The 288,358-nt window shown below is 41.0% G+C and overlaps 2 protein-coding genes and 1 pseudogene across 10 annotated transcripts; 2 read left to right on the plus strand and 1 right to left on the minus strand.

Annotated features, from left to right (window-relative positions):
* The first annotated feature begins 13,853 nt into the window (after positions 1-13,853).
* Positions 13,854-90,464, plus strand: Ezh2 (enhancer of zeste 2 polycomb repressive complex 2 subunit). Of its 8 annotated transcripts, none has more exons than XM_076832237.1 (21): positions 13,854-13,936; positions 50,448-50,571; positions 51,366-51,494; positions 63,177-63,293; positions 66,209-66,329; positions 67,348-67,488; positions 68,271-68,303; positions 68,434-68,536; positions 69,072-69,250; positions 78,382-78,473; positions 79,940-80,180; positions 80,812-80,981; positions 81,417-81,511; positions 82,598-82,638; positions 83,102-83,227; positions 84,009-84,187; positions 86,938-87,033; positions 87,656-87,737; positions 88,671-88,751; positions 88,998-89,082; positions 90,215-90,464. In XM_076832237.1, exons 2-21 carry the CDS (start codon positions 50,455-50,457, stop codon positions 90,273-90,275), a joined length of 2,289 nt encoding a protein of 762 aa, XP_076688352.1. In that variant the 5' UTR covers positions 13,854-13,936; positions 50,448-50,454; the 3' UTR covers positions 90,276-90,464. The 8 variants fall into 8 exon arrangements, with proteins under 8 accessions (XP_076688352.1, XP_076688361.1, XP_076688381.1 ...); XM_076832246.1 differs by having other exon boundaries at positions 69,072-69,235; XM_076832266.1 differs by having other exon boundaries at positions 51,366-51,467.
* A 4,731-nt stretch (positions 90,465-95,195) lies between these two features.
* On the minus strand, positions 95,196-186,146 carry Cul1 (cullin 1). Of its 2 annotated transcripts, none has more exons than XM_076832353.1 (22): positions 186,000-186,146; positions 150,619-150,919; positions 135,406-135,580; positions 133,340-133,507; positions 129,794-129,844; positions 129,517-129,607; positions 128,671-128,834; positions 123,167-123,329; positions 122,161-122,291; positions 108,899-109,006; positions 108,716-108,822; positions 106,449-106,497; positions 105,998-106,129; positions 105,038-105,155; positions 103,673-103,749; positions 103,216-103,347; positions 101,002-101,094; positions 98,263-98,310; positions 98,104-98,186; positions 97,454-97,559; positions 96,830-96,943; positions 95,196-95,731 (listed from the first exon to the last, which is right to left on the minus strand). In XM_076832353.1, exons 2-22 carry the CDS (start codon positions 150,756-150,758, stop codon positions 95,651-95,653), a joined length of 2,331 nt encoding a protein of 776 aa, XP_076688468.1. In that variant the 5' UTR covers positions 150,759-150,919; positions 186,000-186,146; the 3' UTR covers positions 95,196-95,650. The 2 variants fall into 2 exon arrangements, with proteins under 2 accessions (XP_076688468.1, XP_076688457.1); XM_076832342.1 differs by lacking the exon at positions 186,000-186,146 and adding an exon at positions 185,730-185,882.
* Positions 186,147-233,434: 47,288 nt separating this feature from the next.
* LOC143396897 (putative inactive tRNA-specific adenosine deaminase-like protein 3) lies at positions 233,435-234,126 on the plus strand (annotated as a pseudogene).
* Positions 234,127-288,358: the final 54,232 nt, after the last annotated feature.

Raw genomic sequence — 288,358 nt, forward strand, 5'->3', positions numbered from 1 at the left:
TCAATATTTTGAACAGTAATAACAGATGCCATGTTCTTGACATAAATTATTTCATGTTAACCTCCACAGCAATTCTATGATGTAGACATTTTTTATTCCTATTTTGCACATTAGGAAATTGAGTCCTAGGTTAAATAAGTTGCTAAGGTCACAGCTAAAAGAGCCAGGATCTGAATCCGGTTAATCTCATTTAGTCACTTGCTTAACAGTGCATGTACAAACTGCTTCCTGTATCACCTCTGTGCAAACAGTACACACACTATTGTTCTAGCCCAGTTTAGCAAACTGACACCATGAAATTTACATGCTGTAAAGACAGATTAGGTACCTATATGACAGCATTTTTTTTCATAGTTGTCATACAGAAGATTGCTTTTGAGCACTATATCCTGAGGATTTGGGTTGACTGCTAGAAAAATGCACTTTACAAAACACATGTGTTTTCTAATACTCTGAGCACTTGCATTTGCTGAGGCCATCAGTATCACTGTCCTCATTGGCCTGGGCTAGCCACACCCCAGTGGACTGGCAGCCTGAAATATTGCTCTAAGTGACATGTTTTGGTGGGTCCAACCCAAGGTCCTTTCCCTCCTGTTGCTCAGGACCATTGAGGAGTGTGTAGGCAGTTCTTCTATTCCCAATCACAGCTGAGTTCCCACTGTCACTGAGAAGTCTTTTTTCCCTCCCTGATCTTTTATCATATGAGTTCTGTGTTCTTTTCTGAAATCTGGTGTTAACTTGGCACATGAGCAACATTTGAAGAAACTTCCCTGAAGTCAAACCAGAAGCATCTTTCTGGACTGCAGTTAAACCCTTCACCTTCAATTTCTCCTTTTGCTAATTGATTTTTTTTTTGGGGGGGGGAAGTAATCTCTGGACTTTTCAATGTTTCAAAAGTCATTTGGGTGGTTATTCTTTTCTTCTTCCTCTTTTTAGTTGTAGGTGGACATCTTTATTTGTTTAAATGTTTCAAAAGTCATTTGGGTGGTTGTTCTTTTCTTCTTTTTTTTAGTTGTAGATGGACACAATACCTTTATTTTTATGTGGTGCTGGGGATAGAACCTAGTGCTTCATGCATGCTAGGCAAGCTCTCTACCATTGAGCCACAACCCCAGACTCTATTACTTTTTCTTTTTATTTTTTAGTTGTAGTTTGACATAATACCTTCACCTTGCTTACTTATTTCTATGTGGTGCTGAGGATCAAACCCAGGGCCCTGCACGTGCCAGGCGAGCGTTCTTCCGTTGAGCCATAACCCAGCCCTCCTTTTTCTTTTTTGATACTGGGGATTGAACCCAGGGGATTTACCATTTTCATCCTTTATTTTTTAGTTTTTGAGACAGGATCTTGCTAAATTGCTGAGGGTGGCATCAAACTTGGTGATCCTCCTACCTCAGCTTCCAGACTTGCTGGCATTACAGGTGTGCACCACTGCCCCCGACTTTTCATTTAAGTTATACTCTTTTCAAAAGGGTACTTTTGGTATGAATTGGAAACATATCCCTTACACCCAAGAAAGCTTTCATGAAAATCATGTCTCCAGCTTTTGTTCAACCAGTATGTACATTTTGCTTCTTTAACAAGAATGGCATGAGTTTGAGGGTGCTCTGGAAATGGATAATGAAAATGGGAAAGTAGTCAAGCACCCTAGGGGGGATGAAATTATTTTTATAACCAATAAGGCACAAACACTGACCACTCAGAATAGAACCGATCATTAACAACCTGTATGGCTGACTAATGTCATCTAATTGTTGGAGGGTCCAAGCTCCCTTTTAGCATTAGCACTGTTCTTTAACTTGATCACCTCAGCTTTAGCTCCAAGTCCTGTTAGGTGTTTTGTAAATAAAATCTGTCAAAAGGGGAAAAATGTGTCATCATTAAGGAGATTCAGTTGAAGGAAATTTCAAAAGATTTTCAGAGATTTTTGGGCACTTAACAGAATAAGCTCTTCCTCCTTAAAGTGTGCTGCTGATTGAGAACATGAATTCTGGCATATTTGTTCGAGGACAAGCATTGTCACTTTGTCATACTTCCTAGTAATTGGTACATGTACTGGTGGTTTCCATGAAGTGACTATCATTTTAAAGAAATGTCAGGTCAGGTGACAGAAGTTTGACTTAGTTGAAGAAGTCTTCAGGTGACAGAAGTCTTAGAGAGAAAAGGACGTTATTGTTTGATTGGAGCAGAAAGTAGAGAAGTTTCATGTTGTAAAGGAGATTGAGTTGGATTTGGAAAAAGCAACCAAATATCCCAGTTTGACAAGCAGCAGGCAGGAGACAGTCTGTACTATTTGCTTCCAGAGTGTAGGCTGTAGGCTTGGTAGAGTCCACAAAAACAGCTGGTAGTGTCAGGTGCAGAATTGTGAGCACCAACTATCTCCATGCTTTCTTTACTCTGTGTGCTCACATTTTTTTTTTTTTTTTTCAAATTAGAAGTTTTCTCACACAGAGCCAAGTAAGAAGGATGTGGGAAGCGCTGAGCTGGCTCTGGAATTTGTGAGCAGAGTGATTCCACCAAGGAGAAAGAGGCTCTTTCCTTAATTATACTTTTCTATATTATCTAAATATTTCAGAATAAATACATATTTTATAATCTAAAGAGTGGTATTGAAAAATATGGTCTGTAACAATGAAGAAGTACATTGTGCAGTTTTATTTTTCAAAACTATGGAAGGAATACATGACTACAATCTTACTATATAAGAGTTATGGCAAGTTGGGCAGGGTGGTGCACACCTATAATCCCAGTTATTTGGGAGGCTGAGGATACTTCTAACTTGGAGGCAATATAGTAAGACTTTGTCTCAAAAACAAAAACCAAACACACACACACACACACATACACACACACACACACACACACACACACAGCAAGCTCTAACCACAGGGTTGAATCAGAAGCTCTTTTTACTTCCCCCATTTTCTTCGAAAGGGGACTGTTTTTTGTGCAAGTATGTGCATTTACCTTTCTTATATTTACATAAATGTGATCCTTCTAAGTAGTTTTTTCTTCATTTTTCCTTCTCAGTACTAGAGACTGAATTTGGACCTTGCACATACGGGTAAGCACTCCACCACTGAGCTAAACCTCTGGTCCCTACGTACTGCTTTATGATTTAACTTTATCTTACACCACATCTTGGGGGGATCTTCTGGATAAAATATCAGTACATATTAATTTACCTCAGTTTTTAAAAATACATTTTTAAAAAATTGTTTTACTTATTTTTAAAATACTTTTTAAGTTGTAGATGGACACAATATCTTTATTTATTTATTTTTATGTGGTGCTAGGGTCAAACCCAGCGCCACATGCATGAGAGGTGAGCTCTCACCCACTGAGCTACAACCCCAGCCCTAAAATTTATTTTTTATGTGGAGCTGAGGATTGAACCCAGTGCATCAAATATGCAAGGCAAGTGCTCTACCACTGAGCCACAACTCCACCCCTCACAGTTTTTATTCAAAATTTTACTTTATTCATAGTCTCATCCATTTTTTTTGAGAGAGAGAGAGAGAGAGAGAGAGAGAGAGAGAGAGAGAGAGAGAGAAAATTTTGTAAAATATTTTTTAGTTTTCGGCGGGCACAACATCTTTATTTGTATGTGGTGCTGAGGATCGAACCCAGCACCGCACACATGCCAGGCGAGCGCGCTACCGCTTGAGCCACATCCCCAGCCCAGTCTCATCCATTTTAATAGCTACAAAGTATTTATTAAATATACACTATATATGAATACATACTTCCAAATAGCTGTACCATAATTCATTTTACCATGATCTGAATGATGGACATGAAGCCATTTACTAACTTTTGAAAAATTATGAATGCTTTAAAAAAAAGAAAACTTTTATTTACTTTTACATGGCGCTGAGAATTGAACCCATGGCCTTGCTCGTGCTAGGTGAGCTCTCTACCGCTGAGCCACAACTCCAGCCTTGAATGCTTTAAGAACTCTCCTCATCTTCACATGCATGAATAAGAACTTTCATTAGAAGGATTCTGAGACAACAGTGTCTCTAGGTCAGAGAGTATAAACATATTCAATGATGGCAAACACTGTCATGCTGCTTTCCTATCAGACTTTGTCATTATGTCCCACACACGGATAAACCTTTTTTTCTTTTTCTGTACTTGAACCGAGAGGTGCTTAATCACTGAGCCACATCTCCAGCCCCTTTAAATAATATTTTATTTAGAGACAGGGTCTTGCTGAGTTGTTAAGTACCCTGCTAGATTGGTGAGGCTGGCTTTGAACTTGCAATCCTCCTGCCTCAGCCTCCTGAGTCACTGGGATTACAGGTGTGCCACACCCCGCCCAGTTATCATGGATTAAACCCTGTTTCCTAAGATCCTAGCAGTTTGCTGACATACTACCAAGAAAAAGTCAACAAATTTATCGAGAACGTTGACAGACTTCTTGAATTGCATGTCTTTCTTTTATAATGAGAAAAAAGTTTTAAAATTATGTTGAAATGTGACTTTTCAGGAAAGCAAAGGCATCAAAATGGTAAAAGTGATTTTTCTGGAGACTGGTTGTGGGCAATGTTCATTTCTTTCATAATATGTAAAAGGAACAGGTAATTAAATGCAAGAATGTTAATATTAAAACTAAACATTATAGAAAAATAGTGGTTATAGAGGAAGAAAAGGAGAGAGTGAGAAAAAAATGAAAGGTACTGTAAGTCCCTGTTTGCTTACCACACAGTTGGGGAGCTTGTCTGCTTATACTTGTCGGCTTTCAGGACACAAAAACACTTATTTGGAATGGGTATTAGAGTAAATTATTTAAGATGTTATTAAAACACATAATTGTTATAATCTAAAAGTAGAAATGATTTAAGCATCTTGGAAAAAAAAATAATCTTGGGCTGGGATTGTAGCTCAGGGATTGAGTTCAATACTCCCATACTACATAAAAAAAAATTGTGCCCACCAACAACTAAAAATAATTTTGTTATTTTGGGCCATAATTAAGCTTATTTTAAAAGGGCATTGGCTTATAAAATGAAGTTTGTCATATAATAAATTTAGTGGCAAAAATGAATAAGCTTTTTATTGAAAAGGTTCTGCCAGTGTTCATTAACACATTATTATCTTTTGCTTTCAAATGATAAATTTTTGAGTCATAGATTATTAAAGATCCTAGGTTAATTTTTAAAAAATACTTATTTTTTAGTTGTAGTTGGACATAACACCTTTACTGATATTTATCTTTATGTGGTGCTGAGGATCGAACCCAGGGCCTCACATTCGCAAGGCAAATGCTCTACCCTGAGCCACAACCCTAGCTCCCCTAGGTTAATGTTTCTATGAGAATTTCAAAAGTTTATGAGGTCTATTTCCAGTGCAATATTCTAAGTTCAAGGTTTTCCCCCATAAATTTCACAGGTAAAATATGTGTGACCCCATTGCAGAGTGAGTAAACTCTATCACTTGATATATTGCCCTTAGTTTCAAATGGCTGCTTTTAAAAACATATGGTTCCTAGTTGAAGTTTTATCACTGCCACTGTTTCTCTTAGAAGACTACACACCAGTTTGGTAAATTTCATTAGTGGGAAAATATTTTCTTGAGTTAGGAATGAGTTTCTGCAGTTGGAAATATTTCTTACATTTAAAACATGGAATCAGAATATGTTCTTTTAATGGTGGCGATGTCTTTCCTCAGCAGTCATTATTGAGATTTGCAAAGCTACTGTCAATAGGCTGCTGTAGAACTTGTATGAATCAGACTTGCCTTACTTGTTCATCCAACCTGGTGTCCTGTGCCCGCAGGCCATAGGTGTTGGCATGTTGTGTGTGCCACAGCACTCTTCCCATGGGCCCACAGGGCCTCAGGGGTGAAAGGACATGTAGTGAGAAACAACCCTGTAGCTCAAACCCACTAAGGACATTCAGAATTGGAGGACAGCACCACCCTGAACAGTGGAAGAGATCAGGATCTTAACTGACAAAAATATCTATTATCCGAAGTGTTAGTAACTCAAAGCTCACCCACCAAATCCAGTAACTCAGGAATTCTGTCAGAAACCAGAGAGTCTGACAACCTCAGAGTCCTGGTTACACATCTGCTTTGGAGATCCTACAGGATGATTCTAGAGGTAGGAAAATCAGTACACCCCTTACCCCCCACCCGCCGTGCCCCAGGCTATTTAAAGGACCAGTTCTTTCTGCTCTTGCCTCATCACTGACCTGGCCACTTTCTTATCTTGGCACAGCTACCTAGTCCTGTGCTCCAAAGCCCACATCCCTCCTTCCCTTGCTTCTTGCTTTCCTAAGGAACCCTTCCTTATGTAGGTTACTACCCTCCAACCCCCATCTATACTCCTGACCTGGTATGAATGGAGCACAGATTTGCATTGAAGGAGGAGAAAAAGAGACACTACTAAATTATTCAAGTTTGCTTTTGGGGATATGAATGTCACTGCTCTGGAGCAGAATCATCTGGTGGAAGAAATGTCTTAACAAACTCTATTGTCCCAAGTGATCCACACTCCCTTTCCTCTTAAAAAATAACTTCAAATGGAATCCACTGAGCTTCATCCCTAACTCTTTTTACATTTTTTCATTTTGAGACAGGGACTCACCAACAGGCAGGCCTTAAACTTGAATTGTCCTGCCTCAGACTCCTGAGTAGCTGGCATCATAGGTGTGCCCTGCTCACCTGGATGATCATAACAATTTTAAACATAAATGTATTTAAAATATCCAGACTTATGGAATGACATACTGCTAATTACTTAAAAACTAATCTTAAAACAATTTAACATTGAAATAGATTATTGTTTTTTTTTTACAATAAACATGTTACCTTTTAATTAACTAAACTGAGAAAATTAATAACTATAATGAGCCAAGGTTTGGCATATAAAGATCTTGAGAGAGGGCAGAATGACCACAAATTTAAAATGAGTCTCAGTGTAATGAAGGCTTCTTTTTAAAGAATAAACACTTCAGTAATCTGAAAAAAAAAAAAAAAAAACTTCACTGTGATATAATTTACATACTGTAAGCCTCAGCCTTTTAAACTATACAATTCAATGGTTAATACGTTTACAGAATTGTACCACCTACACCATGATCAATTTTAGAATATTTTCATGTGGATGAGGGATCATGTATGGCTCAGACTTTAAACTCCTATGTAAACATTTTAAAATTCTTCTAGAGTTGAATAGTTATACTGTATTTTTGGGTAATGAATTCTTTAATCTTGTTACTTATCAAGTGATTTTTTTTTTTTTTTTGTAGTGGGGATTGATCCCAGGGGCATTTAACCACTGACCTACATCCCCAGTCCTTTTTTATTTTTTATCTAGAGTAGAGACAGGGTCTCACTGAGTTGCTTAGGGCCTTGAGTAGTTGCTGAGGCTATCTTTGAACTTGTGATCCTGCCTCAGCCTCCCAAGCTGCTGGAATTACAGGCATGTGCCACTGTGACCAGCTAAGTGAAGTGATTCTCAGTTGCTTTCAATAAATTGCAGAATTCAAGGAGTGCTAAAAACATCTTGGGTTAGGCATGGTAGTACTTATCTGTAATCCCAGTGAGTGGGGAGGCTGAGGCAGGATCACAAATTTGCAGCCAGCCTAAGAAACTTAGTGAGACCCTGTCTCAAAAAAGAAAAAAAGAAAAAAAAATTAAAGGGCTGGGGATGTAGCTCAGTGGTAAAATGCCCCTGGGTTCAATTCCCAGTATATGTGTGTATATATAAATATATGAATGAATCTTGGGATTCAGTAAAAAAGTTTATTTTATTCAGATGAACATTCTCAGAGAATTTACTTTTCAACTTCTGTGTTTCCAGCCTACAGAATTCTTTTTTTTTTCCCTAAAGAGAGAGAGAGAGAATTTTTTTTAATATTTATTTTTTAGTTTTTGGCGGACACAATATCTTTGTGGTGCTGTGGATCGAACCCGGGCCGCACGCATGCCAGGCAAGCGCCCTACCGCTTGAGCCACATCCCCAGCCCCAGCCTACAGAATTCTAATCTACTGTCTTCCTTCAACATAATCTCTTCTTCCCCTCCTTTATTCCTGCTTCCCTTTCTTATCCTTTTCAGTACAGTGATCAAAAATGCTCTAGTACTGACTTTTATGGATATCTCAAAGTCATTATTTTGAAGTTTGATGATAAAGTCGGTTGCTTTTTTGGGCCTTAAGACCTTGTGTCTACACAACTAGTTTTCCTGGTCCCTTCCCTATGGCTTTGTTTGATGGCTCAGAGACCCTTTCTACGTATATGATTAATTAGTCTTGAACTTTCCTTATGAAAAAACAGCATTGCCCTGGAAGTACAATCTTTTGGTGGGAGAAACTTCTTAACAAGCAAGTTCTGATCTTGTCCCTGAGTTATCAAACACCCTTTTTTTTTTTTTTTTTGAAAAAATAACTTTACTGTGATATAATTTACGTACTATAAGGTTCAGCCTTTGAAACTGAACAATTCAACAGTTTTTGGCATACAGCTATACTACATTCACCATAATCTCATTTTAGAATATTTTCAGATTCCCAAAGCAAACTCACATAATTTAGTAGTCTTTTTTCCTAACCCTTCCCATCCTACGAAGCCATTTTATAGGTCTGCATATTCTATATTTCTCATAAGTGGGACTATAAAATGTGTTATCTTTTGTGAATGGTTTCCTTGTCCTTAATACAATGTCACTTTTTTGGTTTATGTAGTACTGAGGACTGAACCCAGGGTCTCAGGCATGCTAGGCATAATACTCTAACACTGAGCTACACCCCTAGTCCTATTCCTTCTGGTAAGAGTTTCCAGTTTTGGCTATTAGGAATAGTGTTCTTATATATATTCTTGCATGTATTTTGGCAATTTTTTGGGGGTATTTCCTTATTTTTAAAATTTTGGCAAATATATAAGCACATATAATCGCTAGATCTATAGAGTAGAATTTGTTAGGTTATAGGGTATTACATTTGTTTTCTTTTTGGGGGGAGTACTGGGGAATGAACTCAGGGGCACTCTATCACTGAGCCACATTTCCAGCTCTATTTTGTATTTTATTTAGAGACACGGTCTCACCAAATTGCTTAGTGCCTCACTTTTGCTGAGGCTGGCTTTGAACTTCTAAACCTCCTCCCTTTTGTACTGGGGATTGATCCCAGGGGTACTTAACCACTGAGTAACATCCCCAGCCCTTTTTAATATTTTATCTGGAGACATTATTTTATCTAGCGTCCCGAGCTGCTAGGATTACAGGTGTACACCACTGTGACTGGCCATGTTTAATACAAACTATCTGACCAATTTTCCAAAGTGGTTGCACCAAATTATACTCTTATGAGCAGCGTACAAGAATTTTGCTTGCTTCATATCCTTGCCAACACTTTGTATCTTCCATATATATAATTTGTTTTTTTTTTTTCCTGAGGAGGGCAGAGAAGGTGGCAACAAATGGAGATGTGCCCCTCTTTTCATCTGTCACAGTGAGACTTTTATGCAATCATCTTGCATTGCAGTTAAGTGAAGGAGCATATTTTTCTGTTTTAGCCATTTGATAGATAGTAATTCTGGTTTTATTTGTATTTTTCTGATAACTAATGAAATCAAGCATTTTATGTTTGCTAGACATTTATACTTTTTTAGTTATCAGTTTAAAGGTTTTCCCCCTTTGCCTAATTATTAATATTTTGTCCTCTTTTCCAAATTGTATTGTAGTTTTTTTAAAGAAATAATCTGGATAAGTGTTTTATCAGATAAGTGTACTGTGAATTTCTTCTGTTTTTTGAACTGTTTTTTCAATATCTTAACCCTTTAAGTTCCATTATCCCAGATGTGGAATAGCTATAAATTTAAATTGAGCAACAAATGTTTACTAGTAAAGTTTTTTGAGTTCTATTCTCTTGAAAAATAGGTGAAAAGAGCATCTGAAAACATATTTCTCTCTCTCTCTCTATATATATATAAAATACGTAAATTCACCATTGATTTCCAACCTGTTTTAATACTCCTGTGTCAATTTTGTTGATTTGCAGAACTGACAGCTTGGGGTTTAATGGTATTTTTTGGTGATCAGATGTCCTTAACTTTATCATAGTTCATTTTCCTCCTTTATGGTCCTTTAGTCCATTCCAAAGCATGTTTTTTCTGTGTTTTCTTCACACTTGGATAAACAACCCGTCTGGTGTGAGGCAGAGGTGGAGATTCCTGGCTCTCCCCCATTGAATGGATAGCCAGCTGATACATAGCTAATTATTGAAAAGACTATCCTTTTCCCTACTGCATTGTAAAACTATCTTTGCCGTAAATCAGGTAACATATAAATATGGTCCTGTTTCTGGACTATTTTATCACCCTTTGGTCTATTTGTCCATCTGTGGGTCTTTTTAGATTTTAGAGGCTAGGTATGCATCCAGTGGTACAGTATGTGCTTAGTATACATGAGGCCCTGGGTTCTATCCCCAGTACCAAAAACTGATGATGATGAAATAATAAAAAGCTAGCTTTAGATATCTTTAACAAAGTTGCCTAGCTTCATTCCTCTTCAATTCTATTGTTTCTTTTTGACCTTTTGCACATTTCATGTATATTTTAGAATCAATTTATCAACCTACACACAAAATACACATGTACACTCATCAACAAATTCCTGAATTTGGATTGATTTTTCAAAATCTGTGCATTTCCCAAATCATACAAGTGATATCCCTTCTATTTATTTAAGTCTTTTTCAGTTTTCCTACAAATAATTTTGTAATATTCACTTGCATAGATCTTGCATGTTCTTCCTCAGATTAGCAGGAATTGGATGCTTTCCAAAAGGTATACATTATCACATTAAAAGCTTAATTCCTCCCAGTTCATTGCTTCTATATAGAAATTGATTTTTGTAGTGGGGTAGTGGTGCACACCTGGAATCCCTCCTACTCCAGAGTCTGAGGCAAGAGGACGTAAGTTCAAAGTTAGCCTGGACTATATAATAAGACAGTTAAAAAAAAAAAAAAAAAAGTGGGGAGAGGGATGCTGGGGATGTAACTCAGCAGTATGGCACTTGCCCAGAACTTGCTAGGTTCTGGGTTCAATTCCAAGTACTGCAAAAACAAAACAAAAAAATGTTGAATGCTAAGTGAACAAGTGAAGGTATGAGAAGTAAATTCGCCCCTATCCCGTAAGGTACAGCTTTCTGACTTTGGGGTTTAACTCTTCCATTTTTGGTTTCATCATTTAACTGCAATAGCGAATCTCTGCTTTAACTGAGGACAGAATGACTTAGTAGTGTTTAACATGAGCATCCTTAGACATACAGAAGATTGGCAACTTTCACCCTTCTCATCTGCCTTTGTTTCACCTCACTTTATGAGGTTCCCTTAATAACTAGCATACACACACACACACACACACACACACACACGCGTTTGGTATTCTATACACACATTAAAACACTTTTTCTTTCATGATTAGAAAGATTTGTACAATAGGCCTATGTAATTTTTTCTCTCTCCAAGGTTGAAAATCATTTTTAGCAGCAAAAATGAAATCTTTTTTCCCTTTTAACCTTTTTATATTTGTTAATATACAAAAGATAGTTGAGACAACATATGCTGTGCATATACAATGAGCTCCTTTTGCAATGCTTTCAAATTCTTTTCTCCCATCCATCATTTGAATCTAAATTATCTTAACTGGTTAATGTCATTACTGGATTAAGACAATGTTGTGATTTCACTGGTATCCTTCCTTCCAGTTTCAACTTGGCCTTCATATTTAAATATTATAAATACTATAATACCACTCACCACTTTACCCTATTCTCACCCAGTGAAAACTCTCAGCTTTAATTGTATTCTGTACATTTGATCAGAGTAGATGTTCATGTTCATCTCAAGAACCCTTGCTGCTCCATCAATCTGTACCTTGTGCTTTTCTTAGAAGCCTGCTGAGGAATGTCCTTTTCTAAGATATTTTTTGAAAAATATTGATTCTACACATCCCTTGGCTCTAAATGCCTTAATAATTCATGATGTATTTCACATTATGTTGCAATCATTCATATGCTACAATAATCTGCTAAGTCCCAATTTCCTTGAGTTTTTCCCTAAAAATGCTATTTTTAATACTTAATATTAAAGGACAGATAAAAACAGTAATAGTAACCTAGGGACAAGTAGTTACTTTTGACATTTAAATTGCTTGTTAAAAAGCAACTGTTAAGGGGCTGGGGTTGTGGCTCAGCGGTAGAGTACTTGCCTAGCATGTGCAAGGCCCTAAGTTTGATACTCAGCACCACATGAAAATAAAATAAAAAGGTACTGTGTCCAACTACCTTAAAAAAAAAAAAAAGCACTTGCAACTTAACAAGACCCTGAAGCTCAGCAAAAAAAATCAATGTATTGTGTATTGGTGACTATTAGGTATAACAGATGGACTGTGTCACGTTATTTTATTGTTATAGTTGCACAATGTCTACTTTTGTGCTCTTATCACTTATTTTTTTATTTAGACTCGACTGCTTTTTTTCTCTATTTTTTAGCTTCCTTTCCTCTACATGCATTACCCAATATTGAATTGGTTCAGAATATGAGGAGTTAGATGGTCATTTAGGAAAAGTAGGAAAATCACAGGTTAAATCAGAACTCTGACAGCCATTAAAAATCCTGGTTATTTAAAAAAAAAAAAATGTCTTTAAGGCAGGGATAGAGCTCAGAGGCAGGGTGCTTGCCTAGCATCCACCTGCAAGGCCCTGGGTTCCACCAGTCCTTGGCACTGCCTCTCACCATAAAAAGAAAAACATTTCTCTAGACATCGAACCCATGGCTTTTAAAAAGCCGTCTTAACTCTCAAACACTGGAGTCCCAGTTACCGCTGGGGAGTGATATTCTGCCCTCCAGATGCATCCTTTCACAAATACAATTTGGAATACCCTTAATGTCATTGCCAGATGAAGCAGGGAGACCAGGTTCTAAGCACGATCTCTCTCAATCCCTCTGGGTTGAGCCACTGCCCTCAGGATCCTCAGGAGCCATCGGGAAATGTGACCTCGCTAACTTAGCAGGCATAACAGCAAGAGGCGGCAGAACCGCACACGCCCTCACGCGTGCTTAACCAGGTTGCGTGCTGGAACCGTGAACCTAGGGAAGGTCTGAGACACCGCGATTTGAGAGTCTGGACTGCAGCGTCGCCCTTTCCCAGGAGCCGCGAGCTCCGCCGGCAAGGTGTAGGCGGCGGGGAAAGGCTGCCGAGCGGCACCCGCCCAGTTGGCCGCGAGGACACGTCCCGCGCGGGCCGCCGCGCGCCTCCGGTCCACGGGCGCCACACCGAGCGCAGGCCGGCCAGGCCTCAGCTTCCGCGCGGGGAGAAGAGCGCGACAGTTAAAACCGTTACCGCTCGGAGTTTTGAACTGGTTCAAACTTGGCTCCAGCGCCCGCCCCGCCCCCGCCCGGGAACTCCGAGGAGACGGTTCCCGCCAAGAGCAGCGAGCGCATCGTCCCGCCCTCCGGCCGGTTCCCGCCATCCCGTCCTCCCCGCCCGCGGAGGGCTTCGGCCTCCACCGAGTACCCCTGTCCCCGCCAGCTTGCCCACCGCTTTCCTGAAAGGCGCCGAGGGTTCGGCGAAAGAACAAAGAGGCGGCGGCGGCGTTTCCACACTGCGAGCCGCGTTCTTCAGAGCGAGCCCCGCCACCCGCGCACGCGCCGCCCGCGAGCCCCGAGCGCACTCTGCGTGGGGATCGCTGGGCTCTTCCACGCCCGGCGGGCCCTGTGATTGGACGGGCACCCACTCGCATCCCGCCAATCGGGGTGGCGCTTCATTGGACTTGGCGGGGGGGCAAATAAAAGCGATGGCGATTGGGCTGCTGCGTTTGGCGCTCGGTCCGGTCGCGTCCGACACCCAGTGGGACACAGAAGGCAGTGGAGCCCCGGCGGCGGCGGCGGCGCGCGGGAGAGGCGCGGGCTGGCGCGCGGGACGAAGGTAACGCGCGCTGTCGGCGGCCGGCCGGCGAAGCTCTGGAGCACGACCCGGGGCGTCGGCGACGCCGGGACCTCCCCGTTGCTTCCCGGCTGGTCCCCGGCATGGCCCGAGCGGGGCTCTCCCGGGCGCCGCTTTTGTAGGGGCCCGGGTGGGTGAGGGGAGACCCCCTCGGAGGGGCCGTGAGGCGCGGGTTTGGCCGGCGCGACCCCGTGAGTGGACAGCGCCGACCCCCCCCGCGGAGATGCGGAGGCGGGGCGGGGGGCTCCTGTCCGGGCGTCTGCCCCCGCCCGGGCCGGGGGCGTTCCAGTGGCCGGTCCGGAGTGGCAGCCCCGAGCCTCACGTCTCCTTTGTGTGGCGGGGCGGCGGGAGGGTCCGGGTGGGACGGGACAGACAAGTTGGTGGGACCGAGCCGCGAGTCCACACTCAGACAAAGGGCGGACTGTGCCCCGGGAGGGTTCGGCGCGAGGGGAGGGCGCGACACTCGGGTCCCGCCGCGGCGGGCGGGGGCGTGGGCGGGCGCGGGTGGGCAGGGCTGGCCCCGCGGCCCCCGTCCGCCCAGCGCCGCCTCCCCGGCCCGGGCGCTGCGGGAGGGCGTGCGCGGCGTGGGACCCGGTGGCTGGCGGCTGACATTTCCCGGGAGCAGTCCGAAACCCCGTGTCCCGGTCTCGGGCCGCGCTCGCCGAGCTTTATGCTAAGTTGGAGGCAAGAGTGGAGCTGTCTTCCTCCCTCGGCTGTGTTGGCGTGGAGGGCTTTCCGTGGAGTGCCCACTGCATTGGGTGTCCCTCGCCATCGGCGCGAGGTGCGTGCCGCAGGGTTACTTTCTGAAAACCGGAGGAGTGGAGAAGCACAGGCTTGGTCTTTTGGAAAACTTGGTGAATGTCTCGTGAGTTCCCATTTTGTAAAAAATCGTAATCTTAAAAAACAAAAACAAAAAATGCCGGGCTGTTTTGGCCAACTTTCGTGATATATATGAGAATGGCGACAGGTGCTAACGAAACCAACTGTCATTTAGTGATTAATTCCCAAATCCCCGGGGGTCGAATGAGGATATAGTAGAAGTAGGTGATCGAAATAAAGTGTCTGTGACGAATGTGTGCTTAGACCACAGGGTTGGCAATTTCTTATTAATTGGTCTTGTTTTCCGTGAACACAATAGCATTAGTGAGTCAGAAAAGACTGGATGTACAACTGTTTGTTGCCTAAGAAATTGCATGTGTGCTGCCCGCAGTTCAAACTAAACTTCCTTTGTTTATCGCACAGGATCTATAAAATTTAAATTCATTTGGAAGTAAAAATCTGTCTTTGATACTTGCAATGGTTTACTACAAGGCTTACTTTCTAGGCTTCAAAATGGTCGTTATCAGTTTAATTTTAGAGTGTTACATGAAACATTTGAAAAATAAACTTTTAATGCTGGTATAGTTGAATGTAGTTTATGCTTCCAAGGGTTTTTAAGTTTATTTTCTATTAATTTTTATTCATCAGCATTAGCAATTAGTTTATACCAAGGAATAAAATGCAGAACAGGTGTGTAAACCTTTTTATTAATAATTTGATTTGCAAGAAAAGAAATTATTTAAGATGTATTTTAATTCCTTGTTCACCATCTCTGAAGTTAGGAATGGTTGGGATTTTGGTCTTAAATATAAAGAATCCTGTTGTCTCTATTCGGAGGTGTGTTGAGAATGACATGTTTAAAGTCTGAGAAACATTTGGGAAGATCCCCTCATAAATTCTTACTTTGTTGGAAGTGAATATATGTCAAGAAGTTGGGAATATAGGCTCTCTTCTGGTTACATTGTTTCCTCTGATGGAAGATATAACCTGTGCATCTGCTAACTTTCAAACAAATGGAGACAAAGATATGCAGTGAATCGGATCCCTTTTGTAGTGTTGAACATAAAACATTCCAGGTGTTGCTGTTTTGGGATTGTAAAGTAAGATTTATGTTTTTATTAGTTACTAATAATAATATTTAAAAATCCTGTTGAGAGTCTTGTCCATTATTATGAGATGAGCTACTTGTGCAGTGCAGATTTTTGGCAAGACATTTGGGTATTTTAGGATTTAAGAATTTTCATTTTGTTTTGTATTTTCTGTATTTGATATTTGCTCTTTCTCTTTGCCACAAGGTATTTTTTAAGAAGCCTCTGGCAAATTGGCTAACATTTTTGTTTTGAATTATTTTCTGGTAGAAGTAAGAATATATTTAGTTTAAGTAGCAGTGATAGAAAAGAAAAACACTTGTTGATTTAGTTTAGTTAGACAAATAGTTTTTTTGGGGGGGAGGGGATTGGCTTTGTCTTGCATAGATACATATATGTGATTATCTTCCTGTTTGTCATTTAAAAATTTCAAGCAAATTTCTCCAGGTCACACTGGAGATTTTCCAGGATCTCTTCTGTCCTTTGAAGTGTTGTTCTTAGGAAGTACAAATTTATTTTAGTATTGGTCTTTAAATGAATAATTAAGAAAGTTGATATGCTGCTTTTAAAAACCAGCGTGAAAAATCTGATGATGATATAATGAGTTATGGGGTCAATTAGAAATGATTTATGAATTAGCTTTGAAGTCTTTATGTCAATATAGATGATGAAAAATTTTTGTGGGGCAGTGAAACCTTTGGGGCAGCATAGGTGGAGAGGAACAGTTCATTAAATTCAGAGGAAGGTTCATCAGATGATGTGCTTTACCTTGCAGAAGCCTTCCCTGAATTCCCAGGCACTCTTGAATTCCCATAGGGCTTTGTTCACACTTTTATTATAGCTCATATCAAATTGCATTGTAATCACTGTTCATTCATCCCTCTCCCTCAATACTATACTCTTTAAGTGCCTCAAGTCAGAGGCTCTTATTTTCTTTGTATACCAATCATCTAGGTTGGTAGTTGGTAGAGAATAGGAATTTTAATAATTGAATAAATTAAGGAAACATGAAAGATGTAGTGAAATAATTTGACAAAGGAACTTGCAAAGCAAACAGGATATATTAATATTTATGTCATGAGGAACTTTGTATGGTGTTTTCCATCCTTTTTGAGAAGTAATGATTACAAAGAAGAAAAATTGTCAAGGTAAATCAGTTCCAGTGTTTTTTCCTTGTTATAATCTGTGATATTGAAAATTGTAAATTAAGTATATCTGTTGGTATTTATATTTGGTATTTTAGGCAACTAGAGAGAAGCTTGATGAATCGTGGATGTCTAGCATGTAGTATCTGTTTGATTTGATATTGATATTGATAACCATTGTGCAAAAATATGAGGAAGGGGAGAGAAAGAGAGGGTGGCATATTTTTTTTTAATTGGAAGGTGTTAGAATTAATGTATTTTGTCTTAGAATAATTAGAGGTGGGTCTTGAATCTGAAACTGACTAGACTCCTCATGATGTAGTTAGGATCACTTACCGGGATGTTCTTTATTCTTTTAAAATGATATAGATTAGTAAATCCAGTAATATCTCAAACATTTGATACATTTATAAAATGATTGTACAGTTACATACTTTTCCACTTGGTAGAAAAATATGACAAAAATGAAATGAATAAAGGAATTACAGTTGTGCATTTCGTACTGAAGTTTTGGTCAGTGATGGACCATATGTGTAAGGGTGGTTCCATAAGCTGATATTGCCTAGTGACATTGTAGCCATCTTAATTTGTATAAGTATACCCAGGGATGTTCACACAATGAAAAAATGGCCTAACAGTGCATTTCTGAAAATGTATCCTGTTGTTAAGTACAAATGAATTTTATATTAAAGTGCCTACTATTTACCAGATGCTTGGTTTCTTACTATGGTAACATTCATGTTGAATACTTTTTAATTCTTATAAAATCTACCCTGCAACTATTAAAAGATGAGAACAAATATGTTATATGCATACAGTAAAATATTCTGAAATAAAAGAAATGAAATTCTGGTACATACTATACAACATGGGTAAACCTCAAGGATATTATGTTAAATGAAGTAAGTCAGACATGACCTTTTGTACAAAAAAACATACAAAACTTGAATGATTTTATTTGTATAGTTAGCTAGAATAGGCAGTTTCAGAGAGGCAGCAAGTAGAGGTTACCAGAGACAGAAGAGAGGTGAATGGGGAGTTATTATTTAATGAATATAGAATTTGTGTTTAGAATTTTGACAGAATTCTGGAGATAGATGATGGGGATGATGGATAGATGGATGGTTGAATAGTACTTTGTACAGTTGGCCCTCCATGTCCACAGTTTTTGTATCCACAGATTTGACCAACTGCTGGTTGAAAATATTACCAAAAAATAGTGTTGTACTGAACATGTACAGATATTTTTCCTTGCTGTTATTCCTTAAACAATGCGTTATAATAGCAATTTACATAGCATTTGCTTTATGTCAGGCATTATAAGTGACCCTGTCACCAAAATTGGTGATGTACACTTGTAATCACAGCTATTTGAGAGGCTGAGGAAGGAGGATTGCTTGAATCCAGGAGGGTGATACCAGCCTGGGTAATGTGGTGAGACAGGAGGATGTGTGTGTGTTCTGTGTAGATACCGTGCCATTTTGTCTAAGGAGTTTGAGCATGGATTTGGGTATCTGTGTAGAGTTCTGGAACTTAGCTTTCTCGGATAGCAAGGTACAGAGGTACTTAATGTCACGGAATTGGACATTTAGGAATGGTTAAAGTGGTAAACATTGCATATATTTTACTAGAATACAAAACAATGCACTCTGCAAACCTGTATCTATAATTTAACTGAAAGAAACTAGTTTCGAGCGGTTAAGAACCTGTTCAGGATTATTTGAAGTCAGGATCTAAACTTCCATTCTCTTTGAATCCCATATTATATATTTCATGCTACGTGCTGACTTACTGGATATTAAAGATATATCAACTCCAAGAAGAATGAGTTCATTTGAACCAATCAGTTACATTTAAAAGTAGATCATTGTAGTTTATGCACTAAAAGATGTCTTTGAAGATTTCTGTCTCAGCCATAGCTTTGATAGTATGAATTTATGGGGGGTATATTATAAGGTGCTTGCTTGGGTTTCAGTTCCTGAGTTGCTAGTTTGTGCTTGGGATGTTGTCTTCTTAATAGTTTGAGGTTTCTTATCTGTAAATTGGTAAGGGTAATGATGACATCCAATAAAAGCAATAAATAAAGTGATTGTGACAAATAAAGAAATTAATATTCACCAAACCTTAGAACCCTGGCACAAAGTTTATTATTGCACGAATATTGTTTTTGAATTGAAGTATTTTTCATTCGTTAAACCAAACATTTCTCAAGTTTAAAGTGTGCTTAGGTATGCAAAGAAAATGGTGCTACATAGTTTTTATCTATTTCTAGAAATGTCTGTTGATTAAAAGTAATGTTTTCAGTTTATTTATTTATTTTTTTGGGTACCAGGAATTGAACTCAGGGGCACCCAACCACTGAGTCACATCCCCAGCCCTTTTTGTATTTTATTTATAGACAAGGTCTTACTGAATTGCTTAGGGCCTTGCTAAGTTACTGAAGCTAGCTTTGAACTTGGGATCCTCCTGCCTCAGTTTCTGGAGCTGCTGGGATTACAAGCATGTGCCACCATGCTAGCACTCAGATTATTTATTTTTTACAGGAGGAAAAGTTTATTTTGGGGCTCAATGTTGCAGATGTCTCAGTCCATAGAAGGCTGGCTTCATTTCTTGGTGCTTGATGAGAAGCAGCAAACCATGGAGGAAAGTGGCTCAGGACACAGTCAGGAAGCAGAGAGAGAGCTGTGTTCAGTTTAAAACACTGAAACAACACAGATGTTTTTAAGATGAATGATTTTTTGATCCCTATAATCTTATTAGTAGTTTGGTATATATTCCTCCCAAATTTTTGTATATGAATGTTTATTTTTACAAAGCTATTATAAAAATGAAACCAAGTTATTTGGTTTTAACACAATTTTTTTAGGTCAATGCAGAGATCTATTTTATTGAAATTGGCTGTTTGTCTTAGGGCTTGTTATGTGCTTAACACTTAGTCTAGATGCTTTATGCTCATTATTTTATATAGATAACCTTAACATCAAGAGATGGAGCACTTGGGTAACAAGAACTACTTAGTAGTTGAGGAGGGATTTATTTATTTGTTTATTTATTACTGGTACTGGGATTGAATTTAGGGGCACCTGACCATTGAGCCACATCCATCCCCCCTCCCCCTGCCCCCCATTTTGTATTTTATTTAGAGGCAGGATTTCACCAAGTTGCTTAGTGCCTTGCTATTTCTGAGGCTGGCTTTGAACTTGTGATCCTACTGCCTCAGCCTTTGTAGCTGCTGGGATTACAGGCCTGGGCTACATGCCCATCGAGAAAGGATTTAATTTGGACACTTTGGTTTAAAGTTCCCATTTCATCAGTGTTGTTTTGGGTAAGGCTGGGGATCAAACTCAGGGCATCCGCCCGTGCTAGGCAAGTACCCAACCTTTGAGCTACACCTTCAGCCTCTTGTCTTTTTTTTTTTTTTTTTTTTTGGAAGACCCACAAGTTAGCTGGGCACGGTGTCACATGCCTGTAATCCTAGCAGTTTGGGAGGTTTGAGACAGGAGGATTGCAAGTTCAAAGCTAGCCTCAGCAATTTTGTGAGACCCTGTTTCAGAATAAAAATATCAAAAAAGAGCTGGGGATGTGGCTCAGTGGTTGCCCCTGGGTTTAATCCGGGGCACCAAAACCAAAAAACAAAAAAACTCACAAGCTAAGAATTTTAATGACCCCATCTTCCTTGCCCCTAAGAAAAAAAAAAATACATAGGGCAGACTGGCTGTGGCCTTGCCAAGATGAAAGATCAGTAGCTCTTCACAGAAAGTTTGCTGCCTGGTGTTCTAAACTATCAGGCTTTGTATCTTTTTAAGTGGAATGCATAGTATTTCAGTTTACAAATGTATTATCATACAGCAAATCAGCCCTCTGTTCCTTTTTTTTTTTTAAGAGAGAGAATTTTTTTAATATTTATTTTTTTTTTAGTTTTTGGTGGACACAACATCTTTATTTTTATTTTATTTTTATGTGGTGCTGAGGATTGAACCCAGCGCCCCGCGCATGCCAGGCAAGCGCGTGACCACTTGAGCCACATCCCCAGCCCTCTCTTCCTTTTTTATATTGGTTTTTCTCTTCAGATGAAATGAACATCCTTCTAACTTTGAACATTTGTGTGAGAATTTTGTATAAGAAAAGTTGCCACTTCAAGATTATGTACATTTCAAGTTTTAATAGACATTGTCAAATTGCTTTTTAGAAAGGTATTAATTTTTTAGATACAAAGTAAACTTTATTGACCTATAATTTACACACAACAAAATGCACACATTTTAACGGTACACAGAGTTTTTGGCAAATGTATATACCTGCACCACCACCTCAATCAAGATATATATTTATTTATAAAACATTGCTATCATCTCATTCTCTCTCAACCACTGATCAGATTTCTCCTATTCACGAGTTTCATGTAAATGCAGTTATACTATATATATACATATTTTGTGACTGACCTCCTTTATCTAACATGTTTTTGAAATAATATCTGTGTTATAGCTTATATCATTAGTTTTTTGTTTCTTAGTTGATTATAATTCATTGAGTATATTACAGTTTTTTTTAAAAGAGAGAATTTTTTTTAATATTTTTTTTTTTAGTTTTTGGTGGACACAACATCTTTATTTTATTTTTATGTGGTGCTGAGGCTCGAACCCAGCGCCCGGCGCATGCCAGCCAAGCATGCTACTGCTTGAGCCACATCCCCAGCCCATATTACAGTTGTTTTTTTAACTTCATTTACCTGTTGATAGATATGTGGGGCCATTTTCAGTTTTTGACTATTAATAAAGCTGATATGACCATTCATATCTTTACTGGACATATGTTTTAGTTCCTCTTGGCAAATGCCTTGGAGTTGTCTTGTTGTGTCATGTGGTAAATATTGATTTTACTTTATAAGATATAGACTGCCAAACTGTTTTCCAAAGTGCCATACATTGAAAGCTGCAGCTCCAGTTGGGAGTGCACAGGGGCTGCAGTTTCTCTACATCTTCACCAATCTTTGCATTTCCAGTCTTTGAAGAAATGGCCATTTAATGAGTGTTAAGTATCTCCCTGTGGTTTTAATCTGCATTTCCCAGATCAGTAATGTTAAATATCTTCTTGTATGCTGATTTTCCATTGGGGAGAGAGAGAGAGAGAGAGAGAGAGAGAGAGAGAGAGTGTGTGTGTGTGTGTGTGTGTGTGTATGTATGTGTGTGTATATTTTATTTTTGTTCAAGTATTTTGTCCATTTAAAAAATTGGGTTGTCTATCTCGTTCATTTGCAAGAGATCTTTATATTTTCAGGGTACATGTTCTCTTTCACCTTGTATTGCAATATTTTATCCTTAATATTTTAGTTTTGATTTTGAGTTTTTTTTTTAAAAAATATATAAGTCAAACATTGTTGATACTTGGAGAATAATAGTTTAAATTTGGTTAATTATGTAAAAATAAATTTACCCTTAATTCACATAATTCATTTAATTTTTAGTATAAAGTGTTATACACTTGCAGAAACACGATAACAAAAGTATATTATTTATATAAGTTGCTGTATGTAGCATGACTAGTCTTCAAATTTAACTAGTTTTGAAAGTGGTAATATTAGTAATTCTTTCAAGTTTTCCTTTTGCATAATTTAGAACTTTATTACTGAGACCTTTTTTCTTCAAAGGATAAATGAGAATGTTATAAGAAATTAAAAATAAACTTGATCTTATATCTTACAGATCTCTTACAAGAAAGACAGTCCATTTTTTTTAAATGGTAAAATATGCTTGAATAAAATACTTGATCTTAGAATGTAGTATGTAGAAATGACTAGATTGTCAAATTTAGTCTACCTGTTCTGATACAGATAAGTAAATTTTTATTATAGAAATGATTGGCTTTTCATATTCTGAATACTATTTTAGTTCTGTAAACTGTCACTTTATCTTTTACTTAATACTTAACTTTCTCCACAATAATTTTTAGCTTTATTCAAGTAATGCATAAACTTTGCTTCTCTGTTTAATGAAGTGGGGGAGGAGGGAGCAAGCCTTTGGGTTTCTGTTGGATGTCATATACCACTCCAGGTGATCATGCCATTGTTGAGGTCAATTTTCCCATGACTATAGATTCATATAAAAAAGTTCCAAAGCTAGCATTCTGGGCAGTTTACAGAACAGCTCAAACCCTCCTAACTAGTCTTATTTCTGGCATTTTCTTATATGTTTCCCCTATTGATCTCAACTGGTTTTCTTACCAGTCTACAGAAAATTCAACTCTTATGAATATACTGAATGGATGATGATCATCATAAGTTAAAGATAATGCGTATTTTATTTTAAAGAGATCTCTTTCTGGATCTCTGCCTTACCATTTTAGCATCTCAAGATACTGTTTAGCCTGTGGCTCAAAATGCCACTTTCCCTGTCCCAGCTGAACTGGACAGACAGCTGTTTCTTAGATAGCACTTGTATTGCTTGGTTGTGTTTTTTCTGTCCCTGAACTCTTCATTTTATAGCAGACTTTAGAAAAGGGCTTTGTATATTATAGATAAAATATTTACCAGATTTTTGTGGGCCAGAGCCCACAAAATGCTTGGGAGAATTTTTCCTAGCAGAAATTAATAATCATCTAACACCATCTCTTCCCCTTAAGTAGAGCCAGAAGGATCCATCAAGTGAGTTTTGCATGTTTATGCTGATCACCCAGTGAATTTTGCTGCTTTCATATTACAAAATTTTAAATTTGGATCTTTAGTAGATATAGCTAAAGTCAGAAAGCTTGAGGAACTCTGATGCAAAGAAGTGAAAGAAGATGCTTAAATGATTAGTCTAAAATTTAACTCATGATGATTTTCATTGCTCAGATATGTTCATGGGAACTAAATTTTTGCAAAGCACATCAAGATGTCTCCAGAAAGTTTAAAAAAAAAAAAGTGTTCAAAAGTCAAAACATGACTTATTTTATCCACTGTAGTGCCTTGCTTTTTTAGTACTAAAGACAGAGAAATGCATATAAGCCAAATCTAATTAGTTGATTTTATTTAAACAGTTGAAGGATTTAAATCCTCATTAAGATAACATTTGTATATCTTAAAAATATTTTTTAGTTGTTGATGGACCTTTATTTTATTTATTTGTATGTGGTGCTGAGACTCGAACCCAGTGCCTCACACATGCTAGGCAAGCGCTCTTCCACTGAGCCACAACCCCAGCTACCAACATTTGCGGTTTTTGATATTATAGTTTATAGTAAAATTTCATTGTATTGTATTTGTAATGAATACCAGCCTGTGCCTATAAATCAGAACTAATTACTATTTATTGAGAACCTGCCCTGTGCCTAATATACATGCAGTCCTTAAGTGACACATTTTACTCTTTTTTATTGTAAAAAAATAATAATATGTGTGTATGTGTACTAAATGTGAAAATAAACTTAGTCTTAATTCACAAGTCATTTAATTTTTAGTGTAAAATGTTACACACTTGCAGAAACAAGATAACAAAAAGTATATTATGTATATAAGGGTAAGTTTATTTTCACACACACACAGAGTAGGACTGGGGAAGTAGCTTAGTGGTAGAATGTATGCTTAGCATGCATGAGGTTGTTGGGCTCTAGCCCCAGCACCACAAAAACAAAAACAAAAAACCATCAAACAAAACCCCAAACTTAACTCCATAACATTAAGTCTACTATTTTTACCATTATTTAAGTGTATAGTTCAGTACTGTTAATATACTCATATTATTGTGCATCCCAAACCTTTGCCAAAAAATACCTTTCTAGTTTCTACTACTAGTTTGACTACTTTAGATATTTCATGAGTAGTGGAATCATACTGTGTATGCCCTCTTCAGTTGGCTTACTTTGCTTAGCATAATGTTCTCAAGTTTTTTGTATGTTATATGTGTCAGGGTTTCCTTTTTATTTTTTTTAAAGCTGTGTACTATTATATGTGTATATATTACATTTTAAAACTTCTATTCATCTGTTGATGGGCATTTGGGTGGCTTTTCCCTCTCAACTATTTTGAATAGTGCTGCAGTGAATGTTGATGTACAAATATCTCTTTGAGATCCTGCTTTAAATTCTTTTGTTCATATATCCAGAAGTGGGATTGCTGGGTTCCATGGTAATTCTACTTTTAATTGTTTTAGGAACCTCCCTACTGTTTTCCATAATGAATGTACTATTTTACATTCCTACCATTAGTGAGCAAGGGTTCCAGTTTTTCCATATCCTTGGCAACACTTTTATTTTCTGTTCTTTTGATAGTGGCCATACCTAATGGGTATGAGATGCTACCTCATTGCGTTGGATTTGCATAAGGCAGATTGAGCATATATTTATTTATTGGCCCCAAACATTTTTCTTTTTTAAATATATTTTATTTTTTAGGTGTAGATGGACACAACACAATGCCTTTATTTTTATGTGGTGCCGAGGATCGAACCCGGGTCCCACCTGTGCTAGGCCAGCGCTCTACCGCTGAGCCACAATCCCAGCCCGACATTTTACTTTTTAATTTATTGAAAACAATGCCTTTTAACTACTTTAAAAATAAATACCATACACTGATTGTTAAGTGGGGAAACTAGCATCTTATCCTTTTGAATTTTATAAGACATTCTATTTAGATGAACTTTGTAAGTACTTTAAACAGCATGCTGACCTGTCATACTGTTAGGTAGCAAAAGGATGCTGTTCCAAGTATTTGTGTTTGAGTCCTTCTGGAGTAATCAGTGAGGACTTACAGATGACAGAAATGTTGCTTGTACCAGCATAGAGGAAGGAAGTGTAGAGTTGTCCCACTTCCCCCATTAATAATTTTGCCTCTCTGGAACATATTTGACTTCTTGAAGTAGAGAACTCAAGTTATGCTGTAAAGAAGATATTTATTTAAAAAATCTTTTTTTTATTGATAATTGAACTCAGGGTTGCGAAAACACTGAATCACATCTCCAGCCCCCTTTTTATGTTTTCTTTTGAGACAGAGTCTAAGTCCTTAGAGCCTTGCTAACTTACTGAGGTTAGTCTCAAATATGTAGTCTTCCTCCCTCAGCCTCCAAGTTGCTGAGATTACAGTGTGCAGCACTGCACCTGGCTAAAGAAGATTTTTTTTTTTTTGAGAGAGAGGGAGAGAGAGAGAGAATTTTAATATTTATTTATTTGTTTTTTTTTAGTTCTCGGCGGACACAACATCTTTGTTTGTATGTGGTGCTGAAGATCGAACCTGGGCCGCACACATGCCAGGCGAGCGTGCTACCGCTTGAGCCACATCCCCAGCCCAAGAAGATATTTTTTAAGGGCTGCTTTCCACTGGCAGTTAGATGTGCACAGAATGATATGCTCTGATAGGGTTCTTCCATTAAACAAGTTGTAGGTCCTTGGCAAGTAGATTTTGTGAATCTCATTTTCATTGTAAAATGAATGAGAACACCAAATAACAAATGAACAGTTTGTGTTTATCACTTTCTACAGAAAGTGTTTCTTCATGTTGCGGATTTTGTTTTTATTTATTTATTTATTTTTTTGTGGTGTTAGGGATTGAACCCAGGGCCTTGGGCATAATATTGCAGATTTTGAAATTGAGGCTTGGTGAAGGTGAGTAACTTGCCTAAATTACTATGGGGCTAAGGCCTCTTAAATAGTTGGAGTAGGTTTTTGCTAGGTCTCTAGGTCCTTTTTAGCTCTAAATATTGGGACTTTTAAGCACTTGATTTTCTGTCACCCACTTAGAACCATTTCTCTGGAGATTTGGAGAAAATTTGGGACTTAAGTTCACATTACCATCACAGGTGATTGTGTGATTTTTTTTTTCCTAGCTGGCTTTTTTTAATGTTTATTTTTTGGTTATAGGTTTTATATATCTATATATATTTATTTGTTTTATGTGGTGCTGAGGATTGAACCTGGTGCCTCATACACGCTAGGAGAGTGCTCAGCCTCTGAGCTACAGCCCCAGCCCCTTCTAGCTGACTTTTAATTGAGTGATATTATTATATGCATTTCTCCTGAATTTCTTATCAGTTAATTCATAAAGTTAATTCTTCTATGCTGATACTGATGATAGGCCTATTTTCTCTTTCATGTCTCTGTGTTATGGGCATAATACCACCTAAAAGCTTTTACCTTAATGTACTATGATGTATCTGACTAAATTAGCTGTGTAACCAACAAACCTAAATGGGCAAGTTCAAACTTATTAGGTCCCAATTTTTATAGAATTTATCCTTGTACTCAGAGAAAATAGTTCCTTTTCTTTCATTTATCCAGCAACATTGTCCTTTGTTTAGTAATTGCAAGTGGTAGCCAGTTGCTATACCATATACATTTTCTGTCTAGAAAAGATAATTATTTCAAACTATGTATTGGATACTTTACCATTAGAATTATTCCAATAAAAGGTGAGATATCCTCTAGAGACATTCCATACAAGTGAAAAATGCCAAGTTTTAAATATAGACTACCAAACAAAAGTCCAGTGTTTCTATCCTTGAATCTGTAGATCCTGAATTTTAGTCACTTATCCTAGTGCTCTCATTTTCTTCTTTTCCCACATGGTAGTGCTGAGATAGCAGTGTCTCTGTTCAATGTCCCCCACCCCCCCCTCCAAGAATGTTTGTATTGGTCTGGAAATTGCAGTGAGGTAACTGTAGGAATTATATAACTGATTTTGTGATTGATCAACTCTTTGTAGCATTTCAGTGTTTAAGGACTCACATATTTTCTCTGGGCTTAATTATTTTTCATAAGCGAAGTTATATAGTAAGTAATCCAACAAATGATGTATTTGGATAAAGAAAATTGTCTTTATTTTGTGCTGCTGAACACTCAAGATTGGGTAACTTAGAAATTTATTTCTTGCAGTTCTGGGAAGTGTAAGATCAAGATGTTGGCATCTGGCAAGGACCTTCTTACTGCCTCTTTACATGCTAGAACATGGAGGAGCAATCAGAGAACAGCTCCTTCTGTCCATCCCCTGTATCAAGGCACCTAATCCCATTCATGAGGGAGGAACCCTCAGGACCTGATCAGCCTCTTATTGACGGGAGCTGAATTTTGAAGGAGGCCCATTCAAACCATAGCACAAAGTAGTGTGATAAGTAAATAATACTTGAATGTTTTAGTTTTCTAGTTCTTTATATTTGTGATAAGTAGACAAAAACTGTGACAAGGCTAAGAACTAATAACCGCCACTTACCTGCTTTAGTTCCATCTTGTCTCTGGACTGCTAACTATTCTTTGCAAGTCATGAATTGTAGGGCCAGAGAGAGCTAAAGGAGTTTCTGGAGGGTTGTTGCTTCAGTGAGGGGTTCTGTTAATATCCATAGACTAAAGAAGTCATACTTGTAATATTGATCACCTTGAAAGAACTGGCTGTGATATATATCAAACTCAGATATTTAAACCACCAGATAATAGTCGATTGGTTGTAGGATACCTGGAAATTGTGAAAGGTCTCTGTTAACTCTTTGGACTAGGAGTTTGGCCACCCAATCCTTTTTATGATCTGGGATTACTTCTTTTTTTTTTTTTTTTGTCATTAGGATATAAGGTCAGTGTTCCAGGTGAAAATAGTGTTTGGCAAAATTGCCTGTAATAAAAAAAAAGTTTGTAGGAAGATGCTATATTGCAAATACCTTCTCTAAGGCCAAGACCAGCCTGTCTTTCCTCTATAATGAGGACAGATCATTGTTATTATGTTGAGCAGAGTTGTTGGTTTGCACTTGGTGCTGTTGCTCTATGAGACATACTTACCTTTAAATAATAGAATCACTCCCAGTGGCTAAATACCCTTGGATATGAGAGACATGCAGAGCAATTGGTGTGAACAACAGGTGTATGTCATCATCCCATGCTTACCTAAGCTAGGCATACGTTTGCAGGCTGCAATCCCATAAATATAAGGGTGGTAGATCCCTTATATTTACCTAAATTAAAATTTCTGTAACTTTTGCTCAGTGTTGTTAGGTTTTGTAAGTTAAATTAGATATTGGCTTATGTGAGTTATAAGATTTGAAATAGACATGGTAGAAGAAAGAATATCCTGCCGTCAGATTTATGTGCTTTTTCATTCTCTGTGCTCATATTTAACAGATATTGAAATAATGTATATCTCATATTCTTCAGTTACAGTGGATTATATATTGTAGCATTAGTTCCATATATGTGTATGTATGTATGTATATATATATGTTTTTTTTGTTCCATTTTCCTCTAACAGTCTCTCAGTAAACGGAATTACATACCCAACAAAATTTGAGAATATAACTTACGAAATAGATTTTGTATAGTCTTCAAAGAAAATGTTGACCTTTAGATGTCGGGTTACTGAATCTGTTTTATCTATTGTTCAAGCAGATCCTTTAAAACATTTATCATAATTCATTTCTCATAATTGGTTTCTTTTCTAAGATATGTCTTTGTAAGGCAATAGTACTTTCAAATAAACAGGAATGATATCCATGTTGAAGTCATGAGTTTGCTATTTTGTTGGAAGGAGGGGACTGTTCTTATATTTGTGGAAAATATGGTACTGCGGAATGTACTCCCTTCTGCAACAGTCAAGTTAATATGGTTTACCACTCAGCTAAAATTGCTGAATTACTGTAATTTTTATGTACATTTTAACTTTTTAGTACTACTGAAACTAGGTTTACAAATATGATCTTTATTTTTTCTTTTACTTTCCCTTATTAGTTACTGGCATGTCTTTTTCTTAGTCTTCTTGAGTGTAAATGCTGTTCATTATATTATTCTTATCTGTAGTTGTGTATACAGATAATCCACTGAAGTGCAAACACTAAAACCTGTTGTACCTTCTGTTGGTCAAATACGCCCTATCTAACATGGTGCCCAGGGAGCTTCTCTTCCTGTGTCTCCGTGTCCTGCCGGTGCCAATATTCAATCCCGCTGGTGGGAAACCGCAGCCCAATAAGAACTAATTTCGTAGGCTCCAGAACTGACATCTGGAAGAACTTACCAATAAATAAGTGCCCTGTCGTTTACCCTAGTCCTTCCACCTATCCTTAGATCTATATAAGCACATAGCCTTTTGTAATAAAACGGAATTTCTCTAGTGATTTGTCTCACGTCGGTTCTGCCGAAACCCGGGAGAGGGTGAGCTCATTTTAACAGAGCCCCGTCTCTGGCTCCACCGAGACATTTCGCCTTCATCCACCTTTTCAGGCGCTGGCTCTTTAAACCCACCACTGATTGGGCTTAGGTAAGTTCCCCTCCTGGCTCGTCAGCCTCTTCAGGCTACAGCAGGAACTGTGATCGTGATCATCTGGCACATTCCTGACGCCCGATAGAGGGAAGAGAACCCACCCCACTAAGGCCTTTAGGGCTGCAGTGGACTCTCTGATGACCCGTTTTCTTTTGGGATGTGAGGCTTCTGGGTTCAGGCGAGAGACCCCTCTGTTTCTTCCTTCTCCTTCTTCTATAACCAGTGAATCCTAGTACTAGGTTCTTTGTGGCCTCTGGCTTTTGCCTCCCGAGAGTTGCAGTTCGGTTGACGACCCTCACTGCCTCTCGTTTCCCGACTCTTCCTAGAGTCTCCACGATCCCCAAGGTCTTAGAAGGGGACGCCCTTTTAGCCCTTGCTGATCGTTTTCTGGCCCGAAGGTTCTCTCTCTCTTTCTCTCTGCCTCTCTCTCTTTCTGTGAACATGGGCACCTCCTCGTCCATACCTGAAACCTTGCCCCTCAAATGTCTAATAAAAAATCTGGCCATACACTCTCTCTCACGCCAGACATCAAGCCCAAACTCCTGATCAAATTCTGTACCCAAGATTGGCCTACATATCCTCTGGATAATGGCAATCATTGGCCTCTAGAAGGCTCATTAGATCCAAATCTTCTCCGGGACCTTTGGGACCTTTTTAACTACTGCCAGCATCTGAAAAAATGGAAGGAGATTCCCTACGTTGAAGGTTTTAGCCTTCTTGCACAGCACCCTGCTCCCTCTGCCTTTCATGCTCTCCCTCTCAAGTTCTCCTTGCTCGCAAACCTCTCCCTTCCCCTACTTCCACTCCTGACCTCGTGGACTCTTCCTCATTTGAACTGGCAGACGAACCTCCACCTTATCCCTCAGCCCCACCTGCTCCTTCTCTCCCGCCATACCCTCCTCCTCCTTCACCTGATCCCATGTATCCTCAGCCTTCCGTTCCGTCCTCTTCCCCCTCCTCTTCTTCCTGTCTGTCGCTGACCAACTCTTTCAGCCCTCCTGTTACTAGGTCCAAGGGACCCCTTCCCGCCCCAATGACATCGCACCCCTTCGTGAGGTAGCTGGTTCCGAGGGTTTTATCCGAGTACATGTGCCCTCCTTCATGTCGGACCTTACTCAGCTAGAAAGGAAGTTAGGCTCATTCACCACTGACCCCACCACTTACATTCAGGAATTCCAATGGGTTCTGCAAGCATATAGCCTCACTCATCACAACATTTACATGCTCCTGGCCAATACACTTCTCCCTGAGGAAAGGCAATGGGTCTGGAAACTAGCCCAGGCCCACACTGATGAAAATCATAGAACCAATCCCAACCACCCTATGGGCCCACACGCTGTCCCAGAGCAGGATCCTCTATGGGATTACAACACCCCTGGAGGCTTGCATTCTCGTGACCTTTTTGCATCCTGCCTCTTGGTGGGCCTGAAGAAGGCCGCCCACAAGGCCATTAATTTTCAAAAGGTGGAGGAGGTCATTCAGAAGAAGGAAGAAACACCTTCAGAATTCCTGAATAGACCAACTAAAGCCCTCCAGCAGTACACAAACCTCGACCTAGAAACCCCTGACGGTGGCCATGTCTTAATGACATATTTCCTGGCCAAAAGCTACCCTGACATTAAAGCCAAGCTTAAGAAGCTTGAACAGGGCCCTGCTACCCATCAGACTCCTCGCGGTCGCTTTCAAGGTTTTCCGTGGTAGGGAAGACGAAAGAGAATGCTGCTGGCAGAAGGCCGAAAACGCCAAAGGACAAAAGGGATTCCTGCATATAACATGATAAGGGGGGCGGGGTTCTGAGGGAAAATCTGTTTACCTCCTACCCCGACAATAGGAGTTTTTGAGGGCGTGGTAGGACCCCAATACTCCCTCAAGACTGAAAAAGTGGCAACAGTATCCAAGAGGAAGGTAATGGAGCGTCCATCCACCAGGAAGGTGACCCTGGGCTCTTGCTTCTTGATGGTAATAGTCAGGAGGGAAGGCCCAGGGCTCCGTCAATCCTCCTCTACCAAGCCTAGAAGAGGCTGGGGTTGCGGGGCAGCTGACCAGCCCCCCCCCCCCCCCAGGTTGTTGAACAGTCTGACCCCCAATGTCCCCTTTGGTGGCATTTTGGACAGGGGGTGGAGGGTGTCCTCGGCGAAGGACAAACCTTGGCCCAATGTCCCTCCTTACCACATTTGAAGCAAGCAAGTTCCAGGGGGTGTCTTATTAGGATGGTGTGGTGATGACCTTCCCTGAATGACCTGGGCCAACAAAGGTCTCTCAAACCCTCTCCTTCAAGTGGCATTTCCACTGTCCATATCGCCCCCAAGCTTCAGGAAAAGTGGAAAGGGTAAATTGGACTCTGAAGGAAGTTCTTACCAAATTGACTATGGAATTAAATTTAGACTGGGTCAGGCCCCTTCCCTTGGCTTTGCTTCGATCAGAGCTCTCCCTAAGAAACCATCTTTACTGTCTCCCTTTGAGATAATGTATGGAAGACCTCTTATACACCTGGGTTGGTTGTTTCACAGGGACCTCTCTCACGAGATTTGTCTTTGCCTCTCTTGTTTCATCTCCGCTTGGAACTTTGGAAATATCAGGACTGGCTTCTTCCGGACCCAGACTCCTCTCCAAACCCTCCTCCCTTAACACCTGGGAGTTTAGTCTATTATAATGCCCCGGAGGAAAAAGGGCCTTTTGCCCCAAAATGGGAAGGCCCCTATCCGGTCATTCTCTGTATCCCCACCATCGCCAAACTCCTTACCAGACAACCGTCTCACCCCCTGGATTCACATTTCTAGGTTGAAGCCATACCATCAAGAGGTCTCATCTACTGATGACAGGACCATCCCAGAGGAACTCCAGAGCCACCTCCTGCACCTCCCCTTTACTCCTGCTCTCTACACCCATCTCATTCCTTTAAGTTGCGGTTCACACGGCGTTCCCCGCAGCCCATTTCCTCTTAAAGAAGGCACAATGGGCTCTCCCAACACTCTAGTTCTCTTTCTTTGCTTATTTTCTGTGCTCTGTTGGGCCTGGTCTTCACCTTCCTCTCCTACTATGTACAAATTCACCCTTCGGGAATGATACTTGAAACATGGCATGCAGAAGGTGTGCACAGTTGATGAAAAAATTTGCTTCATCTGTAACTGCACCTCTGTGTCTTTAATATTGCCACCTTCCAAGTCCCTCACTCCAAGTAGCTGGAACGATCCTTTCATTTGCTTCCTCTTTGATCAGACTAAAGATTATTGCTGCTGGTGGCCAGAGGTATATAATGGGTGTTCTTACTAGTCATGTTCGGTTCATTTTACAAATAGTCGCACCGCGACTGGAATCCTTAACTGACATGGGCAACATGGGAATCAGAACTCATGGTACACTTTAGATATAACTGACCCCAAGGCTAAACACTGGGATTATGTTGAGTTTGCTGTCTATGCTTGAATGAGTTCAGCCAAAGCCACAGGATGGATGACTGTTGCCCGCTCCCTGATAATGCCATCTAAGGCAACCATCCAATGTCAAGGAGTCAGAATCGAAACTTCAAGATCTTATTCATAACCCATCCAAAGGGAATTCAGAGCCTTGAACCCCCTCAGGCTCCCCTCCCACATGGCTTAATTTGCTACACCAAACCCTTCGATTATTAAACTCTACCCCTCTTTCTGTGCCTACTTCTCAGTGCCTTCCTCTGTGCTTCACTTAGTCATCCGCTTCTTGCAGCAGTCCCATTAGCAGCAGGAAATATTTCAGCAAATACTATAATTTCTCAAAGAAAGGACAACCCTTACATGTGGCACATATCCCACTGTGGGAGAGTTATTCCACCAGTGCTTCATTCCCTTTCATCTGTTTCCACTCGCCAACAATGAATCCTTTACCCATTTGTTCCTTGAACTATAGCACCTTGTTGAGCCCTGCTTTTATGCAACCTGGACATTTCCTCTGGTGCAATGGGTCTTTAAGTACCGCAACGACCAATGTCGCCGGCACCTGTTTCTTGGTTACTATAGTTCCTTAGCTGTCTTTGAATACCTCCGCCGAATTCCAACAATTGGTCCCACCTTCCTGCGCCCGGTTCTGGTAGGCTTCACATTAACAACCTCAGTGGCGAATCTTGGACTCTCTGGTGGAGCTATAGGTCATGCTCTATGGGCATCCAGTGACCTTCAACAAAAGGTCAAAGAAGCACTCGATACCACTGCTGAATCTCTGGGCTCCTTGCAGCGGCAGGTTACCTCATTAGCACAAGTGGCTTTACAGAATCGGCGGGCGATTGATCTCCTCACTGCAGAAAAAGGGGGTACATGCCTGTTCCTCAGAAAGGAATGTTGCCACTATATTAATGAGTGTGGGCTAATAGAAAAAAATATTGTTAAATTGCAGGAATTATCGACCCAATTGCTCAAACCCACCTCCCCTAATCCCATAGCGGGGTTCTTCTAGTCCTCTCTTGCCACGTACTTGCTACCTTTCTTGGGGCCCTTCATTGGGATACTCCTTTTTTGCTCTCTCTTGCCCTGAATAACGAAGTTCCTTCAAACCTAATTACACAAAATTTCTAATCAGACTTTCAACCAGCTTCTGCTTAGGAACTACCAGCCTCTAATGACCGATGAACCCCCAACATATTCAAGAGAACAGCTCACTCAGTGGTGAAGCTTACGGAAAACAGCAGACATCAGACAGCGGGAGACAACGAGCCTGGAGGACCTCTTAGCCTGCCATCCTGGATTTTTGAGCCTTTATGTCCTTTTAAGCCTTCTCATGGCCCTTGGCCTCTTCTCTGTCAGTCCCCCAACATGGAACTTCTGCCAAAAACTGACCTTTGCTTTAATTTTTATCTTCATCCTGTTTTTGTTCACTCTGATCTTCCTTCAGTGATGAAGATGTCGACTGGTGATGCCATGTCGAGGCAACGCTTCCAATACTTACTAGAGTCCCTGTTACAAGACCAGTGGCTGATACCAACAATCTCCTCCTCCATCCAGGACTGGTTCGATGCCATTGACTACTTGTGGCTTCAAGGAACTTTTGTAGACTTCGCCCCTACTGAAGTAGTTGTCTATAGCCACTGGGTTTTATTTCTGGTTGCCTGGATATTCTCAGACCTCCTCCCGGAACATTCCTCCACTTCCCCTTTCTAGGTCTGACGCCGCCCCTGCTCAGCAGAAAGCAGCTAGAGTCTAACGATGTCCCTGTTCCAGAAACAACACAAAAGAGGGGGAAATGTTGGTCATATACGCCCTATCTAAAATGGCTCCCAGGGAGCTTCTCTTCCTGTGTCTCTGTGTCCCGCGGTGCCAATTCTCCCGCCGGCGCCAATATTCAATCCCGCTGGCAGGAAACCGCAGCCCAATAAGAACTAATTTCGTAGGTTCCGGAACTGACATCTGGAAGAACTTACCAGTAAACAAGTGCCTCGTCATTTACCTAAGTCCTGCCTCCTATCCTTAGATCTATATAAGCACATAGCCTTTTGTAATAAAGCTGAACTTCTCTGGTGATTTGTCTTGCTTCGGTTCTTCTTTCACCTTCCACATTTGGATGGCACTCTCACAGGGTTTAGCCTTTCACAATCTTCAATATATTTTGTTGTTATTATTATTATTTTTGTGGTGTGCTTGCTAGGCAAGCGCTGCCCCAGAGAGCTACATTCCTAGCCCAGAGTGTTCAATAAATTCTTATTGACTAATTGATAAAAAATCTATTTCCAACTTCCCCCAAGTCTTTCAATAGAAGCTTCAGATTTTTTTTTTTTTTTTTAACTAGTATTTTTCAAGGCATTTGGATGGAAAGTTTGGGTCCCACAGCAGTGAGCTTATATTTTTTGATTATTTGTCTCTTTTCTCTTTTATGAGGGTGGGGTGATGTATGAGCATTTAGAGAGTTGTTTGGTAGGATAGGGTCCTTTCAAGATAGCAGGAGGTCAAAGAGATAATCATGACCCTTAATGAATGGTGAATGGTGAAGAAGGATGAAAACAGAAGCCATTGTTTAAAACCAGTTTTGTTTGGTGTTAGCCTCTTAATTTGACACAGATGATGGCACACTATTGTTTAGACTCCATAGTTTTTGATATTAAGGAACCATACCTTTATTAAGTATTCGTCACATTGTTAGCTTTTTTTTTTTTTTTTGTTACAAGAATAATGATTTCTAGGCTTTCATCCTTATAAATCTGATTTTTAGAAATATCTAATTTGAATATATAATGTGTTCTAAGTTTTCTGTTCTATGTTCTCTGTAGGGCAAATGAAAAGGCAGGGTACCATGATATCTGATTCATATAGTTTATAGGTAAACTTAAGGGAACTGTTTTTGAAATTGGTCCTGGGTCTCACGGGATCTGTAAGGTCAAAACTGTTTTCATATAATTCTAAGTTGTTACTTGCTTTTAATTTTTTTTTTTTAAACTGCATTTACATTTGTGCCCACGGTGCAAAAGCAGTGGTCAGTAAAAATTGTTGGCACTTTAGCTGAGTGTATTTACACATACCTGTAACCCAGTGACTCAGAAGGCAGAGGCGGGAGAATCACAAGTTTGAGACCAGCCCGGTCAATTTAGTGGGACCCTGTCTCAAAAAAATTTCATAAAGGGCTGGAGATGTAACTCAGTAGTAAAGCACCCCTGGGCTCAATTCCTAGTACTAAAGAAAAAAAAAAAAAAAAAAGGTTGGCTCCTTAGCACTTGCAGTATAAAACCAAACTCCATTTTGTTGGAGGAATAAAAAAGATTGATTTTTATTGATGAAGGAATAAAAAGGATTAATTTCATTAATTCTTGATCTTTGGACACATTTTTAATATTCTGTGTAACAAGATGGGAATGTGCAGATGGATTTCAAGGACTAGAGGCACTAACTGCTTATTTATATATTTATTTAGGGGTACTGAGGGTTGAACCTCTGTACTACTGAGCTATATCCCAGCCCTTTTATTTTTGTTTTGAGATAGGGTCTTACTGAATTGTTGGTACTGGCCTGAAACTTCTGATCCTCCTCCTCAGCCTCCTGAGTAGCTGGAATTACAGATAATTACAGGTATGGACCACTGCATCTAGTTTTCATGGAAACCTCCATTTTCATTTAAAAGAGGGACTGACAAACTATGATTATTAAGACTTGGATATTTATTTGGCAGCCATTTCCTTAAGTTGAGGAAGTGAGCCTGCCACCTCAAGGAAAACAGCTGACTATATTTGTTGGCAATGAGAACATTTGAGCTTTCAAGTAAAAATTAAGTTTTGGAAACTTGAATCTTTCTGTGAGCTTGACAGTTTCCCAGTACTTAGACTTTTTCCCTTCGGTGTTGGAGATTGAATCCAGAGGCTTACACATTGTGAGCAAGCATTGTACTACCACTAAACTAAACATCCCCAGCTCAACTTCCTGATGAGATTAATGGGTATAACAAATAGGGGATTAAAAAAAGGTCAACTTGTGAAAATTTGCACCAGTACTTTTCAAATGAAGAATGATGATAATTATTATATCATATAAGGGTTAAGGACCCATTCAAGTTGAATAGGCCAGTGAATGTTAATGTAGCAGAGTAGGAAAAGCTTATTGATACAGTTTCAGATTCCCCCTTGCAACTAATCTTGTAAGAAAGTACCACTGCTTGCTGAAGTATGATAGTTGTCTCGAGGAATGAGGTTGAATTGTAGGCTCAGCTAGCCACTTTTTACACACAACGTTTTGTGTACTAGCAAGATCCACAATTATCTCAAAAGACTCTTCAAATACTCTTCCCTTTTCTAGCCAACGTGTTTGAGATTGGATTTTATTCATACATTTTAACCAAAACAGCTTGTTGGAATACATTGAATATAAGCAGATGTAAAAATCCAGTCTTCTGTTAATGTACTAAAGAAATAGATAAAATGTAAAATGTGTAATACTTAATAAATTAAAAAATAATTTAAAAAAGATGTTATTTATATTAACATGGAATAGGCTTGTTATTGCAATTTTAATAAAATCTAAAAAGTGTGAAATTTTGTTTTTAATTTTTAATGTTAAACGTCAATGGCTATAACAAATTAAATGTGTTATGAAACAAATGCTTCATTCAGAAAGGTGTTTGAATTTTCTACCCTTTTTGTTTTTTTCTGTGCTGACTTCTATGTGAATAATTAATGCCTCATCCAAACTCTTTGTCATAGCAATGGCTTATTTAGGGCTATATTACTTTTTGATCTATTCTTCCTTTTCATTATGACTTCATCTGGATTTTGATTTTATATTTCTCTCTATCTTTTTTTCCCCTCCCCATTCCTACTACCATCAACCCAGTTAGGGTTCTTATCACTTTATTTCTGAATTATATCAATACTATAGTTTGTTTCTAATATGATTTTTTTGTTTTGTTTTTGGTACCAGGGATTGAATCCACAGGGGGGCTTCACCACGAGTCACATCCCCAGCCCTTTTTAAAAACTTGAGTGTTGAAGCCTGGCATGGTAGGCACAAGAGGACTGCAAGTTGTCAAGACCTTCAACAACTTAGCCAGACCCTGTCTCAAAATAAAAAGGGCTGAGAATATAGTTCAGTGGTAAACCACCCATGGGTTCAGTTCCCATTAACTGTCAACCAACCAACCAACCAACCAACCAACCAACCAAAACTCTTTGAATGTTGAATGGAATTCCAGGATCAACTTTATCTCAATTTTATTAATATGATCCCTGAAAATGTACAGATAGCGACTGCTTTTGGTAAAACAAAAGCACATTTACATATTAAATACAGGCTATCAAATTTGCTGTACATATTTAATGATGCCCTTTTGTTAAAACTGATGGCCGGCCTAGGTTAGAGCTTATAATAGAATGATATAATAATATCAGGACCAGTTTTATATTCAGTTTCTTTAATTTGGCATAATATTAACAAAGAGAGTAGGTATTTACATAAATATATTTAATAAAATGATGTTAATTTTTAAAGAGAATAGTTATTTGCATAAATATATTTAATAAAGTGTTAATTTTTAATCTTTTTTTAATTAGAAAATTGTACCAACTAATAACTAAAACAGGGCCACCTAGTGTCCTTAGCAAGCTAAATGCCATTAACATAGACAAAACACATTTGTGTCTTTCCACAGTGTCAGAATTTATTGAAGAACAATAAATTCACAGGCTGCACCATGCTCAACATTGGCATTTCACCAGATACTGATAGGTCACCTGATAGCCATAAGCCAGGTGGTCACACATTCTTTTATTCCAATTTTAACTACTAATAACTATAACACTCAGCACTTTATACAATTAAATATATTTGTATGTATCTTTACAGAAAGGTGTGTGTGTGTGTGTGTGTGTGTGTTTATATATATTATATACGTATAATGTGTGTGTATAAATAAATAAATAAATAAAAATAATACACTAAAGGAAGAGTAAGAAAGGGTTAAGGCAGCCTTAGGGGCTTAGGAAGCTGAACTGAGAACCAAGGAAGAGTGCAAAAAGTCACTGTAGGTGGTCAGAAAAGATTAGAACCTGCTGAAGAACTTGTTCAAGGTATAGAGATGTCAAAATGCAGGAACTTATTCTAGACCAGGGTCAGGACAGATGGCAGTGTCAGATTGAAATGGGCTGTTGTGTGGTTGTCACAGGCAAGAGAAACTGCTGTGCTGAAGCTTGAGGACAGAGGATCAGAGGATTGTTGCTGTGGTGATTTTCTGGGGCAAGGCTCATGACCAGTGACCAGGTGACAACAGCGTTAGTGCTGTTGTGTCCAGTCTTAGGGCGCTCCTTCTTTCATGAGTTGTGGTTGAAGAGGTTATCCTCATTTGGTGGTCTGGTATGTTCCGTAAACTCATGGGCCTGGTTTTTCCCATGTGGGTTTGATAATGCTCATGCATCCTTGTGCTTCTGATTAATTTGATAAGTTCACGGGTGATCATTTTTATTAGCATGATTGATTTATTACGTTGGACCTTAGGATTGTGCTAGGCAGATGACGATTGTTTACTTGTACAAACAAGGTATAGATTCATTCTACCTCAGCACTTAATGCTCAAAATGGAGTAATTTGGGGTTAGACATTCTGAAAACTACTATTCTATAAGTCACAGAGTCAGTCTGCTCTCTATACCTAGTGATCCTTGAATGCCAGTTTTAATGCCTTTTGAAAAGTCTTTACAGTTGTGTTGATCATTGAGGCATTGTGTAATTGCTGAACTCTGCGTTAATGGATATTTAATTCAATTATTCATGGATATTTACTAGAGAAAATCCTAAAACCTGTTTTACTACTAGATTTGCTGTTGATGAAATGTTGCTGGTTGATGGGATATCTGCATACTACTGCCTTACTGCATGGCTAGGACACTTAGTGCCTTAGCACAAGGGCCTGCTTACCTTACCTGCCTTACCTCACTTGCATATTCTTTTCTCTGCCCCCCAATAGCCCTGAATTGAATATTATCCTTTTGTTTTATTTGATCAGTACATGTACAGTCAGTGGCACAATTAGCTCTTTTGGTTCAGTTTTTGTATTTTTACTAATGTAGCCTAAATTTATCACCATTTAAATTAGACATATCATTTTATAGGCTCCTATAAAGTGGAAACCTTTTTTTCCTTTTAAATTCTCTTAAGGAATGTTGCCTCAGTTTTAAAGTAGTAGAATTGTAAGTGGGAATTTTTCTCTCAAATTCCTTTGAAGTTAAGACCCATAAAATTATTGGTTATATTGATTGATACCTGTCTTTAACCTTCTACAGTTTTAAATAGTTTTAATCATCTGTGCATATTTTTGTTGTTACTGTTTAACATTTTAAAGTAGTATTTTATATTTTTAATGTGTTTCTGTTCTGTTTATATATTTTTTTTGTGTGTGTGTGTATGCTCTGGATTGAACCCAGAGCCTTGTGCATGTGAGGCAAGCACTCTACCAACTGTGCTACATACATCTCCAGCCCCTGTATATCATTTAAAAAATGATTGTTTACATTGGTTGTTAGAAAAACTCAATTCTCTTAAAAATTATTTTTTGTTTCAGAATAATTCTAGATTTATATAGCCATGGTATATTTGCCAAAATTAAGAAACCAGTATTAGTACACTATTATTAACTAAAGATTTTGTTTGAATTTTACCAGTTTTTCCACAAAGGCCTTTGTTTCCGGATCCATTCCAGGATACTACATTGCATTTAGTCATTATGTCTCTTTAGGCTCTTCTGATTTGTGGTAGTTTCTCAGCTACATTTTTTTTTTTTTTTAAATCTTGAGAGTTTTAAAGAGTATTGGTCAGATATTTTGTAGGAGTGTCTTTGGATTAGGGTTTATCAGATATCTTCTAACTAGACTGAAGTTACAGGTTATGAAGTTTGGGAGAAGGATATCACAGAGTGAAACGCCCCTTCATTACATTCCTTTAGAGGGGGCATGACAGTAGCAAGGTTCATTGATAATGTTAGCTATGATCACCTGGTTATGTGGGGTCTTTCAGGTTTTGCCACTGAAACATTGTTTTCCTTTCCAGTCTCTCTTCTTGGAAGTGAATCACTGAGTCTGCCTTAACACCAAAGGGGGGAGAGCATTGAGTGGGAAAGTATATACATGCATTTGAAATTCCCTGTAAGGAAGATTTGTCCTTTCTCCCCCACTTATTTAATCACCTGTATCATGGATACTTATTTTGTTAATTTGGTTATAATGCTGTTGTGATTTATTTTGCTGCTCAAATTATTCCAGCTTTGACCATTGCGAGTTCCTTCTGTTTGGTTTCTCTTTTTGACATACCCTTCCCTTATTTTTTTATTTTTATTTTGAGAGAGAGAGAGAGAGAGAGAGAGAGAGAGAGAGAATGAGAATTTTAATATTTTTTAGTTTTTTTTTTCGGCGGACACAACATCTTTGTTTGTATGTGGTGCTGAGAATCGAACCCCGGCCGCACACATGCCAGGCGAGTGCGCTACCGCTTGAGCCATGTCCCCAGCCCCTTCCCTTATTTTTTGAGCATTGCCTTTCTTTCTACAATTTGTTTGCCATGTATTCCCCTCTCCCAGCTCTAGAGTTAACCATTTCTCCAGAGTCCTGCTTTCTTGTATTGTAGAATGGTATTTAGAAAGAAAAGTTACAGGTGCTGTGGGTATACCTATTGCTATTGGGGGATCACAGTTTCCAGGTTCTCTGTGGACAGAGTTTGGAAATGCCAAGTCATATGTGTCTACCTGTATGAGTTCATCCTGATATCTCTGATTCTAAGGCATCACCATTCCTTGCCTATTTTTTTTTCTTTTGTTTAGTTGCCAATTTCCAATAATTGGAATTGGTTCTTTAGTGCCCTTCAAAGATACTAGTGATAAATTTTAACATTATGAACTCCTGCATTTAATATTTTTATTTAAATTAATTTCTTTAATACGTAAGAACATAAAAACATATTAATGGGGTACCTACCAAGTGGTGTTTTGATACGTATGTACATTGTGTAATAGTCAAATCAGGTTAAACATAATTACCTCCTCAAACTTTTTTTAATGGGAAAACATTAAAAATCCCCCTAGTTTTTTTTGAGGAACATAGTACATTATCATTGTTTATAGTCACCCTGCTGTGAAAATAGCACACCAGAACTTCTATTTAATTGTGATTTTATACCCATTGATCAACCTTTTTCTTTCTCTTCCTTTCTACTATTTTCCCCAGCCTCTAGTAACCACTGTTGTACTCTTAACTTCCATGAGATCTTTTCGTTTCCACTTTTGAGATCATAAGGTACCTGTCTTTCTTTTCTTTTCTTTTTTTTTTTTTTTAAAGAGAGAGAGGTAGAGAGAAAGAATTTTAATATTTTAGTTATTGGTGGGAACAACATCTTTGTTTGTATGTGGTGCTAAGAATCGAACCTAGGCCGCACGCATGCCAGGCGAGCAAGCTACCGCTTGAGCCACATCCCCAGCCCAGGTACCTGTCTTTCTGTGTCTGGCTTTTTTCACTTAACATAATGATCTCTAGTTCCATCTTTGTGGTCACAGATGACAGGATCCATCCTGTTTTATGGCTGAATAGTGTTTCATTGTGTGTGTGTACCGCATTTTCGGTATCTGTTTATCAGTTGATGGGCACTTAGGTTGTTTCCATTTCTTGGCTATTGTGAATAGTACTGCAGGTGTCCTTATGACATGATCTGGATGTATACCCAATAGTGGGTATTGCCAGATTATATAGTGGTTTTATTTTTAACTTTTTGAGGAATCTCCATACTGTTATACATAATGCTTCTACTAATTTATATTCCCACCAGTGCCAGCACTTGTTATCTTTAGTCTTTAATAATAGCCATTCTTTCTGGAATGAGGTGATATCTATCTCTCTTTCTCTCTCTCTTTTTGTAGATGGACAGAATACCTTCATTTTATTTATTTTATGCGGTGCTGAGGATGGAACCCAGTGTCCCACATATGCTAGGAAAGATCTCTGCCACTGAGCCACAGCCCCAGACCCTCATTGTGGTTTTGATATAGTATTCCCTGATGATGGATGAGTGTGGTCCAACTTTTTTTTCATATACCTGTTGGCTTTTTTTTTTTTAATTAAGAACCAGGTCTCACTATGTTACCCAGTCTGGTGCCAAACTCCTGGACTCAAGTGATCCTCCTGCCTTAGTTTCCCAAGTAGCTGGGGATTACAGGTGAACACCACTGCACCTGGCAAATTTGTATAGTCAGCCTGCCTGCCTGTTGCTTGCTTTCTTCTTTCTTCCTGACCACCCAATGCCTCATACATGCCACTGAGCTATATATCCCTAGCCTTTTTGGCCATTTCATATGTCTTTTTTCATCCCCCTCATCCATGAAGTTATCTCATAAAAGTGTAATACTGAGCTGGGGTGGTGGCTCAGTGGTAGAGGGCTCACCTAGCATGTATGAGGCACTGGTTTTGATCCTCAGTACCATATAAAAATAAATGAATATATAAACAAATAAAAATATTGTATACATCTATAACTAAAAAATATCTTTAAAAAGTGTAATATTGTTGGATTCATTGTATATTTCTTTCTTGAAATCCCCTAGCTTAAATTTTTAACATTGAGATGTTGTCTAACTTAACTTTTTTATATGAAGATCCCATCTACCGTTTTATTAATTAGTAGTCACATGTAGGTAGTGCGTATAGAGTGCTTGTTATCCGCCAGACCCTGGCTTTTCAGTATGATTCTGAGGTAGATACTTTTGAATTAACTAACCTTTTTTTGATGAGACTGAAGCACAAAGGTGTTAAGTTACCTGGCCAAGTTCACGCATAACTGGGTAAGTGAAAGAATGGGGATATGAACCAGGTAGTGTGGCTCTGGAGTTTTTGCTCTTACTTTGTGCTTTAGACTATGTGTAGGACTTAGAATTAATAAGTCTGGGGGCTGGGGATGTGGCTCAAGCGGTAGCATGCGTACGGCCCGAGTTTGATCCTGAGCACCACATATCAACAAAGATGTTGTGTCCGCCGATAACTAAAAAATAAATATTAAGATTCTCTCTCTCTCTCACTCTCTCACTCTCTCTTTAAAAAAAAAAAAGAATTAATAAGTCTGAATGCCATCTTGTTAGTATATTTGGAATGGAAAGTGCTGCTGCCCTCAATTTTACCCCATATCCAAAGTAAGTACTGTTAATCATGCTTGCTGTCCTTCCTGCTGAGCCAGAATAGGTTTGGCCTCAGAACCTTAGAGATAGTGCTTAGAGCAAACAGGTGAGATGACTCTGCTTGCCATCTCCCATCCTGATTATGGTTATCTAATGCTACTATTTGCTTCTCTTAGATTCTCCTCAGGGTCTTCCTTTCCGCAGGCTTCACATTGTCTACATTTCTAGTCAGGCATAAGATCTTCCCTTGTAGGTGATTAATTTTTACAAGTTACTAATTGTTTAATAACCTTGTGTCTAGGTTCTCTTTATGTTGTTTTCCTTACCTATAATTCTTACCATTACAATTTCAGTATAATAAAACAATGGATTTTAATTGAAAAAAATTAGTGAAATTTATTTTTTTTCAAAATAGGCAATTTTATGACAATCTCATGAAGTAAATTTTTTTCAGGGAAGAACATTGAGAATATTGTTATATTACTTATATTTTGTTGATTTTTGATTTAACATTATTTGTCCTGGTAATCAGTTAAGAGTCATAGTTAATGCTATTAATTTAGTTATGAAAGATAATAGTATATGTAGTTCACTTACCTCATTTTCACAGACATGTAGAAACAGAAACATCTACTTGGCAAGAGGAAATTGATGGCTGTTGCCTTGATTAAACAAATGTTTTAGGAGGAACTTTAAAGATATCAAGGACAGTATTGCTTTTTCTGTCATTGGCAATAGAGTGAAGAGTCTTGTTCAGGTAAAGTGGAGTAGGTTCATATCTGAATATCTGATGGGGAAGAATGCTGACTCCTTGGGCTTGTATGGCCTGGTCGCCTTAGAGGTTGAACAGTGTGCTTTAGCTACATCATGGAACCTCCATAAACCTGGAAAGATCCTTGGTAGAGAGCAGAGCACCACTGCATAACTGTTCTTTCTGATGGTGCTATTGATGGTCATGAAACAGGCTTTGAGAAGCTATTTAGTGTGAATTGAGATGGTCTTGTTTATATAATCTCAGTGCTAAGTACATACTTATATACTCAGTGCTGAGTATATAATCTCAATGCTAAGATACCTTCTGTAGTTCATGTGGCAGGAATGTAGTCCATACTGCTTTAAGGAAAAAAGAGGATTTCTTGGCTTTGTAACTGAGTAGTTCTGGAATTGTTTTTTCGAGGTGTGCCTTATTTAGGATTGAGGTGTTGTAAGTAGGGTCCATTTCTTGGCTTTGAACCCCCACCCCACCTCATCCTTTCTGTTTTTTGCAGGTTCTTCTCTGGTGGTTGCAGGTGGCTTTCAGCAAGTCCTTGGGCAGCATTTGTCCAGATTCAAATCTAAGTGGAAGAGAGTGAGCATTCTTGCCCTAGTAGCATTGTAGGAAATCTGAGGTTTTCATGGTGCCTGGACTGATTCTGGTCTTGTGTCCATTTTTGTACTAGTCTCTGTTCCCAGGTTGACATGTGGTACCTTGGTCAGGCTGGGATCACAGCAGCTTGAGTCGGCTCCCTCCCATATTCTTGGTAGTTCTTAGAGGACAGTTGATATAAAATTCCCAGAGAATGGAGAATTGTTGCTGTGTTTCAGACATTGTCTTTCTACGGGGCAAAGTGAGTTTACAAGGGCATTTGTTCTGGGTACTTTGAGTTTAATTTGATGTAGAAAATAGACAACAAAATTTCACTTCAGTTTACTTAACCTATACAAATATAATTCTGGAAGGTGTTAATTGCATTCTGTTAAGGTTTTGACGTTCCATGCCATAATCTGGTTTGGCTTTTGAATTAAAGATTAATTCTTGTTTGGTTTTACAGTATATAGATAGAATCTTTTTTTTTTTTTTTTTTTTTTTGGTACTGGGGAATTGAACTCAGGGGCACTTAACCATTGAGCCATATCCCCCCAGCAAGGTAGACTCTTGTTTTAATGGCAATAGCTATAATTGTTTTGAAAAAGATAAGCTGTTTTCATATTCTAGATAAAAATAATACTGTAATAATAAGATTTCATCCATAAAACTAAATGAATCTTTTGAATGAAAAAATTAAAAACTCTATGATTTCACAAGTTCCCCATCATTTAATAGCAAGTAATTTCCTTCTGACTACATGAATATTTGGAACTGTACTTTAATCCTTGGCTATGCTGTTTGGAAAGATCACTATATGCATTTGATCTTTGTTGTCGGAAGAGAGTGAAGGGGAAGCTTTTCTACATACCAGGCGGGGAGAAAGTGTGTCTGTGTATGTTTGATGTGGAACCAAACTTTGTTGTGTTCGTAGAAGGACTTAAGGCATTATTAGCTTCCTTAATAAAAAAAGAATTCTAGAGAGACTAGGTTTTATGCCCAGGATCTCCAGGATTGGTAGGGACAGCTGAACCACAGGGACCAAATTGTCCCTGAGATTCATCTCTTTTGAGGGTTTCTTCTTAAGAGGGCACATCTTCTTGATTTTTTTTTTCATCGATGTAAGTTAATATACCTGTTTTTTTCCTGTTGTTTTTAAGTCCGACTACTTACTAGACACAGCTAGATTTTACAAATGAATAAAAATGGTTCTAGTAAGAATAGTAATTAAAGAAGTTACAGAGGAGATGGAATGGAGTGAAAATATGCAAATATGGTTTTAATATGTTGCAAATGCTGTGGTAATGGATGGGAGTTTGGGAGTTTGTTCATGTAAAATGTCCTTCTAATTGGTGCCTTAAATTTATTCTTTTTTAATGGGCCTGCCTATTTACTCTATACTTTATATCCTTATACTTTCAAAGAACAGTCTGAACACTTTCAGGTTATTGTCATGACATACTTTATTAGAAATACTATTATTAATGGTAGAAACAACATGGAAGGTGTTCCAGAATATTAGACAGGAAGGTTTCTGTTACTAAAACATGAAATGCTAACTCATATTTCTTCTAATTATGAAACACTAATATTTCTTGACCAATTATACATTTTTTTAAAAAAAGAATGTAGTAATACCCATATTGCAAGTCAGTTAAAACTAAACATATGTTCCTACTGTAGGCTTATTGCAGAGGTGCTACTACCTTCAAGGACCAAGGCCACAAATGGACTAGTTGTGATGAGCCCATAAGCTAATGAAGCCTATAGATAATCTCCCTTTCTCTCATTTCTTTTCTTTCTAGTTTCTAGGCCTTTGAAGTGATAAGTGATCTGAAAATAATTTGGGTGGAGTAATTAAGGCTGATCTCTTAACCAACTACCAGCCAGGAAAGCAAACAGCGCCACAATTATTTATTTATTTATTTATTGAAATAACGCTTCACTTTCTCATTAACTTTGTCCTTTGGCTCCACCTCACCATTTTTCACCATGCCATTTTCTACTTTATCCCAAAGATGGGTCATCTAGTTCTTACGTAGAATATAAAGCTCCATAAGAGCAAGACTTTATTTATATTTCTGTATTCATTTTATTCAATTTTGTATCCTCATTGCCTGGTTCATAACATTTATTACATGCTTGAAAAATAATTTCTTTTTTTAAAAAAATATTTTTTAGTTGTAGTTGGACATGATACCTTTATTTATTTATTTTTATGTGGTGCTGAGGATCGAACCCAGGGCTTCGCAAGTGCTAAGATCTCTACTGCTGAGCCACAACCCCAGCCCTTGAAAAATCATTTCTTTGCCCATTTCCTTCAGCTCTTTGTTTTTGGTACTGGGGATTGAACTTAGGGGCACTCGACCACTGAGCCACATCCCAGCCTTATTTTGTATTTTATTTAGAAACAAGGTCTCACTGAGTTGCTTAAGACCTCGCTTTTGCTGATACTGGCTTTGAACTCTTGATTTTCCTGCATCAGCCTCCTGAGCCACTGTGCTGAGCTCTTGACTACCATCTGCATTCTCTCTCTTGTTGGTTGGTAGTATTCTGTAGAAAGATACCCACTTATTGCAGGGCCCTTTTGGTCCCTCTCAGTCTTCTCCTTGGGCTTTGTTTCTCTGTGCCTGGGGATTTTATGTAAACAGGTAAATGAAGCACTAAACAAGTTGCTAGGTATTTGAGCCAGAAAGTTACCTTCTCCCTCATTTTTCATATTTAAATCATATGGTGGGAAAATCGCCTAAGTACTTTTGAGTTTATTTTCTTCTCTCATCACCATTGTGGTCTAAAGCTACTATCATTTCTTATTTACAGATTACATAATGGCGGGATCTAATCTAGCTGTACTCTTATACTTTTGTTCTTCCTACCTACCCTCCTGTTTGTACACTGCTGTTAGCTTGGTCTTTTCAAACACCTCCCCTCCCCCCTTTACCTCAAATACTGTAAATTCCTCTTGTTCTTAAGATAAATTGAAGATAGTGTGACTTACAAAGCTTTTGAAGATACAGTGTCATTTTAATACCTTTAAAAGAGAGTTTTCAGAAAAAGATACTTACTTATACTTACTGTAAGGACTGTAGTGTGCCTTAGACATCTGGTGAGCTGTAGGCTCTGCCCATATCTAAACATAGTTGGTGCTTAGAGCCCGCAATTGAAGATAAGGCAGAGAATTTACTTTGTATTCCCTTTCCTCTTAATAGCAGAACCCCCTTATATAAATGACAATGACACAAGAAATAAAAATACAGACTTTTATCACCACAGTGTTTAAGGTGAGAAGCATGGTTAAAAGTGTGTGCTGGAAAAAGTATTTTAATATGTACATGTATTATATATTATACTTTTAATGCTATAGGTAAATTTTACTTCCTTTTCACTTTTATTTATTTATTTTTCTGATTACAGTGTTCCCTTGGAATCTGAGGGGGATTGGTTTCAGCCCCTTTTGGATTTCAAAATCTGTAGACATTACATAAAATGGCAAGATATTTGAAATAACCTGTGCACATGCTCTGTGTACTTTCAATCATTTCTAGATTACTTGTAATACCTAATACAATGAAAGTATTAAATAAACAGTTGTTACACTCTTGTTTAGGGACTAGTGACAAGAATAAAGTCTGTGCATGTTCAGTGCAGGACCTAGCTGCGTGTGGTACAAGAAAGAGAGGTGAAATGAACAGTGCTCAAATTTGAAATGACTGGAGGCTATGCCTGTACATCTGTTGGTTCTCATGGATTTAGCAAACTGTGTGGTGGTGTGTGCAAGAATTTCAAGTTTTGCTTTTTGGAACTTTCTGGAATTTTTTTCCTGGATATTTTGACCCAGGGTTGGTTGAGTTCATGAATGTGGAATCTGGATACAGAGGGCTTGACTGACTGTTATCCAGTTATCTCTTGTTTATCAACAGCTATTTAAATGAGAAAAAAATTATAGAATGTTTGTACATTTTCTGCCCCCTCCAGAAATGTGGGCCTTATAGAGTAAAAGCTAGCTTGTGCTGTAATATGCTTAATTCCTGTAATAAATCATACTTCTGTAAGATGGCTGCTCTTCAGGAGTATAGAATTTTTTAAATTAAAAAAAAGGTTTAATGAAATGAAAACTTTTAGTGAAGTGTTGTAAGGATTTAACCATACAGAACAAAAGAGCATTGTTCTGCAATGATCAGCAGTATAAAATGTATATTTCTTTGTTGATTTTAAAAATTTTAAAAATATTTGCTTAGGATTAAAGGCAGGTGATCATATTAAAGCCTGTTAGATTAGTGATTTTAATATGAAACCATTGCTTTTAGAATAATCATGGGCCACACTGGGAAGAAATCTGAGAAGGGACCAGTTTGTTGGCGGAAGCGTGTAAAATCAGAGTACATGCGACTGAGACAGCTCAAGAGGTTCAGACGAGCTGATGAAGTAAAGGTATAAATTTATCTTCCATAAAAATGCATATATAATTGAGGCTAGTTTATTCCTTCCTAAAGTTAATAAATTTTAATCTGAAACAGTACATTTTTACCCAAGGTCATATTTACAGTAAGATCAATTCAGGCCTTGGAAACTTAAGGATCTTGATCAGTCTTAATTAACATTGTATCATGTATGTTAATGATGATGGAAAGATTTTAATCTAAGGGTTATTTTCACCTAGTTGGAAATCAGTCTTTTCTTTTGGTACCAGGGATTGAACCCAGAAATACAGTCCCAGCACTTTTATTTGATTTTTTACAATTTTGAGATGTCTATGTTGTTTAGGGCCTTGCGAAGTTGCTGAGGCTGGCTTTGAACTTGGGATACTCCTGCTCAGTCTTCTGAGCCACTGGGATTACAGGTGTGCTCCATTGCACCCCACTGGAAATTGGTCTTTTTTTTAGTCTACTTTCATATTACATGTGTGGACTGCAGATCCAAATATAAGGCAATGTGTTTCATGATTTTATGTTTCCGAAGTCATCACAATTCTTTTTTTAAATATGAAGTTAAAGGATGGAAATAATTTCCTGTTTCCCTCCCACTTGAAATAAAAAATAGGTGTTGTGTTTTTATATTATTTGAATGTGGGAGATTATAGTTTAGTGTAAAATACATGTAAATGTATTTAAAGAAATGCTCCTGGTATTTGTGAGGAATCATTAGATTTTTAACCCGCTTTAGAGATGTTACACATTTTCTAACAGTGAACAATTTCTCTTCTCCTTTCCTTTGTTATTTTAAAGAGTATGTTTAGTTCCAATCGTCAGAAAATTTTGGAAAGAACGGAAATCTTAAACCAAGAATGGAAACAGCGAAGGATACAGCCTGTGCACATCATGACTTCTGTGAGCTCATTGCGCGGGACTAGGGAGGTTGGTCAACATAACATGTTGTAGTAATTATCAGCACATTTTGGTTTTTGCTTATTGGAACATTGAATGGTTATTGGGAAGAAGTCACTGACCTCAGGATGTCCCTATTTTTATTACTATTTCTTTTTCATGTGCAATTGCCAATGATTGCCTTAGATCACATTGCTAGTGATTCCTTCAACAGAGCTCTAAGTGTTTAGAATATACTCTGTTGGCAGATACATTCCTGATTTTATTAAGACTGTTGATTTAAAAAAATGGCTTTTAAATTGAATATGTTAATGTCCCCATCAGATCAGTATCCAGAGCAAGGCTTCCTGACTCACAGTTGTCTTCCTCCCTACGCCCCCTTAAATGTGAATTAGCCATGTGACAAAAAATGTTTCTTTCATATTCATGGATTAAGAAAGCTTTTTATTATATCTCTTATTCAGATAGTAAGGCTTTCTATAAGAATTTTTAAATTCAATGTTGAGAGCTTGGAATATCCTTTTCTATAGAGGTAGATAGCCAGTTTCCTATTTTCAAAGAAAGGCAATAAATCAATGGTATAATCTGTAATTAAATATCCTATTAAAACACACTTGCAGCAAGATGAGAAGAAAATGGTAGAAGCCTGAATGGGATAGAACTGATCAGTAAGTTCTGGTTTAGGTGATTCTATTTAAGTACTTGTGTATGTAGAAATGGATAGTTAAATGGAAGCTGAAGCAGAAAGAGGGGAGAGAGTGATTTGGAATTAAGATTATACTTTTTAGTAAATTGTTTATCTGCATGCCTAAACTGGGAAACATTTAAACAATGAAATTTCTTACAAATTAATTTTTTTATGAGTAACCATTTTTTCAATATAACATTGTTAAAAGTGATAATTTGCTGCTATATGAGACTTGTCAAAGTTGTGTGATATACAGGCTTCTAAGACTCTGATAATCCCAATAGCTACATATGAGATTCTAATGACAATTTGGTGATGTTATGCTGGTCTTGATAGTGACACATGACTTGGTGTGGTTCTTAGTCACTTACACATTTTTTCAGGTTACAATTTATAAATCCTGACTCACAATTATATAAATGTATATGTTATGTTGACACCTTTCCCATTATTTGGTATAAGTTAGAGCCTAGATATTAGAAGTAAATATTTTATTAATATTCCAAGGGTGAAAGGGACTTTTCTGTGCCCCTGCAAACATTCTCAGAGTGAATAAGTGCAGGGCTTTCCAGTAATTGAATTGTTTTGTTTTGTTTTGTGTTTATGTGGTGCTAGGGATTGAACCTAAGGCCCTTCACGTGCTAGGCAAGTATTCTACCATTGGACTACAGTCCTAGTCCTCAAGTAATTCTTTTGAAAGTTTTGTCTGGTAATCTTTTGGAAATTTTGAGGTGAAGGAAAAACAAACCTCATTTTTTTTTTCTCATTTTTTCCTCTTTTTTTTTTTTTTGGGAGGAAGGAGTCTTAGAATTGTGTAGAAGTAAAATAAAATTACATGAAATACTTATTATCATTGGTAGGTACTGGCGATTGAACCCTGAGGCTGAGGCACTTTACCACTGAGCTATATCCCCCTTCCTTCTTCGTTTGTTTTGAGACAGGGTCTAATGGGGTTGCTGACAGTGTCACTAAGTTGCTGAGTCTGTCCTCAAACTTGCATCTTCCTGCCTTAGCCTTTCAAGTTACTGGGATTACAACTGGGATTACAGTGCCCAACTTTTTTTTTTTTTTTTGCTACCCATTACAAACCTCAAAATGCTACAAAAAGCCCATCTTACATTTACAATAAAAGTTAACAGTAATAGTGATTTGTAGCACTGTGCCGGATCCTTTTTATATTACCTCAGTTAATCTTCATGGTAGCTATGTTATACTTTTTCCCATAGAGGAGGAAACTGAGCCTTAGAGGAGTGAAGAAATCACTTGGTTTGCTTTGATGATCTAAAGGGGACCCAGAAGAGTACATATTAAGGAATAGTAGAGTACCTTATTTATGTGCAACTTGAATTGCTCTTAATAAAGTTTTTGGCATTAAATTTGAGTATGGTTTATTCAAGAGCATATTTATTAGCTGAATTTTTGCTTTTTTGTCAAATGGAGGTAAGTCATTAAACGTAAGGACACCTAATTTTTGGGTGTTTGAGTGTATGATATATTGTGAGAAGAGATCAGGATTTCAGTAAAACAAAATTGTTATCTAACTTGGTATTTCCATAAGAACCCCCACAAAAGTTGAGGAAAAAACGTTTTCATAAAATGGGAGAAAAGAAGAAAATAGTCTCTAGCTTTCAGAATTCATTTTTTATTGCATAGAACTCTGTTCTGATTAGGGTCATTCATTTTTTGAATCACTCTTCTTAGCTGATTCTACTTCAAATAATTCATTTTTTGTTCCCTTATTAAAACATCATCACTGACTTTTGAAAGCAGAAAGTTTATTCAGTTTGTGATAAGCTTATTGGTGTTATCTCAAGAAATCATGAAGTTTAGGACTGAAAAGAACTTTAGTGATGTTATGGTTTAAACTTCTAGCTTTTCAGATAAGTATATGTCCCTGATTATTATATTTTTTTGGTTTGAGCATCTTCATCTATATATCGGTTGCCTTTAAAGTTGGAGGATGAAGTAGTTCAAGTAAGAGGAAAAAATAAAAGTGAGCCTGTTTTGCCGAGACTTTCCTTGTGGGTATAGACTAGGTAGAATTTCAGACTGCAGTATTGATCCAAACATGTGAAGTCTATAGCATCCCTCATTTGAAGTGCCATTATGGCATTGCTTTAATTAATTGCTTTCTTTAATAAGCCAATTATATGTAAGTGCTGACATCTTCAGTTTAAATCCTTGCAGCATGACATATCAACAGCAATTTTTACTTTTTCAGTGCTTCAGTCAAGCAGCCTTCTTGTGCTTTTCTCCTCTCTAAAGTTGTAGAAGTAGATATAGTGAGTTTTGAAATTATTTTCTCTAGGTTATTTTTGTAAAGAATGTCTGACAAGAATTTATTTTCTGACCTAATGAAGTGACTAATGTAGATGGTAATTTCAGATCCAGGTGCTCTGCAGTCGAACCTAGGGAGCTTGTCTTTATTGTGTTCTAAGATGTTTTGGGGTACTTGATTTTTGTTACTGAGATTATAGAACTTAAGTAGCATTGTCCACAGAAATTTTAATTCAGAATATGTTCCTTTATAAAAACAGTACTTCTGACTTTGGGAAGACAGTGACTGTTTTTTCCCTTTGTTCTTCAGTTAATCTTTTTAAGGAGCATCTAGCTTCAAAATGTTATTAAGTAATGCATATAGATGTTATAGTCCAACCTCTTGTCTTTTCAGATGAGAGTATATCTGTTTTTCTTTGATTAGAGCATCTCCATCTATGTATAGATTGCCTTTATACATTTAAAATGCTGGAGTATGAACTCTAGATCAAGCAAGAGGAGAAAAATAAAAGTGAGTCTATTTTCAGAGACTTTCCTAATAGGGAAGGCTAGGTATTGTTAATCCAAACATGTGAAGTCCACAGCGTTCCCCATTTGAAGCCCAAGGGATGTGCACCTTTGCCATAATATGTGGCTGTTTATCAAAATATTATTTGTAGATGGTTGTCATTGCTTTTGTCTTATCAAGCAGTAATAAAAATGGTATTTTATAAGTCTTTTCCTTATAGTCAATCTTCTCTTTTTGTGGTTTTTAGTGAAGAAACTGTATAGGAGTTATTCTTGAAGTTGTCATTAATACATTTTTTTTGTACTACTGCTTTTGTCCATTGCATGGTAAAAATCACAAGATACTTTTTCCTTCATTGATTTCTTTTTAATGTAAAAATTCTTCCTGCTATGAAAAAGAAGCTTGCCCAGATAATACCTGTCTTCTGGGCAAAAAGTATGATTAGTAATTTAATAAAAATATCTCACCATTGTTTTTTTATATTTCCAGGGGAAATCTGTCTTGGGCTGGGGTTGTGGCTCAGTGGTAGAGCACTTACCTAGTGTGTGTGAGGCACTGGGTTTGATTCTCAGCACCGCATATGAATAAATGAATAAAAAATAAAGGTCCATCAATGTCTAAAAAATATCTAAAAAAAAGTTCTGTTTTATTTACTAATTTAAAGAATGAGAATTTTGGTGTGTATTTAAACTTGGGGCTTTTCAAAGTGTCTAATGTAGAGGCAGCATCAGATAGACACAATGATCCTAGTATTCATGAATAACTTAAAAGCTTTCAGAAAAAATTATGTATTTACTCTTCCTGGTAATATCTGAAGTGATTATAAGTTCATTGTTTATCACATGATATTGGTAAATGATTTCTTTTGGAGCTAGTTTTATCAAAATAATAGAATGTGTAAGTATGTGTAAGTGATTTTATTAGAATAATAGAATGTGGCAATTTGTGCTTATTTTGTTGAAGAAGAAGAAAACTGCATGTAAACCAGTATTGGATTATTTATGGACTTGGTACTGCACTTTCCTCAGTTAATTGTTAACAGAAATTTAGTTACTATTTAGAAGAAGAAAACTCATAGGGTATCCAACATCTAATTTAGTGCTTTTTACTCAACTCCCTACCCCAAGCGCTCTACCCAGAGCTACATCCTCAGCCCTCAAATACATTCTTAACTTTTAGTACAGTAACACACTTGCTTTATTTTATAAATTTCAGGATTATGTTACCTGTAGGTTTAGATTATTTTGAGTCTTTTGACAAATATAGTAGGGAGCCCATAGTCATTTTTTCTCATATCTTTGAAATAGGTGGTTCTCTCAAGTGTCTGTTTATTTTCAGTCTGGACATATCTGTTCATTTTTGTTTTTGTTTTCCTTCAGAAACTGGTCTCTTAAGTTGTTTTCAGTGGCTGCTTGCCTCTCTGAATATTCACTTGGGGAAGGGAGTCTTGTGTTAGCTCTGTGGTCCTTTCTACCAGTGCAGCTTCTAAATTGTTACAACATTTGTTTGCTTTCTGGCTCTCTTTAGGATGAAATGGATGCAACATTTCTTACATGATCACATAAAGGGGCTGCGCCCCCCCCCCTTTTTTGATAAAGAAACTAATGTAAGCATTTTATTGTTTTTCAAAGGATTCGATTAAAAAAAAGGGAAGGTCATTTATAACATTTGAGTTTATATTATAATCTGCATATATTAAATGTGTGTATCACTTTGAGTTTATATTTTAAACAAGATTATATATATAAAAATTTAAAAAAATTTTAATAATGCTTAACTTTTGTGTAACTAATAAAGCAGCAGAAGTGCTTATAATATACAGTTTTTCTTCTAGGATACTGCTTTTATAGTTTGTGTTTTAAAATGCTTGTTAAATTGGCTATTATAGAGATCTTGTCTCTTTCCGAAATACAGATTTTGACAACTGTTTAAATAATAGAACAAACAAAAACCAAAAGATAAAATAAAAAATTATTTTATTCTTTGAATAAATAAAAAAATAATTAGACCTATAATTTTTGTTGTAATTTAACTGGGTAATGTGAATTGGCTTAAATTTGTTGCTTAGGATTCTGCTTTATCATCTTTGTAGGTTTTATAAAAGAATATTACTTGGGTAATATTTTGAGAGGTTTATGCAGATTTAGCCAGTCATCCTGGCAGCTGATGTGGCAGTTTTATACTAGCTAATTCAAATATCTGTTGGGTTAATGAAACTTGTTTGAAAGTTTTATTTTTCTTCTCTCATTAAAAGAGGTCATTGTGAAGTGATTATTGTAAAAATTCAAATAACACAGAAATATATAAAACCAAAGGCAAATGTTTCCATAGTCCAACGACCCTTTGGTGTTTATTCTTTCAGCCTTTTCTGTATTATACTTGCATGTATGTTCAAGTGTGTTTTATTTAAAAGAAAATTACTGGCCATATAAAACATATCTGTCATTTTGGGCCATCACTTTACAATCTCTGTCCAGACCTCATTCTGCTTAAAAAAATATAGAAAGAGGGGTAGGAATATAGTGGTAGAGCGCTTAACTTACGCTGGCAAATGTGAGTCCTGGGTTTGATCCCCAGAATTGTAACAAACAAAAATACCCCAAAAAACATAATGTTTGAACAATGGATATATCATAATTATTGCCCTATTCTTAATTGATGATCATTTAGGTTTTTGAAACAATATGAATATTCAAAATCTTAACAGATAATACCAAATGCTCCCACAAAAGTTGTACATTGTAGCCCCATCAGCTGTTTATGGAAATGTCTGTTTATCTATATTCCCCACACAAAATATTATTAGTCTCATGTCAGTCTGAGGTAAAAAATTGTGTTATAGTTTAGTTGAGTATCTGCTTGTTATATTTCTTTTGTGAATTGGCTATTTGGTGTTTAATCTTTTTAAGTTAGGGTTGGCCTTTTAAAATGATATAAGGCTTTTATTGGAAATACTAGCATTTTATATTTTTGCAGATCTTTTTTCTATTTTTATACTATTTCTGGTATATTTGATTATACAGTTTTTTTCCCCCATATTGATTTTTGTTTCTTAAGGACTTAGAAAAAAAAAAAAGACTTTCTCAACTTCAAGGTTACAGGTTACCCATTTCTTTTTTAATTTTTTTTTTTAGTTGTAGATGGACACAATATCTTTATTTTATTTATTTTTATGTGGTGCTGAGGATCAAACCCAGTGCCTCATGCATGTGAGGCAAGTGCTTTACCACTGAACTACAGCCCCAGCCCTTTACCCATGTCTTTTAGTTTTCTGTTTTCATTTTTGTTTCTAGTATCATTTAACCCATTAGGAATTTCTTTTGGCATAAAGACTGAGGGATGGGCTGGGGCTGTAGCTCAGTGGCAGAGCGCTTACCTAGCAGGTGTGAGGCACTGGGTTTGATCCTTTGCACCACATAAAAATAAATGAAAGAAATACTGTCCATCTACAACTGCAAAAAAGAAAAAAAATTAATGATTAAAAAAAAAAGAGGGAGTATAATCTTTCTGTTCAGCTGTTCAGTCATTTCAGTATCCTTGTTGGCTATTCAGTGAACAGTTGAGGGTAGTTATAATTTGTGAAGAGCAGCAGAAGCAGCTTGACTGGGGATCTTCTATGCAAAGATGTGAAGGTGGCTCTCAGCCCACGGCTGTTGACAATTCTTGCCTATTCATTTTTAGCTGGTACCTCTGCTTTTCTTCATTTAAGCAAGACTTTGAAATGCTTTTTGCTCTACAACTTATGGAAATCATGGATTCTAATATTATGTCCATTTCTTAGTTTTTGTTTCCGTTTATTTTCAGTGACAGAAATTAAATTTTCTGTTCACAGGGTCTTCGTGAATTAGATGCTTGAGTTTGCACAGGGTGAACATGGCTCTGATTTCCTGTTTCATGAATTTTTCTTTTTTTTGAGTGTCTTATAGTTTTACCAGTTTATGTCCTATGACTATTGCTCTTCTTCCTGTCTCCAATGTTTTAGCAAATCTAAAATTTTCAGCAGAGTTGTAAATAATGAGGGAATGATTTCCCCTAGAATTCCCCATCAGACCCAGACTGCCTTCATTTTAACTTAGATCATCTAGATTTAGATTTAGGCTTCTGAAGCTAAGATGCAAGGAAGAGTGTCAAGGGTTAAACTTCCTGAAATTGTATTTCTGATGTTCTGTGTTAAAAGCTACCTGTGTCCCCTCCAAGAAAAGGTGTAAAAACTAACACAAAAGCAACTCAGAAGCCAGCAGCCTTATGTTGCCTGGTAGATGTGGTTCTCCCAATTTGGAATGGCTCTATTATATAGCTACTTAACAGCAAAACCTGAAATAACTTAAAATCTGAAACGAATCACTCTATTCTTTAACTCTACCACCTCTGATTAATTGCTTTCATTAAATACATCTTTGTCAAGACCCTAACAAGGTTTTTTCTTGCCACTTTTGTTTCTGCCCCTTTCCTGTCTGAGCCACTCATTTTTTTAATTTCAAGAATATCTCCTTTAGTCACCTTTCTCTTTTGCTTCCTAAAGCTCATTATAAACTCACTTTTATTGTTGCGTTTCTTTATCTGGACTAATATTTATCTCTTTCTGTTTTTTTTCTTCAGTACTTCTTCACCTAAAAGTAGTCTGAATTTAAATTATGTACTATCCATTTTTACCAGAAAGACTAGCTAATTTAAAACCTGGGTGTATTCTTTTCTTTCCTCAAATCATGAAGACAGAGTACAAGGTAGTTTTAGAAGTCATCTTCAGCTTTTTTCTAGAGTGGATGGCAGCTGATGCTCTCCTGACCCTTTCTCTCCTGGGGTGATAACCTTCCTGCACTTTCCTCATTGTTCTCACATAGAAAAGCTGAAGTATGTTAGACAGTGGCAATTGTTCATTGTGTCTCTGGCATGAATTAAATGGATCTTAGCTCTCCCCTACTTTATGAATGTTGAACTGAACCCCACTCATGTTAAAGATTATTCAGAGGAAGAATGGCTTATAGCTGTTGTCCTTTGGGATGTCCTGCCCTAAAATGGGGACTCATATCTACCTCACAGAATAGTTGTAAATTTTAAAGAAGTTTTTTAACTTTGGTAAAGTCTCTGGCACAGTGCTCGGCACATAGTAGGGTGTGTTAATTTCTTTCCCTTCCCTGCAGGCCATTCACCTGCTCTTCCCTCTACGATTTTCCATAACACAGTTTTTACTTGGAACCAGCCTTCTGCCAAGAGTCTCAATTTGGTTGTGTACTCCTACAACTACTATTTTTGGCTTGACTTCCCTCTCCAGCTCCTAATGGTCCAGCCACACAGCCGTCTATTGTACCAGCTGGTTGATGTAAGTCTATCCATCCTCAGAGGAACCTGGTTACTTACCAGTAAGCTGAGTTTCTCTGAAAATGTAGCATCCTTGATAATTAGTTTTTTCCTTTCTTTACCATTGTTGAAAAATAATCTGTAATAACTTCCCTGTGTGACCCTCAAGTCCGAACTAGAATTAGAGAATTTAATTTGCTGATATAGGTCTCCTGGTGACTTCCTGAGTCCAGTATACATGACTCTGATCAGGTAAAATGTGGTGGAAGCCTGTGATGTCAAAGTTCTTCTCACTACTACAAACAATATGAGACTGAATTACATAAACTGTCAAGGATGATACATTTTCAAAGAAAATAAAAGTTGCTGGTAAGTAACTAGGAGTTTTGAGTAATTTTCCTATAAGTCAATAAATAAGAATTCCCAAACTTGTTTTACCAGCAAATACTGCTGCATTTGAGTATTATTTCATAAATGAGAGAGGGGCGTGGTTAATAGTTAAAGAGTGGGAGAGGTTCAGGAATGCTGCATAGCTGATGAGGCAGGGCTGACCATCAGTTGTCCACACAGGTGCTCTCTTAGCTTTAAACGAATTGAAGTTGACGTCTCCATTAGGGAGAATCAGCAAATGTAGTCTGTTGATTCCAGAAACATTTTTTGAGTGCCTACTTCTTTTTGGAGACACTGTGCTGAGTGTTGTTTTAAGATAGAGAGGTAAATGACACTTTACCTTAGCTGCTTTTGCCCTCTGATAACTTATTTTTTGTCCCTTGATGACTCTTGTATGACTCAGAATTGAATTGATGGGTAGTGGGAGTGTGAAAGAGGTAGGGGTTGGATGTAGTCACAGTCTGTGCCTTCAGACATAAACGAAGCAAAGATCCCTCCTGTCTAACAAATGAAAAAAATAGTAATTATCACTACCCCTTACCTTCAGATTAACCCATTGAAGTAGAAGGAAGGAAACAAGACTTGATAGTAATAAGGAATGTGAAGAAGTTGGTGGAGGAGATGCCCCTGTCATGTTGTGGTATTTCTACTTTATATAGCAGATCCTGCAGGTCTATTATGATTTTGCCCTATGAACTTTCTCAAGAGCAAGAACTACAGCATAGTAACTAGCTCTTGGGTATTGCAGTCAGACTTAGTTTTTAATCCTGGTTTTGTAATTTACTGTTTCTGCCTAGCCAAATTATTTAACGTCTCTCAGCCTGTCTCCTCATTCATGGAGTTGTGGTACTAAAACTATCTACATCATAAAGTGGTAATGAGGAATAATGAAGATCATGTATATAAGCACTTAGCACAGTGCCTGCAACATAGTATGGGCTCAATAAATGTTAATTGCTGTTATTATTGAATTATTGGATGGATAGATGAAGGATTGTATCAGAGGCCAATTAGCAGGAAGGAGAAAGATTGTGGGTTCTGGAATCTTACTGGTTTACTTAAACTACAAGCTTTCTAGTATTACTATCTTTGCCTTTTTGGAAACTGAATTTATGGATTAATCACTGACAGTTCTTCCTAATACTCTATCCTTAAACTTTCACTTCCACTAAGGAAGAGATTATTTTTGTGCTGCAGTGACTGTAATAATTGCAAGATTGTCCCTTTAACCTGATGCAGTGCTGAGGACCACATGTGCATGCCAAAAGATTTCTTCTTTGATCTCACCAGTTATAGACCTGTTGTTTTTAAGACACCTTAAATAAAAAAATTAAACATTGGATATGTATGTGTGTATATGATTTTTTTTGGTTTTATTTTGTTCAATTTTTTTCTGCTCTGCTTTCATTGATTGTAGATCATAAATATATGGCTGCAGTATTTTTGAGAAAGCCTTGGAGACCTGATAATTGGTAATAGTATTGTTTTTTAAGAAAAGCTGATTCCTAGACAGTAAAAAGTGCTGTGATTATTTCGGCACAAATTTTTAACATATTTCATGGAATCAAAGATACCAAAATTTGGACATCTTAAACTAGCATGCTTCTTAGAATCACTGCAATGAGGGAAGCATTACATCATATTTCAGTGCCCCCCCCCCTTTTTGATTGATGAAAGAAGAAATGATGTCTTTGAAGTCAGTATCATCATAGATTGTATGAAATAAGGTATTTCAAGGGACCAGGCCAGGTGCACTTAAATATCATAGAGATGTGAGATCCTGGCAGTATTGTCAGGGTAAGGAGCAGGGTCTCTAGAGTCAGACTTTTGGGGTTCAAATTATAGCTCTGTCTGATGACCTGGGGGAAGTTACTTTATCCTTTCTTTACCTCAGTTTTTTCACCTGTAAAACAGGCTAAGACTAGTACTCATCCTACGGTGTTACAAAAAGGACTAAATATGATGAGGCATGTAATGTATTCAAAATAGTGCCTAGCATACAAAAGATGCTAGAGATTATAGTTTTGCAGAATTGATTTGAATCCACTTTGTTGTGATTGAATCTGTTACTCTTAATATTTTGTATCATCTGATAATATGAGCAAATGACACTTGGTTTCTAAAAGGGAAACTAAAGATACAGGTTAATGTAACAAGTGTTTTTCTTAAGATTTAAGTGTATATTTGGCATATATATTACTTTTCCTATATGTGGTTGGGATGTAAGCATGAGCTAAGAAATTATAGTGAAAGTGTGAAACAATCGGTCAGATTGCTGAGGTTAACAAAAGTAGTTTTTGATTCTTACTGGTAAGTATGAGAAGGATGAGAGAGTTTTGAAAATTTGCAAAATCTGAAGAATCTTTTTTTTTTTTTAAATTAATAAAGAGAAAAGAGAGGATCCTTTTTGGGTTTCATGAATTTTGCTGTCTGAGGTAAAGAATTTTCTTTTCAAAATTATTCAAGTAGGCTCCAGCTCTTTACGATGTGATGGCTGTAGCTTAAGGTTGTCCTTTTACTCTTCAGAGTGAATTCTTTTTTTCTGTTTTAGTGTTCTGTGACCAGTGACTTGGATTTTCCGACACAAGTCATCCCATTAAAGACCCTGAATGCCGTTGCTTCAGTACCCATAATGTATTCTTGGTCTCCCTTACAGCAGAATTTTATGGTATGTAAGTAATATATTTTCTGCTTATTTGATAATAACTTATTTTAGATAAGTAAACATATATATATTTTTTGTCATGGTGAATCAAGACAGTAAAAGTTAAAAAAGCTTATCAAAATGATAGCACTTGTAGCCGGTTGTGGTGGTGCATTCCTGTAATCCCAGCAGCTGGGCTGAGATAGGAGGATCACAAATTCAAAGCCAGCCTCAGCAATGGAGAGGCTTTAAGCAACTCAGTGAGACCCTGTCTCTAAATAAAATACAAAAATAGGGCTGGGAATGTGGCTCAGTGGTTGAGTGCCCCTGAGTTCAATTCCTGGTATCCAAAAAATAATAATAATAATAATAATAAATAAATAAAAAATAAAAGCCCCTTGGAATGATTTTTAAAAATGAATGAATATAATTTTTTAAGCTTTTGCTGTATTGCTCTTTTCCTGTATTCTCCATAAGAAGAGTTTTAAGCAAAAACTGTACCCATGATTAAGCCATTTACAAGGTGAAACTTATAGAAGAAGCCTGTTAGTATTCTAGAATCTTAGTCTGGCTTTTCATTTTTATTGAGAACTTTTATTTAAAACAATTTTAAGAGCATGTTAATAAGTGATAATATACACTAGGATGTGTCCTGTTCTCAGGACTAGAAAACAAGTGCAAACATGTTTCCATAGATAATCCTAGCCTATTATCTTTGGTGATAAAATGTTGGTATAAAATTTTTTATAGGGTAAAATAATGGAGGGTGAAACAAAAAAATTAAAGTGTACATTGACTTGTTAAATAAAATGCATGGCTTTACTATTTCCTTGATATAGAAAGTGAGGAAGCTGATAAAATGTTGAGGGAGGGGGGTTCTTAGCCTGCTTTAGAGAATTGTTTACTAGAGGTTTTCAAAAAGAAACATTTTTAACATCTTTAGTGAATTTTTTCCTCTATACTTCTTATGGTAGATGGTTAAATGTAAACTTCAGTCAGTCTTATGTAGTTGAATAAATTTATGTGTTTAAGACTTTATTAAAAAAAACAAAAAACCTTTGGTTTGAGAATTTTGTGTCTATAGGTGGAATGTTGGAAAGGAAGTCAGACTGGTTAAGACCTTCTAGGAAGTTTCACATTTTCACAGAATGAAATATTATTTATGATCATCTCTAGGTTTTTTGGGTCAGTGACCAAAACAAATTAGGCACTTTCTGTTTATTATGGTTAGGATGTGTTTTGGGGCAGGGCATGGTGTGATGTACACCTATAATACCAGCAACTTGGGAGGCTGAGGCAGGAGGATTCAAATTTGAGGCCAGTCTTGGCAACTTAGCAAGACCCTGAGTAACTTTGTGAGACCCTGACCCAAAATAAAAAGTAAAAAGGGCTGAGAATGTGGCTCAGTGGTTAAGTACCCATGGGTTCAATCTCCAGTCCAAAAAAAAAAAAAAAAAAGATGTTTTGTGGAGCAAAAATTAGGTGAGTACAATTGGGAAGACAGAATAGCCAAATGTCATTTAATTTTTGCTTAAATCCAAAGAAAAGAACACTGCTGGCTTAAATGGGATTAGTGCAACTGAGATGTATGAAAGCAAGACTCATACTTAATGTATACATTAAGTTCAATCAGAATATATACATTAAATTCAGTCAGAATAGGTGAATATATTAAAGCCTAAATTTTAATTTTATATCTCTTTTCCTCCCTTTTAAGTCAGTTTTCCTTGTTTATCTGAAATTCTGTTATCTTTATGAATTTTCCAGTTGTCCTAATTTTGTTATTTAGGGATTATTTGAAATTTTTTTCCTTCTTTTACTATTTCCATCCTGTTGTTGCCTGACCTATGTGTTCTGCCATGTCAACTGTGGTCAGTCTGATCTCCTAACCTGCACCTTCTCACAGTAAATGAAATAGCTGCTCTGTCCTCCAAGTCAATCTTGGTCGGTCTATTCTGTTATAGAATTATCTTTCTAAAATTCTATTTTAACTAGTTCCCTGTTCAAAGGCCTCTTAAGATTTAAGTCTGTCCTCACTTGGCATTAGTCTCTTTTAACATATGCTTCAGAACTGTTCATTCTACAGTTATTGTCGTTTTTATTCTTAACTGAAATTTTTCTCCTCGTGTTGCTTTCTGTTCCTTGTTGCTTCTTGAATTTTGCTTTAGTTGACTCTTCTTTGTAAAGCTTACACCCTTTTTCTTCCCTGTTGTCTTCTAAACCTTTATATATACTCATCCATCGTCTTTTTTTTTTTTAATATTTATTTTTTAGGTGTGGATGGACCCAACACAGTACCTTTATTTTTATGTGGTGCTGAGGATCGAACCTGGGCCTCACCCATGCTAGGCGAGCGCTCTACTGCTGAGTCACAATCCCAGCCCTCCATCATCTTTACTAGCAGTCAACTTTAATACACATATCATTCATCAAAGTATTGAAATATTTTCTGTTATTGTAGAATATTGCAAGCATAAGTTCTTTTGGCATAATCTTTAATGGAGCATTGATACTGTATTTTATATCCTAGAATTTTATTATATTAAATGTCTTAATTAGATAATCAAATGAAGTTTAAAAATCTTTATCATTTTTTTTAGTATGAATATTTATAGTTGATTTTGATAAACCATATTCCATCAATTCTAAGACCCATACCTCTCATTTTAACATCTGAAATAAGAATGTGTCTTTAAATTTATTTCATTGTAATCTGCAGCATTTTTCTTTCTTATAGGCAAAGGAATGATGACATGTTAGATTAAATACAATATTTAAAACATTGTTTTCTCCCGTCATGGTAGCGTTTGTTCTCTGATTAGTATTTTAAGACTATAAAGAAATGGGTAAAGACATTTTCAATTATCTCACATTGAGTTTTTAAAAATATTTTGATACTTAGGAGAAACCTGGTTTTTAGAAAAAATTTTTCTTTCAAGGTGGAAGATGAAACTGTTTTACATAACATTCCTTATATGGGGGATGAAGTTCTAGACCAAGATGGCACTTTCATTGAAGAACTAATTAAAAATTATGATGGAAAAGTACATGGAGATAGAGGTGAGCCATATGTTTATTATCTTGAAAATAAGGGCTAGAGAATTGAGAAGTACTTTGATTCATTAAGCACTGGATATTGAGAACAATTTTTAAAATAAAATTGAATTTTGTGCTACATTATAAAGAAATGGCCTGGGCTCAGAAACTTGACATTTTCAATGTTTTCTCTATTTTTTTAAATTGGAGGATCCTATTTGCCACTTGATAATTATCCACAGTTGCTTATGACATAAATTATAATGGCAATAACATGTAAACTAAATAGAAGTTGTGTGTACATTTTAAGATTTATTAATAGTCAATTTAAATAGAACTAGGATTCTGTTCATGGGGCATAGGGGCTCCAAAAAGCCTCCTTGCTCAAAAATGGCTTTCTCAGGAGGCTGCTGTCCACCTAAATACAGTATTCAGAATTACAACTTTAGCTTTTTGTATCCAGAAGTGTCTGTTGAAGTGTTGAAGTTGATGTTATATCCTCATTACCCATTATCATTATTAGTTGAAACAGTGTGAAGTGTTCCCAGGACACGGATTTCTTTGGACCTTTTTATTTTATTTTTTAAAAAGTTTATATGTGTGCTGAGAATTTACCCATACCACTACGCTATGACCCCAGCCCAAATAAGGTATTTCTTTTTCTTTTTCTTTTCTTTTTTTTTTTTTTTTTTGTGGTGCTGGGGATTGAACCCAGGGCCTTGTGCATGTGAGGCAATCACTCAATCAATTGAGCTATAACCCCAGCCCCACCATTTTCTTTGGAAGGAGACTAAAACCTCAGTTTGTGGAGTATTTAGGTTAGTACCAGGCCCTAGAAACTTGGAGGGGTGATTCAGTAGAAAGTGACAGGTGTTGAAGATAAATTCTTCCTAATTTTGCCTTAAACAATCTTGAAAATGGTCTTATTAGCCCCTTCTCGTTTTAATACTAATGTAATACAAATGAGAAAAGGTAAAATGTGAACTTTTATTGTTACCATTTTCTCCTGTTATTTGTAAACATTTGGCTTGATGCATTTCAGAATGTGGGTTTATAAATGATGAAATTTTTGTGGAGTTGGTGAATGCTCTTGGTCAATACAATGATGATGATGATGATGATGATGGAGATGATCCTGATGAAAGAGAAGAAAAACAGAAAGATCTAGAGGATAGTCGAGATGGTATGTCTGATTCTAGGTATCTGTGTAGCCCGTTGCTTACATAATTCTTAGGAAAAAACACAGTATCAGCAGAACTTAGTTCCTTCTTTCTCTATTCTTCTGTTAACTGTTGCATTGATAGTATAATCAAAATTAGATTATTATTTGCCATGTTTCATCCTTCACTTGAGCATCTTAGTTTCCTTTGACTAGAAAAGAATATAATCTTTTGAGGGAGCTTGAGGGAGCAATCATCAGAATCATTATTATGTATAACATCGATCTCACTATGTTTGAGTTGTATGCTCATCTTACTTAATCCTCATAGCTCTACAAGGTTGATACTACGAGATCCATTGTGTATTTGAGGAAATGGATATAGAGAGGCTAAGTAACTTATTTAAGATTACACCATTGGAAAGAAGTGGAACTCTGGACCCCAAGATGATAACCCAGGCCTGACTGCCTTCAGAGCTGTGCACTTACCGCCTTGCACTAGTTGTCACCTACTAGAGACAGAGCCTGTAGTGGATATTTGCTATTTAGCAACCATGGTTAATGGAAGACTGGGATTGCAATTTCAAAGAAGCTTATACATTTTTTTTTGTTTGTTTAAACAGAAAGACACCTTAGTGATCATTTGATTCAGTTCCTTCATATTACAGATGAAGAAACAAGTGGCTAAGCTACTACGAGCCCCATTATAAAACCAATTAGCAGTAGAGCTGGGATTAGAACCTAAGAGTTCTGCCTCCCAGTTCTTTTACAATTTTTCATATTTGAATTTTGTGTTTGACCCACAGGTATTCCACAGACATGTGTACAATATGTTAGAAGTAAGTGAAACACGAAGTTGATGATTTCTTACAAAATCAGCTTTGTTATTGAGATATCATGTGGAGAAAATGAAAGGTTTTGAAAACTTACTTCCACTCTTTTTTTCCCTCTTCCTATTTCTTTATTTAGATAAAGAAAGCCGTCCACTTCGGAAATTTCCTTCTGATAAAATTTTTGAAGCCATTTCCTCAATGTTTCCAGATAAGGGCACAGCAGAAGAACTAAAGGAAAAGTAAGAAAGATTTGTTCTTTCAATGCAGTCAGGTACTTATATGGCTCATTGTTTTGGTTTATTGCAAATGGACCTGCTGTGGCTGTTTTGCCATTCTACTTTGTTTGCAGTGTTCATAGGATACCTCAAATAATCTCTGTCTACACTGCTAAACATTATCGTAGATAGAATAAGTACATGTATAAATTTATATACACGTGTGGTTTTATTTATATACACACGTGTGGTTTACATTAGTACATGATATGAAAATTTCTATGGATCCTGGTAGAAGTGTTAGTGTAGTTGATATTTAATTAAAACTTAATATTCTTTTCCACAATATATCTGAAATGATTTTGTTTCCTGATACACCATGCATAATATTTAATTGGCTCCTTATCAAAGCAAAGATTGTTGTAGGTTAGAGCTTTGTCTTTTTGTTTTTAAGAAAAACAAAACAAAACAAAAACCCTTGGAAACCTTTCAGGAACTTTATTTTTTAAAAAATGGTTTTTGTTTCAGGCTTACTTATATTTTTCTTGGTTAATGTCAGATATAAAGAACTCACTGAACAGCAGCTCCCAGGTGCACTTCCTCCTGAATGTACTCCCAACATAGATGGACCAAATGCTAAATCTGTTCAGAGAGAGCAAAGCTTGCATTCATTTCATACGCTTTTCTGTCGGCGATGTTTTAAGTATGACTGCTTCCTACATCGTAAGTGCAATTATTGTACGTTTTCATTTTCTATCTTTGTTGTGGAATTATGTCTTAAAGCAGTTTGAAAAGTCCTTCTTTTTATTACAGCTAGAATTTGCCATTTAATCTGGTAGTTAAGATTGAAAAATGTTATGATTCCAGTATTATATTTTTTTACTTTGTTGCTTAAGTATTGAAATCTTTTATGTACATTTAATTTATACTGCTCTTTCCCATTAACTTGGAATAGAGGTCAGTGATTTTTCCATAAAGACTAAACAGCTGGGGCTGGGGACGTGGCTCAAGTGGCAGCATGTTCGCCTAGCATGCGTGAGGCACTGGGTTTGATTCTCAGCACCACATAAAAATAAAATAAAGATGTTGTGTTCACCTAAAACAAACAAACAAAAAAACATTAAAAAAAAAGACGAAGCAGTTGTTTTATAATGAAAGTATTATTAAGAACTAGTTGATAGCCAGATCAGAATTGCTGATATTGATAAGCAAATTATGTTGAATAAGAAATTGACTAAAAAGATGTTTATGTAAATTTTTTTGTCTATTTAATGTTTGTTTGTTCATTTATTTCCTCTGGGTAAATTGCTTTTTAAATATTTGGATTTGAGTACAAGCAAAATATAAAATGTTCTTGGTGATATTTAAGGATGGTACATATGATACTATTTTTTTCCTGGGCATTTCAGGGAATAAGTTCAATCCCTAGTACCAGAAGGGGGAAACAAAAAACACCATTGACTAAGGGGGCTGGGGTTGCAGGGGAAACTTAAGAGGTAGTCACAGAAACTCAAGAAGGCAAATATTCGGGGCCATTTGATAACAGGGAAAAATAACTTTACTCAGGGTCAAAAGCCCCTGAAGGTAGAACCATGTAATTGATAAGCACACAATCTAAGCAAATTCTAGGAAAATTAAGAAGGTAAGATACATTTTCAAATTATGTGCCTCAAAAGTAGTTGATTTTTAAATTGCATTTAAATAAATTCCACTTATCTGGAAAATTTACTAAGAAACCTCATGCCCTGTAGACGTTGTTGAATATTCATCCATATGGGAAAATGACAATTACAAGACTTCCTAGCAAAGTAGAAGGGCCCTGTACCCAGAAAACCCTGTCAGTAGAGTGTTATTAAACTACTTTTGATTTAAAAAAATTGATTTTATAAGTGAACAGTGGTTTTTAGCTTAGTTTTGATTTGCATTAGTCTCCCTTTGAATGGGGGTTGAGGGTCTCCTATATTTTTAAGAGATTTGTATTTTGTTTTCTGTGACTATTCTTATTCTTAGTTTCATTGGTTTTTTTTGGACATCCAGGCAGGAAAGTAGTTTTTTTTTTTTTTTTTTTTTTTTTGAGATCTAAATTGCAGTGCCCGTTTGTTGTTTAAGCCAAATTAATGTTTTTTTTCTTTTTAAGAGTAGTTGAATTTACCTATTTGCTTTCTTCTCACTTTTCCTAGTATGTTTTAGGCTTCTAAACAAAAGTAAAAGTAACCAGAAAAATGCAATGACTAATAGCTTCCTAACTAAAGTCATTTATCCTTCAAGGCTCATCAGAACATTCACATCTCTCTAACAAAAACTGAATTCCAGTGTGTGTGTGTGTGTACATATATAATTTTTGATCCATGTGAAATTTATTCCAGTGTGATTTATTAATCCAACTCCTCCTCTTCACCTCCAAAGTTAATCTAGTTGTTGTAGTATCATTTATTGAGAAGTTTAAATCTTTCACTGCTTTGAGATACAGTACTTATTACTTACTGCCATATGTGTTTTGGTCTGTTTCTCAACTTTATAAGTTCCTTTTGCCTGTCTACTGGCGAACCTTTATTCAGCAATCTCCTGGCTATTTTTGTTTGTTTTACTTTTCAAATTTTAGAATTGGTTTGTCTAGTTAAAAAACCAGACAAATTATAATCCTATTCAGTTTACAGATTACCTAAGGGAAAATTGGACTGTTTTTAAATAAAGGTAAAGTCTAATCAACCATATGATTGAGGCTCTTGTGTTTTCTTCATGCCACCCTTGGGCATTTTTTGCTAAGGTTATTTCTAGGTATTTAGTTTGTTGTTGCTATTGTTTCTCCATTATTTCTCACTAGATATTTTGTAGCTGCTATCTTATTAAATTGTCTTTATGTGATTTTCTTGCTACACTCTTGAGTTTAAGCTGTGTAATTAATTTACCTGCAAATATTGATGGTTTTGCATTTTTTTATCTGTTTTATTTTTTTTTTATCTTTTTTATTCATTACAGTGTTAAAATAAGTGCGAGTCTATTTTCTGTCACTTCTTAGTTGTAGAAAATTATTCTTTATATCGAGGTTTTGAAATTTATTTGCATAAACTTGATCTATATGCTCTCTTATTCTTTTATTTCTGTGGCTATTCTTTCATTATATCTTTCATTATACTGTTTTTGATGAGATGAAGAAGTTGTTTATATATTTTTCAAAAACCAAATTTGTGTATTTTTCCTTCAGAACCAACCACTGTTAGTTTCACTGATTTTTCTGTTTGAGTTTGATCCTTAACATTGTTTTTACTTTTTCCTCTTTGTGTTAGTGTATGTGTTTATGACACAGTGAATTGTCTTCAGAGAACTGTCTCCACTTTTAGTGAGATTTTGGCATTTTTATTAATTTAAGGAATTCTATTTTTAAAAATATTTTCTTATTTAGCTCATTGTTAAGGGATGATTAATAGCTTCTACATGAAATGGACTTCATGAACTAACCATTTTTATTGTTCCTGTGTTGGTTGCCTTACTGATTAAGCCTTACTTGTTACTTAGATGTTAGGAGTATCTTCCAATTGGTTTATATAAGGATTATGTTTGGATGGTAAGGGATTGGTAATCCATCTGGGTCAGAGGCTGGGTATCCTGCACTGGAATTCAGTTTCTGTTAGAGAGATGTGAGTGTTCTGATGAGCCTTGAAGGATACATGGCTTTAGTAAGGAAGCTATTAGTCATTTCATTTTTCCGGTTACTTTTAGATCACAATCCATTTTGTAAATTGGAGTCTGGTTGATCCACAAATGTTTAATCATGGTCATTCTTTATCAAAACTCCAGCCAAAGATTAACTACCTAGTCTTTGAGGAACCAGGGTCAGCTACTGAATTAACTTGGGTAGAAAACAAGTAACACAACATTTTTGGTAGGAGTGAGAAGAAGGAAGCATGGGAAAGTAAGCAGAGGTTGTTGTCCGATATACTTAAATTGGCCTGAACAGAATTCGTAACAGAAAAAAATGTTTTACTATGCATTCTATTATCTGAATTTCCTGCAAAGGAAATCCATTTTAAGTATAAGACCTGGTTGTATCAGTTTATCCTTTTTGATATGTGAAAATCTGTTCTTATTATTCTTTCTGGAATGTCTACTAATGTTGATTGTAGAGTTTTTAATGCCTTAAATGGTTAGAATTTCAAAGAAGGCATTTCAAAAAGTCTGTGGTTGATAGTTAACATTTTTTAAAAAATATTTTTTAGTTGTAGTTGGACACCCACCCTTCCTTCCTTCCTTCCTTCCTCCATCCATCCATCCATCCATCCATCCATCCATCTATCTCTGTGTTTTGCTGAGGATTGAACTCGGGGCCCTGCGCTTGCTGGGCAAGCCCTCCACCGCCAAGCTACAACCCCAATCCGATGGTTAACGTTTAAAAATTTTCTTAAAAATTCTTTTTAGTTATACATGTCAGTGGAATGTATTTTGACATATAATACATAATGGAGTATAACTTCCTATTCTTGTACATGATGTGGAATTAACCTTGGTTGCCGCAGTCTGGCTGGGCACAAAATCACGAGCCACTTACAGCTTTGTAGATTCAAACAGCAATTCTTTATTCCCAAACTTACACCGGCATTCTACATGCACGTTCTAGGGAAAATGCCACGTTCTCTCCCAAATCCACCTCCTCTGCCTCCCAAAAACTCTCTGAATCCTGGGAGAGACTCAAGGGGAACTCAGGCAGCAGGATATGCCCTATTCCCAGCAGGAATAATCTTAAACCTGGAACCGCCCTAAACCCGGATCCGCCCTGGTCCTTGAGCAAGGTCACCTTACATGCAGTGTTACTGCAAAATGTCCTATTTCCACGAGTCCTTCCACTAAGCAACATGGGGTACGCTGGCAAGGAAATTGTCATACCTACTTGGCTAATGGCTCCCAGCACTTGGTTGTGTATTTGTATATGAACATAGAAAAGTTGTGTCCTATTTATTCTGTCTTTCCCATCCTCTCCCTTCCCTTCATTCCCCTATGTCTAATCCGAGCTACTTCTATTCTTCCCTGCCCACTCCTTATTGTGTGTTAGCATCTGCATATCAGAGAGAACATTTGCCTTTGGTTTTTTTGGTTAACATTTTGAAGTATATAATTATTAAAAAGTTCAGATGTAGTTGGGCATGGTGGCATATGCCTATAATTCCAGTGATGAGAGATTGATGCAGGAAAATTGCAAGTTCAAGTCTAGTTTTGGCAACTTAGTGAGACCCTTTCTCAAAAATAAAAAGGGCTGGGGATATAGCTCAGTAGTAAAGCACCTCTGGGTTCAATCCCCAGTAACGGCCCCTGATCCCCAAAAAAGGTCAGATAAATTCATTTTTGCCATGTAGTTAATAAAGTGACTTAACCCTCTTTAAACCTCAGTTTCCCTCATCTGTACAATGGAGACAGTGATTCTAATACCTGAACATTCTTGTGAGAATTAAATAATTCCTGTAAGCCTCAGTACATGCTTCAAATATAAATAGAGTATTCATTATTAGCTGCTATCATTACTGTGACTGTTTTTACTATCCTAGTATTGACATTATTTATTTTGTGAAGTATTCTTCATAAAATATCAGAGATTATTCTGATAATCTCTGATACATACAAGAAAATTTAATTCTTTTTTCTCCCCCCTGTAGTGCTAGGGCCTTAACCCAGGGCCTTATTTATGCGGGGCAAGCACTCTATCAACTGAGCCATAACCCCAGCCCAACAAGAGAGTTTATAAAATTCCATGTACAAGTATATTCAGTAAGAATTTATTCTTTGAAAAAATATCAATTAAAAATAATTTTTTAAGTAGGAATTGAACCCAGGGGCACTTTACCACTAATTTACATCCCCAGCTCTGTTTATTTTTTATTTTGTGATAGGGTATCATGGCCTGCTAAAATTGCTGAGGTTGGGGCTGGCCTTGAATTTGCGATTCTCCTGCCTCAGTCTCACAAGTTGCTGGGATTACAGGTGTGAGCTACCATGCCTGGCAAGAATTTATTCTTAACACTAAGTTTTACCCTGAGAGCAGATGAGATCAGTATTATATCCCAAAATTGTATAAACTGACAGTTTTTCTTGATTTGTGATCATTTATTTAATCACATGACAACAGGCATAAAGAAGTGTTTAAGAGAAGTATATATGCTAATGACAGTGATTAGAGACCAATTAAAGAGATACGAAGTTACAGAAAGAGCACAGAATGAGGTGCACTTGAGGAAATTATTCTTCTTATTTCCCTTTCCTAATTTCAAAATCACTCCTGAAGATTGATGATTGCTAAGGTTTGTTCTAGTTTTATAATTCTTTGATCCCACAGTTCTGTATTTGAGTTAACACTGGTTTGGTAAAACATTAAAAGATTCTAAGGGGTTACTTGATATATTTTAGTCAATTCAGTTTCATATTTGGGTCTAAAGAAAGTTGGAGTTGGGGGCTGGGGATGTGGCTCAAGTGGTAGCGCGCTCGCCTGGCATGCGTGCGGCCCGGGTTCGATTCTCAGCACCACGTAAAAGCAAAGATGTTGTGTCCGCTGATAACTAAAAAATAAATGTTAAAAATTTCTCTCTCTCTCTCTCTCCTCTCTCATTCTCTCTTAAAAAAAAAAAAAGAAAGTTGGAGTTGGGTATTGTAATTTATAAATTTATTTTTGCTCAGAAGTGTTTTAAGATTTCATAGGGTTGGTGGCAAACACCTATAATTCTAGCTACTCAGGAGGCTGAGGCAGGAAGATTGAAAATTTAAGGATAGCCTGGGCAATTTAGTGACACCCTGTTTCAATATGTAAAAGGTAGCAAGTAGGGATGTTTGAGTAATTTTGTATAATTTCCCCCCATATTTAGTTAGAAATATATTTTGATAACTTATTTTGAACACTAACAACAAGTAGTTTTCCTGGAGAATCGAAGTTTTGAAATTGTTCCGAGGGATATCTAATCATAAGAATAGTTGTCTTTCTAGTTTTAGCTAACTGCAATGCAAAATTAAAAATCATACTTTTTAAGTTTTAAAGTGCCTCTCAACCATTAGTATGTTAATTTTTCCTTTACAGCTTGACTTGTTTTTTGTATTAGGCTGCTAATTGTGACTTGCTAATGACTTTTCTTTTTCTGATTGAAACATGTTCTAGTTCAGGACCAGCAGAGGCTGCTTTCCTATCTGTGTACATGCACAATGTGCATTTGTTTGTACCTGTGTAATCACTTGGGTCAGGGCAAAATCAGCTTATAAATATAGGACGTGCTACAGGAGGCATTCAAACAAAACCACATTTTTACCAAAGGTGTATTTCTAAATAATATACTGCTAACTCTAGCTAATGAAAATCTTCTTAGTTTGATGTAATTCATTGTTGCTGATAACCTTGCCTATGCTCAATCTTTGTATTGGGCATTCCCAGCTGGTCAAAATGTTAACCATACCAAATTAGCCATGGGTGTTAGGCTTTTTGGAAGAAAATAGCTCATATACTTGAAACAAAATTTGAGCCTTGAATTTCTACTTTAAAAACATAATTTTGGTGCTGGGGATGTGACTCAGAGGTAGAATGCTTGCCTGGCATGTGTGAAGGCCTGGGATTGATCCCTAGCACTGGTTAGATGGATAGATAGGTAAACAAATAAATTAACAGATATTTCTATTTTAGTTATTAGCTTTTTTTAAAATATTAGAGACAGGGCCTCACTGAGTTGCTTAGCACCTCACTTTTGCTTAGGCTGGCTTTGAACCCACCATCTCCTGTGTCAGCCGCCGAGCTGCTGGGATTACAGGTGTGCTCCATTGCATCTCACTTAGTTAGCTTTTTTTGTCATTATGACTCAGACACCAAATAAGAACAAATTAAAGGAGAAAAAAATTGGAGGGAGGGGCTCGGGGTGTTACAGGTCAGGCCCTAGGTGAGGCAGCTTATCATGGGGGAATGACTCAGCAGAGGAAGACTCCTGGCAGGTCAGGAAGCAGAGAGAGAGGAATGGAAAGGGAATGCAGGAAGAACAGCCTTCCCAGGGCATATCCCCAAGTGACCCATCTCCTCACTTCCTCCAGCTAAACTTACCTGCCTACAGCTACCACCCATTCAGCCCATTCACACTAGGATGGACCAGTCAGGTTTCAGCTCTCATAATCTAATCATTCACCTAAATATTCTTGCAGTAACAGGAGGTTTTGGGGGATACCTTATATCCAAATCATAACAGTAACTGTCCTCATTTTTCCCCCCTTTTTCCCCCTTCATCAGCCTGTCTATTGCATCTTGATGATCTCTAGAATTTAATTAAGTTTAAATTTGGCTTGTTACAATTATTTTTAAAATGGTTTTGGGATTTTCTCACTTATTTTTATCCAAATTAAAATGATTTTCACAATTGCCTCGTTCTGTACAGGTCATTTCTACCATTTGCCTTCATACAGGAGGAAGCACACTTTCTTGAGATTTTCTGAATTTTTGTACTACTGTGTATTCACACTGCTTTCATTATCTTTGAAGCATCATTACAATCTTTCTATTTTCATATTATTTGGAAATTTTAGGTTTCAAACACTATCTTTTTTAAAAAATATGTGTGTATGTGTGTGTGTGTCGTAGTTGGACACAATACCTTTGTTTTATTTTTATGTGGTGCCGGGGATCAAATGCAGTGCCTCGAGCATGCTAGGCTAGCTCTCTACCACTGAGCCACAAACCCAGCCCTCAAACACTATCTTTTTAAAGCCTGTTTTCTGTGACCATTGTGTTTGCCTGTAGAGAGGCACTGGCTTTTCCTAGGTTCTTGAACTGCATGTGATTCAGAGGAATTGAATGTTAGTTGTTTTAGTCAGCTTTTTCTCTGCTGTGCTGAAAGACCTGAAGAGAGCATTTTTAGAGGGGGGGGGGAGTTTATTTGAGGGCTCACAGTATAGAGATCTCAGTCCATAGACAGCAGGCCTCATGGCAGAAGAGTGTGGTGGAGAGGCTGAAGACACCATACTAGGAAGCAGAGAGAGAATGCTGCTCAACAAGGACAAAATATTAAAACCCAAAGGCACTCCTGAAGGGACCCACCTCCAGCCACACCCTACCTGCCTGCAGTTACCACCCAGTTAATCCCTATCAAGGAATTTATTCACTGTTTGGGTTAAGGCTCTCATAACCAATCATTTCATCTCTGAACCTTCTTGCATTGTCTCACATGTGAGCTTTTGGGGAATACCTCATATCCAGACCATGACATTAGTGATCTGGAACTACCCATTTCATTCTACTGCTGTTACTATTGACCTTTCTTTAGAAATCAACAAATTGCAGATGTCAGAATTCTCTTGTTTATTTTGATTAAAAGAATTATTTTGACTAAAAGTAGATGGTGTGGTGGCGCACACCTGTAATCCCAGCGGGTTGGGAGGCTGAGACAGGAGGATCGAGGGTTCAAAGCCAGCTTCAGCAAAAAGCGAGGCACTAAGTGACTCAGTGAGACCCTGTCTCTAAATAAAATACACAATAGGGCTGGGGGTGTGGCTCAGTGGTTGAGATCTCGTGCCTGAGTTCAATCCCCCCCAAAAAAAGAAATACAGTTTTATTTTAGAATATCTACTCTTTGATATTAAAGACTCAAATTAATGTTTATAATCACAGTTTATGTAAATTAGTTATTCTTGCAAGGAGATAGTAAGAAATCATTCATTGTTCCAGTTTACTATGTTTCCTCACTTGGGTTGTAGGAGGAATAGAGAATATCTTGTGATAGTTCAGTAAGAGCTTGGAGGATAGTTATGTAAATATTACATTTGCAAAATTGTAATCTTTTAGTTGATTTTTTCATTGGAGCTGGGAAAGTGAAAAAGTACATCCTTTATAGTTATATTCAGATACTGTTTAATTTATCTTGCAGCTTTTCATGCAACACCCAACACATACAAGCGGAAAAACACAGAAACAGCTCTGGACAACAAGCCTTGTGGACCCCAGTGTTACCAGCATTTGGTAAGATTTAGTGCTTTGTTATTCCAGAGGGTTCTTGAGAAGGCTTACTTTTATACTTTGATGGAGGTGATGAAGACAGATATGTGTTGTCTGTACCCATACTTCTACAGGCCACCTGACAGGCAGTTTTCTCACCTGTGTTTCTTTCATAGCTTATGTACCGCACAGTTTAGTCCTTGTATTATTCTGTGTTTATATGTTTTATTTCTTTGGCAACATTTCAAGGTCTTTAGGATCAAGGACCCTATGCCTTCCACAGAGTGAAGTACAGATAGCCCAGTTAGACACCAGAAGCTAGTAATCATGTGCAGCAGTTCCTAGACCTATCTCAGAGCAATATCCCTCCTGTGAGTGGTAGGTAGGTTCTCTGTAGTTTGAGCTATAATATAGACCCCAGAGTTGTGTTTTTCTTTCTTTTTTTTTTTTTTTCAAGTGATGGAGAAAAGGTAAGGGGTTAGGAAAATATGAGGTAGAAAAGTTGTTTTTTTACGGGTACTATCTTATTTTTACCATTTCCCCTCTTTGAACCAAGCCACTCCTACCTAGGAACTAAATGGGTATATATTGCCTGTTGGATTTTGGACAGAAGATTCAGTGAATGGCACCTGCAGAAGGTATCCTATTTTTAAGCAATTTGGTTTTTGTAGAACGAAGTATAAAACTGTTGGCTACTCTCAAACTTCTCCCTTCTATTTCCACTAAAAAATGGAATTCTTGAATACTGTTTTCTAATATGCAGAAATTTATTTGGCTCATCTGAAATATTTCTGTGGTCTTTCTATAAACCATGCTCTTACCATTGTTTTATACTTTCTGAGACTGGATTGTTGTATTTAAGAATGCAAAATATAGCCCTATAGTCTTGTTCCTATAGTTCTTTTTATGTCTTCCTGTGACAATGCATCCTTCACAGGAAAAAAAAAAATGGTTTTGGTAGTAAGACAGGACGTAAGAATCATGCATGTTTATATGTTTTATGTTTTTCTTGTATACTTTAAGTATTCCTGAAGAAAGGTATGCGTTATCTTAGACCCTGGAATAGGGAGTCTGACTTGATGCACAATTGATACGTTTTTTTTAGTAGTAATGATTCACTTTTAAATAGACTGTGTGTGTATATAGAGAGAATACTGTTATATAAAATTTAATGTTTTATATTTAGAGAGATAGTATTTTAACTCAATTGTAATAAGTTAATATATATTCACAAATTTATCATGTAGAACTGTCTTGCCTGATTCTGTACTACTATAGCAATATTTTGAACCCGTATTTATCTTTCTGAAATTTTCAAACCATCAAAAGCATATCAATAACAAGTGTATGTTTAGATTTGCAAAGGGTTATTTGCAGTAGATATCGTAATAAATTTCCTGACTAATTTGCCTTATACAATGTCCCCCCCGCCTTCCACCAAAACATGATTTCAAACTTTACCCTGATGTCTACATTTTTTCATTTTGTAGGAGGGAGCAAAGGAGTTCGCTGCTGCTCTCACTGCTGAGCGGATAAAGACCCCACCAAAACGCCCAGGGGGCCGCAGAAGGGGACGGCTTCCCAACAACAGCAGCAGGCCCAGCACCCCCACCATCAATGTGCTGGAGTCAAAGGACACAGACAGTGACAGGGAAGCGGGGACTGAAACTGGGGGAGAGAACAATGATAAAGAAGAGGAGGAGAAAAAAGATGAAACTTCCAGCTCCTCTGGTAAGACACATCTGATATTTGGGTTTTACTATTGCTTTGCAAGTTCATATTGTGGCAGACTAAGGATGTGGCAGATTAAATAATGCTTTGAATACTTTTCTGGGTTGGTTATTTTTCACTGCATGAGCTGAGACCAGAGAATTTGCTCAAGGATATGTGGCTGCATTGTCACTGCTGTCTACCTGCCTTACCCTGGCCTGTCACAGTAACCCTCTGGGTTACTGGAAGGTTAATATTCATTCTCCTGCTTTGTGCCATTTTCCTTTTTCCATCTTTCTCAGACAGGGCATCATGAAATTTAGATACTTTGGTTTAATATTCTTGATGTCCTGAGAATTTTGGTTGGAAAACTAGAACTACTGATGAGTTTACTGCATTACTGATTGGTTTTAGCTGTCCTGCCAACTCTATACTATGCATAGTAATAGTCATAGTCTGCGTTCATTTTAGAAGGTTGCATACCAACTTCATGGTTTTGCTGGGGGAGTCTTTTTGGTATTTTTTCTAGCCCTAGTTTATTTAAAAAATATGATTAACTTCCTCTTGTTTTCTTAAGCACACTCTGAGTTTTACTTCCTACTACTATTACTAATCACCATTTCTTGACCAATACTTGCATATGGTTTTGTAGAAGCAAATTCTCGGTGTCAAACACCAATAAAGATGAAGCCAAATATCGAACCTCCTGAGAATGTGGAGTGGAGTGGTGCTGAAGCCTCGATGTTCAGAGTCCTCATTGGTACTTACTATGATAACTTCTGTGCCATTGCTAGGTTAATTGGGACCAAAACATGTAGACAGGTAAGCAGATCTGCTAAAATGGTTATAAGATCTTCCAATATATGGATATAATATGTAACTCTTGTGCAGACAAAAGAAAATTCTTGGTTATTAAGTTCCTATTAATTTTCTGAAAATAATTTTCCCCCTATGAGAAAACTAAATGAAAATTATTATTCTTGAGTTGTATCACTAAATTTCCCCATTTATATATTTAAGTTGGACATGGTGTTTTAAGAAATCTAGTAAGAATTTAAACTTGACATCATCATACTCTTGACCAGAATGTGACTGCAGTTGTTCCTTCCCACCTGTGTGTTGAGCGGGGAAGGTGATTTCTGCTCTGTACCCTGCAGCACAAGAATGATAAAGACCTTTTCCTGGTATATGTAAGCACAGACAGGTCCCTTATTAAGCAGAGTGTTCTGATGACTCTGTGTATGTGCCTCTTGTCAGGTATATGAGTTTAGAGTCAAAGAATCCAGCATCATAGCTCCAGTTCCTGCGGAGGATGTTGACACTCCCCCAAGAAAGAAGAAAAGGAAACACCGGTATGTGCTACGGATGGCTGAGAAGCCACATGGGTGGGGGCTGCATGTAGGCCAACTTGCTGGCACAGGGGTCCATTTCCACTTGGCCTGTTAAAGAGAAATCTGTAGAATCTTGTTTCTAACTGGCAGTTGCTACTATTTTTTTATACAAACAAAGCAGCTTCAGTAAATTTGGCATGTTAAGAGTCATAAAAATTTTAGTCAAGAAAAACATTTAGTAGCTTTTGGCGCAAAGACTACATAAATAATTACCTTAGCCATTTGTTATGAACTGTTCAAAGATGCACTTCCCACTGTGAGCTTTGTGCCAGTTTTAGAAGTGTCTTTAGTTCTGGGAGCCTGAATTTTCTAGGTGTGTGCCACTGCATTCTGAGATTTTTAAGGGTCACCCTCCTCTAAGCACAAAGGCTTGTGGTGATGAAGTGCAGTGGGCATTTCCAGGCACATTCCATTTGTAAACCCAGAGTTAGGGAAATCATGAATGGACACCTCTTCCCCCAACCCACTTTTTGTTTTTTAAACTAAGAAGCATATTTGGGTTGATAAGGGGGCAATTGGACTATGGTTCAGAAATTGTATAGAGGCTCATGTTATGTTTTGTTACATTTCTTTAATAAGAAATTTAGAATTTAAAGAAATTAGAAGTTTTTCCCACAGGAATTTAACCTTTCAGAGATGCTTCTGAAGTTTTGGTTGAATTATTTCTGACCATGTAGCACAATTAGATGGTTAATGATGCCTGACATTAGAGAAAGTATTGGTATCTACATAATCTGGATCAGAATAAATCAGTAGGTGGGCACACCTGCCATATGAAGCCTGGCTGTTTCTAAGTCCTGGCCAGGTAATGTGGAAGAGTTCAGGAAGTGGTCTTCTGCTTGGCCTGGCATGGCAACCTGAGTGAGAAAGCTGTCCCTGAATCACTCTGAGCTGGTGAACAAATAGAAGCTGGGTAGGATATGACTCTTTTTGGCTTTCAAGTGCTGCTGTATTAATGGTGCACATAAAGCCAGTTAAATGGTCCTTGGTTAGATTTGTAGCTTTGACTCCCAGCTTCACAAAAGTTTGTTTTCTCTGTTTTTGCAGGTTGTGGGCTGCGCACTGCAGAAAGATACAACTGAAAAAGGGTTAGCATCTTTTATTTAACTTTATTACTAGCTTAAAAATGTCTCCTTTGTTTTCATTTGCTTTAGAATAGTAACTGGATTGGAGTTTGGGCTATTCTGATTTAATTGACCTCTGTACATCAAAACAGTTTAAATGGAAGATGTCTGTTGATGAATCTCTAGTCAGTTCTCTTTTGGAAAGTGAAAGCTGATTGGATGGAATGAGTCAGAAGCACTAAGGAGAAGCATTTTGGAAATGGGATGAAGATGTGAACCCAAGTGATCAAACACTTGGTGGGTGGGAGGTGATTTTCATCAACATTTAGTAGACAGGACTGTGTGTAGCATTGTAAGTAGAATAAAGGGAATGTAGTAAAACAAGCTCCAGAGGTAGCAGGGAAGAATATACTCTTGTTAATTGTGAATTGATGCACATTTCCCATCTCCTTGGATTCATTGGCTGTGTGCTGTTATCTTTATTCAGACGGCTCCTCTAACCATGTTTACAACTACCAACCCTGTGACCATCCACGGCAGCCTTGTGACAGTTCATGCCCTTGTGTGATAGCACAAAATTTTTGTGAGAAGTTTTGTCAATGTAGTTCAGAGTGTAAGTATTTGTTGCTTTGGTGCAGTTTCATGAGAATCAAATAGTCTTTGGTCAGTAATTTTAAGTAGTGATTTGAAACAAAACGTAAGAACATGGGAGTGCTCCCTTGCTATTTACTGCAGGAAATTTATTTTTTTTGCAAGTATTTATTGAGCCTATAACTGCATTTTGCTAGTGTTCAGTTGGTCTCTGGGTAATGTGTGTGTGTTTGTGTACGTGCCAGTTAGGCAGAATTATTAAAGCACTTGATTTTTTTTTTTTTTATCATTTAAATTAAATCACAGTAAAGGAGTCATAGAATGGAAGAGAAATCTAGAGGTAGCTACCCAAATATTTTGGGTAAATTTTTTTGGTCAAAGTCAGAAGGGTTTTAGTGTTCAGAATGAATGAAAGAGTAGCATAAAGGGAATGGACTTTTGTAATTGAAAATTAGGTTTGGACTCTAGGAAAGACTTAGAACAATGGACTATTGGAATGGTTTAGAACTGTGGATACTCTTTAATCCAGACTCTCCCTTCATACTAATTTTTCAAGTCATAGAACTTTAATAAATTTTAAAAAAGGACAATAAGAACTCATTGGTGATCTTTTTCAGTCCTACTGGCATCACTTTTGTTATTAACTTACCTCCTTGTCGATACAGTGGTGATAAGGTGGTTGTGAAGGTTTAAATGAGTCAGACATTCGGCACAGTATTTGTTATGGCCCATTATGCAATTTTTACATGTGATGATGACTGTGATAACGATGGTGGTGGTGATGAAGAACATTATATTTGAAGGTCAAAACCGCTTTCCTGGGTGCCGTTGCAAAGCACAGTGCAACACCAAGCAGTGCCCATGCTATCTGGCTGTCCGAGAGTGTGATCCTGACCTCTGTCTTACATGTGGAGCTGCTGACCACTGGGACAGTAAAAATGTGTCCTGCAAGAACTGCAGTATTCAGCGGGGCTCCAAAAAGGTAAGACATAGTCTCACGTGGAAGATGGTTGTTGGATGTCAGGATAGGCTTAGGCCATTTAGCTGGGGCAACAAAGGTGCAAGAGATCCCTGAATGGTACAGCTAACCAGGGAGAATGGTTGTTTTTCTTTGGGTTCTTTTTTTCTGGTGAATGGAGTCAATTTTAAGATTTTCATGGTTTTTTTTTTTTTTTTTTTTTTTTTTTTTTGGTACTAGGGATTGAACCAGGGGCACTTAACCACTGAGCCACATCCTTAGCCCTTTTTTGCATTTTATTTAGAGATAGGGTCTCATTGAGTTGCTTAGGTCCTTGTCAAGTTGCTGAGGCTGGCTTTGAACTCTCAATCTTCCTGCCTCAGCTTCCTGAGTCACTGGGATTATAGACGTGTACCACCACACCCAGCTCTCATGTTTTACTCAGGTGGTAAGATAAACCCAAAGTTTTAAGAAGTAGCCATTAATGGTATCAGATTTGGGATAAGAGGCATATTTCTACTTGTTTAATAGATGGTTTGACTTTTCTTTTTAAATTTAGTTAACAGAACTAGAAGTTTTGCCTCAATGCACGTAAATGGTGATTTCTATCAGAATGTAGAGACCCATTCTCATCAGAAAGTATTTTTTAAGTTTCTTTTTGTGCAGAATCAAAGATAAAATTTCCCAGTTTTTGTACACTTAGCTCTGGTTTTTTAATAACCTTGAAAACAACCCCGCCAGGAGTTAAGAAGCCTGGGAATTGCAGGTAGGTGATTTTTAAAAAAGTAACAGCCAAATATTGAACCAAAGAAACTAGCAACACAAAGTACTAGAAAAATTCAGTATCCTCAATTTTTTTTTTTTTTTTTTTTTAGGGCAGGCACTAGGTGCTTTCTCAATTAATCCTTTTAATGGCTGAACAGCCGCCATTTTTAAGGTAGTTAATATGTAGCAGGCACTGTTTGAGTGCTTTCTGTATTAATTCATTAATCCTCATAATCCTGGGAGTTAGGAAAAACTGTTTACTCCATTTCATAGATAAGGAGACGACTTGCAAGTCAAGGAGCAGGAACTGAGCCCTGGGTGCTATGGCCCCAGACTCCCTACTGCTGACCACTGCACCCTTACTTGCTCTTTTGCTTGTGTTTGGTATATGCACATCTCAGGTGGTTGAACCATACCTGATTGAGATCACCCTATTGTTAGGAGACCCTCCTCCCCACCCTTAAAAAAAAATAATAAAATAAAGAAATCCTGTCCTAGGGCAAAACACTCCTCTTGGTTTTTTTTCCCTTATGTCTTTGAACCAACATCTGTATTTATGGCAGATCTGACCTGGATTAGTGGTGCAGGGTGATTCTCTCTCTTTTTTTTTTTTTTTTTTTTTAGAGAGAGAGAGAGAGAGAGAGAGAGAGAATTTTTAATATTTATTTTTTAGTTATCGGTGGGCACAACATCTTTGTTTGTACGTGGTGCTGAGGATCGAACCCGGGCCGCAAGCATTCCAGGCGAGCGAGCTACCACTTGAGCCACATCCCCAGCCCCTGGGTGATTCTCTTTTTAGGCGTTTGGATCATTTTCTCCAGGTGGTTGCTTGCCTATTTAGGTCAATAGATCACATGATGTTGGCTGTTTCTTGTGCACCTATTCAGATCTAAAAATCTCCTAATCCCCACTGTTGCTTGCCATTTTAGAACACACTTCTCCCTCAGTGTGTTCAGAAAATAGATGATATTGTTTGTGCTGATAAGTTAATAGAAAACTATAGATAACTTTTTACCCACTGGCCTTCTTTTGCTTAATAATAGTTACCTAATTTCATTTCTGATCAGGAGAGTATTTGGGTAATTTTGACAGGTGTGTGTAGAATGGTGACAGAAGTTTAGGTGACAAAGAAGCCTTTTAAAGGTCACAGGAAGATTCTGGGTGAAAGCATGAGCCATGATGAAAAGTTAGTGTGTTTGGGAACCAATTGTTAGCCAGTGCTGTCAACTGCTTGGTTATCTTGGCATTCTCTGCTACAAGTAGGATGCAGGACAGACGAGGTCAGAATACCATTTCATGATAGTTTTTCATGTTATCATAAGAAAGTACTGGGAAGAACAAATCCAAAAGAATTCTACCAGGGAGGAAATGTGTGGGTCTCCAAAGGAAAGAACATCAGTGAAGAACCAGAGTGTGCCGAGTTCTTGAATTGATAATAGATAGAAACACTTTGAGGAGTGGAAGAAAAGGCCTGGAGAGAACCATTCAAGTTGAAAGTGAATTGCTCAAGGAGTTAAGGACTGAAAGGGGGAAGTGAAATTGCAGCAGTCTTCACATTTGCTGTAGCCAGAGGGGAGTTGAAACCCCAGAGGGCATTTTTCTGTAAGGCGGGGGGATACTTGGATACTTTACTTTTCCTCTCTATTTTGTTTAACAAAACATTTTTGTAGTTTGATGGCCATATTGAGGTGTTGATTTTCTATTTTTTGTTTTTGGTGTTACTGGGGACTGAACCCAGGGTCACTTTTCCTCTGAGCCACATCCCCAGCCCTTTTTATTTTTGATTTTCTTAGACCGGGTCTCGCTGTTGCGCAGGGCTTCACTAAATTCCTGAGGCTGGCCTTGAACTTGCAATCCTCTTACCTCAGCCTCCTGAGTTGCTGGGACTATAGGCGTGCACCACTTTAATGTTTTATACTTATTAAACGATAGATTGGTTTTCATTCTGTTGTCTGTCACCAGTCTCTTTACTCTCCTTGTTTTGATTATGTGATTGATTTATTCTCTAGCATTTATTGCTGGCACCATCTGATGTGGCAGGCTGGGGGATTTTTATCAAAGATCCCGTACAGAAAAATGAATTCATCTCGGAATACTGTGGAGAGGTAAGTCACGGCACACTAATCACATGTGTTCAGGTGGCTCTTTTAAACTTTTCTTTGTTTTGGATTGATTGCACTGGGCAAGTCCACTGTGTTTGACGAATGAACTAATAAAATGCCTTTCAGATTGGGCTTATTTCATGCTTGTGAATTTGGTTTGTTTAGTAACTGGACTGCTTTAGTTTTAGGACACGTTTTTACCACCTTGGGACAAGAGCGGCAACAAGAGCTTTGCTGTGTTGTGTCTGTCTTAATCCACAATGTAGTTGACAAGGACCTCAAAACAACAGTGTCATTAATAACCTACCTTTTTAGTTTTAGGGTTAGGGAAAAAAAATTGTTGGGCCTTGAAGCTATGGTTTATACTGTTTATTCAGCAAAAAGACTTTAGAAAAATCACTTTTTTCCAAGCATAATTTCCTTCAATAAGGAAATATCTTTGATTTAGAGTCCTTAAAACATTGTTTTTTTTGAATCACTGTGCAGACTGAATGGAGAAGAGAGATTGGCTATATGACCCCTTTTGGAGAGTCTTCTCAAGAAGGTCCAAGATTCTCTTGTGCTCTTGTTTGTTCTACCAGGCCTGATCACCTACACTAATCCATTTCTTCCTGTGTCTTTTTAGATTATTTCTCAAGATGAAGCAGACAGAAGAGGGAAGGTATATGATAAGTACATGTGCAGCTTTCTATTCAACTTGAACAATGGTAAGTTTCTCAGCTATAAGGCACTTGATCCTTTCAAGTTGATTTGGAAGCCTTCTGCTGGCTGAGCATTAGAAATGAAATGAGAGGTCATCAGGGTGACTGGAAGGAGGGCTCCCTAGGAGCAGCTCCTGATTCCTCGCCTCCTGGCATTGGTTCAGGTGAGGTTGCCTGCTTAAAGGGAACTGGAGCTGAGTAATTTCTCAGGGAACAGATGGATACAGGAATCGGTCTCTGCAGTACCCACTATCTGTGGGATGGGGCTGGCCCCCAGACTCTGGCTCTGAGGAGACATACTTTGAAACACTGAGGAAGCAACAGCACAGAGAACTTGAGGGTTGAACAGATTAAGTGAAGCACACTCTGGTCTTTCTTCTGACTGGGAAGGGTGGGGAGTACGGCATTGGAAAGCACCTCCCAGACTTTCCCCAGATTTCATCTACAGACTGTGCGAAAGAAGGCTGCTCCTTTTATAGCCGTTGCAGTGAGCATCTGTAGTATGACTATGCGAAGATGCAGGTGTGCTTGACATGAGACATTTAGAGACACTGTCATCTGGACCAAGAAGAATAGTGTTTTTTTTTCCCTTCCTATTAATAAGTTCCATTAAAATATTCATATTATTTCAGATGTGAAAATGCAAATGCTTGTTCTTGATGTGGAGGAAATTGAGATTACATTTCTTGGCCATGGTTTACTTAGAAATGTGTACTTTTATAACTGATGAGTTAATAGCATTTGAGACAGAGTCACTTGCATTATCAAGGATGAATTCTAAACTAGAACAGCATTTTCTTCCAAATGCCATTTATGCTGAATGAAGTTGGTTGAAGTCACACTCTGAAAAACTGTAATCAGTTGCATTTCCAGAATCATCATCATGTTGTGTTTAGAACTGAAATGATTCACTGGATTGTGATTGCTTTTTCTCTTTAGATTTTGTGGTGGATGCAACCCGCAAGGGTAACAAAATTCGTTTTGCAAATCATTCAGTAAATCCTAACTGCTATGCAAAAGGTGGGTACTTTATGAAGGCAGAATTATTAGTTTAACAGGAATTCCCTTTGCAGCCCAGGGATAATGGGTTTTAATTCTGGGCAGTCTGTTATAGGCAGAATTATTAGTTTAACAGGAATTCCCTTTGCAGCCCAGGGATAATGGGTTTTAATTCTGGGCAGTCTGTTATGTGAACACGTCATTTCATTAACCTCCTGGCCTGCCTTTATGCTAGCTGCCCACTCACACCATTGTCTCTCCTTCCAGTTATGATGGTTAATGGCGATCACAGGATAGGCATCTTTGCTAAGAGAGCCATCCAGACTGGTGAAGAGCTGTTTTTTGACTACAGGTTGGTAAAGTGTATTTCTGAAGTGATCTAAGTACTTTTTGTACCTGCATTATGAACTGCACAAAAGCTGTTTTTCAGTCTTGGATAGATCTGCTGGAGGGGCATTCTTTTGAGGGCTAGTCACTATTCTGGGCATGGGTGGGGAGCTGCTTACACTGCCCTGGTAGTACACTTTATTAATTATACAAGTAATGCTTATTTTTAAAATGCAATAAAATGCAAGCAGAAAACGCTGTTTTTCACCTTGATGTTGATGGCTGGGTGTGACTCCTGGACTTTTTCAGGTTGCATAAGCATCAGCATACTTGTAATACACCATTATTCAGTACTTGGGAAGGGACACTGTTGGCAGATAGCCACCTGGTTGCCTCATGGGTTCTTTACAGGGAAGAAGCTGTTGGGGTTTTGAGAGATGCTACCACTCTGCTGGTTTACACCATCAGACTCTGGGGTAAATGTGATAGCACAAGTAATATTTATTTACATGTGATCGAAGATGTCTAAAGAATTCCTGAGACTGAATATACTAAGGCCCACATGTACCCAGCTCTCACGGCAGCCTGTTGCATAGGCAAAGGAGAACTGAATGAAAGATCTGAATAAGGGTTCTTCTCCTGCCAGCAGCTTTGTTTCATGCTCGCTCTGAGCAAGTGCAGTGGGCAGGTTTGGGGTGGGAGGCAAAGCTGCCCAGTGCCCCCAATTGGATATGGCTGGAGGCTCTACCAGCTGGTGGGATTCAAAAGTGCCTTTCTTGGCATGTGCTAGAGCCCAGGTCTTTCTGCACTTGGCTGACACCAGAGGGCTGCTGTTTAGTAGAGGCTTTAGATCTTCCCAGATCACTGTTCTGTCTCCATTTTGCTTTCTCAGTATCAGACCCCAAACATCATGATGTAGAGCTGCCCCTGAGGCAGTTTGCCAAGGCACCAGGAGGGCAGGGCGGAAGGCTGTAGGATTGCTTGTAGTCAAGGGTTGTCCATTTCAGAACTTGGCAGCTTCTCAACTAGATGACCAGTGGCACAGTCTTCATGCCTGCAGCTGTGTAATTGGGGGTGTGTATTCATCAGGCTTGGTTGTGTTCATCTCACCACATGTATTAGCTACATGGTCATTTCCTTCTTTCATATTGTTTCAGATACAGCCAGGCTGATGCCCTGAAGTATGTGGGCATTGAAAGAGAAATGGAAATCCCTTGACATCTGCTACCTCCTCCTCCCTCTCCTCTGAAACAGCTGCCTTAGCTTCAGGAACCTCGAGTACTGTGGGCAATTTAGAAAAAGAAAATGCAGTTTGAAAATTCTAAATTTGCAAAGTACTGTAACAGTAATTTATAGTAACAAGTATAAAAATCAACTTTTTATTGCCTTTTCACCAGCTGCAAAGTGTTTTGTACCAGTGAATTTTTGCAATAATGCAGTATGGTACATTTTTCAACTTTGAATAAAGAATACTTGAACTTCTTGTTGTCACCTGTCATCAAGTATCATCAACTGAGTCTAGAAAGGATCGTCTCCACTGGGAATGTCTTAAACATTACTCCTTGGTGCTGTCACTCTTCTTATTTGCCTGTTGGCATTACAAGCAGTTATTAATTCGCCTAATTACAAAATACATATTTATAGATTATATAACACTGACAGACATCCTGGGGATTACTGTAAAGAGTTTGATTTTAGAGAAGGCCAGGGTGCGATATGTTCCAACAACCTGTGGGTCTTAGAGAAAACTAGCCTGTGACTCAACTTTCTGTGGGACAATAATTGAACTAGGTTCTATATTTTTTTTTTAGGTATTAGGGATTGAACCTGAGCTCCATCCTCAGCCTTTTTTGAGAGAGGCCTTCTTGCAAACCTCCTGCCTCAGTCTCACAAGTTGCTAGGATTACAGGTGTGCACCACCATGCCACAGGCTAGACTGAATGGGCTTACGTCTAAGTATGTAGCCATATCCATCTGTATACACTTGGAAACACAGCAGTGACATTTGGGATTCCTGAACTACCTACTAAAGATGACAAATATAACTAAACTGCACTTTTACATCTTGAAGGAGTTAAAACAAGCAATCCTCTTAAAGTCCCATGAGATGGGGTTCCTGTACCTCTTGTGTGTGGCCTCAGCAAAAGTGGTGACTTCTTGACATCCTCTTGGAAGCACTGGTTATCATGAAGCCCCTCACAAATGGCTAAAATTGGCCCATGATGTGTCCACTATTTAGGCACCATATTGCCTTTGCTACATCTGGATGAAATTTTTATAATGGGGTAATAGTTAACATGGAGCCTGATTAAAGCTGCCTCACCTTGCCTTCCTGTTTGCTAGATTTCCTCTGGTTTACTTTACATCTGCGCACAGGTCACAGCAACTTGAATCCTTAAGTTGGTTTGTCATTTACTTTTGGCAGTGAGAATACCTTGTCTTGTATTTTAGCCTCGTGTATGTTGCTCTTCTGTCTCTTGCAGTTTTCTAGTGACATTGTTGTTATAATTTGTCTAATGGCCACTCTGCCCCTTGGAAAGGGTACCATACACTGTACTCCATAGACTTCTGCTGACTGATTCTAACAGGGGTTCCAGTCCCTGTCATTTGTTGCCTCTTGTTCCACCTTTGGCACTCTCATGACCCTAGGCAATGAGAGCATTTGGCCCCTGAAGAGGTGGTTCCTCTATTGTTGTTTAGGTCATTTTATCCTTTAGATAATCTAATGTCCTTATTTAGACATAAGCAAATGGAACATATCTATACATTAACACGTGCGCCTGTTCAGAACACCTCAAAGATCATTTGGCCCTAACAGTACCTACCCTTAGCTTGTTCCAGTCAGCACGGCTGCCCCCATCCCCTGGTGCAAGTAGCTGGGGGCGAGGGCTTGAGACTAGTGAACTTCTGCTTAATAGAGAAGAGACCCAAATGCATAAGAAAGCACAAGTTACACCCAGGGAGCAGCGTCTAGTGTATATCATGAACTGCTTTCCTAATGTTCTCAACAATTTACTGAGATTTTGTGACTAGAAAGGTTTGGCATAATCCCTATTTGATATATCAGAGGTCATGTTAAATCGGGTCCTGTCAGTGGTGGACTTGGGCCTGTGTGTAGTGGGGGGAAACCTAAACATGGGGCCTGATGCTAGTCAGCACCTCACCTACACGCGAGGTCAAGGCACCAGAGCGTGACGTTTCTGCGCAAGTTCCTTCCAATCCAAAATGCCTGAAATTTGTGTGGAAAAAACCACGATTATAGTCAATCACCTTGAGCTGTTGCTTATTTTCCAATATTGTTGACTCGGCCTTGCTCCAGCCAGCCCTCATGGTATATTCATTGAGTCCTGACTGCCCCTCTGCCCAAGATGGCAGTTTTGAACTCTGGCGTTGATCTCAGATCAGATGAGTGGCTCTTGCTGGGCACCAAGGCCTGAGGAGCTGTGCAACAACTCCCACCAGTCAATCTAAGAAAGCTAACAAGTTGTGTGATTTAAGCAAGTAGCTTTAAGATCAGATTAGAACCAGAGTTGAGGATGGGGCTCAGCATGCACAACGCCCTGGGTTTAATTCCCAGCACTGCTCCCCTGCTCCCAGAAAGGGATGAGAACATGAACCTTTCCAAGGAGCCTAAGTATTCTTTTAAATCTTAATGGAATTAGTAGAAGTTTGTTTGTTTATACACCCAGCCCTAATGATTCCAGTGAGAGCTATATACACTCTAAGACATCAATAATGTCCATACTTACCTATTAAGATGAAGTCATTATTGGTCTGCCCCAGGAACAGGTGCTTGAACTGCACAGTTAAGATAATATATAAAAAAATCATACAGTTACTATGATTCCTTAAAAAAAGGGGGGGGTTAATTCAAATATTTTAAGTTACCATGGTCCCCTCCCCGCAGTAAGGTATGGCAAACTCTAAATTTAAGAGGAAAATTGTAAGCATCTTAAAATGCTCCAAAATATTTAGGATTTCAGAGTCCTGTTGGTCCTATAGCAGCTATTCTCTTTTCTTGGTATTGTTCATGAGCATTAATAGCCTGCTGGGTTCCTGTACTTTAGTGGGCCTGGCCAGCAGTCCAAGTCCAGCAGAATCTGTCAAGCTCTCAGCTGCTGAGGCTGGCATGGTCTTTAGGTCAGAGGGAATGGTCCCCCAGGAATTTTCTTAGTTCAAAGCCTAACTCTGATAAGACCAGAAACTGATTTTGTTCAGCAAGCCCAATGGCAGAACATACATTTATCAAGGAGGTAAAGTTGACAGACGAAAAATAAACTTTTGTTGTCACAATACTTTGTTTCCAACCTTTTGGGCCATCATTCCAAGATAATAAGCACTGTCAAGAGTGGGTGACGGCCACTCCATAGGCTCCTGCTGTGGCATCCAGCTGCAAACATAACCACCCAGGATTGCTACAGCTTTATAAAAAAGGCTCCCCTGTGGCCTCTAAAAGTGATGATACAGGTAACTCGTGAGATGTGAGGGCTAAGCCACAAGTTTAACTAGTTAATAGTAACTCCTCAAAAGCCAAACCACACTGACAGTATCATGGTAAGAATCCCAAGTGAGAGGTGAGTAAGAAGGTTGAGAATCCCTTGGTGAGGGGAGGTGTGGTTTGCCAACTCAGGAAGCTAATCCAGGTCCCTCCTCAGGGCAGGGCACAGACTTCCCTGTGGACTGCACACCATAGCGCCAGGCCTTTGCTTCCAAGCTGCTACAGAAGACTGCTATTTACTAGATGGTCCTGAAAAGTAAACCCCACAGAACGTGCTTTTCTAAGAAATGCTGGAAATCTGTTAAGCAACCATTTGGGCCTAAAGGTGACTCACTGGAGCTGAACCCTCTTGGCTTGTTAGGATATGGTATGGTTGAGTAAATGAAGGCAAAGGACCTGGAATGGCATTTTCTTTCCATAACAGTACATTTATCCAGTGTGAAGGGGGCAGGTCCGAGTGTGGATCTGAAGACAGACAGAATTGGTGCCTGACAGAGCTGTGCCTTCATGTGTTCAGCTTTGCTTACTGTTAAGCAAAACAGAACCAAGGCACTTACCCAGAGTGCCTGATCCTAGAGAGGTGAAGACTCCAGCAACCTCCTGAGGATCCTTTCCACTGTTCACGGACTCACACAAAAATTCTCAAAGTTGTTTCTTTACAGAATTTTTCCCAGAGATGGAAAAGGAACTGTTACAAGGAAAAGCAAACTGTGAGCACCACTCCCAGTTGACGTTAAGGGCCGCTTTTCCAGTCCTTCCCCTGGAGCCTGAGGGCACTTAAGGGTTGGAGAAGGTCCCACTGCAGCTTGTGCCTGGCTTACCCACTGGGACACACTGGAAGTGTGCATGCATCATGAGCATTAAGAGCCTGCTGGGTTCCAAGGAACCCCAAGGACTGCTGCTCACCTTAGTCGGCTGCGCCTCCTCCCACTCTGCTAACTCGACCTGGTAAAGGGAGGATGTCCAAGCATTTGAGACATTCTGAGCTTCCATGAGGAAAATGAAAGACCTGGCTAGGGAGCCTGGCCACCTCCTCCCCATTCTTCTCGCCAGAAAATGAACACAAACCAGACCTAAGAATGAGAACCAAGAAGGAAGCCAGTGAGGAGCAGATGTACAACAGCCACTGAGGGGTGCAGGACACCCAGGATGTGGCCCCATCTGAGGTGGGTATGCAGCCTGAAGCTCAGCTTGAGGTCTCCTTTGGGGACATGCTGGGGACCATACTCCATACTCACTGGAGAGGAGGAGGTACCCTTAACTCACCTCCTGTTGATCTGTTAGATTTGGCAGTTGAGGTGGGACCCTGTAGAGCTCTGGCCAGCTCCACCTCCAAATCTCAGCTCCTCTGTTCAACTGTGACAGTCTAGCCCCTCCCCAGAGGATTAATCTGTGACGTGCTCAGTGTCAGCCAACCGACCTGAGGTCACTGAATTTCTTGCTGCATTCAAGTCACATGAGGAAGCCTCAGAAATAAGTGTGTGTTCAACAAATTGCAAGGGGGACTGATTAAGATCTTAATCCAGAGATGCAGCCCTTGAAGACTACAGGAAGACACGGGGAATATGAAGTTGCACAATCATTATATCTTTTATTTACATATAGAAATTAGTAAAACTTAAAACAAAACCAAATGCAACTTGTACAGAAATCCTTTAATTTTCTTTATTTTCACACATTAAAAAATGAAACACACTATACAAATGGTTTTTCATAGCAGATTACACGTGGGTCCATTCAGACTTGCTCTCAAAGTGCTGCCAACGTTACAGGCGCTGCCTTGGACGACAGCTGTTAATCAGGTAGCCAATGTATTGATTTAAATGCAGTAGCATGCAGCCCTCAGCACGGAAGGTTCAGTTCCCCTCTGTTCTTAAATTAGGTTAAATGGCGTTGGTGTCCATATTTACAGACTTGAAATGTATCAGTCCTGAGCAGTTCTGCTGTAAATCCGAGACCAGCTGATGGGAGTCTTGGTCTCGGTTTTAAAAAGGGAGGTCCAAATGGTGGCAGGCTGGCTGCTATGAACTTGACTTGTTTCCATTCTCTCCACCAGAACTATTTGCTGCGGGTCGTGCAGACCCTTCTAGAAGGGTTAAGCCAAGTAACTGTAGGTGTCCTTTTCACCATCGACTCGCTCCAAATATTCCTTCTCAATCAGAATGTCAATGCATTTCTGGGCAGTTTGTTAGGAAAGGAAGAGGTAGTGAACGGGGAAGAAAAACACAAACCACCATCAGAACAGAGGTAGGCTGCTTTCACCAAGGCTCACCCCCTACTTCCCAAAGCTCAGCAAATTCACCCTGCATGTCTGCTTAGCATGAGCTTTACGGTGTAGGCAGCTCAGATGTTGCCTTCGCTGGTGGAATCCCTCCAGTAAACTTGGTGACTCCTCCAGAGCCAGCCCAGAAACCCCCTACCCCCACCCCCTGCAACTGGCACCAGAGGGTATAGAACCATCTGGGCTACAATTTCCCTTTCTAGCAGAGTCCCGCTGTCTTAGTCTTAGGCGGGACTTGGTCTCACAGGACTCCAGGAGCCACACCTGGCCTCCTGACTGCTGGGGAGTCACCATCATTGCCACCCTCTGAGGCTGTCCATTGTGGGTGTTCAACAAATTGCAAGGGGGACTGATTAACTTATCCAAGTTTTTTCAGAAGGGAAAAGACCTGTTACTATTCCAAACAAGTTCAATTAGAAACAGGCCAAATTCGAGTCAACAGTAGACAAGTAATGAAGGTGTGTGCTCATACCACGGAACACCTGTGTGGGTGAAGATGGGCGCAGGATGGCTAGATGCTGCGGCCTCCAAGGCCCTCCTGTACAGGACGGAGCCAATTCTTCCCGCACAGCGGGTGTGTTCTATAAACCAGTTACATATGGTTCACGACAAGGCCGGCTGCCCTTTGGTGTGAGAAGTCAGATGGACAGTGGTTTGCCGGGGAGAGCGTAGGTCCTGGCTGACTCTGGTTAGGTAGGATGTGTGTGTGTATTGGGGAGGGGGGCGTGGGTGCTTCTAGGATATTGGTGCCCTCTTATTCCTTGTCTGGGTGCCAATGACAAAACTGTCTTTGAAAATTGCTAAGCTGTGTACTAGAGGTGTGTGTACTTCTCTGTATGAAGATTTCAAGAGAATGTCAAAATTAATCCTACTTCTTTTGTATAACTCTATTACACAGGAGTAAGCCAGTTCCCTCCTTCTTCACAAACCAGCAGTTAATCACCTCTCCCTCCTCTGCAGTGGGAAGGGAAAGCAGCCACTGTGGGCCGGTACCTTGATCACTGGGACCCGAGGCTTGAACCTGGAGGACAGCTGGGTGAGGACCTCCCCGAGGAGCTGCTGGTGCTTCAGGACCTTCCTCATCTTCATGATCCTCACGATGGCCGCCTGTGAACAGAGCACACAAACGGATGCTTTGAGCTGCCAAGCTGAGTACTGGAGTTAAAGGCGGCCGCGTCAAGGCTGCCCAAAGCCTGGGTCTACGCACAGGCGCAGTTTCCCACGGGCAGCAGGTGTCCTGCAGATGAGAGGGGGCAGGGAGCCACTTTATCCGCCCATGTTTCAACTCTAACAAACATTAAAATGTTTTTGGTCTATGCCAACTTTAGTGACAGTCTTGAGAGCACGAAACTGCCCGTCCTTCTCTCAAGTGGCCCGCCTTCCCCCTCGCTTTCCTTAACTCTGCTGTGTTTATCTGCTTTCCAACATTTAAGGAAAGAGGAGACATAACGACCTCATCCCCTGGACACCAAGCGCCTGGTTCCAGGACTCATCTTTGGCCATTGCAGAATCGGTATTGACCTGGCAGCCACTCACCGTCACTGCCACACATGACACAGCCTGTGCCTCAGCCCTGTCCTGAGGAGAATCACACGTGACATGGCCATGTTTAGTCACCTGAATCAGGAGTTTGCGGTCTTCCTCAATGTTTTTGTGTGTGGTTTCTTGTTCTTGCTTCTGTTCAGTTTTCATTGGCACATTGATGTTAACCCTCAATTTCTTACTGTCAAGAAAACCAAAGAACCCGATCACTACTCTCCCCAAAAAGTTGCAAGGAAGCATCTTCCAATGTTTCAAAAGAGTTTGGCCCCCCTTGTCCCAGGCCGGGCGGAGGGTGTGACATGCCTTCCATCTTGCTTGGGAAGTGTCCTCCCTGAACACCACACGCTGCCATCACGGATGGCCTCCTGCTCTGCCAGTAACAGGGACAACTAGTGGCAACACATTGCCACGGGACATCCAGGTCCTTGATCTGCTCCCCCAAAGGAGAGGAAGCCGAGACATTTGGACATATAGGCCTAAAAGTTCCAGGCGAGTCATTTAAAAGGGCATTTCTCAAATAAGGAAAAAACCCAAACTCTGCGCCTGATGAAGCACTTTGGACTGCCAACAGAATCCAAGGCCACCAGCAGGCTTCGAGCTGGCCCCACCCAGCCTTGCGCTGACAGCAGACTCCCTCAGTTTGTAATACCAAGAAACGAACCCCAGGTACAAGGGAATCGATCTATGCTCAAGGACCAGCCAGCTGTTCAGTAGGCTTTTCTTACTTTTTATAACCAAGATACAACTTTATTAAGGTGTCCGGCTTCAACTCCACCTCGTCAACATTTGCGTTTTCGTCCTCCAGGACCTGGAGGGAAACCACCGTTAGTCTACAGACCTCAGCACAAGTCGACTAGCTGCGGGTACAAAGTGCACAAACATACCAGTAACTTCGACTTCAGTAAAATCTGCAGCACCTGTGCCAGAATGTCCTGCAATTGGAGAGAGAAAGAAAGTGAGCTAAGGAGAACGAGCTCTGCTGTCTGCAATAGCCACCATGGCAACCCCACGGCCCATGCTTCCTCCGTATAACTGTCCCCGAAGAAGAATATGTTCAGAGGAAGAAGAAAAACAGTGCTTCTCAGAGGTCCTCTAATCCATCACTTCCTCCCACCCTCAGTAAGAGTGGAGTCATTCCCTGATCACCAATAACAAAAGCTGACCATTCCACCACACCTGAGTATCAGAACGCACAGCTGGTTTCTTCCATTAAAGCTACAGGAAGTTTTCATTTCTTAAATGCCTGACAGATCATCTGAGACACTGATCACTGCAAAAGAAACTCGTTTTTTACTTTTTGGTGCTGGGAATAAACCTAGGGCCTTGCATGTGCCAGGCAAGCACTCGATACCATTGAACTGCACCCACCCCATACCTCATACCCACCAAAGAACTTCAGCAGCAGCACTGGAAAAAATGTTCTGTTTATGAACATGCTAGGGCTCAGGGACAGTGACTTGCTGCCAATGTGGCTTTGGTGACTTTAAGCATATTGTGTGGCCTCTCATCCCTAACACTGAATGGTCTGGTTACTTCCCAGTTTTATGATCTCATGGAACCCAAGGACACCATCAGCCTGGGCACCTCCACCACCCCCTGGACTGTCATCATGCATGAACAAAGGTCTTGCCCACACCATAAGGAAACCATGCTGGCCCAAGGATACACAGGTTAAGGCAGGCAGTTCAAGAGGCCTCTAATCTAGTAACTGGCCCAGAAGTGCCAACTATGGCTAGGGTAGGGAAGGGAACAGCAACCTAATACTAAACACGAGTGAAGACTGGCATGGCCTCGATCATGAAGCCAAGCAAAGGCGGCGAGCGAGATGGCTGCCCGTCAGCCCCCCAGCAGCACCAGTCTCCCACTGCCTTTCAGGCGCCTCACCCTGATGTAACGAGGAAGCAGGAAGGCTCCCACGTGCACAGGAGCGAACCCTTCTGCTTATCAGAAGTTGAAGATGTATTTGAGACTAAAATGATTCTCCTTACTTTCTATGAGGCCAGCATTAACCTGAGCCCCAAATGAGATGAATGTCACTAGGAAACCACAGATACCTTTTATGTCTATAATCTAAAACTCCTCAAGAAAACATTGGCTGGAAACCACTCTTCGGAAATACTCGGGAAAAGTATTTCAAATCTCAAGAGTGTTTGCATTCTGTGATATTTACATGGACTGTACTGGTTGAACCTCCCTGATCCAAAAACTCAAGATCTTAAACACTCTGAAATCTGAAACTGTCTAAGTCTGCGGATGATATCTCAAAATCCTACAGACCCCACAGTGGTTAAAGCTAGTGAGTGAAGCACGGTGTGAGACCCAGATGTATGTTCAACAGCTGTGACCTTATATACTAGTAATGCCTAATCAGTAAGGTCAAGAGAATAACTCTACCTACAATAGTGTCAGAATGATCTGTAGGAATACATTTAACAAGAAATGCAAGACTCACATACTGAAAACTACGAAGCACAGGTGAAGGAAACTGAAGAGCCTAACCAGATGGAAAGACACCCATGCTCAGAATGGGAGAATTAACATTGCTGAGGTGGTGAAATATTCCTTCCTAAAAGCAACCTACAGATTTGGTATAATCCCTGCAACTGCCCCTTTTTAAAGAAATGAACAAAGCTGAGCCTGAATTCATATGAAATGTAAAGGCCTCAGAATACCAAAATAATCTTGAAAAACTAGAAAAAAGTTGCAGGTCAACTGTAGTACTACAAACAACAGTAATCAAGACGGCGTGGTGTGGCCTTAAGTGAGACAAGGACCACTGGGAAAGAACCCAGAAATAAAGCCACACACCTGTGGTTCATGTCACCACTGCTAACAAGTACAGGTCTCTTTGGGGTCAGAAATGTTCTGGAACTAGACAGTTGTGGTGGCTGTGTAAGCGTGTAAACACCCTAACAACCACTGAATTGCAACACTTTGAAATGGGAAGATGTTATGTGGAATTTTATGGTATTTAAAGTGTCTCAATAAAAATGACACTAAGAGAAAACTTAATCTAGGTAAGAAAAGTCTAGTTGAAAAGAGGTTAAGAACTAGTTAAATGGAGAGAACAGTGTGTGTGTGTGGGGGGGGGAGGGCAGTGATATAAATCAGCTCGACCCGACTGCAGCCACTTTGAGTCATAACAACCTTGAATGCCGCTGTGCAGGCCTCATCTGTTCTCCCCACACAGATTCCAACAAACTCTAAACACAGATAAAACCATCAGCGTGATCTGAGGAACTCCATGGCCCAGACCCTGGTCCTGTCAGCAAGAGGTATGTTCTGGCTTAGATGAAGCCACTTGTGCCTGACCATTACAAGTGCCCCTCCTCCTCCCCCAAACTGTGGTGACCATGGCCTTGCCACCACCCAAGACATGCTTGTGTCTCTAAGTCCCCATGTTTTCAGCACACCCTGCTCAGTCGGCCTCTCCTTAGCCTCCTGAAGGGTCATACACTGGGGCCAGGATTTTCCGGAACTCGGCACGTTCATATTCATGAAGCAAACTTCTATTTCAAATCAAAGACACCCACCCATGTCCTCTCCCCACACCTTCCTACCACATCCACAAGAACAAGGAGTGGCCCCTGGACACAGTAAACACCGTGGCGCTATAGCAATACCATTTTGATCTGCGTGCTGTCGGTCAGCTGCTGCACAGTGTAGGCGTCCTCTGAGTTGTACTGGAGCAGGATCGCCATCTGGAACGTGGATGCCTTTGAGGTCCCGTGTAAAAGACAGAGAAGAAAAATTTAAATAGTGGGGAAAAAACACACAAACAGCTTTAAGTTTTATGAAACATACTTTTCAAACAGATGCAAAAAACAAAACAGATCTATTTCAAAGGCAATACAAAGGCTGCAACGTCACCATCACACACTTTCCGGAAGGACCAGTAGCTGACTACCTTCTCAAACATCACCATGATTTTGAGTTTCCTTCTTCAACATGCTGTCTATGTAATACGCTCCACACACAGCCATGCACGCTCACCTAAACACGCGTGCACCTGGTACACAGAGACATCAAGCACACATTTTCATGTTTGCTTTTGTACTTATGAGAAGGACATTATTTCTTGGTATAATATTGACATAAAACCCGCACACTGAATCTTTTAATATATATGTTTCCCCTGAGCACTTCACTGTGAATGTATTAAAAACGTCCAGTGAAAAGGCAAGAAAAGCCCACGGGGGCTGAGGACCCCCAGGGGGCACCTGATGATGGACTCCTCTCCTGCCCTCCCCTCCCTCCCACAGGGTCCAGAGCATCCAGTAATGCAGGACTCCACGCCTGGTCGACGAGAGAGAAATATGCAATGACACTCTGGGCCTGTTTCAGGGCACCCACAGCAATGCTTCTGGCCAACTAAAAGATGCCAATCAGAAATGACCAATGACTCTCCAGAGGGAGGAAGGAAGAGCAAGACTCTGCAAGGCCCCCGAGATGCTCTTCCCAGGACAGTGAGCAGGCTGCCTGGGGAACAGGAAATCCCATGATCTTTCTAATGGCAGTGACCGAAACTTAAAGGAAGGTTGTCCTGGTGTGGTTACAGGTGTTTTCTTTGGCTGTAATTTAGACTGTATGATTAAAATGCATGCCTTTTATTATATTAAATGATTTCAATAAAGATGACGTACAATAAAGAATCAATTAAAAACACAGGGAAAAGCACCTTATTTGTTCCTGCCTTAAATAAAACACAAGGACAGGGAAAGAGCACATTACTGGCATTCAAGCTGTGCCTGCTCTCAGCCACCTTAAAGTGGCGGATGCACCCTGTGCTAAGCTTCCACCTGGACAGGAACAGAGCAAGACACCCTAGGTTCTGCGTTCTGCAGTATAAACACATACATTCTCTGGTGCGTATTTATAAACCAAACTTCCAATTGTAATAGTAACATGTGCTCAAGGTGATAAAGACCTCTGAACCCAGCACAACAGAACATTTATGCATATAATAAAATTCCTGAAATTTAAATTAATGAATAGCTTGAGCTGCAGAATCCATTTGGAAGTTTCTTAACATTTAAAAAGACTTGCAATTATCTTTTTAGGCTCAGGGCAAAATGATGCCAGACGTTAAACAAGTGGTTACTGTGAAGCCCACCATTCACAAATGCTTGTGAAGAACCTGGACTTATATTTTTAGTAATAGGGACTGAACCAGAGGGGCGTCACCACTGAGCCACACCCTCAGCCTGGTTTTCACATTTTCTTTAGAGATGGGGTCTCGCTGAGCAGCTTAGGGACTTGCTAAGTTGCTGAGGCTGGCTTTGAACTTGCAATCCTCCTGCCTCAGCTTCCCTAGCCGCAGGGATTATAGGCATGTGCCTCAACGCCCTTTTAGAACCTGGATTTTTTTTTTAAAAGAGTAAAAGCCTTAAGTGAAATTTTGTCTCTGCTACCTAATAATCTAGAATCCAAAGAGTCAGTAAAATTAACTGGACCTCAGTTTCCTCATCTACAAAACGGAAATATGATTACATGGTTATTGTCACCACATACTCATTTAGTTCTCAGAACTGCTGTAATCATTCTGGGTTATTATTAATACAAAACTGCTCAAAGAGCTGTTATCATAACTAAATATGTGAAATTCCAGTTTTTAAGCTACCACCTAAACATCTCTGTGTGTCAGGCAGAAACCACATCACATGCACACACCACTTCTCAAGTACAAACACCAACATCCCCGTTTGGCAGAGGGGCAAACTGAGGTTCAGAGCATTGGCTCCTTAGCCAACACCTGGTGCAGCTTGTCGGCCCACAGAGACTGGGCTTTTAAACAAGTTTTTTTAAAAACTTGTTTCTAAATAAGGAGGTGATCTTACCTGCAAAGTGTACCTGTTCTTGAAGCAGTTAGTTACCAATTCTCCTTTGGACAACTGATACAACCATGTCAGTTTTCTGCCACTGTGACGGCTGGCGTAGAAAGCTGTGAATCGCTGATAGCTTCGTTCCAACTGGATAAAAGAACAGTAGTATGTGGACTCCACAGCCCACCACATCCTATAGTCAGCATTTCTAGATAAAGCGCCACCCCGAGTTTACAGCATCAAAGCTGTGCATACATAGAAGTCGGGGCTAGGGGAGACTCCTGGAAAGTTCTGGAAGCACTGGAGGGTAAAGCCAAATGGGGCTTCCACTTCAAGCCCAGCAGCTGCCATCAGATGTTTATCGCAGGCCCTGTGACTCAGCAGAGTGCCTGGCCAGCAGGGACTATGCCACAGCGGGGCCTGCTGCCCTCTCCATCTCTGCCCCAACAGCAGTGGGCAGAGCCATCCTTACCTCGGATGGCAAGGCGAATGTGCAGGACTGCTGGAAGGGCCACGACCCGGAGCTCAGGACTTGGATACTGAAGTCCACTGGGAGAGGGGGTGAAAATTTAGAAATACCTTTAGTCTTATAAGCCAGAACATTCCATTATTTCAGATAAACACGAAATCCTTAGTCAAAACATGTTAAATGAAGAATCCTGCTTGAATGTAAATTAAGAATTAAACAAACATTTTATTTAATTAAAATTAGTAAAAGACAGAAGAGTCCAAGTTTAAGTTTTACGTGTTGAGCCGTGATACCCTGTGCCATTCTGTTTGCCCACTGTCTTTTTCTGCTGCGCATGATGCAGTCTACCTGCCACCTCGGGTCACAGGCACTGCACAATAGCTTACAGCTTGTGAGGAGACCAAGCTGGGCCCATGTAACCCATGAATTATTAACAAGACTTTCACCTTAACAGATGGCAGAAGGCCCACTGGCAAAACCGCCAAGCTTACCAGTGGGTTAGCGTGGTTAGCACATGACATCAGCTGACAATGCTAGCACAAACCTGCCTCCCACCACCACCGCAAGACCCTAAAGCAGGACCCTGACTGCTCTCTCTGGTGCACCGAGTCGCTTGTGATGTCTATAATAGTCCTAACTCTGACCTGAAGTTGCAACGTCTAGTTTGACTCACTCTCTTTCTTGTAATCAAAAAAATTTCTAAGAGCTGGGGTTGTGGCTCAGAGGTAGAGCGCTTACCTAGCATGCGTGAGGTGCTGGGTTCGATCCTAAGCACCATATAAAATAAAATAAAGGTATTGTGTTCATCTATAACTAAAAAAAAAAAAAAAAAAAAAGTAAATATTAAAAAAAAAATTTCTAGCCAGGTGCAGTGGTGCATGTCTGTAATCCCAGCAGCTCAGGAGGCTGAAGCAGGAGGATCGCAGATTCAAAGCCAGCTTCAGCAAAAAAAGAGGCGCTAATCAACTCAGTGAGACCCTGACTCTAAATAAAATACAAAATAGGGCTGAGAATGTGGCTCAGTGGCTGAATGCCCTGAGTTCAATCCCCAGTACACCCACCCTAATTTTTTTTTCCTAAAAACAACAAAATTTCTAAAATAGATCCAAAGTAAGGTCCAAAATAGGACAAGACAAACAAGCCCACACACCCCTCATCTGTGTGGGGTGAACTTGGAGGCCAGAGAAGAGAGCCATGCTCAGGCCCCCAGGATCAGGAGGATGGTGTGGTGGTATGCAGGGGGAACGTTCTACTACTCCATCTCGATGGCTGGTGGAGCAGCCACTGTTGCTAATGGTGCTAATGGTGCTGTTATTTCTCTCTTTGGCTGCAAAGAACCCTGCCTGCAGGAGGACACTTGATACTCACAGTCTAGCGGTTCTGAATTTGTCAGGTGCTTTTTGAACTGCTCATTCAGATCTTTGCTCACACCAATGTCCTGGAACATCCGCTGGAGCTTGGAAGTATACTCAAAACCACACGCTTGCTGAAAGGATCCAGATGCTGTTTCACTCATTTGTATAGAAATAGCAACGTGCACAAGGCAATTTCAGAGGAGTAAGAGCATGGCATGACTCAATCATGTCAAACTACTCCCCAAGTTAATAACCTTTAGTTATGTGGTATGGTATAAAAGCGTGATGATTAAAGTTGATACAGTCACTACATGTGAAACAGTGAAATCTTAATGCATACCAAACCACTGTTTGAGCATCCAAGAGCACAGCATCCCCACCCTCAGGTAGAACGCATAGATAATGTGATTTGTCCCTTATCCCAACCCCTCCCCCACCCCCACTGTTGAGGCTCCAGCCACGTGGGTGAAGGCACTCGGAGGGGGCGCCTCTGGGGGCAATTAGGTCTAGATCCCAGGCTTGGTGTCCTCTTGGACAGAACTTGTAACGTGCTCTCTGCCAGGTGAGGAGAGAGAGAGAAGGCGCAGCTGTACTCAGCTGGCCAGCACCTGGTCTTGGAGCTCCACCTCCAGAGTTTTGAGAACCAACTGCTGTTTCCGAAGCCTCTGGTCTAAGGTGTTTGGCTTTAGTGTCTGAGCAGACAAAGACGGCACTGACCCTGATTCTGGGTCAAGTGAAACATGCTGAGACACGGACAGCCCCAGAAAGGCTGGCCGCCCCACCTGTACCCAGGGACAGGGCTCAGGGGCAGAACAGAAAACCCCAGAGCAAACAGCACAACAACCCAGCCTTGTGGCCGGCGGTGGAGTGGCAGAGTGTGCTGGGCAACTCCTTTGCCCCTGGACAGCCCAGTGAACATGACTGGATGGATGTGGACCGAGGGCTCAGGGTCTCCAGGAAAGAGGACACTCACCTTGAGCTTGGAGATCATGCTCGCTTCGGCATCATCGCTCGCACTGTTCTGATGAACGAGTCTCTTGGCCAACATCTTCGCGTAGAACTTCTGGAACACATCTTTGTCCTCTATGTACTTGAAGACAACCATCTGACAAAGCCACGAGAGGACGCACTCATGAAGCACGCTCTCAAGGTGGCAGGCCACATGCCAGGACGCACAGTGTGCCTGGTTTTGGCCAGGCCTGTGTGCCAACGTGTATGAAGGCAAAATCCAGCCCAGAGCACTGGCACTAAGCATTTCTGCCAGTCCACTGAAGGACATGGAGCTGGCCTGGGCTTAGTGTCAACGAGGACAGTAATGCCTCAATTTAAGGAATAAAATCATCGATTCAAAATAAAATCACTGCCCAACATACACAGCCTCACAATAACTAGTGAAGCACAGAGGTGGCCGCGGAACGCCTTACCACTTGATTGAGTGTGTCTTCTAGTTCTGCCTCTTCTGGGTTCTTGGAACTGAAATTTTAAAAAAGGTACCATGTTTTAAAACAAAGAGCAGGCATTTACACAAGCACCACTTGGCCAAATGATCCTATCAGAGAGTGGGCGGAGCGTAAGTGAGCATAAGTGATCCGCTTCCTCAACCAGGCCAGACGGGAGGCTGCAGGAGGGTTGGCCCTCCTCACTGAGGTGACCTGGTAAGCCCGAGTTACACCAAAGAACGGACTGTGAAGGAATATTTAGAATATCCAACAGGAGACAGTTGTAGAAAAAAAGCCCCCAAGAAAAGCATGACGCTTTCCTTTAAGATAATCCATTTAAATATCAGTAAGTCTACTGAGGGTCACTTTTCTGATTGCTTTTTACAGTCTGCTGTAATTTAGCTTTGAAAAAAATTAAAAGGTACATAGTTTCCTTTCGGTGGCCTAAGTGCCAGATAGAGGCATAGACAGCCTGAGAACATCCAGCTCAGAAACTACCTGTTCTTCACTGGCTGGTCAGGCAGCCGCGCTCCCCCGGAGCAGTCACTCAGCACCCACTAAAGGAATGCTCTGGAAATTTCTCTGCCACTGTGTTTCAGCAGACTTAACTGACGACACATCATAGATTTGATTATGGCCATTTAGAAAAGACAATGGGTTAAAAAGGACACCAGTAACCTGAAAACCTCAGACTATCTCCATATTTAAATTACTTAACATGCTACATTCTAAGAAAGGTGACATAAGTCACAGGTGTTGGGTAAACATATAACGGCAGCAGCACCCCAGAGAAAAACCCCAGCATGGCGTCTTTCTCCTCTTTGTTTCTTTCACTGGCGTGAAACGTTCCCGCCGGCGCTATGTTCAAACCCTGCCGGTAGGAAGCCTTAGCCCCAATTAGAATTAACTTCTTGGGCCCCGGAACTGACATATGGAAGAGCTTGCCAATAAATGGGCGACCTGTTATCTACCTCAGCCCTGTGACCTCTCCTTAGACCTATATAAACACACAGCCTTTTGTAATAAAGTGGGAAAACTCTTTGGTAATCTGTGTCGTGTGGTGCAGCATTTTTCCAGCCTTACAAGCGGAAGCATTGCAACATCAAGCCCTTTTTTATTCTTGGAAAGCACGCACTAGAGCATCTGATGAGAAGAGCTGAAATCACCCACGAGCCGGAGCCCAGCGTGGTGGTAGTAAGCAGAAAGATCACCAACTACTCAAGTTCTCACTGGTAGGGGTTGGTGGGGGGCGTGTTGCTAGACATAGCTATTTTTTAAAATTAATTAATTTTTAGAGAGAGAGCTATTGACTTTTACCAAATGTTTCCCCATCTTCTACCACAAAGCCCATGTGGTTTTTCCCAAGGTTCCCAGCTAAGGTTGGAGACCCTCAAGGCTTCCTCCTGCTGAGCTGGGCTCGAAGTTCCAGGAGGCTACACAGATTGTATTTCCAGGAATAATTCCTCAGTTCACTGAAGAATCTGGTTTGCTCAAACTTCAGATTTCTGCAACTCTCTTCTTATGTGAGACTTGTCTCTGGTCTTTTTATGCTGGTATATGTAGGTATTCTTGGGCTTTTTGTATTGAGGTCATGTTCTTAGACTGTTCTCTAAGAATAATTTACCGATATCAAACCAGTACAATTTGTGTGGGAAACTACTGCAGCAGAGAGCCGGAAGGGCACTGTCTCCCTTCATTAACATTTGTGGATGGGACATTCAGGGTTGTGAAGAAGACCTTGAGCACCTCTGATCTGAGAGGAACTGTGGAAGGGAAGGAGAACCTGAGGGAAAGCAGGATGGGGATGGACACAGGGACACATGGGGACACACACAATCAGTGAGAACCTGAAGACACACGTGGAGAGAGAAGCACATCTGACGATGTCACTTCTACTCTGAATACACATAAATCATAAATAAGATTAGGGAAAGTACCAGTTGAGAAATAAAATGATCAAAAAATAAAGACTATGAAACAGCAACATAACAAACTCATCAAATGAAAAATAATGTCTTAAAGTACACAGAGTAACACAGAACTAGATACGTGGTCTCTGCTTTCTGCAAACAGCCTGCGGGAGCTGGTGCAAATTTCCAACTGGAAACGTGATGCATTATCTTTGAGGCATTTTCTCAAAAGGTACCAAAATTAAAATCCAATCCACATAGAACCATAATGTAAATTTTAACTCCTCAGATAAAAGCTGAGATTTTAAACAAAGGCACAAGCAAAAACACAAAGGGTAATACCTCTTCTTCAACAAGGAGTCACAGTATCGCGCCAGCAGCTCAGGGGATTTACTGGATGACTGGGCCATTTTGGTAACTGCATTGTTGTTTATGAACCGACCACACGCCTGTGGGCAGGAAAGACAGTCAGAGAAAAGCATCCCGCCCCTGCACGCTGCAGGCGAGCCATGGGAACAGACCCACCTTGTCAAGTGCAGCCACGAAGCCAGCGTCGTTGTTGAAGGCCGACATTACCAGGGCATTGTACTTTTTATGAACATCTAGCACTGTCTGTACATACATTTTGGGGTCCTTAGATAGAGGGAAAAACAGAAACAAAAGGTGGTTACTGGGAGTTCAACTGTATGTGCTGCTGTAACATACTCTAGCCAGGTGGGGTGGTGCAGGCCTGTCCTCCTGGCTAGAGGAGGAGGCAACTTCAAGGCCAGCTTGGGCAACTCAGTGAGACCTTGTCTCAAGAAACATAAAAATTATAAATAAATAAAAGGGATGCAGCTCAGTGGTAGAGCATCCCTGGGTTCAATCCCCAGTACTGCCACCACACATACAAAAACAAAAAATAACAAACAATAACAACAACAACAACAAAAGCCCAAATCTAAAAGGTTTATATGCATTTTCAAAGAAATTAACAAATAAGATCAGAACTTTTGTTTGACCACTGAAACACACAGGACATTCTGATATATATATATATATATATTGAAAGAAAGTCTCCTTTGACTAAACATTTTCTAAGTGATAGCTCTGGCAAGTCATTTTAGTTTTTGACATTACAAATCCAAATTCTGTACTTTATTTTGGCTGGAATCAGCCAGTGGGACCAATCTTGAACTCAGCTAGGAGCTCAGTCAGAGGGCCAGCAATGGAGTGGGGAGGGTGGAGACGGCAGAACCAACTGGAAGAAGCCTATGGGCTTGCATTGGTGGCCATAAGCCAGAGGGTCCAGTTCCGCGTAGCCAGGGCAAGCGCTGGGGCAACAGGGAGTCTCCAGCAAAAGGACACATGGGAATGAAATGGAAGAGTGGCTGTGGGGAGGCAAAGAACACAGAGCCAAGGAACAACAGGAGCACCTAGCTCTTGACATGGGGCCCTTGCTGCTCGCCAGGCTCCCACACCCTTGACTAGCACAGTGTGAAAGTGGTTTATCCCCCACTTTACAGACAAGAAATCAAATCCCAGTGAAGCATCCTGCCAAGAGTTAAGTGGCAACAGAGCAAGGCAAAGACCCAGGCAGGGGACTCCTGAGTTGGACAGGTTCTCTATAGCTTGGAAAGGGAAAGGACCCAGGTGTTAGGTCAGGAAGACCCACGGAGCAAGCAGAGATGCCAGACCTGGGTGGCATGATGGCCCACCATGAGCCAGCAGGGCTCCTGACTGTCCCCTCAAAACCAGAGGCCTTAGGTAACTGGGGCTGAAAGACTTGCCAGTATTTTCAAAATCCTGAGACATTAATCAGGAGAGTTCAGGAAAGAGAAACCAGAATTGCCGGCATTATAATTATTCTACATTGTGGGCAACATTTGTTTTTAACTAATGAGTAACCAGTGAAAGCACAATCCCATTACAGAAAAATTATTCACTCCAAGTTTTAGAGGTTTTCTGTACTAAAAAGCAAATCTGTTATTATTATGAAAAAATATATTGTGATAAATTTAAGATGGAAATATGGTCTCTACTGGATTTAAATATTTGATGATAGAACTTTAAAAGGGATTTTAAAAATTGCCAAAAAAAATCATAAAAGATACCAAAGGGTAATATATTTGATATCACCCACCCGTCTTGATGTGTCAAAATAGCACCAGGTGACTGCAGGTAGAGAGAAACTCCTTGTTCCTCGAACGTGAGTCTTACAGGGCACATCCCAAAGCACCTCTAAGAGGGCACAACACACCTCATTCAATTCATATATACACACCTTCCTTTTTTATTGGGGGGGGGGGTGCGCCAAGGATTGAACCCAGAGGTACTCAACTACTGAGCCACATCCCCAGCCCTTTTTATTTGGAGACAGGGTTTCACTGTATTGCTTAGAGCCTTGCTAAGTTACTGAGGCTGGCTTTGAGTTTATGATCCTATCTCAGCCTCTCTAGATGCTGGGATTACAGGCATGTGCCACGGCGCCCGGCTCCTTCCTACTTTTAACAATGAATCATTTCTGCTTGACTGATTTTGATTTTGCCATTGAAATCCATAGTGCTTTAGCCAATCCTGATTTCAGATCAGTTTCTGATCTCTTGTCAAATCATCCCACAATATTCACATACTGTTCCTTTTGCATTTTTTTTTCTTTTTGTCATGGTGTTTGCAAGAACTCTAGCACACAGGGAGCATTCCCACAGGGGAAATGCCAGCAGGCGCCACTGGTAGTACTCCATAAAGCAACACTCAGAGATCTTGACAGGTGAAAAACATTACAAAGTACTCCCATGTCACAATTGCCAATTTGGGGACTTTATTTGCTTCTAAAACTTACTATTTCTTCAAATACCATGCACAGAATTCATGTAAAATCTATTATGTAAATAAATATAGTAATACCTATTGTACATTTGCCAGAATGATTCACACTGAGCAGCAGAGGTGCCACAAACCCACACTCATAACAAGAGACATGTGCATGGCTACCTGTCATATGCTCTCACCAATTCAGAAATGCCAACTTTAACCTTCCACTCCATGCCTGTGTCCCTGTTAGACTCCTGACTTGTCATCAATAGATTCTTGGGAACCAGTAAGGATTTTATGTTTACCGTTACCTTCCCAATTAATTATTAATGCTAAGGACCGAAACTTTGTATCCCTAGACCAAACCCACCAAGCTCCAGTTCACAGGACCTGCCCTTCCATGTTTCGTGGGATCCCAAACTCTGCAGTCAGAAAAAGACCGGATGCCCACCCTGACCCTGCATCTAAGTGCCACTACTCCCCCCAGCAATCCCCGTTGACTGTCCATTTCTTTTTTAACAGTTTAATGTGGGAAAAGTTAGAAAGAATAGTAGACTCTCCCCCATTAACTTGCCATCCAACTTCAACAATTATCAAATAGGAAACCTGTCCACAGAGGCCCAGCTCCCTGCCCTTCCTCCCAACCCCACCAGGGAATAGCAGGCTACTGCTGCTGTCATTTCATCTGAGTACTGTGACAAAACTCACTGATATACATACAGCAACTCTTCTTCATTTTAACCTATTTTCCATAAACAATTTTTTAAATATCAAAATCTGGTTTTGTCAATTCCATGTTTTTTGGTTCGTGTTTTGTTTTTTTGGTACCAGGGATTGAACTCAGGAGTGCTTACCCAATGAGCCACATCCCTAGCCCTTTTTTAAAATATTTTTTTTAAGAGTCAGGGTCTTGCTAAGTTGCTGAGGCTGGCTTTGAACTCACATCCTTCTGTCTCAGCCTCCTGAGATGTTGGAATTACAGGCGTGCTCCACTGCGCCCAGCTCAATTCCATGATTATTATAACACACTTATCTAGTTTCCTTCTTGTCCTTGAAATTAATCCAATATAACTAACAACTAATGTGGTCCCTAAAGGCCCCTAGGCCTAAGCAGCCAGCCCTCCCTTTCAGCAGGAACTTCCAGTCACGCAGGGTCTCTGCTTGGAATGGGTACATTTTGACCACTGAGGCTCATCTGTGGGGACCCCTCTGCCTAGCTTTTCAAAGACTTCACTGAACTTCCAAGACAGGCTCTGCCTCCCTTGCTACACGCTGCCCCAGTCCTAGCACAGGTGCTTGCTGCCGATGGCTGCCTCTCTTGCTGGACAGACCGCGTGAAAACACTGCAACTTGCCTGCTGCACATGGTGACCTCCAGGACAGGAGATACACGGTGGGCAGGGAAGATGAGGGACTCTGGGTTAGCAGAGGGGAAGGAGGGTGGGAAGGATGGCATTATGATACACTCTTGGGGTGACTCTGCACCAGGTACAGCCAGAGGAAGGGGAAGCTGTGCTCCACTGTGTACCACGTGTCAGGATATGTTCTGCTGTCAGGTATAACTAATTAGAACAAATTTAAAGAAATTTAAAAAGGAAATATACTTAAAGATCTCGCATAACTTTTTATTTCACCTGTCCCTAACAAGGTATCCAAAAAATGGCATCAAAGAGGTGCCCAGAGAGCTCATATAGTGTTGGATATGATTTCAGAGGGTCCACTGTGACCCTAAATGTTACTTTAACATCTAAATATGTCATGAATGATCTAGCGTCATTAAAGAATACTGCCAAGGGTGTCCCAGGTGCTACAGGCGTGGGAGCACCCCTCACCATTCATATGGAAACTGGTGCTTCCCCAGGCCAGTAAGAGATCTGAACAGTCCTTGACACCTGCTCTTCTCTTCAGCATCTTGGAGGGCTCAGTTAGCATCCTTGTCTTTCATCCATCCAGGAGCCAACCAGAGCAGATTGTGTGTGACTTGAGTTTTGAGAATTCTGAGGACAGGCAGGAGTTCACACCAAAAGACGTAAAATGGCACGACTGGGGCCTTGTTCACAGCCCTTACCTCTGAAAAAGGTAAGGACCTTCTCTTCTTTGAGAAGAAATTATGGGAAAGCAATGAGAGACACCGCCCAATAATTTGGGGGTCTCTAATCCTTCCTCATAAGCACTTTGTCTTTGGAATAACTTTATCTCCACATAAAACAAAGAGAGAACACAGAGAAGCCAAAGTTTCAGAAATGTGCACACAATAAACACAAACCATTAACTGCAGAGTAAAACAGCTAACAATCTGTATGCATGCAGACTGTCCTCAGTGCCCAGTGGGTTTATGAGGTGCCTCCTGTGCCAGTCTGTGTGTGTTCGGGTGTAGGAGACCAACCTTGCATGTGACCAGGTCACACTCCCCGGCTGGGTGCTGAGGCGCTCAGTCGCAGAAATGTGGCAGAGCTTTCCCCACCCTTCTTGGGTTCGAGGGTCGGTGTCTCGTGCATGGGTGTGTCTTGCTACAGCCCCATGGGTGGAACAATGCTCACCTGTTCCTTTGTAATATAGCCCCTGGCCCTATTTAGGATAGAATCTCCCATGGAAGTGCCTTGTATGTGTCCCCTTCTCTTATTGTGCCCTTGGGTGTGGCCTACCCAGAAGTCAGTCAACTTGCTGACAGTGGACATCATGAAGATAGACTCAGCCCCCTGAAACCTGACCCCTTGCCTCATTTGAATAGCTTCTCCTCAATAAAAGGAGTCAGAGTGCGCTCTTGCTCTCTCTTCCTGAGGACCCTTAAGGTCACAGATTTTCACTTACTTTCTACAATTCAGCCCTCAATACTCTGCAATCCTAAGCATGCTTAACTTCTGGAGAGAACTTCCAACTTCCCTAGACTTTTAAATTTTAAATTGGAGTCCGGTTAAGAGCCAGCATTTGTTGCTTTTGTTCCGGTGGCTTAAAGACTCAGATCTTTCAGCCCACGTTGGACGCCAATTGCCAGGTTTCTGTTCTCGAGACTAAAAGGCTCAGGGTTTACTCCAGTTGAACTGGGCTGACTGGGCTGCACAAAATAACCACACAAGAGACACAAACACCTTTTTTTTTGGGGTCGCTGTGACAGCTCCTTGTGGAAGGACACAGCATTAGTAAGCGGCAGAGCTGGGGTGTGAACCAAGGCAGACAGTCCAGGTCTGTATCAGTCACACTATAATGGCATCATGCGTCCCTATACTGGGGAGTACATACTTAAGTTTTTACTAAAACCTGGAGATCTTTTCCACAAAACCATTATTAAGCCAGCTCCCTCCCAAGTTGTAAATGTAAAGTTAATCACTTTATAAGAAAGAGCTTTATATACATCCCTCTAATGACTCATTGATGGGCCTGAGAATTCTCAATCCCCAAATAAATATGGAAAAGAAACTTTCCAAAGATAATAGAGAAATAAGGATTAAAAAAAAATCCTAAAGTCAATATTGTCAAAAATAATTAACATTAAGCACAATAAAATCAGAGTCAGAAAAGTTTTCTCAGCTCAGGGGAAAGGACCAGGTCCAATTTAGAAACTGTTCTTCTCCATTAGTTCTCCCAAACATTTAAAAATTAAAGTCCATCACAGGAACCAAACTGAAGACAACTGACTTGTGTCTTGGAAACCTGATACTTCCCATGTAAAATCAGCACCTCAATTACAAAAAACCTAGCAGGAACCTTCTAGGTAGCTCCTTGAGCAGGGAGAGCACTAAACAATGCTATAAATTTTGGGGCCTCTTTGGTGCAAACAGTCTTGTGATCTTCAGTTGTGCTGGGAGCCATCAGCCAAGTAGGTATGACAAATTCCTTGCCAGCTTACTCCCATGCTGTCTAGTGGAAGGACTTCTGAAAGGTGACCTTGCTCAAGGACCAGGGCAGGATCCGTGTTTAGGGTGTTCCCCCTTTAGAATAGGGCAGTTTAGCATAATAGGAGATTAGGGTGTTCCCCCTTTAGAATAGGGCGTATCCTGCTGCTGAGTTCCTCTTGAGTGCTTAGGGTCAGACAGTATATTTTGGGAGACAGAAGCCCATGCGGAGTGGATTTGGGCAGAGAACGTGGATTCCCCCAGAGCGTGTTTGTAGACGGCCGGTGTGAGTTCGGGAATAAAGAATTGCTGTTTGAATCTACAAGCTGTGTGGAGACTCGTGATTTGTGCCCAGCCAGAGACTGCGGCATCTGGTGGCCTGTACGGGGAACGCCTGAAGCTTGGGGGTAAGTGAAATTGCTCGCCCCTGAGGGAAGGCGAGAGAATGGGTGACCATTTCAAAAAACAATGTGTTCTTCTTTTGATTTATTTTGTTTTTCTTTCAAGCTGCCTATCCCTAGAAATTTCTCAGGCAAACTGGAAAAAATGGTTGACTAAAGGCTTGAAGTTTGTCGGCCCTGAGGAAGAGAAAATTGATACAACGATTTTTTATTCCGTTTTTGCTTCATTCAATTTCAGTTTTGTTTTGTGTTATCTTATTGGGTTGTGTTATCTTTATAGTAGATTAAAACAAACTGAAAAGATGTTAAGTAAATTGTTAGAGGTTCAGAACATGGAGAAAGACATTTTAGATCAAGCAAAAGAGAAGGTCTCTCGAGCTAGTCAGACAGAGGAAGAAAATTTAAAGGAAAAGGGGTTGTTAGGAAAAAGGCCACAACAGGAGGCTGTTACTAACTCCGTTTTATCACAAGAGGGTTTAATTCAACCAACAGCCCCACCGATAGAGACAGCTGAGTGGCCCTCAAACCCCGTAGTTGATAAATGGAATCCTGAGACAGGACCTCAAAGATTAGCATGCCCTGTACTTGAACAGGTAGGAGGGCAGCGAATTCACCGTGCTTTAGATTTTAAAACAGTGAAGCAGTTAAAGGAGGCTGTAACAACCTATGGTCCCCAAGCTCCCTTCACGGTGAGCATGGTCGAGTCCATTACTAACTTGGACACGACGCCAGCAGATTGGGCTAGCATGTGTAAATCTGTGCTAAATGGAGGACAATATTTGTTATGGAAGGTTGCCAATGAGGAATTCTGTGCAGAGACAGCTAGGCGAAATGCAGCAGCCGGTTACCCTCAAAGAAATCTAGAAATGCTGCTAGGGAAAGGACCTTATGAGGGTCAACGGCAACAAATTGAATATGATCCTGCTATATATGCACAAATTGCTGCAGATGCAGTTAGGGCATGGAAGACTTTACAAGGACATGGAGATTTACAAGGTCAGCTATCTAAGGTAATACAGAGAGCTAATGAACCTTACGCTGACTTTGTAGATAGGCTAATTCAAACGGCTGCCAAAATATTTGGGGATACGGAACAAGCAATGCCATTAATAAAACAACTGGCTTATGACCAAGCAAATCGTTGCTGCAGAGAGGTTATTAGACCATGGAGACATGAAGATTTAAACACATATATTAAATTATGTAGAGATATTAATGAACAAGGGCAAGTCTTGGCAGCTGCAGTACAACAGGCTTTAGATGCCAGGCCAAAAACATGCTATGATTGTGAACAAACAGGACATTTTAAAAGGAGTTGCCCCATAGGAGGAGGATTTAACAAAACTAGGTATCAAAGAAATAGAATACCGGGTATTTGCCCACGATGCCGTAGAGGGAGACATTGGGCTAATGAATGCCGTTCTCAAACTACCATAGAAGGTACTCCCTTATCAAAAAACGGACAAGGGCCAGGTATTTACCCACGATATCGTGGAGAAAGGCATCAGGCTCCATTGCCAAAAAACGGACAGCCGGGCCCAATGCTCCGGGGCCCACAACCACAAATATACGGGGCAGTGGAGGAACCCAGCAACACCATCAGAGTAGTGCCCAGGACACATTGTCCATTAAATCCCTCATCAGACAAACCCGAGGGAGCGCAGGGTTGGACATCTGCGCCTCTGCCAGAGCAGTACTAACTCCAGAGATGGGAGTTCAAATCATTCCCACAGGAATAAAAGGACCTCTTCCCCAAGGAACAGTAGGCTTATTATTGGGACGTAGTTCATCTACATTAAAAGGACTTATGATAAGTCCTGGGGTAATTGATCCCGATTATGTAGGTGAAATAAAAATTATAGCTAGTTCTCCAAGAGGTATATCAGTAATTTCACCTGGAGACAGAATAGCACAGTTGTTAATAATACCCAGCCTACATAATAAATTTCCTAGTCATAGTGTAAAAAGAGGTTCCAGGGGATTAGGCCCCACAGGTGTAGATTGGGCTATGTTGTCTTTAAATTTAGATTCTCGCCCAATGTTAAAACTAAATATTCAAGGACACGACTTTAATGGGCTACTGGACACAGGTGCAGACCTTAGCATCATATCTAGTAAGGAATGGCCAAAACATTGGCCATTACAACAAGCCACTCAAACGCTTCGAGGCCTAGGAGTGGCTACTAATCCCCATAGAAGTGCAATGATATCAGATTGGAAGGATCCTGAAGGATGTGAGGGAACTATACAGCCCTATGTATTGGATCATCTTCCTATAAATTTATGGGGACGAGATGTCCTAGATCAATTAGGTTTGACGTTAACAAATAACATCAATCCTAATGCGCCCACTACTAGGGCTAGACAAGGTTTTAGGAAAGAAAAAAGATTAGGAAAACAAGGACAAGGTATAGCAGCACCAATTCAAATAGATCAAGGAACAGACAGACATGGGTTGGATTTTCAGAAAGGGCCACTGAGACAATAAAAATTACTTGGAAATCAGAAAGACCAGTGTGGGTTCCTCAGTGGCCCCTGACTAAAGAAAAGATACAAGTAGCCCATGATCTGGTCAAACAACAATTAGCGGAAGGACATATACAACCTTCCATATCTCCCCATAATACTCCCATTTTTGTCATTAAAAAGAAATCTGGTAAATGGAGATTATTGCAAGATTTAAGAGCCATTAATAATGAAATGGTTATTATGGGACCTGCTCAATCAGGGATTCCTCAATTGTCTGCTTTGCCAAAAACCTGGCATGTTTTAGCCATAGATATTAAAGATTGTTTTTTTTCAATTCCAATTCATCCCGAGGATAGTCCACGTTTTGCATTTACTATCCCTGCATTAAATCATGAAGGTCCTGATCAGAGATATGAATGGAAAGTACTCCCTCAAGGGATGGCTAACAGTCCAACTATGTGTCAAATATATGTTAATAAAGCAATCCAGCCACTTAGAAATCAAAATCCTGAACTACAAATATTTCACTATATGGATGATGTATTATTGGCACATAAAGATAAAAACATATTGCTGGAATGTTATGCCACACTTACAAACTTATTAAAAAATTATAATCTAGAGATAGCAATAGATAAAGTACAATTAAATTTTCCAATTAATTATTTAGGAGTTCTATTATCCTCAACCATGGTCCGTCCACCAAAAATTCAAATACGAGTAGATCAACTCAAGTCACTTAACGACTTTCAAAAGTTATTGGGAGACATAAATTGGATAAGGCCTTATCTAGGCATACCAACAGGAGAGTTGGGACCTTTATTTGATATTCTAAAAGGTCCATCAGATCCAAACTCACCTCGCATGTTAACTCCTGAAGCAAGAAAGGCATTAAAAATTATCGAAACATATATGGAAAATATACATTTGGATAGAATTGATATAAGTTTGCCTTTATTATTTATTGTACTACCAACAAAAAATATTCCTACAGGAGTATTTTGGCAAGAAGGTCCATTATTGTGGATACATTTATCTTATTCTCCTAACACTATACTTACTAGGTATCCTGAGGCTGTAGGACAATTAATACTCAAAGGAATAAAAGCAGCGAAGGGAGTGTTTGGAATTTCTCCCAATAAAATTATTACTCCATACACTATGGATCAAATTGATGAGTTAGCTAATGAGTTAAATACTTGGGCAATAATCATGTGTAAATCTAATGTTTCATTTGATAATCACTTACCATCTAATCCTTTGTTGTCTTTTTGGTCTAAGCATCCTGTAGTTTTTCCAAAAATGACAAGAAAAACCCCTATCATGAATGCTCCAAATATATTCACTGATGGGTCAAATAATGGTACAGCAGCAGTAGTTACACCTGATAAAACTTTTACATTTTTAGTACCCAAACAATCAGCTCAAAAGGTAGAGCTTAATGCAGTTTTACAAGCCTTTTTAATGTTTAAAGATTCTGTATTTAATTTATTTTCTGATAGTCAGTATGTAGTTAATGCTATAGTATCTCTTGAAGATGCTGGTAGGATTTCCCCTTCTTCTACTGTTTTCTCTTTGTTTTCCACTATACAAAGTCTAATCTGGGACAGAAAAGATCCATTCTTTATAGGACATATTAGAGCACATACAGGATTGCCTGGAGCCCTTAGTTTGGGCAATGATTTAGCAGATAAAACTACACATGACATACATATTTTCTCTACACTAGAAGAAGCTACGAATTTTCATAAAAAATTCCATGTTAATGCTAATACTTTACAAAAGCGTTTTAAAATAACTAAGGAACAAGCCAGACATATAATAAAACAATGTCAAAATTGTGTGACCTTTTTACCACAAGTTAATCTTGGAGTCAATCCTAGAGGACTGATACCTAACCATATTTGGCAGATGGACGTCACACACTTGCCAGAATTTGGAAAATTAAAATATTTACATGTTACAATTGATACTTCTTCCGGATTTTTGATGGGCTCCCTTCATGCCGGAGAAAAAACTAAAGATGTTATAGCTCATTGCTTACAAAATTTTGCCACTGTGGGCGTTCCTAAACAGTTAAAAACTGATAACGGTCCTGGCTATACCTCTACCTCTTTTAAACAATTTTGCTCATCATTTGGTATTACTCATATAACAGGAATTCCATACAATCCACAGGGACAAGGCATAGTTGAAAGAGCTCATCAAACTATTAAAACGTACTTACTAAAACAAAAAGAGGGAATTGGAAAGGGGTATATATCCCCCAAAGATAAACTTAAAATAAGGCTTTTTACTCTAAACTTTTTAAATTTGGATTCATCAGGACTTAGTGCTGCGGAAAGCCATATGTATCCAAAAAATGTGCATAAGCCTAAAGTTCTTTGGAAAGATATTCTAACAGGACAATGGAAAGGTCCAGACCCAGTGATTGTCTGGAGTCGGGGCTCTGTTTGCGTGTTTCCACAGGGAGAACAGCAGCCGATTTGGATTCCAGAAAGACTAACCAAAACGATTTCTACAGATTGAAAAGAAGATGATTTGACTCAAATCCATAACAGCTGATATCCAGAACTCCAGCTTGGCCATTCTTACATCTGCGACTGTGATTAACCAGGATGCTTTTTTCAATATCTATTTTATTATTGCATTTTTCCACATCATAAGGCTCTATTTTTATTTTTTGAGCTCATACAAACCTAGGTTAATGTTTTTCTGATCAGTTTTATTTTTTGACTATAGAGTTTTTAAACATTGCAATGGAGATTTCACCTAGTTTAATGTCTTTTTAGCATCATTGCCAGAATTCCTATCTTCATCCCAATGAATATAACTCAACAAGTATGCTCAATCAAGGAGTCAACTTACTTTGGGAGGAAACGGACTTTGGGAAGAGACGGACAGATTGATAGATTCCTCTCCTTTGAACTGCTTACAGAACTTGCCTGGACTATGTAAATACGTTTAGTGCAGCAAATTGTGGTAATGCTGGCATATCTTTGCTGATGGTGTCACCAGTGATCTTTGCTGATGGTGTCACCAATGATGCAATTTTTCCAAAGGAACTGTCAATTGGCTTGGTGTCGTGGCATTTCTGTATCCTCCTCCCTTCTGCTAGTGATGGTCTAAATTTGGGGGCCAATGGCTATATGCTGGACCGGCAGTCAGTGACGGGTATGATCCAATTGCAGTGGTATCAACCTAAGACAGGAGGCTGACGCCTAAAGGTCAGTTGCCTAAAGGTCAGTTTTCCGATGACGGGTAAGAGCCATATGTTGAATTGGACAACCTACCAGGCGCGGTCCTTAAGCCACATTAACCTCACTCCCCCACTGGCACCAAGGCCAAATTTGGGGGCCAACAGAGGTGAGGCAAAGAACCTCACCCCCCCACTGGTGCATAGACCTATCCACAAGTATGGCTGTATGCTGGACCGGTAGTCAGTGACGGGTATGATCCAGTTGCAGTGGTATCAACCTAAGACAGGAGGCTGACACCTAAAGGTCAGTTTTCCAATGATGGGTAAGAGCCATATGTTGAACTGGACAACCTACCAGGCACGGTCCTTAAGCCACATTACTTGTTGTTTAATTAATCAGAAGGGGGGAGATGCTGGGAGCCATCAGCCAAGTAGGTATGACAAATTCCTTGCCAGCTTACTCCCATGCTGTCTAGTGGAAGGACTTCTGAAAGGTGACCTTGTTCAAGGACCAGGGCAGGATCCGTGTTTAGGGTGTTCCCCCTTTAGAATAGGGCAGTTTAGCATAATAGGAGATTAGGGTGTGCCCCCTTTAGAATAGGGCGTATCCTGCTGCTGAGTTCCTCTTGAGTGCTTAGGGTCAGACAGTATATTTTGGGAGACAGAAGCCCATGCGGAGTGGATTTGGGCAGAGAACGTGGATTCCCCCAGAGCGTGTTTGTAGACGGCCGGTGTGAGTTCGGGAATAAAGAATTGCTGTTTGAATCTACAAGCTGTGTGGAGACTCGTGATTTGTGCCCAGCCAGAGACTGCGGCACAGTTGGAGGGTACAACTTGGATCAAAGTTCCAGAGAGGGGAAAAAAACTGAGGTCTTCAATGCCTCAAAGGGGCCAGAATGATTCATGCAGGTTATTTGCTTGGGGGAGTGGGGGGGGGGGGGAGTAGTCCCTGAACTCTTATTTCAAAGAGTCAAAACAAGTTTGCTTGTTTTGAAGAATCTTAACTACCTGGGTGAAAAACAGAGATGCATCACACATGCTTGCAGCTGTGTGAAAATACTAAGGCCACTGTTTTCAACTGAATATTACTTACATTTAAGGCAGCTTCACCACACTTCTCAATTGCTGCAAGACCCTGATTATGAATGTGCGTCTCCAGCAGCTTTTTCAATTCTCCTAGGCCATCCTGGATTCTAGATACAAGATTATACATGCGTCCCAAATCTGCAAGAAGAAGGCAGTCATCTTTATGCACAGAAAAAACTCTGTGTATCTATTCCACTAATTACATATTTATATTGAGATGGAAGACATTCTGAAATAAGACAGCTCTTATTAGATGTAAATAATCAAAAGCATACAAATTAAAAATAATCAAAAGCATTAAAACAATATTTTTTATTTGTGTATTTCTTTATGTATATTTTGCTAAAAGTTACAATGAAATTATGCTACTATAGAAGTGTATTCCCCTCCTTACTATGAAATCTACTAACATTATAGAGAAGAGGTTCTTTTAATTAGTGTATCTAATATTCTTAAAATTCTCAACACTGAGATATTATCTATGCCTGACACATAATAGGCACTTAGATGTGTTTAAGAAATGAATAAATTTAAAGAGAACATGGATCACCATCTAAACTATAAAAGTCACAAATGGGACCCCAAATTCTTCATTGACTATGTATTGTACATGTTCAATTTATGAGAAGCAGAGAAAGAACCCGAAATACAAATATCTGTGTCTGACTGTGCTCCTTACACATCCCAGTAAAGCAAGGAGAGGTTAAGGGACTATAAAATAGTCTTGTTGTCTCTAAGAATTTTCAAAGGAAGAATACTCACGAAAGAATTAGGGGGTAAACATCATTTAACACTAAAAGTGTATGGAACAAATTATATATAAAATTAAACTGAAAAGATGCTCTTTTATACCCAAACACCACAGAAATCTGCAATCAACATGCAGTAAGGGCCACACAGGACATCTTCTCAACAACGATGGACACTGACGATGCACATAAGCTAGAACTGCAGACAGTGGCACATCGCAGCTCAAAGCAAGTGCCCACATTTGACAAGTTTTAGTGGCTCACCTTCATTCTTGTCGGCATCTAATAAATTCTGAAACTCTGTGTGGAAAATTTCCAAGTGTTTTTCGATAAGGACCTGCTCACATTTCCTGGCCAGCTCATCTTGGGTGCTTTCATGAAGATAAACCTGAACTCTTCGCTGTTCCTCAAGCAGACGAGCCTCTGCCTGCAGAGAATTAATTGAGTGGTTTTGATTTGCTTTTAAAGAACTGTAAAGTGAATAATGGAAAATTAAATTCACAAATCTGTTCTAATAAAATAAATTATGAAAAAGGGGATATTTAAATGGCCATATTTAAATACACAGAAGTGTTTCAAGTCCTATCCAAAAGCCCTGACAGAGCTACCATTATTAACAGTTTGAATATCTTTACAACAATTTTTCTCCTTCAGATAAGTGATATTTCACCTTCTTTGGGTGTTAATGTCTCCAACCTGAAAAACCTAAAGACCCTCCCTGAACACAGACACCATGTAAAAAGCTCTACTTTTGATTGAAGGCTGCCTGAAGTCAAGGATCACACCATCACAACCCTGGAAATGATTACTCAGAAATAAGCATTAGCAATAAGGCTTTAAAAAAGTTTTAAAGAAAAAAATATACAGCCTTCAAAACATGTAAAGAAAAACAATATAGCTAGCCATCTCTTGCCAATCCACTGGGTTATTTACACACCTCGATTTCCTGTGTTTCCCTCCAAGGAGGAGAGAAAAATAGGCACTTGAACAGAGGAGCAAAATGACTTAAAGTCAGCGAGTTTTAGACTCCATCACCAAAAAGTGTGGTGCACAGCATCACCAAGGAAGCACTAAATCGTCAGAGCAAGGAGTAAATGTCAGACAGTCTCAAATTATTCATGTAATCTGAACAAAGAGACAAAAACTTCTTTTGAATTGTAAAAATGCCAGTACTCAAAATGATTTTTGAATTTGGTATAATTTTGGGTAAATCTGGAAAAATTCAACTGGAAATGAAGAAATACTCAAGAGCCAAGAAAACATAAAACAACTGGCTGGGAAGGCTTGGGCTACCCAGAGCAACCAGGGGACAGGTGATAAACCACAGAACAGAGCTGCAGCCTTATCACACATGCCACTGAGGGCTAAGGTGAAAGTGGATTTGGACAATAGTCCTAATGTGTGACGATGCAGAGCACACCAGCAAATGCATCTGAATAAAACACGAGAAAGGAAAGGAAGAGATAATGTACAAATTAATGTAAAAAGTTTGAAGTTATTAAATTTCCAATTAGAAGGAAATTAATTTTACCTAATTCAACATGCTAAAATAAACTATAGCATATTTGGTAAATAAAATATAATTATCCACCAAAATAAATATAAAATGTTAACACAAAGAATCATTAATGGAGAGGTTACAAAAAACCTATCGCAATATTCCAATCTGGTTTATATACACAATCAGTTAAGTGTCCCAGGCTAGCAGGGTCGTGTTATTTTTATTTTCCTGAAAGCCTGTGTAATTCTGTTTTTCTGATCATAAAGTCCTATTAAAATAATGCGACACTTTCTGTGCTTCACCCAGGAGTTCCCAGTTCAGATCTGGTGGCAAAACTGCAGTATTTCCTCCAGCCAGTACCTCAAGGATGAAGGCTGATGAAACAGAAGATGGAGACCCAGCAGCACCCTTGCTCTGGTTCAAGTTACACCTGTTTCTTGGAAGGACATAATCCCCCTGGGAAGCTAGACAAACTTTATACTTCTTGCCCAGATGAAAGATTAGGCTTCCACGTAACTGCTGATTCACTGAGGGGCACTGGCTTTCCCCCTCTTAAGCTAGAAATAGCAGCATTTCACAGACCCCTCCCGAAAGAGCCAAGCAGCAGGAGAGCAAGCAGGTGCCCAAGAGACTGGGGAGGCACTTGTGGCCATAGGGGCTCTGCCAGAGCTTATTTCACACACTGGTGAATCAGCCATGGGCCTAGGTGCTGGGTGTGGGCATGTTTTAGAAAGGATAACCTTTTATCCTCTTCATAAACTCTTTAAGACAAGCAAGCTCTTCATCAGTGTGCTTGGCAGACAGTTTTAGAACACCGAGATCAAATTCAAAGTAGAAGTAACCTACAAAAGATTACCCTAAATTAATTCTGTTAGGATCAGTTTCAGGTTTAAAAAAAAAAAAAAAAAGGCAGACCATAAAGGGTGAGCAAATTAATTGACATTATTTTAATTTTGAAGTTAAAAAACTAAGAAAAAGAAACATTAGGAACCCAGAATAGTCAAAGTTTCTGTAGCTTAGATTAGTCTCAGTCACATAGGACAGTAAGATATTTTGAAAATATTAATGTGGCTTCCAGTTGTTCAGTCATCAAAGCCGTCCTTAGAAGGATGCGCCAGATTCTCAAATGTCTCCACTGAAATACTCCCGACAACAGGAGAGTGGGCAGGGACCTTCACGGAATCTGAGGATCTAGCCCAAACTAGCTGCTGAAAACACCGTGTTTCTGAAGGTCCACTCTTGACCTCGGTGTTGTTCAGGAGTTTTACAGTCTTAATGAAAACCCTCGGTGTTGTTCAGGAGTTTTACAGTCTTAATGAAAACCTTCTGAGTCACTGAATCAGAGCTGCCTCCTGTCCGCCCGTGGCGCTGCATCCCAGGCACTGAGGTTCTGGGAGGCACTCACGTGGAAGACCAAAGCCTTCCATCCTGCTAGCTTTCTGCCCTACATTCTTCTATACTCACTTTTATACATACATATATACTTTTAAAAAATCTCAGATTATTTAGAAATTAAAGCTCATTTAATCCTCATTCTTACCTACTATTATTATTTCCAACTTCACAGGTGAGAAACTGAGGAATGGAAAGGTTATCTCCTTAGTGGCATAGGGATTTTAACCTAGATTCACAGTCCAGCATCAGATGCAAGGCCATTAAATAAGAGCAAAATTGTTTGTATGACTGTCAATTTCAATTTCATGCTTGCAGACTTTTTGCATTACAGACTTCTGAAATGTGCTAGAAGTCATGTTTGGTATGAGCCAAATGGCTCTGGGCCAAACCTTTAATTCCTCTATGATGAAATCAAATTGCTGGGCATAGTGGCACATGCCTGTCTTCCCAGCGGCTCAGGAGGCTGAGGCAGGAGGATGGAATTCAAAGCCAGCATCAACAACTTAGTAAGGCTCAAGCAACTTAGCAAGAGCTTGTCTCTAAATAAAATATTAAAAAGGCTAGGATGTGGCTCAGTGGTTAAGTACCTCTGGGTTCAATTCCTGCTATCAAAAAAAGAAGAGGGCTGAGGTTATGGCTCAGTGGTAGAGCACTTGCCTAGCATGTACGGGTACTGGGTTCGATTCTCAGCACCACATGTTGCATGTAAGTAAATGAATAAAGAAGAAGAAATCAAATTTATGCAACTAGGATGCAGGAAGCACATGACTGGCTTCCTTAAAGGCAGGCACATTCTGGTCAAACCAGGCCAGTGCACATCTCTGCTCTCCAGACTTTCCTGCTCATGTGGTTCTGCCCTAAAAAGCTATTTTGCTTGCACTGGAGTGCTACTGGTCTTCATCATCATGGACAACTGAGACAATGACAACTCACTAAGAAGTGCACAAAAAGGACTCATATGGCTACTGTGGACATACACTCTGATAAGAGGTTCCACTTTTTAAAACGTGGTTTTAGGGGCTGGGGATGTGGCTCAAGCGGTAGTGCGCTTGCCTGGCATGCTCACTGCACTGGGTTCGATCCTCAGCACCACATACAAACAAAGATGTTGTGTCCGCCGAAAACTGAAAAATAAATATTAAAAAATTCTCTCTTTAAAAAAAAATAAAAATAAAACGTGGTTTTAGAAGAACAAACACAGAGTAGAATTTAAGAGACACGTTTATGAAAACTACATTGTCACACTACAAAATGAAATAACAGGCAGCACTAAGATTCGAAACAGATAATGTTTCAAAAGTTCATGTGTCAGACAGTTGTTGGAAACTTTGGATGAAAAAAAACAACTACTCTGGTTGAGCTAGTTTTTGATCAGTACAAAAAAAAAGTCAATTTAACTCTCAAAACACACAAAGGATAATCTTGAATAGTTGGTTATATTTTGAGATATTAGAAATTTATTTGTTGAGAACTTTCAACTTCAAATGTATACGCTCCACTTACAATAACTGTCTTCCATAGGAAAATACATTCAGACCACTGCAGACAAATTGGGTAGGACTTCATGTGACAGAAGCAGAGCAATTGCTCTTACTAATTTTCTAAGCTGACTCACTTTCTATCCCCATGTATGGAAAAAGTGATTCTGTAGTCTATTCACTCTCAAGTAAGTAGGGGACAAAGGGCAAAGCAGATATCAGACTCAGTAAGACCCAGAGGCTCCGTGGAAGTCTCCTAGTGTCTCCAGGTTTGGGTCAGCAAACTATATATAACATGTATGCCAAATTCTGCTGCTATCTGGATTGTTTTGTTTGGTACTGGGGACTGAACCCCGGGATGTTTAAACACTAAGCCACATCCGCAGTTCTTTTTATTTCTGATTTTGAGACATGGTTTCACTAAGTTGTTTAGGGCCTAAGTTGCCCTAGAACTCATAATTCTTCTCCTGCCTTGCTCCCCCGCCCACACATAGTCACTGTGAATACAGGCATGTGCCACTGCAGCCAGCCAATGATTTTTTTGTTTGTTTATTTGTTTTCAAGTGTTGAGGACTGAACCCAGGGTCTTGCACTGGCGAGATAAACATTCTATCACTAAGCTACATTCCCAGCCTGTTTTTTGTAAATAAAATTTTACTGGATCCTGGTCATACCTATTTGTTTACATAATGTTGTGGCTGCTTTTGCCCTACAATGGCAGGGTTGAATAGCTGCAGCAGAGACCATACGTAGCCCACAAAGCCTAAAATATCTACTATCTGGCCCTGCAGAGAAAGTTCACAGCTTCTTGATCTAATCATTTCTGAGAGCCTACATCTAGGCTACCTGAATTTTCAAGAAAGAGAACCAAGAATAATTGCACTAGAACTTCATGATGACATCACTAAGTACAAAAAAACAAAAGGATGCATGAAACATGGAACATGGAACATGAAACATGGACCACTCCTTCAGTTTCAAAAGGCTAATGTGAACCTAATCTAAACCTGAAGGCTGTGTTACAAATTCTTAGGGAATATTCTAGGAACAAAAAAGCAAACACTTTAACTTTGCAAATCTGAGAACACTTATTTCTTAAAATTGTCTCACTGGACACAGACCACATTCCAGAAGAAACCCTCCAAACTATGAAAGGCATGCAGCTCTCATGGTTACAACCTTAGAACATCAAAGAGAACACGCAGTCACGGTCATGACTACAAACTCATTTATAAAAGCGTCTTAGAGAAGCAGGAGCACGGCATCTGCTAAATGCACTACATGACAATAGTGCCAACGCAGGGCTGCGAGGACAGCTGCAGGTGCCGAGACCTCACCAAGGAGCAACGACTATTTCAACTTATGTCTACTGTACGTACTATGTTTCAGCTTACCTTTTTCATATATTCAGTAACTGGGTTCTGCTGCAAGAATTCAGTACTCTCTCTGGTATAAAATCTCTCTGTGTCAGCCAAAAATTGAGATTCAAAGGATTCTTTATACACTGTTAACGTAGGGCCCTTTGCAAATGCATCATCTTCATTCAGCCCCAATTCCACTAGAAATAAATACGAGCTACATTTCAATCACCCTATTTTTTGTTATATTTCACAGAAAATACTTAGGTGTAGCATTCAGTTTAAGTTATGCTTAAAAGGTCAATGTGAAATGGAGGGTATAAAGTAATCTTATTTACTAGTATAAAAGAACACTTGTTTCACTAAAAGAAAAGAAAAAAATCCAAGATGTCTAAAAGGCAAGTAATTCTGACTCAGGGCCAGATATGCTTCCAAATTACCATAAAGTTCATTTAGAGAACTTTTACATTTGAAAAAGCAATACAAATTTCTAATTTTAAACTTTCAAAGAAATACAATGCTACCCAAGTTTTTAAAACATTGTATTACTTTATCAGTTTCTCAATCTCAATTTTTCAAGCTGATATAGATTTCTGGTTATCATTTAGCTCAATAATGTTCTCTCATATTTACATATTCAATGAGACCAGAAAATAATTCATATTTCTTTTCCATCAAATTTCCTTAAAGCACAAGGACCAAACAATTTTTTTGATGGGTAAAATCAATAAAATCACACTGACTTGAAGAGAATTAGGAGAACCTTTGTAAATGCTAGCAACATTCTTGATAATATTAAAATATTTAAAAATGCATCTTGTTAGAGCATTGCTATAATTATCATACGATATGAAATGAATAAATTAAAGGGAAATTATTTACCATAGGACTGTACAACTCCACTAATCAGTCTTGTATTGATGGTCTCACCATTTCTTTCCTTTTCAATCAGTTTTAAAACAGCATTTGTTACCTTCAGAAAGACAGAAGATATATTTCACAATATATATTACTACATATTCCTTAAACATTCAAAGCCAATAAACAATGCATTATGACAGATATTCTTGAAATCTCTCAAAGGCCTGAGGAGGACAAAATTAAGTAATGAAATGGGGACTTTTAAAAGCAAAACACACGCACTCACACAAGCAGGTACCTGTTTATTCAATGGCCTGAACAGACAATCTCTCCAAGTCACCAATGCAAGCTGGATAAGAAAGAAAAAATAAATAAAACAATTAAAAATTATTAACTATACATACAATAAATAGTGTTAGATATCTATACTTCTACTATGTTTTCCCAAGACTGAAGTCATAGGAAATAACCTGAATTCCAAATTTTATCAAAGTTAGAATATACCTTGGTAAAAATCTATCAGAACAAGATCAGAAAGCCACTCTGAGGTACCCATATTTCAAGAGGCAGAGAAGGTACAGGTGCTTATCGGCTCACATTTTAACAGTTAAAATACAAAGACAAATTTGATTTAAGGAGCACATTTTCTGTCAGTTTAAAGGGCAAAAGTGGATTCAACCTATAAATCTGTCCCTTGGATCAAACAAATTTAATTTGACCTTCCACATTTGATGAAAATAATTCCATTTATTACATCAGCTTTGACATACTCAGTAAGATAAATTATAGATTTTAAACTCTAAAAAAGCTATGTGTCTTGGTGGCAGTGGTTTCACAGATGTGTACAACTGTGAGTGCACCACACCACACACTCTAGACGGTGCCACTGACCACACGCACCATAAAAATGTTAGAATTCATACATGACTTTTAAATCATTTGCTGGGAGAGGTATTAGTTCAAATAAAATGAAATTTTTAACAGTCTAATACACAAATGCTAACTATTGAGACATTCATTTTAAATATAAATCCTAGTTTTATTTTTCACAAATCTCACTATAGATACAACAGGGTTTATAAAAGCCATATTTCTGAAAACATTATATGTAAATTTATTTTATGAAGGACTTTAAAAGTGGTCTTTCCTCAAATAAGTAGCATTAAAAACAATATTTAAGAGAAAAAAATTTTTTGACAAATCATGAACAATAAATATATACTGAAGGCTAATATTGGGGAAAAAGTAAGATTTCATCATTAGGAGCTATGACTAAGATGCTCGACCGATGCCGGAAGGAAGAGACTCCTCCTCTTGGAGAAACACAGGGAGGAGGCACTCTGGAAATGCCCCTCACTGTGGAGTCCTGGCTGTCCTCGCCTTCCTCAGAGCAGGAGAGGCAGAAAGGTCTGTAGCAGACACAAACTTCTAAAAAGCATTGACAGGTCACCAAAAAGAGCAACTTTAAATCACCACTCCCTTAGACCTAACCTGAGGTGGGTCTAAGGGAGAAGAGCCTCACAGGAAGAGGAAGCAGGACCAGCAGCAGGCCAAAGGAACTCCAATGCAAGTTAGGGAACGGTCTGGTTGCATCATTTGAATACATCAACTAGAAAATTAAACGAATGTCCTCTAGTTGACTTGAAAAGAAACTTTCTACAGTTAAAAAATAAAGAATCAATCGGGGGCTGGGGATGTGGTTCAAGTAGTAACACGCCCACCTGGCATGCGTGAGGCACTGGGTTAGATCCTCAGCACCACATAAAATAAAATAAAGATATTGTGTCCACCTAAAGCTCAAAAATAAATATTTAAAAAAAAAAATGAAGAATCGTTTCGAAAAAAGTAAAACTTCACAAGTAGTCATGAAATGATTTCTTGACCAGCAGTCCCATTTTCTGGAGATTCCAGACATATGATGAGAGATCACCCGTACAAACTGTCCCACTGTGCCTGGCACCCAAACTTCCGTATGAATTCTGCAGTGTCACTGGCACAGCACACAGTGGAACGTTGTTTCTAAGAAGGGGTACTGACTTGGTCTTTGCTAGAATTTACCGCCCTCTCTTGCATTTCTGAACAGTAGCTATGGCATTGAGGGTGTATGTAGGAAGTACAAATTTTGAAAGTGGATTAAAAATAATAAAAGCAAGTTGGATCTTTTTTTGGGGGGTAGGTTTACTGGGGATTGAACTCAGGGGATTCAACCACTGAGCCACATCCCCACCCATATTTTGTATTTTAATATTTAGTGACAGGGTCTCAGTGAGTTACTTAACACCTTGCTTTTGCTGAGGCTGGCTTTGAATTCATGATCCTCCTGTCTCAGCCTCCCAAGTGTTTGGGATTATAGGCATGTGCCACTGTGACCAGCAGCAGCTGAATCTTAATCAAGTATCCTTGTACTTTTAGAAGTCTGTATGTTGCTATGTGGTATACATACATGGTCTTTAGGTCAAGTGGATTTCTAAAATGAAATCATCCAAAACCATGCTGATTCTTACTCTGCCAACTTGGGAGTTTCAAGAAAGCATTTTGACATGAAAGACAATGAAAAGCACTTCAACCATTTCTCAATGCATACATATTTCAAAAAACATCTGGTAGTTGTGGTGTGGCAGTACATGCCAATATTCTCACCAACCCAGGAGGGTGAGGCAGGAGGATTCCAAGTTCAAGGCCAGCCTCAGCAACTTAGCAAGGCCTAAGCAACTTAATAAGATATTGTTTCAAAATAAAAAATGAAAAAGGCTGAGGATGTTGCTCAATGATAAAGTGCCCCTGGGTTTAATTCCCAGCACCAAATAAACAAAAAACCCATGTTATAATACATGGTAAACATATGTAATCTGTCAACCAAAAAAAAAGAGTATAAAACAAAAGAAAAAGAATATAAAAACTTCAAAACTACCACTACGATACAACAAGAATTTTGATGCCGAAACTCAGCTATATAAACAATAAAAATTAGCCATGCCTTGGGCCACATTATGCTTTAATTAAATTTGCAACAGTGAAGCAACAAAATATTGCTAATATAGGAATAATTTTATGTATGGACATACATAAAACCTTACATAACCACAGTTCAAAAGGGGCACTGTTCAAAAGGGACGACTGTCCTGCTGTCCTCACCAAATCCTCCCTTATTGCTTTACAACAATGGTTCTCAGACTTGACTATGCCAAGAATCACCTAAAGAGCTTCTTTAAACAAGACTGTCATAGGGCTGGGGCTGTGGCTCAGTGGTAGAGCACTTGCCTAGCATGTGAGAGGCACTGGGTTTGATTCTTAGCACCACATATAAATAAATAAAGTAAAGGTCCGTTGACAACTAAAAACACCAGACTGTCAGGCCCTACCTGTAGACTGTCCAATGAAGTCTAGGACGAGGTCTGAGAATTTGTGCTCCTAGCAAGTTTCCAGATTATGCTGAGAACCATAGGCCTAAAAAACCTTCACTGACTGAAGAAATGTATTGATGGGGGTGGTTTCATGATTAATTCAAAGTCTTCTCCTGGAAGCAGAGTTCCCAGACAGAAGAGTGTGTGTGAGGCTCATGTTTAGGGCTTGAGTCTCAGGCAAGGTGCCTGATTTGCAAAATGAGATGGTGATTAAACCATTAAAGAATACACTTCTAAAAAGTAAGTGCAGACTGTGTAAGCTATATTTTATAACTCCATTTCTCATCCTTCTACTTTGTCACAAAGTATGGAGGAGTCATTCATTGATAAAGAAAATTAGTATAAATATTCTGAAAACAGCTTAACATTTGCCTAGTTCTCCTTATTCAAAGACAACGTATCATTAAGAAACATTTTAAATATTTTTAAAAACATCTTACTGAATAGATTTCATATATTCCTTTTCGTCCTTCATCACATTCACGGCGAACCCAATGTCTATTGAGGTAGGCACAGATTCCATTTAGCACTTTGCTTGAGAATCGGTAATCTTCCCATTGCTGAGTGTAGAACTTCAGCACGCTCTCGTCCATCAGATCCTCTCCATCCTGAAAACAAGTTCACTAAAGCTTTAAGATGACTGTTGGACGCAGATCAAAGAAAAAGCTAATGAAACAAAATACACCAATACAAAAGGATTCTTAAATCACTCTGTGTACAAAACCACACTAACTTATTATAGATTCTCACAAGAACACAGGAAAAAATTCTTTCACATGAAATTAAACTAGAACCTTTTCTATGGCATTAAATATGAATATACACTTACAAAAAGTACTCTGAATTTTAAGAATCTGATGGCTACTTCTTTTTTTTAAAATAAGTAATTAACTTTAAAATCATCTCTATTCTTGATAATCTTCCTGTTAAAAGAATTAACATGTCACATTAACTAAGAACATAGGGCAAAACATGACGCTCAATTTTTAAATGCTTTTCCCGTCTTTAAATTTATTTAAAGATTATAAAAAGTTATAGCCTTTTGTGGAAATCTGTTGCATTTTCATAAAAGTAAAATAAGTACAATAGTGTGATATATCTTCTTTAACCAGACCTCATGAAGAAAATGTACATTTACTCTTAAGTATTTTTACTGAGATCTCTACAACTTAAACCACAATTTTTATCTGAAGAAAACTAACTGGAAACTTTTCCCTACATATTAGTGGAATCTAAAAAGTATGTCCTACCCTTTAAAAACGCAGCACCACCATTTCCAGGTGCTGTGCAGAAAAGCACTGAAGAGGAGAATGAGAGGGGAGGGGCGCCTCCGCACTCAGGCCAGGGCAACGTCGAAGGCGGGAAGGCCAAGGCTGCCAGAATGGACGCTCCATGAGTAACTGTACTCAGGTGACCCAACCATGCACGCAAACACCTGACCATGTCTAAACACAACCAAATTTTTGTTCACTTAATATGAAATGAACTTTAAAATGCAAAGCTAGGCTATTCTGGCTTATGATATAGACCTTTTTTAAAATTCAAAAATATCACTAATGGTCTGGCTATCAATACTTTTACATAATACAGTACACTGTCATGCTCTTTGGTAACTAAAAATAAGTAATTACAATATCCAATTTATAAAGTGTTGTGAATAGAAAAAACAAAGTGGTTGTAGGAAGACCTTAGTCTCTGGAGAACGTGCAAGCGGTACTACTATGAACCACTGTTTGTGGTCAACTGACCACAGTGTTAGAATGATGCATGTTTCTGATGAGCTTGTAAAATAAATTAAAAAACAGAACAAACAACAACAACAACAAAAATCAAAGCTAGATCACATTTGAACAATGTGATTGTCAAAGGCTAAAGAACCTTGTTTACTTTTTTTTCAGTGCTGGAGGTTAACCCAGAGCCTCCTTATGCTAGGCAGGTGCTCTACCACTAGCCAAACCTCCAGCCTGTTTACACATTTTCATGGACAACACCATATGGGGCTCAAAATATAGTAATATCTGGATACGTAATTATATGCTTGAAATGAAAAGGTTCATCAATTTCTTTCTTCATCTCCCCCCACTGTACTGGGGACTGAACCAAAGAGCACTTTACCTAGCCCTTTTTATTTTGAGATAGGGTCTTGCTAAGTTGCTGAGGATGACCTCAAACTTACAATCCTCCTGCTTCAGTCTCTTGAGTAACTGGGATTACAGGCATATACACCATGCCTGGCTAGGGTTCATCAATCTCTAATCACCAGATACAAACTGGCTTACAATTTATGGAACAATATTATTATGGTAATAAGGATGCCCAAAACTTCTAATTTAAAAAAATGAGAACGTGCTTTATAGAGGTTTCATCATTATAAGAGATAAAAGATTAAGCAATACTAAAACATTTAATGAACAAGCAAAGTAAAAAACTGAGCATTTAAGGTAGAATTACCATTTCCTCTTTACCTTCTATTATAAATATGCAATAGAGATGTAAAATGTCTTACCTTAAGAAGATTTGTCAAGTAATTCTTCAAAAATTCTTTAAGTCGTTTGTACAATTCCAGGCCAACAAACTGAGCCCCTCCAGGTGTCTGCCCCTTTTTCGATTTAGAAGGAGGGACTCCAGCTCCCCGTGCTTGGTTTGACTGGTGTACGCTAGTACAGTAGTTATAAACGTGACTTGGAGAAAAGTTAAGGGAATCAATGTGCACCTCAAATGCAAACAGTGGCTAATATAAACATATTTCCTTCTATTTCAGTACCAGTACATTGCCTACATGTCAACCAGAACCTGTTAAAAACTACAGTGGAAAAAAGATTCTACTCCCTGTCAATAGAATGGAGTCTGCAAGCTCCATCCACAAGGTGCCCACGGGCCTGGGGACAAGGGGTAAGCCAGGAGACTGCCAAGAAAGAATCCGGAGCTTTCAGACCACCTCGCGTGCCTGACCTTCTGGAAAGCTGTCTGAGTATTTAGAAGGCATGAAAAGAACTGGCAACAGGTACCAAGGAAAGGTTGCAAATGAAGAAGAAAAAAACAATTACAGTATTTACTTCAGGAAAAACAAAAAGCTAATAGTCATCATAGCAGATGAAGTTCAGCTATAAATATTTCCAGAAACACAATATGAATACTGACATAATAAAACTTTATTTTAAAATGATTTGCAAGGGCTGGGGCTGTAGCTCTGTGGTAGAGTGCTTGCCTAGCATGTATGAGGCACTGGGTTCAATTTCAGCATCACATAAAAATAAATAAAATAAAGGTCCATCGACAACTAGAAAAAATATTTTAAAAAAAACCGATTTGCAAATGGATGCACACAAAACTACATTCTAAAGATGAAGGATGAAAAGCAGGAGAGGAGCAAGAGAGCCATAGCCTGCGCCATGCTAGAATCGCAGGTCAGAAGCTGACCAGCCAAATCCCTTCCACAGGCCTCGGAGAAAGAGTGGCAGGTGCAGCCAGCTGCCCCCTGCAGGGGTGCTGGAGGGCATGGTCCTAACCTTTAAATATGATGAACTCATCTTGCACGTGACATTACCTGGGTAAAGCTGAAAATATCCAGGAACACTTACCTATTCTCAGGTTTGTTAAACCCTGGCTAAGCAAAGTCTATATATAAATACTTAATTATAAATTTCAAATATATTAAAGTAAAAAGTACCTTAAACTAACAAAATTATTATCTTTATGCATTTATTTTTTTGGTACTGGGAGTTGAACCCAGGGGCACTTTACCACTGAGCTATATCCCCAGCATTGCTATAATTAAAATAATTTAAAACAATATGAAAAAAACAAGCCTCTATAAAAACATGGCCAAAACACACCAACAGAAAATCCCAAAGTAAAAGAAGACACATTAATGACTAGAAAAACTCATGAGTTAATCAAAGAACTATCTTAACATAATGAATTAAATATTTCAATTATACAGACAATCACAGATGACAATAAACCACCTTTTGTTCACAACAGTTGACAAACATTTGTCCCAAATTCCACCCATAAACCCCACCCCACCCCCACCCCTGGGCTGCCGCCAACTTTTTAGGAAGTGAAATATTACAGGTTGTAACAAACTCTATGCCTCCCTAGTCCCTCCCATTCTTTGAAGAAAACACCCCATGATTTGCTATATTTTGTTCCTATGCATGTTTTTATATTTTACTGGAAAACAACATATATTGTTTTGCATGTTTTACAGTTTCAGATTACGCAAACTGTAATCCACACATTCACTTCTGTATCTGTTTTGAATAACGTGCAAGATTCCAGCAGTGTTAATACACTGTATAGTATCTATGTACAACGACACATCCATTTTCTTGTTTATGGACCTTGCTAGACATCATTTTAGCAGGTACCAGTTTTGGGTACTTTCAAACAAAGTTGCGTACATTTTTAGCATGTCCCTTGCACACAGGTACAAGTCTGTAGCAGCAGGGACTCCCCAGCACACCTTCAGCCAGACTGCTTTACAAAGTGGCTGCTGTGTATTTCCACTGCCACAACCTTGCCCAGGTACTATGGTTCTCGTAGCTTTAAGTGCATTTCAGTTGATTGTTTTCATTCTCTTCTGTATACCGCCTGCTCATATCCTAACTAAAAAGTTTGCTCAGACATTAATACTAGGAATACAAAAGGGCATAACCACTTTGCAAAAAAAAAAAATTTTGTCCATTTCTTAAAGCAAATTGTGGTCTATTTGGAGAACATTACCTGGCAGTTTAAAAAGTGCACTACCCCGACACATATCATGAATTAATTTCCAAAACATATTGAATAAAAAGAGCCAGACACATGAAATTCCACCCATGTAAACTTCCAGAACCAACAAAACTTAACTCATAGTGTAGAAAATGGGAGAGTAATTCCTTTTGCATGACTAAAGGGTGAATAATCATCAAGGAGGACTGGAGAGAACTTTTTACTATCTTGAATAGGGTTATGTTTACACAAAAGTATGCCCGTCAAAAATATGCAAATCAATGAGGCATGGTGACACACTCCTGTAATCCCAGCAACTCAGGAGCCTGAGGTTTGAGAATGGCAAGTTTAAGGCCAGTCTCAACAACTCAGTAAAAACCTGTCTCAAAAAAAAGGGACTGGGGATGCAGCTCAGTGGTAAGGTGTCCTTGGGTTCAATCCCTATACATACCCCACACACACAACAAATAAACCACATGCTTTAATATATGTAGATTTTGTTATACAATTTTTGCCCTTAAAAAATTCTACATTTTAAAAAAGGTAAGCACTTTAAATATTTCTGCTAACTCACTAAGTTGCCTCTGGACTTGAATTTATTGTGAAAAATGTCCTTATGAGCAGCTATTGCTGAGTAAAGAGAAATTCTTAATCTGTCATCAAATTTTTCCCAATTTTCTTCTATGGCTTGTGCCATGCTGGTTTAGGAAATCATTTCCTTGGCCAAGACAATCATTCTACTGTATGTTCTTATAAAGCTGACTTCTTCACTGAGGTCTCCAATCCAGGCAGACTCAACTCATACATGACACAAGAAGTCATTTTAGTTATCTGCATAATCAATGGCTCTACAAATTAAACGGCCAACCCATCCTCACCATGTATACTGCTACTTCTAGAAAACTGTTTCAACAGTTTCCAAGCAACTGCCTTTTTAGTCTTCTTTTAAAACACATCTGTTCTTTCTGTAATATCCCCTTATACATTTATCACATTGTGGGGTTTTATGATTAATTTTGCCAGTAGCTTGTGTATTGAGTCTTTTCAAACAGCCAGTATGAGTTTTATTAATTTTCATTCTTATGACTTTATTTCATTTGGTTCTTTTGTATTTACTTCTTTATATTTGCTCTCTGTGTATAAATCTTTGGTCAGTTAACTTTGCAATTTCTCTTAACATTTGAAATACACAAATGTGTGACAATATATGAAACACACCACTTGGCCATGCCACTCCAGTCTGATGTGCACACACTTCCCCTGTTGTTCAGTATTTTCTTTTTCCCATTATTAGTTGGTTCCGTCTTTAGTGTTCAACTGTTAAAATTTCCAAAGTTTATTTTTTAACCTTTAAGAATTTCACTTTAAAATTAGATTAGAAAATTCAAAGAACATCCTCTTTTTGATAGTACTTTTTAAATGATGAGACTTATGTTGAACTCCATTTATTTTTAGGCAGGGAAGAGGACAAGTACTCCCCATGTGCCCGGGAGGATGGTCCATTCCATAATTGTCAGATACCAAGACTGTTAGGTACAGTTAGTCAATTCTGCCTTTCAAATCTATACTGTTATTGATTTGCCTGTTTATTAATAAGAAATTTTTATTTTAATCTCCCAATATAATAATGGTTTTGTCAATTTCTCTTATAATTCCCTAAGGTACCTATCATATTTTGAGACAGTGTTAACAATACAAATTTGGAATTATGTTCCTGGTGACACAGTCCTTTCATCTTTAGAAATAGCTCTATAGCTCTGTTTAATCTAACAACACTGCTTTAGAAACCTACTGTATCTGATACTACTAAGTCATTCCTTTTTGTTGTTGTTGTTAGAATTTTTCTCATGACTTTTGTTCCATTTTCTACCTTTGTTTCTGTGTTTTGGTATGTCTACTGTAAACCACCAGAGCATAATTAATGGACCTCATAATCTGTGATAGGAAAGTTTGATTTTACAATTAAACTATTCTATAAGACTACCTGGATTAACTTCTACTATTGTATTTTGTATTTTCCAATTTTATATGCATCTCATTTTCTCCCTTCTATTAGAATGGTAATTTGCATATTCCATTCCAATTCTTTTATTATTTTGAAATTTTACATTCTATTTGAATTCTAGAAATGGTTATCTTAAAATTTGATATACATCGTCTCCGGCCTATTTGGGAAAATGTTTGGCCTTCATCTCATCAAGTATTTCTGCTGTTTTCTCCTAGTTATTCTGTTGCAGGTATGTTGGTCAAGTGCATGCTTCTTCCACACATCAGTTAAAAACTTCAATTATTTTCTGTCACTTTATCTTTGTTCAAACTTTTGCATTTTTCTAGATATACAGCTATGTCAAATTTGCTGTTAATTTTTTTATTTGCAAAATGTCTTGGGTTTTCCAAAGTGTTCCTCATCCTTATCCATCATTAATCATTTTGGATGGAATGAAACACTGTCTGTCAGGATCCTTTTATTTGAAGTTCTGGGGTCTGACTTTGTGGCTTGGAGCATGTACTGACTTCATGGTGAACTTTCTCCTATGCTTTGGAACTTTATTTTAACTCATGGAGGGGGGCGGGCTTTCACATTAATTTCCCAGCTTGAAGTACGTTCCACACACATTTGAGTTACAAATTCTCAAGACAGACTTTCCCCAAACCCTCCCTGCATCCAGAGCTCAGTTTAAATATTTTCTCAGTTGCCTCCCTGGCAGAGCAGGTTCCTTGAGATTTTTGCATGGTGCGAATTTTTTCAGCTCCCCGCCTGCTGTTCCCACCAGGGCTCTGTCTCCTCCTGTGTGGCTGCCACCAACCAGCCCACCTTTTCCCGAATCCCCACGCTGCCTGGGGTTCCCCTCATCTTTGCGCAAGGTCAACTGTGAATTTATGCTACATTTCACCCATCATCCAGTTCTAGGATTTGTTAGGCTATCTATTTCAGCCTGACTTCTGTTTCTTGGCAGTAGTATATTTTTTTGACTATTAACTTAAAAAGTTTTAAAAAACGAACCCAATGATAGCTTATGTGCAGTTAAGTGATACTTCTGGACTTCTATTAAAAGGTCAAGAGTGAACACCATGTTCATCTGATGGTTCTGCAAATGGTTCAACTAGAATCACCATCTGATCAAGAAACTCCACCCCCAGGCATCCACAGGAGGACAGACACAAATGTTTACGGCAGTATTATTCACAGAGTCAGAAGGAGGAAACAACCCAAATGTCCCCAACTGACCGACAGATAAACAATGTGGAATGTCCATGAAATGGAATACTATTTTACTCACAAAAACAAAATACTGGCATGTGCTATAACATGGTGAAATTTTAAAACATTACGCTAAGTGGAGGAAAACCAGTCATAAGAGACCATGGGTTCATCTGCTCAGGATGCCAAAATACAGACTTCGGCTGAAACACCAAACAACAGGAAAATTCATTCTCAGTTCTGAAGACTACAAGTCCAAAATCAACCATCTAAGGTTGGTTCCTAGCTTTCTGTCTCCTCACACAGCTATGTGGACAGACAGAACTCTTTGGTGTCCCTTCCTCTTCTTAAAAGGACAAAATGCTGTCAGACTAAGACCCCGGCCTCACAACCTAACTTAACCTTAATTATTCCCCCTAAAGACCATGCCTCCAAGACCCATCATTCAGGGGTGAGGGTTTTAACATGAATTAACATTAACAACGCAGTTCGCAGTCCCCAACACTACGTGTTACATGATTACACGAACATAAAACGTGCAGAGCAAGCTGATTTGGAAGTAGAAAGTGGGTTAGCAGGGGGAGACAAGGGAGTGACAGCTAGGGAACAGGATTTCTTTTTGAGATGATGAAAATATCTAAAATTGAATATGTAGGGTCAAATATATTGGTGAATATACTAAAAACTACTGAGATGTCCACTTTTGTATTCCATGTGAATTATATCTCAATAAAGCTATTATTTTTCTAAAAATTCAAATAATTCTAATCATAATCCCAGCAATTTTGGGGTCAACACAAACTATAAAGAAGAATGCAAAGAAACAAGAGTCAAAATAATCTTGGGGAGTGGGGAAGAACAAAGCTGAAAAATTCTATCATTTAACTTAAGGAATTCTCACAAAGCGTGCCTATAATCTCAGTGACTCAGGAGGCTGAGGCAGGAGGATCACAAATTCAAAGCCAGCATCAGCAACATAGCAAGACCCTGTCTCAAAATAAAAAATGGACCAGGCGTAATGACGCACGCCTGTAATCCCAGCACCTTGGGAGGCTGAGACAGGAGGACAGTGAGTTCAAAGCCAGCCTCAGCAATGGCTAGGTACTAAGCAACTCAGTGAGACTCTGTCTCTAAATAAAATACAAAATAGGGCTGGAGATGTAGCTCAGTGGTTGAGTGCCCCTGAGTTCAATTCCTGGTACGAAAAAAAATAAAATGAAAGAGAAAGAAAAGAAAGAAAAGAAAGAAAAGAAAGAAAAGAAAGAAAGAAAGAAAGAAAGAAAGAAAGAAGGAAAGGGTTGGGATGTGGCTCAGTGGTTAAGCACCCCTGGGTTCAATTCCTGGTAACAACAACAACAACAACAACAACAACAAAACGTCCTAAAGGCTGGGGATATAGATTATGGCATGCATGAGGTCCTGGATTCAATCCCCAACACTGCGTACCCCCCCCCAAAAAAAAGAGAAAAGAATTCTCATAAAGCTACAGTATACAATATTACAAACAAAAACAAAAATACCCACACTAATATCTCACATGAACATTAACATAGATGCAAAAATATTTGACTAAGGACCAACATATCAGTGAGATAGAGCCCTATAAATAGAAGTATTTGTGATTTAACTCTTAAAGGCATCAAAGTAGTTGATGGGGATAAAGTGTTGTCAGCAAATGATGCTGAAATAACTGCATGGGGAGCTCAACCTCAAAACCTAACTCACACCATACTCTGTTAACTTTAGTCAGACCATAAACCTAAACACTTAAACGAAGCTCTAGTAGGAAAACACAGAATATTTGTGATCTAGGCAAAGGTTTCTTAGGTTATAGAAAGCAAAAACTGTTGAATAAACAAAGGAAAACAACCAATGTAAGCCAGGTTTCCTTAAAATAATAATAAAAAAATTGTTCAAAGACATCAATAAACATTTGCTCACCCAAAGATATAAAAAAAGAGCTACTCTAATTAATTAAACTATTCTAAAACTGGGATGCAAGGCGAAAGAATTGGACACTGTAAACAGAAGACTCCAGGTCTACCAGCAATTGAAAGGCATTTACCTCACAGGGACAGTCCTCATGGGTGTGGACTTCTGGCCAAGTGTGAACCACGTCTGACAGAAGAACCTCATCAACTGTATTCGAATCACGGTGAGTCCGCAGAAAGGCAAGACTCAAGGCGCATCTGACATGGCTCTGATGATGTCAATCTTAGTTTGAACTCAACTAAACAACATGAGGAAACGTAATCAGGAAAGGAAAAGCAGATTCTTATTGTGTCTCAGAAATCTGTTCAGGGACCCAGCCCTGCCTCAGGTCCCATAGGGATGAGAGCCGAGGGCAGGGCCACCGGCACCACTCATCTGTTAATTGGGCAGGAGAACCAGTAACAGAGGAGGACAACAAGTGGGGTTTCTTCCCAAGAACTGGCCCAAAGGGTCCCTATGGGGAAACTCCAGGGCACGTCCTGCCTGAGCCAGGTTCACCTGCTGCTGTCCTCACAGAGGTCACACTGGCCCTCTACCTCCCAAGATGTGACAAGACAAATGTGAACAAGTCACTTTATTTTTTTTATTTTTTATTTTTTGAGAGTTTTTCATATTTATTTTTTAGTTATCGGCGGACACAACATCTCTGTTTGTATGTGGTGCTGAGGATCGAACCCAGGCCACACGCATGCCAGGCGAGGGCGCTACTGCTTGAGCCACATCCCCAACCCAACAAGTCACTTTAGACAGTGAGAAAAACAAAATATGACAATGTTTAGAAGAAAAACGGTCCCATTGAAGTAAACAAATGACAGAATATGAGAAAAAGTTAAAAATAGGAATTAAGAGCAAATGAGAAAAAAACAGATGAAAATAAAATCTAAAAAGCAATGATAGAAGTTTCGTTCGGTGGGCAAGCAGTTAGCAGTTGAGTGCCAAGGCTCTTTTTCACAGATCCCCAGAAGAGTTTCTTGGGCAGGAAAATCAAGGAGGACTGGGTAGCAATCTGGGTGTCTCTCACTGGTAGGGGGAAATGCTGAGATAGGTGGTGGCCTTAGAGCCAAGTCGGGTCAGCCTCCAAAATATCTCCTAGAACTCCCCTGCCATCCTGGAACATTCAACACCGGGCAAGGCACACTCTGCTAGAACAGTTCTGCTTGGGAGAACAACTGCTGGAACAAGGTCCTATCAGACACTCACAGGGCACCTGCCCCACGCTACGCACTGTAAAGGACAGGCAGAAAGAAAACTGCCCTCCTAGAGCTCTGTGTCACCCAGGAGCAGCCTGCACACAGCTGACTGCCATTCGGAGGTAGTGGCGGATGCAGCAGTCCTCTCCACCATCAGCAGGGGCCGGGAGATGCCCCAATGATTGTCACCCATAGCTACGTGCCTTTTTTGTCAAGTAAAAGATATCTGGGCAGGTCAAAAGCTGATAAGACTCCAAACACTTTCATTTTTTTTAAAAGTCAATTCAATTAAAGAAATAAAACTAGGGCTGGGGTTGTAGCTCAGTGGTAGAACACTTGCCTAGCAGGTGTGAGGCATGGGTTCAATTCTCAACACCACATAAAAATAAAGGTCCACCAACAACTAATAAAATATTAAAAAAAAATAAATAAAACTAAGGTTCTATTAAAATTCATTTGAAAGGCTCTACACTTCCCGTCTTCACATGCCAATAAATGGGGCATCTACACAAGATGGCAGTGGCAGAAGGCCTCATACCATTTGTACAATGAGTATAAAGTCAAATAAGAATAAAGTTCTTCCCAGTCTGTGGTTAGGTGCATTTCTGAAAAGAATATCCCACCCAAAACAAATTCACATCTAACAGCATTTTAAAAGCAAAGATGATTGTGATGAACTATAAAATTTAGATGCTTAGAAAGACGAGTATGTATGTGTGTATGTATATATGTATATATGTACACACGCACGCACGCACGCACACCACAAATCAAGTTTAGAAGAGTGAACATACCATATTTATACTGACCAAAAAGAAAAGAAAAAAAAAAAAAGAAATCATTTATTTAGGCAATTATGCACAGAGAGCAATTTCTGTGGGCTCTTGCTCCAAAGCAGGTACGTAATTCCTCAGTCCTAAAAACTACCAGTTCTTAGTGAAAGGTAGAATTTTGCAAGTGAGTATAACTTGGACTTGGTGTTTACAAAACAAAGACAAAAAACAAAAACAAGGATTGTTCAAAATCATCCAGATTAGAACACTAGTGCATACCTGTAATTCTAACAACTTAGAGGATCACAAGTCCAAGGTCAAACTCAGCAAACCCAACACTTAGGCACTCACTCTGCCACAGAGCTCCATCCCCTGCCCTTCCCTGCAGGTCTGACAGCTGTTTATAGTTCTGACAAATTCTTAGTGTCAAGGACTGAAGTTATTTCCCATTTTTCCCATTATTAAAATAAGCCAAAGAGACTTGAACATACAATTTGAATAAACTATTCTATCTTAAGTTAAAAAAATAAATTCCTGAAAGTATATTTTTAAGTCTTTAGAAGAGTGTCTCCAATTCCTCTCCAGAAAGTAGCAGACTACCGCTTCCACACGCTCTGCAGGAGCTCAGTCTCCCAATTCTAGTGCTAGTACCTTGTATCTTTAAAACTTTTCCACCTTTTAGTTAAAAAACCAAAATCTCCTTTTAAGTCTTGATTTCCTTAACAGTTGTAAGGCTGAACATGTGTCCACATGTTAATCGTCTGCATTTCTTTCTTTTTTTTGTGAACTATGTCCTTTAGAGCCTTCTAGAGGGATGGGTGAGCACATACACAAATGAAAATGGTAGTACACATTTGAAAAAATAAGAAACCCTTCCATGTTTAGGCTCATCTGATGTAAGTCATGCTCATCAGGTGAGGTGAGCAAACAAAATTAAGGCAAGTCTCCCAAACAAAAGAGTGCGAGATGAAGCAGCCCAACACATTTGTTGGGTTAGATGGATCCAGACGTCCACAGATCTACGACAATAGTCTATCTGATCTTCCGTTTGATCTGCTTTTCCATGAGATTTTGATTTCCCATGTGGAGAATAAGAGCCTGCAGCAGGCAAGTGAAGAAGAAAGGTTGGCACCTGGAGTGCTCCCCCTGGACCCAGAAGACAAGGCGGGAACTCTGCAGACCTAGGGGTGGTGATGGCCAAGACTGAGACAACTGGCAGGTGGACCAACAGCAGAGGCCAGCGAGTCCTCACACACTGTCCCTGCAATGCACAGGCTGCAGTCTGCCCAGGGCTCGGCGGGCTGACTCCTGGTGAAAAAGGCACCCCTCTCCCCGTGATCACGGACTGTGCGCCACGGAGGATCACGTATGAATTCTGAGTGCACTTCTGTGACTTACTCAACAGCAAAAGTGGTGAAGACAAGAAAGTAGGAATCCTTGGGCTGGGAGAAAGAGGACTTCAAAAAACAGGCTAAGAAAACACCTGAATTCCAAGTTTATGAGAGCTAATCTAAGACATCAAACAGGCACCGGCATGGTTCTCCCCGCCCCCCCCCAGGACAATGCGGTTCACCACGCCTGGTCTGTTGAGCCACTGGTTTTCATTCTTGAGAAGAAACTCATGGAAGGGTGTATTTGCTATCACAAGTCCACATGCTTTATTCTTAAAAAAAAAAAAAAAAAAAAAAAAAAAAAAGCTTTCCTTGGTGAGACTTACTGCTAAGTAATTACCAAGATGTTTCCCCCTAAAGTATTACATGAAACATATAAGTCGAAATAGGCAAATTCTGGGTAAAATCTCTGATTTCTCCACCTTATTTATTTGTTGCCACAGTCTCTATTTCCCGGTTTTATGCCCACCAAATCATCCAAGCCTGTCTTACCCAAGAGTTAATGAACTGGTGGGAACAGCCAGACAGTCAAGATGCTTCTGTGATTCCTTTCTTTAAACCTCTTTTGTACCTATAATAACATCAAGCAAATAATGAAACTCTACTCTAATGGTTCCATGAGGAAGAATAGAGACCCACTGTATAAGTGCAGAAACCTCCCCCAATCTAGGTGGAAGGCTTTTATGAAAATGTGGATCAAGATCATTTCCAAAGTTTTGTCTCTTAGTTATTACACCAGACTTTGGGATCCAAAAAACAATACTACTTTCTTTCTGGAATCATAAGCGAACACAATAGCAGTACCTGTTCCCAGGGAACAAAACCAGTGCCTTCTCTATGAATGTGTAATCTATGGAGAAACCTGTAGCTGCACCTTCTGAGGCTATCTATGAGAAAATAATTTGGAATTTTATGTCCAAATTAAACAAAAAAATATATCAACATGGAAATTTAAACTGATTCCCAGGGAGGCTAACATTATGATTTAGATAGGTGATAACTACAAAACAACCACAATAACCACAACCACAACCAGGATACTGAATGCGGATTCTTATCTGAAAACTTGGGACAGGTGACAGGTAGACCAAGAATCAAAAAAAGAAACAGAACCCTCCAACACACAGCCTGATATCTAGAAGAGCTTGCTGGACTCCACACTTCCCTCCACTAGTTGGGACCCATGCTTGTTTCTGGAGCCCAGCACAGAATCTGATATGTAATGGTATCAATAAACTAAGAAGTTTCACTACCTATTTCAATTTCAAATGGAAAGAAATCTGTTATTTACCCACTTACTTGGACAGTACTATGTTGCACTGCAAAATAAGAAAAAAAAAGTTATCATAACCACCTGTAGTGTCAGCCATGACAAAAAACCAGATGTGTATACTAGTCAGAAAAAGAGCAAGGGCTTGAGGTTAAAACTTGAGAAGAAAAAAACCTTTGAGAAGGGTATATAAACAAATTAACTGAATTAGATGTTGCTCTTTATAGAGGCTGGGATTTTTTCCCCCTTTCCCTAAACTCCCCTCTTTCCTTTGCCATTTTGAATTGGAAAAAAAAAAAAAAATCAAAAAAAACATTTAATAATCTCCCTCCTATTATAGTAAACACAAATGCCAGAGGCCCCTAGAGGTTCTAAGAATACTTGTTTCACATCCAGAAGTAGGTCAATTTCTCTAGAAAACGCATGTGTCTTCCAAATACAAGTAAAATACACTTTGGGACACCCATTTCCAGCATCGACAGAGGCTCCCTTCACCAGTCCTCAGGCTGAGCCGAGCCTGGGGTCAGAAGTAGAAGGTTCCCAGCATACTGCCTGACACCCAGGACTCAAATTGTAGCTCTTATTTTTTAGATAATAGCTGAAGAATTAAATTAAGATACTTTAAACTCAGTTTAGATTTTCCAACTTCAATAAATAAATGAAGCTATTATTTTCTCAAGGAAAACTGAAAGGAAAAGAATAATACCCAATTTAAGAGTGGCAGTTCTGGGCTGGGGATATGGTACAGTGAGAGTGTACTTGCATAGCATTTTCGAGACTCTGGTTTTGAGCTTTGGTACTTCAAAAACAAAGAGTGGCAGTCCTTAAAAAAATTCAAGTTGCAGTTATCAGAATAGTTACAAATTATAATTATTTATAGAATAAAATAATTCAATAATTCCTGAAAACTGGCCCTTCCTTAAAAGTATTATACATGTCCCTTGCTGCGCTGCCACTAGGACTTATTTTTTAATATTTTTTAGGTGTAGATGGACACAACACAATCCCTTTATTTTTTTTGTGTGGTGCTGAGAATCAACCTGGGTCCTGCCCATGCTAGGCGAGCGCTCTACTGCTGAACCACAATCCCAGCCCCAGGATTTATTTTTAAAACATTTTTCTCTTCCCCTCCTCCTCCTCCTCCCTAATCTCAGGGGAAACAGAATTATCTTTCTTCCCCATCCTAGGCAGAATTATCAGTCCTTGAGCACACACCCACCTCAGGAATGAAGTAAATCAAACTTAGGAATGGTTCCAAAAGATCTAAGAAAAGACTGTCTCCCAAATTAACAAGTGAATTACAACTCCAGACAGAGAACTGGAATGTAGCCTTTGAATCATCTTTTTAAAAGGACCTCTTTTCCCCTGATGGGCAGAATCACAGCCTCTGGGACAGGAATCCCCTGTGTTTCCCCTTTGCTAGCAAAGCAATAAAACCCTTTCCTTAAAAAAATAAAAATAAATAAAAACCTACATGACAATGACTTAGAGATTCCACTCAGGCAGAGCCCCAGGGGAACAGGGGACCGTGATGTTCATACCAGCACTCCTAACAATCCAAAGCAGAAATAAGCCCAAAGCCTTCAGTGATGAATGGATACACAAATGTAAAAGGGCCATGAGATTCACTCATCAAGAGAAACAAGGTTCTGACAGTGCTACAAAGATAAGCACAAGACACCACCCCATGGCAAGAAACTAGACACAAGGCCTTGTGCTCTGCAAGTCCATTTACACCAACAGCCCATCAGAGACAAATCCAGAGACAGAAAGGAGACTGCCAGGGACAAGGGGAGGGGAATGTGGAGACTGAATGCTAGTGGGAACAAGGTGTCTTTTTAGTAATGAAAATGTTCTAAAATTAACATAGTAATAGTAGCAAAACTAAATATACTGAAAACCACTGAACTGTACACTTTAAAATGGATGAATTCTTTTTCAAGAAAACTAATTTTTAAAAAGTGTTCTACAATGTAAGTGTATTTACATATGTATCCCATACAATAAGTTTTAATTAATTAGAGACAGTTTCATATCTATAATTAATGTTAATTTTTTTAGGATTCTAAAATATTTAAAATTTAAAGGTACACTATAGCATCACATAACCTAGTTTGATAATCACTGAAATCTTCATTAAATTGGCAACTTTAAAGTCCTAAAATCAGTAGCAATCTGCTCTGAGTTAGCTTTAATTTCCATTTTGTATCTGTATGGAACCAAGACCCTCTAAGTAAGTACATCATGACAGCAGGAGCTACGTCTTTCATACCCTCATAATCTTTGTGGTTTGCAGCACAATCCCTTGTACATATCTTGGACTAAATAATGAGTAAAATGCTTTATTAATAACATATTCGTATGTTGGAGCCATAATGGTCAAACTTTCACTCCATGTGCTGTTCCTTTTGATCAGGTCAACAGCTGCCTGTGAAGGCCACACGGGAAATACTTCAGGCTTTGTGGGCTAAACTGTTTCTGATGCAACTACTCAACTCTGTCCCAGAACAAGAAGGCATTTAAATGAACCAATCCCTGCTTAAGCCAGCACTGTCTCTGGAACTTTCTACGTTATAGGCACATTCCAGTATCCCACTACTGAATATCTGAAATGTGGCTAGGAACTGAATCTTTGTAAATTATTGCTGTCCTTCAATATCCAGGACCTCCTCCATACCAAAATCCAGATTCTCAAGTCTCATATAAAATGGTGCAGCATTTGCACATAACCTAATGCACACCCTCCCATACCCTTGAAAGTCATCTCTAATGATTTAAAACACCTAGTGCAATATGAACAACTGCTATACTACACTGTTTGGGGAATGATGACAGGAAAAAAAGTATGCACATATTCACAACAGAGATCAAAATTTCCCAAATATTTTAAATGGCTGGTCTGTGGAATCCATGGACACGGGGCTAGTAAATGTGGAGAAGCAACCTATTTTAAATGTGAATATCTGCATGTAGTTGGTGGCTACCATACTGAACAGCAATGCATGAGATTACTAGTCAAATCTTACCTCTGCTCAAAAATTAAAGCAAAAAACAAAGTTGGTGAGTGTATTATAGGATGAACTGGGAAGAGTAAACATGAAGTAAGATTTCTAATGATTCAAAAATCAAAATGGTAAATAATCAAAATTCTTAACAAACAAATCTCAGCTCAAGCAGGAGGATACGTGTAGAGTTCCATGTATCTGGACTTGGCCATGCTTTGTCTGGTGTACACTTGCTGGATTCCAGCTCTGAGGTCATCCCAGATCTGGTCAAGGCCAATCTGCTTCAGTCCATGGGGATTCTGACTCCTGTTTGATGACATTGTGAGCAATGTTCTGAAGTCGTCCAGGGCAGCGATCCTTATTCAAGACACAGCTATTTCTCCATTAGTTGAAAATATACAGTATCATTCCAAATTCATTCACGGCAGCTCAGAAAGGATGTCCTTTAAGTGTGAAGAATGGAATCTCATTGCAGGCAAACCTGAAGAAGAAATAAAGGGAATTAATCTTTTCTAACATCCCTGAGCAGGTAACATGGTGACACACGCTGACAAAAAGACTGAATCTGGGCATCAGCAGGCACTGCTCTTGCCCTGAGGAAATGTGAAACATTCATTACACAGTCCATGTGTAGAAACATGTTCACTTGACATTTCATCCATAATTCCTTCACTCATGAGAAAAGTTGGGTAAAACTTTGCACAAGTAGAAACTGTTGCCTTTCTTTACTTCTAAAATTATCAATATACTTAAAATATCATAACTTGACCTACATAGGCATTAGGAAAACAAACTTGAAGAAAAAAGGTCAAAGGACATGCTCAAGAAATTCCCATGGGCTGGGGATGTGGCTCAAGCGGTAGCGCGCTCGCCTGGCATGCGTGCTGCCCGGGTTCGATCCTCAGCACCACATACAAACAAAGATGATGTGTCCGCCGAGAACTAAAAATAAATAAATAAATAAATATTTAAAAAAAAAGAAGAAGGAAAAAAAAAAAGAAATTCCCAGAAACACAAATAGCAAATAAATAGGAAAACTCATTCAATCTCAATAACTATGAGTTTTAGTAATTTTTTTGCTTATCATTTGACAAGAAGGTGAATGTTGGTGAAGGAGAAGATGAGAGGATATGGGCACTTCCTTGTAGAAGAGAATTTGGCAAGAACTATCAAAATTTACAACGTGTCCTGGACTTGAAGCTCAGCTTCTCACCTACTAGGTAGATATGGGCGAGCTGCTTAAATTCTCTAAGCTTCAGCTTTCTACATGACAAATCACTTTCCTCAAACGGCTGTTGTAATACCTAAAAAAAGATAACGTATGTAAAATATTTATACACAGAAAATGTTTAACAAGTGGTAATGGCTATTATTTCCAAGCACATGAAGCTACTGTGAAACACAATCTATGTTTCAGATCTTGGATCCATAAAGGCCCTTGGTAGTCAATATATATTTTTAAAATTTTTATTATTAGGTACCAGGGATTGAACCCAAGGGTGTTTTAACCAGCCCTTTTTAATATTTTATTTAAATACAGGATCTTACTGAGTCGCTTAGGGCCTCACTAAGTTGCTGGGGCTGACTTTGAACTCACAATCCTCCTGGCTCAGCCCCTCAAATGCCTGGGATTACAAGTGTGTGCCACCATACCTGGCATCAATATTGTATAACGCTCTTAATACTGTATAATTTAATGCTTCTTAATGCTGGATAAGTTAATGTTTCTTGATACTATGTAAGTTAACACTTCTTAATGCACAGCATATTTCAGGCATACTTGTAAGGGTTGTCTGTGTATACCACATCAAAATGTGAAGGTTTTGAATACATATTTCTGGTTTAAATCAAGAAACACTTCTGAATTATTGTAATGACCATTGGAGAGCTCAAGGGATCTAAGACAACAAGGGCAACAAGGTTGCCAGAGCCTGTGGATCCAGGTCTGAGTTGCCATCAGGAGTTCAGAACATTCCATGTCTCTCCACATCACTGGGCTCCGAGTAGCCCAAGGCACATTTAAGGACCTTGGGGGTTGTGCCTATGGATAAGTTTGAACTACCAATACCTGAATCATCTCTAATACTTATAATCTAAGCTTGTAGGAGTTAACATTTTCTGAAACCACACCACTGAACTCAAATAGATATGTTCAAATGTGAACTGAGAACATATCTAGCAGAAGGACTCCTTGAGTACAAAGAACTAACAACTCAGCAATCGCTCTGCAAATGTTTCTAATGTGGGTCTTGAATCGGTCCTTCTTTCCTCTGCCTGGGGAGGATCATAGTGACATCCTACTTGATAACGCTTAGCACATCTGGACTGGCACTTGCCACCTGACCATGGATGGACCTCTCTCTTCCCCAACCCTGTTCTAATTTCCCACTTTGACTGCCCAAACTAGCATTAACAGGAGAGTTAATTCTACCTTGGATAAGCTTTCTCACATGCATCTAGATGTTCTTTGACTTTTTCTTCTCTTCTAATTTCCACCAACAACTGAGGAAAATGTTCTCTGCCTCTAGCTCCATTCTCCACCATCACTGCCCACCTGTGTAGTGGCAACGCCATTGTATCTAAGCGTCAGAAATCTGGGAAGGATGCTGGTGCCTCATCTTTCATATTCAAGCTACTGATGTTAGCTGTCAAGGCTGACTTGCTCAATGTCATTTCCTCCTACGGTAATCTCCATGATCCCTTACCTGGGCCACTGTTTTAATAGTCTAAACAGAGTCTGGTAACTGTGTCCATTTGTATGCTCTCATCCCTTTCTGACCTACCTATCAGTCTAAAATTGTTGTCATCCTAATTCTGAATAAGCTGTCATCCTAAGAGCAATGGGGACACCAGAGAGTCAGAACAGGAAAATCCTAATGCAGCACAACCAGACCCTTCTTTCTGCCCACTTGCATCTTACAAAGCTCCCCTTTTTTTTCCCAGGGTCGACACACAGACTCCTCTCCTTCCTGGGCTGGCTTGAAATGTGCCTCCCTGGTTTAGACCTTTCACAGGGAGTCATTGAGTGACATGACTGACTGTGTCAGGCCACTCAAGAGTTAAAGAGCAGCAAGGTATTCACCAATGGCACACAGACATGCACTGTTTTTGCTGTACTGGGAGCCAGAGCCTAGAATCCTCAGCATAGGTACATGGTCAGAATATTCCTGAAGGCCACCTGGGGCAAGTGCTAATGGTAGACACACCTCACATAAGTGGCAATGAAGACAGTGTCACCGACAGCAGCACAGAATCCTCAGACTCAGAAGATTAAATATTGTTAAGTGCATACTTCACCACATGGTAAATTTTCTCAACTTTAATATTTTGACTAAACATATGTATTAATGTTATTAATGAAACTAATGTATTAACTTTTTTCTACACTGGAAAAATGTTCACTTTAACTGTCACAAAGAAATGATGTGCATAGATTCGGACTATTTAATTATAATCTATATTCTCAACACCCTAATCTTGCACCAAAGACAGGTAAAAAATTATTTTTAAGTACTACTAGGGGAAGGAAAAAGAATCTTCATTAATGGTTGCCCCTTTTGCAAAAAAGAAAAAAAAAGGCATAAAATGTGACAATTATGTGGTGAAATATGACACTCAGGTGAGATTGACTGGGGAGTCAGAGAAGAGGTCAGGCTTGTGTATAACATGGGACCTTCCTTTCTTCACACTTGTCCAAAGTGGTGGCCCATGCTTGTTTCCTCACTGTGACACACTGCTTCATGGGTGTGAAGATCCAGGGCATACTTTCTCTTTTGCCTACCAGGTTATGTTGAAAACCCAGTAGAGAGCCCAGCACAAAGCTCAAAGTTTTGCACATATAAAAGAATAAATTAAGGAACTGAATAGTTGTAAATTTCTAAAAGATCTACAAATATGAAAATCCAATACCATAGAGCATCTAAATTTGCTCAAAGTCCCTTAAGAATCTCTACAACAATCTCTATCTAGTTTCTTTTAAACTTCTGCCTTCAAACATTCAATTTTAGACTAAAATTTACTTCCCAGCTGAGCACGGTGGCACACACCTGTAATCCCAGCAACTCAGGAGGCTGAGGCAGGAAGATTGAACATTAGAGGCCAGCAACTTAGTGAGACCATAAGCAATTTAACAAGACTGTTTTTATTTTTACTTTTTAAATTTTTTTAAAGAGAGAGAGAGAGAGAAAGAAAGAATGAGAATTTTTTTAATATTTATTTTTTAGTTTTTTTGGCGGACACAACATCTTTGTTTGTATGTGGTGCTGAGGATGGAACCTGGGCCGCACACATGCCAGGTGAGCGCACTACCGCTTGAGCCACATCCCCAGCCCTAAGACTGTTTTTAAAAAGGGCTTGGGAGGGTCCCTGGGGAGTGGCTCAGTGGCAAGAGTGCTTACCTTGTACATGTGAGGCACTGGGTTTAATCCTCAGTACCACATAAAAAAATAAATAAAAATAAAAAAGATATTGTGTCCGTCTATAACTAAAAAATAATTTTAAAAAAAGATATTAAAAAAAAAGGCTGGGGATGTGGCTTTGTGATAAGGCACCTCTAGGTTAAGTCTCTGGTACCCCCCCCCAAAGAAAAAGTGTTTTTAAAAATAAAGACAAACACTAAAATATCCCAACAGTAAAAAGGAAAAGGTCAGTATACCACTTGTCCTTTCGAAAGTTAAAATACACCAAACAAAAACAGCCAGTGTGGATTCTCCTATTAGCACCTCTGCTCTCCTGTCCTGCATATGCAATATGTCTGACGTGTGTTCTTCACGTGTTGTTATTCTTTATATTATACTTCTGATCCCTTGAGTCATATGCATCCTTTTCATGTTCAATGTCAGGTTTCTTTTATTATACACTCCTACATCCAGTTCTACATGTGATAACTGAGCTACACATTCAGCTTACATTCAGAGTAAGGTGAGAACTTGGCAAAACCTTCTAGTCCTGATGTTATATATTTATTATTCTCCATCTATCCATTCCCTTTTTCTAGTTGAAACTACTGAATATTCAAAGTCTACACGCTGACGTTCTGAGGTTTTCAAACATTCACAAGTCCTTACCTATGTAAGTGGGCAAGTGTAAAGGGGATGACCTTACCTTATATTTTTAATATCCCCTGGAGAACCTCATACCTACATACATAAAACATTTTTAACTAATACAGCAAAGGAACCTAAAAGTAAGTCTAAATGAAAATGTCAAATGTAAGCACCACAAAAATGTCTGAAAAGAGTGGCTGACCAGCAGCAGTAGATCTGCTGATCTCAGGCTGGGCTTCTAGGGCAGATGTTGAGACCCAGCTAGGGTGGAAGATGCTTCTTAGGGATGCACACCTGTGAGAGGAAGAGCAGGAGCTCACCGGGCAGAGGGAAGAGGACTATGGTGTCGGCCCACCAAAGCTGTAGTCAGTGCTTCACCTGGTGCCGCAGGCCAGCCTTCTAACTGAATGAACTGACTGCAAAACTGCATGGAGCAATGAAGCAGAACACAGGTGCCCACAAAAGGCTAGTCTGGCCAGGCGTGATGGCACATGCCTGTAATCCCAGTGGCTCAAAGCCATCCTCAGCAAAAGGGAGGGGCTAAGCAACTCAGTGAGACCCTGTCTCTAAATAAAATATAACATAGGGCTGTGGATGTGGCTCAGTGGTTGAGTGCCCCTGAGTTCAATCCCCAGTACTCCCGCCCCGCAAAAAAGCTGGCTTATCTGTCACAATGTTGAATTTCCAGAAATGTACCACTTTAGGTACCCTCTACCTCATATCCAGGCCATCAAAAACCATCAATAATCTTAAGCAGACTTCATAAAAGTCAAGTCAAAGGCCAAATGGTTTTAGGTAAAAGGTTAAGACCTTTACCTAATTACACCATGTAGTCAGAAAGCTTAGGAGGTCCGCCTAACCTACAGATAATGACAAAAACAAAAAACAAAACACACTTAGCCCATCAGGCTGTTTTGAAAGTACGCTTGGCATTAGTGTTCACCAAACTATGGTATGAAGGTCCGCAAGTTTCAGGACACATCTTCAGATCCTCTACTGCATGACTTTGGAGCAAGGCCCCAGCAGCTGGCAGACAGGAGGTCACCAACAAGGGAAACAAATGCCAGTTCAAGTGGCCACAGGTCCCTCACCACTCACAAGCCCCCTTCAACTCCACAAAGACCGTTTTCCTGATAGGTGATCAAGGACAGGACACCCAATTGTACCTTCACACACTCTGGCCACTGGTTACTCAAAGCTGTGCAGATTGCCACAGCATATGCTGTTGTCCTCCTTCAGTCATTTCATCTTAGGACAATGAGAATGGGATGGAACACAACAGTCAAAATAAGCAGGTCTAACAAAAGAAGGGGGACTGGATATTTAAGGACTCGTCTATCAGAAAAACCTCATTCCAAAAGGAGATAAGTCAACTGATTCATTAAACAAGCTTTCTAACAATGTGAACTGTGAACTAAGTAGCCCATTTCAAGATTAGTGTTGTATAAGATTCCTTCACTGAGTAAAATTATCAACTAACTCAACAACTAAAGGACCTCCAAGAATCCTGAAAATGTATTTCCTCTTTGATACTAGAAATTCAAAGTTTTACCCATGCATATTGAAAGGCCTTTTAAAAAGTGCACTTACAAGTCTTCCACAAAACACTAATTGGAACGTCAACTGAACTGAACACCAAGGGAATCTGGGAAGTAGCAGCTCTAGTCAAGTGAAATACTTTGTTGCTACAACACTTCAGAAGCCTTAATGACTGAACATGTCTTATGAACTGCCCAGAAAAAAATATTTTTAGTATAAAACATTTTCACTCAAACTCACTTGGCCATAGCATTTATTTTCCAGAATGTATCTTGGACTGTTTCTCAAGAAAATCTAGAACTGCAAGGAATGCCCCCACCCCCAAACAGTGTTATTTGTGTTGACCACCCCCCCCCGCCCAGCTCTCTGGGTACCACACACTGTTCTGCAAACTTTTTCACTTAAAAATGAGCTACACCTCACTTTACTTAATATAATACAGAGAGCTATATAATATTTTATACTCATTGAACTAGTAGTCTCCTACTAAAAAGCTTTCAAGTCTTTTAAACAATTTTAAATAATACTGCAAAACACGCCTTGCAAGTATTTATTTTTTGCCTACTTTAGGAATGCAGATAAAGACCTACCTGTATCTACATGACAACTATCAGGTGAATTATGACGCCACCTATTAGGACAGGAACAAACACAGCAGACTTGAAGGTTACCTGGACAACTGGCCACAGGGGACTACAGCACAGAAGAGAAGACTGGACTGGCTCTGGGTTTATTTCTAAAAGATGCTGCTTGATTCTGGGAACCACCAAAAATCACAGAAATCACAGCTAATGAATGGGCTTAAACAGTTCTGAGTAACATTTAAGAACCGACTGGGGGACTGGGATGTAGCTCGCTGGTAGAGTACTTGTCTCATAGGCACAGGGCCCTGGGTTCAATCCCCAGCACTAGGGTGACAAGGAACCCAGAGAGTTTGTAACTGTGAACTAGAAGCCAGGAGATGAAAAGGCAGTGGTTTGGTGGCTGGGCCTAATGAGGCCACATAAAACTGCCATTATCTTTTCCTATGACCTTGAGCAGATTCCTTTACGTCTCTTCACCTGCCTATGGACTTGCAGTAAGGCTGTTAAATGAGGCGACAGTGCTTGGCAGATGCTATTTCTGTCATTGTCATTATATCTGAATGTACCTTCTCAGTTGAGTTTTGTGTAAGTTGGTGGTGACCTTAACAAGAGTTCCAAACTAGAATGGGCTAGGTCAGCATGCCTGTCATCTCAGGCGTGGAGGATCTCTGCAGGCTAAGGCAGGAGGATCACAAGGTCAGTCTGGGCAACCCAGAGAGATCCTATCTTAAACTAAAAATGACTGGCGGTGTAGCTCTGTGGCACAGCATCCTGGGTTCAATCCAAGAAGGAAGGAAGGGGTGAGGGAAAGGAAGAAATTGGAATAGGATGGGAGGGCTAGAAAAGCAGACTAGGAACACTGAGAAGGATGAACAAACAGAAAGGCCATGTGATCTGCCCCCAGACCCCAACAATTCTCTCTCTGCCTTTAGAGAAAATGGCACAGGATGGAACAGGAGGCAAGGCTGGCAGGCAGACATGCAGATCACTGCTCTGCAGGGCAACATCTGGGTGAGAAACTAAGGCAGGGCCATGTCTATGAATGACAGGAACAAAAAGAACCTCAAGGAAAGGAGGCAGGACACCCTGGCAGGCTTCCCATGTGAAGGGCTGCTGCCTATGACCATAGGTGTTAAGAGTGAGGGAGGCTCTGGACAGGGCCAGAGGGTCCACTGAACTTCTAGATCTGGCAATTAGTGGTGGCCACTACACAGAGGAGAAACAGGCAAGCCACAGAGCTTCCAAAGAGTCACTTCTGGATTCTCTGTGGTATGAACGAACAGGTGTGGACCATGAGGCCCAGGGATGCTGGAGGACAATGGAACAGGTGTACCTGAAATAGCTGTGAAAAGTCTTCGTCCTTAGTAAGGGCTGGGAGGAAGGTGACAAGAGGCCACGGGTTGTTTCCTATTGGTGACTAGGACTCCAGAGTGCTCCTAGTCACAAGTGGAGCGAAAAGTGAGGGAATGGGGCACAGGCCTTGGCCAGAGGACATCCCAGGCAGCTGGGACACACCAGTTCAGACGATGGAAAGGTGACCTGAGGCTCGCAACCAAATACGGGAGAGAAAGGACCACTGGTTTCAGGAGGCTGGCCTCCACCTTGCAGGATCTGGCCCCAGAGGGCCAGTGTCTCTTCACCATATCTGACCCAAACAAGTTGCGTTGTCTCCTCATGCATCACTCCCCTGGCAAGTCCTAGAGCTCCAAGAAGAATGCTACGCTCCCGAGTGATCAGTGAGTATGAATAAATCTCTACTTGCTGCATCACAGACTGTAACTGTGTCCCTCCTTAAACTCTTCAAAACCCAGACACCATTTTTGCCCATAAATGTGAAATATTTGCCTCCATTTCTATAAATTAAGACCAAACACATTTCCCAGATACTACTGCCAAAGCCAATGTTGAAGAGTGTTAAACTGAGATGATTCAAATCAGAGTTGTGACAGGAACACAAGAAATAAGCTCTTTCAAGAAAAGATGACAACTACTCTGGTACAAATTGGTAGCTTTTGAAAAAATCTACAAGTATAGAAGCAGCAAGACAAAATGTTTTGGTATATCATTAAAAAGTCTATATTTGAGTTAATAAAAATAGTTAAAATTCACTATTAAATATAAAATAAGACTCAATTCAGCTTATCTAGCTCAGTGACACTTTAAAAAATATTCCTAGACACTACTCAATAAAGTAACTTTTAATTTCCTAACACCTGGTGGGAGCAGGCACAACACTCAGGTGTGAGATGTGAAACGTGCAGTGAGCACCTCAGACCTAAAGAACCCCCGTTTCTCCTCATCAGGAACACACAGGCACAGCAACTGTGCACTGCTTAGAGAAGGAAAAGAACACTCTAGAAACAACCCTCCATGCTCCCCGGCAGGAGACTCACACGGAAGCCATGATGGGACAAAGCCATGATGGGACAATCACACAACACCATACACAAACGAGTGGACTGCAGCTACTGCTTGGCAGCCGCGTCTCTCAGAATCCACGTGAAAAAGTCACAGAAGGCACATGACATATGGCACCATTTCCACACATAAGATTAATTTTTAAAAAGCATTTTTACAAAAGAAAAGCAGGTTGGAGCTCCCCCTGCCATTAACTACTGGCCACCATGGTTTCATTGCACTTATGTTTTAGAAAGAAAATAAACAAAACCAAACCCCTACTGTTGATGGTACATGCTTCTGTGGGTAAAATGACACGATGACTGTATTTACTTCTAAATGCTACGGGAAAAGAACTATGAGATGCAAGGGGCACCGAGATTTCTACACTCCATAATTAAAAGCTAACAAAAACTCAGCCGAACCACACAACATATAAGGCGATGAGAGAAAGAAAAGCAAAATGAGCCAGGGGACAAACAGCCATGAAAGACCTGCGGCAGGAACAGCTCGGGGAAGCCCTCGGAGCCTTCACAGCTGGGGTCCCGGGGGCTGGCTGTGGGCCTGTTGCAATCCACTCGCTTCTCAGCTCCTTGTGCAGCACCCTATGTTTTATTACCATCTCTTTGACATATCCAAAAGGAAATTATTAGCGGCTGAAGGGTTCCTGGGTGTGAGAAGAGTGAGCTCCATGCGGCCCGTGGGGGACACTGCAGGGGAGGTCACTCACACTGCCTGGAGGAAAGGAAAGGAACGCCTGGAGGTGCAAACCTGACGCAGTTACCGTCAGCATTTTAGGAACAGGCTTCTTAAAAATCTGAGGAGTAAGAAAAATGGCAACTAGCAGCAGGTGCTGCTGTGACACCTCCGACCCACGTGGCCGCTGCATGCCTTGGCCAGTTCCTCTTCCCTCCTTTCCCCCATGTCTTTCAAAGGCCACAAACTCCCATGTTCCAAACTCTTGAATAGAAGCCTCAGTTACTCCAACCCGAGACCCAGGAGTGAAGCCAGGGCTGCCCTCCCCTCCTAGCCCCCACAACCCACCCACCCTCCCTCCCCAGGCCTTCTGCAAAGCTGCTCATTACAGGCTTAGCCTGTGGGTTGGTCTCTCCACCTCCTGAAGGAGCAGCAGCAGCTGCCGCCTGTCCTCACCCTCTTAAACCCATTCACTTCTCTTTATTACTCACAACTGCTGGGGTCCGGACATTCTCTCTCCTGGAGTCACTGACTAAGGGGTCTAAAATGCTTTGTCACCAGTCTCGCCCCTCCAGTCCACACTGCTGCCCAAGGAACTTTCTTCCACAAACAGGCCCTCGTTTTGAATGAGGGCCAGTGACCTTCTATACTCTGCTTATATACCCCACGCTCACAGCCACCTCCTCCAGGTTGGAGCCATCAAACAGAATCATGCCATGGCCATTTATCAACTACGCAAGGGAGAACTCCTGCTCATGGGGGCTCCTCCACACTGTGCCACCAGAAGCTCTAAGCACTAACTCACCAATCCTCAGACAGCTACGCTCTCTACACGACACTACCGACATCTCACAGATGAGGGCACTCAGGCTCAGAGATGTGAAATCGTTTGCCCAAACCCACTCTGCCACTCATCAATGGTAAGGATTCCAACCCTGGAACTACACTCTAAAACCCAGTTCTTTCCACCCCCTGCTCAGTGCTGCAGGTGAGTGTTGCTCATTCCATTTCCCTAAGGACACTGAGAGCTACCCTTCAATTTCAGATTACAAGCTGACTTCCAAGGGAACCATGCAAAAAGACAGTGAGTTTCCTGACATAACTGGGTAATAAGTCCAAACTGCTACTAAAGAGCAGGACAGGGAGAACCATCAAACTCACACACTTGACTTTTATTTACACTAAATTCCAAAAATACTTTAAACTTTCATTTCAATTTTCACCAGTTTACATCTGATTATTAATTATTTTTAATTTTAGCCAATTTTCCTTAATCCAGAAGGAACTTTAGCTTAGATGACAAGACAAGAACTAATATCTTATAAAGACAGAATAACAGTTTATGCATTCAATAATTAGAGTTCTACTTATACAACAGCCAAGAAAGGCATTTACTAGTTTAGGTAAGACTCAATGACTTGATTACTAAAATTCAAGGTTTATACCTCAACATTGTAAAAGCTATCTATGCTAAGCCCAAGGCCAACATCATTCTAAATGGAGAAAAATTGAAAGCATTCCCTCTAAAAACTGGAACAAAACAGGGATGCCCTCTTTCACCACTTCTATTCAACATAGTCCTTAAAATTCTAGCCAGAACAATCAGACAGACAAAAGAAATTAAGAACTCAAACTGCCACTAATCTGCCAACGACATAATTCTATATTTAGAAGATTAAAAAAAAAATTCCACCAGAAAACTTCTAGAACAAATAAATTCAGCCAAGTAGCAGGATATAAAAACCAATACCCCTAAATCAAATGCACTTCTATATAAAAGTGATGAATCCACTGAAAGAGAAATTAGGAAAAAACTACCCAATTCAAAATAGCCTCAAAAAAAAAAAAAAAAAAAAAAAAAAAGCAAACCTCGGGAGTCACTAACAAAAGAGGTTAAAGACCTCTACAATGAAAACTATAGAACACTAAAGAAGAAAACTGAAGAAGACCTTAGAAGATGGAAAGATCCCCCATGCTCTTGGATAGGATGAGTTAATATCGTCAAAATGACCATACTACCAAAACTCTTATACAGATTTAATGCAATTCCTATTGAAATCACAATGACATTCTTCATAGAACTAGAAAAAGCAATCATGAAATTCATTTGGAAAAATAAGAAATCAAGAATAGCCAAAGCAATCCTTAGCAAGAAGAGCTGAAACAGGAGACATCACAACACCAGACCTTAAACTATACTACAGAGAAACAGTAACAAAAACAGCATGGCACTGGCACCAAAACAGACATGTAGACCAATGGTAAAGAATAGAAGACACAGAGACCAAACAACATAAATACAGCTATCTCATACTAGACAAAGGCAACAAAAACATACAGTGGAGAAAGGATAGCCTCTTCAACAAATGGTGCCGGTAAAACTAGAAATCCGTACATAGCAAAAGGAAATTAAACCTCTCTCTCACCATGCACAAAACTTAACTCAAAGTAGATCAAGGACCTAGGTATTAAACCAGAGACCCTGCACCTAATAGAAGAAAAAGTAGGTCCAAATCTTCATCATGTCAGATTAGGCCCTGACTTCTTTAACAAGACTCTTAAAGCTCAAGAAATAAAATCAAGAATCAATAAATGGGGGGCTGGGGTTGTGGCTCAGAGGTAGAGTACTCACCTGTCATGCGTGAGGCACTGGGTTCAATCCTCATCACCACATAAAAATAAAATAAAGATATTGTGTCCACTTATAACCAAAAAAAAATATTAAAAAAAGAATCAATAAATGGGATGAAGTCAAACTAAAAGCTTCTTCTCAGCAAAAGAAACAATCAATGAGGTGAGGAGAGAGTCTACAATATGGGATCAAATTTTTACCACATGCACATCAGATAGAGCACTGCTCTCCAGTATACATAAAGAACTCAAAAAACTTAATACCAATAAATAAATAAATAAACAACCCAATCAATAAATGGGCTAAGGAACTGAACAGACACCTCTCAGAAGAAGATATACAAGTGATCAATAAATATATGAAAAAATGTTCAACACCTTTAGTAATTTGAGAAATGCAAATCAAAACTACTCTAAGATTTCATCTCACCCCAGTCATTATGGCAGTTATCAAGAATACAAGCAATAATAAGTGTTGGAGAGGATGTGGGGGAAAAGGCACACTCATAATTGCTGGTGGGACTGCAAATTGGTGCAACTACTTTGGAAAGCAGTATGGAGACTCCTCAGAAAACTTGGAATGAACCACCATTTGACCCAGCTATCTCACTCCTCAGTCTATACCCAAAGGACTTAAAATCAGCATACTACAGTGATACATGCACACCAATGTTTATAGCAACCGAATTTACAATAGCTAAACCGAGGAACCAACCTAAATACCCATCAATATATGAACAGATAAAGAATCTGTGGTATACCTACACAATGGAAGATTACTCAGCATTATGGCATCTGCAGGTAAATGGATGGAGTTGGGGAATATTATGTTAAGCAAAGTAAGAATGGAGTGGGGCGGGGAATGGGAAGAATGGCAGAACTTTGTATTGGGCAAAGGGGAGGGTGGGGTTAGGAAAGATGGTGGAATGAGATGGACATTGTTACCCTAGGTACATGTACGACTGCACGAATGGTGCTTCTCTACATCGTGTACAACCAGAGAATTAAAATGTCACGCTCCATTTGTGTACGATGAATTAAAATGCATTCTTTTGTCCTGTACGATTAAGTAGAATTAAAAAAATAATGAATTAAAAAAAGAAGAAATACAAGGTTCTCAAAATTCACACTTGAAAAATTTAAAATTATCTCCTTTCTATATAGAACTAGAGGAATTTCTATTCAAAAAATTACAATTAACAAGAAGCATTCAAAAATTAAATTAGGAATGGAGATGGAGCTAAGTGGTAGGATGCTTGCCTAAAATGCAAGAGGCCTTAGGTTGGATTCTCAGCACTGGGGACAAATATAGTAATAAACAGCTTGTCAGAAACATTAGCTAAGTTTTATCTCTACTTATCTAAGGACTTTGAAAAGCTTTAAGGTAGCCAGGTACAGTATTGCATACCTGTAATCCCAGCACCCCAGGAGGCAAGAAAAAAAAATTAAAAGGCTGGGGATGGGGCTCAGTGGTGGAAAGAAGGAAGGAAGAAAGGAAGGAAGGAAGGGAGGGAGGGAGGAACGAACTTTGAGTCCAAGGCTATAATCAGAGAAGCAATATAAATAATGCCCAAGTAAATTTTGCTTCTAGAACGAATTCAAAGTTGAGTTGTCAGTACCTGAAAATATCATACATGCCTACATTGCCTCATTTATCTTTATTTAAAGCTAGTAAACATCAGGGGCATTAAAAGTCCTGGTTCAGTTAAAACAAATTTACCATGACTCATCAATTCTACTACTACTCCCCAAGCAAGAAAACATACATGCACTCAAAGACTTGTACACGAATGTGTTCATAGTTTATTATTTATAATAGCCCAAAAGTAGATAACCCAAATGTTCATCCATCAATGATAAATGGATAAGCAGACCACAGCACAGCCACACAGCTGCAGACTACCTGACAATAAAGGATGGAGTACCAATGCAGCAGGGATGAACCGCCAAACATTGTTCCAGGTGAAGGCCACATGCAGAGGACCACGTGTCATACCTGATTTACTATGTGTTATGTCCAGGATAGAAAGTAGATTAATGGTTGCCTGGAGTGACAGCAAACAGGCACAGGAATCTTTTGGGGTAATGGAACTGTTCATACATTAGGTAGTGGTGATGGCGGCACAACTGTGACTTTCCTAAAAATTCTTGACTTTATACACTTAAAATGAGTGAATTTTGTGGTTATTAGAATCATGTCTCAATAAAACTGTTAAGAAAAACACCAAATTTAAAGCATGCTAGCTGTGAACAAACTGTCCAGTTCTGCTCATCCACAGAAGCGAATGCACCTCTCTCTACAAGATGGCAGGGATCTGCAGACACATAAGTCTTAGCATAAGCACCAAATGCAGTATTCCACCAGAAAGCAAGCCCATTTCTAACAGAAGAGCTTGTACTGTCCTACAACAATATATAAACAGCTGGAAATACATAAAGAAGACTTGCCTCAAGGTATGGGAAGAGGTACATGGTATACAGGGTTTACCTCCTAATTACACACAAAAATGGCAGCAACTAGTTCAGGGGGAAAGAACTCATTCTAGGCCACAATGGTCAAGAAGGCTTTGGTGAAATCAATATTTTCCGCAGCTTCGCAAAGAACAATTAGGATTTGAACATAAGAGGTACAGGAAGGGTGTTGTACAGGGATGAGCAAGAGGCAGAAAAACAAATCACACGAGAGTATGTGGGGCTGATGCAAGCAGCTGGGTGGCAGGGCAGGCGGGGCGGGCGGGCAGGCAGGCAGGCACGGGTAGGCCAACTCCAACTCAAGGCCTTTGTTCTGTGTGGTAACAGTTATGAAGGCTTCAGGAGGGAAGCCCTACAACAGACGTGATTTTAGAAATAGCAGTCTGCGCTCTGTGGAGTTTGCATGAGAAAGGACACAGGCGTGGCATTAATGGGAACATCACTCAACTTAGACCAGCACCATGCAAAAAGAAAGGCTAGCAGCAAAGACAACCCAAAATAGAGATCACAGTCACAATCACTCAACTGACTGGATTTGGGTGGCTCAGGGAGAGAAGAATTAAGGATGATAAAGGCTGTGTCTCAAATCTGTATTTCCTAACCTCCAATAAACTATCTCTGGTTACACTGGCAATTCAAAACAACTTGCCTGGTGGAAAATGCTCAATGATATGAACCAGAATTTGGCCATTTCTAATAACAAGACAGACACATTTACCCTCTGACCCAGCAATCCACTTCTAGGAATAAACCAGCCAGGGCTGGGGCTGTGGCTCAGTGGTAGAGCACTTGCCTAGCCTGTGTGAGGCACCGGGCTCGATTCTGAGCACCATGTATAAATAAATACATAAAGGTCCACTGACAACTAAAAATAAATAAATGAATAAATAAACTGGTCAAAACCACAAGAGTTGTAAATTGAAGTTTAGTCACGGCAAAAGACTGGAAATCGACCCAAAACTCCACAAATGGGACAAGAAGACTGAACTCTGGCAGGTTCACATAACGGTGTGAAAAGGAAGGAGGAGGACGTCCAGGCACGGGCACAGGGACTTCCCAGCAGAGATGACTGAACAATGCTGCCTTTCCTGTAGCTGCTACAATTCCAAAGAGCATGGGGAGGGGAGTGAACACAAGCAGAGAGATCTGCTTTTCTTTTCAAAAAGAAAAACTGGGAGGACAAGCTGATGAAGATGGCTCCCCACCGAGGGGGACCCAGGATAGGACCAAGGTGGCAGCGAGACTTCAGTGGGGCCCATAGAGAACTCGGGGGCCTGTAAATAAAGACAGAGAAGAAATAACACCTTTATTTTCACTACCCCTGACTGAAATCTGACAATCCCATCACTTAGCATGCTGATAACAAACCACAGTGGTTTCCGCAGGGCTCTTTTTCAACAAGAGATTTTCCATTGTCCCATGACAGTAACTGCCAGAATCATTTACAGTCATCAATACTTTGGAATTACAGTAGTGACAGAACTCACTCAGCAATAATACTCAGCAAATAGGTTAAAAGTGGAATTCTTCATCTTTCATGATGAAAAAAGTAAAAAAAAGTCACACTGCAAAAGCTATAAAAACATCTTGGAACTTATTTGCCTACAGGATCTCAACCAATCTCTCAACCAATCACATCCTCTGCTTTAGGGAATCACCTGGCAACACTATAAGAGTAAATAAATATAAACTCACATATACAAAATTCAATGTGGATCATTCAGATATTCCTAACTGTGTTTACTTGAAAATCTTTATATCACTAAACTGAGCACTCAATTTAAAAACCCTCATGCTGGCAAAATCCCAGGGTAAAGGGAATTTGAGAGAAACTTTACATAAGAAAGTTGGCATTATTAAGAGAAACGGCTAAGTTATGTGAAGAGAATGAATGTAGAGGAGGTGAAGAGCATAATCTTAAGACATGTTGAATGTGAAGTGATTATAAAAACACCAAAATGAAAATGCCCAAGCAGGCAGTTTAAAAAACAAAACTGTAGCTCAAAGGAAATCACCTCTGATTAAATAAATTTAGTAACAGGGGGAAAAAAGGTAAAATTATAGGCATCAGCCTGGATAACATCTTCAAAGTATAAAGAATGAACAGAGATGAGAACTAAAGCTTATAGTCAGAGGACTCAGGGACAGCGAGTCCCTGTCTCCCCTCCAACACCCCCAGAATATACAGGTAGGAGAACCAGGAGGCCAGGAACAGCAAGTAAAGAATAGTTAGTTAATGCAACTTCTAGTTCAACAGCAGCAAAGGTTGAAGATACATCAAGGAAAGTTCTACCATAAAAAAGTCACTGTAGTGAGTGTCAGAAGACTGGTGGCTTCAGAACAAAGCTCCAGTTGGGTGCTGTGGTGGACACCTGTATTCCCAGCTACTTGGGAGGCTAAAGCAGGAGACCTGACAAGTTCAAGGCCAGCCTGGGCAACTCAGTGAGATTCTGTCTCCCCCCCCAAAAAAGTAGAAAGGGTTGGGGATGTAGCTCAGTGGTAGAGCACATGCCTAGCATAAATTCAATCCTCAGTATTTAAAAAAAAAAAAAAAAAAGCAAAACTCAGCTCCAGGCAGTAGACATAATTCAGTGATGGAATGACTACACTTAAGACCCTGGGTTCAACCCCCAGGACAGGCACAGAGAATGGAGCTCTAGTAAAGTGGAAGGCAACAAAACCAGCTGCAGTCCCGTGGAAAGAGAAAACAGCCTATCAAAACAAAGGTGAAGGGAGGACATCAGCTCTGTTGCTAACAGAAACAGACTAAGAGAGGGGATGACTATTATCCCCCCCTTCACCATTATACATACAGTGACAGTGTGAAAGGGACAGGAGGCTTCCTTTTAAGTTCTAAAGCTAGGATATAAATATAACGATTATCAACATACAAACATGTGACAGCTCTCATGCTTCAACTTCCAAAATAAACCACATACTTCATTCAAAAATAATAATAAAAAACTTTTTTATGCATGTTTCAAAATTGAATGAACTTAACCCTGAATTCAAAGTCTGGAACAGGGTCGACCACATCCTGCCTAGGTGTGTTCATGCTTCCTACTGCTCCTGATGACTTCTAGTAAAAGATGATCCCAACTCAGATGGCACCAAGAAAACAATACCATGCACTGCAGAGAAGAAACAAATAGGAAGAATCTGAAACAAGTGAGCATGCTAGTCAGATTCACCTAGGTTCCGAATTCTCTTCACTCACTTTAAAACAATCTTTAAAAATTAAACACAGGGGTGGCAGTGGGGAGATGTCTGTCAAAGGTATAAAATTCAGTTACACAGGATGAATGAGCTCTGGAGATATACTGTACAGAATACCGAATGTAGTTAATAATAATGTTCTATATACTTGAAACTTACTTTAAAAGGAACAAAAAGTTCTAAGAGTAAACCTTCAAAGTTCTCACCACAAAAAAATAAGTATGTGATTGGCTTGATTTAATCATTTCACAATATACACATATGTCAAGGTATATATATATATATATCATAAACAAGTTTTGTCAATTATACCTTAAAAAGGTTGGGGGGTGGCTGGGGTTGTGGCTCAGCGGTAGAGCGCTTGCCTAGCACATGCAAGGCCCTGGGTTCGATCCTCAGCACCACATAAAAATAAATAAATAAAGATATTGTGTCCAACTAAAAAATAAATATAAAAAAATAAAATTTTTTTTTAAAAAAAGGTTGGGAGATTAAACACCAAAATATTGAATTCTCAGAACTGCTGTATAAAGGCTAATATTAGAGACATCATAAACATCCAGTCCTATACCTTGTACACAGCAGGAATCCCCCAGTGGTAGCTTGCTTCTTTGTAAGAAAATTTCTTCTTTGGAGAAAATTCTTAAGGATCCATCTAACATGGTTTTAACCAGGAAATGGTTAAAACCCATTAAATACAAGGCCATTTTTTGTTGACTATTACAAGCCATAATTGCTGAATAATTATGCTTGTAATATTTGTAAAAATAAAAGTAAAATAATATTTGTAAAAAATAAAAATCAAAGTAGCAGCTTATTTTTGACTTTTATATTTTGCACTCATGATACACACTTACAATTTTAAAAGCTAGAAAACATTAGTAAACAAAAGCCAGTATTTAATGTTATACTTATTTTTCTTAATTCAAAATTAGGCTTCTTGATAATTATTGCTTATTTGAAAAATGAATATTTTACTAAGTAGATTTTACATTTATATCTTTTTTATGTACAACTGGAAAATGTACCAGTAAAGGTTATTCTTTGTGTAGAAAAATCTAGAGATTTAATGGGAGCAATACTTCTTATCTGCAGGCCCCTGTTCTGTGCTCGTGCCCAGGTAACTTGTTCACACTTTAATCCTCTCCACTCAATAGTGGGTGTCTTGGCCAATACAGGTGTTCTAGAAATACAGATAAGTACTCCAAATATTTTAGGGACATACTCAAATCTCTTAAGATACTTCTGGCATTTTATTTTCCCTTGGCCTAGTTAGAATACTATTACTAAAGGGAAGGCCACAATGTTTATATTTAAATACAAATTTAAGAGGAATAAAATTATTCAAACAAGCCATGAAAACTATTAATACTGATCATTTTAAAGACTTAAATAAAACCAAGATCCACATCCTGGGGTAGTACAAGAGCAAATATAATTCAAACTTCAGTTATCTCCTCTGTTTCTCCCACTTTCTAAAAGCCAACTGAGCTATGAAATTAGCAGACACTAAAATTTACTAAATGAATTAATATATTGGCCTTCTAGCTGTCAATCTTTGGTTCTTCTAATTACATAATATAAATACTTACACTAATTTAATTCAATCCCCCACACACATTTTACAATCATGAGAAACAGATCAAGTATGAATTTTCTCACTTTCTCCTATGAGCACCTCAAGAATTAGAAAACAAATTCTGTTCTCTGGTTTTTGCTGTCATGCCCCTGTGTGTGTGTGTGTGTGTGTGTGTGTGTGTGTGTGTGTTGCTGGGGATTGAACCAGGATTTTGTACATGCAAGGCAAGCACTCTACCAACTGAGCTATATCCCCAGGTCTTGTTTTCTTGCTTTTTGAGGGCCTTCACTATTTGTTTTTGCAGCACGAGGCATCAAACCGAGGTCCTTGGCACACTAGGTAAGCGCTGTATCACTGAGCTACAGCCCCAATCCACAATTTTTATTCTCTTAGACATGGTACCTGGACAATTAACAGAAGAAGCCCCTGCCCCTTTTTAATTGTTCTTAGTTGTAGATGGACACAAATACCTTTATTTTTATGTGGTGCTGAGGATCAAACCCAGTGCCTCACACATGCTAGGCAAGCGCTCTACCACTGAGCTACACAAACCACTGAGCTACACAGCCCCAGCCCAGAAGAGCACCCTTTTAAAATTTAATCTATATACAAAGCCCTCAAAGTCTTAAAATTGTTTTTAACAATTTTAATTCAGTCAATATCTATTATTTTTTCTACTTTAATGACTGCAGAACTTCTAAGTAGGGTACCACAAGCATTGCTGGTATAGTTGCTGTAAAAGCTAAAACTGTACAAAAAAACTATGAGCACATTACACCTGATAGTTGTTATACAGATTAACCAGTTTGTCCAAATAAACTATTTGGAGCTGTGGAGAACTAGATTTCAATTCTCAGTTCCAGTGCAATGCTTTTCCTCAATGATGGAGACTGGTACTTGTATGCATTTTACTGCCAAGAATTTTCATTCATTGTAAAACAAGAAGAAGCGGAATTACATTTGATCATCTATATATACCATGTTTGTTTTTTGAACAGAGGGCTTTAATCCATTACTGTGTAGATCATAAAACCAATTTAGCAAATGGCAACTGGAACTTCTTAAAAAATTGAAATAGGAAAAAAAAACAAAAACCCATAGGCTCTAACAAGGTTAATAAGTATTATAGGCTGAGTAACCCTTTTCGGAAATGCTTGGGACCAGAGATATCTCAGACTTGGGAGTATTTGCATATATACAGTCATATATTTTGTGGATGCGAACCAAATCTAAACCAGAAATTCATTTATGTTTCATATACACTTTATACACACAGACTGAAGGCACATTTACATAGTATTTTTAATGTACCTATGTTTTCACTGTGACAAGTCATGTGAAGTCAGCTGTGGAACTATCCACTAGTGGCATAATGTTGGTCCTCAAACATCAAATAATGTTAGATTTTAGAGTATTTTTGGATTTAAACTTTTCAAATTAGGGATGTTCAGCCTGTGCCACTCAGTGCCTTTTCAGTTCTGACCGTTGGTGCTGAGTTACCCTAAAAAACACATTTCTTGCCAAGTGTGGTGGCACATGCCTGTAATCCCAGCAGCTCAAGAGGCTGAGACAGGAAGATTGCAAGTTCAAAGTCAGCCTCAGCAACAGCAAGGTGCTAAGCAACTCAGTGAGACCTGTCTTTAAATAAAATACAAAAAATGGGCTTGGGATGTGATTCAGCAGTCAAGTGCCCCAAGTTCAACCCCTGGTACCAAAACAAAACAAAAAAACCCACATTTCTTATACAGAAATAGCTTAAGGGCCACTATTCATATCACTGTGAGTGACAAAGACTATTTCAAACACCTAACATGCAAACATATATGCATGTTTGTGGAACTTAACATTTCTTAACTTCTGTGCCTGTATTTAATTTTCTGCAGTGGGGACACTACTACTATTTTTTAAGTCAAAATGAAGTAAATTAACATTGCCTAAAACTTCACAATACCTTCGGTAATGGATAAAACTAAGGTAGTAATTCTCCAAAATTCCCACCAAAATGTTCCTATCAGCAGAAGCGGGGCATTCCTTTGCATTCTATCAGATCTGAGGATCCAGTTTAAGAAGCTGATAAAGATCACATTTTCTTTGAAATATCATTCTATCTTAAAACTCATGCAATTGGGGGCTGGGGATGTGGCTCAATCGGTAGCACGCTCGCCTGGCATGCGTGCCGGGGTTCAATCCTCAGCACCACTTACAAACAAAGATGTTGTGTCTGCCGAAAACTAAAAAATAAATATTAAAAAAATTCTCTCTCTCTCTCTCTCTCTTAAAAAAACAAACAACAACAACAACAAAACTCATGCAAGTTGGGTGTGGTGGTGCACACTTTAATCCCAGCTGCTTGGGAGGCTGAGGCAGGAGAATTAGAGTCCAAAGCTAGCCTCAGCAATAAAAAATGGGCTGGAGATGTGGCTCAATGGTAAAGTGCCCTTGGGCTCAATCCCCAGTACCAAAAACAACCAAACAACCAAACAAAAAGCAAAGACAAACACCACTCATGAACTCACTTTACAACAAAATACCTATTTGAAATAGATATCATTCTACCATGAAATGCGTATTTGAAAAGCGCTTGCTCCCTGTCCTTCCTGGCTAGTGACGGGAGAGCCACTACTGCACTCAATCTACTAACTATAAAAGCCACGTCAGTCTTGGTGCCACATAGGATCCAGAACCCAGCCAAACAGATGCACAAATATTCATCCTGAGATGACCAGGATGCAGAGTCCAGGGAATATCTTCAGGCCACTGAGGACAGGGACTCAGATGTGCTCTTAGTGCACAGAGGCCCAATCCCTGGCATACCCCACTGGCAAGTCTCTCCCCACCTCTCCTCCCAGCCAGATGTGTGCTTGACCACTGCTTCAGCAAAGGATGCACAGATGCTGTGACAACTATTTAAATATAAACTCAATACAACTCATAGTTCCCACAATTCTTCTCAACCAATTTCCAAAATTCCCTGTGCCGAGACCCGTTTACCCCACAGCTGGTGGATGCTAGGCCTTGAAACTACCTGCTTCATAAAGAGATTTTGAAAGCTAGCACATCTTGAAGTGATCAAGAAGCTCATCACCTCAATGGGATTTTCAATTAAAAAAAAACAAACACACACACACACACAAAACTTTTCCATTACTTTTCTTTTCAATAAGATAGATAATTTACTTTGTATAATGATGTCCATCACATTCACATTACACCATCCTTGCTAATCCCCACCTCCTCCCTTTCCCTCTCTCCCCTCTTCCCTATCTAGACATGAATTGGTATAAATGTGTAATAAGAATTGTAATGCAAAAAAAAAAAAGTACATGTATAAAGATACGAATTGGCATGAACACACTTTATATAAAAGATAAATTGTGCTCTATATGTGTAATAAGAATTGCAATGCATTCAGCTGTCATGTATTTAAAAAAATAAAATTAATTTTAAAAAAGATAAATAATTTAATCCTAAGTTAAAAATTTCTGATTAGCAGCTTTCCCTAGCTAAGCAATGTTGAAACTTGCATCCCATTTCACTACAAACTAGCTGAAAAGGACGTATACACCTACCATTCTCTTTATTTCATTTGAGCTTTAATGGTTTTTGATTTGCAGACAACTACCACTCCATCCTAGGGAAGGCTGAGAAATCAGAAGGAAGGCTTAGAAGTCAGACCTAGCCCTGTTAGGCGAGACATTTCCCAGGCACTAGTGATGGTCCTGAAGAACTAAGGCTTCACACAGAGCTTGTTATCAACCCTGCACCTACCCCCATTCTGTGTACACGGTCAGTGCTGCATTTAATCAAATCTGTCTTGATGAAAATCCCTTTCTGACTTGTAAATTTTCAGATATTGTAAATGCTAGGGAAAGGGTGTAAGGAGACGCATAACCAAACTGCGTATTTAAACCTGGACATCAAAAGACAATTAGATTAAATGCAGTCTATGAACTGACTAGCTGAACACACCTTCTGAGCCCTTGAAAATGTCATTTGGTGATAGCTTTCACTAAAAAGTGGTGTTCTTTGGGGCTTTTAATTCAAACTTGCTTTCTACGCAGATCTGGTCATGTGTATCTCAAAGGGGAAAATTTGGTGAAGCCTGAGATGGTTTGAATCAGGGAAGCCTCCAGCATTTTCTACTTGAGTTTTTACACTGAGCACCCCTAATCAAGATGCGTCTTTTTACTTGCAAAGATTTCTCCTGAAATTCCCACACAGCCTGTACAACTTGTTCTTATCTACAACTATCAAAGTGGTGTTGTTTGTTCGTTTAGGTTGGGAGGGAGGGTTATGGTTGCTGTTCTGTTTTTGTGATAGGGAGGTGTGTGGAGGGTGTCTTGCTGTGTTTCCCAGGCTCAAGGGATCCTTCCAACATCAGCCATACCAGAAGCCAGGCAAGGGCATTGTTCAGAGGCAGAAGAGATATAAAAGCAGCCCCTCTACATCTCTACAAAAACCAAAACCCATATTTTAAGTAAAAGAACACTCCACTGTGGAGATGTCACTAGTTTCTATTACTGCTCAGGCTATGACTGGTGCAGCAGTCATTCAGCTTTACTGTTCAGCTCAAGGTTAGTGTGGGGGTCCGCATAAGGCTGCCAGCATTCTTGGATTCATATAACTGACTTCATTAACAGTGTATTTTCTCAAGCACAGCTTTCAAGCTTATACTCCAAGTAGCTTACTTTGAAAATTACCATTCATGTTCCCATTTGAAAGTATAGTTAATGTTTTAAAAGTAAAGAAAAAACACCAAGGGACTGGGGATGTGGCTCAAGCAGTAGCGCGCTTGACTGGCATGCGTGGGGCTCTGAGTTCAATCCTCAGCACCACATAAAAATAAGAATGTTGTGTCCACTGAAAACTAAAAAATAAATATTAAAAAAAAAGAAAAAACACCAAGCCAGTATTTAAAAAAAAAGAAAAGAAAAAACACCAAGCCAGGCATAGTTGCACATACCTGTAATCCCAGTGGCTCAGAAGGCTGAGGCAGGAGACTGAATTCAAAGTCAGCCTCAGCAAAAGCGAGGTGCTAAGCAACTTTGTGAGACCCTGTCTCTAAATAAATGGGGCTGGGGATGTGGCTCAGTGGTCAAGTGCCCCTGAGTTTAATCCTAGTACCAAAAACAAACAAACAAACAAAAAAAACCCCACCAAAATCCACCCAATTACAATACAGATTTTTCCATAGTTTTAATAAAATCAAGAACTCACATTAACAGACATATTAGAGGAAACATGATTCAATTTTCTAAGATAAATGTGACATACCAAAACTGCAAATAAATCAACTTCTAAAAATTACAAATAAAGAAAAAATAAAGTGTGCTAGTTACTTAGTACATTTTAGGACTAATTTTTCCCCAAATCTCACACACACACACAAAGTCTTGTGGTCACTTTACTTTACACTAGACTGTCATCAAACAAATAAATCCTCTGCACTTGGCAGGAGGATCTCCTTTTTAAGAAAAACTACAGCTGGGGATATAGCTTGGTGGTAGACTGCTTGCCTAGCATGCATAAGGCCCTGGGTGCCACCCCAGCACCAGAAAATTTTTAAAATAATGCTGATAATAAAGTAAAACTGCCGTTTCATTCACTGTTGTCAAGGGAGTTATCAAATTTTTTTTTCAAATCACTTTTCCTGCAACTATTATGGGAACTAGTGTCACAGATATATACATATATATATATATACACATACACTCACCTTTGTATCTACCATAAAAAGCAGAGGAGACATTCATCTGACACATCATATTTTCAAAATGATTCTAATAATCTATAAATTCTTTAATCAAAATTTTTCATGGATCAGCTTTAACAAAAGAAAGTTTCAATACTTGTATATACTATGGTACAATCCTAGTTAACAGAATTTCCACAAATTGATTGCTTTATTGAAATTATTTAATCTTTGTTCTTCAAAATCGTAAAGTGAGTTTGAAGAACAAAGATTGAGAGAAATAGCAGAACCAATGCCAGCTACTTTCAGGCAAGAAGTGTAGTAGAGCCGATTAAAAAGAAAAAAAAAAAAAAGCAGCAAGTTAAGAATGGAAGGGACTGCTGTGGTGAAGGACTGAGACACCGAGCACGGTCCACTCGACCAGGCCATGGTGGCTCCGCACCTGCCCTGGAGACTGTGTGGGCCAGGGAGCCACTGCAGGTCCTGCATCAACACAGGTGATACACCAAGCTGGGGGCACAGAGCATAATGAAGCCGCTGACAACAGGGTGAACCCTGAATCAAGAACTAATAAGACCTGGTAGCTACTGAATATGAACAAGAAAGAACAAAATTTTAGGCCTGTGTCTAGATACAGTGCTAGACACAGAAAGCTGGAGAGGGCTGAGGGAACAAGCTAAAGAGAGCAGTCTGGGCAGGCTGAAGGTAATAAGGGCAGGTTAGCCTAAGAGGAAAGCCCTGAAGGCAGTGAGCAGGAGGAAAGGATCTCTGCTCAAGCTGCCCATAAATAAAACTGAAAGACACAGAACAGAAGTACAACAGGATCAAGTCAAGAGAGCTACCAAACCCCCACCAGGAAAAAAAAAAAATGACTGCATCAAGGATTCCCTGCTGAACCCTCATGTCCACAGATCGCCCAAGAAAAAATAACTGTGATCTGGCACAGAACATGGAGAATGGGTGCATGTTACAAACCCTCTCTAGAGGGCACAGAATGTTCTAGAAAGTAGACCTGGTTACGCTTCCCAAACCAATCTGACCTAACATATCATGTGAGCAGTAATCACCCTCTGAAGGCTACTGAGTTTAAAATGCAGACAAACCAAACTAATGTGTCAGGAGAGCACCTAAGAGTACTTTAGGAGAAAGAAGTACCAAGATACCTTTAAAACAATGTTTCTAGACTCTTTTATGGTGTTGGAGACCATACACAAGACCTAATGCCTAGGAAAGTGCTCTGCCACTGAGCTATGCCCCCAGCCCCTAGACTTTTAAAGAAAAAGAGAATCTGAAATGTCTGTAGTTACTGTTACAAACCGTATTTTCCAGGTTTAAGAAGTTCTCTCAATATTTGACACTACCAATAAAATGTGATGAACACAGGCTTTAATTTTCTTGTTTTCTCAGTACTAATTATGGATTAATGCTGATGAATATGCTTTTAAAAAATGTTTAAGATACTTCCTTTAACAGCAGCTAGAATTTAGGATTGAGACAAAAACTAAAGTCAAGCAAAAATCCCTTCCTGACAACTAAACCTACAACAGTTTTTCACTGGGATGCTGACCTCCAAGGCTCATACACACTGTGCTACAAAGAACACAAGAGCTTCCACATGCTCATCACGCTTCATCAAAGACAGAAAAAAATGAACACATAAATTTACTATATAACAAATCTTGGGCTGGGGTTGTAGCTCAGAGGTAGAGCGCTTGCCTAGCACGTGCAAGGCACCACATATAAATAAATAAATAAAAGTCCAGCAACAATTTAAAAAATATATATTTTTTAAAAAATTACTATATACCAAAAATCTTGACTGTAAAAGCACATGATTTTCCCATATTCTAATTTGAAAATCTATATGTGCTCTACAAAACATGCTCTTTTAACATGTCAGGAGTAAGCTGGGTATAGTGGAACATGTCTATAATTCCAGTTACTCCAGAGGCTGAGGCAGGAGGATTCCAAGTTCTAGGCCAGCCTCAGCAACTCAGTGTGTGCTGTGTATGGGGGGGGGGGGGACAACTAATATCCCCCCCCCTTACAAAACTGCCAATGCACATTAACGTATTAAAGACTGATGCAAACCAGCATTACCTAAATTTATTCACAGATCTTCCCTCCAATTCTTATACCTTAAAAGGGACAAACTCTAATTTAAGAAAATAAATAAAAATCCTGAAAACACGGTAACATGTAGAGTGATAGAGCAGAGCTCCTTTACTGTAAAAATGATAGCAAAGCAAAATAAATAAACCAAAGCTTCCTAATGTTCAAAGAGATCACATATATTAAAAAGAAAAAAAAAAAACCTGTACAGGGCAAAGTCACCTATACTTAGGACACAAACAAAGCTACTACTGAAAAGATGAACTTCAGGCAAAACTGTTCCAGAATCCCCAGGCCTGCCTTCCCTTCTGTCTCTCTTGGGTCACTTGTTGGAAGCAACCTCCTCTCGGTATCAGGTGCCCAGGTAGACTTTCATCAACATGTCAAATACAAGACACTCAAATTCAGTAGTCGACCTGATAACTAATGTCATAAAACACTCCTATGCTGCATGTCAAAATCTACTTTCAATCAGGACAGCAAAGATGAAATTCTGTTCAATATAAGGCATTTAAGAGCAGCAGAAAGTGGATAGCCAGCAGCTACTAAGTAACAAAAACATGGTCAGCAGGTCTTCAGGGAGCACTCAGTGCTGAATACTCCACTAAGTGTTATCATATGAAGGAAGAATCTGCAAGTAAATTTTCTTTGAATTTTTTTTTCCTTTTAAAAATGGCATTGAGGATTGAACCCAGGGATGATCCACCTCTGATCTATATCCCCATCCCTTTTTATTTCTGAGTCTAAATTGTTGAGGCTGGACTTGAACTTGTGATCCACCTGCCTCAGCCTCCTGAGTCACTGGGATTATAGATATGCTCCATCATATCCAATCATTAATCTTTTAAAGATTTTTAATCTTAAAATGGGGAAATCAGAAATTACCCTGGATTTTTTCGTTTTTCACCCTCCCCCAAGCTGTATCTCCTAGTTCCCAAATTTTTACACTTGGGGTTTGGGGAGGAGGAAATGGCCTGGCCTTTGCATCTATGCCTCAATCTCACTTTGGATTGCGGTGTCTGGTCTGTACTTTATTGTTTCATGCAGGATTCCTAACCTTTCTGACCAGAGCAGACCTCCTTCCATCTCACAGGAAAAGAGATCTGAGCTCTTTTGCCTTCTTCCCACACCCTGTCTTGTCATGCCCCTGAGGCAGATATAATTATTTAGTATAAAATTTCTGTGACAAAGGCAATCCTCCCCCAATTTGGTGACAATGCTGTGTGCCTATTTTCCATAATTCCAACAGTATTCCTAATTTAAGCCATCTAGAGTAGAATTCTTAAGATAATCAATAGTGACCTTTCCAATTTACAAGCTACAGAACTCTGCCAAAGTAATTAACTTTCTAATTTTTAGCAACTTTATATTCTTAAACATAATGACATCAACTTTAAACGTTCCATTTAAAATGCATGTCCTATTACTAGGAAGCAAAAAGGATAGGAAAGTCACAATGTCCCTAAGAAAAGGAAACTTCCACTCCAAAGGCAACTAATCAGCACCTAATTTCTTTTTAAAAATGGCACTGGGGATTGAACCAGGGATGATCCACCTCTGATCTTTATCCCCCCATCCTTATCTTAAGCAAATCAATCAAAATGTAAATGAATTTCATTGTATTAAGACAACCTAGTGAAGGGTACCTAAGTACTGAAGGATTGCAATATGAGAAATGAATGGAAAGACAAAGGCAAACCTGACCACCAGAACCACAGGCTACCAGGTCAGACATGTCACCTGTACAGCACGCAGGAGCAACTACAGGTAAAGCAAGCACCATGTTATGCCAGCATTAACAAGCAGAAGCTCTGCCTTGCCAGTGGTCCCTCTGCTTCTGTTTTCTTGGGATTTTCATTTTGAATTACCCAACCTTTCTGGGGATGTAGTTCAGAGGTGGAGCACCTATCTAACATATGCAAAGCCCTAGGTTTGATACTTCACAATGCAAAAGAAAAATCTGTCTACTGTATCATAAATACATCTGCACTGTAAAAAATTGGAGGAAAAAATAAAAATAGCCCATAATCCCAATGCTCAAAGATATAATCAGATGCTAAAAAAAATTTATTACATATGGCACCTTATAGCACTCATAAAATGCTCATTAAATATAGTACTATGGAAATACAAAGATTTACCTAAACAATACTAAATCATCCATAATAGCACAATAAGAAGATATTAAACAATAGCATACCCAGGACAGACTACTAATCTATGAATCACTTTTTAGTTTCTTAACTAAATCCTTAGAAGCACATTAGTTATTTCAAGGTACACACATATTTTTATGCAAGTTGTTCTTGCATATTTTCTCCTGAAAAATCCTATTCGATTACTCTTTCTAGCAATGACTGGATTCATTTCTGCATATTCTCAACAGATATGGATTATTTTATTAATCTTTGCTCCCCCTTCCCTCCAAAGAACCCCAGTATTTCATAGATCTGCATCTTGGGGAATACTGCTAATAAAACTGAAGACTTTTTTCATGTTTCCTGCTCCTTGTATAAATTACCAGTCCTTCCTCCCTTTTTTCCCCAGGAGGCAGGGGACTATTTTATTGGTTTATAAGCCATCCTTTCATAGCTTGGAAAGTAAATTTTCTTGTAAGTTTCTATTTTTCTCAGTTTGCTATTTGCCTTGTAATTCTTATAGGATTTTAACTTATGAAGTTTTATTACTCTAAAGTAGCCAAATGAATCTTCTCCTTTACTGTCTCTACTTTTGATGTTACAATTATGTTATCTTCACCCTACTCTCTTTTGTTAAGTATTTAAAAAAATCATTTTAGGGCTGGGGTTGTGGCTCAGTGGCAGAGCGCTTGCCTAGCACGTGCAAGGCCCTCAGCACCACATAAAAATAAATAAATAAAATAAAGGTATTGTGTCCAAATACAACTAAAAAATAAATATTTTTTAAAAATCATTTTAAATCACACAAGTTCACCATCCTGAAATCATAACTGTTTTTCTGCCTTAAATACTTTCACCAAAGCAGACACATTTTACACGTGTTTAAATGGCTGCACCCATTTCATACTGTTTTCTAAACTATTGTTCTGCTCCACATGATAAATTCCATAGTGATGATCAGATATCAATCCTTCAAATATTTTCATTTTAAAGGTAAATCATTGTTAATATTTTAGTTCATTATCTAACAAAACAACTTCCACCTTATAAATCAATCAGATGGAGCACTTGTTAAAGGTCAAGCCCTGGGATACTATTTCATTCTAACTGGGGATTCACCACCTTTCCAGCCCTGGCCTTCACCACAGAAGTTTCTGCTACTACATTCTAAACAAAGGGTTAAGCCATAGTACCTGAACTTCATAGAGCTTTGTAAAGAAAGTGAGGGATGTACAAAAATGTTGACATTAGTAGCACACTAGGCACAGGGGCCAGACCGCACACCATCCCTGTCCTACAGGGCAGTCTAGAGGGAGAAATCACCGAGTACTATCAGAAGTGTGAATGCTGAGACAGTAAAACAGGCAGGACCCCAGGAACCTGGGAAGGCTCCTAATGGGCAAGCTTCCAAGAGATGGCAACCTTGAACTGTCAGCTATAGGAAGGGGGGATGGAAGAGAGACACAAAGCTCAGGGAATGGAACCGCAATCACGCAGAAGCATGTCCAGGAAGCCAGGGAGAGCAAAACCATGCTACCTGGTTCGAGCTTCCCAAGGGAACAATCAAAATGACTATCAAACCTAGGGGTCACAACTCTGCTTGTCAACTGTATATATGATACATTACCTTCTATGAGGTAGTTTTTCCAGTGTTGCTGTTCCCGTTAAAAAGTTGTGACATTCCCATGGGATCCATATACTCTGAGGGCCTAAAGAAACCTTGAACAGTATATACTCAATTAAAAGCTATTTCATTTTACACATGAGGAAATACAGGCCTAGCAAAGTTAGGCTCAAACTAGACTCCATGTCTTTTCACCCAAACAAAAATAAAGGAATAAGTACCTTCCCCATGCAGGTTTTTTTAGACACTAGAAAATCTGTGTGAATAAAAAATTGAAGTCATAAGTGTTGCAATAATTCTGTATGTAGTGTACATTAGTAAATGTACCTATTACTAGCTTAAAGTCCTTGATAATAAACTTAAAGGTTTTATCCAAACTCACTTAATTCTTCATTTAATGCTCATTTCTTGGCTTGTTTTTTTTTTTTTTTTTTTTTTGGATACCAGGGATTGAACTCAGGGGCACTTGACCATAAGCCACACCCCCAGCCCTATTTTGTATTTTATTTTGAGAAAGGGTCTCACTGAGTTGCTTAGTGCCTCGCTTTTGCTGAGGCTGACTTTGAACTCACAATCTCCTGCCTCACCCTCCAGAGCCTTTGGGATTACAGGCCTGCACCACTATACAGGCTCATTTCTTGGTTTTGAAACAAACAAAAAACCACCTTACTGATAATCTACTAATAATTTTTAAAAGGCAAGGTAAATTTAGTATTGGTCTTTAAAATAAATGGCCACCACCCTTTTCTCCAGGCATAGCTAAAAGATCAGTTCAAAAAGAAGCCACTAGACTCCAAAAGACATCTTTTCCCAGAGTGACTCAATAGCAAAAGGCAGAAAGGTCATGCTTTGGAAGCTAAAGGGTTTAAACTTTAAGAAATACAAACACAGTCAAAAGATGTAGGGCCCTAATTATTAAAATTTGAAGAATGGAAAACAACTCCTCAATTTAAAGTACATTAACCTAAATTTTCCACGCTGAAGGGAAGGCACACCATTTCTGCCCCTGGGTATAATAGGAATGAAAAGGTCCTCAGGACCCAGGGGGACTTCATGCAGACTAGTCACACCCCTGGGCTGGCCTCCTTCCCAACAAGGAAGAATCTCAACTACCAAACTGCTTTGCTCCAAAGGCAAGGCAAGGCTGTGGGGGTGAAGTGGGGGTGTTTTGTTTAAACACACACACGTAAAAATCTATACCTTAAAACAAGTTTTGTGAAAGTTTCACAAGTTGTTTTTTTCTCACTTCCCTGGATTTCCACAGTTAAAGAAAACCTGAACATTATTCTCTTAGGGCACTCAACTAGATACTAGGGAGAGGGAGTGTGGAAAATGAGAAAGGTGACAAATGCTTCTCTCTTAAGCAGCATGTAATAGGGGCTGGGGCTGTAGCTCAATGGCAGAGTGCTTCCTATGAGGCACTGGGTTTGATCCTTAGCACCAAATAAAAATAAATAAAATAAAGGTATTATATCCATCTACAACGAAAAAAAATTAAAAGCATATAAATAATAGTTTGCACTTTAAACTATCTTAAATACAGCAATTGTGTTTTCTGTAGCAAAATCAGAGCAAAAGGCCAAACACTGGGATGAAATTAGAAGTATTCCAGAAAGTTCCTTCATTCAAAAAAACAAAACAAAACAATACTGAGGTGTATTACTCTGGGAGTGCAAAAATAAGTAAAGAATACCCCCTATTTTCTCAATGAATTCACAGCCTGGATTGTGTATGGGAAATAAGTCTTCCTTAACAATCAAGACTAAGTTAATTGTAGCTGGAAGGTAGTACTTAGTAGGGGCAGAGGAGTTCAAGTAATATGTATGGAGGTGGGGCAGAATAGGCTCTTGGCATTTGTCTCAGCCTATGAGGACATGAGCAAGGTGCTCTCAAAGAGGGAGGGTGGATCATCTAAACTGGTGGAAAAACCAGAGTATCTAAAATTGGTTGCAAAATAGTTTTTAAAAGATGATGCCAATAAGAAAAAAAGTTTTTAACATTTTTAGAAAGCAACTCAGCCATCCCTCGCAAACTAAATGAACACTCTCCTGAAACCTCCAAAAATGGGCATAATAAGAGTTAAAGCAAGCCAGTCTTGTGTTTGCAGGCTTGGGAATTTGAAATTCAATGCCATTATCTCCACTTGCCCTGGAAAGCAACAAATGGAATGGTCAAAGAAGAGTTTTCTAATATCCCTAAATCTTAAAAAAAAAAAAAAAAAAATCATATCTTACTTTTCTTAAACAAAAGTAGTGGGTTTTACTTTTTAAATATCAAGTAGTACTGTGCTACATAAAATACATAAAACCCTGGGACATCAGAAAATCCGGTAAATTCTTGCATACCCCTCAAAACGAAGTGCTAAAGTATGCTTAGCGAGCAGCTCATGACTTAAAAAGTATAAGCGCATATCGAAAACTGCCTGACCATTTACTCCCCTCGTAACTATTTTAATGCCACTACAGGAAAGAGCAATTACAGAGCAAATACTTGGGTACGTTGACTGCAATTCAGTACTTGTGCCTTTACCACTAACCCCTACTAGGAACTAAAAGCAACAATAGTGACCCAGAGGGAAAAGCGAATCTTCTTTTGGGCAGAGCTAGTGGGAAACCTCTTAACTTTGGAGGTTAATCTCTGGGGAACGTGTAAAAGCATTCCAATCCGAAATATCTTAGGTCTACACTGCACCGCATTACACAGGTGACAGAAAGAGGGGCCTCCCAGGCCTGGGAATGAAGGTGCACGACCCGGGGCCCGGAGACCCCTACTCCCCGCGGCCTGGCCCGGCGCCCGGTTACCTCCGGGGTCAGAGCGCGCGCTCCCGCCGGGACCGGGGGCGCGCCGAGGCCGTGGCGCAGGGCCCGGCCCGACTCACGAGCGCCGGGGGGCTCCGTCCCGTTGGGCCGCCGCACTCGCATCCCTGCGCGCCCGCCGCAGCCCGCTCCCCAGGAGAACGGGGCAAAAGGACGACTATTACCCAATAATAGCGCCGTGCACCATCGCAACAATGCGAGCGGGGGACCCAGGGGCCGCGGGCAGGGGACCGGAAAGCCGGAGCGCCCGGCGCGGCTCGGCGGCTGCTCCTGCGCGCGAGCCCGGGCTCCTGGAGAGCATGAGTCCCGCTGTGAGCGTGACCTGCGCGGGCGAGGGGGAAAGGGCGCGCGTCCGGGCGTCCCGCGGGGGTCGCCGCACGAGGCGAGGCGCGGACGCCGAGCCGCCCGCAGCTGGGAAAGGCCGGAGGCGCCAGGCCGCCACGACTGGGGCGATGAATCGGGCTTTTTCCCAGTGCGTAGCCGGGCCTGGCGGCCGCGAGCCTCAATCCACAATCCGAGGCCCCGACAGGCCCGAGTCGGCCTGCCCGGTGACTCAGGGCCGGGGCCCGCTCGCCGCCCTCCGCCCACGAGTCCCCCGGCCCAGCCGCCATTCCGCCCCGCCGCGGCGCGGGCCTTGCCCGGCGCCTGCGCTCGGCAGCCGCGGCCCCAGTCACTGCGACACCGCGGCTCGGGCCGGGCCTGCGCCGCCGCAGCCGCCGCCGCTGGGCCCCGGCGGCCGCCGGCACTCACCCGCGTCTCCCGGGTGCCTCCAAGGCTCCGGCGACGTGTCCGCTCGCTCGCTGGGCCCGGGCCCCGAGAAACCCCGTCCCGCCAAGGTCTGGCTGCGTCCCTCAGCCGCCCGGGCTGCCCCGCCTGGAGCTGCGTGCGACACGGCGCCCGCCTCCGCCTCCTCCCCTGCCCGCCCGCCGGCCCTCCTCCCGCCGCCGCCGCCGCCGCCTGCACCACGCAACCTCCGCCCTCTCGCCTTCCCTGCGCGGCTCCCCGCCCTCCCGGCCTCACCGGCTCCGGCGACCGCGGGAGAAGCCGTGGGGGAGGGCCGGAACGCACCGCCATCGGCGTCCGGGGAGGGGGAGCCGGGAAACCGCCGCCGCCATCGCCCCGCTCGCCCGAGGCGCGGGAGGGGCCCGGAAACCTCCCGCCCGCCCGCCGCGGCCAGTGACCCGGCTGGCCCTCGGCCGCGGCCCCGCTGGCGGGGCGCTGTCTACCTGCGAGCCGCGGCCTCTGCCCGGGCGCCCAGCCGTCCCGCGCGGTGCGCCGGATCCGCCGCCGGGTTTTGCAGCCGCCCCCACCGCCGGGCCACCTCTGGAGGCCGGGTTCCCGCCACTTCGGACCTGTCGAGTGGGCTGACCTTGGGCGGGGGGCTCCGGGTCCGGGAGAAACTTCCCGAAGGAGAGGGGCTTCCGCCGCCCCTGCGCGCACACAGCCCGAGCTGAAGGGACGCAGCTGCACCCAGCCATGTGCCTCCGCTCCGGGCGACAGACCCCGGCCGAGCCGAGGAAGCTCGAGACGCGCAGAAATGGGCCAGGCTCCGAGAGCTGCGCCGGGCCCTGACCCCTGCACCTGCCCGCCGCCGGGCCGCCGGAGACCCAGGCTCACCTGCAAGTGTGTGTCCCGCCTTTTCTAACGCTTTCTCCAAAAGGACTGAACCAGGCTTCCCTCTCTCAACCCTTTAGCCGACTCATTTTGGGCAAGTTTTAACAAAAACTCATCTTACCCTTAGTCTCCGTCAGAAGAGATGGTGGCTAGACTTGGAGGCTTTGATGACACAAAGGGGTGGCCTGCGCTGTTACTGTGAGAATCGTTTTCACGTGTAGTCGGAAGTAGTTACTGTCACTGGTTGGAAATTAAATCATGATTGGGGCTTTGGAATGTTCAAACTAAGTGGGAATTTTGGCAGCACCACTAGCCAGTGGGCTTCCTGTGGTGACGAGCTGGGGAGAGAGTGGACTTAACCCGTACCCAGGTGGAGGCAGGTGCTCCGATGCCCTGGCTCCGCGATTCCATGGACAGGGGCAGGGCAGGAGTTCAGTTAGCCCGTCATCTGGGTCAGACATGTGGCGGATGCGACTTCCTGTTCTCTGCCAACTAGAACACTGCGGAGACCCCCTGCCAGAGCAGGGGGCGGCCCAGGGTCCTCGCTGTGTCCTAAGTAACTTGGGTTTCTTGCAGAAGAAACATCCTACTGGTATGTAGTCCCTTGGATAGAAATGTGGCTTTTGTCAACTTTTGTTAAGTATCTTTCGATTTTTTTGTGGGTGGCTGGGAATGTCAATCCCTGGTAGAGTGCTTGCTAGCATGTGTGAGGCCTTGGGTTCAAGCCCCAGTAGCTTTCCCCCACCCCCACCACCAAAAAAAAGTATTGTTGTATTTACCTGTGTCCAAATTATATGATTCTTCAATTAATGCTGGAGTTTAAAAATGGAAGGTTTATCGGATTTATTCCTGTGGACAATGCCATCCCATGTGCATATGGCCGTTTTGTTTTGTACTGGGAATTGAGCCAAGGGCACTGAGCTACATTCACAGCCTTTTTTAAAAAAAAAATTTTTTTTTAATTGAAGCAGAGTCTCCCTAAATTGCTGAGGCTGCCCTTGAACTTTCAATCCCTCTGCCTCAGCCTTCTGAGTCACTGGGATTACAGGCCCATGCCACTGTGCTCGGCAACATATAGGTTTTTAAATATCCCAATCTCTGCCCTTTGCTGGAACCTCTGTGTCCCTCATCTCCATCTTCTCTAAGCCCTCTCCTCCCACCTTACCACACTATGTGATCTTTTCCGTGACTTCCCACAGCTGAATATGGGAGCTGAGTGGGTTAAGGTTCCCTTACCTTCTGTTTGTCCTTAGTTAGTACTTAGCCCACCAGCATACCCTCTCCCCTTCTCACTGCCCTCACCTGATTCCTAAGGCTCTCTCCTTTACTCTCCACTTGTCTGTACTGTTCGTCTTAGCAGCCAAACTTATTTGATCTACTCATGACCACTTCACAACCAGGTTGTGTCCACTGGGCAGATAAGCTGGCCTCTTACCCATCAGGACAAGACCGTCTGTTCTCTTTCCACTCAGAACCTCCTTCCCTTCTCTTTCTCCCCTATCTCATAAATCCATGTCTCTCAGATGACCCAAAGTTTGGAAGTTTTATTAATTTTTTTTTTTTAAAGAGAGAGTGGGGGAGAGAGAGAGAGAGAGAGAGAGAGAGAATTTTTTAATATTTATTTTATACTTCTCAGTGGACACAACATCTTTGTACGTGGTGCTGAGGATCGGGCCACACGCATGCCAGGCGAGCACGCTACCGCTTGAGCCACATCCCCAGCCCCAAGTATTATTAATTTTTTAAAAATTTTTTATTAGTTATTGATGGACCTTTATTTATTTATTTGTTTATATATGGTGCTAAGAACGAACCCAGTGCCTCACACATGCTAGGCAAGTACTCTACCAACCCCAGCCCCCGGAAGGATTTTTTTTTAAATATTTATTTAGTTGTAGATGAACACAGTATCTTTAAGTATTTTTTATGCGGTGGTAAGGATTGAACCCAGTGCCTCCTACATGCGAGGCAAGCACTTTACCACTGAGCTACAGCCTTAGCCCAGTGGAAGGATTCTTAATTTAATGTCAGAATCAAAGTTCAAAACAGTCTTAAAAGAATAGAATATTAGACCAAAACCAGTGAAAGAAAATATCACTTTACAGTGTAAAATATGATGTAGTTGGAAAAAATCTCAAGTTTTAGATTTAGGTGGACCTTGGTTTCTACCCAGACTTAATAATTTTTTGGTCAAGTTCAGTGAACTGTAAATTGGGGATAAAAAGTATTTACCACTCAAGAGTGTTATTCCGTTATAATCTTGGATCATTCATTGTTAGCTCCCTTCCCTTCCTCATTTTCCAGAGTGGAGGCCCATGGGCATCTCTGTTGATACTCATAACATTCACATTTTCTAAGTCATACAGGCCTGGAAAGCAACTCAAAATCCTGACCCATTCACCTGGCATCCCAGAACCATTGCCAACCCAGGGAAATCCTTTGTTTATTTTGGCTCAGTCTTCGAGGTCATCATCATTATCACACCTGTTTTCCAATGAAAAACCCCAAGGCTCAGAGGTGTTAGGGAATTTGCTCCAAATCACCAAGCTCAGTCCTTGGCATAACCTGACCTGAGTGTGTCCACTATGTTATAAGACACTTTCTTCCACTGATATCATTGCTTTTATCTTTTAAATGGTTTTCCCAGTTCTGGTATATCCCCTATCCTTTCCCCTACATAGTAACAACTGTAGATTATTCCTTTAAACTAAAACCTTCATTACTTCGTTGTCCTTTAAAAATTCAGTGGTTCCCCATTGTTGATAGGGTTGAGTCCAAATTCTGGCCCATCACTTAAGGTTTTATATCTTGTCCGAACTTACTTTTCCAATTGTATTAGTTCCCAGATACCTCCTAAAAGGAATTCTCTGCTCCATCCAATCCCATTGGACATACTCATGGCCCATGCGTTCCAGCCTTGAATCACCATTGGTGAATGCTTGTTTCCCTTTGAACCCTTAGTAAATAGATACAGTTCCTGCCTTCTCATTTCTATCTTGAATCATGCTTACTTTTCAAGATCCTGCTCCCTTTCCCTCTCAGGAAGCCCATCTGCTTTTTGACCTCTCCCTCACTTTCAACTCTCACTTCTGTCTCCCCTCCCCCCAAACCCAAACAGTACTGGGGTTTCAAACCAGAGCCTCATACATGCTAAGTAAGTGCTCTACCACTGAGCTATATTCCCGACTCTTTAAATTTTATTTTGAGACTAAGTGGCTGAGGATGGCCTCAAACTTGCAATTCCCCTGCCTCAGGCTTCAGGGTGGCTGGGATTTCAGGTAAGTGCCACCAGCAGGTGTGCCCCTGGCCTTCCACGTGCTTTAAACTAGGAGTCTGGTCTGTGCTTGGGGAGAAGGGCTGTTCCCTGAAGTGCCCCAGCCCCTGCAGCATTGTGCCTGGAGAACACTGCAGCGTGTCCAGAGCATGTTTGTTTATTCCTAAATCAAAGGGCACTGAATCACTTGCCTGCCCTAGGAGCCATTATTTTTCTGACCCAGGCAAGGAAATAACCATCCAATGCAAAGTAAATCGATTTAACAGGATGGTTTCCAACCTGACTTTGCTTCAGAATCCCCTGATTCTGAAAGACAATATTCCAGGGGCCCCATTCCAGACCCAGTAAATCAAAATTGGGTGGGAAAGAGCAGGGAGGGGATTTGAAATTGCCAGAATTCATAGCCTGGCTTCACTACTCATAAACTGGGTAACTTTGAGCAAGTTACATAAATTCTCCATGCCTCAAAAGATGATGGTAGTATTTCAGGCTGGGGACGTAGCTCAGGGGTAAGAGCGCTTTGCTTGCCCAGTGTGCATGAGGTACTGGGTTCAAGTCCTAGCACCACAAAAATTTAAAATTTTAAAAATTATTTCATAAAGAGTTTTTAAAAAATGAAACAATAATATTACTGCTGCTGGTGATGATGATTCTGTGATGACTTAAGGCCAGTCTGGTGAACCGAGTTGGCAACCACTGAGTTAAGGAACCATTCCCACTCCTTCCCCTGCTAGAGTTTAAAGCTTCCAGAATTAAGCATTATGATATATTCCAATAAACTCTGTTTTTGAAATAGTGTAATTAAGAAAGAGGGGCTGGGTTTGTAGCTCAGTTGGTAGAGGGTTTGCCTCGCATGTGTGGGTTCCATCCTCAGCAACACATAAAAATGAGTAAAATAAAGGTATCTGTCTACAACTAAAAAAAATTTTTAAAAAAGAATGAGGATTTTTTTGTATGCACAATTTTATTATAAATCTTAAATATAATAATATATTAATATAATTATTAATATATAATAAATATAAATATATACATTTATATTGATATGTAAATGTTGTACAAAATACAACATTCCCCAAAACCCAAAATTTATTATTGGTACTAATTCCTATAGGTTTGCTGTGTTACCACAAATCAAGAAACCACTAAATATTTCAAAGCATTTAACATCAAAAGTTTTAAACCCAAACTGTGTGTAGTAATCCCTTAAAAACAAACAAAAAAAACCTGCAACCTGTTTTGTTTTTGTTTTTTGTACCAGGGATTGAACCCAGGGGCACTTAAACACTGAGCCAAACTGCAGCCCTTTTTATTTTTTGATGGGGTCTCACTATGTTGCTTAGGATTTCACTAAATACAGCCTGAATTTTTTAAAAAAAATATTTTCTCTACAAAGAATCTTATCAGCTATACAAAGATCAGTAGTTTTTACTGTTACTTTTGTTTTCTCTGCAGTACTTGGGACTGGACCCATGGCTTTGGGCATGCGAGGCAAGTACTACCTCTGAGCTACATCCCCAGTTCTAAAAATCAGTTTTTATACTGAAGCAAGTATCAGCTGCACTTGAACTTCCCTTCTTCACTGTGGCCTGAGTGCAGACACATGCCATGCCCTCAGTACAGGACAGCCGGTGTTCATCTTCAACCCCTTCCTCCTCCTCTGGTGCCTTCTTCTTTGAGCCCATTCCCCTGCCCAGCCCTTTCTTCTTACCTCACTCTCGCCTCTGGCTCAGTATGCAGCAGTGTGCTTTAATATTTCCCCTTTAGCTTAGCTCTCTTTGCTTATCTGGATGATTCTCATTTGTGGACTGTACCAGACACATTTCACCCAATTTTTTTTGCAGCATCCACAATGGAGAGGTCTGGGTGTCGTCTCTGATCTTTGGGCAATGTTCATAGCAAAACAGAAAGAAGGCAGATGGTGGTCTTTTGAGAACATCGGATCTTTTTTATCACCTTTGGGAGGAATGTAATTTCTCATCTCCCTGACATAGTACTTTGTCACTTTTCCCCATATCTTTGAACTTTAACTTTTCCTTTACAGACATGAGCTTCCATTTTTCTGAACATTTCTTGGAGAATTCAATGAAATTGAAAAGGAGTCTGGGTATTTCTTCTTTTGGCATATGAAGACATTTTGCCCCTCTCCTCCCCTGTGGTGACAGAATGGTGCCTGGTGTGAGCTTTTCCTCAGAATCCCCCAGAGGGGCCAGATCCAACAGAGGTGCTTCACTTGACAATCCCAGTATGAAACAGTTTCCAGATTTTTTAATTAAATGTTTTTTTAATCCAATCATGAAATGTACATTATTCACGATTTTTAAAAATCTGGTTCCTCTTAGAAAAATAGCTGTACATATGTTGTAACTGTGTAATTCAACCAGGTAAGTATTCAGAAGAAACAGGAAAAACATGAAGCAGTGTTTTTCTTCCATTTCAAAGAGCCATAAACTGGTTTTGAAGAAGCAAGTGTTTTAATCTTACATGTTAATTCATTAGAAAAAAAAAATCATAGCTCATTTTGGCCCATCAAATGCCAAAGAAACAAGATTTTAATGATATTTAGAGGTAACTAGATGTGAAATATGAAGCAGAAACTTACCAAAGTCAAACAATACAACAATCCTCATGGGGAACACGAAATTGGTAGACCTCACCTTCCCAACTCTAAGACTTTCTTTCCTTTTTTTTTTTTTTTCCCTGAGAGACAGGTTCTGGCTACAAGGTCCAGGCTGACCTCCAACGCTCCACTCAAGTGATTCCCCGCTTCAGCCTCCCTACTTGCTGAGATAGTAGGTGCTGCCACCACACCCAGCTCTCAGTTTCTGACTTCTAAATCACTTATTCAAGCAAATACACAAAGGGCTTGTTTTTATTGCTAGAATACACAAACAATTCCTAATTAGCATTTTTGAAGAACCCAAATTGTTCTGAGGGGGTAAGAGGGCTTGGTGGTCCTTTGTACTTTAGCACCAACAAGTTGAATCATATTGCCTTCTTTTAATATGGATCAGTAAAACCTAAAAATGCAAAAAGTTTGGAGCAAATCAAGTTTTGCAGAAACATTGAGAGCCTCAGGGAAGGTTGAAAACCTCAGGTCAGAGGTTCAGGGAAGAGGAGACTTCAGCAAAAGAAGGGAAGACTGGAAAGGCACTGAAAGATTTAAAAATTTAATACCTAGTTTCAGATGTCGCATGTTTCTGGTCCTGAGCCTCATGTTTTGGAACCTAGAAAATACTATTGTCAGTCCTGAATTAAGTGGTCTTTGGAGGTCCATCCTGGGGGACCTAAACACCATCTAACACTGGATTAGGTTGGATCACATGAGATTGCAACTCATTTTCAAATGGTTCAGCTGTCTCCATGAGAAACCATTCAGAGTTCCAGAAATTGTCCTAAAATCTCTCCTTTAAGGAAGCTTTCTCTGACCCTTCATACTCAACCACCCATATTGGAACTAGGTGTCTGTCTTTATGATTCTCTTGCATCCTGTGTCTGTTCTCAATGAAGAATTTATCTTCTTGCATTTAATTGTTCCCTTGTCTATCTCCAACTCCCTCATAGATTGTGAGCCCCTTGATTTCAGAGTCTTTTGTTACTACATCCACTGCGTTTAGCATAGCGCCTGGCACATAGTAGAGGAATGATTGGAATCCAATTTATGCATTAGTTGGAATTGCTTGTATTATGAAACACAGTCATTTCACTTTCCTGCTCAAAGGCCTTTAATAATTCCCTGTTCCCTACTGAAAAAACCACAATCTTCTCAATCCTAACCTTGAAACATCATCTAAAATTTGATTCCAATGGATAAATTCTTCCAGATTGTCCCCTTTAATTTCTAATAGATATCGCACTAGATCCAAACTGGATCCAAACTGGATCCTGGGAAAGCCTGATTGGCCCCAAGCATTCTATCATGCAACTCCACCTTCCATATAAGCTGCTCTTCCCCAGCCACTGCTTACCCCAGTAGAATCCATCCTTCTGGGCCCACCTTGAATGCAATCTCTTTAGCAAAATCCTCTCCTGCTCCTCAACCAGATGTGAATTTCATTTCTCTTCTTGCACAGGTAGGTTTCTTGAAGACATTTTTAAATAGATTTAAATAGAACCACTAGTTAGGGTTCTCCAGAGAAACAAAATCAATAGAGATGGATGGATCCATTAACCAATAGATAGATGGATATTTATTTTATGAAATTGACTGCAGGGTAGGTTTGTAGGCTGGCCCCCCATGGAAGAGCCAACATTGCAGTTCAAGTCTAAGACCATCAGGATGCTTAGGGAAGTGTAGACCTTGCTTTAAAAAAATCTTCAATGCTAGGTCGAGGACCACCCACATTATGGACAGCCAATTTCTTTATTGAGAGTCCACTTTGTTCAGAATGTTGATCTCTTAGCAGACCTTATGTTGCGGTCACACAGATGTTCCCAGACAGCATGGGTACTCCCGTTGGCTTCCTTTGTTGGGAATGTCCTTTTTTTTTTTTTTTTTTGGTACCAGGATTGAACATAGGGGCGCTTAACCACTGAGCAACATCCCCAGCCCTTTTTAAAATACTTTATTAGAGACAGGGTCTCACTGAGTTGCTTAGTGCCTCGCTGAATTGCTGAGGCTGGCTTTGAACTCTTGATCCTCCTGCCTCAGCCTCCTGAGCTGCTGGGATTATAGGCATATGCCACCGTGCCCGGCTTGTCCTTCCTTTTTCTTTGGCTGAGGAATATTAATCACTTCCCCAGACTCCTGATTCAGTGTCAGACTCTGAAGTTTTCTTAGCCTCTTCTCTCTACCCTCACAGTGTCTGGAGATTTTTCTTTTCTTTTTTCATAAACATTGGGCAAAAGACCTCTGAAAAACTCCCTCACCCTGAACTTTCCTCATCAATTTCCAAATCACAGAATGTAAGTTTCGAAGCTACCACTCACATGCCTGTGCTCATGTAATGCGGGTAAAGCGTATCTTAGATTATTCCACGTTTTTATTGGCATAAGTTGGAGAGAATATTCTAGTCATGAATAATGAAGTGTGTTTTCCAGGTCAGAGCATATTCTTGCCAGGAAAAACTTTATAGCTCATCAACACCATTTGTTGAAGTAAATATTTTAAAGAAATATTATGCACAAAGCATTCAAGAAATCGCAATGACCTTAGATCTTAGTTTTCATGTTCCATAAAATCAGTTGCCCTTTTTTTTTTTTTTTTTGTACTTGGAATTAAACCCAGATGCTCTTAACCACCGAGCCATATTCCCAGCTGTTTTGTTTTTTTTTTTTAATATTTATTTCTTAGGTTTTTTTGGTGGACACAACATCTTTGTTTGTATGTGGTGCTGAGGATCAAACCTGGGCCACAGGCATGCCAGGCGAGCGCGCTACCGCTTGAGCCACATCCCCAGCCCTCCCAGCTGTTTTTAATTTTTTTTTAATCTTGAGTCAGGGTCTCACTAAGTTGCTGAGACCATCCCAGAATTCTATCCTCCTGCCTCAGCCTCCTGAGTTGCTAGGATTATAGGTATGTACCAATTTATAGGGCAGTCAGTTGCTTTTTTTTTTTTTTTGGTACCAGGGATTGAACTCGGGCACTTAAGCACTGAGCCACATCCCCTGCTCTTTTTTGTATTTTGTTTAGCGACAGGGTCTCACTGAATTGCTTAGCACCTCTGGCTTTGAACTCTCAATCCTCCTGCCTCAGCCTCCGGAGCTGCTGGGATTATAGGTATATATCATCCTACGTGGCTAACTGCTTTTGACTCAAATAGGCTGAAGGAACCTGCAGCCTGGAGTCCTCAATTAATGGATAAGAACAACCACCACCAAAAACGTATTATCATTTTGTGGGAAAAAATTGCTTATTCCCCAAGTAATTTTTCTGTGGGTGACAAGTGAAGTGACATCTTGAAAATTTACATAATTTCTCTGACCTTTTTTTTAAAAGGATGTGTTTAATTCAGAGTTGGGATCTGGATTAATAACTGCTGGCTAGTTCTGCTGATAGAAGAAATTCAGAAACCAAACTCTCATTGCACCATGAGAGCTACTTACTGTTTTTGCTGATAATGTCCCAGAAATGTGGTCACAGTCATCACCCACTGCTCCATCTCAGCAGCAACACGGTCATTAGTAGGCATTGGGCTTCTCTGAGAACAGTCTCAGTCTTCAAGTCCCTTCTGCAAACTTAATAGATAAATAAGAGGGAAATAGCCTGGCGAGAACAAGAATTACAAATATTCCCCCTAAATAACTCGGTAGGGAAGCGAGAGATAAGGGATGGGTAGAAACTGCAACTCAATATCCAGAAGAACAGCTCAACTTTCCTCCCAGTGGCTGGTAATCTTTCCCCTTCTTTTGTCAATTACACTATTATTTTTCCCCTACCCACTATCTCCCAATAGCCTAAACTACTACTTTTTTTTTTTTTTTTTGAAAAGCGCAGGGAATATACCCAGGACCCCGTGCACGCTAGACCACTACAGCCCCACGTCTGAATCTTTTCCTAAGAGATTAGAACTAGATGAATATCCAGCAATCTTCTCCCTGGTTGTTAAAAGATTGCAGTCTTAATTGCATTTAAATGAGGAAATGCTACTTGAACTGAGCAGACGGACTTTTACTGTGAAGGTACCAGCAAGACCACTTGGAAGAAACTGGCAATGAAATAAAATTTAATACCAAACACTATAACACATATGAAATTCTAATGGTCAGAGTAAAGTGATTTTTGTTTTTAATCCCAGTATAACCACGGATTTGAAAAATATTTACTGAAATGTGTTTCTTGAGCAAGTATTTCATGAATCACTTGCTAATTGACCTACTTTTCTGTTTTATTCCCCCCAAAGCCAAAACCTGCAGGGTGGTTGATACAGGAAGTAGGGGTGGCTCTTACCTTGCACGGAACTGGATATAATCCACCCCCACACCCTGAGATTGTGCTGCAGGTAAGATATTTTCAGTTCTGCCCTCAGTGTGAGAACTGGGGGAAGATGCAAGGAAGAGCAGGCTACCAAAGGAACAAGGCAGACTCAGGCAGGACAGGTTAGCACAGGGTGTGAGGCAGCAAGGGCTCCTGGCTGGTCCTGCCCCCAGACTCTGCCTCTTGGAGCAGAGGGGCATCTCTCCGGATGGTCTTGCTGAATCCCATTCTTCTGACACCTGGAGTTAAAGCTGTCAGAGCTGTCCCTCTCGTTGTATTTACCGTTTTCTAATTTGAACTATTTGGAAGCAGGGCTATGTCACTACCACACTGGTTACACGATTTGTCCCCAATCCCATGGCAGGCTCACTCCCTGCCCTCCCCTCCTGTTCACCTTGAGCTACCCTGGGTCTTGGAGCATCCCATGTAGACGCCCTGCACTTTAGCTTTTGCTCACTCGTGTTTGCATGCTCTTCTTCCTCCTGGGTCATTTCATTGCGTTTATCCTTCAAGTCGTATTTAGGTTCTCCCCTCATCAGACTTCCCAGAGTCCCAGGGCTGAAATGGATCTTGTCCTCCTGTGGTTCTCCTGATGCTTTACCTGGGCTTCTGGAGACTTGTTTTTCTGAATGCGAGACTCCACACTCCTTGTCTGTCCATCCTCTTTTTCCACTCTTTCTCAGTGCAAAAGGTTTTAATTGGACAGCGTCCGATTCCTCAGTCCTTCCCCTTATATATTGTGCTTTTGCTGTTGAAGCTGAGAACACTTCACCCACTCCTGGGTTCCAGAGAGTTCCTCCTGTGGTTTTCCTAAACATGTTTTAGGTTTATGTTTTACTTTTAACTGTGGGGTCTATTTTGAGCTCATTTTTGTGGGAAGTGCCAGGTTGAGGGAAAGCTCATTTGCCCATGGACAGCCAACTGCTCCAGCAACATCTATTGACAAAACTATCCTTCTTCTGTTGGATTCTCTTTGTAACTTTGTCAAACAAAGTTACAAAGTTGTGAATCATATTTGTGGGCTACTATTTCTGGGTTTTCTCTCCTAGTCTATTGGTCTACATGTTGAGATCCTAGGTATCTTGAGAGCCAGATATATGGCTTTATTTCTACCATGTCTTTGGCACATTACCTTGGAAACAGTAGTTAACTAACTTGGTGCCTAGGGCATTGTAGGTTCTCAATAAATTTTTGTTAAAAATAAAGAGTTAATAAGTGTCTTACAAATGGGAGTTAAATTATTGCTGAATTAGTTCTTAGAGTTTTGAGAAGCAGACTTCGGTGTCTCAGCCCAGAGATAACCTTTCCTTTGGGCTTCTTGACCCAGTCACTAGAGTCCCCACATGTCCTGCACACTCTGAAGGCCTCTGCCCGTGAAAGAGGGTCTCATGTACAACAGCTGCCCCCTCTGCAAGCCCAACCTGCCCCCACACAGCTTGCACGCCAGATCTTCCGCCCCATCTGGTGCCTCGATTCCCACTGTGTGCCCCACCCCCACACACCCCCACCCCCACACACCGGTTGTTGATCCCACCTCCCAGGGCACCACCTGCACTCTGCATGGTGGCCAGTGCCTGCCCAGCTACTCCAGACCAGCTCTATCAAATAGTAGACTTCTCTGCTCCCTGGTGGGCCAAACTGCCCCTTCTGCAAGGAGACTGAACCCATTGCAAGCTGGCCCCCTGACTCTAGGGTGCTGAATAGACTTTCCTCCTGCCTTATAATCACTCTTAGCACAATCAATAATTCCTCACATTCATCTTCCCTAACCAGCCTGCCATGGGGCTTCAATCTCCTGAGTGGACTCAGACTTAGTCAGCCACTGCCTCCACCTTTTAGGGTCCTGTGACACCAAGTCTCCCCTCCTCTCCTGTACTCCACAGCACACCTCTGAGAGCTTCAGCTGACACATTGGAAGGAATTAAGTTGGCTGGGACACTGGGAAGGTCCAGGTCTTTGGAATAACAAGCCAACTATCTATCTGTTGAGTGATAGCCAACGTGTCTCAGGCCTTGTTAGTCAAGTCACTTTGTCCATTTGAGCCTTCAAAGGAGAATAGTCATGATGCTCCTACTTCACAGCATTGACACGCTGGCACGCGGACAAGGCCCATGGAGAGCTTTGTTCAGTGTTGTGTCCAAATACAGAGTGCCGTTTTCATTTAACCTCAGGACAAATTATGGAATGGAAGTCTGACTCCTGCTGAGCACCTGTCAGCATTCAGAACAGTGGAGCATTTCTTCTGAAATGAGACCACAGGGGCTGTGACCTTCATGTGACATTGGGCCCCAGCACATCAATCTACAGTGGTTGCCTCACTGGGTGCAGCAACGTGTGCCTCTGGAAGCAGCTTCTTGGGAGACTGAGCCACGCGGAGCACTTGATCCCAGGAGATAAAGGCCAGCCTGGGCAACACAATGAGGTCTGTCTCAAAAATAATAATAACTATTACTATTATTAAAATGGCTGCCTCTCCATAAAAAGACCATAAAAGATACACTCCCAAAAAAAGGCAAAATAAAGATTCTCTATTTTAAAAGAAATAAAAGAAAGGTTAAATATAGCAGAAATATTGTAGAAGAAAAACTGCTAGGTTTAATTAAGATTTCTAGCTGCTTAGAAAAATGACGTAGTTAAGGTTACAAGCATGTGAATGAACAGGGTCAGGTTAAGTGTGTTTTTATCCAAAACATGTGGGTATAGACTAATTATTGTAAGAAAGGAATGATGTTAAATCAGATCTCAGCAGTAATATTTTACAATCTGGTGATTAAAACAAATGTTAAAGAAGAATGGAGAGAGAAAGAGAAAGATAAGGAAAAGGAGAGGTGGAAGGGAAAAAAGAGGAAGAGAAGAAGGAGGGAGAAAGTTTTAAGATTTAAGAATTTCTGTGTTTCTGAGGCATCTTTAGCCTGACTTTTAAGTTCCCCAAACTTATCGTTTACACATATATTCAACAGGCAGTAAGTTTAACGTGCTGAGGACATCGTAAAAAGAAAACTCCAAATCATAAATATAATATGATATGCAGTACTAGGGATTTTTTTTAAAAATCATTACATTATGTTTGTTAAAAGTACTTTTAACCAAACTATTTGAAAATGGCACTTTGTTAAGAGATGAGTTTTCTGAACATGTCAGTTTTTCATCCTGACTTGTAACAATGAAAATAAGAATGCAAAGAGTTATTTGCCTATTTTAAAAAAGTAAGCAAGGATATGAGAGCTGCCAAAGTCAGCTGCCATCCTTTAAAAAAATTATTTGCATAGGTAAAATTGTATATTTAATGTGCTTCATGTCACTTCAGTGCACCCAGTGAGACCTCAGCCTCTGAATTGTCACAGTCTTGGGGTTAATATGCTTTATAATGGCTTTAATATATGCACAATTTTTTATGCTCCTCCTTTTAAGAAATGGAACCAAATTCCTCTTCCCTTGAGTATGTCCTAGACCTAGGACTTGCTTCTAATAAATAGAATAAAGTGGAAATGATGATGCGAGTCTCAGGAAACTTGGTCCTTGAAGGTAGCATGGATTCTTCCTTGCTTTACTCCTCCTTAGATTGCTTCCTTTGTGGAAAGTCAGCCACCATATTGTGAGATCTCCATGTGCAGGAAAACTGAGGCCTAAAGCCAATAGCCAGGTGATGGAGGAGCTGGGAATGGATCTTTCAGCCCAGTCTAGCCTTCCGATGACCATAGCTTTTGCTGGCCTCCTGCTGTGGAGGAGACTCTGAGCCAGAGTCACTCAGCTCAGGCAGCCCCAAATTCCTGAGCCACAGAAAATGTGAAACTATAAATGTTTGTTGTTTAAAGCCACCAAAATTTGGGGTAATTTGTTACACAGCAATAGATAACTAATACATTCTTAATACATTCTTAGAAATAACATATCTCCTTTCTCTATTTACCAGGAAAAGATCATATGAGCTAAAGTAGCTTTTCAGTCATATACTACTTGAATATCTCACCGTAGAACTCCTCTGGCTTCCAACCTCAGCCTGGGCTGGAGGGAGCACTTGAGGCCAGCTCAAGATGCAAGAGTAGTTGCTACATCAGGAGGCCAGCAGGGGCTGTGGTCATCAGAAGGCTAGATGGGCTGGAAGTCCATTCCCAGCTCCTCCCTCACCAGGCTATTGGCTATAGGCCTTGGTTTTCCTGCACATGGATATCTCACAACATGGTGGCTGATTTTCCACAAAGGAAGCAATCTAAGGAGGAGTGAGCAAGGAAGAATCCATGCTACCTTCAAGGACCCAGTTTCCCGAGGCTCTCTGCCCATGCTCCTAGGCTCCTGACACTACCTCACCCAAACTCTGTTTCCAGCATCACATTTCCTTCTTTGACTCTGAAGGAATCTGCCTCCCTCTCAAGAGGACTTTTATAATTCAATGGACCACCCAGATAATCCAGGGCCACCTCCTCCAGAGTAAAGATCCTTAATTTAATCACATTTGCAAAGCCCCTTCTGTCACACAAGGTAACATATTCCCAGGTTCTAGGGGTTAGGCCACGGACATCTTTGGGTGTCTGTTATTCTGCCTACCATATCCACTTTTAATGACAGCCCTAAAGGCAGATCAGGTGGCTCTCTGATCTCACCCACCTGCAGAGCAGCACCCTTTTCTCCTCTTTGCCTCTCTGTGCCCAAGTACCTGACAGGAACAACTTAGAGGAGGAAAGGTTTGTTTTGGCTCACAGTTTCAGAGTTCAGTCCTTGGTCAGCTGGCTTTAAGGCAGAAACATCATGGCGGAAGGGTATGGGGGAAGAAAGCTGCTTAGTGCAGGGTAGCAGGAAAGCAAAGAGAGGGGGAGGGAGGGAGGGAATGAAAGAGAGAGAAAGGAATGGACCAGGGACAAGAGAAACTAAGAACCTACTTCCTCCAACTCCAGCGCCCCTTCCAGTAGTCCCTGCAGCTATCAACACAAAATAAGATAACATAACCCAGGATAAGAGCATGACATTACACAACAGGACACACAAATGTAATAATGTTTCAATCATCACCTAGGAAACAGTGCAGACATCTTTCTGCAGCTTTTGGCAATTTCCCCTACTTCTTTCTCTCAGTGTATCCCTTGGTCTTCTCAACATCATTCTTTCCTAAATCTCCATGTCCTCCATTTACTGCTCAAAATTACTGTTTTCCAGGTTTGTCTCCTCAGCGCTGGCCTAGTGGCTTAGCACTCTCCCCAGGAGGCTTTTGACCTACCTGTGTGCAATGACTCCTAGCCCAGTTCTCCCCCTGGGCCAGGCTTCCCACTTCCTGGCCCACATTCCTCTGTGTCTTCTTGGCTCCTCCACCCAGATGGCTGGTGAGCGCCCCCAGCTAACTTATTTTGCCTTCCTCACAGAAGAGCTGTGACAGACACTTCTCTGGTTCTTTGTAGCCTCACTTGCCTCTTCCTGGCTTTTAAATGCTGGCCTTCCTCAAAAAGCCCCATCTTGGCTTTTCCTCTTCCTCACTTGATGTTCTGTCAATTACCACCTCAACGTACACGTCTTGCACATTTATATCTTTAAACAGAAGACTTCTTTGAAGCTCTGGACCAATACACCAAACAACTTCCTTGATCACTCTTAGGTATCTCGAAGACAGCGACACTCAGCAGAGTCCCAAAGTGGATCTGATGTCCCCCCAGCCCTGCCTGTTCTTCAGGATTCGTCATTTCAGCCCCTGGCTTTGCCATTCAGTCCATTGCACGACAGTTTTCTTCCTTCCCCTTCATAGTTCTCTTCATGGAGTTTACTTTTTTTTTTTTTAATTAAAAAAAATGACAGTGGAATGCATTACAATTTTTATTACACATATACAGCACAATTTTTCATATCTCTGTTTATATATAAAGTATGTTGACACCAATTCGTGTCTTCATACATGTACTTTGGATAATGATGTCCATCACATTCCACCATTCTTGCTAATCCCCTGCCCCCTCCCTTCTCCTACCCCTCTGCCCTATCTAGAGTTCCTCTATTCCCACCATGCTCCCCCTAGCTACCCCACTGTGAGTCAGCCTCCTTATATCAGAGAAAACATTCGGCATTTGTTTTTTGGGATTGGCTAACTTCACTTAGCATTATCTTCTTCCACGCCATCCATTTACCTGCAAATGCCATGATTTTATTCTCTTTTATTGCTGAGTAAAATTCCATTGTGTGTATATGCCACATTTTTTTTTATCCATTCCTTCACTGAAGGGCATCTAGTTGGCTCCACAGTTTAGCTATTGTGAACTGTGCTGCTATAAAACATTGATGTGGCTGTGTCCCTATAGTATGCTGTTTTTAAGTCCTTTGGGTATAGTCCGAGGAGAGGGATAGCTGGGTCAAATGGTGGTTCCATTCCCAGATTTCCAAGGAATCTCCATACTGCTTTCCATATTGGCTACATCAATTTGCAATCCCACCAGCAATGAATGAGTGTGCCTTTCCCCCCACATCCTTGCCAACATGTATTGTTGTTTCATGGAGTTTACTTCTGAGTGTTGTTTACTTAAAGATCAGCTTTATGGAGTCTGATTTAGGTCCTGTAAAATTTAACAATTTTTCACCCATATCATTTATTTAGTGAATGTTATAACACCAACCTAAAAAAACAACCAAAAAAGCAAACTGAGGGGTATGGGAGGAGAGGAATGATGGTGATGGGGGTCACCAGGGTAACTGCTTTATAATTCATTAAGATCTACCTCAGAAACATCTACCTCTGTTTAGTGTATTTTCCTATGATGTGTTTTATTTTACAGAATGAGTTTAAAAAGTAACTGTTACCAAGTAAATATAATTTAATATAAAAAATTAACAAGAAGAACTAATATTAAAATTATTAAACAAAGAAAAATAAATAAATAAATAAAATTTAACAATTTTAAAAGTGAATGGTTCAACAAATTTTGGTGAATACATGCAATCACATAACTAATACCAGAGTCAAGATATGGAATCTCTCCATGCCCCCCCCCAACATTTCCTCATGCCCCTTTACAATAAGTCTCCTTCCCCCTATGCCAGGTGCTCTGGAAATCATTGACTTTTTTTAGAATTTCAAATAAACAAAACCATACGGTAGTTTGACTTTGGCATCTGGTTTCTCTCATTTAGCATAAGGCTGTTGCAATTTGGGCGATTGTAACATCAGTTCATTCCATTTCTTTGCTGATGGCATTTCACGGTAGAGGCATACCACAATTTGTCTCTTCACCAGTTGTTGGATAGCTGTCCTTTCCCCATTGAATTACCTTGGGATCTTTGTCAAAAATCAGTCGGTCAATGGGATTTTTCCCAGGAATGTGTTACTCAAAATACAAAAATAAATCAGTGTGATAAAACACCCTAGTAGAAAGAAGGAAACACCTGGGCATGGTGGTGCGCACCTGTAATCTCAGCGACTTGGGAGGCTGAGGCAGGAGGAGTGTAAGTTCAAAGCCAGCCTTGACCACTTAGCAGGGCCCTGAGCAATTTAATGATACCCAGGCTCAAAAGAAAAAGTAAAAGGGGCTGGGGATGTGCTTGGCAGTTAAGAATTCCTGGGTTCAATACTTAGTACCAAAAGAAAAAAAAACAAATATAATAATTTTAATTAATGTAGAAAAGGCATTTGAATCTATACCCTTTCGTAATAAGAACATCCGGTAAACTGGAAACAACTAAGAACTTCCTGAACATAATGAAGGCCATATATAAAACCCACAGCTAATATTATATATATTTGGGAGGGGGCAGTCCTGGGGATTGAACTCAGGGGCACTTGACCACTGAGCCACATCCCCAGTCCTATTTTGTATTTTACTTAGAGATTGTGTTTCACTGAGTTGCTTAGAGTTTCACAGTTGCGAAGGCTGACTTTGAACTCGTGATCTTCCTGCCTCAACCTCCTGAACTGCCGGATTACAGACGTGGGCCACCACACGGTGAGCTAATATTATATTTGATGATAATAACAGCTTTTCTGCCAAGATCAGGAATGCTTGCTTTTGCCTTTTCAACTTCAGAATAGAAGTTCTAGCCAGAGCAATCAGGCAAGAAAAAGGAAAAAAAAAATCTAAATTGGGAATAAAGATGTAAAACTCCCTGCAGTCCTTTCACAAAGATTACATAATCTTACATGCAAAAGCCTTAAGGAATTTGCAAAAAAGACTTATAGACATAATAATGAAGTCAATAAAGTTGCAGGATACAAAGTGAATATACACACACACACACACACACACAAATTAGTTGTATTCCTATACACTAGCAAAGAACAGTCTGAAAAGGAATCAAGAAAGTAATTCCATTTACAATAGCGTGTTTATACTTGTGCCAAAAGGGCACCACTGAATGCCTTAACTTTTATGGCAAAACTCGCAGTCAGGTAGTATTTTTCAACTTTGTTTTTCTTTTTAAAAATCATTACGGTAATTCTAGACCTTTTTAAATTCTTATAAATTTTAGAATTAACTTGCTGATTCTCTAAGAAAGCCTGCTGAGATTTTGATTGACATTTCTCCTCTATCTTTTGAACCGTTTGTTGTTTTTTTTTTCCTATCTCTACCACAAATGCCACCCTAATAGAAGTTGGGATCAACAACAGTCTGTCAAACTGGTCCATCTGCCTACACTTTGGTTCCTCCCCAGTTTTTCATTCCCCCTGCAATTAGAGTGTATTTAAAAAAAATATATCTGATCATGTTACTTACGTCAAAGGTGTCTCATTATTCTTGTCAAAATATTTAGCCATTGTTATTGAGCAGGTACTGACTCAACAGAACAGGCCAACTGTTTGGAGCAGTATTTTATCCCCACCCCACCATTATGACAGATATTCTTTTGGTTGCTAGATCTTGGGGAATCCCCGTGGGGGTGGGGAGGTGCTGAACAGCTGGAGAAGCGTCTCGGGGGATGGGGAAACACTAGGGTAGCTTGGTAAAACACCTTTCATCAACTTGCACCAAGGTGCGTGTGTTGGTTAGCTTTTCGTCACTGTGAACAAAATACCTGACACAAACAACTTGGAGGAAGAGAAGTTTATTTTGGGCTCATGGCTTCAGAGGTTCTGTCCATGGTTGGCTAACTCTAATGCTTGGGCCCGAGGTGAGGCATGCCTTCTGGCAGAAGGGCATGTTGGAGGAAAGCTATTAGCTCATGGCATCCAGGAAGCAGAGACAGAGATTGAGAAGCCAGGGACAAGATATAATCCCTAAGGGCATGACCCCAGTGACCTACTTCCTCTAGCTACACCCCACCTGCCGACAGCTACCACCCATTTAGTCCCATTCGAATTATTAGTCCACCAAAGGGATTAATCATAATCTAATCATTTCACCTCTGAACATTCCTTCATGTCACATGAGCTTTTCCAGAGACATCTCGTGTTCAAACCATAACATTACATAATGTCTGACTGTCAGTGTGGCCGTACTGGTGTGGCCTGCCTGCCCATCAGGCTGTCCCCATGGCCTTCTGTGATCTGGTATATCTACCTTTCCAGTGTCATCTTCTGCCCCAGCTGTTCCAGCCACACTGGTTTTCTTTGAATTGGGAAAAGACCTCCCTCCCACTCTGGAGCCCAAGGACACTTTGTTTCTACCCCCAGCACTTAGCTGACTCCCACTCATCCTCCCTTTCTCTGCTCCAAGACTACTTTCTCATAATTCCTGAGGAAGCTCCCTTCTCCCCCTCCCCACACACACCTGGCATGATAAACCTTCAGGCGCAATCATCACAGAGCATGTGTTTAAACATATATTTATGTGATTACTTAGCCAATCTTCTGTCAACCCAAGAGGTCCAGGGCCCTGTGTCCTTTTGGTTGCACTTGTACCCACTGTGCCAGCCTAGCTTTTACTAGTGACTGAGAGTTAATTGTTGAATAAATGAATGAAAACCCAAACTGAGTACCTTTCCTGGCAAGCCCACCCTTTCCAAATTCCCCATTTGGGGGCTGGGATGTAGCTCAGTGCAAAGCATCTGCCTTGCATTCGCAAAGCCCTGGGTTCGACCCCCAGTTCCAAAAAAAAAGAACCCCAAATTCCCCATTTTGGCTAACAGCATCATCTACCAGTTGCTGTAGTATGGGACTGAGAAATCATTCCAGATTGTTCCTTCTCTAGTCCACTGTTAAGACAGACACTGCATCATGTGAGCTCCTACATGCCCTATATCTGAGCTTATGCCGGCATCACTTCTCATTTGGGCTAGAGCAAGCTTCTCCAAACCCCTCTCATGGTCTCTGGTTTGGCCTGTACCTGTTCACTTTTTGTATGTAGGGTCATCACACCCTTACGGTGAGCCCTAATGGTGATCAGGTTAGTGCCCATGTAAAATACTTCTGGGTCAAGTCCAAAGTTCCTCATAACCCGGTTCTTGCTAACCTGCCCAAGCCAGTTGTCTTAGACCTGGCACTGGTATCCCTGCGCTCTCGAGTTCTGTTAGAATGAGCATCCCTGCACTCAGGCCAGTTCCATTCATCTGTTCTTAGGACTCAGCATCATGGCTGGCCCCTAGCAAGCAAACAAAAACGTCTGTGGTATGGGAAGGAAATGAAGAAGACGTATTTCGGACTCACTGAGCTATCTGCTACAACAGTGCAGTCCAAGAAACAATGTGCACAGGAATGACTGCAAGTCATTAAGGAGTGGATTAAATGATATTTGTAAGCTTACTATAACATCTCTTGGATGGTATTCTGCCACAGTCTGGCTGGGCACAATCCAGGAGCCACTTGTCAAAAGAAATGAACTTTATTTTTAGAACACACACACCACACCACACAGCTCCTCAGGAAAAACCCTCAGAGCCCAACTGCCACCACCGGCTTCCCACAAGCCTCTCAACCTCCCCCATTCCTCCTGCTCTTGAGGCCGATTGGCTGGGTCGTGTGGGCGGAGCCAAAAAAAGTCCCCCAGTGAGCAGCTCCGTGGTCTGAAAGGGCAGGGAAACAGCCCAATGAGCATCACTGCAGAGGAGCCAATCAGTTGGCAGCTAGAAGTTTGGTGGCAGCTAGAAGTTTGCTGGGGCCCCTTCGGCTGTGGCTCTCAACATCTCCCCCTCTCTGTTTAAACAACAAGCATGTGGCTTAGGGACCGTGCCTGCCTTAGGTTGTCCAATGGTCTTTACCCGTCATCGGATGAGCTGACCTCAAGGCATCAGCCTCCTGTCTTAGGTTGGTACCATTGCAATTGGATCTTACCCATCATTGACTACTGGTCCAGCATACAGCCACACTTGTGGATAGGTCTTTGTACCATTGGGGGGGGGGTGGTGAGGTTCTTTGCCTCACCTCTGTTGGCCCCCAAATTTTAGCTGAACAACCATGACAAGCAGAAGGGAGGAAGATATACCAAGTCAATTGATGGCTCCTTTTGGAAAAATTGTACCACCGATGACACCATCAGCATAAATACCCCAACACTACCACAAGTCGCTGCACCAACAGATAGTTCACAATGCATACAAGTGAGTTCACAATGCATACAAGTGATACATAGTCCAGGCAAGTTCTGCAAGCAGTTCAGTGATGGCTATGGCAGAAAGCTGTAGATTGGTTTTATCTTTGTCTTCACCGGCACTGGGATGAAGATAGGAATTTTGGCAATAATGGCTAAAGAAAAAATTATGTAACATTCCAGAAGGCACTAAAAGAAAACAATTTTCTTAACAATTTACATTATCTTGAACAGAATTATTAAATATAATGAAAAGGAGAGGTGAAAGTAAACAAACAGATCTGTTAACCTCCTTTTTTGTTCACATATTAAAACAATCCTCAACAGCTGTTTACCCAATTTAAATTAAACCATTTAGATCATGTGAATAAAAAAAATATTTGGATCCATCTTTTTGTGAGCACTCATCATATATGATATATGTACATATGTACATACAAACATACAACATAAAACACAAGTGTGCACACATAATACATACAACACATAACATAATAGTAAAGGCCTTATAACTTTTTACAGGTGAAATCTCCATTGCAATGTTTAAAAACTCTATAGTCAAAAAATAGAACTGATCAGCAAAACATTAACCTAGGTCTGTAAGAGCTCAAAAAACAAGATAGAACTACTTCATGATGTGGGAAAGGGTAATAATAAAATAGATATTGAAAAAAGAATCCTGGTTCTGTCGCAGATGTAAGGATAGTCAAACTGGAGTTTTGGATATCAGCTGTTATGGATTTGAGCCAAATCATCTTCTTTTTGGTCTGTAGAAATCGATTTAGTTAATCTCCCTGGAATCCAAATAGGCTGCTGTTCTCCCTGTGGAAACACACAAACAGACCCCCGACTCCAGACAATTACTGGGTCAGGGCCTTTCCATTGTCTTGTTAGAATATCCTTCCAAAGTACTTTGGGCTTATGTACATTTTTTGGACACATATGCCTTTCCGCAGCACTAAGTCCTGATGAATCCAAATTTTAAAAGTTTAGAGTAAAAAGGGTTATTTTAAGTTTATCTTTGGGGAATATATACCCCTTCCCAATTCCCTCTTTTTGCTTTAATAAGTACATTTTAATTATTTGATGAGCTCTTTCAACTATGCCTTGTCCCTGTGGATTGTACGGGATTCCTGTTATATGAGTAATGCCAAATGATGAGCAAAATTGTTTAAAAGAGGTAGAAGTATAACCAGGGGCATTATCTGTTTTTAACTGTTTTGGAACACCCACAGGGCAATATTTTGTAAGCAATGAGCTATAATATCTTTAGTTTTTTTCTCCATCATGAAGGGAGTCCATCAAAAATCCAGAAGAAGTATCAACTGTAACATGCAAATATTTTAATTTTCCAAATTCTGGCAAGTGTGTGACGTCCATCTGCCAAATATGGTTAGGTATCAATCCTCTAGGATTGACTCCAAGATTAACTTGTGGTAAAAAGGTCACACAATTTTGACATTGTTTTATTATTTGTCTAGCTTGTTCCTTAGTTATTTTAAAATGCTTTTGTAAAGTATTAGCATTGACATGGAACTTTTTATGAAAATTTATAGCTTCTTCTAGTGTAGAGAAAATATGTATGTCATGTGTAGTTTTATCTGCTAAATCATTGCCCAAACTAAGGGCTCCAGGCAATCCTGTATATGCCCTGATATGTCCTATAAAGAACAGATCTTTTCTGTCCCAGATTAGACTTTGTATAGTGGAAAGCAAAGAGAAAACAGTAGAGGAAGGGGAAATCCTACCAGCATCTTCAAGGGATATTATAGCATTAACTATATACTGACTATCAGAAAATAAATTAAATACAGAATCTTTAAACATCACAAAAGCTTGTAATACTGCATTAAGCTCTACCTTTTGAGCTGATTGTTTGGGTACTAAAAATGTAAAAGTTTGATCAGGTGTAACTATTGCTGCTGTATCATTATTTGACCCATCAGTGAATATATTTGGAGCATTCATGATAGGTGTTTTTCTTGTCATTTTTGGAAAAATTACAGGATGCGATGACCAAAAAGATAATAAAGGATTAGATGGTAAGTGGTTATCAAATGAAACATTAGATTTGCACATGATTATTGCCCAAGTATTTAACTCATTAGCTAACTCATCAATTTGATTCATAGTATATGGAGCAATAATTTTATTGGGAGAAATTCCAAACACTCCCTTCGCTGCTTTTATTCCTTTGAGTATTAATTGTCCTACAGCCTCAGGATACCTAGTAAGAATAGTGTTAGGAGAATAAGATAAATGTATCCATAATAATGGACCTTCTTGCCAAAATACTCCTGTAGGAATATTTTTTGTTGGTAGTACAATAAATAATAAGGGTAAACTTATATCAATTCTATCCAAATGCATATTTTCCATATATGTTTCAATGATTTTTAATGCCTTTCTTGCTTCAGGCGTTAACATTCGGGGTGAATTTGGATCTGATGGACCTTTTAGGATATCAAATAAAGGTCCCAACTCTCCTGTTGGTATACCTAGATAAGGCCTTATCCAATTTATGTCTCCTAATAACCTTTGAAAGTCATTAAGTGATTTGAGTTGATCTACTCGTATTTGAATTTTTTGGTGGACGGACCATGGTTGAGGATAATAGAACTCCTAAATAATTAATTGGAAAATTTAATTGTACTTTATCTATTGCTATCTCTAGATTATAATTTTTTAATAAGTTTGTAAGTGTGGCATAACATTCTAGCAATGTGTTTTTATCTTTGTGTCCTAACAATACATCATCCATATAGTGAAATATTTGTAGTTCAGGATTTTGATTTCTAAGTGGCTGGATTGCTTTGTTAACATAAATTTGACACATAGTTGGGCTGTTAGCCATCCCTTGAGGGAGTACTTTCCATTCATATCTCTGATAAGGACCTTCATGATTCAGTGCAGGGATAGTAAATGCAAAATGTGGACTATCCTCAGGATGAATTGGAATTGAAAAAAAACAATCTTTAATATCTATAACTAAAACATACCAAGTTTTTGGCAAAGCAGACAATTGAGGAATCCCCGATTGAGCAGGTCCCATAATAATCATCTCATTATTAATGGCTCTTAATACTTGCAATAATCTCCATTTACCAGATTTCTTTTTGATGACAAAAATGGGAGTATTATGGGGAGATACAGAAGGTTGTATATATCCTTGTGTATGTCCTATGAATAAGAATGGTTGTGGCTTTGAAGGTTTGATAAGGCATAGTTATTATTTTTAGAAAGTAAGCTCTGCAAACTCACATTCTATAAGAACTTGAGATAGCAGGAAATTGGACAATGGCTTAAAAATATTATGTTTTCATTTGTGTGTATGTGTGTGGGGGGGAGGTTAGCAATATTTGTGAATTTGTCCTAGCCGTTCTTAAATTCTGCATTTATATTATTTCTTTTTCTTTTTTTTTTTTTAAAGAGAAAGAGAGAGAGAGAGAGAATTCTAATATTTATTTTTTTTCAGTTTTTTCAGCGGACACAACATCTTTGTTTGTATGTGGTGCTGAGGATCAAACCTGGGCCGCACGCATGCCAGGCGAGCGCGCTACCGCTTGAGCCACATCCCCATCCTTATATTATTTTTCTGTTCCTCCAAATTATTATCATAATAGAAATTTGCAAACTTCTAATTACCTATTTTTATTTGCTGCTCTGAGAGATTGTGTTTAGAATTAAAGTTAAATTTAGGCATAATTTAAAGTGTGACTGGAGAAGCCCACAGGCACACATGCACGCAATTTAACATGGAATGAGACAGCAGGTACCCTAGTACACCACCTATTTAGGTGCCATAATCCCATCTGCTGAAGGCAGCTGGCACAAGGAGACTGAGAAATGAAAACCAAAGGGAGAGGGCTTTAGATATGGTCTCATCCCCTGTAAACTGGGAAAGTAGTCAGAATCTATTTTAGCAAGGGGTAGGGGCGTGTCGAGGGCACAGCTGTAGAATAAAGGCTGAGTAAGACACTATAATTATAGCATTTGAGACTCTACGACTTTTCTAATGTGTGATAGGAATAATTAAGATGATTAAGTGGTAATTGTTTCAATTTTGTTGCCAGAAAAGTGACTTTGCCTCCAAAGGTAAGTTAAGTGGTTGTCAACTGTTTGGGTTCTGATCCCCACAGTGGGCTTGGAAGCTGCATTTGGAATCAAGGTCCCACCTTAGTCTCTGTGTTAAGAAACTGGTGACCTTTTTTCCAGTGGCCAGCATGAGATGTTAGCTCAGTCAGGCTATCTAATCTGAAGTTGCCTTTCTGGAATTCTGTGAATTGTCCAGTTTGGCTAGTTTTCTTCCAGGACAGCGAGCTCAAAGAACTGACAAAGAAAGAACTGTTGCTATAAATTCTTACTTACAGTGAAGTCTCATATGTTGGCTTTGATGAACACAAACTGCAAATGGATTTGGATAAGGCTTAACTTGCATTTTACCATGACACCATTTAAAAAAAAATGAAAAGTAACTTTGCATTATTGGTAAGATTTCAAAGCAAGTAAATACTTTAAAAGCACCCTCAAGGATGTAGATGCAGTATTTAAATGTAATTTACTATTCTGTTTACCAAATCACTCTTGTCCTTTCATAAAATGTTATTTTGGTAGCTAGTAAGATATTACTCAATGTTGAATCTTCATGTCATTTTTTTAAATTGAGGCCACTCTATGCACTTATTACTATGTTCAATATTATTGGAGATAAAAACAGATATTCAGGAGCCAATAACCTGCTTAGAAGGATAAAAGTTTCACCCACCAATATCTTTATAACAAAATGAGCACGTGTATTTTAGTGTAAACTGTATCATGATGAAGTACTGCAGAGGTTCAGGAGGCAGGGGTCAGTGAATGCTGAGACAAAGAAGACGCTCAGCATGTGGACTGAAATGCAACTTACCTTCTCCAAAAGTGACAATTCAGACTTTCATGAGTTTACAGAGGATTTTTCTGCATTTAATTTTGATTATTGACATGAACTGGTGTGGAGGATGTAAGTAGGGAGAACAAGAGAGAAGTACACTGGTGAGGTTGTGGAACAGCCCCTGGTGCTGTGCTGCCCCCAACCAGCAGCCCTTAGGGCTGAGGCTGCAGAAGTCCTCGGAGCTATTAGCCCTTGGTAGGAGGAGGGGCAAACTCACCCAGCATCTTTGACTCTCCCTAATTCTTGATGATTTTCTCCTGAAATCTATTTCTGGCAAGAATAGAAATTTTCTTTTGCATGTAATCAAGCTACAATATAACTGGTTTGGAACTTTCATTAAAATCTCACCTCTTGATTATAAGAGATGTCTATTATTTGACCTGCTCAGCATTTTTTCCCCATTTTTCTGATAACAGAAACCTTCTTTCGAGCATTTGCTGATGCTAACGATAGTGCTGGCTCATCCTAGCTCATAAAAGTCAATTGTTAAGATTTGGGGAACTTGGCCAGCCTGTTGTTATACAGTCATTATTTAACATTAACTTTTATAAATTTATAGTTAAATAAGTTATATTGAAATAAAGACTACGGCTGGGCAAGGTGATCCCAGTGACTTGGGAGGCTGAGGCAGAAGGAATGAAAGTTTGAGGCTAGCTTCAGCTACTAAACAAGGTCCTAAGCAACTTAGTAAGACCCTGTCTTTGGAGAAAAAAAAAAAAAGATTGGGGATGTAGCTAAGTGGTAAAGTGCCTCTGGGATCAATTTCAGTACCCCCCCTCTAAAAAAAATCAGTTTAGAGTTCTTCCTAAGTACTTAGTTATAATAAGAGAATAAAAGTTTGATAATGGCTGGATGCTCGGGGTGGTGGTAATCTAAGACATTTTCCCAGCAGAACCAAATGCATGTCTTCACAAAACTATTGCCTTGGATGGTGCCATCTTTGATTAGATTTGTTTGTTGCCAACCAAGTGTTGACTGTGGCCATCCTGAGCCTCTCCACTGAGTCCTCCTTCCCCTGGGGTGAGATTCACTGAACAAACCTGCTGAGCTCCGAGTTGCATTCCTTAAGAGTGACAGGTCTTGAAGCCATCTGAATTTGTCCAGGACACAAAAAAGCCTTGAACTGTGTCAAAGGTTCATTGTCTAACCCAGACTTCTTCATGACTCTAGACAAAAGACCTCACTTCTCTGAGACTGAGCTTTCTAGAGAGACAGGAGGTGAGACTAAACAATCAAGGATGTCTTTGGCACATTAGACTCCTGATTCTTCAAATATTTTTTCTTCAAATAAAAACAAAATAGGTGGATAATTCGCCACCTATCTAGAAAGGCTCAGATTTTCCATCTTTTCAATTCCAGAGAAAACAGCAAGCCAAGAGTGATAACAGGATTAAATGACAAACGACTTTGCCCTGGAAGAAGATGGAGGAAAATGGGCCCCTGCGGAGGTTTGCTGCGGGGAGGGAGATGGTTGGGTTCATGCTTCAGCTTCTGGCTCTGCATGCTAGCCTGGGATCGCAGGTGCTAATTAAATTAATAAAAAGGCATTTTGTTAAAACATGTGCCCCATACCTGCTGTGTCACCAGGCACAGGTTTCTCCCCTGTTGTGACGGAACAGCTTTGCCACTTAAGGATGAAGGCAAAAGGAAAATAACAGCCAGAAGGAAAAGATGAATTGTAGCCAATACATCCCCGATTTCCCCCAATTCGTTTGCGGTGACACATTAGGAAAACACACATTCTGGATTTGACATTCTCAATTACTTAGGGCGTGACAACTTTGTTTAATAGTTATTATAATTACAAGAAATAGCATCCTGTCCTCATTAAATTAAGGACCCTGATGATGAACTGAGAAGTTACAGCTTATAAAACTAAAGCTTCAGATGCGAACAGGAGAATTCCCATGTCTCTGTTGAACGGTCTGGGGTCACTTATGTGAAATTATTTTAAATAGCTGTTATAACATCTCTTTTTTTATTTGAATGCTGATAGAAAACTGGTTTTTGTTTGAGGAAGAGACATAAAACTTTCTTTTTAGCTTAGCTCAATTTTACGTTAAAAGGAGATGTACTCCCACATATGAAGATTATATTTAATTGTAAGAGTCTTAAAATCCACAGTAAGGGTCGGGTAGGGTGGCACATGCCTAGCCTTTTGGGAGGCTGAGGCAGGAGGACAGAAAGTTCAAAGCCACCCTCAGCAACTTAGTGAGGCCCTCAGCAATTTAGCAGATGCTGTCTCAAAAAAAAAAAGGAATGGTGTGTGCTGGAATGTGGCTCCGTGGGTAACCACCACTGGGTGCAATCCCTGGTTTTTTTAAAAAAAAAAAAATCCTAAGTAAGGATTTGTCTCTGTCTCTTATCTAGAAACTGACAGAATGTCCAGGCTAGTACAAAACTCCGTGTGTTAAGTGTGTTAGGATCAGGCTCTTCCTGCCTATCAGTCTACCACTTGTGCCCTTTGTTCTTCAGATCATCTCATGGTTTCAGATGAAGCTGTACATCTTAAGTGACAACTGCCATTTTAAGGAAAAAGTTTTGTTTTCCTGTCCAAGGGCCTGAAAAAGGCTCACCACTCCCTCATTCCAACCCCACCCCTAACAGCCACATTAGGACCCGCCTGGCTCTGACTCCTGAGCCTGCCCTATAAAAGACCCAGAACCCAAGCCTGTTTCGCCTCTCTCTGCTATAGAGAGATGCCCTTTATTTGTCAGCTCTGACAAACTCTCATGTGTATCTCCGCCTAGTCTCCATCTTTTATTTCTCACTTACCCATTTCTCGTTCCTTGCTTTCCCTTTAGTAACTACACTGATCTGATCATTGTGCACTGTATATATGTATTAAATTATCACACTGTAACTCACAAATTTGTGCCATTAAAATGATAATAAAATGAAAAAAATAGGAAATGGGTAAAATAAATACCAGGGATAAGTAATCACTTCTGCTACAACAGGTAATAACATTAGTAATATTAGCCCCCTTTCATTAGTAGCTAATGGCAAGTAAAAATACCAGTAATTAATAGATATCAACGAAGCATGTTGGCAGAGAGCAAATTTATTTAAGGCTCTCTCTCTCTTTTTCCCTATTCATGCTTCAGCTTCTGTGGTTCTAGGGATTTAACACAGGGGCACCTACCACTGAGGCACATCACCCATCCCTTTTTGTAGTTGAATCAAGGCCTCACCAAGTTTCCCTGGCCTTGAACTTGTGATTCTCCTGCCTCAGCCTCCTGTACTTGGGATTACAGGTGTGCACTGTCATCCCTAAGGCTCTTTCAAAGTCTGGTTAATGAATATCTTTCTTCCTTTCTTTTTTTTTTTTTTTTAATTTTTTTTAGGTGTTGGAGGACCTTTATTTTATTCATTTATTTATGTGGTGCTGAGAATTGAAACCAGTGCCTCACACATGCTAAGCAAGTGTCTACCACTGAGCCACAGCCTCAGCCCCTAATGAATTTCAGTTTTGCCTTTTGTTCCTCATGCTGACTCTTGTTTTGCTTAAGCATAAAACTCCTTTTTTTTCTTTAAAAAAATTTTTTTTAGGTGTCGTTGGACACAATGCCTTTATTTTATTTATTTATTTTTATGTGGTGCTGAGGATTGAACACAGGGCCTCACACGTGGAGAGCTCTACCACTGAACCACAGCTCCAGCCCCTGCCTTTTTTTCTGACCTTGGTAAGAGAATGGGTTTTCTGAACCCCACCCCTACCCCAGGGAGATCAAAGGTTCTGTGAGATAAGCTCTCCAGCCTTCGGAAGAGAACATTCCCTGCTGAGACAGCCGCAGTTTTTCTGCTCTGGTCGGCAGAGTAGGATGGGCTGTGATCTTTTGTGGAAGTTTCCTTAGCGGTAAGTCCTCCTTCTTTCACCTCTGTGGATAGGAGTGAAGAGCAGCAGGGTTCCATGAGGGAGCTCCCTGTGAGCAAAATAAATCCTAGAGAAGCTCAATAAAAATCACTGTGGGGATTTTACTTTTCACTAATCTTATGTATCTTTTCCCCCTGAGTGCAAAGTAACACGCGGTTTAACAAGTCAAAAGTAAATATACAGATACAGAATGGAGTCTTCTCTAATCCCCCTCTCACCGACTGATCCTAGACTCTTTCCCCACATCTGCTCTAACCTTCAGAGTCAGGAAAGAGGTGTTGTTGTAGTTTTTCCTGTTGCTTCCAGATCTCTTCAATGGGATAAGCTGTTCCACAAACTGCCCTCCTCCTTCCTTTGCCTCCACTTAAGATCCAGTTAGTAGAAGGAATGTCAACCTGTGAGATCTTCCCTTTCCATCCTACAGACTGTCCTGAAACCTAAGCTCCTCATTTTGTATTCACTAGAGAAGATACTTAGCTTTAATAAACTGGTCAAACATTTTTACTACATGCAGGCACTGGAATGCCAGCAGACCTATGTTTCCACATCTTAGAAAATTAGAACCCAATGGTGGAACTAAAAGTAGCTTAAAGATGACTTAGTTCATGGGGGTGGGGGGGGCGCTGGGGATATAGCTCAGTTGGTAGAGTGTTTACCTTGCATGCACAAGGCCATGGGTTCAATCCCTAGCACCACCAAAAAACCAAAATAGTTCAACTGGGTGCGGTGGTGCAAGACTGTAATCCCCGTGATTCAGGAGCCTGAGGCAACAGGATTCAAAGTTCAAGGCCAATCTCAGCAACTGAGATCCATCTCAAATATATATATTGGAGACATGGCTCAGTGGTAAAGGGTCTCTGGGTTCAGTCCCCAGTACCAAATAAATAAATAAAGATGCTGTTCACATTACTCAGTGGATGGAGAGGAAGTAAAGTTCAGAGAAGGCGTGTGATGTGTGCACAGCTAGCCAATAATGAATAAATTTGGTGGAAACTTGCATCTCTCATTCCCAGTGACACGGGAGAAGAGGAGCCATTGGGAACAGAAAGGCCGATACTGACCTTCAGACCTTGGGAAGGAGAGGAAGAGTTGGGTGCCTTTCCACCAAGTGGGAGGTAACCTGGCTTCTCCTGGAAAGGTCATCTGTCTGCTGGGCTGTGGCTGCAGAGACCTGTCTGGACAAGTGGACCTGGGACAAGGGGAAGTGTGTGAGGTAAGGCGCTGGCCCTTAGCAGGTAACTTCCTGGGGCATCCCTAGGATTTTAGGGTGGCATCAAGGAACCCTAAGGAACTATCCTCAGATCTGCAAAGCATTTGCTCGACTTTGGTTTCCCTGTGACAGTTTTGGGAAGAAACTCTTTCATGAGTCCAGACAAAAAGTTTACCAACAACTTCTCCCAAAAGTCAGGGATTACAAAGAAATAAAAATTCACATTCATGCTCATGGGGTGATATAGTTTTTCAGGAACATAAACAGTGTGTACAATGTGATTTACTAGTTCATTTCTGGGGTCATCTCCATGAATGAATAAAATTTTCATAAATGCATATGAACACATATATATATATACATATTCACATGTATATAGAGTACATATATAGTTATATATACATTATAAATAACATGAATACTATATTAATAATATGTATTTATGTTAATATAATATCAATATAAACTATGGGTGTATACTCACATGTGTTCACATGTACCTATGGAAATTTTACCCATTTCTGGAGATGACCCTAGAAATTAATTAATAAACATGTTGGAAATTACTAAGTGTTTATGTGTTTTTATATATGTATACACATGTGTTTCCATTTACCAAGTATTTATATATACACACATATACACATCTACAAGCATGACTCGATTATATACATATATGTGCAAAGCCTTCTCTCTCAGGGTAGTTTTAATTGCTAGTGATATTGACTTTTTAAAATATATTTTTTGATCATTTGTATTTCTTCTTCTGCCCATTTATTGATTAGGTTATTTGTTTTTTGGTGTTTTTGAGTTCTTTATATCCTGGAGATTAATGCTCTGTCTGAGGTGCAGGTGGCAAAGATTTTCTCCCCTCCTGTAGGCTCCCTTCACGCTCTTGATTGTTTCAGTAAGGTCCTTTTGACGGTAGTGTGAAGACCAGATTGAGAGGGGACAAGTGGCAAGCAGAAGGACCACGGGAGGCTGTAATGGTCAGCCAGGGAACAGGGGGTGGGTGGCTGGTGCTAGCGAGTGGCAGCAAGGACTCCAAGGACAGCCAACACCTACTGTGTGGCAAAGGCCCTTCTAAGTGCTTTTTGACACGCGCAAGCTCAGGGAGTCCTCCTGGTGCCCGAGTGGCGGGGGAGTCTGTTCCTACCTCCTGTGCTGTAAGAGACACAGAGCGGCTGAGTTACTTGCCTCACCAAGAGGTAGGTCTGGGATTTGAACCCCCGCCGTCTGCAGGTTCAGCACCTCCCTACAGTCTTCTCTCCAGGATGCACTGACTTGAGGGTACTTAGAGGGTGGACTTGGTCGGGCACGCGCTGACGGCCTACATGTGGGAGTCACGAGGCACAGGAAGAGCTCTGGGTGATGACGAGGCCAGAGGTACCGCCCTTCACTGGTTTGAATCAGAGAGGCCAAGAGGAGAGGCTCAATAGAATTATAGATCTGGAGTTGCTGAGCCAGGTCAGGGCTCACAGACAAGGATTTGGAGGACAGCAACATGGATTGCAAGTGGAGAAGTAGATGAAATTAGTCAGGGACAGTGTGCAGGGCGGTCAGAGAAGAGAACACAGCACACTCCCAAGGGACACCGACATTTATGGTGTGGCTAAGAGAAAAGTGGCTTGAAAAGGAGTCTGACAGGACGTGGCTAGAGAAGTCTGAGAAAAATCAGAGGAACATGGAGTCATGGAAATCAAGTGAGAGAATGTTCTGGAAAGAGGCCTGCCAACAGTCCGATGCTGCCAGCAGGTGAGGACTGAGCCGGCCCTGTTAGACCTGTCAGGGAGGTCCTGGGAGGACAGCCAGACGGTGGGGGTGGGATGGGGGCTTGAGAGGGGAGCACAAGGGGCTGGTGGGGAGAGAGCACAGGAACCTGAGGCTTGGAAATTTATTTAATTTTTTAATTTGTTTTAATTAGTTACACATGACATGACAGTACAGTGATCTTGATATATCATACATTTGAATCAGATGGGGTATAATTTCTCAAGTTTGTTTGATTTTTAACTTAGGAGCCACCTCTGGGTTCTCCTCCAGGACTGCTGATGGTAAGCAGCTCCTTCAGAAGGAGACGTGAAAGACGGAGCAAGGGAAGGGACAAGGCAAAGCAGGAGTCCTTCAGAGAGGAGAAGAGGTTCAGAGCACAGAGCACAGCCTGGAGTGCGGTTCCACGCGGGTGGATGCAGGTTCCCAGTGGCCTGGTGGAGGGCATTTCCGTCAGGGGACTTCCTTTTAGTAGGTCTGAGTGCGGCCAGAAGGTTAGGAGAGTAGACAGTTTGTGAGATATCTGGCGTGACGCTCAGGGAATGGCACAGGGAAGGATCCAGGGGTTGCTGGCAGTGCCAGGGCCCAAGGAGTCTGCAGCCGTGACCCTGGGGTGGCACCAGTCTGTGAGGTTGGCTGTCGGTCTCAGGCAGCCCAGGTGTACGAAGATCAGAAACCTTGGCTTGATCCAGGTGTTTTACCCGGAGGTCAGGGAGGGTGGGCACTGTGGCAAGATGGTTGAGGGTCTGTAGGACTCTGGGGGCAGGTGGGTCATGGGACCTCAGCCAGCAGGGGAAAGTGGGAGGGGGCAGATTCGAGCTCTGGCTCTCTCGTGGACTCTGTCACTTTGGGCAATTGCCACATATTTCTGGTTTCCCCTACTCATGAGTGAGGGTGTTGGTTAGATGATGGCTCGCATCCCTTCCATTTTTCAAATTCTGTGATTCCGTTTTTCAAAAGTTCAGTGCTCTCTGACCTCGCGGGAGAGACATGGCCAGTTCTTCTAATAACTAGGCTTAAACAACCCTCCCTGTGCCAGAGATGCAAATTCCATGGACCTTCGTAGACCATTGATGAGACTTTTTCATTTTCTCATGAAAATATGCACATTTTTTTGAGGTCTTCTCATAAATCAAGAAAGACTATCTCATTGCCTTAGGAAATCCAGCCCCGCTGTAAGCTTCCCAATCTGCTGGATTCAGTTCAACTTGGAAACACAGTGATGGGGTGTCTGCTTTGCATAAATTATTGTGATGGCAGTTGCAGGGGACACAAAGATAAAACAATCCTTGCTTATTATAGTTTAACAGGCAGGATAAGACCAAGACAGAAATAAGTATATCAGGAGTGTTAATCTTAGTCTTCAACCCAAGTAAGAAAGAACAATTTCTTTCTACATTTTTCTTTTTTTGGTGGGGCAGGGGCAGTGGGGGTACCAGGGATTGAACTCAGGGGCACTCGACCATTGAGCCACATCCCCAGCCCTATTTTGTATTTTATTAGAGACAGGGTTCCCTGAGTTACTTAATGCCTTGCTAAGTTGCTCACGCTGGCTTTGAACTCACCATCTTCCTGCCTCAGCCTCCTGAGCCGCTGGGATGACAGGTGTGCGCCATCACACCCAGCCTCTAGGTTTTTCTTTAATGTCTGTATTGAGCCCTACCTTTGACCAGGATGGAATAAACTTAGTTGGTGTTCCCACCATTTTCTGGGTCATGACTAATTCTAGGAGCTTAGATAATCTAAAGGCCTTGAAAGTGCACATACCGGGCCCCATCAAGACCCACTTCTTCGAGGTTTCTCTTTGTTTCGGACTGCTCCGTCTCTTTAAGCTGTCCACTGAAGTCTTTTTTCTATGGATTACCTACACACTAACGCTAGCTAGGAATGCACAGAATCTCCCCTCCGGCTCCCGCGTTACCACAGAAAGACACCTGGAAGGGGGCTTGCCAGAAACACTGACCATGACAAGAACCAGCCGCCGGCCACTGGAACCAGCACAGAAACTTTGACCATGTAGACTTCTTAGGTCCTGGGGCTGCAACCTGTGTGGAGATGAGAGGCACACAATCCTCACTCGTGGAGAGGCAGAGGCTGCTTTTCCAAACCCCAGACCACTCAGGCGCCCATCTATCTGGGACACAATACTTTCCCTTGAAAAATCACCTATTGTCCCTTAAGGGCAATCAAGGGGCAAAATGGTCGTTGACAGGCAAGAGCAGCTGTCTCTGCCATGCCGGCTCTGACTGCACCGGGCTGCAGCAACCAAGTGTGTGGGGTCCAGCATCACGCCACACCTCTGGCCAGGGTTACTCTACTGGAAGCTCCACTAAGCCCACTGGGGATGGGAGAGAAGCTGAGCTCCGAGGCAAGGGTGAGGCAGAGGAACGTGGGGAGGCAGGTGGCCAGAACAACAGACACCTGCTCAGGAGGAAGGAGAGGAAGTCCCACCCTGGAGCAGGAAGGCTTAGAGGAGGGGGCACTTGTGGAGGACTTTGAAGGATCCGAAGAGTCATTTTTTGGATGAGGGATTGAACCCAGGAGTGCTTAACCATTGAGCCACATCCCCATCCCCCCCCCTTTTTTTAACATTTATTTTTTAGGTGTCGATGGACACAACACAATGCCTTTATTTTTATGTGGTGCTGAGGATCGAACCCAGGTCCCGCCGGTGCTACGCGAGCGCTCTACTGCTGAGTCACAATCCCAGCCCCCCCCCCCATCCCTTTTTTTATTTTTTATTTTGAGACAGGGTCTCACTAAGTTACTTAGGGCCTTGCTAAGTGGCCGAGACGGGCTTTGAACTCGCCATCTTCTTGCCTCAGCCTCCTGAGCTGCTGGGATTACAGCCCTTTGCCACCACGCCTGGCTGGGAAGGGTTTTGATGGACAGAGATGAGAGACAGGCTAGAAAGAGAAATGATACTCCAGACCAAAGAAATACATCGAGCAAAGGCTCAGAGACAGGAAATAACGAGATTCTTTGGAGATAATCTGAGAACCATTTTTGCTAGAGTTTGGTGGACGAGGAGTGGGAGAAGAGATGATGTTGATAGGGCTGAAAATGTTGATTTGAAGCCATATTAAGAAATCAGAATGAGGAATTGTCATGGCTAAATTGTGTCCTCTCCCAAATTTGCAGTAGTACTTCCCAGTATTTCAGAGTGTGGCTAAGTTCAGGGTTAGGGTCTGTTAAGAGGTAATTAAGTCAAGGTGAGGCCCGCAGGGTGGACCCAAATCCAATATAACTGGAGCCCTTATTAGAAGAGTGTGGACTGCAGGCTGAAGTTACTCCGGGTAGTTAGGACAGCAGTTCTCGGGCTGTGTCTAGCCCTGAGCGATTCCACCTTATAAAGCAGCAGTTGCTAAGGCCAAATGACTCAGGGACTTGTCTGAGCAAATTGTTGATAATGGATGATGACATACAGAATTTATTGAAAAGAGTACCCCCTAGCTGCACAGCACAATCCTAAGGCACACACCGATTAAGTAAGTTAGTCATGCTAATAAAAGATTAGCACCTGTGAACTTAGCGAATTAAATCTGTTCTCTATCTCGGCTCTCAGTTCTGTCTCTTGTGTGACTTCACTGTTAAAGATGATAGTAATTAAGATTGGAATGGAATAGGAGAATCCGCGGTGCCCTGTTCACGGCTACCAAGTGAATCACGAGGACTCAGTGAACCAAAGTTGATGAAATGGATGCGGCTTGTGAATTTATTGCTATTCAAAAAATCCTGATTTTGTAAAAAGATACAAACTTGTGTGGTCTAGGTTAATGGCATAGCTTGCCTATGACAAGGAGGAAGCTGGGACCCAGTCAGGGAAGGAAGGCCATGTGCACACACGGAAAAGATGTTCATGTAAGAACCCAGGAGAGAGACCTCAGAAGAAGCCAGCTCTGCTGACACCTTGATCTTAGGCTTTCAACTTCCAGACTGGGAGAAAAATAAATTTCTGTTGTTTAAATAACCTGGCCTCTGGTTCTTTGTTATGGTAGTGCTAGCAAACTAACACAGACAGCTTGTTCTTATTTTGTAAGCAGAAGGCCTGAGGGAGATAATTTAAAGTGGGGGGATTACATAATTAGATTTAAGCTTCAGGAAAATGGATCCGACTGTGGTCTACAGGACAGGGCTAGGTAGAGTCTGGAGGCCAGAAGACCAATTCCTAGACCAGCCCGAGTCTTTAGGGAGGCGAATGAGGCCATTGGTTTAAATAGTAGCAATGGGGGCGGGGAGGTGGGGTGGGGGAATATAGAAAGGGGACAACTGTCACGGAAACAGCATCTCTAAGGCTCAGTGGCAAGCTCCGTACTGGAGGAGAGGAGGGAAGAGAGTTAAGTATCTAGATTTTCCTTAACCTGTTATCTGAGAGAATGGGACAGTGAAAGAGGACTCTGGATGACGAGTGACCAGGACTCAATTCAAACCAGCTTGAGGAAAATGGAATTTTTAGCTGACGTGATTATAAGTTCTGAGGGGTTGCGCTGGCTTTCCACACTCGGGGCTCCGGGTGCTCAGAGACGGTCGGCAGCACCTACTGCTCTGTGTGTCTCAGCTTTGCTTCCCATGGGTCCCCCTGTGTCTTCTGTCGGCTGGAGAAGATCTTTAATGTTCACCACCCAAGAAGAAAGACAAAGTGGTGCCCCTCCTGGGACCCATAGGCCAAATCCCACTGGCTCCCTCACTGGGCAGGAGGAAGGAGACTGCTGGCCATCTGGGTTCGGCTCATGCCTGACAATGACAACTTAGGCTGCGAGGGGACCTGGTAGATCTCCACTGAGGACAGGAATGCAGGCAGCCAGGAACAGTCTATGTCCTTTAAGTGAGTGAGGATCTGGAAATCTTAGTTTTGGATGTGCCGGTCCTGAGCGCGGTGGGTGTGCAGGGACAGTGAGACGCTGGTGATGTGGGTTTGGAGCTCAAGAGAGAGAGTGAGTGCCCATGTTTTCCTGGAAAAGAGAGTAGTGGAGGGAAAGAGGCCAGGACCAACGAAATATCACAGAATTTCTACCTTTGGCCAAAGAGAGAAGAAGAAGAAGAAGACAGGAGTAGTTGGAGAGGGGAGGTCACCCAGGAAATAAAAATTTTATGAATGGCAAGCAAGGAGAAGCTCTCAAGAAGGAGGAACATCACCCAGGAGTGATGGTCCTGTCTGTAATCCCAGCTACTTGAGAGGCTGGGGCAGGAGGATTGCAAGTTTGAGGCCACCCTCTGCAATTTACCAAGATTCTGTCTCAAAAAATAAAAGGTTTGGGAATATATCTTGGTAGTCGAGTGGTATGAAGAAGAGGAAGGAGGAGGAGGAGGAGGAGGAGGAGGAGAAAGCGGCGATGGAGTCTTAATAGTTTTCAGAGAAAAAGGAGGGTGGGAACTGAGGAAAGACAGGGGAGTATTAGGTGCTTGGAAGGTGCCAGTGCCTCTTGGGGTAAGCAGCAGTGATACTGAAGAGTAATTACATTTTTAAAAAATTTCATTTTTAGGGGCAGTCATCAACCATAAAGTTAATGGGCAAGGGGAGGTCTTTAAGTGTAGACTTCGAACTTTTGACTTTATTGACATCTTAAGACAAAAAGTTATCCATTAGTTCATAAGGGAACAGAGGCCCAGGGAGGGACAGTATTTAATTTCCCAAGTTCCCCGTGGGGTCTGGTGGGATCTGTGTCCACAGCCACCTAGGTTTGCCACACTGAGCATCTGCCCAGGACTCCTGTACACCAGGAGGTGCATGCTCAGATGCTCTTGGAGGCTGAAAACGTAAAGCAAATGAGTGAAGCTGGGGAGGTCAGGCCCCTCTGAAAGGGGATGCTGTGACTCTGCTCAGCTGATCACTGCTGCACGGGACTGGGGGCCTAAGGCTGTCCAGGTATGCTTTCCAAGAGAACCGGGCAACCCGAGTTTTCATGGGAAAGCGGTTTCTTACACACTGGCCGCTGATTAAAAACATAAAAGCACTGTGTGGGCAAAACAGGTTTGTGGGTTGGCCTGCCAACTTATGATCTCGGTTCTGCACTGGGGGCATGGGGAGAAAAGAAAGAGAGAAGCAGGGAAAAGCCACTGTGTGACGGTGACGAGGCGACCCAGCAGGCTTCAGCTGCTGTCAGCCACCTGGGTGGGGACGTTGTTCCTGTAGCTCCGAAAATCTGGACACCCCTCGTCTGTGGGTACAGTGTGCCTTTTAAAGTCTTGTTTGTCTGTAACTTGGTCTCCTTTTATCTTTTATATAAATCTGGAAAATTCTTTAATGATTGCCATTCTGTCCTTTTTAGAATGAAAAACACCACATGATCTGGATTAAAATAGAAAATAGGTTTTGCCAGTTCTGCAGATACGGCTGATGCCACGCCGTCTCAGTCACTCACCCTTAACTTTTGTCTACCAGGTACAAGACAATGCCTGTACCTTCCAGGGCGGGTGGAAGGCAAGGACAGGCTGTCTCCACACTCTGGAGGATTACAGTGGAAGAACTGGAGAAAAGGGAGCGACATAAATAGACACCACCACCCATCGTGCAGCCCTGACGCTCATGCCTGCCAGTGTTTGGACTCAGAGTTGAGTGCAGAGAAAGACATGTAACAAATGGTGACGGTGTTGGGCATGGGTCATGATAACAGTGTGACAGAAACAAAAGACAGTGTCTGATTCTACCTGCGGGAGCCCAAGAGTCTTCAGGGAACATTGGAGACAAGTCCTTGAGGGCGCCTGGAGACCCGCGGTGCAGACAGCTGGGCAGGTTCTCCAGGTAGACCGCATGGCACCTGCAAAACTCCGTGCGGAGGAACATGGTGTGAACCAGGTCTGAAGGGCGAGGAGCTCTTTCCTCAGAAGAGCTGCAGGCTAGGTGCAGCGTGGTCCTTTTCATTTGGAACCTGTCGTCCCACGAACAATGCGGGCAGAAGGACGTCTTGGGCGCAGCAGACAACCACATGTGTGCAGATGTGCCTCACGCCCTCTCCCTGTTTTATTGGACTTCCACTGGGAAGGAACTGTTCATGTCATGTAGGCCCAGAGAAGCGCAATCGCACTTCCTGGGATGTTTTGGAATGGGCGTTACCTGTATTCCAGCAGAATCCACTGACCGATGCCTTATGTTATGGAGTGACCGACTCTTTTTCATTACATGGTAGGTTTATGTTTTAAATAGGGATTTAATTACCAGATCCATTTTCTGCTTACACTGAATCTGTCATCCATGTGACTATTGAATATTTATAATAAGTAGATTAGCTATAGGAGTCTGGTTATAAAGAAGAGACAATGTCTTCTATATTTGGCTTATGGAAATCTGTATCATTGCCTTCATTCCCAATGAAAAAGAAAAATACCAACAGAAGCAGAGGAGTGTTTCCTTTCTTGGCAGAGACATGCAGAGGGACGGTAACAGGCCGAGGGGTGGAGCTGGATCACCCTGAGGCATCCCTGGTGGGTGCCCTGGGCCTTCTAGAGCCAGGGCCATAGGCCTTGGGCTGGACTGCATGACTTTGCTTCATTTCTAGGTGTGTGTCTCCCTTAAATTATATCATAAATATGGGTGAAAATTCAGTATTTCAGGGCCTTTTATGTGCATAATGTGATCTAAACATTGACAGATACTTATAAATAAAAACAATTGCATGGTAAATAAAATGTCAAGTCCAGCTAATAAATTCTCCTGGACTCCTGTGAATGCGAGCTGTCAGCTGCCATGCCAGGGTGACGGCTGTGGTTTGGACACGGGTGGAGTGTGAGTCCCAAGAGTCCAGGTGTTGAAATTGAATCCCCAAGATGAGGGTAGAAGCTTAATCCCCATTAAGAGGGTAAAAGTTTAATCCAACTACAGGTGTGGCATTGAGGAGGTGATTAGGGTTAGATTAGGGTCATCGGGGAGGAGTCCCGTGATCAAATCCTGGTGGGTCTAGAAGAAGAGGAAGAGAGACCAGAACATATACACAGACACACACACACACACACACAGACACACACACACATGTGCGCTCTGTCTCTTACCATGTGATATTCTGTGCTGCCTCAGAACTCTTCCAGCAAGAAGGCCATCACCAGATGTGTCCCCTCAAACTTGGGTTTCCAGAACCATGTGCCAAAAATCAACCCTTTTTCTTTATAAATTGATTTGCTTCAAGTATTTCATTACAGTAATACAAGTGGTCTAATACACTGACTCCCTGTGTTGGCACGGAAAGCCCCATGTCCCAGGGAGCCAAACTGCATGGTAATTCGGCCCATCAGAACTCAACCCTGTCCAGCTTGGATTGGGACCTGTATACTGATTTGTTCTTACACCAGCTATTAGAACTCAGTGTCTGACTGGGGCAGAAATTGATGTTGCCTATAGATCACTTGAAACAGTGAGTGACCCATGACTGTGGCAATTGATAAAATCTTCATTCAAGTTGTTTCAATCACAAATTTGACTATGAATCACAGAGAACAATGAGAAAGGCAGAAATGGAAGGAAGGAAGGAAGGAAGGAAGGAAGGAAGGAAGGAAGGAAGGAAGGAAGACACAAAAGGCAGAAGGAGGAGCTCAGAAGGTGGTGTTCCCCTGCTCTGGCTCCTCCTCTGGAAATACAACCCCTCCCCGGTGCGTCTGTAAGGCCTGCAAACAGAGCTGCCTGCAGGAGGGTATAATGGAGATGTGGGAACCTCTGACACCCCACTCTCCCTCTCCCCTCGCCCTCCCACACTCTTATTTAAAGGACCAATCCTGGCTAAAAGATCCTTATGCCCAGCATTTTAACCTGATGTCCTTTAGTGAGTTTCCTCCTTAACATCTTTTAATGAAACATTGCAAACATACAGAAAAGGTGAGAGAATTTCACATGAGCACCTGACGCCTAGACTCTAGGCCTAACAGTTGACTGACTCACGGCTACATGGTGTCTTCCATCTCCCGGTCTTCGGATGCTTTTCTAAGTAAGTTGCTTCAGCCTCTAACCACTTTAGCCTGCATATCGTTAACCATTTCAGGACTTTTGTGCATTTTTTTTTTCCTTTTGAGATAAAGTTTAGACATAATGAATTGTTATCGATCTTAAGTATATTTTCCCATGAAATTTTTATTATAATAATAATATTTTTTTTTTTTTTTGGCAGGGTCTCATTAATTTGCTTAGGGCCTTGCTACGTTGCTGAGGCTAGCTTTGAACTCACGATTCTCCTGCTTCAGCCTCCTGAGTGGCTGGGATTACAGGCGTGTGCCACTGCACTAGGCTGTATGTACTACTTAGTTAGGGCTTTGGGGCGATTTCACCCATCTTATAGGTAGGAGGCTTGGGTGCAGGAAGTGAAGAAACAGCATGGCTGTGCGCTTGAGATCTTCTCCACAGATTCCAGGACGAGGTGAACCGAATTCTACTGAAGAGGGTCAGTTCCAGAAACTTTATCCTACTGCTCTCAGAAGTGCCCCCTACGGGTCAGAATACATGTCCCAGTTTGGGCTTGGAGAATGGGGTCCCTGGCAGGCCCAGGGGTGTCATTTTCAAGCCTGTGTGGTCTTTGTGTACCTTGGGTGCTTCTTACCTTACAATAATTGGCAAGTATGTCATTCCCCAAAGGAAAAACTACTGAAGAAAGAGGGAAACGTTCAAAAATAAAAGTAGGATCAGAGGGAGGGGGAAAGATGAGAGCATGTTGCAAAGAAGATTAGAAAAAATGGCAACTGTACAAGGAAAATATGAAATCCTTCAAACATAATATTTTATGTTAAAAGAAATTCTGGGCTAACTCCATTTAAAATTTTACCCAGAATCAGAAAATTTAAAACAGAAACCTGGAGCCAGAGCGCCCCCTAGTACATATAATTGCAACCACATTACGTATCTTGTCATCACTAATGTATTTTGATGTGCTCAAAATGTACTCATATTTCACAAAAATACAAATTAATTATAGTTCAACAGGAGCAGGGTTAGGCTTTCAATTCAGGCTCTAACAGTTATATTAATGATTGTTTTTCTGTTTCTAATATACCAATTAAACTCATTGAATTCCAATTAATTAAGTCATTGAACTCAAACATAAGAGCATCATAATATACGCTAAAGGTGGAATGAACTCTAGCTTTTAAGTAATTATCTCTGAGGTTGGAGCTTTTCAGTTTCCTATGTTATGCCAGTTGATTGAGTCTCAAGAGTCATTTACAGGAAAAGAAAAAGGCTTTTAGATGATTCTGAGACTGTCAGTTCTCATCAGGCAGCGGGGCATGAGTCTGTGACTTTAAGACCCAACATCGTGCCCCACAGCTGCCGCAGCTGGATGCCCTGCTGTCACCTAAGACTCTTCCAGTGAGGGAGGGAGGACCGCCAACTCCAGGCCTAGGAGGAGCCACTCGACCTTCAACCCCTAAGAAGAAAGGCACTGAAAGACAGGACCAGCAAGCAGAAATTCTAACTTTGCTACCTGCAGAAATTTCGAAGTTTGAGATAAGGAAGATCAAATAGGCGAGGTCTGGCTGGAGCTGCTCAGAGCCAGGTCTTGGGTATGAGGAGAGAAAGGGGAAGAGGCAGGACACCCTGGCTTGGGAACCAGACTAGCTAAGCTGGTGGACCAGCCAGAGGGTGTGTAGCTACAGAGGTGGGTCCAGAGGGTCTTAAAAAAATCTGGGGACATTTCATTTGCAATCCCAGCTACTCAGGAGGCTGAGGCAGGAGGATTGTAAGTTGGAGGCCAGCCTAGGCAACTTTGTGAGACCCTGTCTCAAAATTAAAGAAAAAAAAAAAAGTAGAAATGGCTGGGGATGTAACTTAGTAATAGAGCGTCCCTGGGTTCAATCCCGAGTGCAGAGAGAGAAAGAGAGAGCATGCGTACTGGGAACGTCTGCTCAGGTGGCCTTTCAACTCCAGCTTAGTTACAGAGATAACCACTTTTCCCAGCAGACCACATCATAATTAGCCCACTTCCTTGATAGTCCTGAGCATGTCTACTCAGAAATACATTTGAAAAAAGAGCTCTTTTAATTCATCAAAACCGAAAAAGGATATTTCTAGATTTTAAAAGACTGATGCTGTAAGCCAGTTGCACAGGAGGAGAGGGCAGCCCTGAGCAGGGCAGTGTCTATGACTGAGGGGACTCAGGTGAGCACAGCTAAGCCATCTGCAGCTGGATTTCCAGGAGCTGGAGGAAGACGTGTTTGTCCTGAGGAGGGAAGACAGGGTCACAGTACCCATTACAGTCCACCCCTGAGCGGCTCAGCTCCATTTCCTTCTTCTAGGAAGCGGGTCCTATGGGAACAGCTCCTTTAGGAGTCTGGTTGGTGTTGATCCTGGAGTACTTGAGGGGAGGAGTTAACGGATGCTCCTCCTCCTCCTCCTCTTCCTCCTCCTCCTCCTCCTCCTCCTTCTCCTCCTTCTCCTCCTCCTCCTCCTCCTCCTCTTCCTCCTCTGCTACTCCTTCGATTCCTCTTTCCCTGGGCTAGTATTCCTGCAGATCCTGTTAGGTAATTCTGACCCTCATTCTTGAAGGGTGTCAGCCTCAGCTTCCCTTGGCAAATGGCCATTCGAGTGGGCTCAGCCTGAGAAGAGCAAGGGAAGATGTCCCAGTGGGTTACCTGAGTGCCAACTGTATACCTGTGTAGCAGGAAACTTTGTCCTGACAATAAGGTTACTTGTCTGCTGGTCCCAGGGCCCGAGGATTCTGAAATGACTGATAGCAGCCATAGTTCAAAGTTCAGTGGGATTCCTGCAGAGTCCCTGGGTGGAAGTGCTACTGCCCAAGATTAAGATTGTTTGATGTCTCATGACCTGGATATAGCCTAATTTATTTAACCCACCATCCTTCATGACTCATAGCCTCCTCCCCCTCCCTCCTCTCTCCTCCCCTTCCTTCCATCCTCCCTTCCTTCTGTCCTTCTTTCCTTCCGTCCTTCTTTCCTCCTCCCTACTACAAACAAACTCAACAGCAAGGATTTCTTTAGGATAGATTCTAAAGGAGAATTCACTGGGTAAAGGGTGTGTATGCTTTAAATTTAAATGAACACTGCCAGATTTCCCTCTCAAATGGCTTCACTAATTTATAGTTGGCAAGTTATTTGATTTCTGTGATCCTTAATTTCCTCAGCTCTAGAAATTTAATATAGTAAAACCTATTATGTAGATTTGGTGAGATTATAAAATGAGAAAACAAATGTTTTAACAGTGTTCAGAAGGTAGTTGGTTCTCACCGTCCTTAAGACTTAAATCAGGTAGGAAAATCTATTTTACTGTCATCTTTAGTCTAATTATTTATGGAGAGCTAAGATGGTCACAACTTTCTTTGTGAGAATACTTCATATTTGCTAAATTTTGGAGATTAAAAATTGGGGCTGGAGAGAGCTGGGGATGTGGCTCAAGTGGTAGTGCGCTCGCTGCTCGCCTGGCATGCGTGCAGCCCATGTTGAATCCTCAGCACCACATACAAAGATGTTGTGTCCGCTGAAAACTAAAAAATAAATATTTAAAAAAACCTCTCTCTCTCTCTCTCTCTCTCTCTCTCTTTTTTAAAAAAAGAAATAAAGGTATTGTGTCCAACTACAATTAAAAAATAAATATTGAAAAAAAATTGGGGATTGGGTTGTGGCTCAGAGGTAGAGTGCTCGCCTATCATGTGTGAGGCACTGGGTTCAACCCCCAGCACCACACGCAAATATGTCTCCACCTATAACTAAAAAATAAATATTTAAAAAAAAAATTGGGAGAGGTAGGGTCGAAGTTGTAGCTCAGCGGTAGAACGCTTGCCTAGTGCATGTGAGGCATTGGGTTCGATCCTCAGCACCACAAAAATAAAAAACAAAAGTATTGTGTCCATCTACAACTCAAAATATATTTAAAAAAAATGGGGAGGTTTACTAAAAAATTATTACATGCAAGAAAGTAAAAAAGACAGACAGTGGTGTGATTTTTCTTGTTATGCCAGGGCTTCACTTAACAAGCCTAAGGATCATCTGACTTTCTTTTTTTTTTTTTTTTAATTTTTAATATTTATTTTTCAGTTTTTGGTGGACACAACATCTTTGTTTGTATGTGGTGCTGAGGGTCGAACCCGGGCTGCACGCATGCCAGGCGAGCGTGCTACCGCTGAGCCACACCCCCAGCCCTCATCTGACTTTCTTGATAAATGTAACGTTATTTAATTTTCTCTTTGCTGACCAATGGGCCCAGGCATTTACAATAAAAGAAGTTAATATGTAAAAAAAGTGAGAAGCTCAAAATTATTTTTGTCCAATAGCAATGCCAATGATTTCTGCTCACTAGAGAAAATAATCCTAAATATTTTAGTTCGTTGCCCTGTAGAAGGAACATCACTGAGTTCTGGATCTAATTTAACAGTTTTATTTTCATCTTTTATTTTACCTGCATGCACATCCATTTCTTGTATCTGCCTTTGAATCACTTTGACATTCGTTTGTTTCCCTCATTAATGAGCTAAAAAAAAAAAAAAAAAATGGATGTAAGCTCTTATGCATGTTTTTAGTATGTTTTGAAAATTATGTTTTCCGAGGCAGGCTGTTGGACCCCCAGGGCCTGGGGCAGCCCTTCCTGATGCCAACGACTGCCTGGCCTCCCCTGACCGTGGCCAGTTGAGGAGGCCCAGGCCCACTGGCCCACGTGCTCCCACAAGGACAAGCAGGTGACCAGCGCCCTGACTGGGCAGCTCTCCTCTGCACAGGAGTGGGCGGTGATGCAGAACCACGTGGAGCGGGCAGTGCAAGTGGCCCAGCGGGCAGTGGCTCAAGTTCTGAGGACTGAGGGGGCTGTTGTGGGGCACCCATGTTCAGCCACCACTGCAGCCGTGCAGGCAGCCCCCTGATGCACACTGTCAGGACCCTGTAGCACTTACAACTTCAGGCCCCATCCAGTCTGCTCATCTGCTGGGCCACCGTCCCCCAGGGTGCGCAGACTGGAGGAGGGCGAGGATGGGGACAGCCCGCCCTACGTGTGCACTGGCCTTGACCTCGTCACTCTGGGCCCTGCGAGATGTGCACCATGACCTGGTGTAGTCCCTCATGCAGCGGGGCTTCTATGGGGCACCCTGGCCAGTTGGTGCCCCAGGCCCACGCTTCTGTGTTCACGCCCAGCCCGGCTTCTGCCACTGCTTCCAGGTGTTCTGTGGGATGCTCGAGTACAGTTGTGGCTGTCTGGATCCCAATACGTAGGCCCACTGCTCTCCTGTTTCCAGAAGTTTCTCTACTCATGCCCAGTCTCAGCTGGCGTCTGAGACTCTGCAGGGCCTCTTCCTCCAGGGACTGCCATCCTGTCTGTTGGGAGGATGCCCACCTCTTGCCTGGGGTGCTGGTGCCTTCCAGCTCCAGAGCCGGCCGGGCGGTCTCAGGGGCTTACTGTGCTTGGAACGGGCCACAGTGAGAGCCGTTCTCAGCCACAGTGGCTGTTTTATAGTCCCCGTGGCCCTCCGTGGTCATGTTAGAAAACAGCTTTGACGTGTGCCCATTAACCACCTCAAAACAAAACAGGATTTTTCTTTCGATGGCATTTCATAGTATGTCAGTGGTTTGTTCCTTTTTATTGTTTTGTTGTTCTAAAACCATGCAACTACCTTTGCACCCTGCAAATGGGTTCTTTTTGGGGGAGGGGGGCTTCATTCTTTTGCTTTCTTTTGAGTTCTCTCCAAATTCTCCTTGGCTCTAGAGAATGATTAGACACAGAAGTCAAGCAAGGCGAGAAGTCCCCCCCCCCCATCTCCCGCCCCACTTCTCAGCTTAGACTCTTCTCCTTTGGGAACGTTCCAGCATCCTTCTATCTTATCCCGACGCCCTGTGATTTCCCCTTGCAATAGGAGGCACTGAAAGCGCTTGTTGTTTCTTTTTCTGTCTTCCCCCAAAGCACCGACTGTGTTCTGTTGACTTTTTATTTCCAGCTTTCAGCACCGTGTCTGGATGTAAGTACTCCATACGTATTTTGAATGAGTGAATTATGGGATGAGAATGACGCGAGTCTTATTTGGTGTTCCAAGGATGATGTGGAGATAGTTACGTCTAAATTATTGCTCTAGCAATGGTGACAACAGTCTTTAGCATGTGTCTTCCTTGAAGGTCTTCTTTTTGCAGATGTAGCAGTGGTGCCTGCCTGTGCATAACCAGGTCTCCATCTTATAAAGTTGCTTTTGGTCGTTATGTGAATATTTTCGGACTCCATCTCCTTTAAGACGGTATGAGCAGGGCTCTGTGGCACATGCCTGTAATCCCGGAGCCTTGGGAGGCTGAGACAGGAGGATCACGAGTTCAAAGCTAGCCTCAGCAAAAGTGAGGCACTCAGCAACTCAGACCCTGTATAAATAAAATACAAAATAGGGCTGGGATGTGGATCAGTGGTCGAGTGCCCCTGACTTCAATCCCTAGTACCAAAAAAAAAAAAAAGACCTGCACGAGCCCATTGCAGAGGAAGATCCTAACATTCAGCGAAATGTCCGAGTACACTTAGACACACTGTTTCATGTGCTTCTTAGTCACCTTTAGTTTGCTCATTCGTATGGTTCTGCCTGATTTGTTCTTAGATTTGCCCCAAAGACTCTGGGCTTTGGTTTGGCCTGGTTTATACTTGGGGTATGTGGCTACTCCTTTTCTAACCTCCACCCACCCTCAGATCTGCTTTTCGGCTTTTCACCAGGCTTTGGCATCTCCAAGTACCTGACCTCAGCTCAGCCTGACCTTGGCTTGTTCCTCCTGCCTGACTCGGACAATATGAAGGACACTTGCTCTTCCACAGAGAGACAGAACCAGTGTGGTTTGCCTAGAGAGAGCTTGATTGGGCAGAGAATGAGCAGGTACATCATATTTGAAAAGAGAGCATTTTAACTTCATGCAGGTATCGTTTCCACCTTTTTCTTATCTACTTCTGCTGTAAAATATTAATTTTGCCAATATTGAGCAGGCTATACAGCAGTAGGAAAAAAATGGTTGCCTGTCAGTAATTAAAGTTCTGCTTTGCTTTTAGTTTATTTTCCAACTTTTCTGTACCAAGAGGAGAAAGCAGTTTGGAAAAGATTTGCATTTAGCTTGTCACACTAGTACTGTTGAGCTTGATGCCTCTGTAACCATGTGTTCTTTCCATATATTATTCCACAACATTTTTGTTTGTTTTGGGTACCCGGCATTGAATTCAGGGGCACCTGACTACTGAGCCACACACCCAGGCCCTATTTTTGTATTTTGTTTAGAGACAGGATCTTCTCTGAGTTGCTTAGCAGGCATCATGGTTTCGAGTCTGGCTTTGAACTTGTGATCCTCCTGTCTCAGCCTCCTGAGCCACTGGGATTATAAGCGAGAGCCACCGCGCCCAGCTCTACAACATTTGAACAAGTACTTTATAAAGATATTTTCATAACTTCCAGCAATCCTGGCTGCAGATGATTGGAAAATGGCCATTTTAAAATAAAGCTAATTTCTAGTTTGTTATTAACATGGTTTTTAGTTATGTCTTTGAAAGCCTCCAGGGAATGAATTTTGCAAAATAAAATCAGCTATCTATGTAGGAAAACCTCTTCATGATTGTTTATGACTTTTTGAGGTGGTTCTTTTCAACAGCAGTTTATTTTTGTTTGTTTATCACTAGATTAAAAAGTATAGGAACTGTCACCCCAAACGTTTCAGAGGAGGTGAAGAACACTTACTGGCTGGAGTGTGCTATCACTGGCCTATGACCAGATGTGCATATTTGTGGGGTTCAGGGTGTGGGATGTGAGAAGTGCTGGCATCCAGAAGTCGGCCTGGCCCAAAGAACCACAAAAAAGACCGGATTTCAACAGGCCATTTTACAGTTTCCCACTTGTGATTTTTGCCAACTTCCAGCCACTTCTTTCTCTAGCACTGAGCAAACAAGACCAATGATCATTCTTAAAACGTCTTGGATATATAGGCCAATCTTTCTTTTAGTTATCTTTAATTTGCATTGTATTGATTTACCATTCATACACATCCACTCAGTTTACTTTTAAATAAAGCTTTCAAATTAACTGCATACTAAAAAAATTAAACTACTCAGGGGCATAAAGGCTGTTGGAAAGTGGGTTGCCTCTTCTCCTCTACAAGATTGGGATGACCAGCCCTGACAGGCAAACGGCCTGCAGAAGGTTTTCCATTCTGGCCATAGCCAGTTCTGATATGTTCCTAGAACCACCGTGTGTAGCACACTGGCTGTAAATATTTTGTTTCATTTGAATTTTATTAGAAAATCCTAAATCTTGGGGCTGGGGTTGTGGCTCAGCGGAGAGCGCTTGCCTAACATGAGTGAGGCCCTGGGTTGGATCCTCAGCACCACATATAAATCAATAAATTAAATAGAGATGTTGTTTCCAACTATAAAAGAAAATCCTGAATCTTATTTGCTAGAATAAAAAAGAACCTGTTTGGAGACAGTGTTTTAGTCTTTTTTTTTTTTCCTGTGGATGTTATTTCTCTCACTGCTACACCATCTGTCAATAAAGAAACGGTTCCATTCGCAGAGTGCAGACCAGCGGATCTGCTCTGCACAGGAGCGCATTTGTCAAGGATGTGGGTTTTGAAGATGTAGGCATCTGCACTCAACCTTCAGGCTTTGTGAGGAATGCAGACCCAGACCAAGAGCCAGAGTTGCAGAATTACAGAGTTTTGAGGTTTCGCCCTCAGAGACTTTCTCTTGGGTTTTGCTAAGTATGTATTTCCTTTATTAAACATAAGGTCTTCCTATATTCAAACAATAATGTATTAGACACTTAAAATTTCTGTTGAGAGAGTAGATCTCATGTTAAGTGTTCTTGCTGAAATAAAATAAAATAGTCCTAAACCAGGCATGGTGGTGCAGGACTGTAATCCCAGTGACTCAGGAGGATGAGGCAGGAGGATCACAAATTTGAGGATAGTCTCAGCAATTTAGCAAGGCCCTAAGCAACTTACTGAGAACCTGTCTTAAAAAAAAAAAAAAAAAAAGGTGGGAAAGTGCTGGGGATGTAACTCAGTGGTTAAGCCTCTCTGGGTTCAGTCTCCAGTACCAAAAAGTAAATAAACAGAAGAGAAGATAGCACTTTAAATTTGATTATTTTATCAAATGTTGGTTATATCCAGAATATTCTATAACAAACAATAAAGAACAATAAGTAACTTTATTCCTGCCCATCTCACACTTAGGAGGGATGGCCCTGGTATACATTTTCAGGAGTGGGACACCTGGAACAGATGTGCATGTGCTGTAATTTTGATCGAAACTGTAAATTGCCCTTCATGGGGTTTTAAAAATTTACATCCCCCCCAACAATGGGTAAGGGGTCTAAACAGCAGCATGCGTTACCAAACTCTTTGATTCTGATAGGTGAAAGTGATTTTTCTCTGTAGTTTGACTGGCCTTGTATTTCATGAGTGCTGGTGAGTATCTTTTGTATGTTCAAAAGCCATCTGTATCTTTTGTTTGTTTTGTAAACCGTCCTTCCTACTTATAGTTTGCTAATTCTTTCATTGAGTTGAAGATGTTTTTAAGAGTCGGTTTGCTTTTTATTTATTGGTGAACTCAGCCCTTGGTTTGGGATGTAGCAGAAAGTGTCCCCACCCCTCACCTCAATTTCTTATTTGTGCTTTGACTTTGCTTTTTTTTTAAAAAAAAATTCTACTTTTTTTTTTAAATCAAGACTGTGTTCATCAGCTTTCCATTACTATCACAAAGTACTTGAGATGACTAACTTAAAATGAGGGAAAATTTATTCTGGCTAGTAGTTTTGGGGGTCTCAGCCCATGGTTGGCTGGCCCTGCGGTTTCTGGGTCTGTGAGGCAGCACATCATTGGGAGGAGAGGGCAGTAGAGGAAACCCATTCACCGCATGGTGGGGATCAAAGGGAGCTCAAGAGGAAGGAGGTGGGGGCTCACCCAGTGACCTAAAACCTGCCACCGGATTCCACCTCTTAAAGTTTTCTACCACCTTCCAACAGCATCAAGCTGAGTACCAAGCCTTTAACACGTGGGCCTTGGGGAACGTTCCAGACCCAAGCTGTAGCAAAGAAGATTTATAAATTTTTTATAGCAAAGGTTCAATCTCCAGTACCAAAAATAAATAAACAAAATAAATTAATAAATAAAATAATATAAAGGGCTGGGATGTAGCTCAGTGGGAGAGCACCCCTGGGTTCAATTCCCAGTGCTGCAAACATAACAAAACAAAAACAAACAAACCCCCCAAAACAGCTGCAAAAACTTTAGTCATTTATGAAAACCTGTACACGAATGTTTAGGAACATTTAGGAGCTTATGAAAAGGTTACATGCATATCTGAATACTTTAAAGATCAGAAATGATGTCATTTCTAACAGCAAAGCATTGGAAGAAACATAAATGTCCAATAAATGGGGATTAAATAAATAATGGTGCACCTGTACAATGTAATACTATGCAGAAACTAATAATGTTTCCAAAAATGAAATGGAAAGAAATAGACATTTTGTTAAGTGAAAAGCTAGTTTATAAAACATTTTGACCCTATTTTTCTAGGAAATAAAAATTATACACATAACTAATACTTTATTAATTTGGAATAGATGAGTATGGTCACAACTTAAAAAAAAAAATTGTTCATTGTTTGAGTCCTCACTCATTGTAATAGCAGGAATCCAAGTCACTTCTCCTTTGTAGTCTCTGGTTTCCATACCATCTTCCTCCCTCCTGTCCCTCTGATTGGCCAAGAACCCTGAACTTATCTGGATTCAAGTTCTGTATTCCAGCTGTGTGTGACCATAAGCTTATTTTCAGTTTCCTTATCTATAAACAGCACATCTGTACTAGAACCAGTGTGAGCATTAATAAAATAATACACATAAAACCCCAGTACAGTGCTTTAAACACAGTGAGTGACCTCCGTAAGTTGCTGCCATTATATGTGACATATGTAATATAGGAGGTAATAATATAATATTTTCATGGCTACTGGTTGAATTGTGTCTCCCCAAAATCCATGTGGCCCTAACACCTTAGAATGTGACTATATTTAAAGATAGGGTGTATAAAAAGGTGATTAGGTTAAAATGAGGTCATCAGGGTGGGCCCAAATCCAATGAGACTCTCCTTATGAGAGAGATTGCACACACACACACACACACACACACACACACACACACACAGGGGGCAGTCGTGAGAGGACTCAGGGAGGAGACAGCCGTCTTTCAGCCAAGGGGAGGGGCCTCAGAGGGAACCAACCCTGCCCACACCTTGGTCTTGGACTTCCGGCTTCCGGAACAGGAGGTCATACATTTCCGTGTTTGATGCTGGGTGGCCTGGTACTTTGCTACTGTAGTCCCAGGAGACTAAGTATGAGGGTCTGTCACCAAGTGAAGCAGTGTTCAGCTTTCTCCATCTCACACTGGTATATGTGCCCCCTCCTTTATATGAAATATGATGGTTTCAAGTGGTTTTTGGGTGGTACTGGAGAAGCTGTGTGACATCTAAGTTACTTGGGTCAGAGGCCAGGTACAGGATGGGTCTCAGCCTCTCATAAGGTAACTGTGGGGAAGGACCCAAGTCTAGGGCACTGGAGAGTGGCCAGAGTCCAGTTCCCAGGGGCCACTTAAGAAGACGATCACAGGTCTTGTGGGGAAGTCGAGGCTGGGAGGAGAAGGCACAGGCATGCAGTGGCACCCCGTTTCTCCACAGGAAAGTCTTAACTGGGCTTCTCCAGAAATCCTCACCATGGCTGATTTTGGGACTGTCAGCAAAAGAGTCTCTGCAAAAGAGTTCAATGTAGATAAAATTCCTATTTTCGGGTTGCCCTGTTTTACTTGGCCACTGGCCAGGAAGATACCAGCACTCCAGGTACTGGACACCCCCTTACTAGTTTTCACAAACTGTATCCACTATAGTAATTTGTAGAAATGTGTAAACAGGCCTCTGGCCTTGAGCTGGGCTTCACAGAGTTGTCTACATTTTCAAGATAAGTTCCCAACTGGGCTCCCTGGTAACAGCTGGCAGGGGGAGGAAATAGAGGGGAGAAGAAGCTCTCCCCTTCTCAGGTGCTGACCTTGAGGGGTTAACTTGCCCAGAACAGTGAGAGAAAAAGCTGCTTTACTGAACTTCTGCAGACTGGGAACTTCTGAGCCCCTCCCTTACATGCTGGGTATAAAACTCTGAAACTCCCTGAACTCGGGGTTCAGGGGATTGCTTGATTACAGCAAAAGCTGTGCCTCTGAACCTGGCTGCAGCCCAATAAAACTGTTTCCTGCTGTCTTCGGTGCCTTGCCTCATCTGTCCCTACGACAGGCAGGCAGCCCTGAGGGCAGTGTTGGGCCTGGGAAGGGACAGTACAGGCCCCAGCTCCCACCAGATGCCCCGAGTGCCCGCTCCCTCACCTGAAGAGACAAGGATCCCAGGGCAGCAGGGCCCTGCCAGCTTCACTACAATGGAGTGATTCTCTCCCCAGGCTGGGCACGTGCCCAGTTCAACAAGAAGAAACTTGACAAGGAATTCATTCTGTCAAGTCCTTGCACTTCTAAGAGCAGAAGGAGTGTCGGGGAAAGGGCCTATTAATTCTGTATTTTCTAAGAAACGTGTTGTCAAAAGCATGCTGGAGCAAACACAAGAATCGTTCTCAGTGTGACGGCATTATGGGCAAGCTTTGGGATCATTATTTCGAATTTTGATTTTATCTTACTATGTTCTATTTCCAGTGGATGATTTTTAAAGAGTACACTGGCTGGTGTATGGCAGGCCAGTTTTCTGGCTCCTACCCTGTGCCCCCTGACACCCAGGCTGCTGTCACCAGGAAGATCTTGCCCTCTCCGGCCACCTCCCCATCCTTCCACTTAATATTTCATTTTTATAAACTATTTTTTTTTTTACCAAACTGATAGCTATATAACATAAAATTAACCATTTTTAAATGAACAGTCCAATGACATTTGGTATATTCAGTGTTGTGCAACATCTCTGCCCAGTTCCAGAACATTTTCTTCACCCAGAAAGGAGACCCTGTGCCCAGGACACAGTTTGCTGCCTGATCCTTCTCTCCCAGTCCTGGCAGCCATCAGTCTGTCTGTCTCTGGGGGTCTGCCTACTCCGTACATTTCAGAGATGGAGTCAGACAATGGTGGCCCTTCGTGACATGCTTAGCACCATGTTTTCAAGATTCATCTGCAGCGTAGCAGGTATCAGCTCTTTGTCCGCTCTTACGCTAAGATCCCACCACAGGAACGCGCCACATCCGGTTCTCTCCTCGGTCGGTGGGTGTTGGGGTTGCTTCTACCTTTTGGTTACACTGAGGGATGAGTGTTGCTGCTGTGAACCTGTGTGTACAATATTTGCTTGTCCCCTGCTTCATTTCTTTTAGGTATTTGCACTTAATGGCTGTGTGAGGACGTTGGCTTAAAGATGGATGGCATGTTTGATGGAGCTGAGAAACTCCTGCCATCCAGTGACATCTTAGCCACTGTGATGTCACAGGTCTGCAGGATGCTGGTGTAAACCAGCCCTCTGTGCTGTCAGTCATAAAAAAGCACAGCACATGTAATCATGTACGACACCTAATATTTGGTTATGAGTGACTATGTGACCATGTGACTCTGCATACAGCCCCCTACATCTTGCATCTCCTGCGTCTCTGGATGGCATGGAGAGGGTGTGCAGTGGCTGTCCTTACCATTTGAGCGTGTGCAAGTGCCCGCTGGCGTATTTGCACAGGATGAAATCATCTCACGGTGCGTTTCTCAGAACATATCGCCATCATGAAGTGAGGCATGCCTGTGTCTAGGAGCAGAGTCGCTGGGTCATGCAGGAAGTCTATGTGTTTGCTTATTTTTTAAAGTTTATGGATGCTGATTCACTTTTTCTTTTCTTTTTTTTAAAAATATCTTTTTAGTTGTAGATGGACACAATATCTTTATTTTTATTTATTTATTTTTATGTGGTGCTGAGGATTGAACCCAGGGCCTCTCACATGCAAGGCAAGTGCTCTGCCACTGAGCTACAACCCAGCCCATCTTTTTCTTTTTTTAAAGAATTTTTTAAAATTTTAATTGTTTATTTAAAAAAAGTTTAATTTTTTAAACCATAATTGTATCCCATCCCACAACACAAGCATGACTCAGTATGCGTGACATGACCAAGTATTGACATGCATATAAAACAGGTAGAAAGAGCCACTCTGGCAACAGTTGTGCCATTCTGTTAACACATTCCATAACACAGAGATCCACTTCAAGAATCAGTCACTGAGGGCTGGGGTTGTAGCTCAGTGGTAGAGTGCTGGCCTTGCATGCACGAGGAACTGGGTTCAATTCTTAGCAGCGCATGTAAATAAATAAAATAAAGGTTCATTGACAACTAAAAATATTAAAAAAAAAAAGAATTAGCCACTGAGAAAGACAACATGATTTTTGTTAAGTTTCTTTCCAACTGTGGCTTCTGGGGAGCATTAACGTATAATAACTTGCATCAGGCATTTCATATTTCTTAAACTTATAGAATTATTTCACATGGAGAGTTTTCACAAGACTTGCAGAGTGTTTATTAACACTGAAAAAATTTCAAGTAGTTCTCACATTTACAGGGTTTGGATGCAGTGTGCATTTTTTACATGTTGTAAGCTGCGGGGCCAATGGAAGATTTTTCCACACTGTTTAAATCCAAGGTCTCTTTTGCTGTGTGTTCCTCCATCACTTAAGTTCTACTTGGAGAATGAGAAGCTTTCCCATGCTGATAATATTTGTACGCTTTCTTTCTCTGGTCTTCTCACATGGGCCAGTAGGGTTATGTGAAAAAGTGTCCCACATTCTGTATACAGAATATGTCCCAGTAAAAGTCTTTAATGCTTGGGTAATACCATATTACATTTTTTCATGTACTTCTAACCTAAATCACTGAATACATAAGCACGTCACACTCATAAGGCTATTCGCCACGGTGAGTCCTTTCATGTTTATACAAGGAGCCTGATGCCTGGAGGCTACCCCACATTACTTACATTTGTAAGGTCCATCCATCTCCACTGTATTGTGCAAGAGCATGTGTCTTCAAAGGCTTCCGAAACAAACTAATGTTTTCCCACATTCCTTACAGTCACGTGGCTTCTGCCCACCATGTGTTCTCATGTGATATCGTAAGTAAGACAGCTGAAGGCTTTCCCACGCTGCTTACGTTCATAAGGCTTACTCCCTGTGTGAGTTGTTTCATGGTTTCGAAAGGAAGCAGAATATTCAGAGGTTTTACTACACTTTTTACATTCATAAGGTCCCCCCTTCTGATTAATTAAACAACAAGTAATGTGGCTTAAGGACCGTGCCTGGTAGGTTGTCCAGTTCAACATATGGCTCTTACCCGTCATTGGAAAACTGACCTTTAGGCGTCAGCCTCCTGTCTTAGGTTGATACCACTGCAACTGGATCATACCCGTCACTGACTACCGGTCCAGCATACAGCCATACTTGTGGATAGGTCTATGCACCAGTGGGGGGGTGAGGTTCTTTGCCTCACCTCTGTTGGCCCCCAAATTTGGCCTTGGTGCCAGTGGGGGAGTGAGGTTAATGTGGCTTGTTGTAATGGCCAATGTTTTGGCCATTCCTTACTAGATATGATGCTAAGGTCTGCACCTGTGTCCAGTAGCCCATTAAAGTCGTGTCCTTGAATATTTAGTTTTAACATTGGGCGAGAATCTAAATTTAAAGACAACATAGCCCAATCTACACCTGTGGAGCCTAATCCCCTGGAACCTCTTTTTACACTATGACTAGGAAATTTATTATGTAGGCTGGGTATTATTAATAACTGTGCTATTCTATCTCCAGGTGAAATTACTGATATACCTCTTGGAGAACTAGCTATAATTTTTATTTCACCTACATAATCGGGATCAATTACCCCGGGACTTATCATAAGTCCTTTTAATGTAGATGAACTACGTCCCAATAATAAGCCTACTGTCCCTTGGGGAAGAGGTCCTTTTATTCCTGTGGGAATGATTTGAACTCCCATCTCTGGAGTTAGTACTGCTCTGGCAGAGGCGCAGATGTCCAACCCTGCGCTCCCTCGGGTTTGTCTGATGAGGGATTTAATGGACAATGTGTCCTGGGCACTACTCTGATGGTGTTGCTGGGTTCCTCCACTGCCCCGTATATTTGTGGTTGTGGGCCCCGGAGCATTGGGCCCGGCTGTCCGTTTTTTGGCAGTGGAGCCTGATGCCTTTCTCCACGATATCGTGGGTAAATACCTGGTCCTTGTCCGTTTTTTGATAAGGGAGTCCCCTCTATGGTAGTTTGAGAACGGCATTCATTAGCCCAATGTCTCCCTCTACGGCATCTTGGGCAAATACCCGGTATTCTATTTCTTTGATACCTAGTTTTGTTAAATCCTCCTCCTATGGGGCAACTCCTTTTAAAATATCCTGTTTGTTCACAATCATAGCATGTTTTTAGCCTGGCATCTAAAGCCTGTTGTACTGTAGCTGCCAAGACTTGCCCTTGTTCATTAATATCTCTACATAATTTAATATATGTGTTTAAATCTTCATGTCTCCATGGTCTAATAACCTCTCTGCAGCAACGATTTGCTTGGTCATAAGCCAGTTGTTTTATTAATGGCATTGCTTGTTCTGTATCCCCAAATATTTTGGCAGCCGTTTGAATTAGCCTATCTACAAAGTCAGCGTAAGGTTCATTAGCTCTCTGTATTACCTTAGACAGCTGACCTTGTAAATCTCCATGTCCTTGTAAAGTCTTCCATGCCCTAACTGCGTCTGCAGCAATTTGTGCATATATAGCAGGATCATATTCAATTTGTTGCCGCTGACCCTCATAAGGTCCTTTCCCTAGTAACATTTCTAGATTTCTTTGAGGGTAACCGGCTGCTGCATTTCGCCTAGCTGTCTCTGCGCAAAATTCCTCATTGGCAACCTTCCATAACAAATATTGTCCTCCATTTAGCACAGATTTACACATGCTAGCCCAATCTGCTGGCGTCATGTCCAAGTTAGTAATGGACTCGACCATGCTCACCGTGAAGGGAGCTTGGGGACCATAGGTTGTTACAGCCTCTTTTAACTGCTTCACTGTTTTAAAATCTAAAGCACGGTGAATTCGCTGCCCTCCTACCTGTTCAAGTACAGGGCATGCTAATCTTTGAGGTCCTGTCTCAGGATTCCATTTATCAACTACGGGGTTTGAGGGCCACTCAGCTGTCTCTATTGGTGGGGCTGTTGGTTGAATTAAACCCTCTTGTGATAAAACGGAGTTAGTAACAGCCTCCTGTTGTGGCCTTTTTCCTAACAACCCCTTTTCCTTTAAATTTTCTTCCTCTGTCTGACTAGCTCGAGAGACCTTCTCTTTTGCTTGATCTAAAATGTCTTTCACCATGTTCTGAACCTCTAACAATTTACTTAACATCTTTTCAGTTTGTTTTAATCTACTATAAAGATAACGCAACCCAATAAGATAACACAAAACAAAACCGAAACTGAATGAAGCAAAAACAGAATAAAAAATCGTTGTATCAATTTTCTCTTCCTCAGGACCGACAAACTTTAAACCTTTAGTCAACCATTTTTTCCAGTTTGCCTGAGAAATTTCTAGGGATAGACAGCTTGAAAGAAAAACAAAATAAATCAAAAGAAGAACACATTGTTTTTTGAAATGGTCACCCATTCTCTCGCCTTCCCTCAGGGGCGAGCAATTTCACTTACCTCCAAGTTTCAGACGTTCCGCGTACGAGCCACCAGATGCCGCAGTCTCTGGCTGGGCACAAATCACGAGTCTCCACACAGCTTGTAGATTCAAACAGCAATTCTTTATTCCCGATCTCACACTGGCAGTCTACAAACACGTTCTGGGGAATCCACGTTCTCTGCCCAAATCCACCTCTGCCCAAATCCACTACTCTGCCCAAATCCACTCCGCATGGGCTTCTGTCTCCCAAAATATACTGTCTGACCCTAAGCACTCAAGAGGAACTCAGCAGCAGGATACGCCCTATTCTAAAGGGGGAACACCCTAATCTCCTATTATGCTAAACTGCCCTATTCTAAAGGGGGAACACCCTAATCTCCTATTATGCTAAACCGCCCTATTCTAAAGGGGAACACCCTAAACACGGATCCTGCCCTGGTCCTTGAGCAAGGTCACCTTTCAGAAGTCCTTCCACTAGACAGCATGGGAGTAAGCTGGCAAGGAATTTGTCATACCTACTTGGCTGATGGCTCCCAGCAATAAGGTTTCTCTCCATTGTGAGTGAGTTCATGGATTCGAAGAGGATAGGATAAAAAAAACCTTGATCGCATACCTTGCCTTTGTAATTCCACTCTCCACTGTGAGTTGCCATGTGTCTTTGAACTTAGTGGGAATGAGTGAGCATTCTGTCACACTTCTTACATTCGTAGGGCTTCTCTCCAGTGTGAGTCGTTCATGTATTCGAAGGTGACTGGGATGCCGAAGGTCTTATCACATAGCTTACATTTTTAGGGCTTCTCTCCAGTGACAGTCCTTTCATGTATTTGAAGGGAACTAGAATTCAATAAGTTTTTCCCACATTGCTGGTGTTCATATGTTTCCTCTCTAATGTGACCTGCTTTATGACTTTGAAGAAAATGGGGATAAGGAAACCCTTTGCCACCTCCATGGTGATGGGGGTGAGTGAACTTTTCCCCACATCGCTCATGTTCGTGGGGTTTCTCTCCATTGTGCGTCCTTGTGTGTTTTTGAAGGTAACTGGGCCACCTAAAGGCCTTACCACGTACTTGGCATTCATAGGGTTTGTCTCTGTGTTCCTGATACCCAAACGGTCTGCATCTACACCTCTTAAATGATGAATGACCAACGGCCACTCCTCCAGCCACATGGCTTCCACTTGGTTTGGATCCAGGAGTTTTCTTGGCCACAAAATGATCCGGAATCTGGCTGAAGGTTTTTTCTTCTTTAGGCTCACGGAGTCTCTCTACCACTTGACTTCTTAGATTTCTCTTTGGATTTTTGTACTGATCTTCCATGTTCTGGTGTTCCCATTTTTTTTTTTTCCCCAGAGAACCAGTTCTTGAGGGTTTCCTGCATTACATCTCAATAGAGTTTCTTCTGGGAAGACTTCAGCAAATCCCACTCCTCCTGGGTGAAGTTCACAGCCACATCCTCAAAGGTCAGTGGGTCCATTTCCCGGCTTCTGGGAGCTCCAGGTGAACTGAGACAGACCAGGCGACAGGGCGACGGAACCACTCGGGACCTCCCTCAGTAGAGGCAGCGCGGAGCACCGCAGACCCTGAAGGGAGCGCTCAGCGGTGCCAGGCGCCCGTTCCCCATGCCGCACTCCTCCAAAGAATTTTTTTTTTAGTTGTAAATGGATACAATGCCTTTAATTAATTAATTAACTAATTTATGTAGTGCTGAGGATCGAACCCAGTGCCTCACTTGCTAGGCGAGCGCTCTACCGCTGAGTCACAACCCCAGCCCCACTTTTTCTTATTCACTATTTTTTTTGCTTGCTTTTTACCCCCCAGTTTGAGGGAGGTCTATCTGACAAGTAAGAATCGTATGTATTTATGGTGAAAGACGTGATGTTTCGGTATCTGTATGCGTGGCGAAATAATTACTACAGTCTACCTGATTAACATATCCTTCACCTTTCAACTCACTTTCATTGAAGAAATCATGCAATTCATGTTCAAAGTTCCAAAGGAAGAAAGAGGCACGGGCCGTGGAGCCTCTCCAAGTCCGCTTTGTCTGCTGGCATTTCTTCTTAGATGTAGACACCGGCTCTGGCAGATTCCTTCCATGTATCTTCTTCTTTTTTTGGTTCAAGTATTAAATATTTTTTATTTGATATCATACATAAAGTTCCCTAAAATGCCTTTCAAGAAGTAAAAGGCAGGGCTGGGGATGTGGCTCAAGCGGTAGCGCGCTCGCCTGGCATGCGTGCGGCCCGGGTTCGATCCTCAGCACCACATACAAACAAAGATGTTGTGTCCGCCGAAAACTAAAAAATAAATATTAAAAATTCTCTCTGTCTGTCTCTCTCTCTCACCTCTCTCTTTAAAAAAAAAAAAAAAAAAAAAAAAAGAAGTAAAAGGCAGCATTTTAGGTACAGAGAATTCTAATTAAATTAGCATAGTCAAGACCAAAACCATAAAGTAGACGTTGCTTCCATGGTTGCCTGAACAGGTTTATGAATGCAAATTGAAACAGGCGGGTCTTACTCGGTTTGGAGACAATGAAGGGACTTCCCCCAGCGTTCAAACAGTCACATGACCAGCTATATGCATCTCAGTATAAAACTCATCTTCAACAGGGCTCGAAATGGCGTTCCTCATCTTTGTGAAATGTTGAACACTATCAAGACCAATTGTATCTTTAGAAAGGGAAACAGTGATAGCCCTAGAGAAATGTTTCTACCAGGACAGATGCCCACGTTATTGCTGCCCTGTGGTGGACCCTAGGGGACTGGGCTCTTTTTGCATTCCTAGGCCGGCCCACAGTTAGGCACTCCCTGCAGTTTGGTGGCCCCCTCAGTGCCAAATGGGGAGTTAAAATAACAGAAACTCATTCTATTCGCATAGTTCTGGAGGCTGAAAGTCAGAAATCAAGGTGTCAGCAGGGTCAGGTTCCTGCTGAGCTCCCTGAAGGCTCCAGCCAGGGGCCGTCCTTGGCTGCTTCTTGGCCATCTTCTGGGTTCCCTGGCTGGGAGAGGCTGGACTCCAACTTCTGTTACCATGTCTTTTCTCTATGCATGTGTCTGTGTTCAATTCCCCTCTTCTTGTAACGATCCCACTCACACTGGACCAGGGCCCACTCTAAGGATCTCACTGTAATTCCTGTTGTGGTTAAGATGTGAGGTAGCCTCCAGAGCTCATATGTGAGGCACTGCAAAGAGCTAGAGGTGAATTGATTGGGTTATGAGAGGCTTAACCTATGCAGAGCACTAATCCACTGGTACGATTAACTGAGTAGTGACTATAGGCAGATGGGGTGTGGTTGGAGGAGGTGGGTCACTGGGGGGGTGCCTTTGGGGTTTACATTTTGTCCCTGATGAGTGGAGCTCTCTCTGCTTCCTGGTGCCATGTACTGAGCTGCTTCCCTCTGCCACACTCTTCCACCATGATGTTCTGCCTCACCTTGTGCCCAGAGCAATGGAGTCGGCTCTTTGTGGACTGAGACCTCTGAAACTGTGAGTGCCAAATAAACTTTTCCTCTAAAATTGTTCTTGTAGCCAGGCATGGTGACAAATGCCTGTAATCCCCAGAAAAGTGAGAGGCTGAGATAGGAGGATCACAATTTTGAAGGCTGATTCAGCAACCTAGCAAGGCCCTAAGTAATTGAGTGGTCCCCTGTCTAAAAATAAAAATATTAAATGAAATATAAAAAATAAAATATAAAATTGTTCTTGTGAGGTATTTTGGTCACAGAGGGGGGAAAAAAAGCTAACTAAAACAATTCCATTACATCTGTAAAAGACTCTTTTTCCAAATAAGGTCTCAGTCACGGGTCCTGGAGGTTAGGACTTGAACAGATTTATCCAAGTGACTCAATCCAACCTGAAATACTCTTTAAGATGGAGGGCTCCACCTCTTCCTGAAGGGGTACCCTGGCATTCCTGGGGTAGAGGGAGAAAAGACCCGTGACCTCAGCCTCCCAGAGTGTCAGATTCCCGGATGGGGCCCAGCACCGTGGCCACCTGGAGCAAGCTCATGACTTGCTCAGTCCTGTCTGCTCCAGCTTGGCTCTTCTTTTGCAGCCCCTGGTCCCCACTGTCTCTATCTTCTGGCCCACCTCCCTGGCCTAAGGGGACCTCTGGGCCTTGGCCTTGGGTTGGCTGCCCACGCCAGACCAGCAAGCACACCAGAGCAGGGTCATCTTCCCAGAACACGTCACCTCACTTCCCATCCATTTCAGGGTGTAGCAGCATGCCAATGTCTGATCCACCTGCCTTCGCCTCTTCCTGCCATGACCGTCACCTCTGCTCTCTGACCTTTGGTGTGCTAGAGTCTGTCTTTCCTTGTTTAGAAAATGTGCTTCTCCCCTCTGGTTCTCCAGATCTTCTCTGTTAAAGAGCCCAGAACCCAGAGCTCAGTTCAGACCCACCTCTAGACCCACTTTTTATTTATTTATTTTTAAATAGCCTTTATTTTTAGAGCAGCTTTAGGATCCCAGCAAGATTGAGCAGGAAGTACTGTCCTAAGGTGCTCAGCCGTCACTGTAAGTATTGGTGGGGATTATCCTTCACCTACATGTCACTATTTCTTCTTTGTTTTAATTGGGACAGTATAAAATCATAGGACCGTAACCGAGAACTAAATCTAAACAATGGAGTAGGTTACACAGCGAGCCTTACTGAATAGTTAACCTAGACATGCCAGATATGACAAATCACATGCAGGTAAATTTCAGTGTGGTTCAGATGTAGACTCACACATCACCAGGGACACACTCAGCAATCAGGATCAGAGAAACCACTCTCCCCTGCAGCCTGTGCCTTCATTGATGTGCATCTGGATCCCACCCTGGTAGACTCGACACACTGATTCCTGTGGGCGCCTATGGAACAAGGGCTCATCATTGAAGGGAAAGTAACTGTGCAGTGCCAACATTTTGGAAGATGCAGCTAGCTCTGCAGGGTAGAGGTGAAAGATTTACAACTTACAGGTCTCACGGGAAGTTTGTGAATAATGTCACTCTTCAATGAGGTTTAGAACAAAGAAACTGAAGTGGCACCTCCTTTCTCCACAGAAAAAGCCTTACCTGGGCTTCTCCAGAAATCCTCACCATGGCTGATTTTTAGGATTGCCAGCAAAAGAGTTCAATGTAGATAAACTTCCTATTTTCGGGTTGCCCTGTTTTACTTGGCCACTGGCCAGGAAGATACCAGCACTCCAGGTGCTGGACACCCTCTTACTAGTTTTTCACAAACATGTATCCAGTATAGTAGTTTGTAGAAATGTGCAAACAAGGCGTCTGGCCTTGAGCTGTGCTTCACAGAGACATCTACATTTTTAAGATAAGTTACCAACTGGGATCCATGGTAACAGCTACAGGGGGAGGAAAGAAAGGGGAGAAGAAGCTCCCCCCTTCTCAGGTGTTGTCCTTGAAGAGTTAACTTGCCCAGAACAGTGAAAGAAAAAGCTGCTTTATGTGAACTTCTGCAGACTGGGAACTTCTGAGCCCCTCCCCTTACATGATGGGTATAAAACTCTGAAACTCCCTGAACTCGGGGTTCAGGGGATTGATTGATTACAGCAAAAGCTGTGCCCTCTGAACCTGGCTGCAGCCAAATAAAACTGTTTCCTGCTGTCTTTGGTGCCTTGCCTTGTTTGTCCCTACAACAAAACAAGAAAACAGCAAGGGAGATTAAAAAAAAAAATGTCTTTGGCTAGCTTCAGTTGAGGTCTCTGTCATTTATAGTCTGGGAAGTAGATGGGATGCTCAGGAGGACTGAAGGGCAGATGTTAGTGAGGGGCTTCTGTACATAGGTGTCGACAGCAAGGGGGAACTGACAAAGGATGGCCAAGCACCCAGGGATGGGCACGCGGGGAACTGCAGGTGTGGCTTGGTGAGCGGGGAGGAGGGTTCTGGGAGCTGGCTGCAGGGAGGCGCTCAGGGAACACAGGGCAGGAAGGCGGCTCTTGCTCACCTGCCCTCCTGCTAGGAGGAGGCTGCAGGCAGATGCCTCCCGACTTTCTTTCCACTCTGAATTCCTGCCTGTGCCTCCTTAGCTGAACCCAGATGACGCCAGGAACAAGGACTGGTGGGTGATTCTGTGGCCACAGGGTGGAAGGTGGCTTGTGAACCGGAGGGAGACTCTCCGGCGCCGTCACTGAGGCGAGGGTCAGGCGCTTCTCCTTTCTGACACGGGAGCAATCTGCACTATGGTAGCCCCCAGCCTGCCTGTTCACTTTCACCTCTCACTCCACCCTCCACTCAGGACCACTGCCCCCCACACCCTGGGAGATCTGAAGTCTAAGATGGCTCAGCTCAGGTGCCACCTCTGTCTCGCCGCTGTTCCTCGTAACTGGCTCAGAAGTGGTCTGCCCACGCCAAAGGAGAAGGTTGAACAGTCCACAGAGTGCTTCTACCTTTACCTGGTATTTACCGACACGTCTGTAACTGGGCTTGTGAGGAGCTCTTGAGGTGGAACCATTTCTAGTCACCTTTGTGCCTCCTGCAGAACCTGCCCAGTGCCCGTGGCTCACGTGAATGACCGAGAGGACAGAGGGTGAGGGATTCCGGGGTCTTACCTGCTGGGTGGACAGGTCCTCAATGTACTTTGCTTTTAACTTAGCCATTTCATGTTCCTCAGCAAAGACTCTGCTCCTAGATAGGGGACACCGTGGGTGACTAGGGGGAGCAGGCTGTGCTCTGCTCGAAGTTACTCTGTGTTGTATGGAACAGTAGTTTTCAGACCGTGCCTAGCCCCGTGTTACTCTGTATTTAAGCAGTGGTTTGCCACGAGCTCCTCTATTTGGTGCCTAAGTGCTGAGGTGGAATGATTGTACAGCTTGTTTGTGCAAGAGAACAACCGCCATCTGCCTGGAACAACCATAAGGTGCAAACTGATAAATAAATTAATCATGCTAATAAAAGTGACCACCTGGGAACGTATCGAACTAGTCAGAAGCACAAGGTTGCATGGCTGTATCAAACTCAAATGGGAAAAACCAGGCCCAGGGGCTGATGGAACATACCACACCACTGAACAAAGCAACCCCTGGACCCAAGGCCTGTAAAAGGAGGAGCACCCAAGACTGCCAGCACCCTGACCCCATCACCTGTTCACCCTCATCAGGCGCCTTGCTGAGGAAAAGTGCCACAGGGAGGGACTTCCTAGTCTTTGCCCTCTGGCTTCAGCACAGCACAGTTTCTCCTGCTTGTGACAACCATGCATGGCCAGTTCCAAGTTGACACCTCAAGCTGACACTCTGGAACTACCATCCCCCCAGACCGTGGCCTAGGATAGGTTCCCGTGTTTGAGGTCTCTGCACCCTGAGCACGTTCTTTGGCTGGCTCTGGTGGGTGATGTCATCTGCCCACCCAGAGTGACCCTTTGCATTTGTATCTGCTTTCTGCTCTCAGTTCAGCCTCCTCAATCCCTGTGGCTGCCTTAACCCACCCCAGCCTTTTGCACTGTGTACTTGTATGTGTACACATGTGTGTGTAAAGTACAGTGTGTGACTTGAGTGTCATAGAAATCAAGATGGGAATAAAAGAACTTGTGATTGCCGGGCTTATGGGCACCAGGTGATCCACAAGTGTTCGGAGAACTGCCCCCAGTGAAAGTGGTACAGCCCGAAAATTTATTGTTATTCCATAAATTCTGACACTGTGGAGAGACACAGACGTGTTGGGTCTGTGCCCACGGCACAGCTCTCTCAGGACGGGGCTGACTCGGCATTTTGCCCTGGTTTTGTTCAGGCCACCCTCTCCCCACACAGCCAGGTACCAGAGGAGAAGCTCTCCTGGGCCAGGATGCTGTAGGGGAATTCCTTTTCTTTTGCCAGCAGTTGGTGTAAGGTACGCTGAGTTCTGGTTACAGACCTTGAGGAGAGGTTTGCTTGCAACTTCCAAGAGTGTCCTTTCTTCCTTTTTGGAGAGAAATTTCAGTTGTCCCTGGAGCCACTTTAGGACTAGGAGAACCAGCTTCAAGATGAGGGTGTGAGCGTGGATCACAGAGAGGGAATTTGGCAAGAATCTTGGGTGGTTGCTAACATCCTGGAGGGTAACACAAACTTGACTTTCTCTCCGAAAATCCCCCTTGGTGAATAAGCACATTTCCTCTTTGGATCAAAGAGCAGGCCCAGGCTCCCTGGCCCCTTTCTGTATGCAGCTCTAGGGCTGCAGGAGCCCAAACAGAACCACGTAGGCTGGTTCTGCAGCTGGGAACATGAGCGAGACCCTGTCAAGCCTGAAATACTATATGTCACGACTCCTGTAGCCAGGACTGTTCCGGATCCACCTGGGAGCAAGCTGAGGGCTTCCTCTTGCCCATTACTTTGGCCCTACTTTTTCTTTCTGTTTGTTTTCTTTCCCATACACACAAAACCCCCTCTGCTTCTTTAATGTATGAATGAGTCTTAAGCTCTGAACCAGGGAGGATCAGCAACAGGATTTGCCAAATCAAAGGCTGGGTTTACTGAAGAGGTGCTTTCTACCCACCATGCGAGGAGGACCCGGGACGCAGGAGCCACATGTACAGCCAGACTGACTTTGCCTTTCTTTCCCTGCAGCTGAGATGGGACATCTGAGCCAGCTCTTGTGCAAATCAAAGGCCACCAAGGAGATGACTAGCACTTCAGTAGGCAAGGGGCAGGGACTAGTTGGCAACCCAATTTCTGCTTAGCTAATTTGTAAGGGCCAAGGACTTGTCTTTCTGGGTGGAAAGATCCCATTTCCCTCCATCTCTCTTACTAAGGAGAAAAGGACAAAACTTTTCACTGGAGCCTGAGCTGGCGGGAGGTAACACTTTGCTAGCAAAATCAGGGACTGAAGAATTGAAAAATCATCAACAGTTCGTTAGGAAAAGGAGAAAGTGAAGGGGGTGGAAGTCGGGAAAGGAAGAAGAACAGCATATTAGGCATGAGATTAGAGGAATGTGACGGAGGAGGCTGGCCACAGTGTCATGAATGAAGCATATTCAAATCCAACAGGCTTTTTTTCTGGTAACAGATCAAAAAGAAAAACCTAACCTCAAAAAACCCCTAGTGGAAATATATCTTGCAGGGCTTTTTAAAAAAGGCTAGCCAAAATAATGAGTGATTCAACTAAGAAAAACAGACTCCTCGGGTTAGCATGTCTGCAGGCTGTGGCCTCCGGGTCAGACAATGCACATTTATTACCTAAAATCAAACAGAAAGATCTATCTAAACTCCTAAAGTCTCATAAAACTCATCTCAGCAGTTCTTCTTTTGCGCCTCTTTCTTAAAAAAAAAATTCAATAAATACACATTCTGGAGAGAATGGTCCTTTCTTCCAGACAAGTGTGGAGGGCCAGAATGCGCCTCCCCAGGACCCCAGGGCGGCTGAGCTAGAGACAAGGAAGCCGCAGACCAAGGGCTCTCAGCCCTCCCCCATCTGCCTCCAGGCAGGACGTGGATCTGCCAAGGCACAAGGGGCCAGCCCTTCTCTGCCAGGGAGAGCGAAGGTTAATGGGGACAGGGTTTCAGCCCCTGGGGGCCAGGGGAGGGGACCAGAGGAAGCTGGACACAGACCCACAGCCACCTGCCAGAATTGTCCTCCTGTAGCCACCACCTCTGGAGGCCCCAGGGGCTTTCCCTTTGTCCTGTCTTCTCTGGAGACCAGTGCTCCTTGTTGACGGTGCCGCCTGAGCTGGAATTCAGAGCCACCTCTAGAGAACCGCTCTTTCCCGGTGCGTCCTGTGTACACATGAAACACACACGTTGACAAACTCCCCTTTGTTTCATCTGTCCTCTTGTCTTATGTGACAGGGGTCTATTCCAACCAAGAACCTATGAGGTCGAGGCGATTATTTTCCCCTACATATGGTTTTGTTTGTCTGCTACATAAATTTCTTTATTTTTGTTGTAGTGTTTCTCAAAGGGGTCTGTGGGCTACCGAATCACCAGGGCTGCTTGTTAGAATCTGTGTGTTGTAAGGTGTGACACCAGAAGAATGACCCAAACTCTGTGGGCATTGGGTATTTTTTTTTTTTAATATTTTTTTTGTTGTAGATGGATACCTTTATTTTATTTTTTATTTACTTTTATGTGGTGCTGCGGATCGAACCCAGTGCCTCACCGGGCGAGGCAAGCACTCTGCCACTGAGCCAGTCCTGCATTGGGTATTTTTAACCATACCCCAGATTTTCTTCTTCTTTTTTAATTCAAACACAAATTCTAATGTTTTAATCTCATAAAAATCAAAGAGAGATCAGTAGAAGAAAGGGACCAAGGGGAGGAAGCATGGGAGGGAGGGGGAAGTGCTGAGGAGCGATAGTGGCCAAATTATATTCTTATATTGTGTGCATGTACTAATACATAACAAGTCCCACCATTATGTACAACTGTAATACACCAATAAAACATGTAGAAAGAGAAAAAAATTTCTAAAAAAATTCTAATGTTTCAAGACATTCCAGATTTTGATGTTTCTTGAAACAGGATCCATGCCATTAATATTTGTTTGTTCTCTCTCTTTTTTGGTGGGGGAGGGGTACAGGGATTGAACTCAGGGGCACTCGACCACTGAGCCACATCCCCAGCCCTGTTTTGTATTTTATTTAGAGAAAGGGTCTCACTGAGTTGCTGAGCGCCTGGCTGAATTGCTGAGGCTGGCTTTGAACTCTCTGTCTTCCTGCCTCTGTCTACTGAGCGGCTGGGATTGTGGAGGTGCACCACTGCTCCGGGCTATTCTTTTTTAATGCCTATCACATAGAAGGTGCTGGATAGTTTTAGAGGAATGAATCTAAGAAAAGTGAAATGATCTAAAATCTTGGCTTTGAAGCTCCTTGCAGCTCGTCCCTGCCTTTGTGCCGAGCGAGCCTTAGGTATCTGCTCAAACTCTCTGCATCTTGGGAGTTGCACAGGTGGTAGGTTCAGTGATGCTGCAGATCCTCTAGAGGGGTCTTGTCCTGAGGGGTGAGTGTGGCTGGGTTTCTGGCAGTCCTCCAGTCACCGTGGCCATCCTGAGTCGTCCACTGTTTCAATAGACTCCTTTTCTACTTAGTGTGCCAGTGTGGTCAGGGTCCAGCCTGGGACAGTATACATAAGTGTCATTTAAACTGTAAAAACATAACAATGTAAACTAAGCAAAAGTGTGATCATTACAAAGTTATGAAAGGCTAACAAAAGGACGGGAAGGTGTCATGTAGGTAGCAACAGCAGCTTTCACACCAAGGGATGAAGGAAAGGAAAGGGGGACAGGTAGTAACTTAGGGGTGTGGCCTCTAAGAGGGCTGACACTTGGCTCTGGGGTGTGGGGCACTGCTCTTCTGGTTCTGTGTGCCTGAGGTGGGCGGGGTGAGGTCAGTTCTGAGTGGGGAAAGCTGTAGGCTGCACTCAGAGCCTCTGTGGAAAGGAGGTACTGCTGTGCGGCCGGGAGGCATTGCTAGGGCGACATTGGTGGGACTGTTTGTAGATGGGAAGGGGCAAGTTTCTCCTGCAGCCTTGGAGTCTCCCCTTTGCTCCCCTTATGGCCAAAGCCAACCTGAATCCACTGGCAAAGTCCAATATGGGTGCAGCCACCTGGCATCTTGAGGTGCCTGCAGAAGGGAGGGCTGGGAGGGCTAAGGGATGGCGCAGCCCGAGGAGAGCTCTGGGCACCTTGCAGGTTAGTCTTCATTTGTCATTTCTGTCACATTCTTTTCTGATCTAAGTGCATTGTTCCTTCCCTTCTGGGTGTGACGTTTTTATCTGAGTTCTGTCACCACTAGGGCTCTGGCTTTGCTCTATTTCTGGGTTGTTCTTACCTTGTGCTTTGCTCCCAGGTGGCCTCTGGGGCCAGGTCTGCATTTCTATTTTTTCCCTTACGTGTAAATTGTCACATACAGTGTTCCTCTAGTATGATGTGGACATGCCTTTTTGGATGATTTCATTTGCTTTTCTGATTGTGATCTTCATGTCTTTTGGAGTTCTGGAGAATTTCAGATTGAGGAAGTAGCCATTATCCCACAGGAATCTGGAAGAGATGTCTCCTTAAAAACATGTTTCTTGTTTCCTCCTTCAGATCTTTGATTTTCAACTATGCCACATTCCCTATTATTATCTCCGACATTTTTTGTGGGACTGGGCTTAGGCTCATGGGAATCTTGGTTACAATGGTCCTGACTTAGGGGGCCTAAACAATAAAAAGTGGTGGCAGATGCAGTCTATTATTGTAGCAGTGGCAGCTACCTGTTGGAACATTGAGAATATTTTGGTGTCAAAGAGCAGAACTGATGACTCAATAAGGTATGCCTGTGTAGGTAGTACCAAACCAATTTTCTACATGGCTCTAAATTTTGCACGGCAAAGAAACTGGTTTTACAGTTCCAATAAATTAATATGTCTGTAATTTTAGTCTTTTTTTTTACTCTTTTGCCTTTATATTTCATGCTTTCCTTCCTTATTGATATGTAATGGTGAATTTGCATTAGTATTAACTTGTCTTAGTAGTGGTGAATTATACTCTTTTTTGTATATTTATGTAACAGTTGAACATTTTCTCTTTTATTAAGTGCATTTAGAAATATTTTGACTGTGATTTACTCTTTTGGTATGTCTTTTTTTCTCACAGATATAACACTTCATTCATTCTGTCATATTAATTTTTTGTTACATATGTACTGTGCAAGTATTTTCTCCCACTTTATATTTTATCTTTGATGCAAAATGAATAAAGAAAGAAAATATTGTGGCAGCATAATACTTTTGCTAGTGGGCTCATATTTTGGAAATTACTAAAATTTCCATTACTAGTATAATGGTGTATTCAAACAAGTATGCCACATACCTGGCTTCCTGCTCTTAGAGCTCTACCAAAGATGTTACACTTTTTTTTCCCCAAGACTTCTAATTTCTTCCTCTCCTGACACTGCTCATTTTAACTTAAATCTGCTGTTGCTCCACTTCTGAACCAGTTTCATCTGAGCTTCCACAGATTGTCTCCAGTAACTCATACTCAATCTGTTTTTTCTTCGACCAATTTCACCAATCTTTATACTCTGGTAACCTCTCAAAACTGAACTCTTAATGCCCCAACAATGACATTTTGAGCTATCCCTCTTTATTTTGACCCCTGCATTTATCACCCTCCAATTTGCTCCACCAATAAAGCATCAAGAATGAAAAAAAAAAGTTTCTTCTCTGACTATGGCTGCATGTAGACGTGTAATTGAGTTCACATATTTAGGTTTTAATCCATCAACCTTACTAAATGTTAGAATTAGTACAACAGTTTAGATTTTTTAGGAATTTTCCAGGTAGACTATGATATTATCATTGATGGATAAGAATAGTATTGTTCTTTCCTTTCAACTTCTCATGACTCTTGTTTCCTTTTCTTGCTTTCTGTACTCTCCAGAATTTTCATCACAACTGGGAATAGGAGTGTGGGTAGCAGACACTCTTGTGTCACTGTCAGTCTTGGAGAGATGACCTTCATCATTTGCCAATAAATACAATGGTTGCCATAGACACGTTCTAGATACCCTTGGCCAAACTAATAAAGTGCTCTTATCTTCCAAAGCGATTTTAAAGAAGTCAAAAAATAGATGCCTAGCATGTGTGAGGCCCACATATAAATAAATAAAACAAAGGTATTGTGTCCCACACCAACACCAACACCACCAACAACAAAAGAAGTAGAGAAAGCCCCACGTTAAAGATCAACCAAACCAAAACTGGTCTCTTGAGAGATTAATAAGAGAACTCTGGCAGGACTGGTCAAGACAATATAGAAGTCAAAACTAAGCAAAATAAATAATTTAAAAAAGGGTCAATGAATATAAGTATATCCCAGATTTTTATCTTAATGAGTATCATGAGCAACAGAACTGAATCATCTGAAATCCTTGCTAAGGGCAATACATTCCCAGTGCTTACACCCTGCAAGAGGTCACTACTTGAGTCCCCTGTAAAAGCAGCTGAGGTCACATCCATGGGGACTCTTTCCAACATACAGGGCCTGTCCTCCCCAGGTAGCTGGTGGGTGGAGATGGAATCTGGACTGTGGGGCTGCACCTGTGCGCACTGTCGGCCCCCTGAGTCACAGGGTGGAGCTGGGGATGTAAAAAGAGTAGTGTGGCTGCAGGTCAGGGGCTGGGGTCAGCAGCTCTCCTCAGCCACCATATTGCAGGGTGGACTTTATGGAGTCCAAGAACCTAAATGGTCTTCTAGATCATTAGGAAGGTCTCTGTGTCAAGGTAGGTGATAGAAGATATTTAAAGGTTAATTGACATAATATTAAACTTTTACACTGTTAACCGTGTGGGGATTTTCAGTTGTATTCTTGCCTCCTGAACCGTTTGAAGTAGACCCACATTTTAGAACTTCAGATTTATAGGAAATCATGCCCTGAAAGCTCTGGGGATCAGTTTGCCATTATTTAGAAAGTAGAACACTCACCACAAATGGAATTATTTGCCTAATAATTCCTAATAATTCATACATGTAAAACATATACATATATTAATGTTAGAGTATACGTGTCAGACTATATATATATATACATACATACGTACATACATACGTACATACATACACATATATGTAATCTATTTAAATATATAATATGCAGGTAGATAGATGTGGGAGTACCAGTTCTTTAGCAGTGAGGGTTTGCCACAGAACATGGTAAGTCAAGTTCATCATGAGGTACAGTATTTAGTTCAGCTGGTATTTGTTTCACAGTAAGATTTTCTTGATGAGGGAAGCAGAGAATTGATTTATCACCAAAAACAAACAGCTGTTGGCCCATTCTCTGAACAGCACTGCCCCAGAGGGTTTTGCCTCCGTGACTGAAAGGTCATGTGCCAGAATGTTCCTACTGACATCAGACTCTAACTGCAAATGCCTGGGAACCACCTAGACGCCCGCCCATCATGGAGGGAACAGAAAGCCAGGCTGTGCTGTGTTTACAGAATGGACCACAACACAGCCACGAAAGTGAGCGAATCAGAACTGCTCCCTCCACTGCTGCTCCCTCCACTCCATGAGCCTAGTATTGAGGGTGGGGAGAGAGGCAGTTTGCAAAAGCATCCCTGTGTGATTCCACTTATATAAAGTTAAGAGAATGCAAAAATAAAGCTGCAGTGCTGTTCAGGGCACAGATACAAGCAGAGCAAAAGGAGGAAATGCAGGGGTGGGGAACAATTATGGCTTTTTGAGGAGGAAGTGAGATTGGGAAGGACTACTTAAATAAGCTGGTGAGTGGCCATTAAGTTCTTGTTATTTTATGCCTTTTTGTCTGAAATAACTTACACACATTTTGAAAGTATTTCAATTTTAGCCGGGTGATGTGATACATACCTGTAATCCCAGAGACTTGGGAGGCTGAGGCAGAAGGATGGCAAGATGGAGGCCAGCCTCAGCAACTTAAACCCTGTCTCCAAATTTAAAAAATTTCAAAAAAGGGCTGGGGATGTAGCTCAGTGGTAGGGCAGGGATTCAAACTCCAGTACCCCCAACAAAAAAAATGTAATTTTAATTTTGATAAAAACATACATGTTATTATTATATGATCCAGCAATCCAGCATTTGGTATTTCTCCAAATGAGTTGAAAACTTCTGTCCACACAAAAACCTGCACATGGATGTTTACAGTAGCTTTATTCATAATTGCCAAACTTGGAAGAAACCATGATGTCCTTCAGTTGGTGATTGGATAAACTGTCATACATCCTAAAGATGGAATATTATTCAGTGCTAAAAAGAAATGGGCTCTCAAGGCACGCAAAGGCTTTAACAAGAGGAAACTTCAGTGTATACTGCAGAGTGAGGAAGCCAATCTGAAAAGACTGGATACTGCAGGATTCCCGCTGGAGGCGGCAGGTTTCTCCAGAGAGAAAGAACCAACGAGATAGATGTAGATACAGGTAAGAACAGAAGGGAAGGGGATGGACTCATGCAACTGAGGAGGCCAGGAAATCCTCCACCAGCCCATCTGCAAGCTGGAGCCCCTGGATGCTGGTGGTAGGGCTCAGTTCAAGCCCCGAGCCTCAGAACTGGGAAGCCAAGGGTGTAGCCATCAGTGTGGGGTTGCTTTTGTGAGTCTGGAGTCCAAAGGCAGGAGAACCTGTGCCACAGCCCGGCTGCAGCAAAATAACCGGGGGGTGACGAATAACTTGTGTACGTTGATGCAGCAGGAATGAGAGCCGTTTATTGTAGGATAACAGAGGTATGTATACATTTTACACAGCTTATCTAATTAGCATAAAATAGATACAGCAGTCAACCAATCAGGAATCTCCATACTTAATGGCTCGCTTTTGTTACTTTACAAACCACTCCCTCTGGCATTTTGCCAGGCGCCATCCAGACTTGTTTACAGACTCTAATATATTCCCCTTTTGTTTAATTTAAATAATGACCATAGTGTTTTTTACAGAAACACCATAAATAACCTGCTAGAAACAGAAAGGGAGGATACAAAATGTTACAATATTAATCCATTGATGGCTCCATGCAAGAAGCCCTTGGAAAAATTATACCAGCAATGACACCATTAGTAAAGATACCGGGTTACAATTTGTTGTAGATTACAGTTTGTTATCTCAGTCCAGGTAAAGCAGTGCCTCAATAGATTAACTCACAGTCCAGGTAAATCATAGTCCAGGTAAGTTCTGCAGGTAGCTAGCTTAAGTTGTAGCATAGAAACAGCAACAGCTTTGAAGTCTTGTTGCGTTCTCCGCCGAAGTTTCTTCTGGTTCTCAGCAACACTGTAAATTCTTTCACCTTTGTTTTCATCGGCACTGGGACAAGGCAGGAACTCTGGATGGCTAAAGAAAATCCTGTAGCATTTCATTAAGAAAACAACCTTTTGAACAATTTAGTACATTTTCTCAAGGTTTTTTACATTTGAAATAAGCCTTAATAGTGCTTATTATTTATCAGCCTCCAGGTGGGAGACCTATTGTAGTTATTGGCCTTGGAAATGGTCAAACTTCAGGGACGCCAGTAGCGTCTTTTGCCAGCTGTAGCATCCCGGGCAGCCCCAGATGGCCCTGGGGAGAGTCCCAGACTCAAACTGCTTCAGGGCACAGGGAGCAAAAGCCTTCGAGACTGTGCCTCTAGGTTAGGTCTAGATTTGGGCTCGCAGTGGCGTTCTGCTCCCCCGGCAGGGGGGCGGGGAAGAGCTTGCAATTGCCGCTTGGAAAATTCTTGTTGTGCCATGATCGGCTTGGGCAGGTGGCAGCCGCCTTCGATACCCTCTGGTATTGAAAAGTATTCAGTAATAGCCTTTTGCTGTAACATTTTTCTTGATAATCCTTTTTCTTCTGAACTTTCTTTTTCTTTTTGACTAGAGTTTCTGGGCTTTTATCAACACATGCCCTAACTATTCTTGGTTCCACTGGGGTGCTTTTTTTCCCTTATCAATTTACTTCTCACCCCTTCCATATTTTCGTCACAAAGACAATACAACATTTCAAGACAAAACAAGACACAAACATACTGTATCAATCTTCTCCATTTTCTCGAAATGGCCATTTTTCTTTTCGCCCTATTTGCCTAGGGACGAGCAGATTGCTCCCGTCCTATCTATGGACGGGCAGCTTTTTTCGTCACTTACCCCCGAGTGTCCCGGGGCTCCCCATACGGGCCACCATCTGCCGCAGCCCGGCTGCAGCAAAATAACCGGGGGGTGACGAATAACTTGTGTACGTTGATGCAGCAGGAATAGGAGTCGTTTATTGTAGGATAACAGAGGTATTTATACATTTTACACAGCTTATCTAATTAGCATAAAATAGATACAGCAGTCAACCAATCAGGAATCTCCATACTTAATGGCTCGCTTTTGTTACTTTACAAACCACTCCCACTGGCATTTTGCCAGGCGCCATCCAGACTTGTTTACAGACTCTAACAAACCTGGAGTGCTGAAGTCCAAGGGCAGGAGAGAAAGGATGTCCCAGACCCGGGTGGGGGGTTAGAGAGGGGCGTGGGTGGTGGAGAATTTGTGTTTCCTCTGCCATTTTGTTCTGTCTGCCCCCTGCCCCGACTGGACGGTGCCTGCTCACCTGGAGGGTGTTTTCCCACACTCCATACACTGACTAGTGTGCCAATCTTCTTTGGAAATACCTTCACAGGCACACCCAGAAGTCTCTTTGTTCTTAAACCAGTCAAGTTGACACCTAAAATTAACCATCATATGACACTTTGGAAAAGGCAGAACTATGGCCACAGTAAGAGGATTTGTGGTGAGCGGGGGAGGGGGAGAAAGGGGCGAGCACAGATTTTTAGGGCAGTGAAACTAATTCTGCATGATATTCTAATGGTGCCTACATGCTGTGTGTGTCCAGACCCATAGAATGTGCGACACCAAGACTGAACCCGGATGTAGACTATGGACTTCAGGTGATAATGTTGTGTCAACGCACTGTCAGCAGCGTAAGGTTGTGTACTCCTTGGGAGCAGGATGTTGACAGTAGGGGAGGTCGCATTGTATGGGGACAGGAGGTTATCTAATTCTGTATTTTCTGTCACTATTGCTGCTAAACCTAAAAGAGCTCTAAAAGTAAAGTTTATTATTAAAAATATTTTTTAATTCACATTTTTGTGAAGATAGCTACTTTAAAAAAAAAACAACAAAACCTTGACTGCTTCAACCACACAATAGAGATCATTACTCTGGAATGTTTAATGCTAATGTAGAGCCTATTTTGAAAAAAAAAATTGAATCGAACACAATCTTCTGTGATTTTGTAGTTATTAATTTTCTTGCTAGTATTCTCTAGTCTTCTGTGATGAGGTAAAAATTTAATGGTTATGATGTAGTAATACTGTAGGGACAGACGAGGCAAGGCACCGAAGACAGCAGGAAACAGGTTTATTGGGCTGCAGCCAGGTTCAGAGGCCACATCTTTTGCTGGAATCAATCAATCCCCTGAACCCCGAGTTCAGGGAGTCTCAGAGTTTTATACCCAGCATGTAAGGGGAGGGGCTCAGAAGTTCCCAGTCTGCAGAAGTTCACATAAAAGCAGCTTTTTCTCTCACTGTTCTGGGCAAGTTAACCCTTCAAGGACAGCACCTGAGAAGGGGAGAGCTTCTTCTCCCCTCCTCTCCTCCCCCTGCAGCTGTTACCATGGAGCCCAGTTGGGAACTTCTCTTATCTTAGGAATGTAGACAACTCTGCGAAGCCCAGCTCAAGGCCAGAGGCCTATTCACACATTTCTATAAACTACTATATGGATACGTTTGTGAAAAACTGGTAAGGGGGTGTCCAGCACCTGGAGTGCTGATTTCTTCCCAGTCAGTGGCCAAGTAAAATAGAAAGTTTATCTACATTGGACTCTTTTGCAGAGACTCTTTGCTGAAAGTCCTAAAATCAGCCATGGTGAGGATTTCTGGAGAAGCCCAGTTAAGACTTTCCTGAGGAGAAAGGGGGGCCACTCTAGTAAGCCAGAAGCCATCCCGTAATGTGAAATCTAATAGTGCGGGTTAGACCTGGTGAGCGTGCAGAAGCTATCCAGTGAAAGTCTGGTGCTCATGGTTACGTGGTCAGCACTCCCTGTGTCTCGGAGTCGGTGACCATCATCCCAGGGCCAGCAGCGTGCAGGTGGGAAAGCTCTTTTGTCACTCACAGTTGTCTCACATGAACAGGTGTCCATGGGCCTTGGCTGTGCCACAGCGTCCATACGGATGTCACTTACCCTTAGAATACCAGACCAAGTGGCCCGTAGCAGTCCTCTGCTGAGCCTTCCTGATATGCCAGGTTGTGGTGTGTCCCCCAAAGGCTCGCGGGCTGGAGCCATGGTCCCTGTTGTGTGTCGAGGTGGTGGAACTTGGAGAGGTGGGGCCTGGTGGAAGGTGGGCAGCTCATGGGGCCCACTCCTGTGGGTGGACTCATGCTCGTCTTGCAGAGTGTGTTGGGTGTGGCAGGAGTACACTAGTTCCCATGAAGGTGATTGTTATAATTTGGGTCCTAGTCCCTGTCTCTCTCTTGCTTCCTGGCTCTCCCTGTGATCTCTTTTGTATGTACCCCTGCTATTGTGAGGTCCTCATCAGAGTTGAGCAGACGCTGGTACCATGCTGTTTGGATCCTCCAACCATAAGAATCATGAGCCCAATAAAGAGTTAAAGCCCACTTTAAAGAGTTAAAGTGACCTGGCTTCAGTCATTTTGTTATAGCAACAGTAAATGGACTAACTCAGTTAGTCTCTAACTAACATCAAATTCTATTGCATTTTTCCTAAAGCATTGGTTGGATTATGTCTCCCTACAAAGTCCCACCCTCCTTTTGCCAAGAAAATCAAATGGTACTTTGGTTTGTCCTTTGGTGTCATCTCACCCAGCTCTGTTGGTAAGTTGACATAGTCTTTCCTTTTGCCCCATGCCCTGCTGGTGTCCCTCTGGGCCTGTCCCTTTCCAGTTGGTCCCAGCTGGGGGTTTCTCTTTTTATGTTCCTCTACAAATGGGCTCTTTCCTCTACCCTGGCTTCACACTCAAGGTATCAGACACCGAGCCAAGGGGAAGCACTTGGATTTTAAATTAACATTTTAAATAAAAATACCTTTAAACAATTTTATTATAAAAGCAATATTCTCTATTTTAAAAAATTCAGACGGCTCTGAATTTTGGAAAAAGACGATGGAAGCCACGGTGCCAACTACGCTAAGACTTGGATGTATGCGGCAGTCATTTAACTAGACTTCAATCACGTCCACCCTCATGACCCCCACCCCCCATCCTCTTGTGACTTCCTTGACAACATGGATGGGGCAGTGATCATCTTTTCTCATTTTCTTTTAAACACATGTGTCACGAATTATCATACATCAAACTACTCCTGGCCTAGGAGCGTGTTTTCTTCTGGTTCCTCTCTGCATGCTACATAGGCTAGACTATTAGATAGACTAATTGCAGCTGGCCTGCAGCTGAGCCCTTGCCAGCAGGCAGACCTTACCCTCTTGCTGACCCTACAGTTCACGCAGCTGTTCCCAGAGAGAGGTCGTGCAGTCCTAGTGTGCCCCCAAATGACTGGCCCTGAAGGTACCTGGAGCCTGTGGCATGTGTTGGTTCTGGGTGGGGACAAGTGGATGGAGCTGCAAAGCAGGAAAAAAGCAAATGAGTGACTGAGAACTGGATGCAGAAGCCTGTGGTCCCAGTGGAGCAGGGACCTGAGATGCAAGACAAAGCCAAAGATGTACCAAAATTCATGCCTCGCAGGAGAGCGAGCTCTGGGCAGCCAGGCCAAACTCCAGGGGTGAGACACTGTCAAAGATCAGGCAATGAATTAAAGATCTCCGTTTAAAAAACAGGGACTGAGGAATCCAGGGGAGAAGGTAGGGAATAGGTGGGACCTGCTTAAGGAAGGCTCTGGACACCCAGCCAAAGGGTGGCAGGGTAGAGGCTTATCTCCAGAGCTAGACAGTCTTGGAGTCCAGCCCAGGGTCCTGCACAGAGAAGAGCACAGAACAAGGCAACTCCTTTTACCTTCTGGGCAAAAATATACAATTGCTATGCTGGAAAATTCCAAGTAAACATGCCTCAGGTTAAATACAAGTGTATTCAGTGGGCTGCTTTGTGGGGCCCAAGGGGATTCCTGGTCTCTTGGGACAATGGATCAGTTTCCATCTGTTTCTCTTCTCTTAAAGGTCCTTAAGCCCAACATCCTGGCACATAGTAGATGGTCAAAAAACATTTGCCGAATGAATAAGTGATTGAATTCCTAAAAAAAACTGATGAGCTCAAAGGGCAGTTGGTTCTCTTTAGAATCGTTAACTTACCTTGCGTCTTCCCGTGGCATGTTAACACGCTAGACTGACCTTGTTGCCACCGGAAGGGACCCGAACAGCAGCTGTCCTCCCACCCAGGCACAGCTGGCTAGGTGCTTCCCCTCACCCAGCAGGCGGGCTTCCCATGCCCATTTAGGGAAGGTAATTCTGGAAATTCCCAGGGGTGCTCTTCCAGGCTGAGGCTTGTGCACCCTCATCTGCACTTTGGGATAGGAATGGCCTTTCCTGGATGCTGACAAGGAGGGCATCAATTCACCACTCCCCAGAGGCGGCAGGAGGATTCGGAAATAGAAAGGATGCCTCGCTGCCGACCACCCGATTGGCATGACTGCAAGTGAGGTCACAGCTAAGTATAAAATGCCCGGAGCAAACTGGGGGCCAGTGTAATGAGCAGCCTCTCTGCGGGTTCCTCATCCCCACCTGCTCCAGTCTTCTCAGACTGGAATCCTAAGGCCCTGTTCAGAAACTCAGCTGGAGCTTGTCCTCCATGCAATTCAGATCACGTTGCCTGCAGCTCTTAAGCGCTCAAATAAACAGAAGGATGAATATGACTACTGAAAATGTAATTAAGGCATTCATTGTAAAGTAATAATGAATTACCTCACCCTCACCATATGGCCAGAACTGATTAACACCTAGCAGAAATCATCTAAAACCTTTAAAACCAAAATGAACGTCTCAGATCACAACGAGGAATGGTTCTTTTACAAGGGGAGGGGGAAGAAGAAGTGGCTGGAAGTTTCCTAAGCATTTGCAAAAATCTCATTCGGATTTGGAGAGAGAGGCTTTTAGTGTAGACCACGTCACAAATGCGGAGACATCATGGGGTTCGCAAGCTGGAATTGTCATTTAATTGCAGGGCTTCCTCACTATCCTTTCTCTTATAATTATGAGGAATTAATGGGAGAGTCTCCACTTTGGCTGGCATTTTCAGAAATCACCAGGGACAGGCTTTAGTCCACTGATTGAAAATCCTGTTTTCGTAAGTTACCGGTTGAAATCTTTGTTGGCCAGAAGATCATGCAGTGTGACTTAACTCCTCAGGATCAGTTAACGTGGTAGAAGTGCTAGACTCCCGTGCTGTGCCAAACAGGTTGGCAGCTCGGAGACGCCTAGGAAGGCAGAGAAGACGCCCCCGTGAAAGCCCTTTTGCAGGTGCATTTGGGGGAATTATGGGCTACCCAGGGCTGTTTCTGGATTTGATTAGCATACTTGCCCCGGGGGCCATATGGGGAAGCATAAGAGGCAGAATTTAGGATTTTCTTCCCCCATCAGAATCCCTTAGAGGACTTCGTCTGGTACAATTCTGGGGAGAAGTTTAATGGGCTCAATCCTACCCAAGGGGGAAAGTGTGTCGGGTGAGTATTCAATTTTTTTTTTTCCTGCAAACACTTCTGTGGGTGGCAGGGATACTGCTCACCTGCTGCAGAACTGGGAGGGCTGGCAGGCTGGAGTCCAGGAACCCAGCTGGGATGCCTCAACCCCCAGCTCTACATTTTGACTCTGACTTTGCCTTGTTGCTTCTCTTTCTTTGGCCACCAGCAAGATGGACAAACCTGTCTTAGTTCTTCAACTGCTAGGGACACCTGACATTTTGGTCAAGACCTGTGGACTAGTTGAGAGTAAATCCGAGAATGCCCAGGGTGGAAAGCTATTCCTAGGCAAGGCACCCCTGGATTTGGGTTGCAGGGAGAGGCAGCTGCTTGCCTGGGATGTGAACAGAGCCCAGTGTCTAACCCTAATCGTGGTTCTCAGGACTCCAGTTGTGCCCAGGGAATCTGGGCACGTGGCTGTGATTCGTCCGTTGACACTAAGATTTCCTCATGTCGTAGCTGAGAGGAGGCTGCTAAGAAAATGACCCCTTGGCGGGAAAGGAAAAAGCCTACCTGTGCAAGAGGGGACTGGATTTCTTTTCTGCTGCTTAATCTTACTCAGGGATGCTCAGCCCCTTTGCTGGGTGGTTTCTGGATGGTTTCTAGACTGATGGTCTTCTGCTTGCTGGGATGTGCGGTTTCATCCGTGAGGGCCCCATGTCAGGACGGTATCAACCTCAAACCTGGCTCAGTCACAGAGCCCCACTGGAGGACTTCATCCTGAAACCCTCCAACAAAGAAAGAGATCCCGCAACCCCTTATCTAAAACGTGCCTGAAAACGTCAGAGTTGTGTAGTGACAGATGGCCCTGCTCTCCTTGTGACAATGCCCTCAGCAGGCCATTGATTCAGTTTGCAAGATTTAAATATCTGAACAACGTTAGGATGCAAGTTAGACACGCACCTTCCGTCCTGCGTTAACAGATCTTAGGTGTCCTGGGAGAAACGGGGCAGTCAACGGCCTTATTTTGGCCTATGTTTGGGGTCTCCTGTCATCGAACTATGAATGTGTACGGAACTGGGGTGTGGATGTGGACAGGACTGGAAAAAAATCCTCTAGCAGAAAGCAATGCATTCCATGAGCAGAGCAGACACAGGAACTGGGGGGCAGAAACCAAGACAGCTTGTGGGCGGAGCTGAGAGGGAAATGAATGCTTTCTTCCTGTGAGGAGGTTTTGACCTTAAGGAAAGCAAAAACTGCTATTAATTTTAAGTAATGCAAAATAAATAAATAAATGAAATAAACACAACAAACAAGCAAACAAAAAAACCCTCCAGAACCTGACAAAATGACAAAGTTTTATTTCAGAGTTTGAGTTTTCTCTTTAAAGTAGAATGGGGAGAACCGGGGTTAAGTGATGTTGTTTATCAGCAGTTGATGACCGTGACTATGTTCCTATGTCCATGGCTCTTACTATAAGAAGGGGTTTACTTAGCTTAAATCAATAAGTACTTAATATTGATGCTTTATTAGTTAATAGCACATGTATTAAGCAGAATTAGTGCCTAGTTAGGGCACAGAGGTTGCGGGGTTGGGTATGAAGAGCCTCTGCTATGAAATGTCTGGTACTTTCCAGCTCCATCTGTTTTAATTATTCATGCGACGTCAGAGTATCATAGCTGAGTGCTTGAAAATAAGATCAAATCAAGATGTACTTATGAACAACTCTTAGTTTTTATCACTTGAAACATTTCCTTTTATCATCAATTATATATGCCTTTGACCTTTGTCTTGCACGAAAATCTACGATAAAAAATGTTTATTGTCACCATGTCGACACTGATGAATTGCATTTAAAGAGTCTAGGAAATAACTTCAGAAACAAGTTTTTGGCAGCCCTCAAGCTGTGAACACCTGACTTAGAGAGACCCGATATCTAAAGGCAAAACTGCAAAAGATATTCTGACCCTTCCCTTCTGTCTGCATTGTAGGATGGATGGCAGTGGGCCCTGCAGAAAGACACTTGGGCACTGCAGCACTAGGGTTAAAGCTGTTCATGGGATTAGATGGCCCCAGCAGTCCAGCTTCTATTCTGGGCTCTGGCCCTGCAGGCCTCCGGGGGCTGGCGACAGCTGCTTTAGGGCTCTCGGGGTGGGGCTCTCCAGGAGCAGCTGAGCAGCTGCTGCTCTCTGTCTTTCTTTGGTCCATCCTCAGAAGATGTCTTCCTCCTCCCTCTCTCCCTTCCATTCTGGCTCAGAGCCCATATCCTAACTAGGGACTTCCTGTTTCTATCCTCAGCCTCCTATCAATCAGTCCACCAGGGCAGCAAGAGCTCCCACATGGAATATTTTAATTATAATTTAAAAAATATTGCTTCAAATAAATTATCCCTCTGAACGACGTCACCTGGACAAATCCAGATCAATAAGCTGTTGTTTGATTTTAGGGCCGTGTGGCTTCTTTTTCAAGACGTTGTTAATGAAAGACCTGGAGGAATCTCTTGGAGCACAGGGAAGGCATATGGGGCTAACCTTCATCAGGGGAAAAGGAGCTCCGCCAAGTCCCCTGTGGCCTGAAGTGTTGGGGTCCCCTTCGCAGGGTTCTTGCAGACTGCATGAGCCAGATGCTGGGAAATTGGATACATGTTGAACTACTGTGCTTTGGCATGAGCACTGTGTTGGAACCCCATGGCTAGACCACACTGTTGGCAGGAATCAAGTTTTTCCTGAAGGGAGCGGATATTCCCACCATCAATAATTCCGGGAAGATCAGTAATCCTGGGGCAGAGAATGAGTCTGGGTCTGGCGGACAATATGGAGAAACTGCTGTTGTTCTGGGCCTCATGGGCAAGCAGGCGTCCAAGTAGAGCCGTCTAGCCCTCGTAAATTCTGAAAGCAGTTTTGAAGGATTTCCAGATTGCAATTCTTTTTCTATCTTTCTCAGTGTTAATGGATATCTGTTGTTTTTTCCTTCCAAAATATTTACTTTCCCTCTTTCTGAAAATGGTACCTTACATTTTCCTCTGCACTATTGAGTTCTCCACACTTTCCATGGGTTTCAGACAGGGATGGCTCCACCCCCTGACTCCATGGGTGTGCATGGGACGTGTGACACAGATGTGACCAATGAGAGTATGTACAGCCCTGGTCACAGTGAGTGGAGTATGTGACCCCAGCGGAGCCAGCCAGAGCCAGACTTGGGGCTTCTTGGACTACTGGGAAGTCATCCTCTGACCAAGCCTGGGGCTGCTGGGGCCACCACCTGGAAAGTACAATGGGCAGAGCTAAATGGAGCCCCTGCTCTAACTAAGAGTGCACCTGACTTTCCAGTTATGTGAACCTCAAAACTCTCTGTTTGGTCACTTTTAACTGGGGTCTCCCCTGTGGGGAAGAACACTCTGCTGTGGGGAACCCAGGAAGGGTCTGTGCCCCTGCTTGGGGTGAAGTGCATTGTGGGAAGACAGCAACCACTTGTCTGTTGGCACAGACCCCATGGGAGGTGCATAGGTGTGCGCAACGTGTCATTATTCTTGTTAGAGTCTCAAAATACCTGGGAAAGGTATCTAGGAAAGGGCAGTAGATATTGTAAGAGTTAGATTATTATTAAAACTATTATTTATATCCCTGTTCCTGAATTTACATCCAAGCCATGAATAATTGGCAGTATTCATAAGAGTCAAAAGGTGGAAGCAACTCAAATGTCCATTGTCAGATGAATGAATAGATGAAATGTGGTATTCAGCTTTGAAAAATGAAGGAAATTCGGATACATGCAACACCATGGGTGAACCTGGAGGACATTGTGTTAAATAAAATAAGCCAGCCACAAGAAGACTGCCTTCTTCATGATTCTATCCTTGTGACTTGTGTAGAGTAGTCATATTCACAGAAACGGAAAGTAGATGGGGGGGATTCTATGGTCTGGGGGGAGGGAAAATGAAATGTTATGTTTAATGCATACAGGATTCCAGATTTGCAAGATGAAAAAGTTCTCCAGATTGGTTTCATAACAATGAATCCTCTTAACACCACTAAGTACAGAATACTAGGGGCCACACTGAGACCCTCTTTATGGGGCTTGCCAATGACAGGATCTTTATCAACCATGAATACCTCTAGCATCATGGGATCCTCTGTGCCTCGTGGCCCCAGGAGCAGGGAAACTTGTTCTACAGCTGGACCTGATGCAGAGCCCCCTCCAGCTGCAGAACTCCCCCAAAGTGGCTGCCCTCCATAGGTAGGTACCTACTGGCTTTTAGAGCAGAACCACCAGAAGCTGAGAGCCTGGAAATGTGCAGGGCCCACGAGGACACCTCAGGGTACAGCAGTGGCAGTGTCTGCTACAAGACAAAAGCTACCCAGGCTCTCCAGTTATTTTTGTGTATCTAATAAATCATCATTTAAATATAGTAGATAAAAATTTTCTTAAATGTTTCAATCATTGTTAAAATCACAGAACACTCAAAAAATGTAAGATTACAAATATTGCCACACCTATATGAACACACCTTAAAAAAGTGTGAATTATTTCTTCATCATCTTTCTGCTTTTTAAAAACACACCTTGCTCAGAGGATGATGATTTTTTTTAAAGAGAGAGTGAGAGAGGAGAGAGAGAATTTTTAATATTTATTTTTTAGTTATCGGCGGATACAACATCTTTGTTTGTACGTGGTGCTGAGGATCAAACCCGGGCCGCACGCATGCCAGGCGAGTGCGCTACCGCTTGAGCCACATCCCCAGCCCGGATGATGATTTTGAGCAGCTATGGTTAATTGAATTAAAAGCTCAGGACCAAAGAAACTCCAGGTCATTAGGGGCAAAGCTCCTAAGAGTCCCTAACAGAATGCACCAGAAATGTGTGCAATAGATTCCACCAAAGGGTCACCATTTTCTTGATAGGTCAATGGAGATTTCCAAACTGTGTCCACAAACAAGGTTTTAAGCAACGATGTTCATGTCAGTTTCTTGAAACTCAATTCTTTTTTTCTGATGATCTGGTTATTAGATCAAAGGCAGACTTTCTAAAGTTCCTGGGTTTCACTTCATCTTGTTAGAACCTTGTGTAATAACTTATGGTCAGAGTGCCTCTCACAGTCAGGTGCTGTGACTGTGATTAAGAAGTACTTAACTCATAAATAGGGCAAGTGGACCAAGCAGGAGTCCAGGAGAAATAGAAAGGGGTGCATCCGAACTGAGAATGAGCGTGTCTGGGGAACACAAGGACATTACGCAAAGAGTTGGACCAAATCCCACATCACTTCCTGCTCTTGCATCAGTTCTTCTCCTAAGCTTAAGCCCATGGCCTTCAGGTTCTTCCTGTGACCATCCAATGGAGGAAAGCAGGATGGCCTGATTCATGGAAGATCGTCTTCATGTCTTGGGGTCAGCCAGCAATGGACTCCTACTGCAGCACAACCAGACTCAGGAACGGCCCTGAAGTTAGCGGTGAGGGCAGGTCTTCTCCACACAGAACTTCTGCTTCCTGTGGAGAGAAGACGGCCCTGGGAGAAGTCTACCTGAACTCCTGAGCAGTGGCTAAGTTTGACTGGAAGAAAGGAATTATTTGCGAAGAGGTTTGGGAAGGAGACATGCAGAAGGGCCTATGGAATGATCCAAAGTGTGAGACTCTTGGTGTCATATGTTGAGATCCACCAGTAAGTGTCCATTCCAGAGGAGGAGCTAAGCAACCAAGTAGATAATATGACTCGTCTCATGGTTGCCAGCCAGCCTCTGTCCTGGGCCATCACGGTAGGCTGATGAGTGGAATTGTTTTGGTGGGAGAAATGGGGGCTCTGAATAGACTCCTAGGAATCGAATCCTTTTCCCCAAGGCTAATGTACCTACTGCTCGCCTATCAGCAGCAGCACCTCGTTCCAGGCTCCTTGATCCAGTGAAGTCTCCAGGAGACAGTCAGCCACTTGGTGGCAAGTTGATTACATTAGGTGGTCTCCACTCTGGAAAGATACGACAGTGATTTCTTTGTGACAAGGACAGGTGCATCTTCCCGATGAGCTGACATTTCCTGTCATCACTATCTAAGGGCACACAGAACACTCACTCTTATTGCTATGAGATCTTGTAAAACATTGGCTCACATCAAGGAGTCCACTTTATAGTTATGTATGTGCAAGAATATATGACCAAGGAATCCGCTGGTTATGCCCTTGTATATGACAAGTCTCTTTCCTAAACCTCTTTTCCCCAATTACCCCATCTTGATCTTTCCATGTCCTTCACATCCAGAAAAATCCATGAATATGTTCAGCTTTCCCTTGGGCTTCTTCTTTTTTTTTTTGAGAGAGAGAATTTTTAAAAATATTTATTTATTTATTTTTTAGTTTTCGGCGGACACAACGTCTTTGTCTGTATGTGGTGCTGAGGATCGAACCTGGGCCGCACGCATGCCAGGCGAGCGCTCTACCGCTTGAGCCACATCCCCAGCCCTCCCTTGGGGTTCTTTTCACACAAACTGGATGTTCTGCCCACTGGAGGGATGTCCCCTCACCACTCCTTTCCAGTCATTCTGAGCTGGGATACAGATGGTCTCAGTCTGTTTTCAGTGAATCCATTCACGAACCAGGTCTAGTTCTTGACCTGAAAGAACATTACAGTATCCTCTTTGTTGTTGTTGTTCTAATTAGTTATGGATGACAGTAGAATGCACTTTGACACATCAAACATAAATGGAGTGTAATTTCTCATTCTTCTGGTTGTATATGATGTAGAATCCCACTGGTCGTGTAGTTATATATGCATATAGGTTATAATGATGTCCTATGTGCACAATTAATTCTATTGTCCTTCCTACCCTTATAGTTCTTCCCCTCCCTTCACTCCCCTCTACCTAATCCAAAGTAACTCTATTTTCCCCTAGCCCACCACTCTCTTATTGTGAACTAGCATCTGCATATCAGAGAAAATATTTGGCCTTTGGGTCTTTGGAATTGGCTTATTTTGTTTAGCATAATATTCTCCAGCTCCATACATTTGCTGGCAAATGGCATAATTTCAGCCTTCTTTAAGGCTGAGCAATTCTTCATTATGTATACACACCACATTTTCTTTATTAATTCATCTGTTGAAGGGTACCTCCATTAGTTCCATAGTTTAGCTATTGTGAATTGTGGTGCTGTAAACATTGATGTGGCTGTGTTACTGTAGTATGCTGATTTTAAGTCTTTGGGTATATACCTGAGAAGCGTGTTAGCTGGGTCAAATGATGGTTCCATTCCAAGTTTTCTGAGGAATCTCCATACTGCTTTCCATAGAGGTTTCGCCAATTTGCAGTGCCACCAGTAATGTATGCGTGTGCCTTTTCCCGTGCATCCTTGCTAACACTTATTGTTGTTTGTATTCTTGATAGCTGCCATTCTGACCAGAGTGACATAAAATCTTAGAGTAGTTTTGATTTGCATTTCTGTAATTGCTAGAGATGTTGAACATTTTTCCATATATATTTGTTGATTGATTGTATTTCTTCTTCTGTGAAATGCCTGTTCAGTTCCTTAGCCCGTTTATTGATTGGGTTATTTTTTTTTTGTGTTAAGTTTTCTGAGTTCTTTACATATGCTGGGGATTAATGCTATCTGAAGTGCATGTGGCAAAGATTTTCTGAGTAACATCTTTAGGCTCTCATTCTGTAGGCTCTCTCTCCACAATATTGATTGTTTACTTTGCTGAGAAAAAGCTTTTTAGTTTGAATCCATCCTATTTATTGATTCTTGATTTTAGTTCTTGAGCTTTAGGAGTCTTGTTTAGGAAGTCAGGTCCTGGGCTGACATGGTGAAGATTTGGGCCTGCTTTTTCTTCTATTAGACACAGGGTCTCTGTTCTAGTGCTTAAGTCTTTGATCCACTTTGAGTTGAGTTTTGTGCAGGATGAGAGATAGGGGTTTAATTTCCTATATTACATGTGGATTTCCAATTTTCCCGGTACTGTTTCTTGAAGAGACTGTCTTTTCTCCAGTGAATGTTTTTGGGGCCTTTGTCTAGTATGAGATAACTGTATGTATGTGGGTTTGTCACTGTATCTTCTATTCTGTACCATTTGGTCTATGTGTCTATTTGGTGCCAATACCATGCCAGTTTTACTACAGCTCTATGCAATAATTTAAGATCTTGTATTGTGATGCCTCCTGCTTCACTCTTCTTGCTAAGGATTGCTTTGTCTATTCTGGGTCTCTTAAGTTTCCAAATGAATTTCATGATTGCTTCTTTTAGTTCTATGAAGAATGTCACTGGAATTTGAATAGGAATTGTATTAAGTCTGTATGAGAGTTTTGGTAAAGTGTGGCTGTTTTGACAATATTAACTCTGCCTATCTAAGAACATGGGGGATCTTTCCATCTTCTAAGGTCTTCTGCAATTCCCTTCTTTGGTGTTCTGTAGTTTTCATTGTAGAGGTCGTTCACCTCTTTTGTGAGATTGATTCCCAAGTATTTTACCTTTTTTGAGGCTATTGTGAATGGGGTAGTTTTCCTAATTTGTTTTTCAGTAGATTCATCACTGATGTGTAGGAACACATTTGATTTATGGGTACTGATTTTATATCCTGCTACTTTGCTAAATTCATTTATTAGTTCTAAAAGTTTTCTGGTAGAATTTTTTTGGATCTTCTAAATATAGAATCATGTCATCAGCAAATAGTAATAGTTTGAGTTCTTCTTTTCCTATTTATATTCCTTTAATTTCTTTCTCCTATCTAATTGCTCTAGCTAGAGTTTCAAGGATGATGTTAAATAGAAGTGGTGAAAGAGGGCATCCTTTTTTTAAAATTGTCCAGTTTTAGAGGGAATGCTTTCAATTTTCTCCATTTAGAATGATGTTGGCCTTGGATTTATCATAACTTTTATAATGTTGAGGTATATTCCTACTATCCCTAGTTTTTCTAGTGTTTTGAACATGAAAGGTTGCTATATTTTGCCAAATGCTTTTTTGCATCTATTGAGATGAGTATATAATTTTTGTTTTTAAGTCTATTGATGTGATGATGAATTACATTTGTTGATTTCTGTATGTTGAACCAAACTTGCATCCATGTAGAGTATCCTATCCTCTTAAAAGCATAGCTTGGTACCAGCTTGGAGATGACACTACATAGGATTGGATTACTGTCTGTTGTGATTTAGATCTGAGATGTCCCCCAAAAGCTCATGTGTGGGACAATGCAAGAATATTGAGAGGTGAAATGACTGAGTTATGAAAGCCTTAACCTGGTCGGTGAATTAATCCCCTGATAGGGATTGACTGTGTGGTAATTGTAGGCTGGTAGGCTGTGGCTGGAGGAGTGGGTCACCGGGGATGTGCCTGTAGGGTTTATATTTTGTCCCTGGTGAGCCAAACTTAGTCTCTCTGCTTCCTGGTTGCCATGTCCTAGGCTGTTTTCTCCCACTGTACCCTTGTTCCCTAATGTTCTGTATCACTTTAGGGCCACAGCAATGTAGCCAACTGACTGTGGACTGAAACCTCTGAAACCATGAGGCCCCCAAATAACCTTTTTCTCTGCTAATTTTCCTTTTCAGGTCTTTTTTGCCATAGCAATGAAAAAGTAGACTAAGACTGTCCATATAAATATCCTGCAAACTTTGGAACTAATAGTCAATATGTGTGCTGTGTCCCTGAGAGGTAGCACATATAGTACACATAAGTCTGGGAGACAAGGATTAGGAATAAGAAAGGTCCTTGTCACCATCAGCCTCTGTGACCACTGGGGAAACCTTTGCTTCCTGTACTTGCAACTTACTGTTTGTGGGGTTGGCCAGGGTTTGCAGAGAGGACGCTTTCACCCAGGGATACAGTAAGGTTTCCATTGTACCTACAATGGTGGCTGCTACCAGCATGGACCATCTGGGTTTCTTGCTGCCAGTGGATCAGGAGGCAAAGGAGTTAGGACGTGGACAGGTCATCATGAGGAGGACCCCTGACTGTGGCATGATGGGAACCGACCCAGGAACGTCCAGACCCACCCTGGCATCTTAGTGCTCTCCATTGTTAACTCTGGATAGAAAGTCATAGCAATTTCTGAGTGACAAGGGCATAGTCACTAGGGGTTCAGGGTCCTGAGAGGTGACCATCTGGATCATCCCATCAGATAAATTATTGGCCTGGTGTGAGGGTAATTTAGAACGGAGAGGAGAGAGATGAAATGTCAACCACAGCCCCGGGGGCCACTCATTCCACGATGCCCCGCCATTCCCTACCATTTCCGCCCGGGGTTCCAGCAGGTCTTCTCTCCTGGACTCATGGGTCATCTCTTTGTTGGAGGACTGCTGTCAGGTGGCCATGGCTGAAAGTGCTTGAGAATGTCCATCCCCTGAGGGGCAGTCCCTGGCCAGACCCCTGTGCCCTGGACTGCAGATATTCTGCTTTTTATTTTGCCCCTGCTAATTAGGACACTTCTGAAATGTGACCTCCACTGTTTCCAGAGCCCCTCTGAGGGTGGAGTCAGTTACCCTGGGGGGGCTGTTTGACCTCAGGCCCTTGCCTGGCTACCTCCTGACTCTCTCTCTGTTCCCCATTTCTCTGCCAATTTTTTTTTTTTTTTAAATTCTTGCCTCAAGGTGTGCTGGTGAACCCAACCTACTACATTTTCTTAGGCGTTTGAAGTGAGAGAGAACCCGATATGTTGAATTTGTAATTGGAATGTAAATGTCTAAGGCAATTGAGTTAATTTTTCTAAGTAATGTTAAATGTTGAAAGATGATTTGGTCTGGTAAGAGTTCACTGGAATATCAATAAGGGCCCAAAGAAAAGTGATTGTAGATATACATTTTTTAGGCTTATAAATAAATTAGGAAGATGTGTGAATTAAGCTTAAAGTGTAGAAAGAATTTAGTTTTCTAATTTATAACTTAATACATTTGACTTGAAGAAAACAAAAAAAATGTTTTTAGGAATTCCCATCCAAGCTCTAGAGTCCTTTCTGACAGCAGAAACTCATTTTACTTTGAAGAAAATAAATATTGAATGAGTCAACGCTAGGCATACCTGTATGTTTATAAATATCTGCAGTTATATTCTTCATTGTAAATGTGAGTTATATATCCTGCAAGATATGTAAAATACTCCAGTCAACATCAAAATGTCAAGTCGGAACTAAAAATTAGAAGCACTCATAAATTATCCCAGATACTCATTTACCAAACTAGACAACTAATTACAATTATGCTCATCAATGCATGTAAAATAGGTAGTTCAACATAAAAATGAATCTATAAAAAGGCACATCAATAATCATAAATGCAAGATATCATTACACCCCATCCTGGTAATCATGTGAGGTAACTACAGTTTTAAAATCTGAAATTTCACCTTGAAACTAAGAAGTGGGATGAATACAGTTGAATATATTTTCAGCTATATCTATTTTTTCCAACACTGCAGTGCTCAATCTTACCAAAGAAAATGAGAACAGAGTTCAGAAGATGAAATGAAGCCTATTTATTTATTACAATAACGGGTAGTAGAATTTTATTTTCCTCAATTGCATGAAACAATAAAACACTTGGTGCCATAAAAGATACACATATTGTTAACAATTTAGGGCTCAAACTTCTTTTTTTCCTTCTTTTTTTGGTACTGGGGATGGAACCCAGGGCCTCGGTATACAAGGCAAATGCTCTTCCACTGAGCTCCATCCCCAGCATCTTGAGTGCTTTTGATAAATTACTATTACTGCCTGATTATGTTGACAGGTCTCTCACAGTTTAAGGCAGAATTAGTCTCTGTTCATTTAGTCTCTGATTTTATAACATAGTGAGGGATGGTTAGGAACATGCTTCTTTGCACTTCTTTCTCTTTGGAGGCAGAGGAGAATGAATTGCAAGGGAGAAACATTTAAAATTTCTTCCCAGTAGAATAATAAAAAACTAAGAAAATTTAAATATTTGAATTTTCCCCTCAGTGCACAAATATTGCAGTAATATTTGCAAACAGTTTTTTTCCCCCCACCCAGAACCTGTGGAATTCTGTTAAATTGTTTTTTAATGTAGTCATTAAGGAGTACTGGAAGGACTGGGGTTGTGGCTCAGTGGTAGATGGCTCGCCTAGCATGTGAGAGGCCCTGGGTTTGATCCTCAGCACCACATAAAAATAAAATAAAGATATTGTGTCCATCTACAACTAAAAGAAAATAAAATATTTTAAAAAAGAAGTACTGGAAAATAGACCAATTAAACAAATTTATATAATCATAAATATTGTCAGGTTTGAAATATTTCAGAAAAAGTTCTGTTTTCCTCAGTTCAGAAAAATACTTCTGGGAGCACATGTTATTATGCTTCAAAACTCAGGAAACAGGTCCTACTTTCAGGAAGTTAATTAACAAATTATTGTTATTGTTTTTGCTCTGCTGGGGGTTGAGAGCTTTACCCCTAGGCTGTGCTCCCAGCCCATGGAGGTTAATTTTAAACACCTCCTGTAGAAAGATGTAAGAGAAGATGGAGTTAATGAGTGGGCCAAGTGTGAGAAGGTAGAGTTTCACCAAGAGAAGCAAAATAACAGAACTTCCCTGAACAGAAAAGGAAAGAAATCCAAAGAGGTTTCCAGATTTATTTAGCAGAGCTTGCTAAAATGAAAAAGTAACGTGGCGTCCTGCGAATTCCCTTGGAGGCCTGCACAGGCTCCTGGGCCTGCCTGGGGCAGTGGTCAAACTGGTCACCCCTCTCCCGCTGGGACTTGTCTCCAACAGAGGAGGAGGCTCCTCCCCTCTTGGTTTTTGTGTTTGCTTTGTCTTGTACCCTAACCTCACCTGGTAGTCAAAATGTATTTTAAAAGCCTTATAGTTTTTCTCTCCTTTACTTCATTAGGAATCCATTTTTGGTAAGAAGTAGAGTTCTGTGCAGGGGCCACATTGCCAGGATCAGGGGTGGAGTCTCTCTTTGCCACGGCCTGCCATCTCTCCCTCTGTGCTTTACCAAGTCTATATACTTGGGGTCTGATTCTTCCTTCTGATCTGTCTTCTACGTCCATCTGTCTGTTTTTGAGCCAATACACACACGGCTTCACTGTTAAAGCTTTAAAATGTTTTATTATCTGATAAAAGCAAATCTTGCTGTATTTTTTCTTTATCTTCAAATGGATTGACTATTTTTGGGTATTTGCATTCAGGCATACATTTTAGAATCAATTTGCCTGTTTTTACAAAAACAAAAAGCTGCTGTGATTTTTTTAAAAATTTCATTGACTCTATAAGTCATTTTGTAATTGAACTTCAGAACATTGAGTCTTATCAATTCTTGAATAGAGAACATCTCTTCATTTAAAAATGTTTTCATAAATGTGCTTCAAAACAAAATTTTTTATTTTCTTTGTAGAAGTCTTGTATATCTTTAATTTAGAAACTTAACAATCTTTGATGCTATTGTAAATGATGTCTCTAAAATTTAATTTTCTAATTACTGTTGGTAAATTGGGCAATTCATTTTGGTATGTGAGTTTTACCATTGGCCCTGTGTTTAGTTACCTAGCTAGATTACCTTTTTAACTTTAGTAATTTATCTGTAGGTAAAAATTATGATTTTAATTAAAAATTTTTTATTGTTCTTTTTAATTATACATGACAGTAGAGTGTATTTTGACATATCATATATACATGGAGGATAACTTCCATTCTTGTGGTTGTACATGCTGTGGAGTTACACTGGTTGTATATGAACATGATGAAGTTGTGTCAGATTCATTCTACTGTCTTTCCCATTCCTGTTCCCCCATTCATAACTCCTAATCCGGTGAACCTCCAAACTCTACTCCTTTTGTGAGTCAGTATCCACATATCAAAGAGAACATTAAGCCTTTATTTTTTGGGGGATTGGCTTATTTTGCTTAGCATGATAGTCTCTAATTCCATCTATTTACCAGCAAATTCCATAATTTCATTCTTCTTTATGGCTGAGTAATATTCCATTGTGTATATAAATAACAATTTCTTTATCCATTCATCTATTGAAGGGCATTTAGGTTGATTCCATAGCTTAGCTACTGTGAATTGAGTGGCTATGAACATTGATGTGGCTGTGTCACTATAGTATGCTGATTTTTTTTTTAGTTGTATATGGATACAATACCTTCATTTATTTATTTTTGTGGTGCTGGGGGTTGAACCCAGGGTCTTGTGCATGTGAGGCAAGCACTCTACCAACTGAGCTTTATCTCTAGCCCTAGTATGCTGATTTGAAGTCCTTTGGGTATATGCCAAGGAGTGGGATAACTGGATCAAATGGTAGTTCCATTTTGAGGAATCTCCATACTGCTTTCCAGAGTGGTTGCACCAATTTGCAGTCCCACTAGTAATGTATGAGTGTGTTTTTTCCCCCACACCCTTGCCAACATTTATTGTTGTGTGTATTCTTGATAATTGCCATTCTGAGTGAGATGGAATCTCAGGGTAGTTTTAATTTTCATTTCTCTAATTGCTAGTGATATTGAACATTTTTCATATATTTGGTGACCGTTTGTATTTCCTCTTCTGTGAAGAATCTGTTTAGTTTCTTTGCCCATTTATTGATTGGATGATGATGATGATTTTTTTTTGTATTAAGTTTTTGAGTCCTCTATGTATTTTGGAGATTAATGCTCTATCTTAGGTGCAGGTGGCAAATATTTTCTCCCATTCTGTAGGCTCTCTCTTCATGTTCTTGATTGTTTCATTTGCTGTGAAGAAGCTTTTTAGTTTGATACCATCACATTTATTGATTCTTGATTTTGCTTCTTGTGCTTTAAGAGTCTTGTTGAGGAAGTCAGTTCCTAAGCCGACAAGATGGAGATTGGGGCCTACGTTTTCTTCTAGTAGGCGCAGGGTCTCTGATCTAATGCCCAAGTCCTTGATCCACTTTTAGTTGAGTTTTTGCACAACTTTTATAAATATCTTCTGAGATTGTTTTTTCCCCTTTATTTTCAATTTCTTTTTTTTTTTTTTTTTTGCTCTGTTATGCTAACTAAATTTTATAGTATGGGGCTGGGGATGTAGTTTTAGTAGTAAGCAATTTCTTAGCCCTGTGTTTATCCCAAACACACACACACACACACACACACACACACACACACACAAACACTCACACACAGAGAAAGTTCCAGAATAGAGTTGATTAGAAGAAGTGATAATAAGCATCCTTGTTATATGCTAATCCCAAAGAAAAGAATGTCAGTGTTTCAACTGCAAGAATAATGTTTACTGTAAAGCTTTAGATAGATGTCCTTTGTTAGATTATGGTTTCCTACTTCTAATTTCCTATGGATTTGAGCATGGATAGAGATTAAATTTTTTATCAAAATCACTTTTTCTGCATTAACATATTTTTCTTTTTTAACTGTTAATGTTTACAGAATTGAATTTTGCAATGTTAAATCAATCTTCAATTCTTGGGTTAAACCCAATTTGATTATTACATATTTACATATTTTTAATGTGTGAATGGATTCAGTCTGTTAATTTTTTTTTTCAGGATTTTTGTATCTATGTTTATTGCGGTTGACACTGAGGTTACACCAGGATCATAGACTCTCAGGAGTGAGATGTTCTGCCTCACCTCAGGCATAGAGCAATGGAGCTGGCCGTCTGTGGACTGAGACCTCCAGAATCAGGAGTGCCAAATAGACTTTTCCTCCTCTAAAATTGTTCTTGTCAGGTCTTTTGGTTGTAGCACCTAAAAGCTGACTAAACAACTGTATAATTCAAACTACTTTTGACTTCCCAATGTGACTGCTTCCTTCACCTATGGTTTATTTTGGACTTGTGTGTCTCAATTTGCAGACACATGAGTATTTCCTGGTCATCTTTTGAATGTTGATACTTGGTACATTTATAATTATGGTCCTAGAATATGGTAAATATCATATTCTTTTAAAAATATGTTCTTATTTTTAACTGACAGGTAGTAAATGGTCCTATTTCTGGGGTAGAGTTTCACATGGCAGTACATGCATGGAAGGAATGCGTAATGGTCAGACTGGGGTAATTGGCGTATCCATCACCTCATTCATAGCCTTTAAAATTTGTTGAGACTTGTTTAATGACTCAAATCATTCATCCTGCATAACATAATAAGTTTGTACCTGTTAATTAACATCTCCCCCTTTCCCCTTCTCCAACCCCCTGGGAGCCTCTGTTTGACTTTACCTTTTGTTTCATATGTGAGTGAGATTACAGTATTTATCTTTCTGTGCTTTATTTAACTTACTTGGCACAATGTCCTCCAGACTAACCCATCTTGTTACAAAGGACAGGATTTCCTCCTCTTTTAGAGCTGAATAATATTTTCGCTGTGTATATATGTTACATTTTCTTCATCCATTGATGAATACTTAGGATCTTATTCTTGACTTACATATTGTAGTGCATTTCCTTTTTTTTAAAAAAAAATCTCTAGACATTGTTATTAGCAATTTAGAATAATCAGCCGAAGTTCATGTCCATTGATCTATAGACTTGTCTCTTTCTTGGTCCTTTCTCTCTTCTTGCACCCCAGACCATCTGTCTCGTAACCCTTCCCTCTGTCTGTGGTATGCCCTTTAGTAATGCATGCAGTGAGGGTCTGAGGAAAGAGATTCTGGTAGTTGGGTTAATTATGATCCACCACCAGTTATGAGAATGGAATCAGGACCTTGGGTTCTAGATGATTCTCATTTCCTACTTCCCCAAAGGTGAAGTAAGAGTCTCTGAGGGTTGTATTTTTCCAGTATTGGAGAGAGGTGGCCCTAGGTGGCAGGGACCAGAGGGGGGCTGGTGTTTGCTTCCTGATGTTGGTGATCAGTCACTGGGGAGAACCTGCACCTGCCTCTGGGCTCCTCTGAGGGATCCATCACCGAACACAAAGCCTGTCTTCTCATTGGTTCAACCTAAGAAGCTTCCAGGGATGAGCCTAGAGTTCACAGCTTGGTGTTGGTTTCTGAGATGTGTTTTGTTTTTGCAGAACACATGTTCCGTTTCTATTTCTGGTATAGGAAAAACATCGATACCATCATTATAGTCATGTTTACTAAAAGAAGGAAGAATTCCCAGTTGCACCTGAAAAGAAATTGAAGTAAAGTTTATTACTTATTTATTTGTTTGCGTTTTAAAGACAAACCTGAGCTGGTTCTACTTCCTCTTCTAGAATGGGACAAAACTTTGTTCTATAAAATGAAATGAAATAAATTTTATGTTCCCATAGAATTTATCCAAAGCGATGGGGGAAATGTCTCCACTATCATGTAGGATCAGGAGGTGAAACAAGAAAAACCAAATAGCAGCTGGAGAGATTTGTAAGTGCCACCAGGTAAGCTGAGAGACCTTTGAATTAGGTCAGTCTGAACAATAGGGGGTTATTCAAGTCCTGGCCTCTGGAAGGTCAGCTACACTGTGGGTGTTTGTGACTCTGTCTGCCTCACTAAGAGCCAAACCCCAGGTGCCATGAGGCTACAGAGCAATCTCATTGTCTTCCCATGTCATCTAACCCTGGGATTCTCCGTGACATTTTAAATTGCTCATTTTAGAGCACACCAAATGGAGTACAGTATTTAAACACAGAGTGTTATTTGCAGAGTGCACTAAGCTGAAAAATGTGAATAGATTCAAATTGCAGTTAGAAAAACATATCACGATTTGTCATGAAGGGGATGTGTTCATAGTGGGTTAGAACTGAAAGGTCCCAACAATATAATGTGCAGCCAGGCAATTTTGGGGACCTTCTTATACTAAAATTATTCACTGGTTACGTGTTTGTTAGGTTGGAGCTCATGTGTTGGACTGTTTGAAAATTGAATTTAACAGCATCAGTATTTTGCTAACCTGGCAACCTTCTTTCCCAGCATCAGCAGACTCTCACTGTGTAGAGAATCAGGTTACTGCTAAGAGGTCTGTTAGAATGTTTGGATAGATTCAGAAACTATTGAAAGATTAAGAAGAGGTAATTTTGTATTCAAAACTTTAAAATAAGGCAAAGGAGGAGGGCATGGCCTTTCAATGTCATCTTGAAGCATTGTCTCACTAGTGTACTCAAAGATTATTTAAATATTTAGGACAATGTGCTTGTTTGTCTTGCTATCTATTAATGATTAAAAGGCTGGAGTCTTTGAAGTTGCATGTTACCTTGAGATATTTGAAAGAGATGTATAGGTAGAAAGGTAACTTGGGAGGTTATTATTGAATTGTGATTTGTAGGACATTAACTCATTTTTTATAACCTACAGTTCTTATTCTATCATTCTTTTTTCCCCATTTTTATTTTTTTAAAAAAATATTTATTTATTTTTACTTTGATCTCTTTGGTACCCCAGGGCTTTGCACATGTAGGCAAACACTCTACTGCTGAGCTATATCCCTAGCCCTTTGCATTTTTAAAAAAACAACTATTTTGTTTTAGAATAGTTTCTGATTTCCAGAATTATTGTGAGCATAGTACAGGGAATTTCCATGCCTCGTACCCACTTTCCCCTATTATTTTTGTCTTATGCCAATATGGTACATTTGTCACAATTAATGAATATTGATTCACTATTTTTTTTTGAGAAAAAGGAAAAAGAAGTTTTATTTGATATCCTCTTATTAACTAAAGTTTGCATTTTATTCAGATTTCTTATTGTCCTTTTTCTGTCCTAGGATCCTATCTAGGTTTCCACATTATAATTAGTAGTTACTAACATTTTTTGTTCAAATAACCATTGTGTTAGTTGGATTTCCTTTGCTGTGACAAAATGCCTGAGAAAATCGACCTAATGAAAGTGTGGTTTATTTTGGTAGGTTTCAGAGGTTCCATTCTGTGGCCTCTTGGTCACATTGTTTCTGGGCCTGA

This window comes from Callospermophilus lateralis, chromosome 1, assembly GCF_048772815.1.
Source record: "Callospermophilus lateralis isolate mCalLat2 chromosome 1, mCalLat2.hap1, whole genome shotgun sequence".
In the NCBI taxonomy this organism is placed as follows: Eukaryota; Metazoa; Chordata; class Mammalia; order Rodentia; family Sciuridae; genus Callospermophilus; species Callospermophilus lateralis.

Coding starts and splice junctions, on each gene's coding strand:
- Ezh2 (XM_076832237.1), top strand. CDS start 50,455: ATGGGCCACACTGGGAAGAAATCTGAGAAGGGACCAGTTTGTTGGCGG. Junction 68,304..68,433: donor ATGTGTACAATATGTTAGAA/GTAAGTGAAACA, acceptor TTCTTTATTTAG/ATAAAGAAAGCCGTCCACTT. Junction 87,034..87,655: donor TCTCGGAATACTGTGGAGAG/GTAAGTCACGGC, acceptor GTGTCTTTTTAG/ATTATTTCTCAAGATGAAGC.
- Cul1 (XM_076832353.1), bottom strand. CDS start 150,758: ATGTCATCAAACAGGAGTCAGAATCCCCATGGACTGAAGCAGATTGGC. Junction 108,823..108,898: donor TCGTGGCTGCACTTGACAAG/GTGGGTCTGTTC, acceptor TCCTGCCCACAG/GCGTGTGGTCGGTTCATAAA. Junction 98,187..98,262: donor TACTGAAGTCGAAGTTACTG/GTATGTTTGTGC, acceptor GTTTCCCTCCAG/GTCCTGGAGGACGAAAACGC.